The sequence below is a fragment of the Podarcis cretensis genome (genome assembly GCF_951804945.1).
Source record: "Podarcis cretensis genome assembly, chromosome: 11".
Classification (NCBI taxonomy): Eukaryota; Metazoa; Chordata; class Lepidosauria; order Squamata; family Lacertidae; genus Podarcis; species Podarcis cretensis.
In genome coordinates, this window is record NC_137180.1 from 60,766,582 (window position 1) to 61,054,939 (window position 288,358).

The 288,358-nt window shown below is 43.9% G+C and overlaps 1 long non-coding RNA gene across 1 annotated transcript; it reads left to right on the top strand.

The window, feature by feature from the left end:
- The first annotated feature begins 75,376 nt into the window (after nucleotides 1–75,376).
- On the top strand, nucleotides 75,377–211,081 carry LOC307226445. The gene is made up of 2 exons (XR_013843428.1): nucleotides 75,377–75,765; nucleotides 210,780–211,081. It is a non-coding gene; the product is annotated as an uncharacterized lncRNA (long non-coding RNA).
- Nucleotides 211,082–288,358: the final 77,277 nt, after the last annotated feature.

A 288,358-nucleotide genomic window follows, 5' to 3' on the forward strand; every position in this document is an offset into this window, starting at 1 on the left:
GTCAAATGATGTGAAGAAGAAGAAGAAGAAGAAGAAGAAGAAGAAGAAGAAGAAGAAGAAGAAGAAACTTGAATTGCAGAACAGATTCAATACTATTTTCAGTCCTTGGGTAGGCATTGAAACAATGAATGGTGGGGAGAACTCGTATATGTTTACAAAAATCAACTAAAAGAAAGTTAGAATAACCCTTCTGGATTCACCAAAACTCATCTTAGTCCAGTGTTTTGTCTTCATAGTGGCCAACCAGTTGCCCAAGGGAAGCTCACAAGTGGAACCTGAACTCGGACTCCTCTCTCAGACAAACCACTTTCCCTTTGGGACATGAATCGCTGCTGAGATTAACTATCTCAAGCAAAAATCTCATTGCTAAACTTTTCTTGCCAACACTGAAATTCATACTCTCATTGACAGATTTGTTTCCAACCTTCTCAGTTGCATAGAATATATGTATGCTTGGTTTATTGGCAAATCAGAGAATCTTAAGAGTTGGAAGGGACCCCAAGTTTCAACTAGTCCAACCCCTGACAATGCAGGAATCTTAGCTAAAGCATCCATGACAGATGACCATCCAGCCTCTGTTTAAAAACCTCCAAGGAAGGAGAGTCCACCACCCATCAGAAAGTTTCTCTGAATGTTTAGTTGGAATCTCCTTTCTTGTAACTTGAAGACATTGCCCTCCTGCCCTCCAGAGCAGAAGAAAACAAGCACATTCCCTCTTCCATGTGACAGCCCTTAAGATATTTGAAGTTGGCTCTCATATCTCTTCTCAGTCTCCTCTTTTCCAGGCTATACATACCCAGCTCCTTCAAGTACTCCTCATAAGGCTTCGTTTCCAGACCCTTGATCATCTTGGTTGTCCTCCTCTGCACATGTTCCAGTTCATCAACATCCTTCTTAAATGGTGGTTCCCAGAATTGGACACAGTATTCCAAGTGTGGTCTGACTAAGGCAGAATAGAGTGGTACTTCCCTTGATCTGGGCACTAGACTTCTGTTGATGCAGCCTAGAATAGCATTAGCTTTTTTTTGCTGCGGCATCACACTGTTGACTCATGTTAAACTTGTGGTTGTGGAGGAAGTGATAATGCACGTGCTTCCAACCTCCATACATTCATTGTTCTGCCTACATAGTTTCAGCATAACCAAGAGATGAAGCCCTCTGTTTTCCATATTCAGTGGCAATGTCCAATGTATCCATGTCCAAATTCAAAGGGTTTACATAACTCCAGATCGGACTGGGTGGGATGCCGCCTGGATTCCCAGGAGAGCTGCTGACACCTGCGGGAGACATGTCACGCCCCCTGGATGCACCCCCACAGATGACGTGTGATGCCCCCAGGAGGTGCCATGCCCCCTGGGACGCGTGCAAGTCATGCCCCCGCCTGATCTCTGCCCCCGGTGCCAGAGCATGCAGCTTTGCCACTCGGGAGGAAGCTAAGACTCCAAGTTAAAATGCATTTGCCTAGTAGTAAGGCCCACTGATCTTTATGGTGCTTGCTTCTGAGTAGACACACTTAGGACTGAAGTGTATCAGGTAACCTAGCTGCCATGAGGTAAGTGTGCTTTGGATTATTACCTTATTGTCTTTTCATCTCTCTCTCTCTCTCTCTCTCTCTCTCTCTCTCTCTCTCTCTCTCCAGAACAAGAACATGTAAACATGTACAAAGTATTACAGTCCCAGTTCCCTACCCCCCATAGATCAGAATTTAGCTGCTGGGAATTTTTCCTGAACAAGCTGTCAGCCTTTTCCTATCAGCAGTGATTAAACATAAGCAAGAGTTGTGATTCATCAAGAGGCAGATAGAATCATCACAGATGTAAAGCATTCTGCGTTCCAAGGTCAGATCTGGTAGCAAGCGAGGACAACTTTATGCACCTATCTATGCAGCTGTCGGGGCTTATTTATAGTAATTCATTTGCTGTTGCATTATTACAGAGGAAGAATAAAATATGTCAGCCATTGTGCAATTATTTTCAACAATCCACAAATACATCTCTGCATATGTTTTGTGTTTGTGTGCATGAGCTGTGCTGGGTCAGACCTACGGCACAACATCCTGTTCTCAAAGTGGACAATCAGATGCCAACTTGAACCCACAAGTCCTCAAGTGTACACACACATAATGCACACATGAATATTATATGTAGATATCATTTTTTTAAAATAATATTTATTACTTTTAAAGCTTACAAAAAAGAAAAGGAAGAAAGAAGATAAAAGAAGAAGAACAAAAGAACAAAAAAGAGAAAAAACAATACAATACATAAACAATACAAAACACAACCTTAACATATTAAACTAACACAATAAACTAAACCAAACCAAACAAAAACAATTTAAAAACATACATCATACCTTTTTCATATTCTATCTTTCATTCCCTTGTATCATTGACCTCCTCTCACCTTCCTCTTTGTATTCCACTTCCATTAATTGTTTCAGCAATTCCTTTCCATCTTTCTCTATTTTCTATCGTATAAATGTCTTAACATATCTTTAATCTTATTTCCATTAAAATTAGTATACTTATTTAAGCTTAACTCCTTATAGCATTTCAGCTAAAGCCATAAAATTTCCTTCCAACATTTTTCTATCACTCATTAATTTTACAATATTTCTATATATAGACTTTAAATTTCCAATCTTCTTCCACCATCTCCTCTCCCCAGTCTCGGACTCTACCAGCCACTTCCGTCAACTCCAAACAGTCCATCAACCTGGAGATCTTATGTCCGAGGCCCTTAACTATTTTCCACGTCCCTTCTGCCAGTCTTCTTCATATTCTTTGATGCTGAAGAGCAGATCTCGGGGAAACTCCAATCCAACGATACTTTTATTCCTTCTCGACAGGTCAGCCAGATTTCCATAATTAAAACTAGGATCCATAAAGTATTTCTGGGCATGTTTCAAAATTCCTCCAAATCCAAAGGCCCCCAGAACTCCAATCTCCTCCTGACCCAAGTCCATATTCCAAAAGCCAGTTAATGCCTGCATAGAGGGATCTTTCCAACTTTCCTTTTCTAGTCCAGGCCAGGCTCTGATCTTCAAAATCTGACTTTTTCTAGTCTCAATCATAAAGGCCCTCAACTTGTAGTCCTCAATTTGCCTCTGTAAGGCTAAGGCTCCCCCTTGTATTACTTTAGGTTCGACAACAGCAACTTTCTCCTTCTCCTTTTCAGCAATTTGTCCTGTTGAAATAGATTCCTGTGCCAAATCCTGAATAATTTCTGTATTGGTGCTCACTTTTGGTTCCAAAATGTCAATTTTAGTAGTCATAGCATCCATCTTTTTATGAAGCTGTTCCAACAAGTGGCTTATCTTAGAAAATGCAGTCCATAAGGCTTCTCCTGTCGACATTCTTGAATATCCAAGGTCAATCTCTAGTTCTCACAGTTCTTATCAAGCAGCTGGAGATTTCCCAGCTCCACTCTTGTAACAGTTTCAAAAGCTCCCTCTAGAGGGGAACAGTCTCCACTTGTATCAATCTTTTCCAACACAGATCAAAAAGTAAAGATAGTTTCAATTTTCAGATACTTTTCCTCCCTTTTAAACGCAGAAGCGGACAATGGAAACAATATATTTCTCTTATTTAACTGGCTGTCAACATCCGTTCTCTTCGCTGTCAATGAACGCTCCCAAAAGGTCAATCTACTGGCAGTCCGTTTCCAGGTTCAGAGCAGTGGTAATTTAATTTTAATCACTCTCTCCTGCAGGATACACAGTCCAAAATTTCCCCCCTCTTCTCCTACTTCCAAGGGGGGTCTAATAATTTCAATCGATGGAAGTTTAATCCTTTACATAAGGCTTTCCGAGACCTTAACTTGTAAGCTCTTTGCTTCAGTCTATTTACAAAAGGGGAAGGCGGACTTCCTGTTTTGAACCTTCCCCGTTCGATGCCAAATTAAGATATTTAAAGATCCAATTTTCCGTTTTACTCACGGGTTGTTGTTTAAAGTCCAATTGTCCACAAGAAAAAGTCAGCGCTCTCCGGCAACAGCAATGCGGCTTCACTCCGTGAAATAAGCGGTCGATTCAAAGCACCGCGCCGCTCACCCCACGTCGCTCCGGATCCCCAAAACAGGGTTTCCCCGTGAATAGGGGAGGCACAAAAGGTGCCAGCCGAATCCCAGGTTCACAAGCTTCTTCCGCCTGTGATTTCAATGGGTCTCCGCCTTCGCCGTGGCGGTTCAGACCCAACTTTCCACGGAGCAAGTTCCTCCCGATCGGAGGAGCTCCGCCATTGCCGGGGGCGCCAACCCGGAAGTCCATATGTAGATATTTTGAATATGTACACTTATGTGCAGGCATTTAATGTCACACAATGCAATTAATAGGACATAAATTGCAAATAACAATTAATCATGTGAATGGCAATAATGGCATTTCTTTAAATAGCCCTCTCTGTGCATATGCAATGCCACACAAAGTCTCTCAGGATTCCTTACAGCAACATAGCAAGTTAGGGCAGTATACAGTGGTACCTCGGGTTACAAACACTTGGGGTTACAGACTCTGCTAACCCAGAAGTAGTACCCCGGGTTAAGAACTTTGCTTCAGGATGAGAACAGAAATTGTGCACCGGAGGCGCGGCAGCAGCGGGAGGCCCCATTAGCTAAATTGGTACCTCAGGTTAAGAACGGTTTCAGGTTAAGAACGGACCTCCGGAATGAATTAAGTTCATAACCAGAGGTACCACTGTAGTAATAAGGGAGAAAGGGCTAGTGTCAGAGACTGACAAAATTGTGGCACATCCACCATGTGATCAGGTTGCTGCACGCACGCACGCACACACACACGGTCCTGAAAGGGGTCTCTGTGCCCCTGAAGGACCAGGTGCGCAGCCTGGGAGTCATTTTTGACTCACGGCTGTCCATGGAGCCACAGGTCAATTCTGTGTCCAGGGCGGCTGTCTACCAGCTCCACCTGAGAACCTACCTGCCCGCAGACTGTGTCACCAGATTGGTGCATGCTCTGGTTATCTCCCGCTTGGACTACTGCAATGTGCTCTACGTGGGGCTACCTTTGAAGGTGACCCGGAAACTGCAATTAATCCAGAATGCGGCAGCTAGACTGGTGACTGGGAGTGGCCGCCGAGACCACATAACACCAATCCTGAGAGATCTGCATTGGCTCCCAGTACATTTCTAAGCACAATTCAAAGTGTTGGTGCTGACCTTTAAAGTCCTAAACGGCCACATCCCAGTATACCTAAAGGAGCGTCTCCACCCCCATCATTCTACCCAGACACTGAGGTCCAGTGCTGAGGGCCTTCTGGTGGTTCCCTCAATGCAACAAGCAAGTTTACAGCGAACAAGGCAGAGGGCCTTCTCAGTAGTGGCGCCCTCCCTGTGGAACGCCCTCCCATCAGATGTCAAGGAAATAAGCAACTATTTTACTTTTAAAAGACATCTGACGGCAGCCCTGTTTATGGAAGTTTTTAAAGTTTAATGTTGTATTGTGTTTTTAAGATTTGATTGGGAGCTGCCCAGAGCAGCTGGGGAAACCCAGCCAGATGGACAGAGAATAAATAAATAAATAAATAAATAAATAAATAATAATTAGTGATTTGGGTCAGGGTGGGAATTCCTCCCCAGATAATTTTTTTGACGAATTTCTGATGGCAGAAAAGCAAAAAAGAAAGAAAGAAGAAGCGCCTCTTTGATTGGCAGAATTGGCACTGCTATGGGTCTTCTCGTGTGACAGCATTTGCACTTCAAATCTCCCTGCTTGTTGATATCAGGCAGGTACCTTCATTTTTCTACTTTTCAGTGCCTGCTGAAAACATATTTTGGTTACACAAGCCTACCAAGCTGCTTAGAAAGTTGAAGCGATTTTTAGTCTGCTTTTCTTCTGTCGCGATTTTAACTTTTCAAAAGTCTTAAATTATTGTCGTTCATTCTTCTTATTGAAAATGATATTATTACTATGTCTTTATGACAGCCAGGTGGTGTAATAATTAATAAATAAATAAATAAATAAATAAATAAATAAATAAATAAATGTCCCTGCCCCTCACACTCGACACTAAAACCCTCAGTGATATTCTTATATACAGTGGTACCTCGGGCTAAGTACTTAATTCGTTCCAGAGTTCCGTACTTAACCTGAAACGGTTCTTAACCTGAAGCACCACTTTAGTTAATGGGGCCTCCTGCTGCTGCAGCACCGCCTGAGCATGATTTCTGTTCTCATCCTGAAGCAAAGTTCTTAACCTGAAGCACTATTTCTGGGTTAGCGGAGTCTGTAACCTGAAGCGTATGTAACCTGAAGTGTATGTAACCCGAGGTATCCACTGTATCAGCAAGCAAACAAGCAAACTTAACAATGGGAATAAAGTAGATCTGGAAATTACTTCTATCAGGCTTGCCCCTGTCCTCATATCTTATACAGGTGTCATTCTAAGGACCTAAAAAACAAAACTTGGGGAAGAAGAATTTCTGCATCAGAGGGCCTTCTTGGTAGTGGCGCCCGCCCTGTGGAATGCCCTCCCATCAAATGTCAAAGTGATAAACAACTACCTGACATTCAGAAGACATCTGAAGGCAACCCTGTTCAGGGAAGTTTTTAATATGTGACATTTTAGTGTACTTTTCATCTTTGTTGGAAGCCGCCCAGAGTGGCTGGGGAAACCCAGCCAGATGGGTGGGGTACAAATAATAAATTATTATTATTATTATTATTATTATTATTATTATTATTATTATGGTGCTTTGGCTGAGAACTTCTCACCACACAGAAATTCAGCTGGTGCCCACTCAGATGTCTTAAAATAAATAAATAAATAAATAAATTTGGTTTTCTTTTTTAAATTTTGATGGATGAACCTCCTAATGCTGCTTTTACTTGCTGTTGAACCACTTGGGAGCTTTTTTAAAAAAATAAATAAATAAATAAATAAATGTTGTGCTTTTAACAAAAAAAAAATGTACTCTCCTTTTCATTTTTTCGTTGATCGCTCTGGAAATATTGATATGAAAAGGGGTGGGTTCCTCAAATAAATAAATAAATTCACCACTAGTCCTATTAAATGCAATCTACAGAAATCTGCTGTTCTCCGGGCTCCCGTATAATTATAATTAGCTTTGTTATTATTTCAGAAAAAAGGCAGGGAGTTGGTACGTTTTGAGTGGAAAGTCTAAAAAGCGAGCCCCGCATCAAAACTGCATTACCGAAGCCTCCTGCAAATGAGCGAGAGAAAATGACAGAAACAAAGCAATACAAGACCTTCTGTCGGGCGATTCCGCTTTACTGCCTTTCGCTCTGTATTTTTCCTCATTTCACCCAAAAACGTTCCCTGAAAAGAATTATTCTTATTAATGTTCTCTTCATTTTCCGCAGGGGGCATAAAAATAACTGATGAGTGGGAGAACATAAACCTTATGGTTAGTGAGGCAGAGGTGGTAATTAGAACATGCTGTACCACGCAGTAAACAAAGCTATTATGAACGATAGAGTTCTTTATAGAGTATTTAAGGAGGGAGGGAAATAATAAACATTCCCCTGACTAGCTTAAAAGCACGATCTGTAACCCCCGTGGGAAATGAGCATTCAAAAAATCAGAGAACTGTACAGTTGGAAGGGAACCCAGGGGTCATCTAGTCCAACCTGCTGCAATGAACGAATCGGAGCAAAAGGTTGCCTTGAAGATGGCCATTCAACCCCTGTTTAAAAACCTCCACTTAAGCAAAGTCTGCAACCTTCCAAGGAAGTCCATTCCACTCTCAAATGACTCTGTGGCCAACGTGGTGTAGTGGTTAAGAGCGGTAAACTCGTAATCTGGTGAATCAGGTTCGCTTCCCCGCTCCTCCACATGCAGCTGCTGGGTGAGCTTGGGCTAGTCACACTTAGAATCATAGAATCATAGAGCGGATGGGCTATCAATGATCTCGCACAGTCTCACAGCTGAACTTGTCGTCCATCTTGCAATGAGCTCAGGGTCCTGTCATATCAATGACTGACATTATCAGCTAGCTGAGAATGGCAGGTGAGGTCTAGGACTGCTGGGTATTAGCAACTGCCCTCAATTATAATAGGTTTTGACCCTCTTCCCTTCAGAATCCACGGCAAAACGTCTACTGGATTCAACTCTGAAGCACTCAGCTGAGAGAAAGAGATCTGACACATTTCATAAACGTTAGCTAATGAATTCCATCAGGTAAAGTAGAATCATAGAATCATAGAATCATAGAGTTGGAAGAGACCACAAGGGCCATCGAGTCCAACCCCCTGCCAAGCAGGAAACACCATCAGAGCACTCCTGACATATGGTTGTCAAGCCTCTGCTAAAAGACCTCCAAAGAAGGAGACTCCACCACACTCCTTGGCAGCAAATTCCACTGTCGAACAGCTCTTACTGTCAGGAAGTTCTTCCTAATGTCTAGGTAGAATCTTCTTTCTTGTAGTTTGGAAGCATTGCTCCGTGTCCGCTTCTCTGGAGCAGCAGAAAACAACCTTTCTCCCTCCTCTATGTGACATCCTTTTATATATTTGAACATGGCTATCATATCACCCCTTAACCTCCTCTTCTCCAGGCTAAACATGCCCAGCTCCCTTATCCGTTCCTCATAAGGCATCGTTTCCAGGCCTTTGACCATTTTGGTTGCCCTCCTCTGGACACGTTCCAGTTTGTCAGTGTCCTTCTTGAACTGTGGTGCCCAGAACTGGACACAGTAGTCCAGGTGAGGTCTGACCAGAGCAGAATACAGTGGCACTATTACTTCCCTTGATCTAGATGCTTCTCTGAAGTCTCTCAGCTCCACTCACCTCACAGAGTGTTTGTTGTAGGGAAGGAAGGGAAAGGAGAATGTTAGCCGCTTTGAGACTCCTTAGGGTAGTGATAAAGCAGGATATCAAATCCAAAACTCTTCTCTCTACTTCTTCTTCTCTTACCATTAGAAAGTCCTTTCTGAGACCTGCCAAGGAAAATGAAGAATATGTTTATGTATGCGACAACGGCAGCAAGAATATTAATAGCATAAGGATGGAAGAATGAAGAAATACCGACAAAAGAACAGTGGCAAGAGAAATGGATGGACTATGCGGAACTGGCAAAACTGACGCACAAACTACGTGATAAGGCAAACTGTGACTTTAAAGAAGAATGGGAACTTTTTGCAAAGTATCTAAAGAATCAACAAAATGAGTTGGACTCCTTGGCAGGTTTTGAATAAACATACACAAATTTATCGGTTAACATAACAGAGGGACAGCTTAGAGATTTTTACATTTTTGCAATATGCAGAGAACAAAATGTGTTAATAAACCAGAAAGAGGAACTGAGGGAAGTCGTAGGGGGGAGGGAGGGGGGATATGTGGGGGAGGGAGGGGGGAAATGTGGGAAAATGCAATTGTTGAAATAATTTGCTATGTGAAAACTGTCGTTTTTTTTTTTTTTTTAAAAAGTCCTTTCTGAAGTTGAGTTGGCATCTCCTTTCTTGAAATTTAAAATTAATCCGTTGAAAGGAGCACCTCTAAAGCCCTGAGTGACTTGGGACCCAAATATCTGCAAGAATACCTTCCCTTCATTTTAAAAAAACCTGCCCGCGTTTTTAAATCAACAGAACAGGCTCTCTATGGTACAGGAAGCGATGCCCAGAATAGGGACTTTTCAGTGGTGGCTCCTTTGGTAGGGAGCTCTCTTTCTAGTACTGAGATGTGTCCAGACTCCTTTCTTTATACACCTTGAGGTGGTTGATCAAGATACATCTTTTTAGGAGGAAAAAAGACCTGATTGCTGCTATTGCTAGTAGTAGCTGTCATTCCATGATTTGCTGCTGTGCATTTGAATAGAATGTGCTGTTCTTGCTGCTGCTTTGATTTAATGCATTCTTATTTACGCATTATTGTTGTAAACTGCCCTATTTATTTTAATCTAAAGAAATAAAATCTGCTTAATCTCCTCCCCTGGTCTGTTTCGTGGTCATGCTAGTACAGGGATGGGGAAACCTTGACTCTCCAGATGTTATTGGAGATGTGTCCGGAGGCAGTTGGAGGATGGATGGCGGCTAATGGATTGAGGTTGAATCCTGACAAGACAGAAGTACTGTTCTTGGGGGACAGGGGGGCAGGCTGGTGTGGAGGACTCCCTGATCCTGAATGGGGTAACTGTGCCCCTGAAGGACCAGGTGTGCAGCCTGGGAGTTATTTGGACTCACAACTGTCCATTGGAGTCGCAAGTTAATTCTGTGTCCAGGGCAGCTGTCTACCAGCTCCATCTGGCATGCAGGCTGAGACCCTACCTGCCTGCGGACTGTCTCGCCAGAGTGGTGCATGCTCTAGTTATCTCCTGCTTGGACTACTGCAATGCATTGTACGTGGGGCTACCTTTGAAGGTGACTCGGAAACTGCAATTAACCCAGAATGCAGAAGCTAGACTGGTGACTGGGAGTTGCCCCCGAGACCATATAACACTGGTCCTGAAAGATCTTCATTGGCTCCCAGTACGTTTCCAAACACAATTTGAAGTGTTGGTGCTGACCTTTAAAGCCCTAGACGGCCTCGGTCCTGTATACCTAAAGGAGTGTCTCCATCACCATCATTCAGCCCGGACACTGAGGTCCAGCGCTGAAGGCCTTCTGGTGTTTCTCTCACTGTGAGAAGTGAGGATACATGGAACCAGGCAGAGGGCCTTCCCGGTAGTGGTACCTGCCCTGTGGAACACCCTCCCAGCAGATGTCAAGGTAATAAGCAACTATTTTACTTTTAAAAGACAACTGAAGGTGGCTCTGTTTAGGGAAGTTTTTACTGTTTGATGCTGTATTGTTTTTGATATTCGGTTGGATGCCACCCAGAGTGGCTGGGCAGGGTATAGATAATAAATTATTATTATTATTACACTGCAACACTCATCATTCCTGGCCATTGTCCATGCTGGCTGGGAGAAGATGAGAAATGGACTCGAATCTCTGGAAGGCTACAGGTTCCCCATTCCTGTGTAAGAAAAGATGGTGAGACCTCTGTGTGTATGTGACACATGCACACACGTAATAAATCTGGAAGTAGGAGCATAGCACAGAGAAATGTGCTCTGTCTGTTGTATCAATGGCTATAGTCAACTGTTCTTAGGGGGTTACCCAGGCACTGAGGTGTCTGCAGGAGATAGCTAGCAGTTCCCCCCTACCAAATGTGAACATTGCAGAAGGTCAGGAGGGAGATAGATGACGATACGGTGATAAATGGGAAAGCAAAATTGTTCTAACAAAGCATCTGTGAGCCACCCTTTGATCGCAATGACAGACATCAATCAGAATAATAACTTCAAATATGAGAGTTTTCAATTAGTAAGAGAGCATAAATAAATGCGTCTTCTTTCCTTTTTTAAAGAAAAAAAGCATAAGGGATTTGGGAAGGAGACGACACATACATAACAAAAGAGCCCGAGATGGCAGGAAGAAAAATGGACCCAGAAACAAAGAGGGAAGCAGTAAGGGAGAGTTGGAAGTAGTTGTATTGGGAGATATTCAGATAAACAGAAAGTGTTATAAATATCCGCTCTCGCCCTTACTCACTCACTCTTATGCATGCACAAAAGATTTTGCAAGGAAGCCTTATGGCAGTTTGCACTGGAAAATCAAATGGAACCTCTTATAAAAAACCCTTTTTAATAGCTAGGATTTGGACTCTAATATAATGTAAGCTTCCTGCAGAACATGTATTCAATAGGCTGAAAGGATCTCACAAGTCATGCACAGTTGTACCTTGGAAGTCAAACGGAATCTGTTCTGGAAGTCCGTTTGACTTCCAAAACGTTCAGAAACCAAGGCACGGCTTCCAATTGGCTGCAGGAAGCTCCTGCTGCCAATTGGAAGCCACAGAAGCTGCTTTGGACATTTGGGTAATAATAATAATAATAATAATAATAATAATAATAATAATAATTTATTTATACCCCGCCCATCTGGCTGAGTTTCCCCAAAGAACGTTCACAAACCAGAACATTCATTTCCAGGTTTGAGGCATTCGGGAACCAAAATGTTCAACTTGCAAGGTGTTTGGGATCCAAGGTACGACTGTACCCTTGTTTTTGTTTTCTGCATGGTTGGCATTGCAACTCCAGGGGAATCACCCATTGCTAGCGACAAAGAGTTGCAACTGAATTTTAAACCTAAAGTCAATTTCAAAAAAATGAATTTGGTAGGGATGAGCCAGTTCTGTGGCTGAGGACTCTGAACCATAAGGGGAAGGGCACACCGGGTCGGCTCCAGTAGTGCCAACACTGGAATCCAGTGTCCGTCCAGTCTAAGGATGTGGCACTGCTTTTGCTTGGAAGACTCAACGGCAGAAGACCCAGTGAGACCAGAGGCTTCCCAATTCCATCACAGCAGGAGGCTAATGGACTGAGCACCTATAATTAAGCAGCACCTTTCAGTACGACTAGGCCTAACAATTAAGATGCACCTGCTACTGCTGCTGCTACTATTTCGGCCCATTCTGTTTATTTCTTGCACACCAATTGAGACTTGATCTAGCCAATGAGATATCTTGCTTTGCACCCAGCCTGAATCCTTCATTTCTTTTTCTCTGGCCTGCCTTGTCTTCCCCAGTATCCAGCCTCGACTTTTCCTTGGTTTGCAGCCAAGCTGAGTTCTGCCTTACTTTGACTTGTCTTGTTTGCACTGGGCCTGTTGTCTGCCCTCCCAACAGAGCAGGACAAGCATTCTGGGTCCAGTTCTATAAACTGTGGGAACTAATTCAGTGATTCCTGCTTGCCAGCAGGTAGCACTATAACATCTAACACATGAAGCTGTTATATACTTAGTAAGACAATTAGTCCACCTAGCTCAAGGTTGTCTACCCTAATAGCTCTAGAGCAGCCTTTCTCAATCTGTGGGTCCCCAGATGCTGTTGGACTACAACTCCCATCACCCCTAGCTAGCAAGGCCAGAGCTCAGAGATGATGGGAGTTGTAGTCCAACAACATCTGGGGACCCACAGGTTGAGAACCCCTGCTCTAGAGGACTTGAAGCAGGGCTCTCTCCCAATACTATGTGGAGATACCTGAGACAGAACCTAGGGCTGTCACCATGTGAAGAAGATGTTGTCCTACTGAGCTACAAGCCTTCTTCGTAAGACATGGCATCCTGCTCACTTTTGGATCCTGGGGTTGTAACACCCCCATTACCTGGATGTTTGCTAGAATAGATGTGGGAACAGGGTTGTGTTCCCTGATAATGTAAACTTCCTTTAAAAGAGTTAAAAATAATTTTTGAAATTCATGGAAGCTGATTCTCTGAGAGTGATTCCACTGGCATTTGAGATTTGTACATACTCAAGTTCTCACTGAGTCCAGCAGGAACCAGACTCATCAACCAAAAACCTGACTCTGTATCACTTGACATTTTCCCTTTCAATGAAATTTAATACCAGGCTTGCAAAATCATGTAAAACATTTACATTGCTACTATAAATATATATCATACTTCTGTGACTCCAGTCAACTATGACATTGAAAGCACCGAGGTTTCACCTCATGCTGAGCGAAAATATAGAAATGAAACATTTTAAAGTAAATATTTTCCATCTAAACAAACCTTGAAATGGAGCTATTTCACTTCTGACAAGATAATTAAAAACATTCATCCCCATTTTCAGGTCCTTTTAATGTTTATGTCTATATTTCCTTCATCTTCACCCCATCACTTGCCATAAGGTGATAACAGTTTTTAAAAGCACAATTGCACTGGTTAATCAAAAGTAAAATATGTATGCTTGATATGAATTTACCATGCCAGTTCTAGCAATGTTGAATTACCTCCCTCCCATTTAGATATCTATCATTAATGCAGAAATTTATTGTGTTAATGTTACATGCCGGTGATGGGAAGTAACAATTACACTGCTCCTGTAACAATAAGAACTGACCATTCATCACCCAAGAGAAATAGCTCCCATCAGGGTGGGTTTTTTTTTTTTTTGTTTTTCAGGTGGGGGCAGTGGAATTGTTCTCTGACAAAATAGTGACACTACTTTGTGCTTCCTCATATTCCTCACTTATGCAATGCTACCAGCAAAATAGAGGATTGTATTGTAAGTCCTCCAGTAGTTACAGAAACCTGTTAGTGGATTGGCTTAAGGGGATTCCATCCCTGAGGCTGCAAGATTGACTGCTGGACCTGCGGAAGCTGCACCTGTATCCAAAATTGGCCTCTACAAGCAGTGAAGGTACATCATTTTAGGAAGAGAGGCTTTAGGCAGAAGGCTTGCTTATAGCAAGAGACGGAGTGTGATGTCCCGTGAATTCTTTTCTGTGTTCTTCGAATCCTGCAATTCCAAAGTGCTCTGCAAAAACCGCCAACCTCCTATCATCTCTGCAGAGAACTCAAAATCAAAGGCCTGCGTGTGCCTTTTGTGTCGGGACATTAGCTGCATGTGCGTGCAAGGACCATCTCGTGTTCTTCATGTGAATCTAAGGGTAAAAATTTGGTCGATGGCTTTGACTAATGCTGGCCTGGCGTTATTTGCACTTGTGGATTTTACTTTCCATCCAGTGGGGCAGTTGCCCTGTTTTATGCTAATTGTCTGTCAAATTGTCTCTCAGCTCTAGAATTTGGTTTCCCCTTGAGCAGCTCCCAATTTTATTAGTTTGACCTTATCAAGCTTCTTTTTAAGGCAGCTCTTAACGTCAGTCCAAAGTTACAACCGCCCTTCAGCCTGATTCCCACAATTACATCTCCTCTGAATTCCTCAGCATGAACCCTGTAGCTTCGGTCTGTCTTTCTCTCTCTTTCTCTCTCTTTCTCTCTGTCTCTAAATCCTTGATGTCTGTGGTGACAGAAGAGGGAGGGGTGGAGGGGGGGCTGGTGGAATGTCAACACGTCACTTTGGCATGCTTTGCCAAAGGCATCTCTGGGTTGCGTTCGTCTGACAGTGACCCAGACTGCAGGTACGTGAGTAGCTTGTTGTTCCTCCCAAACTATGAGAATGTGCTTATCTCTGGGGAAGACCCATTTTCAGCATATAAACATCTATCCTCACTTCCCTTTGTCTCTTGCTTAAAATCATCTCTTTTTAAAAAAATAAAATAATAATAATCAGCAAGTTTGCTTCAGTGTTGCTTCTGGAAGTCTTCAGAGTATTTGGATCTGGAGACACAGTCATGGAGAAGGAGGCCAAATGTTGCTGGGTAGTAGGAAATGTTGGTCCAATAGGGTGAATGGGGCATTGCTGCACCAATTTCAACCTGCCCTCTCACGGCGGAGAGGGCTATCAATGACTACTAGCCATCATCATCATCATATTTTATTTTTATCCCGCCCTCCCCGGCCAAAGCCAGGCTCAGAGCAACTAACAACAGGTAAAAATAGCACAGCGTATATAAAATCGCACAGTCAATTAATTAAAATGCATTCTAGAATCAATTCAGAATCAAATTAATGGCAACCATCGGGTTAGCATTCTATTAGGATTACAGAAGGAGAGAGGGGTTCAGACTGTGCCTTGGCCAAAGGCCTGGTGGAACAGCTCCATCTTGCAGGCCCTGTGGAAAGATATCAAGTCCAGCAGGGCCCTAGTCTCTTGTGACAGAGCGTTCCACCAGATCGGGGCCACGGCCGAAAAAGCCCTGGCTCTGGCCGAGGCCAGTCTAGCCTCCCTGTGGCCCAGGAGCTCCAAGATTTTTTTTTTTTTGGTTGTTGTTGTTTTTTGAAGACCGTAAAGTCCTCTGTGGAACATACCAGGAGAGGCAGTCCCGTAGGTACAAGGGTCCTAGGCCGTGAAGGGCTTTAAAGGTTAAAACCAGCACCTTAAACCTGACCCTGTACTCCACCGGGAGCCAGTGCAGCTGGTATAGCACTGGGTGAATGTGATCCCACGACGAGGACCTCCGCTGAAGAAGCAATACAGATGTATCTGAATACCAGTTACTGGCAACCACAGGAGGAGAGAGTTGCTCTTGCACCTGGATCCTGGCCACCGTGAGAACATGATGATGGGCCATTGGCCTGATCCAGCAAGTTCTTCTTATGTTCTCACCTGCCTGCCTTCTAACTTACAAGCAGTCATTGTGGTGTCATTGGCTGTCAACCCCTTAGTCACAACATCACCGTAGCAGTGCTCAGCAGGGAGAAGGATGGGAAGAAAACTAGAATTTGATAGTCCCACCTGTCATTCACACCCATTGCTCTGCCCACTTCTGCCTGTGGCCATACATACCACCAGCATGTGATCCTTGGGAACTGTGTAGCTCACTCACACCTGCCTTGCCCCGGCACTGGCAACCCATGCTATGCCACTGCTCTCAGACTGAAAAAGGTTCCTCACCTTTGGTGTTGAGAAAGGAGAAGGGCTACTGGGGGCCACAGGGCTACACACTTAGCTTTGCTCTTGACATCAGATTTCCTCCTACAAGCCACATAGCCCTGTGTGCACCGATCCCTTACACATGAACAGGACGCGCTCCCGCATCAGATGTTCATCTTGCACAACCGCCACATGCAACGTGCAGTCCAGCTCCTTTTGTCTTCTTATCTGTCTCAGTTAGTTTTCAGTACTGGGAAAACACTATTCATTATCCCTTTATAAATATAAGCAGACGAATGACCACCCTTTGAATTCATTTTATGAGAACATTTTATGCCGTGATGTCTCTTATTAGTCATCTTCACCCAAGCAATGCACTCTGCCTCCCCTCCTTCACTCCTTTTCATCTTTCCTCATGATTCACTCCTTCCAGCCTAATAAGCACACTGGTTGAGTTTTTCTCGATACATTCCCTCATCTGTTAGGCACTTGCTGCACATTACACACAAGCACATGTGTGATGGAGTTCTGATGGGCTTAACCCTTTCCTCATTGGGCTATTTGCTGCTCCAAATCACTCACCAATGGTTCTCCAGCCATGGGAGCTAGCTCCTGGGGACCGAGGCCCCCATCGCTGCCCCGCTCCACCCCACCCTTTGTCCATGGGCATTGCCATTCAAATGGTGTACATGTGTCACACCTTGTGATTGGCTATGCAGGACAGGGCTTACCTGCCCCCACCCACAACATTTTAAATTGGCACCCCTGTCTCCAGCTGAGTAGTCAGCAGCTTATATAAAAGAGGGGCATGGGGAAATTAAATCAGGGACATGACATAAAGACTAAACATCTCCTTCTACTTGCTACAGAGCAAATTGGCAGTAATCTTTAATGCAGACCCAAAAAAAGTCTCTCCCAAGTTCCGCCACTATTCTCTCATCCTCAGTTTTCCCATCTGCAACATGGGACAAAATTGACTCTACTTGCAGGGGTGTTGGGACCTTTCTGTGCCCACTTATGGGGATTTATTTTTTTTAAAGCATATTTGTAAGGAATGTTCACTGAGTGCAATGACTCTTGTCAGACTAAGAATGACACTGACCTCATTTGCTTCAAAATTTGCTTAAGTGATTTTTTTCCTGTGAAATATTACACAGGATGCTTTGAATGCAGACTATAAACTCCCATGGGAATCAAATATTTCTGGTTTAAGGAGGAACAATCTGACCAGGATGTCCCTGCCTTCACCAGCTGATCAGGCAATGATAGAATAATGGACAGGTGATGAAGATCCAGTCAAAGGTATATTGCTTAAGCAAGATATTCAGAGCACAATGTCATCACAGTGGTCCGGATCAGGCTGTGTTGAGTAGGACCCCACCAGAAGTTTCAGCACTTAACAAAACCACGGGGAGGTGGAGTACTTAAAGGGAAATTCCACCTTTCTAAGGAAGACACCTTGCCCAAGGACATTAAGAGCAGAGACAATAGTGAGTGCAATCCAAAACTCAGACTAGTAAACACAGAGCTTACTTTGCAACATGAAATATCCAGTTTCAGAGCCCTGCTAAGAATGGAGAATGCCTGCAAACATTCCCGAAAAAGGGTGAGGACAGACCCATTCCAGGTGCTGCCTGGGAAGCTGCTGGGTGCAACAAACCTATAGAGAGGTGTGAGGAACTTTTCTGGATGAGTGGACCAGATCCTTGTCCCTTCCATCCTCATGGGCCGGTTTGAATGGGCCACTAGCCAACTTTGACAGGAAAGTCTTGCCTTCCTGTCAAAGTTGGCCAATGGGGGTGAGAAGATCGTAATCAAGGAGGATTAAACCCACGCCCATCAGCTTGATGGATAGGCTTTCAGTCCTGCTTTCTGCAGGGGTGGGTTGCATGCATAATTCCCCTAATGTAACTCGCATGCAGAGCTATTCCAAGCAGGACTGGCCCCCAGCAGCAGACATCGCCTGCCCCATAAGGTGACACAACCTGATTGACTGGTGGACAGGTTTTTTTAAAAAGGCCCTAGCAGCCAAAGTGGAACCCCACATGGCTGAGATTGGCCCATGGTTCAAAGTTTCCCCACTGCTGCTAAAAGCTTCAGGTGATCTCCTATGTGTAAGGATGTGTATAGGTGCTAGGAGAGGATGTATTTATTAGATGTTATCCGTCCTTCATCATGTTTGTGAGTTCTGTAGAGTGCAGTCCCTTTGCAGCTTTAAAAGGGAAACTTTGATAGGCTAGTTTTAGCCTTTTAGTTTAAGTAATCCAGTCTGTTTTAAGGCAGACTGGATTCTCCTGGTATTTCCCTTTTCCTCCCCCTTAAAACAATCACACAGACAGTCCTGTAAACGGTAAAAAAAATAACATTTACCCGCACAGAATATTTGTAGAAGAGTAACAGATACAGCAGGGATGCGGGTGGCGCTGTGAGTTAAACCACAGAGCCTAGGGCTTGCCGATCAGAAGGTCGGCGGTTTAAATCCCTGCGACGGGGTGAGCTCCTCTTGCTCGGTCCCTGCTCCTGCCAACCTAGCAGTTTGAAAGCACGCAGTGCAAGTAGATAAATAGATACCGTTCTGGCGAGAAGATAAATGGTTTTTCTGTGTGCTGCTCTGGTTTGCCAGAAGCGGCTTAGTCATGCTGGCCACATCACCCGGAAGCTGTAGGCTGGCTCCCTCACCCTAAAGCGAGATGAGCACCGCAACCCCAGAGTCGTCCACGACTGGACTTAATGGTCAGGGGTCCCTTTACCTTTTAACAGACACAGCAGCTTTGTTTGAGCAGGCTTAAAATGGTGATTCAGTTACAAAGACATACTTTAGTCCAGTTTAAAATGGAGTCTGAGCTGTGGAGCTCAGACATGCAGATTGTTCTCACGTTGCTAGAATGAGGGGGAAGAGCAAGGGTCAAACAGCTACAGGGCTTTGAGATTCAGCTCCTCTCATGTGCCTATCTAGCAAACATGTATTGTTGGTTTGACTGTATTGTAAATACCCCACGATAGGCAAAGCCCCTTGCTGTTCAGTACTTGGCCCTCTGACTTCTGACCAAACAGCCTAGCATTGCTGCTGGACACTTTCCCAGTGCTCTTTTGGCTAGGCCTTCAGCTCTGAAAAGCCTACCCTGGTTCAGTTGGACTGCTTTGCCTCCCAGTCCAGAACACCACAAGCTCCTCAGTATCTCAGGCTGTGTTGCATTCAATGCTACAAAGAAATGAGAGCACAGAAATGCAGAACAGTAGCAGCAGTTCCATGCCTCTCTCTTATAATGTCTACTTCCACCCTCATTCTTCAAGGTTATAAAGCAATTCCTTCCTGCTTAATACTCATACCTGTCCCGCTTCTTAGCCCCGTGCTCTGAGCATGCAATTTCCTTTCCGATTTAGCTTCCTTATATCTTCTGCTGCTCATAGGGGACAATACAAAGGAAGACTTTGCTATTGACATTCATGAGCAATAGGTGCAGACATCAAGTACTTAGACTCTTGTCTAGCTCAGGTAATGTTTTCCTGCTGCTTAAAAAACAGTGGTGACTCTTGATCTTCTTAGACTCCCGTCAGCCCCACGGAAAGGGCCCGCCAAACTCCCGTCCAACAATCCTGTCTTGAAAAGAAATGTTAATAACTCATCAGAAAGTTTTATTCCAACAAATTCCCAGCTGATTGGAGAAGCAGGAGGGGAGCGAGGAGGGTATTTCGAACATGACAGTCCAATCCATTGACATTCATATTTTGCCAGTAAAGTCAAGTCATTTCAGGAAGGGAGAGGGAGGGAAAGGGAGCACAATTTGCTCTGTAATATATCGAGACAATCCTATATCTTCGACTGTATTTCGTGACAGATCTTATAAGAGATCGTAAATTACTATCTGTTGAAATATATGAATTTAATGGATTCCGTTAATACACACACCTGCAAAGGAGAGATTCGGCAAGCCAGAAGATATGATCAGTCAAACAGCTTTAATAGTTATTAATTACAGTGGCATGCTATTTGTGCCTCACCAACATCAAACATTAAAGGCTTCTTTTTTTTTAATATACTTGAAGCCTGCGTGAATATAACACAGGAAACAGTCTTTTATTCCATCTGTGCAATCAATCAGCAAGTTCTGAAAGCTTTAAAATCTTCAGCTGTTTGTGAGTCCTCAAGCAAAGATTTCCTCTCCGCCAATAGCAACAGTATCATAGTAGGGAAGCTTAAGAAATTAGGTATTTGCATTTTCTGATAAGAATAGACCTGGCCTGCTCCTCCCAGGCCATTGGGTGGAGTGATCAAAATATCACTACCCTTTGGATTTAGCAGTACTCCAGGTTCTCAGCTCAGAAGCAAATCAATATGTGTTTAGAAATGCATGTATATATTGTTCTAGTTGATGCCTATGCCTCAAAAAAAAAAAATGCATTTCTGAACATATATTCTTTCTTGATAAACATTCCCAGAATCTCCCAGCATTCAGTTTCATTGGGTCACCCCAGGTAGCACATTTATACATCAGAATAAGAATGTAAACATTCTATGATCCTATGATATAAACAATTTACAGATTTTCCTATAATCTATTAGCAGTTTACAGGGAATAGGCAGCATCACGTTAAGCTAACTAACTTCTTTATAAATCACACCATAACATAGCCATCAGAGGACAAAGGGGGAAAAATACACAGAGGGAAAACAGTATAAAACTGTGATATGATTTTAAAAGCCTTAATTGTACTCCACACTTAAGTAGCGGTCACTGAAAAGGTCCTTTCTGTCACAGACACCCACAATTCCTCACTATTTTATATTTGTTTATTTTATTTCTACCTTCATAAAAACACCCTGAGACCTGCAGGTATGGGACGGTATACAAAATAATAATAATAATAATAATAATAATAATAATAATAATAATAATTCATATCCCACTTTTCCTCTAAGGAGCTCAAGGCTTCCCTCCATCCCATCACATTGGCTCTCTCACTGGGCAGCAACATTTGGAGATTAATGAAGGAATTAAGTCTGTTCCATCCCACTGAACTCATTCCAAAGTGACACTGACTGGAAGCTGATTCCGATACTTGGCCAGATTCTTGGAGTTGTGAATTCCTTTGTCTTGTTTATGAAGTGGAATCAATGCATGAGGCATCTTCTACTGTTTAATGCATGAGAGAACATATATATATATATATATATATATATATATATATATGGTATAGAGTCGTGAACATACTTTGATGATGTATCTTTGTGTTCCTTCCCTTCATCGTGTAACATGTGCCTTGATGAATACTGCAAAGAAACAATCTTGATGTGACCATATTATTTATGAATGCAGCGCTGCACAAAAAAGGGAGACCTTGGAGACTAGGGGAAAAATGCATTGTGGTAGGAGAGTTTGTGGTCTGCTTCATCAGATGCATGGAGAGTTATAAGCCCACTTATTACACCTGCCAGCTGAGGATGACTTCATGAATCAGCGATGGTGGACTCTTGCTACAGTTGATGTGATGGTCACTGGGATGCTACAGGGCTCCTTGCTGGTTTTGCAGCAGCAGATTAACCTGACAACCCCTCTGGAAATTTATGTGCATGTAGCTTGCTTGGCATGTACGTGGAGCATACAGGTCCCTGTCCCAGTATGCTTGCAGTCTTGAATGACCTTGTGCAGCATAATCTTATACAAGCCTACCTAGAAGTCTATCCACACTGTGGTTAGTGAACCTTAAGGGATTGTGCTTGGCACTGCATCCTCAAAGATAGTCAGTGGCGTACCGTGGGGGAGCAGGGGGGGCCATGCTCCTGGGCACAGAATTCTGAGGGGGTGCAACCAGGCACCCCCATGTAGGCGCCGGTTTCCATGGGGATCCCTGCCACACCCTAGCAAGGCAGCAGAGCAGCTCAGGCCCACGGTGAGTGGGCACAGATGGAGGGGGGCAGGCAAGGGGCAACCCCAGAGTGGACTGACCAGATGCTTCTTTCCGTGGGCGTTGGGGACATTCACCTGCCAAGAGTCATGTCAGCCAGCTGGGCTGCAGCCTGGCTCTGGTGGCACTCTGGTGGCAGTTGCCTGCCCTGGGCCCCCAGCAACCCATGCTACGCTGCTGGGGATAGTAACCTCAGGCAGAAGGCAGTGGGGCATGATGGAGTGGCACTGCTGCATCCACAGCCCCACTGCTCATTCTGGTTGGGGCAAAAGGAGGCCTAGATCAAGTGATGAAACTGCAGTCAGCTGTGGATGGCCCTTTCAGTGGGCAGAACTGCAAGCTCCAAACCAAAAGAGTGATGGTATAGGCAGAGGCCAATGCAGCTATTTCTGCCTTTTGCCCTGGGATGGCTTGACCGGCTGGGCTGCAGGGGTGGGGATGGGTCTGCTGCTTCATGGATAGTGGCTTTGGATTGCAGCATTAATTTTTTTAATGGAACCGACTGCTGTTTGAGATTGCATTTCTTTAAATCGACATGGTTTTCTAATCCTGCAATATCCTTGCATTTTTTTTTATTTACACACACATGGGCGTCAGTAACAGGGTATCTTCTGTGACTCCACTGAATATGTTGGTTTTTCTCTTTTTTCTTTTTTTTTAAAGAATATTTATTAGGTTTTCCAAGAGGTTTTTCTCACGCCTGACAATGTGCTCCTAAGAAGTCTCCTGTGCCTATAGGCATCTGCCCTCAGTGGATATCTTCATGCTGGTGCCTGCAAGTGTCTGCCTGCTGCTGCCCATCAGCTGTGGTGGAGCACATCTAAATACATTGGGGCATGCCCCCGAAGGGGACGGTGTATGGAGGGAACCCACTGCAGCACTGACACAAGGATCAGCAAGCGCCTTTACTCAATCTCTCCCCCCCCCCACCAACCTCTTTTTTATTTTTGGCGTTTGTGTGTTTGTAGATGGGCTTCTCTGCCTGCCTTGTGTTGAGGTGCGTGCCTGACAACTTTGGGGTTCCCCCCAAAAAAGGTCAAGAACTCCGGGCAACTAAAATTAAGCATGAAATTTTTTAAAAAGGGCATCCTGGATTCCTTGAAAAAAAATCTGGTAACCATATGTTAATTAGCATAATGGGAGAAGTGATTAGCACATTGTTACCTGCTTTGTGGTGTGGGCTGTGTTAGAAATGGAATTCTGTAAGTGACTTCACATACAGGAGAATAAGGATAGCAACAGAGGAGCATTTTAAACTGCCTGGGAGGCCATCTCCTCTGTTATGTTATTTCTGCAGATGCTACCAGATTGTTATATATTGATTTGGGATGCTAGCATCGCACTGCTGCCGTGCAGTCATGGGGTGTTAAAATGTCACTATTGCTGGCTGCAGGAAATCCTATATGTTCTATAAAATCAATTCTGTTGAACAGCATGAGTTGAGCTATATAAAAAAAGAATATGTTGAATGCACGCATACACAAATTCCACCGAGAGGACAGGTGGGGATTTTGGGCTCCCAGATTTTATGGCTTGTTGAAATTTTGAAAGCCTCACATCTGTAGGATGAGTGTTTGGACATGGAGCTCAGTTCACACCTTCCTTCTCTTGCCTCCTCACCCTTGGGCAGTGCTAGGTTGGGTTGTCCTGGTTTCCAGGGTGCAGGGTGCAGGGTCAAAAAAGAGTTGAGATCCAGGCTAGATCTACACACATGAAAAAAGCATTACGGGAAAACATGTTCTAAAACTCATAATGGAAAGTCACATTGATGAAGGATCAAACTCTACAGTGCCACCTGGTGTCACATGTTTATAATGTTGTTATAAATATATATGTAAGGGAAGTGGGTGGCACTGTGGTCTAAACCACTGAGCCTCTTAGGCTTGCTGATCAAAGGTTGGCAGTTCCAATCCCCACAATGGGGTGAGTTCCCGTTGCTCTGTCCCAGCTCCTGCCAACCTAGCAGTTCAAAAGCAAGCCAGTGCAAGTAGATAAATAGGTACCACTGCAGCAGGAAGTTAAATGCTGTTTCCGTGTGCTCTGGTTTCCGTCACACTGTTCTGTTGCGCCAGAAGCAAATTAGTCCTGCTGGCCACATGACCTGGAAAGCTGTCTGTGGACAAACACCGGCTCCCTCGGCCTGAAAGCGAGATGAGCGTCACAACCCTGTAGTCACCTTTGACTGGATTTAACCATCCAGGGGTTCTTTACCTTTTACCTTACCTTTATAGCAATATAATTTCCTGAATGTAGCTGAGTTCCCAGAATGATATCAGAGACAGATTTAAGGCAGCATGGCCTTTTCCTCCACACAGGGTGCAGGGACCAAGGGGTCTTTCTGCCTTCTTCCCAAAGTGTAGTAAGTGCTAGGTTTGGGGAAGGAGGTGTGAGTGTTCTGGCAGGGTCCTAGAGTCCCCCTCCCCCCTTCCTCCACCCCAAAGCCTAGTTAGTGCTTGCCCAGCTTTGGGAAGGAAGATGGAGGGCTTTAGGAGACAGCCAGAGCTTTGCACCTCCTTCCCAAACCCGGTGCTTTGGGTAGGAGGTTTCACAATTTGGTTTCATACAGGGTGTGCAGTGCAGGAATCTCCACGAAAGCATCCATAATATTGTTGATCACTTTTTAAACCATACAACTTACAATACATGAACGAAGTACAATACAGTGTACACTTGGGTTGTGAACATGATCTGTGTGGGATGCATGTTCACAACCCGCAGTGTTCGCAACCCGTGTCTGCTCACGCATGGGTTGCGATTCGGCGCTTCTGCACATGCACGAAGCGTGATTTAGTGTTTCTGCGCATGCGTGACCACCGAAACCCAGAAGTAACCTCTTCCAGCACTTTCAGGTTTTGGCGATCCACAACCCGAAAAAACACAACCTGAAGCGGCTGCAACCCGAGGTATGACTGTACATGAAAAAGCAAGTACATACATAAAAACAAGCATAACAGAAAACAAAGGAACATATAAAGGACAACCTTATTTTTTAAAAGGCAGGATTAAATACCATAAAATAAAATAGACCATCAAATTAAACAGCCCACTGATAATTCACAATAAGGTCTAACATTAAAAAAATGTGAGAAGAGAACAAAATCCAGTTAGCAGCAGAAAATTATGCATCTCTCAAAATTATCTCGAAGACCAAGAGGAAGTTTGATAGCCATCTTCAAATACCTCAAGGGCTGACACACAGAGGATGGCGCAAGCTTGTTTTCTCCTGCTCCGGAGGGTAGGACCCAAACCAGCAGAAGCAGTTGAAGTCTGCCAGGGCCCCGCCCTCCTAGGCAGGAATGTGTAGGAATGTGTCAATCAAAGCAGAGAGTAGGAGCAGCAGCCACCTTTGTAGCTGAAGTCAGCCACATTTCTCTGTTCCAACCAGCAAGACTCTATACATTTCCTTCTATCTGTTCCTTTTAGGTGAAGATTTCAGGGAGATAATTGGGGGGTTTCCTTCATGCAAAGCAAAATACCACAGTATCCCATGCTGAATTCTGGTGGAATTGCCCCACACATGGGACAAGCAGGATTGAGCCCAAATCTATTCAGATGACACTGGAATAAGCGTGCTTGTCAATTGTTTTCCATCACTGCACCCATCTCATTCTCGGGGGAATAGACTACATGACAGGCAGCCAAAGAATTTTCCTGATCCATTTTCAACAGAGACATTTCAATTTGGCCTAGGGAGTAATCATAAGGATCGAGCAATTTCTCCTATCATGAGGGAGCGGGGGGAGGGGGAGGAACGACAGTTGTGTGTGGGGAAACTAAGACAGGATTTGTAACAAAGTTCTGATGGAGTTTTGACTGTACCCAAAATCTATGGGTTTTATAAGGGAGAACTGCATGTATATGACTTTAAGCCTGCATGGGGGGGGGGGGATCAGTTTTCATTTTAAGTTCAAAAATAGAGCAAGGCAGAATATTCCACCCTGAGAAAAATTGTAGTCTTTTTTTCTTTTCTTTTTTATATCTGTTTGGTGCTATTGGTCCCCCCCCCCAATTAACTCAACCCCCTTCTTCTGAAAAAAGGAGGTGGTTTGGTGGAGGTTCAATGTTCAGTGCCCTTTCAAACCAGCATTTTGCAAACCCCTATGAATTTGTTTCCAAGCCAGGATCTGGTAAACATTACTGACCACACCATTTTTGGGTCGTAAGAAAGCCCACAATACCTAGAAACATTTCAGGAGGAGGGAGAGAAAGCTCTGAAAGGAAAGGGAAAGTTTGTTTGTCCTGGGGAATCTCTTCCCGGGACATCGAGGAAGGATGTGATGTTTGCATATTTTTTTTATGGCTTCGCTTTCCTCCTGCGAAACCACTAGCATTGGCTCCAGGTGTCATCCAACTCCTCTCAGTTGCGAGATCCTTTTACAATGGGATTAACTTTTACTATGCTGTTTGTACACTGCCTGCCTTAATGAGGCCTTGCTCACAGTAGGAGATTGTAAGCACCACTCCAGGATAGTATAAATAATAGTAAAAAATCAGCTCTTCTCTTCCAAATTTGTAGCCATAATCTACAACCTCAAGAGAGTCAATTAAACTTTTTTTTTTGGGGGGGAGGGGGGTAATGCAAACTTCTGGGTGCATATTATTTCAACTTCCTTAAAACTTTTGAGCCATGCAAACATTTGCCTTTCATGGATCCATTGGTTAGACAGAAATGAAGGGAGGTAGAGGAGAGCCTGATATTGGAAACCAGAGTTATTATGTAAAAGAATGTCTGTTCTCTGAGATGTCACATTGTACAATCCCTTTACATGTGGGATTCAATCCAGTTCACATTTAAAGGGGAACTTACCTAATCTACAGTTTCCAAAAGAATTCATGAACCCAAACACAGTCATTCTTCAAAATTCACTCTTCTCTGAATTTTGCAAACCAGTTTCCCGGTCAAGTATTGTTCCTACAAATGCATGTACTGGGCTAAAGTGTGCCCTAACATACATTTATCATTGCAAATAACATTCAAAATCCATTATATTAGGGAAATTGCTTTGGAAAAAAAGGCATATATTACAAAATGTGCACATTAGGAGAAAAGCATAATAAAATGCCGATGAATTTTCATAAGGACTTTATTGTTTTCCTTTTCCCAGAGCTGACTTACACATTAAATACATGAGAAACCGAGAGAAACCAAAATGAACAGAGTTGCCCACCTCTGCTATACTTCCTGCATCTCTTAGTTGGAATCAGGGGTCTTTAACACACAGGATACCTGTGAAGGCCCAGCATGAAGTCTTCTGTTGGTTCTCATAAACTTCTGGCCTTGATCATGTAGCTTCCTCACCTGCAGTTTCCATGCGTAAATGTCTTATGAGAGATGTTCCTGGCATTTCTCCATAGGCTGGACTTGATGGGTTTTAGGTCTGATGTAGCAGGGTACTTCTTATGTTCTTATAAAATCATGGAACTGTAGAGTTGGAAGGTATCCCGAGGTTCATTCAGTCCAACACTCTGAAATGCAGGAATCTCAACTTAAGCATCCAACCTCTGCTTAAAAACCCCCAATGAAGGAGAGTCCGCCACCTCCAGAGGGAATCTATTCCATTGTCTAACAGCTCTTACTGCTTTAACAGTTCTTCCTGATGTTGAGTTGGAATCTTCTTTCTTACAACTTGAATCCATTAGTTTTGGGTCCTTCCCCCCAGAGCAGCAAAAAAACAAGCTTGCTCCATCTTCCATGTGACAGCCCTTTAGATATTTGAAGATGGCTACCATATCTCTGTCAGGAGCTCGTCCTACACTTGAGTAGGACCCTGGTAGAGACACATGCCCGACTGGCATGTTCTCTCCCTCCTGATTGTTCGTTCAGGAGCTTCAAAAGTCTTCTTCAGCCCGAACATCACAGTGACCGATGCCAACAGACATCGGCACACTTAGGGATCCGCACAGTGTTCTCAGTTTGTGTAACAGACCGCAGCAACTCAGCATTTTGGCTAATCTACTTTATTTCCATATAAACACACATGGAGCACTGCAACATGGCTCCCTCTCTCTCTAGCATCAGACAGCAAAGAGAAAAAGAACAAAGGACAATAGTCCCACTTCACGGAACACAGTAACACAAACGTCCTGTCTCCGTCACTTCCCACTCTGTGGAATGAAAACATACACCATCATGTGATAGACAAAAAGTCCATGACTGCAACCACAGAGCAGGAATTCTAACAATCTCCTCTCAGTTTCCACCTTCCCTGGCTAAACATACCCAACTGCCTCAACCATTCCTCAACAGGCTTGGTTTCCAGACCCTTGATCATCTTGGTCGCTCTCTTCTGCTATGTTCATAACTTCTAGAAGAGTAGTTATATTAGTCTGTTAGTCCAAGTAGTTTTCTTTATCAGTGTGTGATTATGCCCCCCTCACCATAGAAGGCTCTCCCCAGTAAGGACAGCCTGATGTTGACATGGCCATCTTTAGGGTGTCAGTTTAAGTACTTATTCAGCTCTTAGGTATTTGAGTAGGCAGGCTTCTATAAGCTTTTAGCTGGTATCTGTCAAATGGTTATAGGTGTGCAATAAGTCTTTATGCTCATTTTTAACAGTGAAGTCTTTTAGGTGTTTATGGTCTTGTGCATTTTGTTTAATTTTTTGTGCTTGCATTTTAATCTGTATCTACTGATTTTTTATGTTATTTTGGGATTATCTTTTGTGTAAGGTTTCTGTTAAATTCAACAACACTAGTGTTTGTGATGGAGGAACACAATGTGGAATGAACAGGGTATTAGTGAAGGTTTTGGGGGGATTCCTGTCTACATTGGATATAAATAAATAAATAAATAAATAAATATGAGTGCATAATTCGTATACCAAACCCAGCTAATTATGAATTTTGGCAGCATTGCTTTATGGAACTGAATTTTTGCCTGTTTTAGACCTTTCCTCTTGTCTATAGTAAGAGGTTGACACCTCCTTACTTTGGAGCACTCACAATGTTATCACTGGGGCTGCCAGTCTTAAACAAGCACCCTCTACCCCACCCCTCAAAAAGGGATATTTAAATCTGGTATTGGCTCGGTACTCAAACACTGTTGCCCAAATAGTTATGAGAGCAGGAAAACAGGTTTTTGTATACCTGAAGACAAAGAATATTTTTTTAAAAAAAAAAACAGGAGCCTCAGGCCATGTTTTGTTGACCATGCTAGATGTGACAGAACTTTTAGAACCATACTATGTTTCAAAAGATGAGAGAGATAAAGGGAAAGACTGGAAAGGGTGAAAGGAGTCTCTTGAGAGTGAAAGCAGAAACTTACAATACATCACCAACTGGAGGTGAATCAGTTGGCATTGTCTGATTATCCCTTTTGAATTCTCATTGCAAAGACTCACAATTCTTGGTGTTCCATCCCCCCCTTGTTTCCGAAGTTCAGTACTCTCTGGGGCTATGCACCAGATACATGCAATTTGTATCCAATCCAATTTGAGATTATTTGGAGGTACTCCAGCATCAGTCGGGTTGAGTTCAGACAGCCACAGATTGCTACCGGCCAGGTTGCATGGCCCAGAGTGCCCCATGGTTGTCAGGTGGTGGCACGCCACACAGGAAGCAGAGGCAGGCAGGGAAACAAAACCTCCCTTCTCCCAGCAGGGCTGTTTCCTCTGCTCAGGAGCTGTTGAGCTGAGGGGCGACCCTGCAAACTGTGAGTAATGCTCTGCAAGTAGCCTCTGGTTGGCCAATGTGAAAACAGAATGTTGGACTAGATGGGCCACTACCCAGATCCAGCAGACCAGTCCTATATTCTCAGCAGTGAAGAAAACTGAGCTTCTATCTCATCAAAATTGCGCTTTTGTATATACAGTATCCCAAGTCATTTATCTAGAGATACATAGACTGAAATGACACGGCATCGAGTGTTTGCTCATTACCTCCTTTCCTCCTTGTTGTGTATGCATGAATGTGTGTGTATGAATATATATATATATATATATATATATATATATATATATATATATCTCTGCAAAGAGGACTTCCGTCCCTGTTGTGATTGATTGCCAGCAAACTGCCACTGACAATTCCTGTTGGCGGGTGAGAGACATTGACTCGTTTATCTTTATATCATATCTGCTGCAAATTAAACGGAAAACGTAGAGTTTGCGCACACTAAAATGGTTACACTGCCGAGCAATGTGCCTATAAAACAGCATGCTAACAAGCGTGGCATGATGAATGGAGTGTAATAAGCCACCATAATTTCAAGTTCTCCCACAAGGAAAACGATAAGGCTGTCACCTGTTGAGCTATATTTGGGGATAATGCATTATAAGGAACTAGGTACAGATAGATTGTTAATGTATTAAAGGGAAAAAAACAAGGTTAGAATATGCTAAGATTAATTACAGGACAGAAAATAGATGAAGATGGAAAGGAATTGCTGAAACAGTTAATTGAAGTGGAATACAAAAGGGGAGGCGTGAGGAAGTCAATGAAACAAGTGAATGAAAGTTAAGATTGAAAATATTGGAAGTGTTTTTAATTGTTTTTGTTTTGTTTTGTTAATTCAGTGTTTTATGTAGTGTTTTTGTTTTTGTTTTTGTATTTTATTATGTTGATTTGTTTAATTCTTTTTCTTTCTTTTTGTAATCTTTAAACTCTTAATAAATATTATTTTTAATATATATATATATATATATGGGGATAATGCAGAGACATCTCTGAGGAGGACCAAAGTCAACCAGACAAGACAGGTTAACACAGTTATTATTTTTTGTTGTTGGAAAGGAGAACGGAGGATATATAAAACCAAGCCAAATCCTTAGTCCACTTGTCTGATTGCTGGGGTCTCTAGGCATGGAGGAGAAATTCAGCTTCTTTTTCTATTTAAATTTTGACCTACCTAAGAACATAATAATAAGAATAAGAAAAAGCAGAGACATCACCTTGTTGACAAAGATCCTATAGTTAAAGTTATGGTTTTCCCAGTAGTGATGTATGGAAGTGAGAGCTGGACCATAAAGAAGGCTGATCACCGAATAATTGATCCTTTTGAATTCTGGTGCTGGAGGAGACTCTTGAGAGTCCCATGGACTGCAAGAAGACCAAACCTCTCCATTCTGAAGGAAATCAGACCTGAGTGCTCACTGGAAGGATAGATCCTGAAGCTGAGGCTCCAATACTTTGGCCACCTCATGAGAAGAGAAGACTCCCTGGAAAAGACCCTGATGTTGGATGTTGGGAAACATTGAGGGCACAAGGAGAAGGGAATGAGAGAGGATGAGATGGTTGGACAGTGTTCTCGAAGCTACTAACATGAGTTGGACCAAACTGTTGGAGGCAGTGGAAGACAGGAGTGTCTGGGTTGCTCTGGTCTATGGGGTTACTAAGAGTCGGACACGATTAAACAACTAAACAACAGCAACAAAGAACATAAGAAGAGCCTGTTGGATCAGGTCAATGGGCCAATCTAGTCCAGTTTCTACTGATTGTCACTATGTTCTCCAGACCTTTCTTAGATGCTTTTAACAGCTGTACACATGTATCCTACATAGTACCTCTCCAAGCATCTGGTCAACACATTGACTTTGGAAACAGCAATATATCCATCAAACACAACAATATGGGGCTCATGATATCAAGCAGAGCCAACCATGCAGAAGTAAGCAAAAACAGAAATATATCCATCAAAATACAACAATGTCAGACTCATGATATCAAGCAGAGCCAACCCTGCAGAAGTAAGCAAAAGGATGTGAGAAACTGTATCTGCAAATGTCTTGAAACTTGTCAGAGCAGAATAGTGAGGGCTCACCCTTAACACCTCAACAGGTTGAATGTCATAAGTAGAGCTGTGCAGCCAATCTGGCTGAATCCCACATTGTGAATGGAATAGGAATGATTTGGGTCAACTCAGGATTAGCTCAGAGGTTGTCAAAAGCAGTGCCAGATTTATGTACAATATAAGCTAAGCAAGCTATAGCTTAGGGCCCCACTCTCTTGGGGCCCCCAAAAAATGTAAAGGGGAAAAAAATTGGATGTACATTTCCAAAAAATAAGATTAAAAAACAAATAAATTGGTTTTAGATACCTATTAGGTCCATAAATTACCATATAGCATATATCCAACACAAAAAAACAGCTGTTGTTGACAAAGGACAGCTGGACATATAAAGGGCCCCATTACCTTCAGTAGCTTAGGACCTCATCAAACCTAAATCTGGCCCTGGTCAAAAGTGAGGATGATCTGGTGGCAAGGAGAAAGAGAGGAGAAAGAGATGGGTGAGAGGCCTACATGCTTCCCCTTCTTCTCCCCCTCCAGACCACATGTGTAATCAAAGCTTTAAACTCAAAGTAAACCTGAGGTCAGAAGGGGGAAGTGAAGATGACACATTGCCACTCGCCTCCCCACAGCCTCAAGACTGGGTAAGGACCCAAAACAGTTGAATCTGAGTTGGACCCAGATCATTCCCAAGTCAGATGGCAGCTTCTGTGACGTGCCAGGTTGGGCCATGATTTTGATGGGGGCGGAGAGGGGAGAATCCAGGCACAGCCCAAGTACAAACCCCTTACCACTTGGGACAGCTCTGGTGAATAGCTCTGCCTAGATGCAGTGCTGATGGAAAAATACAATCCTGAACAGCTGTTTCATACCCTTGTGGATGCAATGATAAATGACTACAACCTGATTTGTTTGAACAAATTTCCAGTGCATGATTGTTAAAATGCTAGTTTCCTCTGAAGAAGAACCGAGGAAGAAAGTTTGTCCACCCCATCTGAGAAATGTGGCCCTCAAAGATTATCTATGGCCTTTGGGACTCTCCCCAAGCCACATCTACTTTACTTCAGGACACATCCATCACCAGCCTTGTTTCATCCCTACCTTGAATGTTTTTTGCCTGGCTGGACTTTGCCCTTGAACTTTCATTTACTGTGTGTGTGTGTGTGTGTGTGTGTGTGTGTAAGTTTTTCTACTGTTCATAAGTAAAAATTTTCTATTTGTTGTGTCAGGGAACTGCCATCAGAGACAGAGGTGGAGGGAAGGCTCCAGAGCGATGCCGGAGAGGGTCCCAGCAGGGGGAGAGGCAGCCCAGCTGCTGGGGAAGGAAATCAACGTAACACCAGGAGAGAAGGGGGGCAGATGGGGGAATTGGAGAAAAGGCTCCAGGACTCTTCAACAGAGACTAGTGGGGAGAGCACGGGTACTCCGCTGCCCACACCCTCCCTGCGCAGAAGACTTCCGCGCAGGGAGAGTAGGAGGAGACTTGGCGTCAAAGAACTTTTTTGCTGGAAGAAGTTTAAGAAACGCCCACTGACGGATTCTGCCAGCGACTGAGACAGCCACGCAGTGAAGGGCTGTCCAGACAGAAAGGGTTCAACCAGGCAACCAAGCCAAGAGTGGCGGCAACTTACGCATGAGCAACCCCCTAGAACCATTACATGTTGCTTTGGCCAATTTTGCCTACTACTGCCATGTGGCCCCTGAAAGAAATGTGGGCCCCCAGACACCCAAATCTACTTTTTCTAGATTCAGCTGCTTACATGACTCTGCTTTCCCCCCCCCAAGACCTGTGAAAATCCCCCCAAAAGAAAACCAGTATAGCAGAAAGCAAGTTAGTTTAAGAAGGAAAACTTGAGGGGGGGGTGGAAAGAGAGAGAGAGAGTGTGTTGGATCATGTTCTACTGCAGAATTCTCCCCTCATCTTCTCTCTCTGCTCTTTCTCAATTAGTTCACTGCAACTTTTGAGCCAGTTTCGAACATCTCCTGATAAAGTCAATGACAAAGCATGCTGTTGAAACAACTGACAGGCCAACAATTACAGCCCCTGTCGCCTTTGTTTAAGCTGCAGTTTACTTATGAGCAATTGAGTCTCATTATTTCTGCCAAATTATATTCTACTGCAGCCATCAAGAAAAGAAACAAACAAACAAACAAACAAACCTTTTTGTTGCTCTTGCTCTTATATGCCCATGTAGCCTTACACACACACACACACACACACACACACACACACTGTGAGAGTTTCTCTAGAAACCTCTGAGTTTCTTTCTAATTTGGCTCTAGGGGGTACATTTTTCCAGGAAATCAGAAATGTTTCTCGCAGACAGAAAGATCTGGCCAAATAACAAGCTATAAAAGGGATATTGCAAAGGCCAGCTAGAACTGATGTGTGTGTCTGTACAAAGGGTAGTGGTCCTTATGGAAAGCTGGTGGTCCTTATCTTACCTCCCATCACTGCCATCAGTTACCAGCAAGGAGAGCAGCAAGGCAGAGGGGGCAGGTCAGGACAGTGGAAAAGCAGCAGCAAGAATGCTGGATTTTTGACAATGGGTGGCAGCATCTCTTGAGGGCTAAGGGCAAGAGGCAATCCCAACTCTAGCTGCTGTTGCCACCAGGATTGAATCTCAAGTCTTTTGCATTCAAAGCAGATGCTCTGCCAGCGAGCAATGACCCTCTTTCATGGCAAACTGCCCTGGCTGTCAGTTGCAGGGAACCAGGCAGAGGGCCTTCTCGGTAATGGCACCTGCCCTGTGGAACGCCCTCCCACCAGATTTCAAAGAGAACAACAACTAGCAGACTTTTAGAAGACATCTGAAGGCAGCCCTGTTTAGGGAAGCTTTTAATGTTTGATGCATTACTGTATTTTAATATTTGGTTGAAAGCCACCCAGAATGGCTGGGGAAGCCCAGCCAGATGGGCAGGGTATAAATAAATTATTATTATTATTATTATTATTATTATTATTATTATTATTGAAGAAAGACTTAGGGGAGGCTCCTTTCCCAAGGTGTTAATGCTTAGACCATGGTGAGCCCTATGTGAATTGCTGGCTTAAGGCACTTCAGGCAATACAAATGGTTATTCCTAAATACAGCTGCGACAAAGGTGCTCTAACAGCCATACCTCAATCACTTCTCGTCCTTTTGGCTAAAATCAAGTGTAGTTACTGCCACACCTCAGACATTGATCTGACACAGCCACACCCCTGTGCTATCTCATATATATATATATATATATATATATATATATATATATATAGGAATGGAGTGGGATCATTGTAGGGCAGTGAGCATTTCTGCAATCTATTGCGATGCCTAGCAGGCAGAAACTTCTCTTCCTTTCTCTTTTTGCTCATCCTGGACCTGGGCGTTGGGGAGGTGGCCAGAATCAGTGACACTCCCATTATCTACTGTTGCTGGAGTAGACACCACACCACACACCATGGACATGTCAGAGAGATGCTCTGCCAAGCATGGAGAGGAAGGTGGAGGTGCAAGGGAGGCAAAACTCATGGCTGTCATGACAGGGACAGGTGATATGAGAGAGCATGTTGAGGTAGCTCGCCCACGCCTTGATCCCTGCTGGTAGATCCCTGCTGCAGAGACCCTCACAACCCACTGGAGACCTCCCCTGGGTCCTTGACCAATCCTTCGGCTGCACTGCCTTGACTCAACAAGCTCATGACAGATAACCTGTGGAGTAGCATGTAGGGGAGAGGGCAGAGAGGAAGTTGCCCTGGGTGCAAAATTGTTAGGGTTGCAAAATTTCAGCACCCGGTACTACCTCAATACATCTGTGTGCTTCCATCGCTGGGCTCCATTGAAAATAGCTTCTCCATGCAAACCAGGAAGTGTCCTCTCCAGACTCCTCTCTGTGGCTATGATCTCCTTCCTTCCTTCCTTCCTTCCTTCCTTCCTTCCTTCCTTCCCACCCCTCTGTGCAGCCCCGGGCACTGGCAACCCACGCTAGGCCACTGACAGATGCAAAGTGTTCCTCAAAACTTGGGTGGGGATTCAGCACAATGCTACCTTGCACACACAGCCCCAGGTGATGTAGCTACTTTAGCAGCTGTTTCAAACAACCTGCTTTAGTTCAGGATGAATCGCTGGTCCCGAGTTTCCTTCCTGTTCTTTAAAAGTGGCATATTTAACATCTGCCTAGACAGCCAGAAGAGATTTCAGTGCAATGCCCTGTCTGCCAAAATACGTAATGGCAACACGGTACATTGCTCCATCTACATTTTAATGGGGAAACAGAGAATCATGTTTGATGTTTCCATTAGCTTAAGAAACTGGCGGTGACTTCTCGTAAACAAGGCAAACCCTGGCAATGTACTTCCCCTTCCCCTCTTCTGTCTTCCAAGCAGGTAATTCATTGATACAACGGGGGTTGGGTAAAAGCAGTTTGGATAAAATAAGAACTGACCTAGATATGTTCTATAAATACAAACCCAAAGTAGAAGGTTTCTTCTTGTTGTTGTTGCTTTATAGTGCAGGTTTGAAAACATATACAATTTTCACTTGAAGGAGCAAAAAGATAGAAAGAAAGAATTAAAAGTCAACATTCCTGGTAGGGTTGGGGAGGATTCCAGACCTCTCTGTGTTTTGAAGAAATGTTCCTATTTCATGCCACCTCACCCTGGACCCATATAGTGTGGGATGTGAAACACGGAGCAGTCAAGTACAACATCCCTAGAGTGGACATAAAAAGGGGATGTCTGGACCAGCCTGTCGGAACTTCCTGTTTCCTCCTAGGCTGGGACAGACTTTCTCTATGTGTGACCAGAGGTGGATGTGGCCTCACCTGTGCAGGTAACAAAAGCTTAGGACTAGCCGCCATCTCATTCTCTCTGACTACATTTGTCGAAGAAGTAACATCTGCTTAGCCTAAGGTGCTCTCTTGGCTTCTAGCCAAGAGAGGACAAAGGAGCTGTCTCCTTATGGGATAGTTTCAAGGTATATTACTTTTCTAACTTAAGTCTGCCTTCTGGGATCCATCTGTGAACAGAATGTGAGTGAGTAAACTCTTTTTATACTTTTATAGAAGACTGTGTCGTGTCTATTTCTTTTATGAGGGACTAAAGAGGAAATTACCAGGTAACTTATTTTAGAGGCTTTAGCTAGCCTGAGCAAACGCATCCGCTGTGCAAGTTTAAAAAGGGGAATGTTACTCTGCTAAATTGTAGAACTTGTTAACACAAGTTGGAAAGGATATAATCAAACAATATATCCTCTCCTGCATCCCTGAACATTCCCACATATAGGAATTGGAACATCGGCCTGTGATTTAAGCTGCATAATCCACGAAATCAACTGTACAAGAATCCATACTGTGTTTGCAAGTTAGTCTGAGGGTTGTTATCTTTGTCCTTTGACATTTTACAAATATGTGCAAGGAATATTTTAGCTGTGGTTCCTGCATTGCAGAGGGTTGGACTAGATAACTGTGGTGAGGTCCCTCCCAACCTTAAAATTCTAGGATTCTATAAAAGAGGGTTCTACAGTTCTGAGGTGTCGGAATAGGGCTCTCCTAACACCACACAAGGGGACGCAGGTGGCGCTGTGGGTTAAAGCCTCAGCGCCTAGGGCTTGCCGATCGAAAGGTCGGCGGTTCGAATCCCTGCGGCGGGGTGCGCTCCCGCTGCTCGGTCCCAGCGCCTGCCAACCTAGCAGTTCGAAAGCACCTCTGGGTGCAAGTAGATAAATAGGGACCGCTTACCAGCGGGAAGGTAAACGGCATTTCCGTGTGCGGCTCTGGCTCGCCAGAGCAGCGATGTCACGCTGGCCACGTGACCCGGAAGTGTCTCCGGACAGCGCTGGCCCCCGGCCTCTTGAGTGAGATGGGCGCACAACCCCAGAGTCTGTCAAGACTGGCCCGTACGGGCAGGGGTACCTTTACCTTTACCTTTAACGCCACATAGCACCTTTAACAAACTATAGTTCCTAGGATTCCTTTGGTACAATACATGACTGTTTACAGTGTTATGATTCTGCTTTTAATGTATAGTGCAGATGCTGCCTGAAAATATGCTCAAATTGTGTGCACTTGTGCGTTCAACAGAAATATAACAACATATCCTTCCCCCTGTTCATTCACTCACTTCATTGATGAAATCTAAGCCTCTTTCAGTATTAAAGAATATTTTCCCTCAAGGTTTACCCAGCAGCAAATTTTAAAAGACACGGAAATCATAACAAAAATCCACAATCTATTCCTTGCCTTCCTTTTAAGAGGCAACTATCAAATCGTAGAAACCCAAGAGTTTGCATAAAGATCCAGACCTACTGAGGGAGGAAGGGAATATTTCTGTTGGTTTGTAACTTCCATAAGAATCTGATTCACAAAATGAAAAGGGAATATATATATATGTATATAATCATTATATAGTTTCAACATCCCCCTTTCCCCAAGCTTTTATCTAATGTGCTTTGATCAAGTCTTAGCTACAGGGAATTTTGGCAAGCTCTTTTTTCTAACTCCCCATTCTCCTTTGTGAATCAAAGTGAAGGGGTTATCATGTTGTCAAGCGCTAATGTCTGACAAAATCAAGCACAATATTGACAAGGTTTTGGTTGACCCCGGATCTCTTTAAAGTTCCCTTGCAATATTCCCATGCGTTGTTTAGAGGGGGTCTTCTCTATCCATTTTTGAACTCTGCTTCTTCTTTTGAAATTTGAAAACGACAACGTTAATGAACTCTTCCCCACCCCATTGATTCTCCAGGAACCTTGCTTAATAGTTGTTTGTGGACAAGGACTCAGATGACAAAATTGACACCAGTAGCTGGTCTGGACAAAGGGTCACTTATTAAACATAGCTATTGTTTCAGGCGTGAACTACCAAATAGCCAAAAACCTTCAACTATAAGAGCAGCCCCTAGTGGGGCTAGAAGAGCAATTCTGCCTCTCTCCAGCCCCAGCCCCACCTGAAGGTAAGTAGTGTGGCCTTCCCACATCAGCCCCTTGGTACCCTCAGACTCCAAGTGGATGAAGCAAGTTGGCTCCAAATTTGCTCATATCCTGACCCTGGGTGTCCTAAACTGCACCATACTGTCCTAAACTGTCCTAAAATGTATTCCCTTCCTGGACCTTCAGGACAAGGTTACCAATTAAACCAGGGGTCAGGAACTTAAAGCCCATGGGCCACAAACGGCCCATGGACCCCCACCACCTGCTTGGGGACCCCTGCCACTTGCTCGTTCAACTCTCGTGCGCTGCGCTAAACCAGCGCAGAGCAGAGCGGGGACCACCTTCTCTGGGCGGCTTCCAACAAAAGATTAAAAATACATTAAAACATCAAACATTTAAAACTTCCCTAAACAGGGCTGCCTTCAGATGTCTTCTAAACACCAGATAGTTGTTTATTTCCTTGACATCTGATGGGAGGGCGTTCCACAGGGCGGGCACCACTACCGCGAAGGCCCTCTGCCCGATTCCCTGTAACCTCACTTCTTGAAGTGAGGGAACTGCCAGAAGGCCCTCGGAGCTGGACCTCAGTGTCCAGACTGAACGATGGGGGTGGAGACGCTCCTTCAGGTATACTGGGCCGAGGAATTAGAATGTGCAGCCAAAGATCCAGACTTAAAGCCCTGCTTGTCAGCCCCACCCACCTGTCAAATTTGGCCCAGGATCCCAATCCTCGAAAAGAGAAGAGTGACTAGTGCCACAGGGTTCTGTCTTGGGCCCGGTCTTATTCAACATCTTTATCAACGACTTGGATGATGGACTCAAGGGCATCCTGATCAATTTTGCAGATGACACCAAACTGGTAGGGGTGGCTAACACCCCAGAGGACAGGATCACACTTCAAAACGACCTTGACAGATTAGAGAACTGGGCCAAAACAAACAAGATGAATTTTAACAGGGAGAAATGTAAAGTATTGCACTTGGGCAAAAAAAAATGAGAGGCACAAATACAAGATGGGTGACACCTGGCTTGAGAGCAGTACATGTGAAAAGGATCTAGGAGTCTTGGTTGACCACAAACTTGAGCCAACAGTGTGACGCGGCAGCTAAAAAAGTCAATGCAATTCTGGGCTGCATCAATAGGAATATAGCATCTAGATCAAGGGAAGTAATAGTGCCACTGTATTCTGCTCTGGTCAGACCTCACCTGGAGTACTGTGTCCAGTTCTGGGCACCACAGTTCAAGAAGGACACTGACAAACTGGAACGTGTCCAGAGGAGGGCAACCAAAATGGTCAAAGGCCTGGAAACGATGCCTTATGAGGAACGGCTAAGGGAGCTGGGCATGTTTAGCCTGGAGAAGAGGAGGTTAAGGGGTGATATGATAGCCATGTTCAAATATATAAAAGGATGTCACATAGAGGAGGGAGAAAGGTTGTTTTCTGCTGCTCCAGAGAAGCGGACATGGAGCAATGGTTCCAAACTACAAGAAAGAAGATTCCACCTAAACATTAGGAAGAACTTCCTGACAGTAAGAGCTGTTTGACAGTGGAATTTGCTGCCAAGGAGTGTGGTGGAGTCTCCTCCTTTGGAGGTCTTTAAGCAGAGGCTTGACAACCATATGTCAGGAGTGCTCTGATGGTGTTTCCTGCTTGGCGGGGGTTGGACTCGATGGCCCTTGTGGTCTCTTCCAACTCTATGATTCTATGATTCTATGATTCTATGATCTGGCCCGTGGAGCACAAAATTATCCCCCACTCTTGGGTTAGATGGATCAATGCTCTGCAGTCTGTATAAGCCAGCTTTTTTCACAAATACCTCTTGACAGACTGACAATACCTTATGAATAAATAAATGCCTTGTGTCCATCCGCTTCTATGGTCCTTACCACATCCCTTGATGTGGAGAGGCCTGGTGGCCAGATGATCATATAAAGTATTTGGGCTCCTTGGCCATTCTGGGTCCTCTTTCAAACCTCATGTTCCCTCCGCCAGGGCTCTATGATCTTCCAACAAGATGCAGAAGGAAAGAATGCTCAAAGGCACAGCAGTTTTTCTCACCCACACCGGTGTCAAAAGAAGATAGGGGGAAATAACCGGGACATGGATGCCGCATCCAAACACATCCCTCTTAAAAATTTATACTCCATTCTTCAGAAGTTATCATCTTAATGGAGGCAGAGGGAAAAGTGGGCTGAGTCTATTTGTGCTGAGGGGAAGATATATCCGGGGCGACTGTCTTAGCCCTATTGAAGTTTCTTTATTTCCTTTTCCTTTTTTGTCCTTTAGTCATTGAAGTCATCCCACCCCCCATCTTATTCTTCAAGAGCCTTAAAAATGGAGAGTAAGCTGTGCCATGTCTATTCGAATTTTATTTTATTTTTTCCAGCTACCTCTCAAGGTAGCTCCAGATAGAAGGTAGGGGACTTTAATGCCTCTGCTTTCATTAGCTACTTTGAGATTCCCCTCTTTTGTTCTTCAACCCCTCGGATTTGAAATTCTCCTCTTCAAGTCAGCAGGGAGCAGGGGATGATGAGCCCCATTCTTGGCTACAGCCTTCGGGCAGAGATGCTCCGATTTCTTTGAATAAACTTCTTATGGTCTTAATATTCCTTTCCTCGGCCTGCGTCTCAAATACGTGGATTTGCACAAGGCTTCTGCTTCTCCACAGAATTCCTCCTACCACTCCACCTCCTTTCACAACAAAATGTTGCTGTATTTTGGTTTTTGTCTTTTCTTTCAGTTTTGAAGGATTCAATGATCATAGAATTGCAGAGTTTTAAAATACCCAAAGGGTCATCTAGTTCAACCCTGTTCAGTCTGTCCAAAGGAAATCATTTGTGATACGTATTCCTGGAAACTTTGATCTATTCCTGCATTCCCCACCCTCCTCATATATGCATTTATTTATTTCATAAAATTGTACATACTGCTTGGGCATATTAAAAGAAGTTGTTAAAAGAAGCCTCAAAGCAAATTGAAAAAGGGCAAATCAATTAAATAATCAGTTAATTAAAAAAAAAAATCCTCCACAGTTAAAAACAGTGATTTGATACATCCAAACAACAGCAGCAGCAACAACAACAACAACAATAAAAGGAAAAGGCTGGGGTGGAGCTGCAGACAAACACATGGTTGAGAAACTCTGTATGTTAAAAGTGTGCAAGTTACATACTGCTCAACTTTATTATGAGGAAACAAAGCAGTGAGTAATTTGGCACCAAATCTCCCTAAACATCAGGAAAACCTTTATGAAAAAGTTGTTTGGCAATGGAACAGTCTCCCTTGGGAGGTTGAGGACTCTCCTTCCTTGGAAGTTTTTAAGCTGAGGTTGGAGACTATCTGTCATGGATGCTTTAGCTGATATTTCTGCATTGCAGGACGTTGGACGTTCCATCAAGTTAACTCTTGGGGTACCTTCTATAGTGGAATGTTCCACTATGACAGTTATCACCCTGATAATCAACTCAGGACGAAAGAGAGGAATGTGCTAAGAGGAAGGCATGTTTGGCAAATCCTCACCACGATCATCTCCCGCCTGGAAACCTTTGTCCCCGCTGTGGAAGGATATGCAGGTCCAGAATTGGTCTCCACAGTCACTTACAGACACATTGTTAAGACTATATTCATGGAAGACAATCTTACTCGGCTACGAGTGATCGCCAAAGAAGAAGAGGAATCTTGTATGGCTCTCAAACACTCCAGTTCCTAGGAAGGCACTCTCAAATGTCCCAGGTGACGCCACCCCTCTACTGAATGCTATTGTTTCTCTTCACTCTTCCAAAAGGAAAAATAATAATAACTCAACTTCAGGAAGGGAGACAGGGTGAGAGAGATCCTGCAGTGATTCTGATGGCATATTTTGTTGCTAAGGATAATGAGGTTGAACAATGGTGCTGTTAAAGATGCTAACAGAGATGCTGCAGAATCTCCCACCAGGGATTGTGGGCTTTTCCCGTTCAGCTACATGATCACTGGTGAAAAATGACTCTGGTCTGTGAGCATCACTTGCCTGAAGGTAGAATGGCCTCCCGGGAGCCTTCTGCAACACTATTCTGTTTGTAACACTTATATCCAGGCTTTCCATATGCTTTGTTTGCAGAAAATCGTTGGCCCTGTCTCTGGGATTTCCAGTTAAAAGGGATCAGACGGCAGGTGATGGCAAGAATCCCTGGAGTGCTATCCTCAGTCAGAGTCAGAAGTACTGGGACTAGTAGAAAGACTAGTAGCCTGAACTGATACAAGACAGTGCCCAATGGTCCTATAGTTCTCAAAGGAAAAATATTACCATGTCTGACTTCCCAAATCGAGTTGTTCTTTTCCATTGGGGATGGGAAAAAAAGTATCTGCCAAATTGCTAATACAGCCAGGGATTTTTGTTCTGAGCCGCTTTAAACCTCCCACTGTTTAAAATGGAAACATATATAGTAACATTTTAAATTGTTGGCAGAAGTGGATAAACTTTGCAGGCATAGGAGCCTCTTTTGAGGGGGTGAATTCTGCTGGCATTCAAAAGGATAGAAGCCAAAATACTGGGGGAGGGAGGAGTTTTGAAAAGTGACTTTGAAGTTGATTTCAGGGTGTGGAGAACAGAAAAGGAAATTGCTTCCTTATGTGGATTTGTGGCAAGATTTTATTATGAAAATGGCATAATGTGGAACTGGCACCATCACAGGTGCCACGTAATACATACCCATTCCACAACTGTAAGGAACGGGTGTTTTAGTGTAGTGGCACCTAGACTTTAGAACTCCCTGCCTACTGGTATCAAGAAGGCACCTCACTGTACACTTTTTGGTGCATGCTAATATATATATATATATATATATATATATATATATATATATATATATATATTAGATAAGCTTGCCCAGATATCTAGAATGCTGTTTGTGTTTTAGTTTATTGCTGGTTTTAATTTATTTATGTTTAGTGCTTTGCTTGTTTTTACTAATAATTTTATTGTTGTAATCTTTTTGTAAACCACTTTGAGGGTCTCTCTCTCAAATAAATTGTAGAAGTGCCCCAAGGAAAACAGTCTGCAAGAATTCAGAAGCATGATGCAGGGGATATGAGCCTGTGAAGCACAGGCCAAATACAAGCAGGGCCATACATTTGCCTCATGCTATGGGGGAAATACTGTATAGGAGGGAGGGAAATCACCTATGTCAAAAGTAGGGAGCCTCTGGCTCACAAGTCTTAAGAGTCTCACCAGATGTCCCTATTTGGCCCATGAGAGTGTTTCAGCTCAACCAGATTGGCCTGTGCTACACCTGACATCTTATATGATGTCAGTTGTAACACAGATAAAAATGCAGCTGGGGTAAAAGGGAAGTTGTTAACACCTGAAAAGGCCCTTTCAGGTTCTGACAATCAGCTCATCAACATTGTATGTGGTGGTCATTAGAGTTTGCAAAGTGGACGGTTGTGCTTTGGCCCACTAGATTTTAATTGAAATTGCATGGACAAAATGATCACCTGATATCATTTTGGCACCAGGTGATTGGCAGGGGGCAGAACAGCAGATGCCATCAGGCATGTTACCATCCGCACACCCTTTAAGATTATATATGCTTCTGTTCCCCCCTGATTCACAAATGAAAACAGTCAGGAAGAACTATATATTCCAGAGTACAGACTCAAACTTCATCCCACATTTTTATAGTTCCATGGGGTTGCAACCAGGGTTTTTTTCTGGAATCAATTAACAGATATATGAACACTCAACTTTCAGAAGTGACTTTTACGTTGTGTGAAAGATTATGTAAAATGTAGAATTTATAAGGTAAGGAAACATTGGTTAAAATGTTGTCAGAATGCAACCTAGGTAGAATTCAGCACATAGATCTTAACAGGCAAGATGACCCAGTTAGATTAGATCAGCCTTCCTCAACCTGGTGCCCCTCAGACATTTCAGATGACAACTTCCATCCAATGATGCTTAATGTTAGGAGATTCAGGGCAGACGAAAGAAAATGCTTCTTCACACAGTGCCATAGTGGGATTTGCTCTCAAAGGAGGCAGTCAAGGCCACCAATTTGGATGACTTTCAAAGTAGATTAGATAAAATCAGTGGCAACGACTTCCACTGTTAGAAGCAGTATGCTGAATCCTAATTGCTGGCAGAGTGGTATTGCTCCAACGCTCAACTTTCAAAGTTCCCAGAAGGACCCAGTTGAGGACTGTGAGAGCAGGATGCTGGACTAAATGCACCAATGGCCTTTTCCAGTGTCCTTCTCAAAGCAGTCAATGCTCAGGGATGATGGGATGTATAGTACAAAACCTTTGGAGGGCACCAAGTTGAAGAACACTGGATTAGATATTCCAATCATACAATTATATTAACTACAACATCCAGTAAGAATGGTTTGTCCAGGGATATGCACTGTGGGTTCCTTTTTTTTTTTTGCAAAGATTCATTGAAACTTTGGGTCCCCCGCTCCCTATTGCCTTTCAAAACCCAAGAAAAAAATGTAGTTAGACTTTCACTAAGAGAGGCACAAGGGATCAGATGCACCTCTAAGATTGGAGTTCATTAGGAACCCAGATTAATTCAGTCAGATGGCCCAGCTGAGGGAACATCCAACCTTTAAATAAATACACAATAAAAATAGCACACTGTTACTATAGGGTTACTGGACTGTGGCAGTAAATGAACTGAATAAAATTTTATGGCTTCTTAACATGCTGAGGTTTTGCAGCGTCGTCCATCTTGTAACCTAACAACATTTCCCAGCCTGCTATCAGTGAAACTAATAGTGTGGATGAAAATTTTATGAAAAATGAGGAAAGTGAGTTAGTTTTATATTATGTCAGTGGAATGAATAAAGATCATATTTTGGCATTAACAGCTAATGGGGGGAAGGAGAAGGCGGGGTGGGTTGTGGGGAGGGAGAGACTTTTCTCCATTTTCTGCCACAAAAATTTATGTTTTTTTAAAGAGTCGGCTGTAATTATGATATTTGAATGTCATTATCATTAAGCTGATGAATTATTTAGCAAGCAGGTGAACACGGCTTGGAGGTGCTTGGTGTATTCAAGCATATTTTGCGATATTCCATAAGTCTAAGATGACTCACCGGAGCCACTATTAATCACAAAGATACCATAGATTTTCTCTGTTATTATCTTTCAGTGCAAGGTCAAAGTTTTTGTAGGAACACAGCACTTGGGTGTGGGAGTGGGGAGGGAAGCGCATTTGTGGGCGAGTGCGGAGTCGTGAAAAAGAATGAATCATATTGCAAAAGGATGATAACCAAAAGTTTATTCCTCAGTTAAAATGGATTACTTGCTATCTGCCAAGTCGAGATGTTATTGTGTGTGGCCTCCCTATCAAATGGATCCTAATGGATGGGGGTTCTCACACAAAATATGTGTGCTAAGAAAGGGAGTTGTACAATGGAAGAGAGAAATGAGGCTCTGAATTAAAAAAAAACAGGGGGGTTCCGGAAAGGTGGAGATGTTGTAAGGGAGGAGCTAGCCATCCATTCTATTCAGGTGTGTGTGTGTGTGTTTTAACAGAGAGACAGTGAATGGGACCCTTCTGTGACATCCTCATCACACCCCCTCACCATTTCCCACACGTTGGATGGGGAATATCTGAAGTGGGAAGCCTTCTCCTCTCATAACTCTGACACTCATGGCCATCCAATGAAACTGAATGTTGAAAGATTCAGGGCAGAGAAAAGAAAGTATTTCTTCAAGGAGCACACAGTTTAACTATGGAACTTGTTTCTGGAGGAGGCAGTTATGGCCACCAACACGGATGGCTTTAAAAAAGAATTAGGCAAATTCATGGAGAATAGGGCTATCAATGTCTACTAGGCCAGGATGGTTATAATATACATACACTGTTGGAGGCGATATGCTTCTGAATGCCAGTTGCTGGGAACCACAGGTGAGTATAGTTGGCCATGATGGGAACAGGATTCTGGACCAGATGGACCATTGGTCTGATCCAGGAGGCTATTCTTATATTCTCTAAAGCTGTAGGCTCTCCACATGATATAGAAACCCAGATCTCAAAGGAAGGGCTGGCGAAGGAGCCTTTGCTGTGGATGCAAGTCAAGGTGCATGGACGTCAAGGCTAACCTCTTGGCACCAGAGGTAGAAAATCCCAGAAACACCTCTGTTCCTGACAATAAAACCACAATAATAAATGAAATAATCCAGAATTTGCCACCATTTCATGACATCCAAAATAATCTACCTTGGCAGCTGCCTCCCTCTGCCTGATGATAGCAATAGCCCTACATGCTGCTTTCTAGTTGCAGAAGAAGAAGAAGAAGAAGAAGAAGAAGAAGAAGAAGAAGAAGAAGAAGAAGAGGAGGAGGAGGAGGAGGAGGAGGAGGAGGAGGAGGAGTAGTAGTTTGGATTTGATATCCCGCCTTTCACTTCCTTTAAGGAGTCTCAAAGTGGCTAACATTCTCCTTTCCCTTCCTCCCCCACAACAAACACTCTGTGAGGTGCATGTGGAGGAGCGGAGACGCGAACCCGGTTCCCCAGATTACGAGACTACCGCTCTTAACCACTACACCACACTGGCACCACAAGGAGCCTATGTGTGGAAAAGAAGCTCTTTGCTTTCAATTTTCTCTCTTGCACATGCACATTTGGACAGCAAGGATCTGACGGTGGAGGAGAGACCAGCAAGCATGGCTCCATTGTCTGCCATGCACAAAGTTAGTAATGTGAGCGGGGAATGCCTTAAGGGGGCCTTACTCTTATTTTCAGACTTCCTTTCCTTTGGAAATCCCTCATAGCCAAGTAAGATTGTCTTCCATAAACACGGTTTTAACAATGACTCTGTAAGTGACTGTGGAGGCCAATTCTGGTTCCACACGTCCTTCCACAGTGGGGACATAGGTTTCCGGGTGGAAGTTGATCACAGTGAGGGTTTGCCAAGTGTGCCTTCCTCTTGGCACATTTCTCCCTTGCATCCTGAGCTCAGGTGTCTTCAAAGCCCATGACATCTTTGATAAAGGCCGTTCTCCAACTGGAGCACTCCCAGTTAAGTGTTTCCCAATTGTTGGCATTTATACTACATTTTTAAAAAATTGCCTTGAGACAGTCTTTAAACCTCTTTTGTTAACCACCAGCATTACATTTCCCATTTTTAAATTTGGAATAGAGTAGTTGCTTTGGAAGATGATGATCAGGCATCCGCACAACATGATCAGTCCAACGAAGTTGATGTTGAAGAATCATTGCTTCAACACTGGTGACCTTTGCTTCTTCAGACTGTACCCTCTTTAGGTGAATTTGTATGGAAATTGAACATAGGTAAGACCAAAGGAACTGCCTTATAATTCTGTGGTGGACAGTAAGTCCACAAAACTCAATATATTGCTTGAATTGACCGGAAACTCCAAAGTTTCCATCAGGAGACTTGCCTCAACCACTTTGGAAATGCCAGGGCTCTACCCCCATAGTTTCCTGTGTTTCATGTAGACAAGCCTTCTCCAACCTAAAGTCCTCAAGATCTTTTTGGGACTCTGGCTCCCCACTCCCTCCCTCACACCATGGTCAATGAACAATGATGATGGAAGCTGGAGTTTGGGCACAGGAGGGGCACTAGCCTGGGAATTGCTGGTGTAGATTATCACTTTGCATAACTGGTAGCATGATTCCTTAATCCTCTTTTTTTCCATCCAGCTTTCCAGCTTTTCTTGTAGATTTTGTTGACTTTTAGCTATTACAACAACCAGTGCTTTTCCCCTAGAAAAATAGGTGCCGGTACTCACCATGAACTTGTTACAGTAAGTGCCACACTTTTTAACAACAAAAAGGAGGTGCTGGTACTGCGTACCCTTTAAGTACTCCCTGAAAAAAGCACTTACAACAATTATTTTTATTTTTATTTCATTATTTATTAAATTTGTATACTGCCCTATACCTGCAGATCTCAGGACGGTTCACAACATAAAAGCACAATATAAAAGCACAAAATGCATAATAAAAACAAAAACAAATAATCCAATAATTCTACCTCCCCCAGACTAAACATCTGCATATCGGAGATGATGAATTTTCCCTACTCAAAATCTTGAACACTATTTGCATGGGAGGAGAAGGATCTTGTTAATTTCACATCCATCGGACTTGTTTTATTGTTGCATTTCCGCCCTGGGACCAGTTGGTGATGGGCGGCTTAAAAAATTAATAAACAAATGAAGATTCCCTTACTGTTGACTCACTTAGCATAACTATAGCCAGGGAATCATTTCTTTTTTTCCTGAAGCCAGAAAAATGATAGCATGGTTTGTATTTACCACTGAGTCAGACAATAGCCATGTGTTAGAAAATGAAAATATATCTATCACAGTGTGAAGTAGGAAAGGAAAGTGGGGAAAGTGGGGGGAGTGGGGAGGAGAGAGAATACAGAAGTGGACTGAATTTGCAAGGAAACTGAGCCGCCGTGTCATGCCACCAGCTGCGGCTGGAATTCATTTGCCTTTCAAATGCCTCCTCCGGAGAGACTCCCAAGTACGAAGTGCGGAATAGATGGTTGTAAATGTCCCAAGGACCTAATACGATCCGAGGTCTTGTTCAATATCATTAAAACAAAATAAAACTTCAGACCACTGGGGAGAAGGGGAGGGGAAAGCAGTCTGGTTCTGGAAGGTCTTGAGAATTTTGATCACATTGTCAGCAAGCAAATATGCAGAAGAAATCTCTTTTCATGGAAGCTTTTGTTTCCTTCAGCCTTTTGAATCTGGCTAGCAAAAGCAGAGACATCACTTTGCCAACAAAGGTCCGTATAGTTAAAGCCATGGTTTTCCCAGTAGTGATGTGTGGAAGTAAGAGCTGGACCATAAAGAAGGCTGATTGCTGAAGAATTGATGCTTTTGAATTATGGTGCTGGAGGAGACTCTTGAGAGTCCCATGGACTGCAAGAAGATCAAACGTATCCCTTCTTAAGGAAATCAGGCCTGAATGCTCACTGGAAGGACAGATCATGAAGCTGAGGCTCCAATACTTTGGCCACCTCATGAGAAGAGAAGACTCCCTGGCAAAGACCCTGATGTTGGGAAAGATGGAGGGCACAAGGAGAAGGGGATGACCGAGGACGAGATGGTTGGACAGTGTTCTCGAAGCTACAAAAATGAGTCTGACCAAACTGAGGGAGGCAGTAGAAGACAGGAGTGCCTGGCGTGCTCTGGTCCATGGGGTCATGAAGAGTCGGACACGACTAAATGACTAAACAACAACAAGCAAAAGTCACTGGCTATGCCTTCCAATTGACTGTTCAGGTAGCGAATGCCAACTGAAACCAACTGGAGTTTTTTTCCATAGTGATTCTGACAGATTCAGAATGCGGACATCTTCGACAGTTGGCTTTAAAAGGAGATTAGCCCAATTTATGGAGAGTGTAGTCAATTAGTCATTATGAGTCAGGTGCATGAGAATGCAAATGACAGGTATTGCTTTCATGCCTAGAACTCGTGGACATCCAAAGAAGGTGACTGTTGGAAGAAGGAACAAACTTGTTTTCTCCTTCTCTGGAGGGTTGGACTTGAACCAATGGCTTCATTTTACAAGAAAGGAGATTCCTAGTAAACATCAGGAAGATCTTTCTGACAATAAGATCTGTTTGACAGTGGAACGGTCTCCCATGGAAGGTGGTAGACTTCCGTTCCTTGGAGGTTTTTAAGCAGAGGTTGGATGGACATCTGTCGTGGATACTTTAGCTGAGATTCCTGTGTTGCAGAAGGCTGGACTAGATGACCCTCAGGGTCCCTTCCATGATTATATGATTCAAGACTTTTTTAAAAGTCCTTCACAGAGTGCATAGTCAAGCTATGGAACTAAGCCACCAACGTAGATGACCACCTGTCTGGTGTCCACAGGCAAGAAGGTCCAAAGTGTAGGTGCTGTCACATTAAAACACCAATTTATTACAAGAGAAGAAGAAGAAGAAGAAGAAGAAGAAGAAGAAGAAGAAGAAGAAGAAGAAATTATTTATACCTCACCCATCTGGATGGGTTTCCCCAGCCACTCTGGGCGGCTCCCAGCAGAATATTAAAAACACAATAAAAGATCACACATTAAAAACTTCCCTAAACAGGGCTGCCTTCAGATGTCTTCTAAAAGTCAGATAGTTTTTTTATTTCCTTGATATCTGATGGGAGGGCATTCCACAGGGCTGTCACCACTACCGAGAAGGCCCTCTGCCTGGTTCCCTGTAACTTTACATATTGCAGTGAGAGAACCACCAGAAGGCCCTTGGAGCTGGACCTCAGTGCCCAGGTTGAATAATGGGAGTGGAGATGCTTCTTCAGGTATACTGGGCCGAGGCCAATTAGGAATTTAAAGGTCAGCACCAACACTTTGAATTGTGCTCAGATAATGAGTATGATGAGTATTACTTGTAATAGCATGAGCTGTCAGATGAAAGCAGTTGAGCAGGCCCATATGGGGTAAGGGGATCCCACAAGTAAACTGGCCCGAAACTGTGAAGGGCTTTACATACGAATAGTAGCACCTGGAACTTGGTCCAGTAACAAATCACAGAGCAGCACAGATCTTTGAGCACAGGAGTTACATGCTGACAGGGTCTCATTCCTGCAGCTGTGCTGAAATTGGGACTGAACAAAACCTCCACACACACACACACACACCCCTGGCATGTCTCTATTTAGCTCAAAGGCTTCCTGCTGCTCAGCAGTTCTGGGCAGTTTCTGTATGGAGGCACCTTGGGTTCACTAATCAAAGAAAGGTAGGATATAAATATAATGAAATAAGTCGTATATAAATATGGAGGTAATTATACCAACCTGGATCACAGAGCTGTCGTGTGAGCTCCTGTGATAACTTATGCAAAACTAGCTATATAAATGCTAGTTGTTGTTGCATTATTATCCCCTCCTGCTTGAAACTCCAGGCTGAGGAAATTAATTTGAGACATGACCCAGTCAGAAAGCAAAACCACAATCAGGTTTAGGGTCCATTGTCTTAAATTTCTTGGTTTTAAAAAGCACCTAGCTCAGCGTGACAATTCTCCGCAGTTTATAAAGAAAACATGAAGCACGCTGATGCATAAAAGATTGGGACCAGTGTTCCAGGATGTGCAAAATTCTATGCAAAATTCAGATGTACAAGGGTGTAGGATTTCTCTTTCTTCCCCTTCTTATTTTTCTCTCCCCTTTCCCTGGGTCGCTGTCAATGTATACAGTGTATTGGCATTTGACATCAGAGTGAGACCTGTCAGATATGATCTAGTTGAGATTCCTGCATTGCAATAGGTTGGACTAGATAACTCATGAGGTCCATTCCAATTCTACAATTCTCTGATTCTATGATGTCAGGGAACTTCCATCAGAGCCAGAGGCGGAGGGAAGGCTCCAGAGGGATGCCGGAGAGGGTCCCAGCAGGGAGAGAGGCAGCCCATCTGCTGGGGAAGGAAATCAGCGTAACACCAGGGGTGAAGGGGGGCAGATTGGGGAATCAGAGAAAAGGCTCCAGGACTCTTCACCGGAGACCAGTGGGGAGAGCACGGGTACTCCGCTGCCCACACCCTTCCTGCACAGAAGACTTCTGCGCAGGGAGAGTAGGAGGAGACTTGGAGTCAAAGAACTTCTTTGCTGGAAGAAGTTTAAGAAATGCCCACTGACGGATTCTGCCAGCGACTGAGACAGCCACGAGTGCAAGGCTGTGCAAAGAGAAAGGGTTCAACCAGGCAACCTAGCCAGGAGTGGCAGCAACTTACGCACGAGCAACCCCCTTAGAACCATTACATATGAGATGTAACAAAAGGCTCATAAAAAACACATTTTAAATCACATTTCTAAATGTGTGTTTGAAAGGGGTGGGACAAGGACGGAAGAGAGGGGAAAGCAAAATCAGTTACCAGTCCTAGAACAATAGCTATTATAATGTCCATCTGGCATAAAAACAGGTCAGGGGCATGAGGCACCTTATGGAGCTGATGTTTCAGCAGAGCTGATGGACTGAGCCTTTCTTCCCATCTCTCTCACTGAATCATATATGGCTGTGTAAAGCGCTGTGCTTCTGCCTGAAATGTATGGGGTGAACATGGCCTTACCAGTATACTGCCTCTAAATCTCTTCGCTGCATATATCCTTGCCTGGAAGCTACAGGCCTCTTTAAGAATTATTATTATTATTATTATTATTATTATTATTATTTATACCCCACCCATCCAGCTGGGTTTCCCCAGACACTCTGGGTGGCTCCCAACAGAATAAAACATCAAACATTAAAAACTTCCCTCAACAGGGCTGCCTTCAGATGTCTTCTGAAAGTCAGATAGCTGTTTATTTCCTTGACATCTGATGGGATGTCTTCTTCTTCTTCTTCTTCTTCTTCTTCTTCTTCTTCTTCTTCTTCTTCAATTTTCTAAACCACCCTTCATAACAAACCATGAGCAGACTCTTCTTGCCTCACAGAACACCTGTTTCCCACAGAACACCCATTTTCACCCATTTCTCACATGTTCAGTGTGGATATGTGGAAGGGGCAATCAAAATCATACACCCTGTGCCCGATAATCATTGTTGGAAATGTAAAGAGACTGAAGGTACATTCTTTCACCTCTGGTGGACGTGCCCAAGGATTAAAGCTTTCTGGGAAATGATCTATAATGAAATGAAAAAGGTATTTAAATATACCTTCTTGAAGAAACCAGAGGCCTTTCTCCTGGGTATAGTCGGCCAATTAGTGCCAAAGAAGGATAGAACTTTCTTTATGTACGCCACAGCAGCAGCAAGAATACTCATCGCAAAGCATTGGAAGACACAAGACCAACCCACCCTGGAAGAATGGCAGATGCAAGTAATGGACTATATGGAATTGGCTGAAATGACCGGCAGAATCCGAAACCAGGGCGAGGAGTCGGTGGAAGAAGATTGGAAGAAATTTAAAATCTATCTACAGAAACACGGTAAAATTATGGAATGTTAATGACGTTGGAATGAAATGAAGTGGTTCTAGTAATAAGGTAAAATAAGAATATGCAAGAAGGGATGGATATTAGATGAAAATTTGAAGTTAGAGTATGTGAGGATAAATAATTAAGGGTAAAATAAGAGGTTATGAATTTGCTGAACAAATTTTAAAATGGAATACAAAAAAGGGAGGTGTGAGGAAGCCACAAAAATAAGTAAATGAATGTACAATATTATAAAAGAGGGATTTTTAGTTTTTATTCTTTCTTTTTATGTTAAATTTTGGTTTTTGTGTTTTTGTATTTTTCTTTCGTGTGTTATTATTTTGTAACTCTTTTCTGTTAAAAATTTAATAAATATTAATAATTTAAAAAAACAAAATCATACACCCTGCTTTCCACTCCTAACCCTTACATTTTAATCTGATAGAACAGAGCAGTCAGGAACTTAGAAGAGCCTAGGCACAAGCAATTTTGTATATTTCCAGGTTCTGTTCAGACTTCCACATGAATGTGTAGATATCAGGAGTTGGGACAGAGGTTACAACTGCTTTAATGAACCCATACTACCACACCGGGCCTCTTCCATAATATCCCTGCTCCAGATCTTTTGTTCCAGCAACATTTCTTCCCTTTTCCTTTTTTTACCTTCTTGGAGGTCTTTGCATTACTGCTTAAACAAAGGAACCAGGTAATAATATATCGGCATATATCCTGAGGATATCAGAAGTGCTATTTTGAACTCTGGGCTTGTTTCTTTAAACCTACCCCCCCAAAAAAATCCAGCAACATTTTAGGCTGTGATGGACATTTCTAGGGATCTTTTGCTTTTGGGGGGAGGGGGGTGGAAAAGCAATTGATAGATAGAGAGTCTATATTATAGACCAAGGCATTGACTGTGGAAAAGGGTTCGTTTTCAGGAATGGATGCCTCAGTACTTTCTTGGATTGTAATATAGAGCTTGTATTGGCTGCCAATATAGATAAGGTGTTTGCGATAACTATGCCTGGATGGCTTCCATGAGGTCCAGTTAAAACTTGATGACAATACTTTTCTGGGTCAGCGAGTCTTATAAAAATCCAGCATGGCATCACCCTTTCTGAGTATAAAATGATCTCTTATTGAAGTCTCTCTTTTTCCTTCCCCTCCCCCCTTTTTAGTTTGTATGTTTGTTCATCTATTTATTTAATATAAAGTTTTTATTTTATTTTTTTACAAAAAATCCCTAGATAACATCGTTGCCCTTCTTTGGGTGAGAAGATCTGGTTGACTGTCCTGCCAAAATTGCTTGATTTGGGACTCTTTTTCGGGTGAGTGCCTTTTTGTATTCCAGCTCGAAACCTCTTAAGCATCTATTGTTGTGTCCCCTGCGAGAATGACGGAGAAAAGTCCATCAGCGTTCAACACTTGACTGCTGTGCAGTAATATCTTCTGTCTCATTTATAACCCCATCAACTGGATTGCTCACTGCCTCAAAAAGCTCAGCATGGCAGAAAGAGTGGGCACCTCGGTTGCTTTTAAAATCAAAGTAAGAGGCTGACATTGGGTAATTATTGTGAGTCCCGAAGAAAGGCTTATGGTTTCCATGCTTGATCCCACAGCAAATAACAGCTTACAGCTGCTTGCTTGGGTTTTCTAGAGAGGGGCTACTCTAATCTTGAAAGACGGATTATATATTTAAAAAGTCTAGAGATGGGTGAAACCTACTCTTCTCCATTATGAATAGTTTGGGTCCTTCTTCCAAAGGTGAAACTATTAATTCACACTTTCTGAAACAATACACAAATTTAAACAAAGCCATCCTTAGAAATTTTGCACGAAATCAGTAGGGCCAAGTAGGCATAAAAATGAATATATTAGTGAAAACAGCACTGTGGCGTTTGCCCTCCTATGTGTGTGACATCATACTGGGTTCATAGGGAAAGGGTTAACTAATTGTAAAATGACTAACCAAAGGGAACCCAGGGGGCAGAGTTAACTGTGTACAGTGGTACCTCAGGTTACATATGCTTCAGGTTACATATGCTTCAGGTTACAGACTCCGCTAGCCCAGAAATAGTGCTTCAGGTTAAGAACTTTGCTTCAGGATGAGAACAGAAATCGGGCTCTGGCGGCACAGTGGCAGAAGGAGGCCCCATTAGCTAAAGTGGTGCTTCAGGTTAAGAAAAAGTTTCAGGTTAAAAACGGAGCTCCGGAGCGAATTAAGTGCTTAACCTGAGGTACCACTGTATAAGGTTTAAGCACAGAGGTTTTTTGGAGAGTTAGAGTTGTTGAGAAAACAGTCTGGAGTTAGAAGAGAGAGATAAGAAAAGTCTGTGGGTTGGGCTAGTCTGGTGGGAGAGAATGAGAGAATTTGTTAAGACGAGTCAGTCAAACAGTTGAGATATTCAGTCAGATGGTATTAGGAAGGTATAGGCCAGTAAAGAAACTAAAGTTAAGGTACTGACAGGAATATTATCTGAGAAACCATAAACTTGTTAATGTTTGTAAAATAAACTTTTTTTTTTTGTTGTTCACTTTTAACAACTGACTGGACTCAGTGTTTTACCAGAGAGTAACTGGTTGGTGGCAGCGGGGAAGCGAGCACAGTGGTGGCACAGGGATCAAATTGTCCAGGGACCCTGTTTGATCGCCACAAGCACATAAAAAAATAAAATAAAAAATTTTGAGAAAACAGGTTTGCAAAAATGTTTGTATCGGGATAAATGTTCCCTCAAATGCTGATGATTTTTCCTGAGGGCATTTCCTTTTTTCCTCTTCCTTTTAACAAAAACTGAATCTACGGGGCATATACAGTCCTACTCAGCACAGTGGATGCAACCACTACCATTGCTCATGTATATTTTGCTCCACTTTCATTTTCAAGTGCCACTTTGTGGACAAAATCCCTAACCGTTCTAGGATTCCAGCAATGTAATACTTAGTCTGTAGAAAGGCTAGGGAAATGAAATCAGGAATGTAGATGTGGGAGAATTTCCCCCCTTTTTGTTAATTGCTAAAGTGTTGTGGCAGGTGACTTTACATCACGTAGCATTAGCTTAATGCATTCAGCAAAGCAACCCTTGCACGCCACATCTACCATAAATGGAGAGAGAGGTGGAGAGGACTTCTCCTCTTCAATCACTTCTCCAGACTATCAGCCACGACGCAGAGCAGTCAATTCAAATTTAGCAGTCACATGGAAGCCGAGCCAAATGAGTAAATGGATCATCTTTGAGAAGCAACTTCCCCACCATGGTTCACCAACCACCTGAGTTATGATTCAAACAGGTTAGTATATCTTATAATTTACCAAGAGGAAATGTAGCTGAAAGAGGAATGACGATGAACATGTGGATGAACGTGCTGACTGACATGAAGCTGCTGGAAATAGCTCTTTTTTGAACAATGGAACTGAAGTCCAATTTAGCAATGTGGGGGTAAGGATGCGGCCGTTTCCCCTGTTGGGTTCCACCATGGTTCGGTAGGTTTTCCTCTGCCTCCCTTCCAATTTGACTGGGATAATTTCTAAAATTAATTTCAGGATTGACACATGGACAGTTTGCTATGGTTCCCTTGCCCCCAGTCTGCATGTTTTCAATCTGCACAGGCACCTAGGGTATTTTGTTGCACATACACCATAGCTGTCAAGTGTCCCTTATTTGGCGGGACAGTCCCTTATCCCAGCGCCGTGTCCCGCTGCTGTCCCTTATTGATGTTGTCCCTTAAATAAGCTACTGAAGGTAATGGGGCCCTTTCTATGTCCAGCTGTCCTTTGTCAACAACAAATTGTTGCTGTTTTTTTTGTGTTGAATATATGCTATATGGTAATTTATGGACCTAATAGGTATCTAAAGCCATTTGCACACAACAAAATAGGTCTTTTATCAAAGTAATTGTTGGCCCCTTATTTTGGCTGCTGATCCCTTATTTTCGAGGCTGCTGGTCCCTTATTTTCAAATTTGTAAGTTGACAGCTATGACATACACAGGGATTAGTAAAGAAAAAAAGAAAAAAGAGAGGATCTAGGTGTGATGGCATCAAGATGTTTGATCTGCATTATGATTTAATTAGTCTGCAGATTTACTGGACTCACTAGTAACTCATGAGGAACAAACCAACAAACATGATAGAAATATATAAAATTATGCATGGCATTAAGAAAAATTATGCATGACATATTCTCCAGCAACTATAATGCAGATAGTGCTTCTGTTCAGCTGTAGCTTTTCCTTTTAAGACCAAGAATAGGTTAATACATTGGAACAGAAAAACACAATGGACGGATTTGTTGATTACCCGAAGCCTCACCAACCTGAGTATAATTTTTGCCCATGTCTGAAAGTTTCCCTGAGATATAAAGTACAACTTTCCAAAAGCAATTCTCCGGTATTTGTGTGTGTGCACAGCAGTTCCTCATGTGTTCAAATCGTTTCTCCCCTACAGCTATAACCTAATTGGCATGCAGAGTTCTGATTATGAATACAAGTGATTTGGAGAAAATTCTAATGTAATTTACATTAGTAACTCTGGTTACTGGTTAAAAGATTCTAAGAGGGTTATTATCGGTTTCCTTCTCACTGTTTGTGCAGCTGTACAATTGTGATAGATTTAAATCCTGCCTAAGGAACATAAACCAGAAATTACAGGCAATTTTGTGCACAAATGTAATATTCTGAAAGCCCAAAGGGAGGAAAAATGGGTAGGAGGGACATCTTACGAGTAGATATAGACACTAAGACTTGAAGTGATGGACTTGGGTTTGGGACATGAACAAGTCTGAAATTCAATTTTTTGTTGGTGTCCATCTGTTTTGTTGGTGTCCATCTTCACAAATGTGGAAAGGCAGTGGAAGTATAGAATCAAATTTTCCTTCTCCTAGATGGGCTATTTTCCCAGGTTGACGAGCCCTATCTGCCTCTCATTTCCCTCTGCCATATGTGTAAAGGTAAAGGGTAAAGGGACCCCTGACCATTAGGTCCAGTCGCGGACGACTCTGGAGTTGTGGAGCTCATCTCACTTTATTGGCCGAGGGAGCCAACTTACAGCTTCCGGCTCATGTGGCCAGCATGACTAAGCCGCTTCTGGCAAACCAGAGCAGCGCACGGAAACGCCGTTTACTTTCCCGCTGAAGTGGTACCTATTTATCTACTTGCACTTTGATGTGCTTTCGAACTGCTAGGTTAGCAGTAAAAGGCGAAAGATTTATTCGATCTGAAGAGAAATCAGATAAATGGCTTTAAAAGGAAAGGAAAGGAAATGCATAATAGGCTGAAATGTATAATATTGAATAAGATTGGAAAGAGGGTAGGGAATTGCTGAACCTGATTGTGTAAAGAGGAAAACAGAAAAGGGAGATGTGAGGAAGTCAGGAAAGAGGGTTACAAAGATAGCAAGTAAGAAATATTTTTTTCTTTATTTTTTGTTCTTTTTCTTTTGATAATCTCTATTTTTTGTATTTCTGGATTGTGTTATTTTTGATTGTCTTTTTGTTTTGTTTTGTTTTTTCCAACTGTGATATTTGTTTTATTATGCAAAATCTTAATAAATATTATTTAAAACCGAACTGCTAGGTTAGCAGGAGCAGGGACAGAGCAACAGGCGCTCACCCCGTTGCGGGGATTCAAACCTCCGACCTTCTGAACAGCAAGCCCTAGGCTCAGTGGTTTAACTCACAGCTCCACCCGCGTCCCAGCACAGTATGTGTAGTAACTGCTTTTTAAACCATTGGACACAGTTTTGGTCTCGCCTGTTCAGCCCTCTGAAGTCTGTCTGCATGCAGGGGAAGTCCTTAACATACCTGCTGGCTACCCTAACAAGCTTTATACGACCAGTCAAAGTCATTTCCTGGGGTGTGGCTGCTGTTGCATGCCACAGTTGAGAGCTGAGTGCATGGTGGGGACCAAAGGCAGACAAACTATCCCAGAAGTAGCATGATGCTTCCCTCTACCAGAGGTACTATAAGCAGACTATACATTTTCAAAGTAAGTAAATAAAATGAAACATGGCTGATAAATTGCCATGGGCCAGAAACTTTGTACACTTTGAACATACTGCCCAGCCCTTATTCTCCTGCACTGCATTTGAACCCCAGTATATCTCAGGTTATTTCAGGTGGGACGCAGGTGGCGCTGTGGGTTAAAGCCTCAGCGCCTAGGGCTTGCCGATCGAAAGGTTGGCGGTTCGAATCCCTGCGGCGGGGTGCGCTCCCGCTGCTCGGTCCCAGCGCCTGCCAACCTAGCAGTTTGAAAGCACCTCCGGGTGCAAGTAGATAAATAGGGACCGCTTACCAGCGGGAAGGTAAACGGCGTTTCCGTGTGCGGCTCTGGCTCTGGCTCTGGCCAGAGCAGCGATGTCACGCTGGCCACATGACCCGGAAGTGTCTCCGGACAGCGCTGGCCCCTGGCCTCTTAAGTGAGATGGGCGCACAACCCCAGAGTCTGTCAAGACTGGCCCGTACGGGCAGGGGTACCTTTACCTTTACCTTTTATATCTCAGGTTGAAGGGACACAGGTGGCACTGTGGTGTAAACCACTGAGCTTTGGGCTTGCCAGTTGGAAGGTCGGCAGTTTGAATCCCCACAACAGGGTGAGCTCCTGTTTTTCGGTCCCTGCTCCTGCCAACCTAGCAGTTCGAAAGCACCTCAAAGTGCAAGTAGATAAATAGGTACCGCTCCGGTGGGAAGGTAAACGGCATTTCCATGCACTGCTCTGGTTTTGCCAGAAGCGGCTTAGTCATGCTGGCCACACGACCCGGAAAAACTGTCTGCAGACAAACACTGGCTCCCTTGGCCAATAAAGCGAGATGAGCGCCGCAACCCCAGAGTCGTTCGCGACTGGACTTAACTGTCAGGGGTCCTTCAGCTTTACCTTTTTTATGTCTCAGGTTGAGCACTGCTCCAAAGAGTATAGATAGTAGCTCATGGCATCTCTCCCCTCCTCCCCTTGTCTTGATGTCTTCCCTTCACTCACTTCCCTTCTGAACCTCTGCGGCGGTGGCATCTACTCTTCATTTCAAATAAGACTGATTAAAATGAAATTACTCAGTCTTCTGACCCATGGCAAATTTCATGAGCAGCAATTTGTCCGGCAGTTCAGCTGTGGGTACAATCCGATTGTACTCTCATGTAGGTTTATAGTTCCTATACCCCTCCACACGCACACACCGCTGCTTGGCCTACAAGCCTCTAATTTGCCTGAAGTATAATTAGGGTGTGTGTGGCGGCTGCTAAATGTGTAGGAAGACAGATAGTTTAGAGAAGGTTCTTTAAGATTTTTTTTTTGTTTAATTCTTTGGGTATCAAAAGATTTGGTATCTTTCAAACTCCACAGTTATGCAGCAGATGCCACTTTTTCATCTACACATCCTGCATAAAGACCAACAAATATCTATGTGAGACCAATCGTAAGTGTTGGGTCATCCATTAGCCCCAACCTGACTGCCTCCTGCCCACTCCTATTCCCATCTAGGTAACATGTAGCAATGCTGGTGTTTTGAGGATGATGTCATGGTTCTGTTCCACTGCCACCAAAGGTCTCAGCTCACTTAGTTTGGAGCAGGGCCTATCCAGTCATGAGGCAAGGTGACAGATCCCAATGCAAATCTCTACCCCCCCCCCCCCACTGCTTGTTCCTGGTGTAGATCTTCATGCACCCCTTCTCTCCTGGCAGGGAGGAGGGCATGATTTTGTAGTACACCACAAAGTGTCAGTTACAGATAGGTAGCCGTGTTGGTCTGCCATAGTCAAAACAAAATAAAAAAATTCCTTCCAGTAGCACCTTAACTTAGTTGGTCTTTAAGGTGCTACTGCAAGGAATTTTTTTATTTTGTTTTGACCACAAAGTGTGTTCTCCTTCATGGAGAGCACGTGTTGCGTTCGGGGCTAACCGGACACCCCACTGTTGCTGCGCGGGTAAAGAGTTTTGGCCACCCTTATCATTGAGCTCTTCTTGTTGCTGGGAAGATTTATATGTTGCCATTTTGTGATTGACAGCCATAGCCTTTAAATACCCTGTGCACAGCGTTGAGCTTCCTCTTTTCGCTGCGTGCATCGGATCACCCACCCACCCTCCCTACTTACAGGGTTGTTCACTTGACCTTGCTATTCCTGTCATGGGGTCATCTGCTTTTGGGGCAGGGGTCCAGTAGGAATTCCGTCAATTTGGCAGATTGGCTGGTGCCATTTGGTTTTTGCCTACTGCGTAGCAAATCGTCACAACTTGTAAGGTTGCGGTTAGGCATTGGTTTTAGGAACTGGTTGGTGGAGGGGTACGGATAGGCTGTGCCTGCCCCTCCAAATGCTGCTGCTGCAAGGGATTTCCATTAAAGGAATCCAGGGGATCGCCATGCTTTTGTCCGAACCCCTGTCAAGGGGCTAGGGCCACGCAAGAGCCCCTGGGAGCATTTGAGAAGAGGTGAGGGCATGGTACCCAGCTCCATCTCTCTCCCCAAAATGTTTTCCCTTTCTGACTTTGCAGGCATGCGAATGTCAGTCTGTCACCGTGTGGAGTCAGATAGTCGCAACCAATGCCTAAGCAACCACTCACATTGCTTGTATTTTAATAAAGTTGTGGCCAAAATTATGCCAAAAACCTTAAACAAAAAATATGTGTCAATTTTGATTTATTTGGGGAGTGTCTTGGGGACCTCAACATGCAGGACCTTCTTTGAAGATCAAGGGATAAATGTGTATGAAGAACAACTGACACAACAGCAAAAACACTCACATTCTGTGGGGCCAGGAAACATGAGATTTCCCATTAGATAAGGTGTGGGGCACCTCAAGCCGGGGGGGGGGGGGAGGGATGTGTCCCATCAAGTGTCTCTGTATGGCCCTAGGGACTCTCCCAAGGCCAGCCCCCCTTCTAAACAACACCCTATTCTGCATTCTCCTGGAATATTTTGTGTCCTTGAATTACGTGCCAAGGCCCCATGCCCTGTAGAGCCAGTGTGGTGTAGTGGTTAAGAGCGGTAGTCTCGTAATCTGGGGAACCGGGTTCGCGTCTCCGCTCCTCCACATGCAGCTGCTGGGTGACCTTGGGCTAGTCACACTTTCTGAAGTCTCTCAGCCCCACTCACCTCACAGAGTGTTTGTTGTGGGGGAGGAAGGGAAAGGAGATTGTTAGCTGCTTTGAGACTCCTGAAGGGGAGTGAAAGGCGGGATATCAAATCCAAACTACTCTTCTTCTTCTTCTTCTTCTTCTTCTTCTTCTTCTTCTTCTTCTTCTTCTTCCCCAATGATTAATAAACACACCAATACAAGTATTTGGATTATGGACTAAAACAGGTCACAGCTTTATTGGTTACAGTTGTGAGCACTTTGGTTTAGACATTGGGTGAAACCAGGCTATATCTTGACTCCCGCCCATCTGCAGGGAGTCAAACTAAGGGTAAACCACCAGAAGGGGGAGCCCTATGATTACATCAAATAGGAACACCCCGAGGGACCATCAAGAAGGCTGATTGCCAAAGAATTGATGCTTTTGAATTATGGTGCTGGAGGAGACTCTTGAGAGTCCCATGGACTGCAAGAAGATCAAACCTATCCATTCTTAAGGAAATCAGCCCTGAGTGCTCATTGGAAGGACAGATTGTGAAGCTGAGGCTCCAATACTTTGGCCACCTCATGAGAAGAGAAGACTCCCTGGAAAAGACCCTGATGCTGGGAAAGATGGAGGGCACAAGGAGAAGGGGACGACAGAGGACGAGATGGTTGGACAGTGTTCTCGAAGCTACAAACATGAGTCTGACCAAACTGCGGGAGGCAGTGGAAGACAGGAGTGCCTGGCGTGTTCTGGTCCATGGGGTCACGAAGAGTCGGACACGACTAAACGACTAAACAACAACAAAGGCGAAAACCAAATGCCAATTCGCCAGGTGGAAAAATTCCTACCGGGCCCCAACATTTGTCCACAGCAAGCTCATGTCAAACCAAAGCTTAAAAAGAGGGTGGGAGGGTAGGGAGATCCACTGGCATGGATTGGCCGAACAGGGGTGACTCAACCAGGGCTGGCATGGAGGGGGCTGGCGTGTCCCCTAGTTGGGTCACCATGAGGGCCCAGGTGCCTGGCCACAACACCACCCACCCCAGAAGGTGAGTGGACCTCTGATAATGTATGTTTGCCTGGATAGAAGATCATAGATTAACACAACCTATGTATAATCATCAGAAGTACACTGAGGGATACAGTGGTACCTTGGGTTACAAATACCTCAGGTTACAAACACTTTGGGTTGCAGACTCCGCTAACCCGGAAGTAGTACCTCGAGTTAAGATGTTTATCTCAGGATGAGAACAGAAATCGTGTGTTGGCGGCATGGCGGCAGTGGGAGGCCCCATTTGAGAAAGTGGTGCTTCAGGTTAAGAATGTTTTCAGATTAAGAACGGACCTCTGGAACGAATTAAGAGGTACCACTGTACTACAATTTTTGAGTTTAGCTTTCATAAATTATTATAAGCCACTTGAAGAACTTCATGCTATGGACTGACATTCAACTGTTGCAAGAAATGAAATAAGGTAAGTTTCCTTCATCTGAAAAGAGATTCGGGTTCCCAAATACGCTTTGGGTTTACTTGCTCTTTCCTCACCTTGAAATCTATTGCCATTACTGAGATTTACAAAGAGGCTTATTGTAGAGTTAATTCTAGTGCCTGTGTTTTTCTCCCCACTTCTTTCGGAGGGTCCTTGAATGTGTACATCAAAATCAGCAGAACAGTTGCATTGTGTTTTTAATTAAACTGATGCTGGGTTGCCTCCAAAGTACAATCAAAGGCAATCCATAATGATATCGCTGCCTCTGCTTCCTTTCATAATGACTGGGATGCAATGTTGTTGTACCAAAAAATGCTGTTGTTGTAATCATTCCGGCATTCATCTTGTTAGCAGGATAATGACATGGGGAAACAAAACTGATTACTGGCGTATGATTGACATGTTGAGGTCTGGATGACAAGCCAAGAATCTGCGTGGTGTGGACTGGTGTTGGGGCCCTCCTATTGTTTTCTCTTCATTTGAGGAACTATGAACATTTCTTTCTACCACCACCCAGTCCAACTGATATATATCCCCAATGGGACTATTTTTGAATGTTGCTTGGTAGCTGCAATGCTAAAATATATATTGATCAACTGTCCGGCAGAGAAGGGTGACTAGAAGGAAGCTATGTACAGGTTTATGAGTCATGTTTTCCTCCATCCTTTATGGCACAATTCAAGGCTCTGTTGACCTATAAAAACCATAAATATCTGGAGACACAACCCACTGAGAAACTCGCTGGCAGTATTCTTGAACAAGATAAATTTTGCTACTGATGAGTTCAACCTCGCTGCCATTTTAAGTATGTCACAGACCTTAACTCTAGGAAAATCTATTTGGTGTAAGCTGAGGCTTGGGGAAGCAGGACCAGATCATTCAGAGGAAGTGGAATTTGCTGCCAAGGAGTGTGGTGGAGTCTCCTTCTTTGGAGGTCTTTAAGCAGAGGCTTGACAACCATATGTCAGGAGTGCTCTGGTGGTGTTTCCTGCTTGGCAGGGGGTTGGACTCGATGGCCCTTGTGGTCTCTTCCAACTCTATGATTCTAAGTGACTATTGCCAGTTATGCAAAGGGGAAGAAGGACTCTAGAAAATGCATCTGTCTTCCTCCCTGCATAGTTCCTGATGTAACCAAGCCATCCAATTTGCTTCCACTGATAGCCAGTCTAGAGCCCTTGCAGAAAATGAACACAGAATTCCTTACACACCTCACCTAGATCCTATCAGTACACTAGACAACCTTCTTCTGCACATCGGATCTAAGAGAACACATAACTCCTGTAACTGAACCTCACGTAACTGGAGAATTTGCACTCTCCTCACTCCTGTTCTTACTTCTCTTTCCTCTGTGTATGTAATGGTTGTAAGGGGTTACTTGTGCGTAAGTTGCCTTCAATTTCAGTTAGATTGCCTGGTTCACCATGCCTTGGCTGACAGCCCACACTCCGTGGCCGGTCAGTCGCTTGCAGAATCCGTCAGTGGGCGTTTCTTGAACCACTTCCAGCATAAGAGCTGTTTGACGCCAAGTCTCCTCCTACTTTCCCTGCGCGGAACTCGTCTGCGCAAGTAAGGGGAAGGCAGAGGCGTGTCAGCGCTCTCCCCACTAGTCTCTGGTGAAGGGTCTTGGAGCCCTGTCTCCAAATCCTCCATCTCCTTCTCTTCTCTACTGGTGTTACGCTGAATTCCTGCCCCCCTGCTGGTCCCCTCTCCTGCATCGTTTTGGAGCCTTGCCTCCACCTCTCGCTCTGATGTCAGTTCCCTGACAGTGTACTACTTCCAGAAACAGAGCATACCAGCTCTTAAATTGGAAGTAGCATATCATCAGCATGATTAGTACCCATTGCTAGCCTTTGCTCTAGCCATTGCTAAAGATCAAGAAGACCCTACAGGGTCACATTCCCCCAGCCTTTTTCCCGACAGAGGTCATCGGTCAAGGCTGTTTTGGTATAAAGAGGAGTGTGGTATAGCTATTAATGATAAATTAACGTGTGCTATCAAGGTAAGACAGGGAATATGGAGGAGAAATGATTTTGTGGAGATATGGAAGGTATTTGTAGAATTTGTACTGTAAAAATGGAAAGGCATTAAACCATCGCAAGAGGTGTTGAAATTTTGGGAGGCTGGATAGTTTCAATGGAGTGGTCTTGGGGGTGGAATGCACATTTTTATTTATACTTTAACTTGTATTTTTACTGCTTTGTTTTTTAAAAAATGTCAAGGCTGTTTCACTGCCAAAAACAGATCCAAAGCCAGATTGAAATGGATCTAGATAAAGTGTGTTCTCCCTCATGGAGAGCACAGGTTGCGGGCGGGGCTGACAAGACACCTCACTGTTGCTAGGCAAATGGTTTGGCCAGCCTTTAAGCAGGGGCGGGCTGTTACTGGGGAAATCTAGATGTTGCCATTGGTTGATTGACAGCCCTATTTGTTAAATACAATGCTCACAGTGACGAACTTCCTCTTTTCGCTGCTTACTTCGGATCACCCGGCCTCCCTTCCCTAATTTTAGGCTGTTTGCTTGACCTTGCTATGCCTGTCATGGGGTCGTCTGCTTTGGGGCAGGGGCCCGGTAGGAATTTTGTCCATTTGGCTGATTAGTGTGTGCCACTTGGTTTTTGCCTACTGCATAGCAAATCATCACAACTTGTAAAGTTTGCCGTTCGGCATTGGTCTTGGAATTGGTTGGTGGAGGGGTATGGATTTGGCTGTGCCTGCCCCTCCAAAATGCTGCTGCTGCTTCAAGGGTTTTTTATTAAAGGAACCCAGGGGCTCCCCATGCTTTTGTCTGAAACCCCCTGGCAAGGGGCTAGGGCCATGCAAGCCCCTGGGAGCATTCTTGGGAGAGGTGAGGCATGGTTCCCAGTCCCGTCTCTCTCCCCAGGTGACTTACCCTTGTTGACTTTGCGGGGGGGGGGGGGTGCGAATGTCAGAGCTGTCCCCGTGCGGGGTCAGTTAGTGCTACCAATGCCTAAGCAACCACTTGCATTGCTGTAATTTGAATAAAGTTGTGGCCAAAATTATGCCAAAAACCTTAAACAAAAAATAAGTGTCAATTTTGTTTTTCTTGGGGGGGGGGGTGTCTTGGGGACCTCAGCACGCAATGTGCTTTCTCTAGACATACCTGAATCTGGCCAGCCACAACCCTCTCAGTCAACTTGCTCAAGAAGGAAATATTAGAGAATGGGTGGTAGCTTTTTAAAAAAAACTCTATTTAAATTACTTTGTCTACATGTTTTTGTATGCAACAGTAGTGGTCTTTTTTCTTTTTTTAAAGAAAAAAAATCTGCATCTGGGGAGAGCTTCTCCAAGGAAAACCTTACTACTGCCTTTTGAAAGGGGCATAACTTCCTTCCCAAATTAGGACTTCCCCCCATAAATGTGTTATTTACACATTTACACAATATTGGGATTTCTTTGATGGGTAAGCTCAGCTGCATGAGAAATTATCCACCACCAAACACCTTCCTCTGTAACATGCAGGAGAAGATGTGTACATGTTCTATGGGTTGTCCTCTAGGGCAACAGGTATGGCCAACGCCCTCCATGTACAGAGCATGTCACAGAACGTCCTGCAATGTGCAGATGCTGTCCGGCAGGTGTTCAGGGGTTCTTCCGCAGACAAGTTGATGTGGGAAAGGATTCCAGGGAAGCAGAAAGTTTGAAAACCATTGAAGCAGAAGATTGGACAAGTTGGCCTCCAGAGTCCCTTCCAAGTGATCTGATTTTGTGATGTTTCTCCCCACCATTCCCTTAAATCTCCAGAAGACAATTTAAAGCAAGGCTGCCTGCTATCTCAAGCGCACTTCCCCATTGTCCTTACAAGACTGACGTGGTGACCCAGACAAGTTCCTGGAACAGACAGAAGACGATTTCAAAGAGCCGGGACAAAAGAACTGTAGAATTATTGATGTCTCTGATCCACACAAACATCAACTTCCTGATGCAGTCAGAGGTCAGCAAGAAGTCTCGGAGACCTCATAAAAGAAGTTCTACAGGCTAATTTACCCCCTTCCCGACTATGTGAGTCTCTCCTCTCTCCGGGCCTGTGTAGCAGCAGGGAAGAGACACAGTTTTGAAGTTGAAAGCTTTTGTGCTCCGAGTGAAGAGAAATGACGCGAGGAAGTCTTGTGAAAAGCAATGCCTATCAGGTATACACAGGTCGGTAAAGTAAAAAGCTTCAATGAGCTTCTTTATTATTATTATTTAAGTCAAAATACGTGCAAAGGTAGCACTTGAAAGAAAAAGAGGACAATTTACATTTCCTTCCTTAACATTTTCATATCAAAATTGCACAGGGAGGGAGGGTGTTTTTTTAATCGATTTCTGCATGTTTGTAACAAATAGTAATTTCTTTTTATTAGTCCATTTTTCAAATTCCAACCAAGCACCGTGCTTTAGTGGAAGATAAAAGATGAACAGCCACCGTTTTTTCAGGAATTAATTTTGTCAATACCGTCTGTTCTTTTATTACGCAATATAAGAACAATTACACCACTGTATATATATAATTTTTTTTTCTAAAAAAAGGAAGTTGGAAGATTATAATTTTTCATTTATTGCTCTTTTTTTCCCTAAAAAAGAAGATGAAGCCCAATAAGGAAATACATTTTTATTACATTTGTTATTGATGCTATAAAACTATATATTTTAATGGCCAGGAAATACAATGTAATTGATCATATGTTGAAAATGCATTAATTTGAGTTACAGTATTTTTCATATGTAATTTGAAATTATGTAAGAATATAAAAACATCACACTGGCTGATGTAAATCTATGACTTATTCTTTCATTATATTACATTACAGCATGAGGATAGTCACAGGGGAGGAATGAAATTATTTGACCCCCAACGTTCCGAAAAAGCGACGGCTGTGGTTTTGTTCAGATCTGAGTACCGGCAGAGAGACGCCATTTTATGATGTTCTCCTCACAGAATTTCCTACTGGGCCATTTCCTGCAGTAGAATGGCTGACCCCTTTACCAGTCTGAAACATTTGTGACACTTAAACACACTGCAGCAAATGGAACACACTGTCTATAAAAACAGTCATTTTGTAGTAAAACTAAAAGACTTTCCTGATGACACAATGGTGCTGTAACCAAGAGATGTTTCCTTTGAGGCCCTTTACAAGAAGGCATTGAAGAGGCTTCCTGCTGGGACATCCACATGTCCCTATTTTCCAGGGAGAGTCCCAGATTTACAGAAGCCTTCCGGTTTCTCATTTGGCCCCGGAATATCCTGCTTTTCCTTAGGAAGTCCCTATTATCATCACAGAAATGTTGGAGGACATAGAGTTATCCAATCCCCAAGCCATCTGAAGGCAGCCCTGTATAGGGAAGGTTTTTAAAAATATTTAACATTTTATTATGTTTTTTATATACAGTCACACCTCATGTTATGGCCGCTTCAGGTTACATGTTTTCGGGTGGTGGACCACGGGAAACCTGGAAGTACCGGAATGAATTACTTCCGTGTTTCGCTGCTTGTGCATGCGCAGAAGCGCTAAATCACGCCGGCGCCTGCACAGACGCAGCGCTTCAGGATGTGAACACTGCGGGTTGCGGATGTGCCTCTGTCATGGATTACGTCCGCAACCTGAGGTTTCACTGTATGTTGGAAACTGCCTAGAGTGGCTGGGGCAACCCAGGCAGATGGGTGGGGTATAAATAGTTTAAATGTTGTAATTGTTCTTGTTGTTATGCTTATGGAATAGGATGTCCCTATTTTCATCACTGAAAGGGTATGAACATCTGGTTGGCCACTGTGAGAAGAGGATTAAGTGATGCTGCTGAACAATCATAGCCTGCCATCAACAACTAAATTTTCAGGCTACAGTTTAAAGTAGTGATGGCCAATTGCTTGGTCATGTGCACCAAAAGTGATGTCTAAAGTGCCATTCTGGTGACTCAGTACAGCCCTGCCCTCATACGTTGGCTTGACTTTGTTTCTAATACAGAAGTACCTCCGCTTATGAACTTAATTTGTTCTGGAAGCCCGTTCTTACACCAGAAACGTTCTTAAACCGAGGCACGCTTTCCCCAACGAGGCTTCCCGCCACTGGTGCCCTTCCACTGGTCGGCTTCCATTCGTCTTCCAGGGCAAAGTTTGCTAGCTGGAACACCTACTTCCGGTTTTGCAGAGTGAGTTGCCCAAATCGTTCATTAACAGGACTGTTCTTAGACTGAGGTACACTGAATTAGGTAATGGGGCAGTACAGAGAGGTACACAAGCAAGCATGTTGGCCAGACTCTGTATTGCAGTCATACCTTCCTGAGCCTTCCTAGTAGTGTCATCTAACCTGCCTCCATGGTTAGAGGGAGCATTGCTTCCGAATACCAGTTACTGGAAACCATAGGATGGGATAGTGCTCTTGCACTCAAGCCCTTTTGTGGGCTTCCTACAGGTGACTGGTTGGCTACTGTCTTTGGCCTGATCCAGGTCTTTGGCCTGATCCAGCTCTTTTTGTGGTTTCCTCCATATATGTATAGACAGTCTGTGACTGTTTTCAACTTTGCTGGGGGCTCTCTCCCACTGGAGGGTGTGCAGAGCCCCCTGTTTTGAATCCAAGTCTCCAGCTGGTTCTTTTGTTAATTAACCCACGTGTGGGTCACGGGTCTCATTATTCTCCACCACCACTACACACACACACACATGGGAGGGGGTGCAGAACACAGACAATCGGTACGATGGTTCGTAGTAAGATGAAAATGAAAACTCATGAACATATTTAATGCTGTCCCCAACCGGTATTGGCTGGATCAACCCTGTGCAACCTCCAGCTCCTCCTCAGGGCAAACCACTTGAGTCAACTTCTTGAAGAAGTTTGGGTGTGCAAACTTGCCCCCACCCTAGAGTGGGTGTGGCATTTTCAGCACCAAAGCAACCGGAAGAGAGAATTCCTTGCTTTGCTCTAATCCTACTTACCATTCCCCACACACCCCTTGAAACACCTTCCTTCCGTTTTTAACCCCCTGGGATCCCAGCTTCATTTAAAACTGCTTGCTTTTTGCGAGCTTCCTGTGTAATTTCTTTCTCAGAAAATCTTCCCTTCCTTCCTTCATTTGAAAAATCCATGGCTCGTGGAACATTTCCCACAATCTGTGACTCCACGTAGAATCTGCTTCTGTATTTGCTGACGGAGATGGCATATGGGTATAAAAATGATATAACTTTCCTGTGCAGATGTGCTCTTTGAGAGTTTTGGAGCTGAAAAGAGGGCTGTCTTTTATCTTATTGCCTTGGCTGTCTGGAAATAAAAACGGCATCTTGCAAAATAGTTTAGGAAAAGGATAAATTCAGCCGTGTGTCACCCTTCCCTAAATTCATCTACCTTACACAGGTACTAGGTTGTTCAGGGCTTGTAAAGAGAAGGAGACAGTGCATCTATGCCCCTCCTGAACCTAATGACAAGCACCAAGGCTCAAACATACTTGCAACCACACCATTGTTGTTGAGCTGTGCTGAGATGTGTATGTACCAGAGATGGGCAGACTAGATAATTCAATCCATTTTTGGTGTTACCTGCACTCAACCACAGATCCTGTGGTGTGTTGTTCTGTTCCACCGATTGCATTTTTTACATGAAATATACACATTCGTGGGAAAATGCACACTTTGCAAGTTGCATTTGTCAATAAAATGTGCATTTTGCATGCATCTTCTATGTAAAAGACTTTTTTAAAAATAATATTTATTCCAGTTTTAAAGGTTAAAAAAAACCCCACTAAATTAAGCAAGAAAAAACAAAGCAATGCATCACAATAGATACAAACAGACAAAAAAAGAAAAAAAAAACAGCACAGAAAAATACGAACAAAAAAAAAAAATCAAACCTTCCCATAACTTATTTTTCATCTGCTTGTTTCCTTGACCTCCTCACACCTCCCTTTTTTGTATTCTAGTTCAATTAGATATTTCAGCAAATCCTTTCCATCTTTGTTTTTATCCTAATAATTTATCTTACCATACTGTAATTTTACACTCTCTTCTTTCACCAATTAACAATCCATTATTACTTAATCCTTTATAACATTTCTGCTAAAGCCACATAACTTCATTCCAACATCCTTCTAACATTCCTTAATTTTACAATGTATCTGTAAATAAACTTTAAATTTCTTCCAATCTTCTTCCACCGACTCTTCTCCTTGGTCTCGGATTCTGCCAGAAGACTAAACTGCAAGGAAGTTCCTTTTATCCCTGTTTGTGGCTGAAAAAAGCAGTCCAAACAGATTGCTTTACTCATCCCAAGTATGACACACTGCACGTGCTCCAATGAAATTCCTAGGCCTTGGGCCAGGGAGGTTTTGCTCATCACATGGAGGGAGCTCCCCCATCTACCCGTCTTGCCTCCTCATGCTAGCTATGCCTGCAGGTATAAACTATTGTTTAAGTGGTTCTTAATGAACAAGTTTCCAAGGTGTCTTGTCTGTGGCCTCATACCAAGCTCCTATTCCAGGGTGTGGGGAGGGGGCAACACCGAGCCCCCGCTAAAAGGGAGAACTTCTCAAAATTAACTAGTAAACTGGAGCTGCAATGCTCGTCTCAGATTCCTGCAATCGAAGGATCGATACCTCGCCGCTTGCAGTTCTTCTTTAATGGAAGCAATGTAGCTTCCCATATGAAGGTTCATAACCTTGGAGGTTATCTTTCATCCTGAACTCTCTTTGATTGTAATTTTACATCCCACAAATCTCATTCTATCATCTCCAAAACATACCAAGGCTGTGACCAAAGCTGTCTCGGGATGATGCTGAGTCAATAATTCATACCTTTATTACATCTCAGCTGGATGGCTGTAATTCATCCCACTCGCTTTAACTGTGCTAACACCTGTAGATGTCTGTGCCTGCAGCATTGCTCTGGACACCGGCTGTTCTAGGCCTCCCATTTTGCAGGATCATCTCTCCCGTGCTGTGGTTTATAAAGTAAGAGAGGGATGAGGTACTCCATCTGGAGGTGGGGACTGTTTGGGGAGCCACAACAAAGGCTGAAAGTAAAACGCACCAAAGGAGTAACTGGAAGAGAAGAGAACCATGTGCCAATCAAACAATTCTGGGATTCTCTATAGGAGGGGTGTCCTATACTTCCAAGAGACTGTGATCTACTCCCACTATAAATAAACTGGCAGTGACCTACCCATTGGATTGACCAGAGTTGTTGAGCTTTTTTTGTGAAGCGTAAGCAGTCAGTGGAGATCATGTGATCGACCAGGGAGGACAGCCTGGCGTTTGACTGGTTGATCGTGATCAACCGGTTGGACAGGCCTGCTCTATAGCATGTGGCAATCAAAAATTATATTAGCAAATTTATAACGAGTTGCTGCTATGGCAGAAAACCCCTGAATCTGGCCCAAATAGCTGGGGTGGTGGTATGGAATATTGATGGGCATTCCAACTTCTCAGGGGAAGAGGCAAAGTTGTAAGAATATTTGCAGCCCAACATCTGTGAGGGAAGGGAAAGCATTCAATTTGGATGGGAGTGAAACCTTAAGTTAAGGGATGGGGAAGGGGTTCCAGGACACAGGAAAGCAGGAGAATCAGAAGCAAGATAGCTGAAGGAAGCGTGGAAAGTATAGGAAATGGACTGAGGAACAAAATTCCTGAGGGTGTGTGTGGCTGTGTGTAAGGTGCTTGAGGGTAAAGACTCTCCTCCTGCAAGAGAGGGGAGTGGTTGTGGTTGGGAGCTGGACTCCGCCTCAAGCAGGGGGCGTTAGCCCCCTGCCTCCCACTCACCTGGCTGGGGCCCATGCCCACTGGCAGGCACCCAACCAGGTGCCTGTGAGGGGGCGTGTTTAGCAGCCTTAATTGCTGCGGCACCAGCCTTCTGGCCTCACTTTTCATCGTCCCGTCGCGAGTCATCAGCTAGGAGTCATCACAGGGAAGAGCCACAAGGTTTGGAGTCGGGGGGGGGGGTCTGTGTGTGTGGAGGCTGCCTGGTTCCTGGCTTGCCTTTTTAACTTTAGGAGGCTTGCGTGCACTCATTGCTTTACTGCTTTTAAAAACCCAGGCATCCAGGTTTGCCTTGCTGTGTCCTCTTTTCCGTGTAGAAACCTACATTTAACCTTCTATTTCCCCCCACTCCTGGTGCTTGATTTTTTTGTGCGGTCTAAGTGCGAATTACCTTTCTTAAGCTGCAGGACGTGCAGTTGTCCGAAGCTAGCATGATGGTGCGGATACGTCAATCCAAAACAGATCAGGCAGGTAGGGGTTCCCTCAAAAAACTTACAGCTTCAGCGCGGCGGGGCCCATGCCCGGTCAAGGACACTAGATGGTACCTTTACCTCAGACTGCCCAGTCCTGGCCCACTCCTGGTTCATGAGGATGGGTTACCTTTGTTGAGACACCAATTCACAAGGGTACTCCGCAAAGCTATTGATGCCTGTGGTTTATGTTCCCAGGATTATGCAGCACACTTATTCAGGATTGGCGCCACCACAACAGCGGCACGCTTGGGTCTGCCGGCTGATAGGATTAAAGAAATGGGCCGGTGGAAATCCGATGCTTATAAAGGTTACATTCGCTAGTATGCGCTCCACTGCATTACCTCTACTTACCCGTCTTTCTCTTTCCTTTATTCTCAGTCGTTCTCAGAAAAAGTGTTTGGATTTGCAGGTGGCGCTGTGGGTTAAAGCCTTAGTGTTTAGGACTTGCCGATCGAAAGGTCGGCGGTTCGAATCCCTGCGGCGGGGTGCGCTCCCGCTGCTCGGTCCCAGCGCCTGCCAACCTAGCAGTTCGAAAGCACCTCCGGGTGCAAGTAGATAAATAGTGACCGCTTACCAGCGGGAAGGTAAACGGCGTTTCCGTGTGCGGCTCTGGCTCGCCAGAGCAGCGATGTCACGCTGGCCACGTGACCCGGAAGTGTCTCCGGACAGCGCTGGCCCCTGGCCTCTTAAGTGAGATGGGCGCACAACCCCAGAGTCTGTCAAGTCTGGCCCGTATGGGCAGGGGGACCTTTACCTTTTTATAGTCCATTGGGCCCGTGTCGGCTAGCTGCGGCCTCACCCATAATCTTGGGTTGCCACCTGGAGTGTGAGTTTCCTGGTTTTCGAGGCGAGGCATGCGTTGGGAAGAGCTTGTGCCATTGCTGAGGGAGAAAGTAGCCATGTTTGGCCCTTCCGACATCCTTATCCTTCAATTAGGGGGAAATGACCTTGTTAACAGAAGAAGTGTGGACTTGTGGAACATAAAAAGAGATTTGGATGAGATTGCTGCCTTGTGTCCCGGAACAACGGTGTTCTGGTCCTCCTTCCTGAAGAGAATTGTTTGGCGTGGTGCGTAGAACTGTATGGCCATTGAAAAATCCAGGAAACTCTTAAATCGTGCAATAGCCCGTTAGGTGTGCTTTATGAATGGCCGAGTCATTTCTCACGACCATATCCGGATTGGCAATCAGGCCTTGTACCGGAATGATGGGGTTCATCTTTCAGACCAAAGGAATGACATTTGGTTAAATAGCATCATCATCAGCATCAGGGATTGGTTACAGCTGTGAGGGTATTGGCGGCGAGCCTTTTGGGCTCGGGTGGCGGTTAGGCATTGGAATAATGTGTTGTGGTGTGTCAAAGGGCTAGGTGTGGCCATCACCTGTGCCGTCAATTTTGGGTATTCCGTTAAAGGAATCCGGCGGCCGTGTATTCTGTCCGATGCCTGTGTGGCGGGAGGCCATGGCACGACCCTCGGTGACATTAGGGGAGAGCTTATAGTTGGATTAGCATCAACAGGCTCCACCTACTGGTGAATAAACCCCCCTTGTTTCAGACTCACCCCTCTCTGAGGGGGTGGAGTCAGCTGACGTAATCCAATGCCTAAGCCAATACCTTTTCACTTGCTGTAATCAATAAAGTTGTGGCCTTTTCTTGCCCGTTAACCTTATATCACGTGTCCTTGTGTTTTCATTCCACTACGCAGGGATCAGGTCCTCGAACCACAATGTAGAGATAGGGATGAAATTTGATGGGATTTATTTCCTTAGCAAAATTACCAGATCTGCACACTTGCCCCCACCTACAACCACACAAATGCACACACACACACACACACACTGACACATATATCTCAGCAACACAATTTACCTACAATGGATCCTACAAGGTGGCTTTTAAGTGCCACGAGCCTTTTGAAAAAGTTACTAGCTGCCTGGATCATTTAGCTTAACGCGGTGGTTCCTCCCATGCTTTAAAAACTATTTCATGCATCTCCTAAAGAGTTAATAGTTGCTTACAGCAGCTAGCAAGTGCAGCTGACTGAAAATTTGTACAAGTGCATGTGATCAGCACACATGCCACCAGGGGTGGAATGGGGCAAGGAGTACAGCCTTCCTAAGCAGCCTTATGGCTCTCCATAAGAATTTCTGACTTTTGTCCCAGCTTCTGCACTTAGAGGTTTCTAAAGTGTGTTGTGACACATAGATGCTTCTGAACAAATAAATAAAACACATCTCGCCCGTGACCCAGGAGGACACCAGCACGTTCTGATATGCTAACATTGAAGCGACGTTAGTGCCCCAGACATCTCTCTGTGGTCATGTGCTTTCTCTCTTTAGCCCCAATCCACAGTTTCCCCACATGGAAAGACAAGGAGAAATTCCTGCATTTTCTCTTTGCTTCCACCCCAGGAAGCTGCTTACAGGTAAAAGCAGAGGGGGGTGGGAGTCAGGAGGCTCCAATGACTAGCAGTGGGACCCCTGCTTGGATAGGAGGAGCCTTGGCAGCTGACCACCTCCTGGCTCCATCCATTGATGTCAATCAGATTTAAAGTGGATGCTGCTGCTGCTGCTGCTGCTGCTGCTCTCTCTCTGTGTGTGTGTGTGTCTGTTTAATGTTTATATCTCACCCAATCCCCCAATCTCTGCCAACCTCAAAAGAATGCTTAGAAGAAGAAAAATAATGATAGAATATGCCTTTCATCTGGTTTCCTTCCAAAAGAGAGACTCCCCCCTCTCTCACTTCACGAGTGTCGATAACATGGCAGAAATTTTAAGTTTGCCAGCTTTACAAACCACTCGGGGTTTGATTCAGCATAACAGCATCTACCTGCCTTTGGAAAGGCACACATAATACTAAGGCACTCGTTAGGTAAGCTTAGGCATGTTAGTTAGATTTCCCCAACTAGAATGTTTTAAACACACACACACACACACACACACACACACACACATCACACTCATATCCTGTCACTGTCTTTCTCTCTCTCCCCAGTCTACAACTTGATAGACGAAAGCTATAACATTATTCATATCTGCATGACATAACATCATCTCTCTCTCTCTCTCTCTCTCTCTCTCTCTCTCTCTCTCTCTCTCTCATATGTATGTCTGACTTTGAAGATCTGTAGTCCTTTTCAACATTCAAGGTCTCTGTACCCCTTACCTGGATGTGATGCTCTGCCACTTGAATTAGCATTACCCTTCAAAGCCCCATCTTTCTCAAAGATAGCAGTCACTGTGTCGTCCGCTTTGTTCAAGCACTTATTGCCAAGAGAGAGAGAGAGAAAGCTTTTTTGTGTTCTGTCGTTTTATGTCTTCTTTTGCACCCAAAGGGAGTGGATTTTGATTGAAAAAGGTGGGGGGAGCATCATCAAGCTAAGACATTTCATTGAGCTGATGAACGGCAACAAGCACGGTTGTAGCCAATTGAGTTCTACTCAGAGTAAAGCCATTGAAATCAATGGACCGAACTTAACCATATTATTTCACATCAGTGGGTCAACTGATAGAGACTCAGGGCTCTTCAAAACTTGCGGGCTTTTTTGAGGGGGGGGGGGGTGCGCTCCACAACATACAATAGCAAGTTGCTCTTGTACTATCAGACAACAAAATCAGAGGAGAAAATAAACCACAATATTTGCAATATGGATGCAGCAGGAAGCTGTGAAGCATTGGGAGGTATTTAATGTAGCCTTAAGCAGGAATGAATTTCTTCTTGCCTGGTAGAATGATCTGCCCTCTCTTTCCCCCTTGCAGTGTTCTAGGGGTTTCCCCTAGAGCCAATTTGGGGAATTGGGGGGTGGGGCTCAGGAGGAAAAGAGGGAGGAACACTGTTGCACTAGCAGAAGTGCTTTCAAAGGCTTCTGCTCGTGGGACTAGATAGTTGAGGGATGTTCAACGGTCTAGAAGCCAAGCCTTATGATGAACAGTTGAAAGAGCTGGGTATGTTTAGCCTAGGAAAATGCAGACTAAGAGGAAATTATGATTTGTTGTTGTTCTTGTTTAGTCATTTAGTCGTGTCCGACTCTTCGTGACCCCATGTACCAGACCATGCCAGGCACTCCTGTCTTCCACTGCCTCCCGCAGTTTGGTCAAACTCAGGCTGGTAGCTTCGAGAACACTGTCCAACCATCTTGTCCTCTGTCGTCCCCTTCTCCTTGTGCCCTCCATCTTTCCCAGCATCAGGGTCTTCTCCAGGGAGTCTTCTCTTCTCATGAGGTGGCCAAAGTATTGGAGCCTCAGCTTCACAATCTGTCCTTCCAGGGCAAGCCACTCCAGTATCCCTGCCAAGAAAACTCCATGGACAAAGACAACAGGAGATATGATAGACATCTTCAAATACCTTAAGGGCTGTCACATGGAAGATGGAACAAGCTTGTTTTCTCTTGCTCCACAGGGTGCGACAAGAACCTAAGTTCCAAGAAAGGAGATTCCATCTAAACATCAGGAAGAACATCCTGACAGTAAGAGCTGTTCAGCAGTGGAACAGACTCCCTCAGGAGGTTGTGGATTCTCCTTCCTTGGAGGGTTTAAAGCAGAGGTTAGATGGCCATCAGTCATGGATGCTTTAGTTGAGATTCCTGCATTGCAGGGGGTTAGACTAGATGACCCCGGGGTCCCTGCTAACTCTAAGATTCTATGATTATATAAATCCCTCTCAGCAAGTCCACCTTGAAACTTTTGCAACTGCAAAAAGCATTGAAAATGGGTGCGCACACACTTGCCCCAATACCTTCCTGAGCACAAATAATCTGAAATGCACAACACAAAGGACATTCATGGGACGGGGCTTAGCCTTATACTGATTCAGACCTTTGGTGCATTTCATCCACTGCTGCCCATTTCATTCATATATATATATATATATATATATATATATATATAATTTATTTATAGTTTTCATTTATATACATTTCAATAGTTTAACATTAATTCTAACATTACAAACCTTGACCCTTCCTCAACTTTCTGCAGTTCTTTGAATTTATTTTATCATTTCCTGCATATTCTAAATTGACTTAACTTCTTCTTTTATTCCTCTATTTTGATTATATATTCTTTTGAAACTGCAGGTTATTACAGTAATCCTGCCAATGACTTTATCTGTTTACTGCCTATTTCTGATTGACAGATGCTCACCCAGGTTTCAGGGAACAGCCTTTTGCAATCCATGGCACCTGATGTATTGCTAAATGCAAACAGTGGGAATTAGGCCTGGGGCAATATGCATGAGAACCATGCTTTTTGCCTCTTGGAGTTTGAATCCCCATCAGTTCAGGTCCTACCCTCTGGAACAGCACATGGATGGGACGTCACATGGAAGATGGAACAAGCTTGTTTTCTGCTGCTCCAGAGGGTAGGACCCAAACCAGTGGTTTGAAATGACAAGATAGGACTGAACATCTGCTTGTAACAGCTGCTTGACAGTGGAACACACTGCTCAAAAAGATGTGGACTTCACTGGTGGTTTTTCCACAGTTGGGATGGCCATATATTGGGGAAATCTTTAGCTGTGATTCTTGCATTGCAGGAGATTGGACTAGATGACATTAGTGATCCCTTCTAATTCTACAGTTCTTTGTTAACCAGGTAGGTCTGGAAGATATTCCTGCCTGAGGAGTTGGTGTAGAAAATGCTGAGCTAGATGGACCAATCGTCTGACCCAGTGTAACTCAGCTTCCTATAATCCTAGGTTACTAATGAAAAAACCAGGGCCCTGAACTGATAGCTCTAATGCTGAATGATATGGAAGTCAAGGGACTATTAGCACTGTTGCAGCTCAGAAGGCAGCTAAACAGCCTATTCAGAAAAGTACATACAGAAGTAACCTCTGATATATGTTCTATCCAACAAAAAACACTTTATTTACCAGTAATGGTAGGCTCATTACAAACCTAGAATGAGGTAGATTCCCAGATATGTTGTGAAGATAGCATTCATAGTAATGGAGTTAACCAGCATCAAGTAATTTTAATAGGAACGGTTCAGGAGCAAGTTGGGTAAGTATATTGGTACCTACACTTCAATAACTCTTTATAAGGGCTGCACACGCCACCCCAAATCCATTTGGGGACCTGATCTGCTGCTTCACAGCAGTCCCATCCTGACTCATGATGATCCAGGGCTGACTTGACCCAGATCAGAGCCCCAAACTGATTGGGGGGGGGGGTCTTGCACTGTCATGTGGTTGGGAGGGAAGATGAAGAGATGTGCTTCTCCTTCTCTGCTGACTACATGTTTAAAATCCTTCTTAAATATGCATTTGGAATATTTGGAAGGAAGAGATGCATGTGGGCTTCCTGTATGTTTCCCTCCATGTCTGTCTCCTTGCTGCCCCAGATCACTCCAGAAGGACCCAGTCCAACCCAGCACTATACAGATCTACCTTAACCCAATCCATTTGGATCCCAGATTGACAGCCCAATTCAAATTATAAATAGTAGTAGTAGTAGTGCTGCCATGGCAACTTAAAAAAAACTTACAATATTTTTTTTTTTTTGGGGGGGTGGAGTATATATACATGTAATTTGGGATCCAGGATGCAGCCAGATCCAGTACACAGCCCTATGCTTTATATAGAAGACTCACATGAAAACGCACCACTGTTGATATTTCCCGGTACTCAAAAGCTGTGAGGTCCCATCAGAATTAGCTAAAAGGTATAAGGGTGGCGCTGTGGGTTAAACTACAGAGCCGAGGACTTGCTGATCAGAAGGTCGGTGGTTCGAATCCCCGCCACAGAGTGAGCTCCTGTTGCTCAGTCCCTGCTCCTGCCAACCTAGCAGTTCGAAAGCACGTCAAAGTGCAAGTAGATAAATAGGTACAGCGCCGGCGGGAAGGTAAATGGTGTTTCCGTGCGCTGCTCTGGTTCGCCAGAAGTGGCTTAGTCATGCTGGCAACATGACCCGGAAGCTGTATGCCGGCTCCCTCGGCCAGTAAAGCGAGATGAGCGCCGCAACCCCAGAGTCGGCCACGACTGGACCTAATGGTCAGGGGGTCTCTATACCTTTACTTTATGAGGTAACACGGCTGGGAAAACCTCTCCTTGGGAGAGCTGTTGCCATCAATCAGCGTAAACCAGGGTATCCAACATGGTCCTGTCCACCTTTTGTTGGACAGCTCCACCCCCCACTTCCACAGACAATTGGCCATGCTGGCTGCGGCTGCTGGGAATTGGAGTCCAAAAACATTCCAAAGGCAAAATGTTGGTTGCTCATGGAGTGGATGATGTTGTGGCTGGTTATGAGACAGCATGAACCATATCTCAGCAGCAGAGTGCATGCCTGATATGTATGAACTCCTACACTTAATAAATTGCAAACCAGGTCTCATTTATTTAATCATTTGCCGTATCGATCAGTCACCCCATGCAATGAGCGTCTACGTGGTGGACAACCCTAATATAATGGAAGAGCTTCAAATACTTCAAAGTACAAACAATTTCTAAATTATAAATGAGCCAAGTAACAACACAACAAAGAGGAACATATTAGCACTGGCACAATAATATAAAACAACAACATCAAAAACCTGATACACACAGAAAGAGACAAAGCATCACCAACTGAGCAGAGAATTGAATCAAATGATCTTAACATTGAAATGTGAACAGATGAGAAGAAGATGTGAAGAAGATGCTAAATGGCCTGCAGGAGTAGGAAGATCTTTGTCTGACACTGAAAAGACAGTAAGGTTGGCACCAAGCAGACCTCTCCAGGGAGAGCAATCCACTAACAGGGGATTCAGACCCCCTTGAAAAGGCCCTTTTCCTTGTTGCTGCACTGTGTACTTTCAGAATGAGTAAGGGGCTATCTGCACACAAATGGTAGATGATAACATAAAACTGTTCCTAGGTTGTACCATTTTGAATTGAAGGTGGAGGGTTGTATACTTCAATGCTCCCCCATAAAAAGTGAATCCTAGCAAGCAGAAACTGGATGTGTCAGAGAGAGACGTCTAGGTCACATTTTTTCCTGGCAATTACCTTTCTAGGAACAAGAAGGGTTTAAAAAAATAAATCAAAACAAAACAAAAAATGGGTTTATTCAATTAAACACACACACACACACACCATGCCACAACACACACATACTGGTCTGAAGTTGTACAACCCTTTAACAGGTGCACTATGTACACTGCTCCTAGTTGCAGGAATCAAGAGGAAATAGACTAGGGCCACATTCAGATCCTGCATTTAAAACAGTAAGATATTGCTTTAAACAGTCATGGCTTCTCCCCAAAGAATTATGGAATTGTGGGCTGTAAGGGTCCTGGGAGTTGCTAGTAGAACCCTATTCCCCTCCCAGAGATCCCTGGGAAGAGACATTGATTGTTAAACCACTTTGAGAAATGTGGTGCTGAGGGTTAAACCACAGAGCCTAGGACTTGCTGATCAGAAGGTCGGAGGTTCGAATCCCCGCAACAAGGTGAGCTCCCGTTGCTCAGTCCCTGCTCCTGCCAACCTAGCAGTTCGAAAGCACATCAAAGTGCAAGTAGATAAATAGGTACCGCTCCAGCGGGAAGGTAAACGGTGTTTCCGTGCACTGCTCTGGTTCGCCAGAAGCAGCTTAGTCATGCTGGCCACATGACCCGGAAGCTGTACATCGGCTCCCTCGGCCAATAAAGCGAGATGAGCACTGCAACCCCAGAGTTGGCCACGACTGGACCTAATGGTCAGGGGCCCCTTTACCTTTACCTTTTTAACAACTCTTGATGTCTTTAACCAAACCACAGTTCCAAGTGGTACCATATTGCTTTTAAACGTATGATATGAATGTGGTCTGTATGATGGTGAGGATATCCTACATAGGATATCCTATGCAAAAAAAATATTAAGGTATGGTTTTGTCTTGTCATTTCCCTCTTGCCATTTGACAACCAGAAAAGAAAATACACATTGCAGGGGGATGATTTAGAGGGGAAGGGGAGAAACCTTGTTATCCAAATTCACCCAAAGGCACGACAACTTTGGGCGGCGGAGAGGGGGAAGAGTGATTGTCTGAACCCCCTCCCCTTGCTTACCCCTCCTTTCTCTCTGTCCCTCATAAAAACCACAACACAAAAAGGACTTCTCAGTTCACAGGTGAAATAAATTGCCGGTATGTGTGCTTAGTAACAGTTCATAGCCTTTTATTCCCCCCGACCTGCATACAAAAATTAATGGGATGAACCAGTGCAGCATTGTGTCCTTGACAAGTAATTTGTTATAAATAATAATACAAATGATTACAGAGAACCACACTGACTGCTGGGAGCGCATCCGTTTTCCAGTTGGGGGAATAAAGACGATGGAGATGGTGGTTGGGGGGGTGGCTTGGCTGTCACGTTCCGTGGCGGCCCAGCAGGCCTGACAACATGGGGCCTTGTCACGGCCAGTCTCAAAGTTTCTTCAAAGGGAACGCTGGAGGGCTTCAGCCCTTATAAAAGCCAGGCATGACTAACAGGAGTTAAAAATAAAATGGTTTCTCCTGTGGGGCTGTGTGTCAGAAAAAATTTAATTGCCCACAAGTTGCATCTCCTCACAGCCTTCTCCTCCCTTGTGTTATTGAACAAGCCGGCTGCGTTTCAACACTGCAGCAGTTAGTCAGGTTTTATCTTCTACAGAGACAGGCCATAATGTCTTTCATTTGTGCCTTCTGCGTGTGAGATAGAGCGAAAGCTCATAATAGAGCATCTGGAGTCAGGTATGGGGGAAAGGTGATAAGAAGAGCCTGCTGGATCAGGTCAAAGGACCATCTGGTCCAGCATCCTGTTCTCACAGTGGCCAACCAGATGCCTGTGAGAAACCCGCAACCAGGATTCGAGCACAAGAGCAACTCTCTCTTCCCGTGGTTTCCAGAAGCACAGCTGCGTCCATCTGTGGAGTTTCATGGCTAATAGCCATTGATAGCCCTCTCCTCCATGAATTTGTCTAATCCTACTTTAAAGCCATCCAAGTTGGTGGCCATCATAACCTCCAGTTCTCAATGTCCACCTTTGGTATCTACCTTTGGGAAACTGGAAAGCAGGACCCGAGCACTACAGTATTCTCCCATCCTGCAGCTTCCAGCAACTGGTCTTCAGAAGCATTATTGCCTCCAATCCTGGAGGCAAACCATAGCAATCATGGCTTGTAGCCATCGGTAGTCTTATCCTCTATGATCTGGTTCAGGCTGAAGAGAATTGGGCAGCACCAGGTTGGAGACAGCTGGGGCAGCATTGTTTCTTTTTATGTGTATTATGTTATGCACTGTTTTGTTTTCTCCTAAGGGGAAGACCGACCACCAATTTCCATCGTTCATAATGCCCTGCCACTATCAATATTCTGAAGCATTGTGGAAGGAAAAACGGCTAAAATTTCTGCCAAGCAACCTTCTTGTAATACTGGTGGTGGTGGGGAATCTTGGAAAATTCCTCAGGAAATTGTGTCTGTGTGTGTGTGTGTGTGTGTGTGTGTGTGAGAGAGAGAGAGAGAGAGAGAGAGAGAGAGAGAGAGAGAGAAAGAGAGAGAGAGAGATCATCTATCTATCTATCCTCTATATCTATCTAATCTATCTCTGTCATCATCTATCTATCATTTTTATTATGAGAATCTTCAGGTCACCAAGTGTGTGTTGGAGGTTCTAATGGGTTTGTTTCGAACTTTTCATACCCTCCCTTTGCAGAAAAGATTCGTTTACTCATTCGAAGAAGAACAGAGCTATTTTAGATCATCTTGATTCTCAGAGACTTTGTATTCCCCTAACCCTGTCCAATGATACCTCTTTCTACACAAATCCCTGTTGGGTTGACTGACATGTAACCAGAGGAGGGGGAGGGGGATGGTTATATTTACAGTCCCTTTCCTTGGCCCTAGAGATTTGGTAATTGTTATTCGTCGTAGCTTTCCACTCTGCCTAGTTATCCATCTCCTTTATTAAAACTGTTTGGGTTAATTGCTTCTACTGCAGCCCTTGGGAGTGTCTTATTACTGGTATTAATACTGGTATTAATTACTAGAATGGGTGTATGGAATTTGGAAGTTTCCATTGACACCGTAGAGAGAGAAAGAAAAAGCATCTTCCCATTCCACTTATCCCTGGCTTGTTCTGCATAAAGATTGAAGACTTCCGTTGTATCTCCACTGGTTCTCTTGCAAATACTTCCATTTAATTTCCATTTAATTTACAGATCAGAGCTGCAAAACAAGTTGTGTTCTTTCGTCTAAACCCAGTAGCTGCCTTGGTTCTTTTAGAACTACGTAACAACAGATATTTGGCTGTAATGATGACCTGAATTCCGTGTTTTTCAAGGTATGTGATTTAAGGCAGATCAAAGGCCATGACCAATGCTTCAATAGCAGAGGGAGCTCAGACGTATATGTCTAGTTCAGGAGGAAACACTTGTTTTAGAGGTCCTGAATAGCGCACAACAGGCTTTAGATGCACCCTGAAAATTGCCCACCAATATCTATACATACGAGGACTGTCTTCTTCTTCTTCTTCTTCTTCTTCTTCTTCTTCTTCTTCTTCTTCTTCTTCTTCTTCTTCTCACTCGTAGCCAAGTAAGATTGTCTTCCATAAACACGGTTTTAAAAGTGAGTCCGTAAGTGACTGTGGAGGCCATTTCTGGATCCACACATCCTTCCACAGTGGGAACATAGGTTTCAGGGCAGGAGTTGATCACTGTGAGGGTTTGCCATGTGTGCCTTCCTCTTAGTGCATTTCTCCCTTTCGTCCTGAGTTCGAGCATCTTCAAAACCCATGACACCATTGGCTGTTCTTCAATTGCAGTGTGTACTAGAATTGGCCAAAGCCTGGGCAAAATTGGGCCACTTGTGGGGGGTGGGGGGTTTCCAGGCTTTGTCCAAGTTTTGTGGGGACAGCCCCAGGTTGCATTTGGTCAGGTTTGGGCTCCTGAAGCAATCTGGGGCTGTTGGAGGGCAAGGAAGCAGAAGAAAGTGTTGGGTAAGGAGAAGAAGGGTGGGCAGGAAGAAGTTGAAGTTGTGCCACAGGGGTCTGATCTGCAAGCACCTTCCACACAGCCTACCATGTAAAGGTAGCATCCATTGCTTTGTCCACTGTTGCCTCTAGCCCCACTAATAGCATTCTGCACTGTGTGCATGTGCTCACAAGTTGAAGCATCTCTCAGGCTAAACATGGGTTCTGTACCCCCATCCTAAAGAAACACACTACCTACTGAGGCTATATTTGTATCATATATTCAAAGCACCTTCATAACACTTTAAACAATCATGGCTCTCCCTAATGAATTCTGGGAGCTGTAGTTTGTTACGGGTGGTGTTAGGTGTTAGGAGAGCACTACTCCCCCTCAGAGAACTGCAGTTCCCAAAGTGGCTTAACAAACAATGAGCACTCACACTTTACATTGTCGGTGCCCTTTGCAGGATCACACGAGGTGCTACAGTTCCCAGGGAGCTTACTGGTAAACAGGGGCTAGCTTGCCCCTCAGTGTTAATTTTTGGAGGTTCATGCCCAACCCCAGTAATCGAGTTTCTTGCTGGAAGATGGGGCCAGTGCCATTTATAAATATGGGGTGGAGCTAAGAATAGCCAGGCAGTCGGCTCTGGAGATTCACCCTCCCTACCCTCCCTTTGTTTAATGCTTCTTGTTTGCAGGTTAACTTTTTCTTCCTGTTTAGCGGGTGCTGCTATGGTCTTTGACTGGTTGCTGTTAAAGGACCGGGAGGAAATTTTCCTGCATTGGCAGGTTTTGTCTTCCCCATAGCAATTCGTCACAACTATGGCAGTTGTGGCCTTGGGTGGAACCCTTTAGTCTTTTCTCCCCTACAATGGGGGAGGGGTGTGAAGTGGTGACTCACGCCCCTGCAGTGGTGATTCCAGTGTCCCCTCTTAAAAGGGGTTTATATAATGAGTGTTACTGGTCATACACTGAAAAGTTGTCAGTGAACTACCCTGCATGCGGGGATATGGGCTGGGCTGCCTGCTACACTTAGGTCTCGCAGAGCACCCCCATACCCATTTACCCTGATGAGCCCCAGTTCCCCCCAACTGGGGGGCTGGGAAAGACACACACCCAAGGCCTAAGCCAAGGTCTTCCCACATTTAGAAGTTTAATAAAGCCTAATTTTAATTCCATATAATGTTGTCAGAATCTTTATTCCTTCCTTATGATCCCTGGGGGCTGGGGCTGTCACCGCCTGATCACGCAATCCATTTTCACAGGGACCTCTAGGATGGGTATAGGGAAAATTGTGACTTGGGGGGGGGGATAGGGGTCTCCTATCAACTCTCAGCTCCTTTAAAAAGCTGCAGCTCCTATAATTTTTGGAGGCAAACTGTGACTTCATGTGGCATCATGGTGCTTTAGAAGTATGGTGCAATTGTGGCCTAGATTCTCTTGGGAGGAAAAAATAATGTCTTATGGAACCTTCTCAACTGCTTGCATGAAGTTGCAAAAAGCTACACTCCTCCAATATTTGTCTTTGGGCTCCTGAAGTGAGCGATGATCTCCTCTCCTCTTTCTGACCCCCGTACATTACATCACCATCAAAGTTACTTAGATGTCGTTAGCTCTGCCCGATGGATCTGGCCGGTGTGAAATCTAACCTGGATTGTATTGACAGATACACTCTCTGAAGGGCTCCCTCTCTGTCTATAAACTTCTGTGGACCCGGAAACTCCCAATGCTTTGTCCATAGGGAGCCCTACAAAGAACCTTATGCTGAGATTGGGTTGTATTTCACTATTATAACTCCATCATGGTCAATTAGCCAGACATGTTTCTGGCTTTTATCTTCAAAAATGATGCACCTTGATTATTTATGTTTCCGAAGGCTATTATTGAGTAATTCCGCATCGTGAAGAACTTCAATATGCTTCATCCTTCTGACTGTAAATCCAGGTGTTAATACTCCCGGGTGCCCTATCCTCTCACCGCAGATATCTAATAAAGTTGCCATTAGCCGAAGCGAACTACACCGACAGCTCATCTTCCCCATTATGGCAAGGGCTACTGGCGAGCGGACAGAGATGATCTAAGTAGGGAGCTGTCCTAGTTATTAAAGACAGAGAGAGTTAAGGAAACAAAGGCATCTCTGCATTAGTGCAGAAGGAGTTTATGGCTGGGAGTAATTTGGGAGGGGGAGAGAAAGGACTGGTAAAAGCAATCGCTCATAAAATTAGAAGAGGAAGGAGGAACCAATAAGGAGTGCTACATTTGTTAAGCAGCAACAGGGTGCTAGACAATGTACATATAACACCGGCATCATAGATCACTGAGTGATCTATCACTTTTTAATTGTAACTTCAAAGTGCTTTACATTTACTTGGTTTGAAGGGGTCAAGTGTACCCTCCCCCAACAGTGAAAGGTTTTCCCTTCCCACTCTGCACTGCAGCCCCAGTTTGCTCCCCCTATAGGTTGGGGGAGACTCCAGAAAGAGCTGGGTTTTGTATTATACGGGGGGGGGGGGGGGAGAGAGAGAGATTGCCAAAAATTGGGCAGCACCACAAATGAGAAGCTAATTATGCAAGCTTAACTAATTGACACACCATGAGTCAGTGTGGTGTAGTGGTTAAGAGTGGTAGACTCGTAATCTGGTGAACCGGGTTCACTTCCCCGCTCCTCCACATGCAGCTGCTGGGTGACCTTGGGCTAGTCACACTTCTCTGAAGTCTCTCAGCCCCACTCACCTCACAGAATGTTTGTTGTGGGGGAGGAAAGGAAAGGAGAATGTTAGCCACTTTGAGTCTCCTTCAGGTAATGATAAAGTGGGATATCAAATCCAAACTCTTATTCTTTTTCTATATATATGAGCTAACCTTTGAAATCTGCAGTTTGAATTGTGTCTTGCAATTGTGTAAATAAAGGTATATTAGAGCAATGTGTGCATAAAATGCATATATTAGTGGAAATAACAAACAGAATTGCATTATATTTGAGGAAAGTAGTTGCAAAAAATGTGTATATTGGGTAGAACCACTTTGCAATATATGTATATTGGGAAGAATCTGCACTAAAATCTTAATACATTTTCATTATGACTTTTAAAAAAGCAGCAATGTGGAAATGTGACAAAATGAAAAACCAAGAGAAACTCTTTGAGACCCATTTTAATCTTAAATAAGCTTATTTTGCATCACCTCCAGTCTGTCATGAATGATCTGAAAGTTCATTGGATCCCAGTGGAAGAACAAAATGTTTCATAATTGTAGTGGAGGGTTGCCTTTAAATCAATAACTTCCCTGTCCATTGATCTTCAACTTGGGCTACATACACACCATGTATAAAAAGCACATTTAAAGGACATTATTTCCTCCCCAAAATCCTGGGAGTTTTAGTTGCTATGGGTGATAGGAACTGTATCTCTGTGAGTTGTGGGCTTCAAATGTATGGCATGTACATAGCTGTGGACTTGTTCAGTAGAATACAGTATTCCATATGCACCAGTCTCCAAAAACATTCATCGGCATGTGAATTTTGGAGACATAGCATGCCGCAAAAATATTTTGCCCACTTCTTTTAGAACTTCCCAATCAGTGAATATTTTGAATCATTCAGTCATGAATAGACTTGTCTTTAGCACTATGATTCTCATCCAGTCACCTCATTCCGGGATACATCTCTGCATTGGGGTGCTTCCCAAATAGATACAAAGAGAAAGCTCTGTAGAAATAAAGCCACACATCTCATCAATGCACCTTTTTTTGCCTTCATTATCAAATGTAAATAGCAACTAACAGATGTAAATAATAACAATTAAAAACCATACCTTGCTTAAATTGCCAGCCTCAACCAAAAAATGAAATACTCAGAATTCAGCAGAGCTCTGGGATAACATTTGCTGCATTATGAAATCTATTGCAGCTCCCTGCGTATGTCTCTGTGTTTTAAAAACAATTGCACCAAAAAAATTTTGTATTGTTATATGGCATCCTGCGCACCTGAAAGAGAACACAAATCAATGTAAATTGATTTGTTATCACCACATCCTTTATCAAACTGGAGAGAACCAGAGGGAGGGGGGGCAGAATGGAATTGGCTTGGCTGCAGTCAGCTAGGGCAAAAGTTGAAATGCAGACGTATTCGAGGCCAGGGACCTCTGCTGTTCTTCACCTGTTCAGAGCAGATTCGGAAAACCTTCAGCAGCGGAATGTAGTGACCTGATCTAATGAGGACCACAGCTTCCAAAAACCTTCCACTCGGCTGAAGGCAGAAAAATTTGAAAACCCTGAGCAACTAACCCAGTGGGATTTGCTTTCTCAAAACACCCAGAGGGGAAGGAAGGGGGGGGGGAGATTCCGGTTGAAATGGATTGCAAGTGAGGAAGCAATCAAGGCAGAAGTTTCTCCTGTATTAAAAAGCACAGGGCTTCCAAACTAGCTAATTCCAGATTCACAGCTGGTAGCCTATGCAACAACAACAACTGTAATTCTGTAATATCTTCCCATGAAGGCTTCTGCAGCTTGTATGCTCTTCCTCCCCTGTTGCGTCCTTGCCTCTTTTTACAGTTTTGCTGTTTATCCTAAGGAAAAGTAAACAAGTAAAAACAGATTCTTCCCTGGTATTTGTGCAGGTTGCTGCAACCGATCTTCTGCAGCGCACAGCGACTCTGCTGGGAACTGTTAGAGCTTTGCACATAGAGAAGCTTTGGACGGAGTTTTATTGCACTGTAAATTCTGGGTTTGTTAATGGGACTACCATAAAAGATTAAAATTCGTATATAAATACTGATTTGCATGTTATTATTCTCACGCACAGGTCGAGCGTGGAGTCAAGGCTCTGGGAATGAGGCAGGCTCTCTCTGAGCATATCTCTGCCTTTGCCCCTACATCTGTCAAGAAGACTCAAAAGGCAAGGAGCTGGAAGGAAAGGTAGCATTTATTTAATGTAACAAATTTGAAGATCTGCAACTGGATAAGCCGAATATAGGAAGTATGGGCAGGTGATGTTCTACAGAAACCAATATGGTGTACCCATCCCATCCCTTGGGCATGTTAACAGCCACTGCCTGTGACTCCCCAGCCAAGAACTGGAAGCAAATTACTTTCTCATTGCCAAGTGACCCTTGGCATGCCAACTTAACATGTGCATGGGTGTGTGGGTGGGTGTGGCATTCCGTTTTGACACCTAAAGCTAAACGGGAAGATGCTGTCCTGCTCCTGCTGCCGCCGCCACTCTAAAATCTCTCTCAGCTGGCTCATGCAATGGCGCCCTTGAAACAGCAATGGTGATGGCGGATTCTGGTGAGATATTGCTGTGGCAAGCATCCACTGCACAGTGCACATCAAGCCCAAAGTACTTCTTTATGCAGTACATAGCTAAACTATAAAACTTGCTCCCACAGAATGCAGTGATGACCACTTTTAATCCTTACAAAGACGAGTAGACAAGTTCACAGAGGCTACTAATGATGGCTAGGGACACGGGTGGCGCTGTGGGTTAAAGCCTCAGCACCTAGGGCTTGCCAAGTGAAAGGTCAGCGGTTCGAATCCCCTGGCGGGGTGCGCTCCCGTTGCTCGGTCCCAGTGCCTGCCAACCTAGCAGTTTGAAAGCACCCCCGGGTGCAAGTAGATAAATAGGGACCGCTTACTGGCAGGAAGGTAAACGGCGTTTCCGTGTGCTGCGCTGTCTCGCCAGATGCAGCTTTGTCACGCTGGCCACGTGACCTGGAAGTGTCTCCGGACAGCACTGGCCCCTGGCCTCTTGAGTGAGATGGGTGCACAACCCTAGAGTCTGTCAAGACTGGCCCGTACGGGCAGGGGTACCTTTACCTTTACTATTGATGGCTACTGGCAATCATAATTACAGCCATGATCTGGGGCTCTCTCAACCCTTCTCAAGTGATGCCTGAACACTCTCGAATTGATCTGATTCGGTTAGAAACTTGGATGGATCCAGTGTACCAACCACAGTTTAATACTTCATTGTCCATCCTGCACACCCCCAAGCACTGTTTACTGGAGAGTGTTGGGTGAGATTCTAATCCTGTATTGGAAGCTTGATTTAAATGTCCTCTCTTGATCCACTCTCCACTCTTTTAGTCTCCCTATATGGTGTTTTAGTTAATAACTACAACACTTTAGAGACAGTCTGTCTGGCTTCTGAGAGCCTGATTTGTTTGTTTAGTTGTTTTTGTTCTGGATTGGCATATATCACTACAAATCAATTACTCATTATATTTTTCTTCTTCTTCCTTGATCTGATCCGTATCCATTGCAAACTGGTACAAATCATCTCAGTTCAAGATTCAGACAAATCAGTTGCCCAACCTGAGATTCTATCCTGGAGGTGGACATGGCTGCCTGCCTGAAGTCCTGAATATGAGACCCTCTTTGGTAATGTGCTTCGCCATTTTTGTGTGAATTCCGCTTGATTGCACTGCACCAATTGCATTAATTTTCCACAATGATGGAAATGAAATAGGGAAAGAATAGGGCTTACCTGTCAGTGTTTTGTTCGGTGATTTGCTTTGCATTCAAAAGACTTTTAACAAAACTAAAAAGGGGGCAAAAAAGAAAGAAAAATGGCAAGTTGTTAGCTATTTCTCGATAAATTGTATGGTTTATATATAAGCCTTCAAAAAAGGCACCTCGACCGATAACTTCTCTCAGCTTGATCCATTGCTTTCCACAGCCAGCATGCTGTATGTAATGGTGTATTTATTAATGCACCGTAATAGATCATCAGTCTATATGTCTCACAGTCAAATTTAGTAACATATTCAGAACATTTTTAAAGCTTATTATTTACTAGAATAATGCACATAAAAAGCACGAGTTGGATACATGTGATTATTCTATCAGAGCAGGGCGTTTTGATCTATTTCTCATGAACATTAAGAGAAAAAAAGTTTCTAACTTTAATTAAAGACATCACAGTACAGGATGGGAGAAAAATCATGGAACATTTTCCTCTAATATTCAAGCCTTGCAAAACAACAATAGCAACACTGGTCATAAATCTAAGAAACCAAGGCACTCATCTCGCGCTACTTTGAGAGAGTCAGCCCAAATAGATAAATATATATATATTGATGCATAAATTATTTCATTTATTAATTTATATCTGCGGTGGGCATCTGTATGCCACACTTCAAACATGTGCTATGGTGATTTGAATATTAAAAAGCAGTGAAACAATTAAAAATATAGATACAAGCAGCAGGGGGAAAACATTGGTTTTATCCAACAGAGGCAAGATAAAGGTAAAGGACCCCTGGATGGTTAAGTCCAGTCAAAGGCGACTATGGGGTTGCAGCGCTCATCTCATTTTCAGGTCAAGGGAGCCAGCATATGTCCGCAGACAGCTTTCCAGGTCATGTGGCCAGCATGACGAAACCACTTCTGGCACAACGGAACACCATGACGGAAACCAGAGTGCACGGAAATGCTGTTTACCTTCCTGCCGCAGCGGTACCTATTTATCTACTTGCACTAGTGTTCTTTTGAACTGCTAGGTTGACAGGAGCTGGGACAGAGCAATGGGAGCTCGCTCCATCATGGGGATTTAAAGTGCCAACCTTCCGATCAACAAGCCCAAGAGGCTCAGTGGTTTAGACCATAGCGCCACCCGCGTCCCTTTTTATCCAACAGAGTCATTGCATGGACAGAAAAACTTCTGATCATGCATTAGAATTTCCCTTCCCTTTCCGCCCTGCCTGCAAACCCAATCCGCAAAGCTGCTCTGGGGTTTTCTCAACTGCCTGGAGAAGATTGGATATGCAAGGTCTGGAGGGAGGCTCATGGGGGAAGGAGATTTCTGTGGCATGAGCAGCAGTGCTCATAATGGCTTTGTTGAATTCAACCCCATCAAATCTAGTTCCTCATTATGGCAGGATCCTCAACACATTCTAAGCTGTGACACCACCCATATTATCTGCATAACTAAATAACTCTCATTATGATGTATTTATTTACTTATTTACCACATTTATGCCCCACTTTTTCCCTCCAAGGAGCTCAAGGTGGCATACATGGTTCCACTCCTCCTCATTTTATTCCCACAAGAACACCGTGAGATAGGTGTGGATGAGCAGAGGCAGATTTAGGGCAGTGTGTTTGGTTTCTCCCCCAACTGGGTGTTGACCTGAGGGGGGGGGGGTGCCTCAGGGCATCACAACTATGACATGGTGCATGAGCAGAATGGAAGGCAAGAAGAGGGGGTTACAAAATTTTGGCCTTGCACAGAGCACCACTGACATTCGAAAGACCAAAGTCCACCATTGGACTGAGAGGCCGTGACTGGCCCAAGGTCAACCACTGAGCTTCAGAGTCAAGCAGGGAAAACCCTGGTCTCCCAAGTCCTTGTTTGACACTCTAACCACAACAACACATCATGTGGGTGGGGAGACAAAGGGATGGACCGACACTGGAGACAAAAGCTGTCGTCTGGTAGCTGATTTGCCCAATGTCTGGAGGAAGCAGCAATCTTTGTCTCCATTCATCTGTGTCCTATTGACCCAGTGGTAGCTCCAGGATTTGGAGGGTAGTATAAAAATATACATATACAGGAACAAATATATGCCACTTCTGAGGGATGTGTGGAGGGGAGGACAGGGGAAATCCTGTTGCTCAAGTTTCCACTGAGTTCATTAGTCGCTCTGTGATTGGCCCCAAATTGATACAACACTAACCAATCATCCCTGGCCAACAATCAACCTATCGATAGAATGGCGATTTTGAAGCTACCAAAACATATCTGCATCAGCAAACTGAGGGAGAAGCTCTTTATACAACAACCTGAGAGCAACTGGTCATGTATCAAGGGGGGGGGGGGACACGAAATCAAGAAATGATAATAGATTTTAATTTTCTCGGCCTCTTCCTTCACACAAAACCAGGTTTCAGCCCATACTGTTATCCCCCTCCTTGCTATTTGTTTTAAAACAGAGCATTAAACACAGACCAAATAAGTGACTAAAGTTTATCCTGCTGGATTCCGGCTGCTCTAAAAAAACCCAGGGACATAAATTATTTTTAGCTTTGTGTTGTTTTAAATCTCTTTCTCTCCTATGCTGGGACGAACAGGTGTGACAGAAGCAGGAATGCTAGAAATCAATCAAATTAAGCAAGAAAGACTCAAAGGGAGATAATAAATTAAACCAGAAGAGAGGGAATTAGCAATGGAGGCAGAAATAAAGTCGGCATCTTGGGTGGGAATCTGTCAAACTGTTATTTACATGAAAGCGTTGAGATCAGGCCAGGGGCCCATCTAGGCCAGCATCTTCTTCTCACAGTGGACAGCCAGATGCTTGTGGGAAGCCTGCAAAGGTGGACCTAAGTTCAACAGCAACTCTCCAAATTTATGATTCCCAGCAACAGGTATTCAAGGGCCTAGCCACTGATATGGTGCCTTCCATCTTATATTACACATCACCAGTCCTTTTCTTTTATGGGGATACGCAGGGGTATGCATACCCCTAAACATTTTGTGACTCTGAGTTTGGCCTCATTGAGGGGTAGTATTTCAATATGAGTAGGAAAATGAGAGTACCCCTAAACATTTTAAAGGGGAAAAAGCACTGCCCGTTACTAAATGTATGTGATGATGAAGGAGGTGGTCAAAGATGGCTCTTATATTGAAGAAACAAGCTGTCCTTTGCTCGGCTTTGCAGTGTGACACAGGGAAGGACCATAGCTCTGTGTCACAGCACCAGCTTCACATGCAGAAAGTCCAATGTTCAACATGTTAGAATTCCTGTGCTGTGATTGCAGTCATGGGATTTTTGTCTATCATTTGACGGTGTATGTTTTGACTCCACAAAGTGGGAAGTGATGGAGACAGGGTGTTTGTGTTACTGTGTTCCATGAAGTGGAACTATTATCCTTTGTTCTTTTTCTTTGCTGTCTGATGCTAGAGAGAGAGGGAGCCATGTTGCAGTGCTCTGTGTGTGTTTATATGTAAATAAAGTAGATTAGCCAAAATGCTGAGTTGCTGAGGTCTGTCACGCAAGCTGTGAAGACTCTGTGGATCCCTAAGTGTGCCGATGTCTGTTGGCATCGGTCGCTGTGATGTTCGGGCACAAGAAAGCTTTTGAAGCTCCCGAACAATCAACCAGGAAGGAGGGAACATGCCAGTCAGGCTTGTGTCTCTACTAGGGTCCTACTCAAGTGTAGGACAAGCTCCTGACACAACACACACACACCCATTGCAACATCTCCATGTAGTGCTTGGAAACAACCCATGTTAACTACAACTGACAATGAAATGGAGAATGCCTACTGCAAGGGTTAAATGGGAGATTCCACTGAAGCTAAAGAACAGCAGGAAGAGCTCTCTGAACAACAAGAAATTTTTATGCATCCAGTTGCTTCATGCTGCACAGTTTTAATATATGCAATAACCTGCATTTTATGTGGGACTACTCTTGTACCTGGTCTGGAAGCTTCAACTAGTGCAGACTCTAGCAAGCAGAATGATTGCAGGAGCAGATGACTGTCATCGTGTTACCTCCTTGCTGAGAGAGCTTCACCGGCTGCTGATTTGCTCATGGGCCAGGTTCAAGGTGTTTTGTGTGTGCTAAGGAGGGTTCTGATAGGTTCAGTGAAAATGGGGTGGACAAGCGGCATTTCACAGACTGTGAAGGTGGCAGAAGGTGGTTGGCCAGAGGATGAAAGAGATGTTGTATGTTTTCTATATAATGTGTGCCATATTAGAAAGTTCTTGCAGCCTCTCTAGACTCTGCCCTTGCAATGTATTCGGCTTAGCGGCTATTAGCGGCTTAGCAGCTTAGCGGCTTAGAAAAAGGGGAAAAAAGGGAAAAAACTCGCAAGACTCACAAGACGTTTTCGTCTTGCGAAGCAAGCCCATAGGGAAATTCGTCTTGTGAAGTGCCTCGAAAAACGGAAAACCCTTTCGTCTAGCAGGTTTTTCATCTTGGGAGGCATTCGTCTTGCAGGGCACCACTGTACAAGGAAGGTTTCTATGTTCATATGTAAGTAAAGGTAAAGGTACCCCTAACCATTAGGTCCAGTCATGGCCGACTCTGGGGTTGCGGGGCTCATCTCGCTTTATTGGCTGAGGGAGCCGGCGTACAGCTTCCAGGTCATGTGGCCAGCATGACTAAGCCGCTTCAGGTGAACCAAAGCAGCGCACAGAAACGCTGTTTACCTTCCCGCCAGAGTGGTACCTATTTATCTACTTGAACTTTGACGTGTTTTCGAACTGCTAGGTGGGCAGGAGCAGGGACCAAACAACGGGAGCTCACCCCATTGCAGGGATTCGAACCATCGACCTTCTGACTGGCAAGTCCTAGGCTCTCTGGTTTAACCCACAGTGCCACCCACATCCCATGTTCGTATGTACTTTTGGAAAATACACAAACATTTTGGAGCCACAAACTGTAGAAGTCTAAGGTCTCTTTACCCTCCATATTGAAAGGAACACTCATGAGCTCTCATTGTTTCATAAGTGCAATGATGTAGCTTGTTGTTGCAGCAACAATGGCTAAATAGCTAAGCTCCATCCTGTCTCTTACACAAGACTTCCAATCACACCTGCCTTCAGCCTAATGCTAAGCCCACTGGGATCTATGTTTGCAACCTACTTTGAAGCTCCCCTCCTTGTCATGGTGCTGGATGCCAGATGATGCCATCACAGTGCCATCTAGTTCATTACAATGGTAATTGCCAAGCTCTTCCCATCGCCTCAGTCTCCACTGTGCCACCTCAGTGCCCTCTTGCCCCCACACAGCCATCTCTGTACAAAGCGATAAATCTAATGAACTCTCACAAATGGGATGTATCGATAGAAGAGGTTACACAGCAGATTGATAAACTAAACAATGGAAAGTAGCGAGGGCCAGATGGCATCTATTTACTCAAGAGTTCTGGAAGAACTCAAGTATGAAATTGCACAACTACTAACTGCAGTGTGTAACCTACCAGTAAAATTAGTCTCTGCACCAGAGGCCTGGAAGGTAGCTAATGTAAGAGCAATTTCATAAAAGGCACCAGAGGTGATCCTTGAAACCACAGGTCAATGGACTTAACTTCCGTGTACAAGCAATTCAGTGGAAAATGTAATTAAGAAAATGGAATTATTGCTCATGTAGATAAACAGCAAGGGGTGTGACCTGGACCTATTAAAATCAATGGAAGTTTTGCCTTTGACTTCTATGGGATCTGGATTGTTCCCAGTATATTCTGCAAGAGTCAATGTGTGGCTTTTTTTTTTTTTTTTTTTTTTTGCAAAGGAAGTTTTGCCTCATCAATCTATTACACGTCTTTTGAGGGTGTCAGCAGTAATCTGCATAAAGGTGAGCCATTCTGCAAACTGTGTTGGGGTTTTTTTTGCCCAGAAAGTCCTTGAGAACATCTCTAACCAAAGGCAGGCCCACAAACTTCCTAGGCTTGTTTAGGATTAATGCGGAAAGGCTTTTCAGGCAGGCTAGAGACTTCAGAAGTAGGTGCTTAAAGCACTACCTCAGTGGGAGGTCGGGGTGGAGGGTGACTTTCCAGCTAGAGCTTCCAAAGAATTTTAAACAAAGGCAGGCAAGAAACGTTGATAAGTCAAAACAAAATTCCCTGGAGGTATTCCACATATCCCCATGATGTAGACAATCTTGCGTAAAACAAAATGTGGTTGGATCCCGAGTCCCTACTTTCAGAATAATCAAAATAACCCTGGATGAGTTTGAAAATAATTCAAGAAATTCATCAGGAGGTGGTGGTTGTTTTTAAATGTGTGTTTGTTAGCCTTTTATGCCATCTTTCAGTCCGTACCAAGTTCCCAAGGTGGGTCACGTGGTAAAATAGTTTTTTAAATTATATATCTCTGCTCTGGGTTCTGTCTCTTTGTGTGATTCTGGAAGATAATGGGAAATGGGCGACAATTTCAGACTTCAGTCATCAGGGTGTTGTTGGTTTTTTACATATTATATTTTTACATGTCATTTTTCAGTCAACACACCCCAAATTCGCCATCAGATCACATAGCGTGTCCATGGCTACAGCCTGCACACAAAAAAATCACACACCCACTGTTGCGTGGGGCCGCAATGGCACAAAAATGTCGTTACAAAACATGGATCCACATGGATCCTCAGGATTTTTGCACTGGGTCACCCCAAATTCACCATCAGATTACATGTCTGTGGCCACAGCATGAACCACAAAAATCATACATCTACTGTTTTGTTCAGAATATTTTTGTTCTTGTCTTCCTCCTCTAAAAACTAGGTGCGTCTTATGGAGCGAAAAATACAGTAGATAGCTGCCAACACATAGGAAGCAGACTGTTGGCACATCTACCTTGGTATTATCAACACTGAATGGCAGTGTTTCCCCAGGCTTCCAGGCAGGGAACATTCCCAAATCTTTGTCAAAATGTTAGAGACTGAACTAGGACCCATCTACATGCAAAAAAGATGCTCTGTCAGTGAACTACAGCCACTTCCACCACACACTGAAGATTGCTCATAGTTTAGAAGTAATGCCCACCATTTAATCAGCAGAATGCAAAAAGGTGAGAGAGGTTAGGAAGAGAAGAGGGAAATTTACAAATTCATTGGAGAGGAAGGATCCTAATGGGAGGTGGTTCCAGGCAGGCCAATGAACGGGGCCTCACTTTCACACCTCCCACTTTCATGCTGTTAGTATTTTGGTTAAATAAAAAAGAATTTGCTAGATACCTACATCCAAACACAGGGCCAAACAAACTCTGGTAAGAGAGAGCCCCCAGCAGAGATTTAAAAACCACAAATCCAATCAGCACTGTAGCATGAGAATATAGACTGTTAGACCTTTTGAAATATTCCGTTCTAATGACTATGAGATTCCCCCATTTATACCCCTCTTTACACTGAACAGCCAACACAGATTCATGTGTTTATCCATGTAGCAGCAAGTGAACACAGGTAGAAATCTTGGGGCACAAAAATATAGCAAAATAGCTCTAAGCCCATGGTTTGAGCTTGTAGTGAGCAAAGTCACACATGAACTATCTTTGAAAGTTCACAAGGTGAAAGAGAATGAACAAAGGAGAAAACTTAACTTCCTTTCAGGAAAGGGGCAATGCCTAGTTGTGTCTAGAAATATAGAGCTGTGATCTTAACCCCTTCATGTATTAACTACCTCTAAGCATGCTGATTACATGCAGCTGCTGATCACACACACACACACACACACACATGCAGGTGGAGTGGCTATGGCCTTCCCAGAAGGCCTTTTTGCCACCGCCCCCTGCCATTTACATAACCTGATTGGAATGGCTGTTGAAACTTGCTTCTTCACCAGGAATGGGAGAGGATGCTGGACTAGATCCTATGGTTTGATCCAGCTAGGCTTTTCTTATGTTCTTACTGATTCTATCTCATTGTTGTTCCCTACAAGGAAAGAGCAGAACCAAAGGGTTAAACCTCCTTTCCAGTTTAGCCCTGGGGAGATGAGCTTTCCCACCTTATCACAAACCTTCCAAAGAGTGCAATGGAACAAGTGGTCTTTGGGATCCAAAGGATGTTGCAGCGCAAAACTTTCCCCTGGTCCCCAAATGCTAATCCCTCAAAAAAACAGAAAGCTAGTCCCATCCTTGCCTTGCCATCAATCCCATCATAATTGGCGTCAGATCGCCTCCCTCCCTTCCCCGCTCCCCGAAGAGCCGTTTATCTCGACGCATATCTGACAATATTCCCCAACTGACCCAATCAGCAAGGCAATTGCTTTGTAATTTCTTTTTTATTATGCTGTGTCATATTTCAATTAAAATGTCCCCACAAAACCGCTCCCGTCGAAACGGTCTCTTCTGCCATCCGCAACCCTTATTGACTTGAAAAATAACAAACAAGTGTAAATGGCATTTACAGCTCTTAATTGGTGTCATTAGCCGTTCTTATTATTCAGCAGGACAATTGTTGGCCCTTTATGAGGGATTCAGTGAGGCACAGCTGCTTGGAACTCATCAGAACTTAGAGACAAGTCATAAAACAGCTGAGTGAATGACTTAGAACCTCATCCATCACCAAAGGGCAGAGGCAGCTGGGCCCTCCTTTCGCTGGCTGTTGTTGCCATCACATTTTTTTTTTTTAATATGCTTCTTTCCATCTGTAGCTTTATAGTTGGAAAGAACTGCACTTTTTTACAAGATGTAGCTCAATCCAATGACTTACATAGATGCATATTCTATTACTCATTTGCATTTGCGGAATAAAAGCAATGGTGTTCAGTAGGGCATAAAGAGGACAGGGAGGTCCTACCCTACCATTAGGCAGAGTAAGGGGGCTGCCTCAGGCGGCAGGTGCTGGGGTGCTGGCGCTGAGGTGCAAAGCTACGCCACCTGGGTAGGGCAGGGCTGACCTTTATGTAGACAGATGTCAGGGACGGGACAGAAGAGGAATGGTGGAGACCATCTCCCCAACCTGACTCTTCCAGAGAAGATGAAGACAGTATTGAGTTACAACAGTGGCTTGCGGGAAGTCACAGCTCAGAGGCAGATGAGGGTAAAAGTTGGGAAGTAATGGGACAGGAAGACGAGGCAGAGCCGGAGCAGCTGGCTGACATGTTATCACTAGAAAGCATTTCAGACCCCCCCCCCCCCCCCGTCCCAGAACCTGGCAAGCCTTAATAGTAGGAGAGCAAAGGGCTCAGAGACAAATGGCCCTAAGCAGCAACCGCAAGGTGGGTGGTGCTGTTGACGAGTGAGGAAGTAGGAGAAAAGGGGGGTGGATATTTACTTGGAGCAACATCATTATTACAAGAGTTTGAATTTCTAAGCCTCTTTCAGTGAGTATTGAATAAAAGCCTAATTGTTAGAACTTTTCCTTGTCTTATCCATTCCTGACAACCTACCGTGGGGGTTAGACCCAGTGCTTTTTTAGGGATGCATACCTCTAAACATTTTGTGAATCTAAGTTTAGCCTCATTGAGGGGCAGTATTCAATATGAGTAGGAAAATGAGAAGGGATGCGGGTGGCGCTTTGGATTAAACCACAGAGCCTAGGACTTGCCGATCAGAAGGTCGGCGGTTCAAATTCCCGCAACAGGGTGAGCTCCCGTTGCTTGGTCCCTGCTCCTGCCCACCTAGCAGTTCGAAAGCACGTCAAAGTGCAAGTAGATAAATACCCAGCAGGAAGGTAAACGGTGTTTCCGTGTGCTGCTCTGGTTCGTCAGAAGCGGCTTAGTCATGCTGGCCACATGGCCCGGAAGCTGTACGCCGGTTCCCTCGGCCAATAAAGCAAGATGAACGCCACAACCCAGAGTAGGTCACGACTAGACCTAATGGTCAGGGGTCCCTTTACCTTTACTAGGAAAATGAGAGTACCCCTAAACATTTTTTAAGGGAAAAAAGCACTGGTTAGATCCTCTAACACCTGACAACAGATGTGGTGGAGGGTCCTTTCCTCTCACCAGTGTTGTAGTTAGGCTCAACTTCCATCCTGTTTCATTTCTGGACATGAAACGTAGAGTGGTCTTTTGTCCTTTATTGGACCCATCACAATCTCACTAATGGAGGCAGTGTGCTTCTGAATACCAGTGGCTGGGAAGTAGAGATGGGAATAATGCCTTTGCACTCAGGTTCTGTATGCTGACTTCCCATGGGCATCAGGTTGACCACCATGAGAAGAGGGTGCTGGACTAGATGGGCCTTTGGCCTGATCAGGCAGGGCTTTTAATATGCTTTTATAATGGGTTGTCTTTTGCTATTGCTATGACCAGGCTGCACAGCTTATGACCCACCAGGCCAGAAGTAGCTCACCCATCGTGTATGGTGACCCCACGATGGGGCAGGAGAAAATGCAAGTGCCGATCGCCAAAGAATTGATGCTTTTGAATTATGGTGCTGAAGGAGACTCTTGAGAGTCCCATGGACTGCAAGAAGATCAAACCTATCCATTCTGAAGGAAATCAGCCCTGAGTGCTCACTGGAAGGACAGATCGTGAAGCTGAGGCTCCAAGACTTTGGCCACCTCATGAGAAGAGAAGACTCCCTGGAAAAGACCCTGATGTTGGGAAAGATGGAGGGCACAAGGAGAAGGGGACGACCGAGGACGAGATGGTTGGACAGTGTTCTCGAAGCTACCAGCATGAGTTTGACCAAACTGCAGGAGGCAGTGGAAGACAGGAGTGCCTGGCGTGCTCTGGTCCATGGGGTCACGAAGAGTCGGACATGACTAAACGACTAAACAACAACAATTCTATTGGTACTACAAAGAAGTTTAAGAGAAATACATACACAATGAGAAGTGACCTCATGTCCCCGAAGCATCAGCTTGAGATAATCAGGAGAATATTGTACTGAAGATGATGTGTGGGCAATACCTGGAACCGAATAGACTGGATTTTGGCAGGGGGAGATTGAAATGTTGTCTGTTGCAGCACCAAACTCTTTACTTTTTGGCATGGGCTCAGATCATTTATAAGTCATGAGCTCAGCCTACATAATCAATGAAGTCTGCTGCGCCCTGGAAGCCTTCCTCCTTTGAAGGCAGCTAATGCACTGAGCCCCTGCCAAATCCACACCGCTGAGCAGTTGAGGCCAGCAGAGTGCTTTTCTCCAAAATGAAAAAAGAAGAAGATAAAAGCCAAACCTGAGTGCTGGCAAAATTGCCAGAATCAGGGACTGTATAGAGGAGAAGATCATTGCCACGGAGGCCTGCATGGGTGTGGGAAAAATCTAGGGCTCATTTAGTGACATTCTCACCACAGGCAAGCTCTAGCTCAGCAGCAAACAGTAATAAGCAGCATATTTGAAGATTTAATGGCATCGTGCTCAGAAGTTTGGAATTTGTAGATAATGAATATGCAGTTCTCCTTCTGCCTTCTGTGTGCTCATCTGAAAGTCTGAACAGAGCCTACACACCTACAAATTGCTTATGTGCTAGGCTCCACTTGCATGATCAGGAATGAATCTTCCTGGAGTTTGCCTTCTGCTCAGTGGTGGAAACTGCCACAGCTAAGTATCAGCTGAGGGGAATGGCCATAAAAGAAGGCTGGTGTTGTGTGTTCTTTTCTCCTCACATCTTTGCTCACCTGAATGGTGAAAGGAAGGGCAGTGTAGCTCAGTTGTTGAGTGCTTTGCATACGGGGAGTCTCAAGTTTGAACCCTGACATCTCCAGGTAAACTTGGGAAGTCTTCTATCTACAGCCATGGAGAGCTGTTGCCAGTGAGTGTAGACTATACTAAACTAGATGGATCAGTGCTACCATACTATATAAGACAGCTTCTTGGATTCCTGTATAAAAGATATACCTAACACAGAGAAATTATGATTGCCCACCAGAAAGAATAACATTCGGTTTCCTAAAGCTGAACTCCTCTCAGCTAAATTTTGTTCTGTATTATTGGATGGGATGGTCCTCTGAAGAGTGAACGGACTCTGCAAAGGGAGCATCAAATGCACCATTGATTGAAATCTCAGCTTCCAATTAGACATGCGATCAGCAGTTTGAATTTGAGGTGTTTCAGGATTGCGATGTTGGCAGCCAACTGCTCACCATATTATTCACTTCCCAATCTTGCTCCTCACAACCAAAATGCAAAGATTTAGCACCCAGAGTTAATTGTTAGTTTAGCTTTATGGTTTGTGTATCTTCTACTAAAGCCTAAAAAATGGTGCTATAAATATCGCAAAGGAAGGCATTTAATTTTTTTCTAACAGTTACTGAACTGATTTTCTGAATGAATTGGTCTTCAGCTGTGTAATAAAAATCACAGGTGCTAGACAGAGGATGAAGCTTAGGCAGCTCTCAGATAATATTCCTTCACATTTAGGGGATAAGTTCTGGCACATATTTCTGACCTCATGTTTCCTGTATAGGTGAAAAGGTAAAGGACCCCTGGACAGTTAAGTCCAGTCAAAGGCGAATATGGGGTTGCGGTGCTCATCTCACTTTCAGGCTAAGGGAGCTGGCGTTTGTCTGAACACAACTTTCTGGGTCATGTGGCCAGCATGACTAAACCGCTACTGACTCATGGAGGACTGTGACGAGTTCCAGAGCGCAAGGAAACACTGTTTACCTTCCTGCCAGAGCGGTACCTATTTATCTACTTGCACTTTGACGTGCTTTCAAACTGCAAGGTTGGCAGGAGCTGGGACAGAGAAATGGGGGCTCACCCCGTTGTGGGTATTCAAACCGCCAACCTTCTGATTAGCAAGCCCAAGAGGCTCAGTGGTTTAGACCACAGTGCCGCCCACATCCTGTATACAAAGCCCCTCATATTCATATGAACCCTACTGTACCTGGATATAGTCCCCTTAACCAGCTGCTACTTCTCGTTATTTTGCATAGCTTGAGAGCAGCTGGTGAGACCTTTCTTCAGATTACCATATTACAGCCAAGTGAAGTTATCAAGGCAAGTAGTTCCTTGTGTGTGGTTATTTTCATTAATGCATACTTTTAAAAAATAAAAATAAAATGCACACAGTATGTGCATTTTTCTGTACACTATTCGGCTGGAGAACAGCATTGCAAAATTTGGAAAGGTGTGATTTCTGAAAGATGGCTGAGTTTCAGTTTGTGCATTGGTCCAGAAAGTGTAAATAAAAAAGGGGGGAAAGTGCGAATGGGGGAGATTCACCTTTAAATGAGAATCATAGAATAGAATAGAAGAGTTGGAAGGGGTTCCAAGGGTCATCTAGTCGAACCCCCTACAATGCAGGAATCACAACTAAAGAATCCCTGAGAAATGGCCATTCAACCTCTCTTTAAAAACTTCCAGCGAAGGAGAGTCCACCACCTTCCCAGGTAGTCTGTTACACTGTCAAACAACACTTACTGTTGAAAAATTCTTCCTAATGTTCAGTCACTATCTCCTTCCTTTTATTTTGAATCCATTAGTTTTTCGTCCTACCCCCTGGAGCAGCAAGGAATAAACTTGCTCCCTCTTCAGTGTTACAGCCCTTTAAACATTTGATCAATGCAAAATATTATTTTCCTTGATCTGGATACTTGATCTAGATGTGGATGCAGAACTGAATTGAATATTCCATATTCAAAAGAAATGAGGACTTTATTTATGTATGCCACTACAGAAGCATGAATGTTGATTGCACAAAATTGGAAGACTGGAGAAATACCAACTAAAGAACAATGGAAAGAGAAGTTGATGAACTATGCAGAAGTGGCAGAAATGACAGACAGACTAAGAGAAAAAGACAACAGCGACTTTGAAAAAGAATGGGAACCATTTATATTATATTTGCAGAAACAAAGAAAGTCAATAGACTTGATGGCAGGATTTAAATAAACATTCACATTACTAGAAATTCACATTACTGGAAATTGTTTAGTAAACAGTGAAATATTACAGTGTATTTACTTTTATTTTTAGGTTTTTAGGCTTATTGTTATGTTATTAATAACTTTTTCTGTTAGGAGACAGCAAAGTGGGTGAAAAGAGAAACAAACCAGAAGCGGAAGTTGGGGGAAGAAGAAGAAGAGTTTGGATTTGATATCCCGCTTTATCACTACCCTAAGGTGTCTCAAAGCGGCTAACAATCTCCTTTTCCCTTCCTCCCCAACAACAAACACTCTGTGAGGTGAGTGGGGCTGAGAGACTTCAGAGAAGTGTGACTAGCCCAAGGTCACCCAGCAGCTGCATGTGGAGGAGTGGAGACACGAACCCGGTTCCCCAGATTACGAGTCTATCGCTCTTAACCACTACACCACATTGGCTCTCAGTGTGGAAGCCCTGGAGGGGTGGGAGGGAGGAATATATAATATATGTTAAGAAATTGAGATGTATGTAATGAATGAAAAAGAAAAATGAATATTTTTTTTTAAAAAAAGAATTTTCCATATTCATTCCAAGGAGGAATCAATTTGCACACACAGAGAGACACATCATCAAAGCTGTATCTTCTTCACCTGCCAATGTCCCTCATATCACCCTTTCATGTCTATTTAGTTTCCTGCAAATTTCAAGCTATTACTTTTCATTCGGGGCATTACCAGCATTAAAAAAAGCTTCACAATTAAGTGGGAAACCTCACTCTTCCTCTCACACTCTCTCTTGTTGTTGGCCAACTCTAATCATCTTCTAGGAACGACCTTGGGAGACCAAACATTTGTCTTGATTTAAGTGCCATTAGCAATATTTTCTTCTTCCTCTTTCACTCTTGCTCACCCACCCCCACAAAGCAAATTGCTTAGGTGCTTGGCCAAAAAAAGAGGGGGGGGGGATGCCGATAAAAATCTAACTCTTGGCTACTCTGTAAATTGCACCATGCTATCTCTGTGCCAGTTTGGGGTGAAGAGCATTGTATATTAAAAGGTTCTCATTGTGGAATAATGTGAACAGCAGCAGCAGTAATTATAAAATCAATAATTTGTAATAAATATGTCCTCCTTATATAATTACTAAATGATTGCAAAACCAATATTATGCACTAGTTAGAATGGGAAAGGTTGCCACTAAAGACTTTCTATAGCACACACAATTGTTTGCCTCTTAAACACCCTTGCTCAGATAAAACACTGCTCCATCCCCTAACAGAATTAAATGCTTTTGTGTTTGTGTGCTTGATCATCTTCTCTCTCTGTGTGTGTTTTTAAAAAGTATTTGATTCATGGGAAGAAGGGAGACCCCAACAGCTCTGTTTCAAATACAACCAACCCTCCATATTGTGCTTTAAATACCTGCAAGTAAAGGCCTAGCAAGAGAGGTGTCAAATGTGTGAGTTCAAGGACGGAGGCTCACACCAAATTTCCAGTTGTTCTGAGTTTATTCAGTCATGCATTACAGGACAGAATCCAAAGAGCCATTAGGGCACTTCCTAATATAGGGAAAATATATGTAATTTTAGCTGCTCATGGCCTGGCCAACCTGCTTCTCCCACACCATCACTTCATCTCTTCATCCAGCCAAAGTCCTTGAAATGATCAACCCATTTTCTATGAACCTATGAGAGCCCTCCTTGTGCCTCATCTGGATTCGTTTTTCACTCTAAAAGCCAGATGTTACGTTCCCCCTTAACAGGTATTTGCCAGTTTTTTAAGTCAGGCTGCACTTTTTGCACGTGAGTCAGAGGTTTCACCGGCAATGGGTTTTCTGGAAATTCCATATCACAAGTTTGATGGAATGTGGGGAGGGATGGAAAGACAAAGAGTGGGGCAGGAGTGAGGTCAAGCACCTCATCTCTCTCTCTCTCTCTCTCTCTCTCTCTCTCTCTCCTCTTTGTTATTTCTCCCTTTTGCTACACACAGCTACCATGACACTTTGATCCTATCCACAACTCTCGTGCCTGTTGACACCTTTTTAAATGCTGTGTATAAGTGTCCCTCCTAGACTAAACATTTTCTTCGAGAACTAAATCACAAAATCTGGAGAAGCACAAAGTTTGAAGGTTGGCAGAATTTTGGTTCACCTGTTGTTTTGAGAAGCACAAATGAGGTAGGCTTGCATTCAAACATAAAACCTAACAAAATTTGTTCCCCATCCCCGGTTGTTTGACTGAGCTGGCCCCAAAATCAAGACCTCAGTGTGAATATCACATTGATTGATGTGCTCATTTTTGCCTCTGCCCCCACCCATCAATGCCCCCCCCCGAAGGTTGCTCAGAAATATCTTCCCCAACCCTAGGTAAAGGAAAAGGGACCCCTGACCATTAGGTCCAGTCATGGACGACTCTGGGGTTGTGGCACTCATCTCACTTTATTGGCCGAGGGAGCCGGCATACAGCTTCCAGGTCATGTGGCCAGCATGACTAAGCCGCTTCTGGCAAACCAGAGCAGCGTACGGAAATGCCATTTACCTTCCTGCTGGAGTGGTACCTATTTATCTACGCACACTTTGATGTGCTTTCAAACTGCTAGGTGGGCAAGAGCTGGAACCGAGCAACGGGAGCTCACCCTGTCATGGGGATTCGAACCACCAACCTTCTGATCGGCAAGTCCTAGGCTCTGTGGCTTAACCCACAGCGCCACCCACTTCCCCAACCCTGCTGTAGCACAAATGAGCAATGCACTTCAGATAATGTTCCCAACTTCAGTTTCTGGATTTATGATAGTTGGGAGAAAAGGGTTGCCATGTGTTAACAACAGTTGCACCTACTTACTTACTAAATAATAAGGCATGTCTCTCCTTTATTTGGTTTCCATTCATCATATCCTACCAGCTTTTGATTTGCAAAACAGAGAATGTTGCCCTTTAAATGCACATACATAAAAGTTGTCTATCCCTTGCCAATAGACCTTGAATAGTTCTCAAATTCTTCATTCCTAAATCAATTTAGCCTTAAGCTCAATTTTCCGCAGCCGAATGCTACACTTGATAAACTCCTTAGGGCTACCACTCTGGACAGCTTTGTTAAACCTAATTTTATTAAAACTTAGGCTATGAAAATCTTGTTTGCATAATTATCTGCATTAAATATTTCTACCTTTTCCTTTGGAGACCTCATTTGTAATCGCTTCATTCTTTCTCTCCCTCGGCTTTCACGTATAAATTGAAACAAACTCGATTGGTCCAAAAAATCTTCTTGGTTGTCAGTAGGGATGGGTGATTCTACCAGCTTTGGTTTCTCTTCGGTTACTCATATTCCCATTCTTGAGTTCAGTACACGGCATTTCCACAGCAGTTTGATGTTTGGAATTGCTGTTGTTTTAAGTGATTGTGAAAAATTTGTCAACATTTTGTCTCCTAATATGCACATTCTTTGAATGCAATTTTCCTAATGTACATCCCCCCCCCAAAAAAAAAAAAAAGATTTCCCCTTACTATGCATTTTTCTTTTTCTTTTCTTTTCACGAATATATATGGATTTTTATGCACCCTTTCATCTGATGTGCACATCTGGGGACACATCATTTTGTTGGAGAACGAAATCACAAAATCTGGAGAAGCACAAATTTTGAAGGTTGGCATACCGTATTTTTCGCTCTATAGGACGCACTTTCCCCCCTCCAAAAATTAAGAGGAAATGTGTGTGCGTCCTATAGAGTGAATGCAGGCTGTGCAGCTAAGCCCAAAGCCAGAACAGCCTGGGGTTAGCTGCGCAAAGCCTCCACAGGACAGGGGGGTGAAGGCACCCTGCTACCCTGCAGAGGCTTCAAAGGCCGTCCCCGAAGTCAGAACAGCGAGGCAGAGCACTGCGCAGCGCTCCGTCTCACTATTCTAGCTTGGGGATGGCTGCGCAAACCTCCTCAGGGCAGCGGGGTGCCTTCACCCCGCTGCTCTGCGGAGGCTTCAGAGGCTGCACTCCATTGGCTTCAGGCAGCTATCCGCAAGCTTTTGGAGCACAGCAGGAGTTCCCGCTGCGCTCCGAAGGCTTGCGGATAGCCGCCTGAAGCCTGGAGAGTGAGAGGGGTCAGTGCACACCCATCCCTCTTGCTCTCCAGGCTACGCTTCACTGGAGAGGCGCTGCACAGTTTTCCCTCTCTGTGCAGCGCCCCTTCAGCGAAGCGGGAGGAGAAATGGGAAGGGAGAGAATTCCTCCCCCCTGTTCTCCCCCTCCTATGGTCTGGTATGTCCTATTGTCCGGTGCGTCCTATAGAGCGAAAAATACGGTAATTTTGGTTCACATGTTGTTTGAGAAGCACAAATTGGGTAGGTTTGCATTCAAACGTAAACCTAACAAAATTTTGACCCCATCCCTAGTTGTTCGACTGTGATACCATGATTCCCTTTGTTGTAAATCCTACACAAATCTGTAATGGAGTCCCTAAGATGCTGCCTTGTGGCAACTCCTGGTGCCAAATGTATTGCTCTGGTTTCCTTTAGACGACCTCAGTGAGGCTGAGAGAGGAGTTTTGTGATCTAGGCATCCCAGGACCTCTATACACACTGCCCAGACTTGCACCCCAGGGAGATCACATCACTGCTGCTAATCAAACATACCATCTCAGGACTATTTAATTGCTCATCTTCTAACATTCTGTATGCCATCAAATGCCAACAGTGCCCTTCAGCCCTCTATATTGGACAAACAGGCCAAACCTTACGCCAAAGAATAAATGGACATTTCAATCTCACAGGATATTCTATACAAGATCTCAAAGTAGCTGTCTTATTACAAAAGAATTTCAGAAATAAACTGGAAAGAGAAGTTGCTGAATTGCAACTTATTACCAAACTTAAAACCATGGAGACACCTGGTCTGAATAGAGACATTGGATTCTTAACTTAATATACATGATAAAGCTATTTTTAGCCATCTCACCCCTTGCTTTTTCCTGTAAGACCAATTGCAGTCGTTAAAGGTCGTCAACAGGTTTACCACACCTATCAGCCAATCACCCATTCCCACCACCCTTCTGAGTAATACCCCTCCCCACCCTTTCACTATATAGAAGGGTCTGGTGACTTCTGTTTCAGTGTATCTGAAGAAGTGTGCATGCACACGAAAGCTCATACCAAGAACAAACTTAGTTGGTCTCTAAGGTACTACTGGAAGGATTTTTTTATTTTTAATTTATTTGCTAATATGGTAGTAACTGGGAAGCAGGTGGCATTGTGGGTTAAACCACAGAGCCAAGGGCTTGCCAATCAGAAGGTCGGCAGTTCGAATCCCCACGATGGGGTGAGCTCCCGTTGCTCGGTCCCTGCTCCTGCCAACCTAGCAGTTTGAAAGCATGTCAAAGTGCAAGTAGATAAATAGGTACCGCTCCGGCGGAAAGGTAAATGGCATTTCCATGCGCTGCTCTGGTTCACCAGAAGCGGCTTAGTCATGCTGGCCACATGACCCAGAAGCTGTACTCCGGCTCCCTCGGCCAATAAAGCAAGATGAGCACCGCAACCCCAGAGTCAGCCATGACTGGACCTAATGGTCAGGGGTCCCTTTACCTTTACCTAGTTTGACTTCACCCTCAGAGGTGCACTCCATTGTCTCTCAAGGCAGATGATGTTGACAGCAAGAAAAGCACAAAAAAACCTTAAACCGATAACTGCTCACTGTCCTTCACAAACATATTCAGTGGTGATAAAATATGGCTGGATTTGGGGTGCTGTATCAGCCCTGATTACCTGCTCTCACTTGCAGTTGACTTCACTTGGCCCTGCTGATGCCACCATGCAGCCACATCAAATTCAATGCGCAGAAACGTGGCAGATTCCCCGTGCCATTGGATGTGAGTTATGCTGGCTTTGCAGCAGCTAGAAAGCAGCTTTTCAAACTTTCAGATGAAATTGAATATTCCTCAGGTCTCGATGTTCTCCCCCTTCCCCACGAGATACAGTTCAGGAGCTCAAAAAACATGTAGAATTTTTATCACTAGAATCATAGCACACTCTTCACTGTGTGTGTGTGCATAATGACCTTCAAAAACTCTTCAGTCCTGTAATTCTTTGAATCTCATGCAGTTACTGCATGGAGCTGCACCTATGGCCTTTCCATTTATGAGCAAAATGAGATTGGGCTGTGCTTGGCTGTTGGCTGGCTTTTGATGAAGGCATTTCTTGGCCTTGGGAAAGCTAAAAAGGCTTGGCTTTATTTCTAGAGGGGAGTCAGTCAGTACATGTTTGGACTCAGCAAGGGCAGCTTATGAGATGTAGGCTGGTCTTGAATCCCTTGACCTTCTTCAGCTATTCACTCCTGCAATCCTCACCTCTTGCTCCTGCCATGCGATTATATCCATTGCCCTGCTTTGATGTCAACAATGACTTCACCAGCCTCTTATCTTCCTTTGGGGAAGGAAGGGAGAGGACAGCTGTGTGATGAGGCCATTTAAATACATAAATGCATATATCATAGGGCTCTGCTCTTCCTGATGCCTCGTGTCAGGGAAAAGAGACAGGAGGTTTAGTGCTAAGAGGGACATTTCACAAAGGGGTCACTTTTGCTTCTGCACACTGAAGGGAATTTCCCTTTGCTTCTGAAGGATGCTGGCAAATCAGGGACCACACATGAGACGTTCTGAACTGAGATTATGGTGCTAGGAGTCGTAGCCAATGTCAATCATGCTTAGAGGAGACCCATTGAAAGTTATGGACGTGACTGGCTTAGGTTCATTGATTCCAAAGGATCTACAGTGGTACCTCTGGTTAAGAACTTAATTCGTTCCGGAGGTCCGTTCTTAACCTGAAACTGTTCTTAACCGGAGATACTACTTCCGGGTTAGCAGAGTCTGTAACCTGAAGCATTTGTAACCCAAAGTGTTTGTAACCCGAGGTACCACTGTACTCTGAATAACTACAACCGAAGTTTTATTCAGTCCTATGCAGCCAATTATGGGATATGGGTGGCGCTGTGGGTTAAACCACAGAGCCTAGGACTTGCCGATCAGAAGGTCGGCAGTTCGAATCCCCGCGACTGGGTGAGCTCCCGTTTCTCGGTCCCTGCTCCTGCCAACCTAGCAGTTTGAAAGCACATCAAAGTGCAAGTAGATAAATAGGTACCGCTCCGGCGGGAAGGTAAATGGCATTTTCGTGTGCTGCTCTGGTTCGCCAGAAGCGGCTTCGTCATGCTGGCCACATGACCCGGAAACTGTACGCCGGATCCCCCGGCCAATAAAGCGAGATGAGCGCCACAACCCCAGAGTCGGTCACGACTGGACCTAATGGTCAGGGGTCCCTTTACCTTTACCTTTTATGCAGCCAATTAGTTAAAGGCCTGACTAGTCCCACTAGTGTGGGGTTGCCATATTTCAAAAAGTAAAAACCAGAACACCCCAACATTGCTGAACATTTTAAGGAAATTATGAAACTGCCCCAAACCCACCGTCTTTGAAAAAAACCCCTCAACATCACTTACGCCTTTGAACTCATGGTAATATGGCAGCCATACACAGTTGGGAGCCCAGGACATCTGACCACACTACAGGGCTTTCTTTGCCTAACAAAACGCTATTTTTGCAAAGCAATTTTCCTTTGTATGATACATTTTTCGTATGTTATTTTTCAAGAATATCCACATTTCTATGGGCACTTTGCAAGAAGTGCACTCCTCTTTCTTACACATTGATTGCCTGGGGAACTGCACTGCCGAATTTGGAGGCACAACCATTTCAAAGGATAGCTGTGTTTTGGTTGGCTTCTCGTTTTGGAAATCCTGGATTTGGTAGGCTTGCCTTTAACATATCAGTATAAGAAGAGCCTGCTGTATCAGGCCAATGACCCATCTAGGTCAGCATTCTGGTGACCAACCAATTGTCTGTCAGAAGCCCACAAGCAGGACCTGAGTGCCATGGTTTCCAGTAGCTAGCTTTCTTAAGCATTGTTCTCTCCGAACATGGGAGGAGGTTGGATGCTGCTACTAGAAAAGCTCAGCTGGTATTCAGAAACCGTGCTACCTCCAACTGTAGCAGCAGAGGATAGCCATTGTAGCTGGTTGCCACCAATAGCCTTCTCCTCCTTTAATATGTATAATCCTCTTTTAAAGCCATCCATGGACTACTGCAATGCGCTCTATGTGGGGCTACCTTTGAAGATGACCCGGAAACTATAACTAATCCAGAATGCGGCAGCTAGATGGGTGACTGGGAGCGGCTGCCAAGACCAGATAACACCGGTCTTGAAAGACCTACATTGGTTCCCAGTACATTTCCGAGCACAATTCAAAGTGTTGGTACTGACCTTTAAAGCCCTAAACGGCCTTGGTCCAGTATACCTGAAGGAGCTTCTCGACCCCCATCGTTCTGCCCGGACACTGAGGTCCAGCACCGAGGGCCTTCTGGCGGTTCCCTCACTGCAAGAAGCCAAGTTACAGGGAACCAGGAAGAGGGTCTTCTTGGTAGTGGTGCCCGCCCTGTGGAACGCCCTCCCACCAGATGTCAAAGAGAACAACAACTACCAGACTTTTAGAAGACATCTGAAGGCAGCCCTGTTTAGGGAAGCTTTTAATGTTTGATGTATTATGGTATTTTAATATTTTGTTGGAAGCTGCCCAGAGTTGCTGGGGAAGCCCAGCCAGATGGGTGGGGTATAAATAATAAATTATTATTATTGTTATTAATATTCAGGTTAGTGACCATCGGTACCTCCTGTGGAAGTGAGTTCCATAGTTTAACTGTGTGCTGCATGAAGAAGTGGTTTGCGAGTCGATGCGCTAAACCCTGCCCCCAGAGCCCACCACCCCCCATAAATGAGACATGACAACAATGTATGGGTATAAAATAAGGCCACAACTTTTGAATTTCAAGTATAGGAACATTGCTTAGGCGTTGGAAGGTATCCCTCTTAACCCGACAGGGGCTGAGGATGAGCAGGACAGTCAAGCGCAATGGGAGGGGACTGTAAAGCATGAACTTACATTGTGTACCCTCCCAACTCACCAAAGCCAGGAGTTTGACCTCTAGGGCCAGTGACTCCTGCAATCAGATCTTTAATGGGCCCCTGCAAATGCCGCTGCTTGGGGGTGCATGAATACTATAGAATACAGACCAAGGCCCAAAACTGCCAAAGTTGGGACAGATTGCTACGGGGAAGGCAAAGCCTGCCAATGCAGGAAAATTCCTTCCCGGTTCTGAATACAACAACCATCTTTATGACCATAGCAGTGCCCATTGACCTAGGAAGCAAGAGGTTAGCCTGCAAAAGAAAACCATGTTATATTTTTTTGGAGGGCTGTGTGGGTGCATCTAGAAGAAAGAAACGAAGTGAGTCTGGGCCAAAAAGCTTTGGCCCTTTTTCTGGTCCCAGCCCCACCCCCAGCTGGCAGCCCATTATCTGGCCGAGATGGGGGCAGGCCGATGGCCACCCTGCAGCAAGGTGGATGTCACCTGCCCAGGTAAGCCCGTGCAGTTTCGCAAACCCTGCCCACCTCTTAGAGGGGGTGAGCAGAAATTATTTAAGCTGCCCTGAGTCTCCTAACTATGACACAAATGGACACTTTGATAATCTGGCTATTTTCTTCAGCTGCTTCTCCCTCCTGCAGATTGCGGAGTGTGTGTGTATGTGTGTGTGTGTGAAGCAGAGAGTGGCGCTTTATATTGACTGAGACAACCATAACCACCTCCAGGGGATCAGCTGCCATCGCTGTAATTCCACATCTCATCCAATTTGTGAATGAAATGTGGCTCGTGAAGTTTTGTTGCAAGAGAGCAGAGAGAGGGGGAGAGAGAGTTTGTGTGTGATTGGAATGTCCATCTGAAATAGATCTGTCAAAAGCTGAGGTTGGGTGGTGGGTTTTTTTTTTTTTTTGTTTTTTTTTTTGAGTTTCAATTTACATATTGAAACGCGTATGCCCAAAGAAGGGGGAGGAGGAGGATGGTGTAAGGAGAATCTATAAAAGGGCGCTCTCTGAGTTTTAGCTCATTTGGAAGGGGCAACTTTGTCAAGATGACAAAAGCTCCAAGATGATGGCTATCGTGGAAATGAAGGTTACTATTATTTTTTCACTAATGGTTTGCTTCCTATGAAACAATTCAGAGCGATTTTACACGCACACACACACACACATTTGCAGTATATGAAGCAATATATAAAACATTGCACATATTAAAAACCTCTAAAACAATTACACATTTAAAAGCAGTTCCATGTCTGATACATAGGCCTGTTTTGCCTTTATAACAGCAATTTAAAGGAGAAAAGTTTGTGAGGATGATAAGATGGTTGTCTGTATGTTTTTAATAGATCATATAACTGATCATATTCCTGCACTGCAGGGGGTTGGACTAGATGACCCTTGGGTTCCTTCCAACTCTACTTGTTCTATGATTCTGTTATTCCAACTGCCCAGTTTTAATAATTACTTTAACCATGTGATGCCTTTTATTTCGTTTTATGTATCTTGCTTCCCAAAAGTGTTGGCTATGGAAATAAAACAAAAAACAAAAACCAAGCAAACAGAAAGATACATCATAAAATAAGTAGTACAGATACCAACAGGGATAATTGGCTTAACAATGCTGGGATGTCTGCAATCAACAACTGTTTTGTGAATTGCCGCTGTTAATGACATGGTTATCATTGTCTCTGAACTTTCTGCATTTCATTTCCCATGGACTTTGCTATTTGCGACACGCCTCCCCCAGAAAGAAAATCCATGTGTACCTGTAACTCTTGGCCATGCCTCAAGAATCTGAAAGCATATACTGTTATACATTTGTAAGTCTTTAATGTGCCACAAGATTCCTTTGAAGGTCTCTTGCCGCTGAGGCTGGAAGCTCACCATGGCTGTGGGCCCAAACTAAGGATGAAATGTTGGGTGATGGTCTCCTGCGATGAGGCTACATTTTAATATTTTAATGTTCCATTATTTTAATGTTGTATTTTATTTTTGTTTTTAAGTTTGTAATCATTCACCTTGTTTTTATTATTGCTTGTAAGCCGCTCTGAGCCCGGCCTTGGCTGGGGAGGGCGGGGTATAAATAAAAAAATATTATTATTATTATTATTATTATTATTATTATTATTTAATCATGCAGTCTCAGAATCACCAATGGATAGGCTTTATATGGACACTGAAGATCATCAGTGGGGTTGGAGGTGGTTCTTTTGGGGTGGTTCGTGAGGGTGTGCTTAGATTTGAATTCTTCATATATGAGCTAAGATATGCCAATAGGCATCACATGACCTTTGGCACCTGGTCTGCATTATGGGCAATATGTTCAACGTTATTTTGTGGGCAATTGGCCCCTGACTTGGAATCCCATTGGGAATTATGAGCTGACCAAATGCTGATTCAGATACAGACAGACAGGGGTGGGTAGAAATTTGGTTCGATTCACATTTAACTGGGGGGCTGACCTCATTTGCACTCTGTCCGAAAGAATCCAAGAACTGAAACAACTGCAGCCTTTGAGATTTGCACATCTTTGGATTTTGCAGTGCAGTTCTCCAGAAAGCTTAATGTGTACAGAAATGCACACACAGGTGTAAAGTGTGCATATAATTGCATATAATGTACATAAGGTAAAGGTAAAGGTACCCCTGCCCATACGGGCCAGTCTTGACAGACTCTGGGGTTGTGCTCCCATCTCACTTAAGAGGCCAGGGGCCAGCGCTGTCCGGAGACACTTCCGGGTCACGTGGCCAGCGTGACATCGCTGCTCTGGCGAGCCAGAGCCGCACACGGAAACGCCGTTTACCTTCCCGCTGGTAAGCGGTCCCTATTTATCTACTTGCACCCGGAGGTGCTTTCAAACTGCTAGGTTGGCAGGCGCTGGGACCGAGCAGCGGGAGCGCACCCCGCCACAGGGATTCGAACCGCCGACCTTTCGATCGGCAAGTCCTAGGCGCTGAGGCTTTAACCCACAGCGCCACCTGCATCCCTATAATGTACATATAATGCATTATATTAGGGAAAAGTACATATTGGGATAAATTCTCCAATTGTTCTTTGTCTTTTCCTACTTCATATTGATGTGGAAATTTCAGACTGGAGGGAAAACATGAGAAATTGAGAAGGACCAGAAATGACAGTTTCTCGGATCCCTAATTACAAATTTCAACAATATTTGTTGTTGTTTTAATTTATTAAATTTCTAAACTGCTGTCATCAGAGGATCACAGGAAGGTTTACAGTACAAATACACACATATCATAATAACAAACAGAAACAAACAAACAAACAAACACATGCAGTTTTAAAAGCCATAGTTTGTTTAATTAAGGCATGGGAGAAGAGGAATATTATTTAGTTGTTGGACAGTTGTGGGGAGGCAAATCTTGTAAGTTCTCCCTCTGCCACAAATAGGAACCAAAAGAGGAACATGTCAAATCCAAAACCCCAGCATGAACAGAAGTATTTCTGAGTGAGGCAGATGACATCCCCTCTAGAGCCATGTTTGTCCCTGACACAACCAGTCATTGATCCTTCTCAAATGATATAATATAATAGGATGCAACATCTTTGTACCATTATTAGTCACCAGATACTATTTATGGGATGTCTCTCTCATAAAGCATAAAACAGAGAAGATGAAAACAGAGAGAAAGAAAGGATTGAGGCGGCGGGGGGACTCTTCTCAGAATCATAGGTCAAGTTCAGTATCTTAAAAATAAATATTATTTTTTTTTAAAGGAAATTGAAAGCTTAGGCTGCAATAAGCCAGCTGATCCCTAAGCTCTTTCCAGCACTTCTGTGTGACACATAGAGCTTATGGGAAGATAAGGGAGAAAAGGGGCAGCTTCCAGGTCTAACCTCTTCAGAACCAGAGGTGAAGAGAAAGGGCCAAGAGAGGTGAAAATGGAGGAGAGATCATTCAACACAAAGCCCAAGAGCTGTCTCTCTCTTTCTGCGTGTGTTTGTGTGTGTGCTAGGAATGGGGATAAACTAAATTCACATTTAAAGGGGAACATACCTACACTACCCTTGCCAAAGGAACATGCAAACATAGAAACAGCCATCCCTTGAAAGCTACACTTCTCTGACTTTTGCAGAACAACTTTCCAGCCAAGTGACATATATTTTAAAAGTGCATATATTGTTCTGAAACATATTTAAAAATGCATATATACAAATTTCTGGTGCAACCACATTCGAGGTACTGTGTACAGTCGTACCTTGGAAGTCTAATGAAATCCGTTCCGGAAGTCCGTTCGACTTCCAAAATGTTCAGAAACCAAAGTGCGGCTTCTGATTGGCTGTAGGAGCTTTGGAAGCTGCAGAAGCCCTGTAGGACATTCAGCTTCCAAAAATAGTTTGCAAACTGGAACAGTCACTTCTGGTTTGTGGTGTTCGGTAGCCAAAACGTTCGGGAACTAAGCTGTTCCAAAACCAAGGTCCGACTGTACTGTTCTGGCTGTCACAACTAAAAAAGGATATTGTGGAGTTGGGAAAAGTCCAGAAAAGGGGAAGCAAAATGATTGAGGGGGCAGCCTCCGAACTATTCCCTTCTGCAAACCACTGCTCTAAATCTATACTGTCCTCCTGTTCTCAGGAAGGGCCAGGAGAAGGGGGGGGGTGTGGCAGTCCCCACTATTCCTCCTCACTCCAGCCTCTGACATCCCCCTTGCACAACTTTCCCCCAATTCTGGTTCAGTCTGTGCCTGGGTTCCAAGTCCCTTTTGGGCTAAGCCTCTTCCATCCCAGTGCCGAGTTTGCTTTGATGGCCAGAGTTGAAATACCAAATTATTTTTCATGTCAACAAATGTACCATTTCTCATTCCACAAGTCTTTCTCCCCTTTTCCCTTTTCTAGATAGAACACATAGGATTTAATTTCCTGACCTCTTTCCCTGATTTATAGTAGTCATTTTTCCACAACATTAGACTGGGTAATCTATTTTAGAGGAACCTCACAGTGCCAAACTGATATTTTCTATTTCCCCCTTTGCTTGCTTTTTCTCCTTTGCGAAAACTTGGTAACCACAGCAGGGACTTATTTATGGGAAGCCCAAGGGAAAGTTGATACCTGGATGAGTGCAAGGAGTGGCAGGGGTAGAAAACACATATTCTGACTCAGCAAAGGGAATGCTTACATAGAATTAGGAATTTGTATGTGCTAGCAATGCTGATCCAGTGGTGTATTTGGAGGGATGTGTTTAGAACAATGCTTCACCAGGCTTCATTAAGTCAAATGAGGAACGGCTTATGAGGAACGGCTAAGGGAGCTGGGCATGTTTAGCCTGGAGAAGAGGAGGTTAAGGGGTGATATGATAGCCATGTTCAAATATATAAAAGGATGTCACATAGAGGAGGGAGAAAGGTTGTTTTCTGCTGCTCCAGACAAGCGGACACGGAGCAATGGCTCCAAACTACAAGAAAGAAGATTCCACCTAAACATTAGGAAGAACTTCCTGACAGTAAGAGCTGTTTGACAGTGGAATTTGCTGCCAAGGAGTGTGGTGGAGTCTCCTTCTTTGGAGGTCTTTAAGCAGAGGCTTGACAACCATATGTCAGGAGTGCTCTGATGGTGTTTCCTGCTTGGCAGGGGGTTGGACTCGATGGCCCTTGTGGTCTCTTCCAACTCTATGATTCTATGATTCTATGAAATGGCTGCCTCTTTGTTTAAGGATGTGTGCACTGAGTTGTGGGACGTGGGTGGCACTGTGGGATAAACCACAGAGCCTAGGGCTTGCCGATCAGAAGGTTGGCGGTTCGAATTCCCGTGACGGGGTGAGCTCCCATTGCTTGGTGCCTGCTTCTGCCAACTTAGCAGTTCGAAAGCACATCAAAGTGCAAATAGATAAATAGGTACCGCTCCAGCGGGAAGGTAAACGGCGTTTCCGTGCATTGCTCTGGTTTGCCAAAAGCGGCTTAGTCATGCTGGCCACATGACCCAGAAGCTGTACACCGGTTCCCTCGGCCTATAGAGCGAAATGAACGCCGCAACCCCAGAGTCGGCCATAACTGGACCTAATGGTAAGGGGTCCCTTTACCTTTACCTTTTTACACTGAGTTGTATGAAATGCTAGTTCCACTTAAAGCAGACCCACTGGAATTAATAGTCATGGGTAACTTGTAGGCTTGTCATACATCAGGGAAATTCCTGACACGTTGTGGTTTCCGGGTGTAAAAATGGCATTGGGGGGAATTTTGCCAAATCAGCCAAATATCAGAGAAAACCTGGATGTATGGCAACACAATGGAAAAGCAGCAGAAACAGCTCCAAAAACTTTGTTGTTGTTGTTTAGTCGTGTCCGACTCTTCGTGACCCCATGGACCAGAGCACGCCAGGCACTCCTATCTTCCACTGCCTCCCACATTTCGGTCAAATTCATGCTGGTAGCTTCGAGAACACTATCCAACAATCTCATCCTCTGTCGTCCCCTTCTCCTTGTGCCCTCCATCTTTCCCAACATCAGGGTCTTTTCCAGGGAGTCTTCTCTTCTCATGAGGTGGCCAAAGTCTTGGAGCCTCAGCTTCAGGATCTGTCCTTCCAGTGAGCACTCAGGGCTGATTTCCTTCAGAATGGATAGGTTTGATCTTCTTGCAGTCCATGGGACTCTCAAGAGTCTCCTCCAGCACCATAATTCAGAAGCATCCATTCTTCGGCGATCAGCCTTCTTTATGGTCCAGCTCTCACTTCCATACATCACTACTGGGAAACCCATAGCTTTAACTTTTAAAAAAAAAATCACTATTTTTTTTGGGGGGGGGGGCAGGGAGTTTTCCCCAAAGAAGCTCAACAATTTGGGTTTGTTCCAAAAAGAATCTCAACAATTTTGTTTTCTAAAAAAAAATATGATATGGCAACCCTAGTAACTTAAGTCTTAGGCAAATAATTGCTATGAGTCTACCTTAAGTAAAATTTATGTACATGCAACCCAATCATCTTCTGAGCTTTGTGTCCTACATTTTTGATTTTTATTTCTCTCATAGAACATATACACTGCTTGATTGTAAAACAAAAAAACCAACCACAAATCGGTTTACAAAATAAATAAATAAAAGAAAATTACAGAAAATTTGATCCTGAAGCGAACGCAACCCATGTCCGTGTGTCTGCGCGTGCACGGGTTGCAATTTGCCGCCTCTGTGGATGCGTGTGACATCATTTTGAGTGTCTGTGCAGGTGCGAGCTGTATTACTTGTGCTGTATTACTTCTAGCTCGCCGCGGAGCGCAACCCGAAAAGGCTTAACCTGAAGCGACTTCAACCTGAGGTATGACTGTATCAATAAAAAATAAACAACAATAACTTAAGACTTTCAAAATGTTAAAATGTTAAATGTTAAATGTCCAGTTCTGGGCACCACAGTTCAAGAAGGACACTGACAAACTGGAACGTGTCCAGAGGAGGGCAACTAAAATGGTCAAAGGCCTGGAAACGATGCCTTATGAGGAACGGCTAAGGGAGCTGGGCATGTTTAGCCTGGAGAAGAGGAGGTTAAGGGGTGATATGATAGCCATGTTCAAATATATAAAAGGATGTCACATAGAGGAGGGTGAAAGGTTGTTTTCTGCTGCTCCAGACAAGCGGACACGGAACAATGTTTCCAAACTACAAGAAAGAAGATTCCACCTAAACATTAGGAAGAACTTCCTGACAGTAAGAGCTGTTCGGCAGTGGAATTTGCTGCCAAGGAGTGTGGTGGAGTCTCCTTCTTTGGAGGTCTTTAAGCAGAGGCTTGACAACCATATGTCAGGAGTGCTCTGATGGTGTTTCCTGCTTGGCAGGGGGTTGGACTCGATGGCCCTTGTGGTCTCTTCCAACTCTATGATTCTATGATTCTAAAATAACAACCGACTAAGAACAGATTGAAATTCACATCAGCTATCTTAACATGTATGTAGGCTTGTCTAAGTGGGGGGGGGGAGTTAGGCAGGTACAGAGAAGGCACCTGCCTGATATCAATAGGCAGGGAGTTCCAAAGTGGAGGGGTTAAAGCTGCAACAAGTGTCACAGTGCCTTGACGCTATGTGATGCCTGCACAGTGCTTGGCTTCGGTACACCTAATTGCTGTGTGCTTGGTGATTGGCTGTGGGAAGCAGTGAACATGGACGCGAATGGATCGTGAAAGTACAGGTAAATGAGTACAAAAGCACTTAACTTTCCATCTGTTAAGGGTGAGCCTGTGGAATAGCGCTGAATTTTAATGGAGCTTGTTTTTCACAGCCATGTTGAGTGGCAGCAAGGTGTCATACGACGTAGCAGCAAGGGACAAAAGAGCCTTTAGCCCAAATGGCCCCATCTCTTGGTAAAGCAGGGAGCTGCAATTTACAGAAGGGATTTGTAGTACAACTTGCACCCTAGGAATGTAGGAAGGTGTCTCAGCCTAAATCAGACCATTGGGCTGTCCAGCCTAGCATTGTCTACACTGACCAGCAGTGGTTTTCCAGAACTGCAGTCAATTTCTCTGGCCAGCCCTAGCAAAACAGATTGAACCTGGGACCTCCTGCATGCAAAGGAGGTGATCTACCATTGAGTTATAGCTCTTGTCTCACCTTCATTGTTGTAGAAACTGTAGCTTGATTAGAGCATTCCACAAATGGGGAGCCACTGTAGAAAAGGCCCAAACTTGCACTGCCATCCTCCAGACTTCTGGTAGGGGAGGCACATGAATGATGGTGGCAGGCTTCAGTTCAGTTCGTATGGGGAGAGGCGAATTAGGGGAGAGGTGAATGGGGAATTCGTATTAGGGTATTGCTCTGGTGAACATGCTTTTAAACTGCTAGGTTGGCAGGAGCTGAGAGAGAGCAATGGGAGTTCACCCCGTTGCGGGGATTTGAACCACCGACCTTCTGATCAGCAAGCCCAAAAGGCTCAGTGGTTTAGACCACAGCATCCCCCACGAGATGAGTGCCGCAACCCCATAGCCGCCTTTGACTGGACTTAACCGTCCAGGCGTCGTATACCTGGTGAGCAGCCTAGCTGCTCAATTCTGCACCATTTGAGGTTTTCGAGCCATCTACAATGTATATCAGATTTAACTTACTATGTTCTGATCCATGCATTGGACTAAATCTATATTTTGTACTGAACTCTCTCTCTCTCTCTCTCTCTCTCTCTCTCTCTCTATATATATATATATATATATATTCTGTATATAGCTGCATATTGCCCATTGCAAATTATGGGTTTATTTCAGTACAAGGAAGTAGCACCTAAGAAAAAACGGCATCTCCTTTCTACCATGTGTACATTTTCAGAGCTGAGAGAACTCATTCATTCATTTCCAGTTACGTTCCCCTCAGCTCATTAACTTTAAAAATACTCACGAATTAGCTAACAAAATTCACATAGCACAACACATCAGCTAACCAAGTATGCTAACGCAAGTGTAAAGTACTGAACATCAGTTTAAAATTTCAGGAGAACAAGTAACAGTTAAAAGATTGTTAAAATGCAATCTGATCCAATAAAAGACATCTAAAAAAACCCCACAACCCAATAGAATACTTTTTTTTATTGTGTGCTGGAAGGAGAACAGAGAAATGGTGACAGGTTTTAGAAATGTCCATTGGAAAAAAAAAGTTGGGGTGGGGTTTTCTTTCCCTTTCATTGTTTGGATTTAACGCTATTTTTGCAAAAAAAATTTCCAAATTACTGTCTGCATTGGTTTGCAAAGTGAGGGCAGATCACCTCCAATTGACAAGGGCACCTCTCGATCTACTCAGCCTCACCAACCCACTCCAGAAGTCAATGGATATGGTGCAATCTCTGTTAATTTACATTGGAGGGAAATACTCTATGCCCCCAGAAGGTCTGGTGGAGGAAGAGCCAACACCAACAAGGACCTGCGAGGTAACAAGATCCTTGCATGGAGTGTATTATCACCCACTTTTGAGGCAACAGGGTATTTTCCAGAGGTACAAGCTTCCCTGCTCATGCAAGCAAGAAAATATATATATTGTATTTATTTAACATCTACATCAAAATAAGTACATTAAAAGTTGATTTAGTTAATTCAGAATAATTGTAATTCATATTTATGAAATTCAAAGTAAATACAAACTGGGCCTTATTCATATTTATCTATTCATTTTGAGCTAAACAAATGCACAAGCAAACCCGGCAACACAGACCTCCTTTGGCAGAGAGTTTTGTAAGCTTGGTGCCACAGCAGACAAGACCATGTCCCTCATGACAGCCCAATGCATACCCTCCAACAAGTTGCAATGAAAAACTGGGGTGCCATCTTCCGGGGTTGCACTCTCATGCAATTCACGTGACCTGTGTGAGATTGCAGTCCTGAAAAATAGAACTTTCGGGGGGCACAGTGCCCCAAAATGCACATTTTTGGGTGCTGAGCAAGCTCATAGCCCCCCAAAAATGTGTTTTTGGGGTTGAAATCATGCCAAGTCATGGCACCCCAAGTGGCAGCCATGGTCTTGCAGGGATAAAATGGGATGTCCCATTTTTTTCTGGGACAGTTGAGGGCAATGCCACTGTACCTCCAACAGTGGAGGGACACAAAGCCAGTCATCTGAAATTGACATCAGTGTTTGGGCATGTTCCTGCGGATCATCTGAGTGGGAGATGGAGGACTGGTCACTATCCATGAAGTGTCTGAAAACTTTATTGGGATGGGCTGTTTTGTCTAAAAGAGCGTAGAGCCCTATGCATTTCCAGTTACTACAAAAATGCAGGGTTCCCTATCCCTATCTCAGAGGAGATTCTAATCATGTTCAGATAGATGGGAGTCGACTTTGTATGTGGACCTTTCCAGCGTGACATGGGAAAGGTCACGGACCGAGTGAGGTCAACATGTATGATGAGCAAAGGGCTTGTCTGTGCACTCCAATCCATACTTCTGTTTACAGTGGTACCTTGGTTCTCAAAATTAATCAGTTCCGGAAGTCCATTCCAAAACCAAAGCGTTCCAAAACCAAGGCACGCTTCCGCATAGAAAGTAATGCAAAACGGATTAATCCATTCCAGACTTTAAAAAACAACCCCTAAAACAGCAATTTAACATGAATTTTGCCAACTAACGAGACCATTGATCCATAAAATGAAAGCAATAAACAATGTACTGCAGTCACACAATGAATCAATCAGTAGCTGAACTGGGTTCCACACAGTCACACACACACATATAAAAGCCGCAAAAACAGAAAACCAAAATAAATAGCAAAAACAGACAGACCTAAGCATAACACTCAAAACAGAGCATGTTCGGCTTCCGAAAAAAGTTCACAAACCGGTTTGCAGTATTTGGGTTCCAAGTTGGTTGAGTACCAAGGTGTTTGAGAACCAAGGTACCATTGTATTTATTGCATTTCAATTCCACTTTTTTCTGCAAGGAGCTGAAGGTGGCATACATGATTCTTCCTAATTTAATCCCCACAACAATTCTGTGAGAGGGGTTAAAGAAGTGAGGGACCCCAGGCCACCCACTGTGCTTCATTGCTGAGCAGGGATTCAAATCCTGATCTCCCAGGTCCTAAGCCTGATGCTCTATCCCCTGGCTCTTTAGCATTGTAGTGTTCAGGCAAATCTCTAAACCCACTGTTGACTGACCTTGATATATTTTTCTAACTCAAGTTCTCTCATCGCTCTGAGACTTTGTTTTATTTTACTGCTTTGTATGCTCATTGAAAGCAAATTTCATCATACTAGTTAGTTAAATGTTGATATTACATTACCAAAAGGTCATTATTATGTTTATGGAAGAAATTGCAATTGAAATGTTTTGATTTGTTCAAATGAATTTGGTATGCTTATCAAATTCTTTTTTTCTATTTACTGTTAGGTATATTTTCATACTGATGGTTCTTTTGATATTATTATACTGATTGGTTTAGGGCTGCATCAGTAGCCACTTCAATTCTTCCTCGGGGGTGGGGGGAAAGAGGCATAAATATGAAAAGAAATATTGAAAGAAGTGTCCCCTTAAGGTATGCTGGTCTTTGTTTAACACATTTTCCCAGAGGGCTAAGAGTAAAACAAACAAACAAAAGAAAAAACAAAGAAAAAACACAGCACTATAAGTCCTTCCCTAAAAAAAACCCCCAAAACAGTAAGTCCCTAAAGGCCTGTTGGAATAAAACAGACTTCACCTACTGCAGCTTCTCTAGGAAGAGAGTTCCAAAGTATGGGAGCAACCACTGAGAAGGCCCTCTTCCGCACCCTCAGCAAATGTTATTGTGAGGATGGTGTGACTAGGAGAAGGGCCTTTCTTGAAGATCACAGAGCCTGGGCAGGTTTGTATTAGAGAATACAGTCCTTCAGATAGTCCATATAAGGCTTTAGGCTCATAAGCAGAACTTTGAATTCTGATCAGAAACAGAGCAACAGACCCTCCAAGTGTCCCTATTTTTCAGGGATAGTCCCAGATTTATAGAAGCCACCCCGGTTTCTGGTATGATCACGGAATGTGCCACTTTTCCTTAGGACATCCCTCTTTTCATTCAAGAAATGTTAGAGGATATGGAGTTATGCAACCCCAGAACCAATGACGTACAGCCTTTAGAAGACATTGGAAGTCACCCCTGTAAAGGGGAGTTTAATTTTAATGTTTAATGTTTTATTATGTTTTTATATATGTTAGAAGCTACCCAGTGGCTGAGGCAAGCTAGTCAGATGGGCAGATGGTGATGATGATGATGATGATGATGATGATGATGAATTTATAAATGTATAAATTCTGTGGAAATAGACGGATTTTTTCCAGGACCCATGGCTCCCTGATGAAGCTGTTTGACAGTAGATTCATATTCTTGTCGTTGTTCCCTTGCATTTCAATATAGGATCAGAAAATAATCTCTCACTTGCATCAGACACACTATTTCCATGCCTGAAATTACTGAGAAACTTGTGCAAACCAGTAGTGGGTGGTGAGGTGGAGAAGGCTGGAATGGTGTTGTCCACCTGGTTTCCAAACACAGAAGTAAATGGCAGTAACTGAGGAGGAGAAGGGCTTGGTGGCAGACAGGTCAGTGCAGTGCAGGTGCAGTGATAGGAGCATCAAATGAGCTCTGCTGCCAAGCCTGCACTATGCTGGCCACTTCTCCCCTCTCACTCTCAACTACTGGCAGTGACTACATGGGTGGCGCTGTGGGTTAAACCACAGAGCCTAGGGCTTGCCGATCAGAAGGTTGGCAGTTCGAATCCCTCCGATGGGGTGAGCTCCCATTGCTCGGTCCCTGCTCCTGCCAACCTAGCAGATTGAAAGCACATCAAAGTGCAAGTAGATAAATAGGTACTGCTCCGGCGGGAAGGTAACTGGCATTTCAGTGCACTGCTCTGGTTCACCAGAAGCTTAGTCATGCTGGCCACATGACCCGGAAGCTGTACGCCGGCTCCCTCAGCCAGTAAAGTGAGATGAGCACCGCAATCCCAGAGTCGTCCGCGACTGGACCTAATGGTCAGGGGTCCCTGCTACATTGGGGGGCAGGGGGCAACACTGCCCCTATCATCTGCTCCTAGAGTTCCTGAAGGAGCAGATAAGCATGAGCTTAAGAAAAGAAGAGGATTTCTGTTTCAGGGTGTTGAAAGTATCTTCCAATAAGGATTTCAAATATATATATTCACACTTCTGCAAAAGAAAAGTTCAGCTGGATAATAGAAATCTGCCACCACAACATACGTAAGACCTTTTTTTAAAAAAAAGAAGAAGAAGAAATGGGGGGGACTGTTTGCAGAGCAATTCTCACTGCTGGGCACAAGAAAGTTCCACAAAAAGGTGGAACTTACCTGGAAGACAGTGTGAAAGCTCTGCCACCCTGGCAGGTGGACAATTTACATTTTTTGCTGCAGTCAGAATCAAATCCTACAATCAAATGGTAATGTAAACAGAAGCAAACCCAGATTTTGATAGCAAGAAAAGAAAAGAAATCCACTCTTCTCCCACTGTACCCCAGAACCTCAATATAATCCTTCCAATATCTTTCTTACTGCTAGCTTTGAAAAGAAAAGATGAAGGTGACACAGGCTATTTATTATGATAGAGGGTGGGTGGGTTTTCTTTTGGTATAGGGAAGTGGGGGTCTTTGTAGTTCACAGAAATCAAGGTTGACATTTTACATTATTAAGACTGTATTTTCTTTTTCTAAAAACGAAGAAGTGCCTTTTCACAGATTCTCTTCCACCTCTCACCCCCTGCCTTTTGAGCAAAACCCGAGCTTGATCACACACTAATGTGAAAAGCGCTTGCTCACAGCGGCACATGGCTATTCAGTGTGCATCAAACCCCAGGTGAGGAGCAATTATGATCCAGTGTGGAGATTAATGCTGTCACAATGTGAAAAGTATGGGGAAGTTGCGGAAGCCCCCTGCTGGTGGAGGAAAGTCCGAACAGGAAAAACATAGCAGCTCATCCCTTTGTTCAGAACCAGAGAGGGAGGGAAGATTCTGTTTTCCAAAACAAAATAGGCTTGCAGCCGGATTGTGTGCATGTTTGTTCTGAAGCTTTCGTGCTGCTGAATTCAATGGGCTTTACTCCCAAGGAAGAGAGGCAGAAAAGAGGGTGGTTTGGTATCAAAGAGGCCAGGCTTAGGGACAGGGGAGAAAACTGGTACGGTTTGCATTTCAGTGCAAACCTAACCCACTGGCACTTCCTGAAACAATACGCGAACAACTATCCTTCAAAATCCCCACTTCTGCAATGAAAATGATGTGTGCGAAAATGTACATATTGCCCGCACGCCCATGAAGAAGACACAACAGAATTTGTTAGAAGCTTATATTTATTAGTATAAGAAACTAGAAGATCTGCTACTGGGTTAGCCAGATTCAAAAAGTATGAGCAGGTGAGGTTTGGGCTAAATCTGGCAGGGACCGATCATTCCAGTCTCCTGGGCATGTTTACATCTGGTCTGTAATTCCCCAGCTCAGAATTGGAAGCAAATTAATTGCTTCTTGCTAAAGGGATCTCTGGGTATTTGGACCCAACACACAAGTCCTGTCCAGCATTCCTCAAAATGTGCATGCTAAACATAAAGGGCACTCTCCAAGGGCCCGCTAAGCCAAAGCCAAGGGTTGGCAACTAAAGAGTGCCCTTGACCCAATATTGCCTCAGGTGATCCATCTCATGCACTGTCCTTGTCCTTCAGCTGCCCACACTAAATGCCAACAATAGCATATATGCAAAGCACCGCTCCCAGTGAGCCAATCAAAAACCACAGCAGTGGATGCTAAGGGCCAATGAAGGTGTTTCCCCTGAAAATGTTCGTACTCAGCCAAGGGTGGATCTACTATGCAGCTAATGAAGCTTAAATTTCTGGGCCCCTAATCCCAGAGGGGAGCACAGAAGTGACTTTAATCCACACTGCTTACAATTTTGGGGTCTGATAGACCCAATTTGAGTGGCACGACTCAAATTGATATATTTGGATGAGAAACCAGATCTATTCACTCACAGGTGAGTCTCAGTTGAGTTCACACCCACAGTGAGAAGCAAGATGCCAGCCGGGATGAGGGTGGAGTCGGTGGTGAGCAGCATTCAAACCAAAAATGGGCCAAGCTTCCCTGTTTGTTTGTTTTCTTTCTCTCTCTCCTTTTGCTATCCCCTTTCTACTCCTTCCCATCTTCTGTACTGAATGACTCACCATGACATGAACAGATTAACATTTTAAAAGCCTTGTCTTGTTACGGTGATATCCTGCCTTTTCTTCCAAGAAACCAGAGGTGGTTCTCTCCTTCCCCAGTTTATCCTCACAACAACCTTGTGAGGTAGGTTGGACTTGTGAGACAGCAACAGGCCCAAGTGAACTTTCTGGCTGAGCATCGATTTGAACCCTAGTCCTCCTGGCCCCAGTCCAAAACGCAAACCATTACACCACGTTGACTCCTTTGCTAGAGGTCTCAACCCATCACTTGTAGTTTTGAAAGTAAGCCACAGGCTGCATGGATTAGCTTGAACATAGGCCCAACGTTGTAGGTTTCCCACTCTTCTCCCCACGGTTTGCCAGTGTTGTGGTGCCCATTATCAGACAAGAGCTCACAGAGGCCTTTCCATGTATCTCCTCTCACCCGTTCCCCATTGCCCATGCTGAAATCTGGCTTGAAAAAAGCACTTTCTTGTAGCTAGTATACAATCTTGTGGAGTGTGTGTGTGTGTGTGTGTGTGTGTGTGTGAGAGAGAGAGAGAGAGAGAGAGAGAGAGAGAGATGCCCACAACAATTTCTCCATTTTGCATATGTGCCCATAGGCCTCAAAAGGTTGGTTCCCTATGAACATTGTTCTTCTCACGTTTATTCCAGCATGGCTGCTCCCCAATCAGATTCAGCTAGAAAGCTGAATGGTGCTTCTGAGAAATGCCCCCCCATTAGGTGTCCCATGGCCCCCCATTAGGTGTCCCATGGGTAATCCCATGGGTAATCCCTCCCCAAACAGTTCAGCAAGGCGTTTGCTACATGCACGAAAATCCTGATTGTTGCCTTTTCAGCAGAAAAAAATGGGAATCAAACACCCCAGCCTTCTTTCCCTTTCCCCCTTTTTGCTTCTGTTGTTTTCCATTAGCAATGGGAACATTTTCTTCTGCTGCTATACTAAACCTGGCTTCCAGAGCGACTGCAGAGGGCTGCCACATTCTCAGCCTCTCTCCACACTTCTTCTAAGAGTGGCATTGAAAGGTGGTTAGAGACTGTTTTTAGCTCTTTATTTGTCCCAATTATCTGATCCTGCCTATTACAGGGAATGGAACATGATGGTGATGTTTAGCTCAGGGTTTCTATGCACTAATAACAGTCTTGTTTATTACTCGGAACATGTTGCATGGACTTCTGTTAGGCCTTTTCCCGCTAATCCCCCAGAGCTTCGAGACCAATTTCTCTCTTTTCCCTCCCTAGCAGAACAAAATTGCAGACATCTGACTCAATGAACCCTCCTCAGTTCTAAATATGTTCATAAGATGTTGAAAGAAACACATCAGATTAAATTGCATGGGGAGAGGGGGCTGGAGTCAGAAAACTAGACTTGGAGCAAACCCAAAAACTTCCAAATCTGTGCAGAATAAGGGGATAATCCAACTGAGCTGCTATATGTAGAATATCAGCTATGTATGTGCAGAACGGATAGTCATGGCAGGAAATTGAGCAGAGGGCTATCAATGGCTACCAGCCATGATGGCTTTGCGCTGTCCTCCACTCTCAGAGGCTCTAATGTTTCTGAATATCAGTTTCTGGACACCTCAGGAGGGAAGAGCACAGGAATCTGGTTGGTCAACATGAGAGCAGGAAACTGGACAGATGGGCCACTGGCCTGATCCAGCAGGTTCTTCTTATAATCACAGGGGATGCCTGATCACTTGAGTGCACTTGAGTATGACTAGAGCTGAAGTAAAACGTTCCCCATTTTGTCTTCCAAATTGTGTGTGTCTTAGTATGGGGAATTGTTGAATAAGGATAGGTTTAGTCCAAGAAAACAGCACATAGTTGAACTATGGAATTGGCTTTCACGTGAAGTAGTGGTGGCCACCAAAATGAGTGGCTTTGAAAGAGTTAAGTTGAGATTCCTGCACTGCAGGGGATTGAACTAGATGACGCACAGGATCCCTTCCAACTTTACAATGCTATGATTCTACAATTCTATGAATCAGTTTGCCTTGGCACCAGCCTAATGATCAGCACTGTCTGCACCTTAGTTTTCAAAGTTTCTCCTGTCTGAACAGAAAGATCTTAGCTTGCCTATGGAAAGATAACAAGGAAGGAGGTAGTTTGACCTCTCTTGGAAGGGAATCCCACAATATGGGAGCAGCCACAGAAAAGGCTACCTCTTGTCTCAACATCAACTGTGATCCTGATGTTGATGGGTGTGGCGTTTGCCCTCCTATGTGTGTGACATCATACTGGGTTCATAGGGAAAGGGTTAACTAAGTGTAAAATGACTAACCAATGGGAACCCAGGGGGCAGAGTTAGCTGTGTATAAGTTTTTTCACCGAGGTTTTTTGGAGAGTTAGAGTTGTTGAGAAGACAGACTGGAGTTAGAAGAGACAGATAAGAAAAGTCTGTGGGTTGGGCTAGTCTGGTGGGAGAGAGTGAGAGAATTTGTTAAGAGGAGTCAGTCAAACAGTTGAGATGATCAGTCAGAAGTTATTAGGAAGGTATAGGCCAGTAAAGAAACTAAAGTTAAGGTACTGACAGGAATATTATCTGAGAAACCATAAACTTGTTAATGTTTGTAAAATAAACTTGGTTTTTTGGTTCACTTTTAACAGCTGACTGGACTCAGTGTTTTACCAGAGAGTAACTGGTTGGTGGCAGCGGGGAAGTGAACACAGTGGTGGCACAGGGATCAATAGACCGTTAAACTTGCAGGGATCCTGTGTGATCGCCACAATGGGACTGAGAGAAGGTGCTCAGACCAGGAACTTGGCGCCCATGAAGGTTCATATGGGAGATAGGATCTTTCAGGTTGCTGGTGGTAATGTTTATCTCCACACTCTCTTACCTAGTTGGTGGAAGGAGAAGAAAAGAAGGAGCCAAACTAACATCTATCCCACCAACATCCGATCATTGTTGTTGTTGTTGTTTAGTCGTTTAGTCATGTCCGACTCTTCGTGACCCCATGGACCAGAGCACGCCAGGCACTCCTGTCTTCCACTGCCTCCCACAGTTTGGTCAGACTCATGTTTGTAGCTTCGAGAACACTGTCCAACCATCTCGTCCTCTGTCATCCCCTTCTCCTTGTGCCCTCCATCTTTCCCAACATCAGGGTCTTTTCCAAGGAGTCTTCTCTTCTCGTGAGGTGGCCAAAGTATTGGAGCCTCAGCTTCACGATCTGTCCTTCCAGTGAGCACTCAGGGCTGATTTCCTTCAGAATGGAGAGGTTTGATCTTTTTGCAGTCCATGGGACTCTCAAGAGTCTCCTCCAGCACCATAATTCAAAAGCATCAGTTCTTCGGCGATCAGCCTTCTTGATGGTCCAGCTCTCACTTCCATACATCACTATTAGGAAAACCATGGCTTTAACTATACGGACCTTTGTTGACAAGGTGATGTCTCTGCTTTTTAAGACACTGTCTAGGTTTGTCATCGCCTTTCTCCCAAGGAGCAGGCGTCTTTTAATTTCGTGACTGCTGTCACCATCTGCAGTGATCATGGAGCCCAAGAAAGTAAAATCTCTCACTGCCTCCATTTCTTCCCCTTCTATTTGCCAGGAGGTGATGGGCCCAGTGGCCATGATCTTCCTTTTTTTGATGTTGAGCTTCAGACTATATTTTGCACTCTCCTCTTTCACACTCATTAAAAGGTTCTTTAATTCCTCCTCACTTTCTGCCATCAAGGTTGTGTCATCTGCATATCTGAGGTTGTTGATATTTCTTCCGGCAATCTTAATTCCGGCTTGGGATTCATCCAGCCCAGCCTTTCGCATGATGAATTCTGCATATAAGTTAAATAAGCAGGGAGACAATATGCAGCCTTGCCGTACTCCTTTCCCAATTTTGAACCAATCAGTTGTTCCATATCCAGTTCTAACTGTAGCTTCTTGTCCGATCATTGGTAATGGTCAAATGCCTTGGAAAACAAAGAAAACTTGGGCGGGTGAAACAATGACAAAGTTGGGACCAGACGGATCTTCTGGGGGGACCATATTCCATAGAGAGAGTATGCTGTTTCCTTCAAATTCTCTTACAGCTAAATAGAGGAGTCAAGATTGTAGAGCCCTTTTCTAAGTCACCCTTCCATAACCTGCAGATGTTTGACCCTTTGCACAAGGACTGGATGTTCTCCCCCTCTCTACCATGTTTTAAAAGGTCCACAAACCTGGCTTCATAAAAATGGAGGGCATCTGCATATATTTGCATAAGGATTATGTCAATATTGTGGTAATATGAAACATTTAATACAATATGTAAATATGCAGCAAAACAATAGTTCTGAATGGGATAAGGGGGGGGGGAACATTGATTGTTTTTAGATGCCGCACATCTGTCTCACAGCAGGCAACATCTCCGGAGAGGCCTTCTCTCTTCTAAAAAGGCATCTGCCTTCTGTGGCATTTGTAAGAACTTAACATTAAAAAGAATTAACATTATTGTTAATGATTAAAAATAATTAAGCAGCAGGTGTAACCATCGGAGATGAAAGCAAGCCACTGCTCCGTCCACTCAAAAGCTCTAGAGAAGAAGAGGTTTAAAACACACACGTGCTCAAGACCGGTTTAAAGTTAATATGGAGCGGTAGGTCAGAAGGAATGCCTTTGGATCCCTAATTGAACACTTGCCCCACCCTCCCACCCACCCCCAAATTAATTTGAGATGAGAGCCAAGGTGGGAGCACTGTGCATGGGTTGTGTGCTTAGCCCAGATATTAAGACAAAATGGGGTGATTCCAAGTCACAATAGTTTGGTCCTGGGGAGGAGCCATGGCTCAGTGATGGAGCAGGAGCAGTGACGTAGTGTGGGGGGTGCAGGGGGGCCGGCCGCACCGGGCACAACATCTGGGGGTTAGGGTTAGGGGATGCAAATCCATGGGTTAGGGGGCGCAAATTACTTGCCTTGCCCCGGGTGCTGACAACCCACGCTACGCCACTGAGCAGGAGCATTGCAAACAGGATATCCCAGGCTCAATTCCCAGGTAGGGCTCAGAGAGACTCCTTCCTGAAACCCCAGACAGCACCTGCCAGTCAGTGCAGACAATACTAGGTTAAATGGAGCATTGGCCTGACTCAGGATGAGGCAGCTTTCCTTGTTCCTTTGTTCCATCACTCCATTAACAAGGAATCTTGATGGGAATCAGGGAGCCCTAATTTTGTTTAGAGTGGATTAATCTTGAGAAATTTCAGACAGTTCCATCTGGACTTTTTTTGTGTGGGGTGTGTGTGTGTGTGTGTGTGTGTGAGAGAGAGAGAGAGAGAGAGAGAGAGAGAGAGAGAGAGAGAGAGAATTTCTGCCAGAGTTTGATACAATTATGAGACTATGTAGCCTAGCAAAGATTGGTTCAGCAATTCTCCAGAATGGAGAATATACCTGCTTCCAAATGAAGATACAAGGTAGCTTCACCAACCTGGTCTGATGTGCATGGACAAAAGCAAGGCATCAACTTGAAATACATATGGTTCCAAAATACGCAAGAAGCCTCCACTGCTGCAGGCAGTACCTTTTCATGCTTTGGAAGATGACTATAGTGGTATTGGGAAGGCCATGTTTGCACAACTCTCTTTGAGGACTTGAATGTGTTAGGACAGGGGTCAGCAACATTTTTCAGCCGTGGGCCTGTCCACCGTCCCTCAGACCATGTGGTGGACCAGACTATATTTTGAAAAAAACAAAATGAATGAATTCCCACAAATAACCCAGAGGTGCATTTTAAATAAAACCACACATTCTACTCATGTAAAAACACCAGGCAGGCCCAACAAATAACCCAGAGATGCATTTTAATCTACTCATGTAAAAACACGCTGATTCCCAGACCATCCGTGGGCCAGACTGAGAAGGTGATTGGGCCGCATCCGGCCCACAGACCTTAGGTTGCCTACCCTGTGTTAGGATGTGTACCTAACACATAGGAGAAAATAAGGATTCTTAGCTTTTGACCACACCATGTGACTTGACTCCTCATGACTTGCTACTGAGTAAACATGGGGGTGCATGGCTACAGTCCTATACACACTAATCTGGAAGAAAGCCCCATTGTGCTAAGCAGGTTGTATTATAAATCTCAAGTTTTGCTTTTTATGCTCATGTCAGAGACCCCAGCTAAGGACTTTTCATCTTCGTGACTCTCTTCCTCCATCCTTTAGGAGGACATGCAGCAAAATAACTTGGAAGGTAGAAAGTTGTCTGCCAACCCTTCACCTCTGGAACTCCCCCCACCACCCTCTCCTGTGTTTGCAAACTAGACTCATTCGCATGATTGGGGTCTCGTACCAGTTGGTTTTGCATTTCAAAGAGCCAGAGTCTTTTAATTATTCAAGAACACTCTCTCATCTTCACACAGAAACTCCCAACGTATACTGTATAAATCCCCAATCACCACAATCCCATCATGGGTGAAGAACGATTTGGGATTATTTAATTCAATTCGAGCGTGATTTAATTCATTTTAAAAAGCACACATTTACGTTCTTGTAAATAAACTTAACTATTCGGCACGGGAGCGGGACAGAATGCAACGGCGGGCCCCTGATAACAAAGCTTATTTACTAAGTTGCTGCCAAGCGCAGAGGGCTGTTTGCAATTACTAATGTAACTCCATTTATCTGTGCGGTAATTCTCGGGAAGGCGAGGTTTCGTTGGCCGTTTGTAGGTTGATATAGTTTTGTAGTACAAACAGATGTTAAATTAGCTCGGAGAAACACCTAGAAACAACTGTAGCAGCAGATTGCTTGTAAGTAATAGGCAAGATGATAAAGTCCCGATTACGGCGACGTGCGCTCATTTTATGCACAAACACAAAGGCACCACGAAATAGCATATAGGCTGTGGACAAGGTGGGAAATGGATCAAATTAAGATAATGCCATAACAAATGGACTCTGTATTATGTTAATATTGCACAAATTTCACACAGCAAGGCTGCCAGGGTTTTCTTAATACATCTTCCCCATGTATGCTGCCCTTGCAAAACTGCTCTTTTAAGGACCAGAATTTGCTGGCATTAAAACAAAGAGCGGAAGCTATTTGGTCCTCAAGTAGCAGATGAAGATGAAGCTACCATTTGGGGAAGTTTCATAGCTCAGCGGCACTGCTTTGCGTGTAGAAGGTCCTAGGTTCAATCCCTGGCATCTCCTGGTAGGGCTTGGAAGGGTTCCTGCTTGAAACAATGGAGAGCCTCTTCCAGGATGATAAAACTGAGCTAGGTGGGCCAGTGGATTCACTCAATCTGAGCAGCTTCATATGTTTCTAAGCATAGATGGATCTGAAAATCTGGTGCTCCATCCCCATGGCTAAGTGATGTTGGGGCAGCTCTAGTAACCTATCCAAATGTCAGGGCTGACTCAGGAGCTGGGATCAAGAGTCATGGGGCCCACAGAGCAAAACCAGAAGCCAGGACAAAAGAGCAAACTAGGGAATTTGCTCCCATGGGATTTAATGATGACTACTTTTTTGGGTCGATTTAAAAGGGGATTAAACAAATTCATTGAGGAAAAGGTTGGGTTTTTTATAAAGAAGATAAAAAATGTAAAGGACCCCTGGATGGTTAAGTCCAGTCAAAGGCAAATATGGGGTTGCTGCGCTCATCTTGCTTTTAGGCCGAGGGAGCCAGTGTTTGTCCATGGAAAGCTTTCCAGGTCATGTGGCCAGCATGACTAAACTGCTTCTGGTGCAACGGAACACTGTGGCGGAAACCAAAGCACATGGAAACACCATTTGCCCTCCTGCCACAGCAGTACCTATTTATCTACTTGCACTGGCCGGCTTTCGAACTGCTAGGTTGGCAGGAGCTGGGACAGAGCAACAAGAGCTCACCCTGTTGAGCCGCCAACCTTCTGATCAGCAAGCTCAAGAGGCTCAGTGGTTTAGACCACAGCAACATCCACATCCCACCATGCATCCTGCTAGACATGATGGCTGTGTTCTCCTCTGTATGCCAAGTTGCTGGGTAACAAAATGGTGGAGACTACTCTTTACCTCAGGTCCTATTGGGAGACTTCCTTTATGCATCTGGTTAGCCACGGTGAGAAATGGATGTTTGTCTAGATGCGTCTTTGGTCTGATCCAGCAGAGATGTTCTCAGGAAAACAGGAGTCAAGAGTGAAGAACAGCCAAGGATGCCAGAAGAACAGGATGCCCTCTGTTAAATTCCTTCTTGCTTAGGACGATCCAATGGCCAGTCTGGGTAAGTGGAGTCAGTCCAGCCCTAAAGATACTTAACAGAAAAGGTCCAATTCAAAGGTTCACCACACAGGGGAGCCAGACACAGACCCCACGGTTCTTAAATCAATCCCAGTAAGCTTGAATTCTGAGTAGACCTGTCCATTATTGTGAATTTAATCTGAGATGTTTGTGGTAAAGACAGAATCAGAATGGTCTTCATTCCAGATAAATTAATCCCTAACTCTGTTGTCTCTGGCTCCACCCATTATTGACTTGCTCCACTCATTGCTGATAAGGTCCTCAACAGAAAAAGAAAGTCGTCTGCCCCTACCCCAGGGTGACAAAGTGATGACAACCATGTTCAAAGTCAATGTAGTTCAGGAATCTATTTTGTGAACACTGGGGCATCAGAAGTTGCTGTATTCCGTCAGCCCATTGTTCCATCTACCTTAGGATTGTCTACATCAGTGGTGACCTTCCATAGCTTTCTATCTGGCCCTTGAGACTCTCCCTAGTCTAGACATGTATGCATAGAAACTAGCCTGTTGTATGAAGGTGGAATTCATATCTGTTGCTCCATCTACTTGCTTTTGGCCCTTCCCACCTCTGGTATGCATGTGCACACACACACCAATAAAAGCTTGACCTTTGGCTGGGAAAAAAAGGGTTCTCCACCCTGGTCTGTGCTATTTGGCAGGACTCTCCAGGTTTTCAGACTGGTGACTAGTCCTATCAGCAGGTGATGCAAATTGAACTGGGATCTTTTGCATGCAAGGAAACTACTGCACCAGTTTTTCCCTTAGCACAGAAGCCCCGTCACCATCGTGTTTCACTTTTAACCTTCTTGGTTTCGTTGCTTTTCAAAACAAGGCAAGGCTTCATTCCTTCGACAAATAAGACTGAAGCCTAGTTTGACCTAAGATTTAAGGGGTTTTCTTCCCCAAATGAAAGGAAATCTCACTCTCCAAAAGAGAACAAGCTTTCTTCTCTTATAATGGAAATCCTGACATGATCGAATGAGTAGCTGCTCTATAATGAGGTGGCATTCTTGACAGTTCCTCCAGACTCTGGGGACAGGATCCTACAACAACACACGGCGAGAAAGCTCCAGAAAATATGCACAGGCCTGGCTGGCTCTATTTATTCGCCTTCCCAAAAGGACATGTTGCCAATCCAAATTAGGTTGAACAAGATTTGAAATGAACCCTGTCTCTGTCAACAGCCTCCTAAAGAGAAATATGCAAGGAGGCTTGGACGAGAGTTGTGATTAAGTATCTGAAAAGTGGTTTTTGTTTGTTTTTGTGTTTAAAAAAACAACAACAACAAATGGAGATAAGAAACACTTTTTCTCCTGAACAGGAGTGACAGGTCTGCTGGGCTTTCTGGAGGAAATGGGTGACTCAAGATGAGGTTCACTTTGAACAATTCCAAAAAGGTATTAACAATGGATTTCAAATTCTCTGTGACAACGCCTTTCTACAAAGGCTAGAGCACATTAACTCGGTGTCAACTGACGTAAAATGCAACTGGAGAAAGATGTATGTGAGTGTGCAATGTGATTTCACCAAAAGTCTAATCAACAACAACAATGTTCTAGCTGTCAGCTGACCAAAAGGAGGAGGAGTTGCAGTAAAAATTCTGCAAAATCCATTATCAGTTTGTACGCCAACCAATAAGATGCACACAATTTCTACTAACGTACACCTATTTGTACACGAGTTTGGCTTGTGATGGCCACCAACTTGGATGACTTTAAAAGAGGATTAGATAAATTCATGGATGCAATGGCTATCAATGGCTCCTAGCTATGCCTCTACAGTTGGAGGCAGCAGTACTTCTGAATACAGGAAACCACAAGAGGGGAGAGTGCTCTTGTGCTCAGATCCTGCTTCGTGATTTCCACCAACATCTGGTTGGCAACTGTTGGAACATGATGCTGGACTAGATGGGCAATCAGCCTGATCCTCCAAGCTCTTCTTATGTTCCTGGAGAACTTCAGTATTCCAAAAACCCACAGCTGTGCATACTTTGTAGGATGGGTATGTTTGGGCTCGTGTATTCTTTGGGAAATCGGGACACAGGTGGCGCTGTGGTCTAAACCACTGAGCCTCTTGAGCTTGCCAATCAGAAGGTCAGCAGTTTCTTTGTTTGTTTGTTTTTTTTAATAATTTTTATTCGTTTTTCAGACAGATAATAAAAACAATATAGAACAATATAACTTCAAACTCATCATTTCATACCCTTCTTTCTTTTGACTTCCCCATACCTCCCCATCCCTGCATCCTTGTTTGGTGGTTCTTTAGCAACCCTTAGGTCCATTGTCTTAATTCCCTTTCATAAAGATTCCTTTAGATTTTTTGATTACTGCTGCAATTCTTTACCTCTTACCCCCTGACATCTTAACATTCCTCAATTTTACAATTATTTTTAAGATATATTTTAAATTTCTTCCAGTCCTCTTCCACTGTCTCTTTCCCCTGGTCACGGATTCTGCCCGTCATCTCGGCCAGTCCCATAAAGTCAATCACCTTTGTTTGCCATTCTTCCAGAGTAGGTAGTTCTTGCGTCTTCCAATACTTTGCCAGTAGAATTCTTGCTGCTGTAGTGGCATACATAAAGAAAATCCTATCCTTCCTTAACACCACTTGGCCAACCATGCCCAAGAGGAAAGCCTCTGGTTTCTTAGGAAAAGTCCACTTAAGGACCTTCTTAATTTCATTATAGATCATTTCCCAGAAAGCTTTAACCTTTGGTGGTAGAACGTGCCTTCAGTCTCATTACATTTCCAACACTTATTATTAGGCAAATGGTAAATTTTTGCAAGCTTGACTGGGGTCATGTACCACCGATAGATCATTTTCATAATATTTTCTTTTAAAGCATTACATGCAGTAAATTTGATACCGGTGGTCCATAACTGTTCCCAGTCAGCAAACATAATATCATGACCAATATCTTGTGCCCATTTAATCATTGCTGATTTCACCGTTTCATCCTGTGTATTCCATTTCAACAGCAAGTTATACATTTTTGATAAGTTCTTAGTATTGGATTCCAACAGTTCTGTTTCTAGTTTTGACTTCTCTTTCTGCAGAAGGTCAGCAGTTTGAATCCGTGTGATGGGGTGAGCTCCCATTGCTCTGTCCCAGCTTCTGCCAACCTAGCAGTTCAAAAGCATATCAGTGCAATAGGTACTGTTGCGGCGGGAATGTAAATGGCAGTTCTGTGTGCTCTGGCACTCATTGTGGTCCTCCATGCACCAGTAGCAGATTACTCATGCTGGCCATATGACTTGGAAAGCTGTCTGTGGACAAATGCCAGCTCTCTTGGCCTAATAAGCAAGATGAGCACTGCACCCCATAGTCGCCTTTGTCTGGACATAACCGTCCAGGGAGAGTCCAGGGAGAGTCTTGAGAGTCCCATGGACTGCAAGAAGAACAAACCTATCCATTCTGAAGGAAATCAGCCCTGAGTGCTCACTGGAAGGACAAATTGTGAAGCTGAGGCTCCAGTACTTTGGCCACCTCATGAGAAGAGAAGACTCCCTGGAAAAGACCCTGATGTTGGGAAAGATTGAGGGCAGAAGGAGAAGGGGACGACAGAGGATGAGATGGTTGGACAGTGTTCTCAAAGCTACAAGCATGAGTTTGACCAAGCTGCGGGAGGCAGTGGAAGACAGGAGTGCCTGGCATGCTCTGGTCCATGGGGTCACGAAGAGTCGGACACAACTAAACGACTAAACAACAACAACCATCCAGGGGTCCTTTATATTTTATCTATTCATTGGGAACTGCAAATCAGGTAAGTTTGCATCACCATGTGAACCAAAAATGAATGGAGTTTAAGCATGCAACATAATGTAAAAGCATAGACTAAAAAGTGTCTGGTTGCTGGATCAGGCCAAAGGTTCATCCAGCCCAACATCCAGTTCTTGCAGTCACCCACCAGATGTCCAACACAGTGCTCTCCCCAGTTGTGATTTCCAGAAGCTAGGAATGGATTGCTGATAAAGTATTTGGTATTGTTACGATTAGGTTGCATATTGACCTCACTAAACACCTTAGGAGAAGATTGGGGCAAAATATAGTATGTGCTATTCTATGTGTCTTCAAGGACCATACTTTTGGAAGTGGATTGCAAAGAATAAATATCAATAAATAGAAATGACAGGCAGGAAAAAGTGTCATCTCTCTTGTTTGTTTATTTATTTATTTTGCTAGCTGTAAACCTCACTGCAAATGCAAGAGAATGGGGAGGGGAGGGTGAAACGTGAGGCTCCCAAAATACTTCAGGCATTGCTGGTCTGCCGTTACGTTCTAGTGCACCCACGAAAATGAATCTTTTCAAATAGGTGAATTTTCCAACAGAAATGGCCCAAACAGTCTCAGTTCATTGAATAGAATGTGTAATGGTGATCTAAACCTATTACTTTCATGGAGTCTGTGACGTTCTCTTCTAGCATATTGATCTACTGGAGGCAGAGGTGGAGGCGGGAGGAGGAAGGGAAGTGTGTGCGTTGAAATTATAGCATTTTCTAGTGTGTGGTTTGTGCCCGCATAACATTAGCAAATTGGTTTAAGGACAGTTGCTTTGATGCTTTGAAGTCTCACTGAAGCTGAGTAGACCCTTCTGCTGACTTTCATGTATTCGGGTGTGATATTTGCGAGGCAAACTTGAAAGTGTGTGTAGGTTTCTGTCAAGGCAATCCAGTACTCTTCATTTGGCAAGGTACCAAATTAAACACATATGAGCCTGCACACTTAGTGCATAGGGAGGAGTTTTTCTCCCTCTGTCATATTAAGAGGGGGGAGAGATGTGATTCGGTTCTCATTTGAATTCACACTTTTTGAAACAATGGGTTTCCCTTTGTGACATCTGGTTGATCACTGTGAGGGCAAGATGCTGGACTAGATAGATCATTGGCCTGATCCAACAGGCTTATATGTTCTTATGACAGTGGCAGATTTTTCACCAAAATTTTCCGAAATCTGAACTAGATTTGAGGGTTGCTAAGGCAAGACCTCAGAAGGAGACAAACAAGTTCAAATGAGGAGAAATAAATTTCTCAGGGTGACTGCAGACATCCTCCTTTCATGCCTGAATTTTATCTAAAGTGACACCCAAAGTAAATTTGGAGGCTCCTCCTATGGTGCAACGGCTGAGGAATTCCATGGGAAACATTTCAAGCAGACTAGCAAAATTTGCAAGAGCAGTTTCATCATACATCACCTTATGATAGTCAACCATCTATCATGTCCTGAACTTTGGGGAATGAAATAAATTTTCCTGCTGGAATGTAATCAAAAGTCGTCGGGGTTGAAAGATCGGCAGAAGTTCAGAGACAGTTTGTTTTGGGAAGGCAACAATACTTTATAAATCGTTTAACAGCGCAAAGGGATTTGGGTTGCTAATGTAGGCTAAAAATTGGATTCGCAAGTTTACAGAGTACACCAAACTGAACCAAATTGTCAGCATAACATTTAAATTACTTTTTTGATAAGCTTGGCTATTTACAAATCATCAGACAATTACATCTTCCAAAAACTATTTAACATCAATTCACTCTGCCTTTTCAGCGGCGCACTTGACTAATTCCAAATAAATTGAAAAAAATTACCTTACAGATTGCAAGAAACTGACCAAGGAAAAAAAAAACCCCACCATTTTAAATGGTGCATCATTTAAGCTTACTCTGCATAAGAGTTTTCTCTTTTGCAATATTACCTTTTTTCATGCATAGTGGAAACCTTAACTCCTCAGTGAAAAGACAGAAATTAACAGGGGAAATAAATCAGTGCATTGTTCTGATTGATATGACGACTCTGAAATTTAGATAGAGCCTGCTGGATTAGGCTAATAACCATTAGGTGCAGGATCCTGTTCTCACAGTTGCCAACCAGATGCCCATTTTGGGAAACCTACAAGCGGGATTCAAACCCAAGAACACGCTCCTCTCCTATGGTTTCTAGAGACTGGTATTCAAAATTGTTTCTACCTCCAATTCTAGAGTTTCTATATGCCACTTTCTATAAAAACCAGCAAAAGCAGAATCGAAGGGAGCAATGCTATTCCCAAGAAGGTGACATGAAGCAACCCAGTTTAAATTAAACCAGAGTAAAGTTGGATGTTGGGATGTTGGGATGTCTTTCTTGGGAGAAAATGGAGGAGCGAGCCTTTGAGGGTGAAGTCAAACTCTGTTCAGCACTGAGGCTCCTGCTGTTGCTTTGCATAAGCTCAGCAAAAGAAAACCAAGGACAGTGGTAAAAGGTAAAGTTACCCCTGCCCGTACGGGCCAGTTGTGTCCGACTCTAGGGTTGTGCGCCTATCTCACTTAAGAGGCCGGGGGCCAGCGCTGTCTGGAGACACTTCCGGGTCACGTGGCCAGCGTGACGAAGCTGCTCTGGTGAGCCAGCACCAGCGCAGCACACGGAAACGCCGTTTACCTTCCCGCTATAAAGCAGTACCTATTTATCTACTTGCACTTAGGGGTGCTTTCGAACTGCTAGGTGGGCAGGAGCTGGGACCGAAAGACGGGAGCTCACCCCGCCACGGGGATTCGAACCGCTGACCATGCGATCGGCAAGTCCTAGGCACTGTGGTTTTACCCACAGCGCCACCTGCGTCCCTATAAGTACAGTGGTACCTCAGGTTAAGTACTTAATTCATTCTGGAGGTCCGTTCTTAACCTGAAACTGTTCTTAACCTGAAGCACCACTTTAGCTAATGGGGCCACCTGGTGCTGCTGCGCCACCAGAGCCTGATTTCTGTTCTTATCCTGAAGCAAAGTTCTTAACCTGAAGCATTATTTCTGGGTTAGCAGAGTGTGTAACCTGAAGCGTATGTAACCTGAAGCGTCTGTAACCCGAGGTACCACTGTATTGAGAATAGTGTTCTGTGCCAGGACTTGTGATCAAGATGAATTGGTTTAGGACCCACCTCCCTCCCTCTGGACATTCCCCTACCACACCCTTTTGGAGGTCTTGCATCAGCCTTGGCTCAGCCAGCTAAGCTCTGGATGAGTCAAAATGAGAAAGTTACACCAGAGTATCCTCAGCTGGGGCCTTAATGCTAGCTGAGCTGTGATCCCAAGATGGTCACCCCAACTTATCGTTCCACAGCATTGTTCCCTAAATCCACTTCATATAACCCCTAAGCTCTCTCTTCTCAGAAATTTTCAATTTGCTTCCGGTCTCCAGTGATGGTTTCATTGCCACAAGAAGATGACATTATCCTGAGCATTGATTGATTTGGATTTGTGTTCCATCCCATCCTGTAAGCTGAGGGGTGTTTAACAGAAAGGCCACTCCCTCCTGCACTACCAAAATAACATGGGATTTCTCCATCATTTCTGGACTTAGATTGGCATCCAGTTTAAATGTCCGAATCATCTTTGCAATTGACTGCTATTTTATCTAGTTCTTTTCTCCTGATCTTCTTAGCTGCCAACACAGATAGTGCTACTTTATAAGTTATGAAGACATCAGTATCACTCAGCAGCGATTTCACCCTTTCCACCCTGTTTGAGTGTGTTCCATTCGTAAGCAGGGATTTTATAAATCGGTCTCTTGGTTCTATAAACAGCGGGCATTGCAATAATTAGTGGTACAGGTCCTCTACACAAGGTTGCCCATACAGGCAAAGTCTCTCCTTGTACTGAACTTTGCTGTAACAACCATCCACCACTACCTATATCCAAAGAAGAGCCTGAACAATAAGTTGTGCAGCTACTTCGAAAGATCTTCAGGCTCGGTGTCTGAAGAGCCTGAAGAGGAATGAGGAGTTTGGTTGACCGGCTGTTAATGCCTGAACCTAACACATAGATTGTGCGGTTAGGTGAGCAGCCTCAGTGGCTCCTTGGGGTAGCATATAAATTCAGATAAATGAATACATGAAATGAAACAGGCAGTGGCTTTCAGTGGCATAGCGTGGGTTGTCAGCACCCGGGGCAAGGCAAGTAATTTGCACCCCTAACCCGTGGATTTGCGCCTGCTAACCTGTAGATTTGCGCCCCCTAACCCTAACCCCCAGATGTTGCACCCGGTGCAGCCGGCTCCCCCTGCACCCCCCACGCTACGCCAGTGGTGGCCTTCAAATTATAGAGCTGTAAGTATCAGGGACGCGGGTGGCGCTGTGGGTTAAACCACAGAGCCTAGGACTTGCCGATCAGAAGGTCAGCGGTTCAAATCCCCGTGATGGGGTGAGCTTCCGTTGCTCGGTCCCTGCTCCTGCCAACCTAGCAGTTCGAAAGCACATCAAAGTGCAAGTAGATAAATAGGTACCGCTCTGGCGGGAAAGTAAACAACGTTTCTGTGCGTTGCTCTGGTTCCCCAGAAGCGGCTTAGTCATGCTGGACACATGACCCAGAAGCTGTACACCGGCTCCCTCAGCCAATAAAGCGAGATGAGCGCCGCAACCCCAGAGTCGGCCACGACTGGACCTAATGGTCAAGGGTCCCTTTATCGTTACCTTTAAGTATCAAAAGGTCTTCTAGCTGAGTCCTGATACCCATCCATGCAACAGAGGTTGTGTGCACATCCAGAACGGAGAGAGGGTGAGATTAAAGTGTTTCATCTGTATCATTAGGTGCAGTCTGAGATAGTCCATTCCCACATGCAAGTCATTGCTTGGCATTGCAGTCACCGGGTTATGAACCATCCTTCCATTTACCAGTAATCTTCCACAGATGGTCTGCCTCGCAACCTGCACTTTCCAAATTCAATGAATTTCAGCTCGGCCTGAATATTCAGTTTGTTTGAATATTGATTCAGCTCAGTGGTTACTAAGGCCTGCCAGCCTACTGGTGGAGAAGAAGTAATTATTGTTGTGGGTACACTTTTTTATAGTTTGTTTTCAAGCCATGCTCCTTTGTGCATCGGAGGTCCCTTTGCACTGTCATGGCCCTGTGAAACTTGCATCTCCTCCGAATCGGGCCTGGAGATTTTGACACGTTGCTGACTGTCTCCACAGCATACATGTCTCAGCGCAGGCACGAGGTGTTTGATACTTGATGTGGTGAACAGCACTCCGGCTCCATAATCGTCTCTTAGCTACGGGAGCCTACAACTGAGCGCGAAGTCATCTTTCAAGTTTGAATGCACAAGTAAGCAAAGACACTAATTAAACTTCAATTGGTATTTTATTTTTAATTCAGCTGCAAAGAGCAGAATCTCGTCTTCAGATTTAATTAACAGCCTTCTCCCCAGCCCACCCCTCCTCCCCACCCAGAGACACAATTACCCATATATTAAGTGGGAAACAAATTCTACTCGTACTTTCAGGGGCACACAAACTCACAGATCAAATGGGCAGAAACTGCAGCGCGGTTCTGAATTTCACACTAAAGCGGTTGTGCACCCTGCCGTCCAGCACAACAATGAGAGAGCATGCTGTTGTCATTGCATACCTTCCAACTGGGGTGTTTGTACAAGTATATTACCTACTTTAAGAACCTAACAACATAAGAGGAGGCTGCTGGATCAGGACAAGGGCCCATCTAGTCTAGCATCTTGGCCTTAGCTTCTCCATCCTTGTTGCAGGTTGATTTGATTTCTCGGGTGTGCTGCCATGAGGTCACTGGGACTTGGCTGGTGGCTTCCCACTGGTATCTGGTTGGCCACCGTTGGAACAAGATGCTGGACTAGATGGGCTATTGGCCTGATCCTGCAGATGCTCATGTTCACATACTGCATAGTTAACCTGTGGAATTAGACAAATTCATGGAGGAGAGGGCTACTAGCCATGACGGCCATACAATGACTCCACAGTTGGAAGGAGAAATGCTTCTGAACAGCAGTTGCTTGAATCTGCAGGAGGGGAGAGTGCTGTTGTGCTCTTGTGCTCAGTTCCTGTTTGTGGGTTTTCCATAGGCATCTGGTTGGTCAATGTAAGAGCAAGATGCTGGACTAGATGGGCCATTGGTCTTAACAAACAGGCTCCTCTTATGTCCTTTGATGATCTCCTTCTACCGATCCACAATAGAAAATGTCCTTTCATACTGCATCATGGTGTGGTACAGTGGTTTGACATCAACTGATAGGAAGTGCCTACAGAGGGTGGTGAATACAGCACAAGATATTATGGGCTGTCCCATGAATCCGCTGGATGAAATAGCGAAAGAACGTTGCCTCAGGAGAGTGAGGAAAATTCTCAGGGATGATTCACACCCTGGCCGGCACTTTCTTGAACTCCTGCCCTCAGGCAGAAGATATAGAAGCATGATTAGTTGCACCAACAGGGTAAAGAACAACTTCTATCTGTGGGCTGTTAGGCTGCTGAATGAAAAGATAACAACAGGGCAAGTGACTTTCGGGTTTGGTGGGTGTGGGTCAGTAAACGAGGGGAATTAAGACTAAGAGAGCTGAGTGGGGGGTGCTCGTGTAATCTCACTGTATACAAGTTGTACAAGTGACAATAAAGTATTTCAATTTCAATTATCCTTTAGCCAAAATGGAATGGCAATGAAAACCTCCTAAGAATTCCTGCTAACGTCCTTGAACTCTTGCAGGTGACAAAGGACCCTCCAACTGATCTCCAGGGATTGAGCTAAACAAAATTCAGTGGCCTCTTCACTGTGGTGGTTTGAGTAGCAGCAGTGAGGCCTAGTAGGAAAAGAAGGAGGTGCAGATAGCTCTAGTAGTAGAATGAGCCGCCTTAATAGGAGATGCAGGAATAAGAGTTTGAAGAATAATTAGTCAACCTTTCAGGCATACCTCATCCAAATAATGAATACGAATGCAAGGTTTCATGTAGATTAATGGAACTATGTAAAGAAATATGCTTTTGTGTTCTGTGTTTGGAGCTTGGAAGAAAGAATAGATATGCATCCATTGTTTTGTTAATTCCATCCCATTCCGAGGCATTTCTAACTGCACCGCTATTAACACATGGGATCATTTCCTTCCCTTTGAAGTCCGCCGATAGCACGGTGGTACTTGAAAATGTCTGCGCTTAATCGGAAGAAGAAATGACATTAGGCAAATAGGAAGAGCCTTCTAATAATTATGATACCTGGAAAAGCAAGCGAATCACATTAAAAGGGAAACAATATCAGCTGCCGTTTCTTAATTGAGTAGTGGAAGCAAGTTAACAGCCCAATGATGTAGTATAAATTAAAATGCCATGAAATCATGATAATATAAAAGTTCAGTCTAAATAAGATTCAGCACCAATCATATCCCAGTCAATGACTCTTTTTTCTTTCAGATAATTCCATTTTGCTGGTTTCTAGGCTGGAGCCCATCAATAGAGCTGAAAAGAACGTTTAGAGGGGAAGCGGGAGGGGAAAAAATATTTGATGGATGCTGTACATTTGCAGAGAGCGAATGAATTCAGAAGACTCTTCATTTCCAGAGATGTCATGTGAAAAGTTTGCAAATAGACCAGACTTTCTGTGACATCCTTTTGGTAGTTAAATATTAGAGATTCTCTTAATCGCTGCTAGCTGCAAGTCAAACATACCTTTTTTTCAGGGGGGGGTGGGTTGTTGAGAATATTTAACTTTTTAAAATGTGTGGAAAGTCGTAGAGTTAGAAGGCACCTCAGTGGTCATAAAACCCAACCCCCTGACAATTAGGGATGGGCTAACCTGTCAATTTCTCTCGGTTTCTCTTTTTTCCAATCTTAAATTCAGTTCCCCTCAGATTGTGATTTTCTTTAAAGGCCTCGTGGAAGTTCACCAGCATTTTAGTGCTAATTTTTCCCTAATATACATGTCCGTATGCAGTTCTGCCAAACACACAAATTTTTGCTTGGGCATTTTCCTTCATATAATGCACTTTTGCGAGGTTAATTTCACCAATATATTTTTTACACACTTTATCTTAGTGTATACACACACACACACACCCCCACGCACACACACATAACATGAGTGGAGAACTGCATAGCAAAATTCAATGAAGTGCAAACTTCTAAGAATGGATGTGTTTCGGTTCGTATAATGAGCACTCACACTTTACATTGTGGGTGCCCTTCGCGGGATTGTGCGTGGTGTTACAGTTCCCGGGGAGCTTACTGGCAAACAGGGGCTGGCTTGCCTCTCAGTGTTATTATTTGGAGGTTCACGCCCAGCCTCAGTAATCAAGTTTCTTGCTGGGAGTTGGGGCCAGTACCATTTATATATAGGGGGTAGAGCTGACAATAGCCAGGCAGTTGGCTCTGGAAATTCACCCTCCCTACCCTCCCTTTGTTTAATGTTTTCTTTTTTGCAGGTTAACATTTTCTTCCTGTTTAGCAAGCACTGTTATGGTCTTTGACTGGTTGCTGTTGAAGGACTGGGAAGAAAATTTCCTGCATTGGCAGGTTTTGTCTTCCACGTAGCAATTCATCACAACTTTGGCGTTTATGGCCTTGGTCTTTTCTTCCCTATATGGTGTGTGGGTGTGGGTGTGTGTGAAGTGGTGACTCACTCCCCTGTGGCAGCAATTCCAGGGTCTCCTCTTAAAGGGGTTATATATATGGGTGTCACTGGCCATACACTGAAAGGTTGTCAGTGAACTACCCTGCATGCGGGGATATGGGCTGGGCTGCCTGCTACACTTATGTCTCACAGAGCACCCCCATATCCCATTTACCCTGATGAGCCCCAGTTCCCCCAGCTGGGGGGCTGGGAGGGATACACGCCCAATGCCTAAGCCAAGGTCTTCCTACATTTGGAAGTTTCATAAAGCCTAATTTTAATTCCATAACACGCTGTCACAGTCTTTATTGCTTCCTTATGATGCCTGGGAGCTGGGGCTGTCACCGCCTGGTCACACAATGTTCGGAAAGCACAAATTAGGTAGATTTGCCTTAAAATGCAAACTGAATCAAACCTCTTCTGTATTACTACTGTCGATGCAGGAAATTCATAGGTAAAGCGTTCCTGATCAGTGCTCAGCACTGAGAGCCAGTATGGTGTAGTGGTTAAGAGCGGCAGACTCGTAATCTAGTGAACTGGGTTCGCATCTCCACTCCTCCACATGCAGCTGCTGGGTGACCTTGGGCCAGTCACACTTCTTTTAAGTCTCCCAGCCCCACTCACCTCACAGAGTGTTTGTTGTGGGGGAGGAAGGGAAAGGAGAATGTTAGCCGCTTTGAGACTCCTTCGGGTAGTGATAAAGCGGGATATCAAATCCAAACTCTTCTCTTCTTCTTCTAAGTGGGGAGGAGTGAATAACCTTCTGATGTGGTCTGTGTGTTCCCCATGACACCCTCCAGAATGCAGCTTTTTGGACAAAAACAAGAGACTAGATACCTTTGCTGTAGTGGACTAGACCCTTCTTCATCAGTTTCATGAACAATTACCACTATATGCCTCTCCTTCCATGTGATGAGCTGGACTCTTCTCTAATAAATCCATCAACACCGCAGAACTCCATCTGAAACTCTTTCCATTTGAAACTGTTTTTCTCACCCTTCCTAGCTCCCCAGATTTTGTTTTTTTATATATATATTTTGTTTTCAAAAGGCCCAGGGCCTTTTGCCTCCATGATGGAATAAATAACTGCTAAAGCTTTCTGCAGCTTAGGTCAACAAAGGCCAGATCACATCTGACAATGCTACAGCGATGAATTTCTCTCATAATCTGGACCCATCCCTTTCGAGATGACAGGCACAACTAGGAGCTGATACGCCCTCCAAATGCTGCTGACTGCAGTGTGCGTTCTGTCAGGCATCATTTCCAAGAAGTGGTGCCATGTGCAGCTGACCTCTGTGAAAGTTTAGGAGGATCTCAGGGCAGGCTTGTCTGACTGTAACCACATGGTGGAAGAGGGAGGGAGATTTAGTCACATCAACTCATTCTTTCCCCTTGCCATAATGTGATGGAGAGAGCAGAGTCATGCCTCTTCCATGATCAGGCTTCTCCTGAAGAAGAGTTGTCCTCCTGCTGCAGACCGTCAGCCACCAACACATCAGGAGATGCAACAACAGCAATATGAACATACCTGATGGGACATGTCCCTGTTAGAATTCCTGCTCCGTGATCGCAGTCATGGGATTGTTGTCTTTCATGACGTGGTATGTTTTGACTCCACAGAGTGGGAAGTGACGGACGGAGACAGGATGTTTGTGTTACTGTGTTCTGTGAAGTGGGACTGTTGTCCTTTGTTCTTTCTCTTTGCTGTCTGATGCTAGAGAGAGAGGGAGCCATGTTGCAGTGCTCCGTGTGTGTTTATATGTAAATAAAGTAGATTAACCAAAATGCTGAGTTGTTGAGGTCTGTTACGAATGATGCACAAACTCTGCAGATCCCTAAGTGTGTTGGTGTCTGTTGGCATCGGTCGCTGTGATGTTTGGGCTGAAGAAAGCTTTTAAAGCTCCTGAATGATCAACCAGGAGGGAGAGCACATGCCAGTTGGGCATGTGTCTCTGCCAGGGTCCTACCCAAGTGTAGGCTGAGCTCCTGACAGTCCCATGCTCTCCCCACACAAGGGAGAAGGAGAAGGAGTGGTTTTTGGGGGTGGTTTTTTTAAACACCTTTCCTTCTATGGAGCTCAAGTTGGTTTATCAACACAACAACCCTGTGGGATTTTGGCTGCAACCCCATGGCAGCTTGTCCCATTTCCCCAACATTTCCATAACGGTTAGTATATGCATGACGTAAAAGCCACATCTGGAAACCAAATGGAATGTAGCACATGTTTAGTGATCCTTTCCATGTTGTCTGATGCCCCCCCAAAATTCTATTTACAGCCCCTTTAAGCTGGAAAACTATGGGAGTAGTGTGACAAGATTTAGGATAGTATAGCAGCATGAAATTCTTTCCTGCTGTTTTTATGGGGGAATCATGGGCAAACAGAAGCACCCATGAGTGGAAAGGGCGAGGGAATAGCAACGTTTTCCAATGGCATTCATTGTTGTATCATACCATACCCACTGGTGGGAATGAAGTTTAACACCACAAGGTGATACATCAGTCCGAAAGCCACAGTTCCATAATGCAACAAGTACTGCAGTGTGAGAGGGACATTAGAATATGAAGAGTAGGGCTAGCAATGTAATCTGGAGAACTAATGTGATATTCCCCACATCTGAATACATAATATGTATGTGGGTGTTTTGTGTATTTATTTTTTTAATGAATTACATGTCTTTTGGAGTAGATGTGTCTATATTATAACGGGGTTATATTCAGAGCAGACCCACTGAAATGAATAACTAACTTAGAACCATTAATTCCAATGTGTAGGAATTTCATAGAACCCAGTGATTTTTAATTTATGTTTTTGAATATGCTATAAATTGCTTGGATAGCTTTCTGTGTGACAAATGATATAACAACAACAACAACAGCCAAAGGTCACCCAGTGAGCTTCTTAGCTGAGCAGGGATTTGAACCCTGTCTCCCAGGATCTAGGCCAAAACTATAACCAGTACACCATATTGGAACATACAATTTCAGAGTATAGATAGATATAATCTTATATGGGGTTTATATTCCTGGCTCTCACACTTTCTGGGCTCTGGGAAAGTCACATGAGGGCACCAGTGAGTTCTCACAAGCTCTTGGATGGCTCTTCCAGACATTTCCTTCCTCTCTCCTGCCCCCTCCCCCTTTTGTGGTGATCTGCCTACAGCTGCGATCACACAAGTGAGCATAAGATACAAGTTAACTGTATGGAATGGAATTTCAGAGACAAGACCAAGTGACATGCAATACATTTATTTAAACATCTATTAAAATGTTTGTATTTATTTTACATTGGATTTAATAATTCAGTCGGTCACCCAGTTCAGTGTTAGACACGCTTAATTAAGCCCATTGAAACTAAGGAACTGAAGTGAATGTGACTGTTCTGAATCAGGGCAATATTTATTTATTTAAAATACCTTTAATTCATTTGAAGAACTATGCATCCAGCCTTCTAGTTTGTTACACAGGGCAGCTTGCGGAAGATAAAAACCAACGATTTGAATCAGCTTCATTTCAATCAGCAGTCAAGATCAAGTGAACAAAATTGGTCTGTGACAGCATCAAGTCCGGCAACCAGACAATGCTGCCAAGGCCTTGTCTAAACAGAGAGTTCTGCTTAACTGGCCTCTAAAAACTCACTGGCAAGCTGACATGCCCAGCCTCCTTAGGGAGATAACTAAGAGGCCACCATAAACTTCAATGGAGATTTCTAAGCAGAGGTTGAATGGCCAACTGCTATGGATAATTTAGTTGAGATACCTACATTGCAGGGGGTTGGACTAGATGAAACTTGGGGTCCCTTCCAACTCTGAAAGTTTACGACTCTATTATTCTATGACCCTGTTTCTTCAATCACTTTGTTTTTGTTGTTGTTGAGTTGTTTAGTCGTGTCCGACTCTTCGTGACCCCATGGACCAGAGCACGCCAGGCACTCCTGTCTTCCACTGCTTCCCGCAGTTTGCTCAAACCCATGTTAGTAGCTTCAAGAACACTGTCCAAACATCTCATCCTCTGTCGTCCCCTTCTCCTTGTGCCCTCCATCTTTCCCAACATCAGGGTCTTTTCCAGGGAGTCTTCTCTTCTCATGAGGTGGCCAAAGTATTGGAGCCTCAGCTTCAGGATCTGTCCTTCCAGTGAGCACTCAGGGGTTTTTTCCCTTCAAAATGGATAGGTTTGATCTTCTTGTGGTCCATGGGACTCTCAAGAGTCTCTTCCAGCACCATAATTCAAAAGCATCAATTCTCTGGCGATCAAGCTTCTTTGTGGTCCAGCTCTCTCTTCCATACATCACTACTGGGAAAACAATAGCTTTAACTATACGGATCTTTGTCGACAAGGTAATGGTTCTGCTTTTTAAGATGCTGTCAAGTTTTGTCATCGCTTTTCTCCCAAGAAGCAGGCGTCTTTTAATTTCTTGACAGCTGTCACCATCTGCCGTGATCTTAGCACTGCAAAAATCAGTCTTCCAATTTCTCAAAAGTTTTCTTCCTCTGCGAAACCAGGCTTTGAGTTTTCTGTCTTGTTCTGCTGGCACTTGAGGATTTCTTTAGAATCCCTTCAAAATTCAGGACTAGATCTAAGGAACAGCTGTGGGGCACCCGTTGGCGAGGCCTGATGGGGTGCCTGGATCGATGGGGCAGATAGTGTTGACATGCAGAGGGCCGCAAGGCCAGCTGGCTAGCCCCCCGCTGAGTCGTCTCCTTCCAGCCGTCCCACTGCGAAGACCCATCGGCTTCTGCTCTGACATAACTCAGCAACCTGGGCTTCAAAGCCAGGGCACACTATCGGCAGATTGAACTGCACACACAGAATAGGTGTGAGGCTTGTGAAAGCATACTACAACTACAGATTTATTACTCATAAATCAGGACAAAAACATGCATCTCTCTCTCTTCTCAGAGAGACTGGGAAAAGCAAGTTCCCAGCAAGCTGTGCTGGAATGTAAACAGACATATGACACACAACAGTTCCACACATCAGCTCCTTAAGGTGGAATGGAAATTCTCAACAGATAGTGGGGCTGTGCAAAGCCCTGATAATCTCTACTGGCAGACAGAACATCTCTCACCAGCAGCTGAGGACCAGACCACTCCAGGTTCAGCTTCATCACCAGAGTTGGTGTGATAGGTAGCACACTGAATCATAAAATTATAGAGTTGGAAGAAAACCCAAGGGTCATCCCATCTAATACCCTGCAATTGAGGAATCACAACTGAAGCATCCATGACAGATGACCATCCAACCTCTGCTTAAAAACCTACAAGGAAGGAGAGTACACTACCATCCATTTTTTAAAGTCCCTAGGGAAATTCATCAGCATTATACAGGGGAGCATGTGGTTCTCTATATGCACACCTAATATATGCATCTTTTATGCAATTTTGCAAATATACAATTTTCATGTATGTATCATGCATATACAAAGGTAAAACAAAACCTATCAGTATATATATTAGAGACTAGAGGATCACTAGTTCCCCAAGCCTGCAATAAAGTCTGGATTGGTGCATTGAAGCATATTTCCACACCTGGATCAGGGCCATTTGGTATGCCAAGTAAATATGGGATATTCATTAAAAGTCAGGTGTCTGCATTATCAGTTGGACAAGTTAAAGGTTTCCTTGCATTATCGTCATAGCTTTCATAATGGAAGCCAAAATACCTTGAACAACTAAGAGCCTGACAGAAACTAATGGGATTTTTAAAAAACATCATGAATCAAACTCAGGCATTCACTGCCTTTAATGAATATTTGAATTTGTATTCGTATCTGGAGAGAACCTCTCCTCAGATTTAGAATAGATTAATTCCTCTTAATTAATTCAACTTGCCTTCATTGAGCTTGTGTTTGTGTAATTTACTTTAATTTGCTTCACCTTTGTTTAATTTGTTTGCCTCATCTTTACGAAGGAGAATGTAAAACTGACACAAAGGAACTTGGCAAAAAAACCTCTGAATTCCAAAGCAATTCATTTTGCCAATCCAGTAGCATAGCCTGAATCATATACCATATGTTATCTGACTGGTGAGTATATATTTATTATATAAGATCAAAGATTAGGGTCAGTTATCTGGTGCGGTTGTTGTGTAGGTTATTGTAGCTGTGTTGATGCAGGCTATTATCTGTCCAACTCCGTCCAATTTAAGCAGGGAAGGGAGTAATCAGAGGCTGGGCATACAAATTGTAGTGCAAGCAAGTCAAGGGGTTAAGAACAGAGATGTTTGCACCTGCATGGCTATTTATTTATTTAAGAATATTATTGGGCTTCTGGGTGAACACTTGTCCAAAGTGCTTTGAAAATAATAATAATAATAATAATAATAATAATAATAATAATAATAATAAATAATAATTTATTTATATCCCACCCATCTGGCTGGGCTTCCCCAGCAACTCTGGGCAGCTTCCAAGAAATATTAAAATACATCAAACATTAAAAGATTCCCTAAACAGGGCTGCCTTCAGATGTATTCTAAAATTCTGATAGTTGTTCTTCTCTTTGACATCTGGTGGGAGGGCGTTCCACAGGGCAGGTGCCACTACCGAGAAGGCCCTCTGCCTGGTTCCCTGTAACCTCACTTCTCGCAGTGAGGGAACTGCCAGAAGGCCCTCGGCGCAGGACCTCAGTGTCCGGGTAGAACAATGGAGATGCTCCTTCAGATATACTGGATCGAGGCCGTTTAGTGCTGTAAAGGTCAGCACCAAGACTTTGAATTGTGCTTGGAAATGTACAATGATTAAATCATTGTAAATAATAATAATAAAAAAACCCACTGAAAATTACAACACTGAACATTTTATAAAAATCCAAATTCAAATGAATGTAGTTTCATTCTGGAAACCAGTTTGAGGAATGCATGATCATGCAATTGGGCTAGAAACTAAAATCCAGAAACATCTCCAGTCAAACATCTTTGAATCTTATTCTTCTGAGACAAGGAACAGCAAATGAGCCCTAACTTCGTTATATTACACATCTGAACTGCAGTCTAAGAAACAGATAAAAGCTCCTCAGTTCAAGTCTACTAAGTAAAATGGTGTAAACTGGGAATCTGGATCTCTTGCTTCCCACCTTGTATGGGCTACACCATCACAGCATTGCATCATGACCACAACAAGTCTTTACCAGCAACCAGAGAGCAGGGGGAGGGGCTCTGACCCATGTGCCAAATTTGGCCTTCAAGAGATTTAAATTTCGCCCACAAAGCTGTTTCCTCCCAAAACTTCAGCTGCCAACACCTGATACCCTATGTTGCTGTTTTTTTAACGTATTTTTTCTTAAAGATTTATTGGTTTACAAAAGTCTGTGCAATGCTTCTTTTTCAAGTTACATTTTCTACAGATCAGTTCCATTTGTTGAGATATTAGTGTTAGATTTTAAAGAAAAGGGGGAAAGAGGTGGAGGGGGCCATGGTGAGTGGGGTTGGGGTTGGGTGAAGATGTTTCTATTTTACGTGTGGGGTATTGTGTCAGCGTCACTTCTGCGGGTTCTCTTCACTATTCGCTTGTGTTCCTTTGGTGGTGAGAGAGGTTGGGGTTGGCCTAGGGTATGGTTGTTTATTTGTGATTGGCTGTGGCGACCTTTGTTTTCATGTGTGAGTGGGGTGGGTGTTTTTGAATCAGGTAAGCCATATAGATTCACATGCTGTTGGTGGATTCTTGTCGCTGTCTTGTTGGGCTATGTATGTGATAAAGGGGGGCCATACCGGGGTGAAGGCGTCTTCTTTTATTTGTCCCCATGCCAGTTTCAGTTTATTGGTTAGTTTTCCTTATAAGGCTGTTTCCCATACTATTTGGTACCATTGGTCCATGCTTACTCCTGACAGGTCTCTCCAGTGTCTGGCTATGATATTTCTGGCTGCTGAGAGTCAGTGGCTTATGAGCTCTTTGTGATGTGAGTGGGCATTATTGTCTTGGGAGATGTATAGTAGGGCCAGTTCTGGGGTGACTTCTAATACTTGCTTACAGTGGTGCCTCGCAAGACGAAATTAATCCGTTCCGCGAGTCTCTTCGTCTAGCGTTTTTTTTCGTCTTGCGAAGCAAGCCCATTGATGGCTTAGCTGATTAGCACTATTAACGGCTTAGCGGCTTTTAGCGGCTTAGTGGCTTAGCGGATCAGCTGATAAGCGGCTTAGCGGCTTAGAAAGGGGGGGGGGAACCCGCAGGAACTCGCAAGACATTTTCATCTTGCGAAGCAAGCCCATAGGGAAATTCATTTTGCGAAGCGCCTCCAAAATGGAAAACCCTTTCGTCTAGAGGGTTTTCCGTCTTGCGAGGCGTTCGTCTTGCGGGGCACCACTGTACTTATTTTCCATATTTTTCATATGGTTGTTGTCTAGAATATGACTTAGCCTGATCTTTTATTCCCCTTCCCTCCTTCCCACTCCCCTTTTTATGAAGATTACCCGCTCTGGGATCCCACAGCTAATTCTCCCCTGGTCTCCTCGCTGGCCTAAATAAGACTAATTTAGTCAGCCAGCCCTGGTGATCATCTAATGTTTATTGGATGGATTTTCTTCCTAAATTGATTTTTGAATTCTGAATTTATTGTTATTCACGTTTTATACTGTATTTTATGCTGTTTCTTGTTGCATCAATTGAGTGTTTTAAATTTGTTGTTGGCTGCCCTGAGCCTGGTTTTCTGAGCTGTGAAGGGCGGGGTATAAATAAATAAAAAAAAAAATATTATTATATAGAATAGTTGGATTTTGGGGCATTCCCACCACATGTGGAAGTATGTGCCTGTGGAGGTGCATCCTCTCATATCAGGTTTGGGGCACATAGATACATGGCTGTCAATGCCCTTCTGGGAAGCTTATAGTGTACACCCAATGCCAGGGCTGTAGATAATGCTTTGCACAGATGTCCCACTGATTTAAATCTACTACAGCTTGTTGTGACTCCATACCCTCCAACATTTTTTCATTTAAAAGTGGACATCTTATTCCATACCCTCCAACATTTATTTGATGAAAATAGGGATGTCCTAAGGAAAAGCAGGACATTCCAGGATCAAATCAGAAACCGAGATTGCTTCTGTAAATATGGGACTGTCCCTGAAAAATAGGGACACTTGGAGGGTCTGTGACCCTCAGCTATTTAGAATCAAGCTGGCTCCTATTAGTATAGCCAGCCACACCCCTTGGTCATACAAGAGTGTGACAGAGTTCCATTATTTGACCACATAAGGGTATGATGGAATGTTGGGCACTTTCATTTATATAGATTCTTTATATAACACTTACAGCCAAGTATGGTACAGTTAGCTGGGGTTGGTGGGAGGGCAACAATAATACCGAAAAACAAGTTTCTTTCCAGGAGATGTAAAATATAAAACACTGAAGCAGGAACTACAGGAAGTGAATTAAAGGAGCCCCTAAATGGCAGCTGTTTAGTGTTCCTTGGCGCACTGATGCAATTTTCCAGGATGCGAGATATTAAAATACTCAAGAGCCTGTTTTTTCGTGCCAGAAAAAGAAGGTCTTAAACGCAACTTCATGACCTTTAAAATACTACTAATAATAAAGCTCTTCCAGTAGATATCAACCTCCTGCTAAGTGCTCTCTGTCTTTGAAGTCGTGCTAATTCAAGGCCATTAAAATAGATTCTGTTAAAGGCGCTGTTCCGTCAAACACACCAAACATATAACAAGAGAGAGAGAGAGAGAGAGAGATTTAATTAGTGCTGCTCTATATCTTCAAATGTGAATGTTTTCTTGAGTAATAATAGACTAAGTTTGCCTTCAAAAACCATTTTAATAGCGTTAATACTAGTAAATATTGCTCATTTTGGTCCTGATGCACCATTTTAATAGTTCCCACGGTTTCTAAAAGTCATTTCTTATTGTTTTACTGTAGGAAGAATCTTACTTTAATTATGTCATTATTGTTTGCAAGTCATAGAATCTTAATTAATGCCAGTTGGCTTCAAGGCACACACAGAATGCACACTTGACGCTTCTGATTGCCTCTTGCTCTTCCTCTCGTAGTGAGTCTTTCTTCCCTCCTCTGCCCACAAAGTGTCAGCCTTGTATTTTTGGCCCAATATTAATTGCTATGACATTTTCTTATAGTAAGGTGAACCAGTGGGGTGCCCTCTGCCATCACTGAACTGCAATTCCCATCAATCCCAACTCTTTGCCATGCTGGCTGGGGATGATGGCCGTTGGAGCCCAACATTCTCCAGAGGGTCACAGATTCCCCATTGCTGCTTTAAAGAAAATCTTCTTAAGAATCCTTAGAAAACATTTGAAATCTGATTTTGCTTGTCACAACCACTGTGATTATATTTTTTGCCTATTTCCCATTACCTCATGGGCTACCCCTGTGTTATAGCATCATCTTAAACATGTTTCCATGTGGCACTTCCAATATGTTTACTAGGATTCTTAACTGAACGAAACCCCTTCGCTGGAGGTCTTTAAGCAGAGGTTGGATGTTCATCTGTTGTGGATGCTTTAGTGGAGATTCCTGCATTGCAGAGGTTGTACTAGATGACCCCATCCAACTCTACAATTCTATGAATCTGTTTATATTATCTATCTTCCCAGTACTACCCAGAAACACCTTCACTCACTGGATCATCACCTTGTCGTGATGAGTGGGCTTGCACACTCCTATGACCCTTGTGAGTGAAGCTGTCTGGAATCTCTTACTCCCAGCAGGGTCAACCAAGGCGGTAAGGTCAAAGAGCTAGACAAAGAATGATCCAAGAAGTCATCAACAGCAGAACAGGTGGATGATAATAAGCGGTATGTTATAACAGCTGTAAAGGCAGATGAAGGCTGCAGCAGACAAGAATCTACCAGTCGTTGTGACTATGCATGCCATTGGAACAGAGCCTTACAGTGAAGACTGTGCATTGGTCAGTGTGCACTGATCTACACACATTAAACAAATTCACGCACAGGCGTCTTCCAAAAACCCATCCCAAACCCAAACCACAAAAGTCCCGTGGCAATTGGCAAATGGTATTGGGGGCAGGATCATGAAATCTGGAAGCCCCTAGTCATGAACCAACACACGGGCGGTAGATACTGATTCAGTCATTCTGACTCGAGGAACGAGGCAGTTGAGCAGCTCAGCAGCTGTACCCATGACTGATCAGCCCTTTGTAGGATCCACTCTGCTTACCTTGAAAAGGGAGGGGCTAGAAAAGGTGCCCTAAACATAGTCTGCCTCCCTTTCCCCCTGACTGGATTACAGCGCCCAGTGGGGTCACCACCAAGCAGTTGTAAAACTGAACTTCGGAACACGGAAAACCCAGAAACACCAGAGATGAAAATCTTCTTCAGGCAAAGCAGATTCTGTACCATTGAGCTGTAGCTCTTCCCTGATGGGGCACTCCTTAATGCTGATTTTTATCAATGGTCCTTTGAGCCCAGTATTGTCTTCACTGAACGGCAGTTTCTCTCCAATGTTCCTTGCAGGCATCTCTCTCACCCACACCTGGATATGCCAGGGATTGCAACCTGTGACCTCCACGCAAAGGGATGCTCTGTCAGAGTTAAAGCCCTCCTGGTGGTTGGATGTTGGTCACAGATCTCATTCTCTCACTTTCCTTCTCTCTTTTTCTGTTCCATCCATCCATCAACACATCAAACGGTAAATGCAGGGTCTCCTTGACGACCCTCCTACCCCCCATTTCTTTTCATTGACCTTATGACCCATAATGTCCCTATTTGCTTCAAGTACTTTTATTTATGTCGTTCCTTAGGCCCATACATTTTGATTAAAGCCCATATTCTCTGCTTACGGAGCCTATGGAAAAGTGCTCTACAGCAACTGCCATTGCTGGGTAGGCAGTCACCCAATATATGAGATTGAGACAAGGTATAATGTAATGGTAGTTATGTGAATCTCCAATAAACTAGTGGTACTTCACCGATTACTTGGAGAGAAAGTCTTTTAGCGTGCTTGAAGAAGTATGAAATGAATTTCATTTCCTTCTCATTTGCCTTCCTTTTGAAAGGTTTCATGCGAGATATGTGACCAACTATTACAGCAGTAATCCATCCATGACAAAGCTCAATTTTCCCTGAGAATTTACTTCTGAATGGGCTGCCGAAAAACCTGAAAGCTCAGAATTAAAGTACACTGAACAGAGCAGGCAGTGAGCTGTAGACAACTGTCTGTCAAGAAAACCAGTTGGAACAAAAATGTAAATAGGCTTTTTTGGGGGGTTTATTTTTAGTGGGTTCTTAGAAGAAACTGATGCCAGTGAAAGTTTCAAGGTTTGCTGCCTGGAATCAGGAATAGGCGAGCTGCAAATGGGCTTGGGGAATGTTGCATGCTTTTGGGGTGCTTTTATTGGCAAGGGTGATCATGGTGGGGCACAGCAATTTATTTATTTATACCCCGAACAGTCCAATGTATTTGCACTGCGCAGTCTGATTTGCAATAAACACAAAACAATTCCATGTGAGAAATGCAATAGCAGCTTTTTTGGAGGGTGGGGGTGGAACACACACACATTAACATAAGACTGCTTGAAGAGCCTGCTGGATCAGGGTAATGGCCCATTTGGTCCAGCATCTTGTTCTCACATTGGCATACCAAATGCCTGTGGGAAATAAGAGAGGGGAATTCAAGCAGAAGAGCACTCGCCTCTCCTTGGGTTTCCAGCAACTAGTATTCAGAAGCGTTGCTGCCTCTGACTGTGGAGGCAGAGCAGAACCATTATGGCTAGTAGCCATTGAGAGTCCTCTTCTCCATATTGTAACTGTGCTGCTTGAAGAAATACTTCATTTTATCTCACGTAAGGGTCTAGCATTATATTTCTTGTTGTTTAGTCATTTAGTCGTGTCTGACTCTTTGTGACCCCATGGACCAGAGCATGCCAGGCACTCCTGTCTTCCACTGCCTCCCGGAGTTTCGTCAAACACAAGTTCGTAGCTTCAAAAGCACTGTCCCACCATCTCGTCCTCTGTTGTCCCCTTCTCCTTGTGCCCTCCATCTTTCCCAACATAGGGTCTTTCCAGGGAGTCTTCCCTTCTCATGAAGTGGCCAAACTATTGGAGCCTGAGCTTCATCCTTCCAGTGAGCACTCAGGGCTGATTTCCTTCAGAATGGGTAGGTTTGATCTTGCAGTCCATGGGACTCTCAAGAGTCTCCTCCAGCACCACAATTCAAAAACATCAATTCTCTGGCAATCAACCTTCTTTGTGGTCCAGCTCTTACTTCCATACATCACTACTGGGAAAACCACAACTTTAACTACGGATCTTTTTCGGCAAGGCAATGCCTCTGCTTTTTAAGATGCTGTCTAGGTTTGTCATTGCTTATCTCCCAGGAAGCAGGAGTCTTTTAATTTCGTGACTGCTGTCACTATCTGCCATGATCATGGAGCCCAAGAAGGTAAAATCTGTCACTGCTTCCATTTCTTCCCCTTCTGTTTGCCAGGAGGTGATGGGACCAGTGGCCATGATCTTCATTTTTTTGATGTTGAGTTTCTGACCATATTTTGCACTCTCCTCTTTCATCCTCATTAAAAGGTTCTTTAATTCCTCCTCACTTTCTGCCATCAAAATTGTGTCATCTGCATATCTGAGGTTGTTGGTATTTCTTCCGGCAATCTTAATACCAGTTTGGGATTCATCCAGTCCAGCCTTTCACATGATGTATTCTGCATATAAGTTGAATAAGCCGGGAGACAACATATAGCCTTGTCATACTCCTTTCCCAATTTTGAACCAATCAGTTGTTCCATACCCAGTTCTAACTGTGGCTTCTTGTCTCATATAGAGATTTCTCAGGAGACAGAGAAGGTGGTCTGACACTCCCATTTCTTTAAGAACCCCTGCCCCCCCCCCCAGTTTGCTGTGGTCCGTGAAGCAGAAGTAAATGTTTTTCTGGAACTCTCTGGCTTTCTCCATAAACTATAATCTTGCATTATATACCAGGGTCCAAATCCCCACCCAGCTAATAAGGTCATGGGGAGTCCTCTTACCCTGACATAATGTTTCATGCAACCCAATCTCCAAGTGGTGAGAGAGACTTCAGGGATGCCTATCTGGATTTTGGTTTCCTTTGAATGTAGGTCAATGTAGACTTTAGGATAAATGGTTTTATTTGTGCATGTATACAACCTGAGCATACAATAGAGGGGGCTCACAGGATTAATGCTCCACTGACCTTCCTAAGAAGGCATTGCTGTCTCACCATTCATCCTCAGTTGTATCGTCATGGAACCAAATCTGATTGACACCATGATGGTGTCACAGGAAGATGGATTTAAAAAATAAAATAAAATAATGATGCTGACACTGTATCTGTGAATTTGAGATAGAAGTGTCTGGGTCAATTCAATGAGTATCAGAGTTTGGTGAGAAGAAGTCACAATATTGAGAAAAGCACTCTTTATTTTGACTCAGCCCATGTGTGTGTGTGTCTGTGCATATGTGCACACGTATGTATACATGCATATGCAGAAGTAGATGGTCACCATATTATATTGAAAATAATATTTTTACTGCAGCAGGATCTCATATATAAAACTTCTGCTGTAATGAATGGAAATATTTTCATTTTTACGTATGATGCCAGAATCTTGGAAGGTCTTCTGCCTGTTCTCCCTACAGACAATTAATATCAATGGAAATAAAGAGCTGCTACATTATATGACAAAGCACAATGGTATTAAAAACAAAACACAATGATGTCTGACTCTCAACATATCCCTAGACTCAAGTAAACTAAGTAAGCCATTTGCTCTAATTGAAGAGGAATTATGCCCTGTTGTTTTCTCTTCCCTCCCAATAAGCTTCAAATATGAAGAGTCATTCATAGTTGGGCTATGTAAAAAACCTAGAGGCTGGAAGGGATGTTGATGGGCTATTTGTAGGGAATGAGGGAAGAGATCTGACACAATTCACACTGAAAGGCAAACCTGCCTAATTCACATTTCCCAAGACAATTCATCAACTGAAACACAGCCATCTATTGTAATGTGTGCTTCTCTGGATTTTGCAGTTTTCCAGTAAAGTAATGTGTACAAAAATCATAGAATCATAGAATCATAGAATCATAGAGTTGGAAGAGACCCCAAGGGCCATCGAGTCCAACCCCCTGCCAAGCAGGAAACACCATCAGAGCACTCCTGACATATGGTTGTCAAGCCTCTGCTTAAAGACCTCCAAAGAAGGAGACTCCACCACACTCCTAGGCAGCAAATTCCACTGTCGAACAGCTCTTACTGTCAGGAAGTTCTTCCTAATGTTTAGGTGGAATCTTCTTTCTTGTAGTTTGGATCCATTGCTCCGTGTCCGCTTCTCTGGAGCAGCAGAAAACAACCTTTCTCCCTCCTCTATGTGACATCCTTTTATATATTTGAACATGGCTATCATATCACCCCTTAACCTCCTCTTCTCCAGGCTAAACATGCCCAGCTCCCTTAGCCGTTCCTCATAAGGCATCGTTTCCAGGCCTTTGACCATTTTGGTTGCCCTCCTCTGGACACGTTCCAGTTTGTGAGTGTCCTTCTTGAACTGTGGTGCCCAGAACTGGACACAGTACTCCAGATGATGTCTGACCAGAGCAGAATACAGTGGCACTATTACTTCCCTTGATCTAGATGCTATACTCCTATTGCTGCAGCCCAGAATTGCATTGGCTTTTTTAGCTGCCACGTCACACTGTTGGCTCATGTCAAGTTTGTGGTCAACCAAGACTCCTAGATCCTTTTCACATGTACTGCTCTCAAGCCAGGTGTCACCCATCTTGTATTTGTGCCTCTAATTTTTTTTGCCCAAGTGCAATATTTTACATTTCTCCCTGTTAAAATTCATCTTGTTTGTTTTGGCCCAGTTCTCTAATCTGTCAAGGTCGTTTTGAAGTGTGATCCTGTCCTCTGGGGTGTTAGCCACCCCTACCAGTTTGGTGTCATCTGCAAATTTGATCAGGATGCCCTTGAGTCCATCATCCAAGTTGTTGATAAAGATGTTGAATAAGACCGGGCCCAAGACAGAACCCTGTGGCACCCAACTAGTCACTCTTCTCCAGGATGAAGAGGAACCATTGATGAGCACCCTTTGGGTTCGGTCAGTCAGCCAGTTACAAATCCACTGAGTGGTAGCATAGTCAAGACCACATTTTACCAGCTTCTTTACAAGAATATCATAGGGCACCTTGTCAAATGCTTTGCTGAAATCAAGGTAGGCTACATCCACTGCGTTCCCTTCATCTACCAGGCTTGTAATTCTGTCAAAAAACGAGATCAGGTTAGTCTGACATGACTTATTTTTCAGAAATCCATGCTGACTATTGGTGATCACAGTATTCCTTTCTAGGTGCTCACAGACTGTTTGCTTAATGATCTGCTCCAGAATCTTTCCTGGTATTGATGTCAGACTGACTGGGCGGTAATTATTTGGGTCATCTCTTTTGCCCTTTTTGAAAATAGGGACAACATTTGCCCTCCTCCAGTCTGCCGGGACTTCGCCTGTTCTCCAGGAATTCTCAAAGATGACTGCCAGTGGTTCTGAGATCACATCTGCCAGTTCTTTTAATACTCTTGGATGCAGTTCATCTGGCCCTGGAGACTTGAATACATCTAAACTAGCCAAGTATTCTTGTACTATCTCCTTAGTTATTCTGGGCTGTGTTTCCACTGCTGAATCATTTGCTCCAAATTCTTCAGGTCGGGCATGATGTATACACCAAGACATACATACAAAATGTATACACCAAGACAAAGTGTGCATAAATTAGTGACGGTAACAGTGTTTCTCAAACTTGGGTCCACTACAACTCCCATTATCTCAAACTTGGGTCCACTACAACTCCCATTATCTCTAGCTAGCAGCACCAGTGGTCAGAGATGATGGGAGTTGTAGTTCAATAGCAGCTGGAGATCCATTTTTGAGGACCATTGTTGACTATAATATACACAAGCTCATTATATTAGGGGAAATCAATTTGCCAAAAAAAGTGTATATTAGGCAAAAATGCATACAAACATGTGTCATAGGAGAAATTCACTGATCAATTTCCCTGTGGGTTTTATGAGCCTTTGAAGCTTGCCATGAAATTTGCTTCCTCAACTGAAAAATTGTGTCCCATTCCCACCACCCAAATGCTGTATGGAAGTCCTGAGTGAGGTCCTAATGTGTATTGAGACTAACAACCATCTGACATGTCTTCGTCCTCAGCTGTTGATTGGGGATGGGAGACAGCAGAGTGGTGGAATAGAAGTCCCAAATTCAATCCCATCTATCCCCACGTAGGGCTGGAAAAGTAATCTAACAACCGAGTGAACTACTGCCAGTCAGGACAGGCAATGCTGGCATAATAATAATAATAATAATAATAATAATAATAATATATTTATATCCCACCCTCCACAGCCGAAGCCGGGTTCAGAGCAGCTAACAACAGTAAAAGTAACACACTTTACATAAAATCACAATCAATTAATTGAAATACATTCTAAAATCAATTAATTCTAAAATCAATTCAGAATCAAATTAATGGCAACCATTGGGCTAGATTTCTATGAGGATTACCAAAGGAGAGGGTCAGGCTGTGCCTTGGCCAAAGGCCTGGTGGAACAGCTCCGTCTTGCAGGCCCTGTGGAAAGATGTCAAGTCCCGCAGGGCCCTAGTCTCTTGTGACAGAGCGTTCCACCAGATTGGGGGCCACGGCCAAAAAAGCCCTGGCTCTGGTTGAGGCCAGCCTAACCTCCCTGTGGCCTAGGATCTCCAAGATGTTTTTGTTTGAAGACCGTTAGGTCCTCCGTGGGACATACCAGGAGAGGCAGTCCCCTGGGTAATGACACCAGAGGAGGCTTCTGGATCAAGTCAATGGCCCATCTAGTCCACCATATTGTTCTCACAATAGCTAAACCTCAAACTCAAGATCTCTCTCCTCTCCTGCCTCCAATGGTGGTGACAGAACATCAGCTTTGTGGCTAGTAGCCATTGATCGCTTCCTCCTCCTCCATGAACTTGTCTGAACCTCTTTTAAAGCCATCCAAGTTGGGGGGGCTATGACTACTTCTTGTGAGCGTGAGTTCCACAGTTTAACAAAGTGCTGCACGAAGAAGCCCTTTCTTCCATCTGTTCTGAATCTTCCAACATTCTGCTTCATTGGATGACCATAAGTTCTAATGTTATGGTCTGACTCTGTATATGGCTTCCCCTATTCCTGTGCTCTGTGTCCCTGCACCTGTTGTAATCTGTCAAGCAATGCTGGGAAGGATCTCTCTTTTGTGACTCCCTACCCCCACCCCTGTTTTCCTTAGGTAAGAAAGCAAGGAAGGGCATGATAGACTCTGATGTGTGTGTGTGTGTTTAATAGCGAGAGACATAGGGTATAAGAAGGTCAGCAAAACAAGCTGGCCTAGGAGCACCTGGCAAATTTATAAGAGGAGAGCGATGCTCCAAGATCAATATTATATTTGACTGCCAGCCAATGCAATTTGTTCAGAATAGGTTAAATGCGCTTCTGCCTCTTCCTTTTTCATAAGGCGTTCCGTTATCAAGAGCATTGCCCTGCCTGAGATCCATCGGAGGTGGAAATGAACATCTGCAACTTTGAAATATTCCATAAATGCAGAGTGATATAGGAGCTATGACAGGCATGAAATCAGGCTGAAACTTTTTATCTGCTGTATATCAGGTTATCAGTGAGACGAAACGACCTTTGCAGAAAGGTTTTCTCTTGCACTTTTCTTCATCTTCTTCTCCTGCCCGTGAAGTGAAATGTAATATATTAATCAAATGTCACTTTTCCATCACTGATGCGACTGATGCAGGGCAGCACCTAATTGTTATCTCCATCTCTTCTTTCATTATTATGGGCTTGGTTGCGTGATGCCTTTCCTTGATTCAGTTCATGAGTGTCGAAGGGAGCAAGAGAGCGCCTTTTTCCCTTTCCACAGTCCTCTGGAATGCGGACTGCCCCCCGCTCCTCCAAAACACTGTTGGGGGAGAAATTTGATTCAGTTCACATTGAAAAGCAAGCCAGCCTAGTTCACACTATTAAAAACAATATGTGAACTGAAATGAAGCCTGCTGTCAAAATCCGCACTTTCGGAATTAGAAATTTTGCAGTGCACTTCTCCAGCCGAATAATGTTTACAAAAATTCATTTACTTATTGATTTGATTTATAACCCACCTGTCTTCCAAGGAACTCACAGTGGCAAGAATAGTTTTCCCTTCCTTTTTCTTTTCACAACTACCCTGTGAGGTAGGTTAGACTTCTTCTTCTTCTTCTTCTTCTTCTTCTTCTTCTTCTTCTTCTTCTTCTTCTTCTTCTCCTCCTCCTCCTCCTCCTCTTCTTCCTCTTCTTCTTGTTCCTCTTCTTCTTTCTCTTCTTCTTTCTCTTCTTCCCCTTCCTCTTCCTCATTAAATTTATATATTGCCCTATATCCCCAGGTCTCAGGGCAGTTCACAGGTTAAAATCCCAAACAGCGGTGTTGAGGACCTGGAAGCTGCCATTTTAATTTCCAACTGATGCCCCGAAACAGTGTTACATCAGTGTTTCTCTGTTGGCTTTCCTTAGGATACCACATATGGCTTTATGGCCAAAGGGAACCCACCACAATTGCTGTGAATGCTGAACCACCCTCAATCAGTTAATAAGAATAAAAATTGCATTCAAATATGACCAGAAGTTGAAAGAAATTTTGGGTGAAATGCAGATGCTTGCAGTACAAGTGTTTGTGAGTGGTTTTTTCCCCTTCTTTCTTTCTGCAAACTTGTAGGGATGTTAAGAAAGCATTATTGTCCTTTCCGCCAGTGTGGTGTAGTGGTTAAGAGCGGTAGGCTCGTAATCTGGGGAACCGGGTTCGCGTCTCCACTCCTCCACATGCAGCTGCTGGGTGACCTTGGGCCAGTCACACTTTTCTGAAGTCTCTCAGCCTCACTCACCTCACAGAGTGTTTGTTGTGGGGGAGGAAGGGAAAGGAGAATGTTAGCCGCTTTGAGACTCCTTAAAGGGAGTGAAAGGTGGGATATCAAATCCAAACTCTTCTTCTTCTTCTTCTTCCGCCCTTTATTTATCACATGCTGCACTGTTTCTGTTTCATGAAATTGTAGAAATGTAGGGCTGGAAAGCCCCTCAAAGGCCAGTCAAGTCAACTGCCTGCAATGAAGGAATCACAGCCAAAGAATCCCTGATAGGTGGACGTCCAACCTCTGCTTAAAAACCTCTAAAGAAGGAGAGCCCACTACCTTCTGAGGTAGCCTGTTCCCCTGTTGAACAGCTCTTACTTTCAGAAAGTTCCTCCTAATGCTTATTCATAATCTCCTGCATTGTAATTTGAACCCATTGGTCCAGATCCCACTTTCTGGAGCAGCATAAAGCGAGCTTGCTCCATCTTGCAAGTGACAGTCCTTCAGGTATCTTAAAAAAGGATATCATCTCACCTCTCAGGCTGGATCTTGACACATCAAAGAAGCGTTTCAGTTAAACGCGTTGCAAACTTTGCATAGGAAATCGGGTTGGCAAAAACGGAACTCCACAGCGCCATTTGGTGTTGCAGTGTTAGAATGCCTAAACAACGCATAAAAAGCGATTTTGATTTGCCGAGTCCTCAGCCTTCTCCAGGCTTTCACTGCAGTTCATAGTCCATCAAAAACAACATTATGTAACATATGTAACTGAACTAATTGTGTGAACTGAGGTTTTTCTAACCACATAGGAAGCTGATTTATAGGGAGTGTCAGGGCATAGGTCCCTCTAGCTCAGTATTGTCTACACCAAGTGGTAGGAGATCTCCAGGATTTCGGGCAAGGACCATCCATCTCCTAATCCAACATGGAGATATCAGGGATTAAACCTGGGGCCGCCTGCTTCCTAAGGCTCCATTCATTTCAACAAAAAGGAAATGAAATGTAAATAAGGGGAAAACACAATCATTTGTGTATCGTTCGGGGACTCAAATAAATTATGACAGCGAATACCAATTGTGTTCATTTCAAACAATTGGGATCTGGTTCCTTCCTTCCTCCCTCCCTCCCTCCCTCCCTTCCTTCCTTCCTTCCTTCCTTCCTTCCTTCCTTCCTTCTTTTTTTCATCTTTTCTTCCTTCCACTTATTTCCCTCAATCCTCTGCTGTCCTTATTTATTTATTTATTTATTTAGACCATTGCAGGACTTCCGTTGCGTTTCCATCAGAAGTATTTTCGGCTGAAGAGTCATGGGTAAAATAAATAAATAAACAAATAAACAAATAAATAAATATTCCAAGGGAAGTAGGTGGGAGAGAGTACTGGAAGTTATCCACAGAAAATGAATTATGCACTAAATTGTAAATATTCTATTTCTTCTCCTCATTTGAAAGTCCCCAAAGAAATATGAGCACTTGATTTAAAATTCAGCTTTAGTGACATTTTCTGACTGCACACAGAACCTCTGTGAATGCAAGGAGTTTGCACTGAAAGATCGCTTTTTTATTGGGGGGGGGGGTGCTACTGGGTGTTAATTTTTTTGTTTATTTGTTTGCAGCCAAGCTGCAATCACTCTTTCCTCCTTTCCAAATCAAATGAAATACCTTTCGGAAGGCAAGGTGATGTAAAAAGAAAGAAAGAAAAAGAAATAAATTTCAGAAAGGAGGGATTTAAATAAATGCATCTCTCTCCCCCCCCTTCTTCGTCTTGCAGAAATATGCTGTAACTTATTTATACAGTGAAAAATATTTATACTGCAGGATAAAAAATTCATTCAGATAAAAATACATATTACGAGGTGCATAAAGTACGTTGGCTGGGGATGAAGCATAATCTCTTTGCAAGAGATGGTAAGTAAGCACCAGGCGAGGAGCTTCATAATAGATGACTTCACCTGTTGTTTCCCTCGAATTTGTTAAAGCCGTAACACGACTTATTATTTCCAATGCCTCCTAAGCACGACAGATACCCCAAAGCTCTATGCAAACAAGGTGTTACTGTATCTATCTAAAATGGGAACAGGGGATGGTTTCCTTTTCTCGTTTGGATTTAAGAACTGAGCATAGCAGCTGAGGACAGAACGCTGCAGAAGACAGAACTCAAAATGACCTTAACAGGTTAGAGAGCAGGGTCAAAACTAACAAAATGAATTTCAATAGGGACAAATGTAAGGCTCCACACTTAGGCAGGAAGAACCAGATGCACAAATATATGATGGGGGGGGGGACCTGGCTTGCCAGTAGTGCACATGAAAAGGATCCAAGGGTCTTAGCAAACCACAAGCTTCATGTGAGTCAACAGCGTGATGCAGCAGCAAAACAAACCAATGCCAGTGTCACAATCAAAGGAAGTAATAGTACAGGCTCCCTTGGCCTGTAAAGCGAGATGTTAGTGAGTCTGTCTCCTCCTCTTCCTGCCAGCTAGGGAGACATTTCACTCTCAGTATTGTCTCTGGATTAGGGAACCCTCAATCTGACTTCCATATAACTCTTCTCTACTCTCATCATGGTGGGATGTGGGTGGCACTGTGGGTTAAACCACAGAGCCTAGGACTTGCTGAGGCAGAAGGTCGGCTGTTCGAATCCCCGCCACGGGTGAGCTCCCGTTGCTCGGCCCCAGCTCCTGCCCACCTAGCAGTTCGAAAGCACGTCAAAGTGCAAGTAGATAAATAGGTACTGCTCCAGTGGGAAAGTAAATGGTGTTTCTGTGTGCCACTCTGGTTCGCCAGAAGCGGCTTATTCATGCTGGCCACATGACCCGGAAGCTGTATGCTGGCTCCCTCGGCCAATAAAGTGAGATGAGCACCACAACCCCAGAGTCATCTGTGACTGGACTTAACTGTCAGGGGTCCCTTTACCTTTACCTTTTTACCTTAGTTGAAGAACAGTCCGGTTTAAGAACAATTTGGTTTACAAACTCCACAAAACCGAAAATAGTGTCTTGGTTTGAGAACTTTACCTCGGTCTAAGAGCGCAATCCAAACGGTGGAAGGGCACCGGCGGCGGTAGGCCTCCTTAGGGAAAGCGCGCCTCGGTTTAAGAATGGTTTTGGTTTAAGAACAGACTTTCAGAACAGATTAAGTTCATAAACCGAGGTACCACTGTACTACCCTATTCTGCCTTGGTGAGACAACACTTAGAGTACAGGTTCCAGTTCTGGGAACCACAGTTTAATGAGTATATTGACAAGCTGGAATGTGTGCAGAAGAGGGAGACCAAGATGATGGGGGTCTAGAAACCCAGCCTTATGAGGAACGGTTGAAGGAACTGGGTATGTTTAGCCTCTAAAAGAAGAGAGAGAGAGGGGAGCTATGATAACCAACTTCAGATATCTTAAGGGCTATCACATGAAGGATGAAGCAAGCTTGGTTTTTTTATTTTTATTTTCCCTGATCCTGAGGCTAGGACCCAAACCAATGGCTTCAAGTTACAAGAAAGGAGATTCTGTTTGTAGGATCTGTTTGACAGTGTAAAAGACTCCCTCAAAAGATGGTGGACTCTTCTTTCTTGGAAGTTCTTAAACAGGGGTTGGATGGCCAACTGATAGGGATGTTTTAGTTGACATTTCTGCACTGCAGGGGGTTGGACTAGATGGGCCTCAGGGTCCCTTCCAACTCTACAGTTCTATGAGTGAGGAACCTGCCTTATGCCATCAGATAATTGCTTCATCTAGCTCAGTATCATCATCATCATCATCATCATCATCATCATCATCATCATCAATGCTTTTCATCTTATTGTTGTTATTTACCGTATTTTTCGCTCTATTGAACGCAGTTTTTCCCCTCCAAAAATTGAGGGGAAATGTGTGTGCGTCCTATGGAGCAAATGCAGGCTTGTGCCATAGCCGTGCGCAACCCCTCCGGCAGGGAGAGGCGGGATCCATCCCGCTCGCTGCCTTGCCTTCTTCCATAGCTGCGCACAACCCCTCTGCAAGGAGAGGCTGCACGGGGCTATGGATTCTTTAGCCCTGCGCAGCGTCTCCCGGCAAGGAGAGCCTGCATGGGGCTATGGATTCTTTAGCCCCACGCAGCGTCTCCCAGCAAGGAGAGGCTGCACGGGGCTGAAGGGGAAGCCAAAACAGCAAGCGGGATCCATCCCGCTCTCTGCCTTGCCTTCTTCCATAGCTGCGCGCAACCCCTCCGCAAGGAGAGGCTGCACGGGGCTATGGATTCTTTAGCCCTGCGCAGTGTCTCCCAGCAAGGAGAGGCTGCACGGGGCTAAAGGGGAAGCCAAAACATCGAGCGGGATCCATCCCGCTTGCTGCCTTGCCTTCTTCCATAGCTGCGCACAACCCCTCCGGCAGGGAGAGGTTGTGTGCAGCCTGCACGTTGCTCTTTGGGGCTGGGGGGGGGGAATATTTTTTTTCTTGATTTCCCCCCCTAAAAACTGGGTGCACCCTATGGTCCGGTGCGCCCTATGGTGCGAAAAATACAGTATATCCTGCTGTTGCTCTGCAGAAGCCCAGGGTGGCCAACATTCAACAGCAAAAAGTGAAACAGTCCGATTGAAGATCAAATAAAAGCATATTTAAAACCATTTAAAAGCATTATCTTACAAAGAAAAAAAAACACATTTTTGTTTATCTCAAACTCAAACAGAATTACATCATAGCAACAATAGATAAAGCTCCTTTGCCCTTCCCTCCCAAACTTGAGATTTGCCTTTAAGTAAGACACAGGTTCTGTCCAGCTCTAAGTTTTCACAAGCATCAATAAAGTAATTAATTGAAAGTGTCATTCCATATTGTTCTGTGTGTTCTTGGCGGGCGGAAGCCGTGTTCAATGGATTGCATGTATTGAATAAAAACAAACTGTATTGCCTAGAAGGCAGCACTCCTCTTACTCCTGTGCAATGTTTTAAGGTGGTTAATTGGTCCACAAGCATCAAGCCCCTGGTCTCTGTGAGACCCACGGTCCAAAAAGATCTGGGCTGAGTTATCTCCAGTGTCTGGCGATCACTAGCTTTGCAGCTGTTAGTGGGAATTGCACAAAGCTATTAAAAAACCATTTCAAAAATCTAGAACTTTGAAAAAACATTTTAGAGCAACTGCATGCCTTTACAGTTATAAATTTCACAGGTATCATGGTCAGTATCTCTCAGCCATCAAATAGATGGGTAAAAAGGATATCCTCTCAGTCTTCGGAGAAAGAAACCCCCTCGTCTTCATTGTCAAGAGTCCTGCACTGCTAGACTGGGTGAGGCTTTTCAGTGGTATTCAGCTAACTTTTACTTAGAGTAGACAAACTGAAGTGTCCAAGGATCACTTATTTTCAATAAAAATGTATTATTGAGTCCAGGGCCCCCTTTCTGGGATCTGCAAGTGCTCTATGCCTGGTGAGGTATGTGGGGAGAGGTGCCCGATACACAATTTTGGTGAATGCTAGAGGGTGCACACATGTTGAGTTGATACCCAACACACATCAAGGAAGGAGGGAGTCTTTCCCACCGCCATCCGTTTTGGGGGTGGGTTATAGCCCTCATTGCATACCCAGGGGTTCTGGAGGGGTGTTTCCCTTCCAGAATTACCTAAACTCCTCACCTGTCCACACTTTCTGAATTCAATTAACTTGAATTCCTCCAAATTGCCATAATAATAAATATGACCATTACTCCAATATGTGATCTCACTCGTCTTCTAAGTGGATGTGGGGACATGTTGCAGATTCAGAATTTATACCTTAATCATATTTTCCTCTGCATCTCATTTGCAATGATCCTCCACTTTTTAATAATGTAATAGATGAGCAGCTTTCAAATCTGAGGCTGCTGAAAAGGCCAGAGGCCATCTTGGCTGTGAGTCCTGGAAGACCTGTTCTCTGCTTTGTAGGCCTTTTCCAACCAAGCCTGGTTTTAACCTTTAAAGCCCTATACGGCCTAGGACCCTTGTACCAACGGGACTGCCTCTCCTGGTATGTCCCACGGAGGACCTTACGGTCTTCAAATATAAACATCTTGGAGATCCTGGGCCACAGGGAGGTTAGGCTGACCTCAACCAGAGCCAGGGCTTTTTCGGCCATGGCCCCGATCTGGTGGAATGCTCTGTCACAAGAGACTAGGGCCCTGCAGGACTTGACATCTTTGCGCAGGGCCTGTAAGACGGAGCTGTTCCTCCAGGCCTTTGGCCAAGGCACAGTCTGACCCCCTCTCTCCTTCTGTAATCCTCATAGAGCTCTAGCCCAATGGTTGCCATTAATTTGATTCTGAATTGATTTGATTCTGAATTGATTTTAGAATGTATTTCAATTAATTGATTGTGATTTTATGTAAACTGTGTTATTTTTACTGTTGTTAGCTGCTCTGAGCCCAGCTTCGGATGGGATACAGTGATACCCCGCAAGACGAATGCCTCGCAAGACGGAAAACCCGCTAGACGAAAGGGTTTTCCATTTTGGAGGTGCTTCGCAAAACGAATTTCCTATGGGCTTGCTTCGCAAGACGAAAATGTCTTGCGAGTTCCTGCGCATTTTTTTCCTCCCCCCCTTTTTCTAAGCCGCTAAGCCGCTTATCAGCTGAGCCGCTAAGCCACTAAGCCGCTAAGCCGCTTATCAGCTGATCCACTAAGCCGCTAAGCCGCTTATCAGCTGATCCGCTAAGCCGCTAAGCCACTTATCAGCTGATCTGCTAAGCCGCTAAGCCACTAAGCCGCTAAGCCGCTTATCAGCTGATCCACTAAGCCGCTAAGCCGCTTATCAGCTGATCCGCTAAGCTGCTAAGCCGCTAATAGCGCTAATCCGCTAAGCCGCTAATGGGCTTGCTTCGCAAGACGAAAAAACCGCAAGACGAAGAGACTCACGGAACGGATTCTTTTCGTCTTGCGAGGCACCGCTGTATAAATAAACTACTACTACTACTACTACTACTACTACTATTATTATTACATGCAAGTGAGGAGAGGCCTTAGCCCAAAAGCACAGTATCTGCATTCCCTGATAAACGCTCCATGTTCAATCCCTTTCCACTCTAGGTAGAGCTTGGAAATGCTCCTCAAGGAAGCATTGGCTTGCCAATGCCTGTCAGTGAAGATGGCACTGAGTCAGATGAGCCAATTGTCTTACTCAGCTTTTATCTATTCCTATGATCTTCGCCATTGGGGAGCTTTTCTAGAAGACCAATTTAATAACGGATTTTGCCTATGTATGTGGGTGTGTAAATGAATGTAAGAACACAAGAAGAACTCTGCTGAATGGCCCATCTAGTCCAGCATCCTCTTCTCACCGTGGCCAACCAGATGCATGCAGGAAACTGGGAAGCAGGATCCAAGCACAAGAACCCTTTCAACTCCGGTGGTTCCCAGAAAAAGGTATTCAGAAGAATTGCTGCCTCCAGCTGTAAAGGCAGAACAGAGCCACCCAACAGTAGCCATCAATAGCCCTCTCCTCCATGAATTTGCCCAAGGCCCAGTGGTCTGTTACTCAAGTCTGAACTGGCTCCAGGTCTGATGGAGCTCTCGGTGCAGTGCCAGCAAATGGGACCTCTCAGTCACTGGAACCCTCTAGTAGGTTTCCCTGGCAGGCCGCAGAAACAACCCAAAGAAGTTGAAGATCCCAAAGTATCAAAGATCTGGAAGCTGCCTTTTTATTTTCCAACAAATGCCCTGAAACAGTGTTACATCAGTGGCATTGTGGGAAATTAAAATGACAGCTGCTGTCTGGAGATGATTAGCTTAGGGATGGACAGACTTCAAGCTTGTCAGATCTACTTTGGTGTTGCTGTTGTTTGCTTGTTTTGTTTGATTTTTTAAAAAAACTGGAACCCCAAGATCTGCCAACCACAGCCAGGTGCAACAGCCATACGTTTGGAATGAAGACCAGGGTGCCGCTGAACACATCCTGAGCCAGGAATTCATTTTCAGTGCCAGAGCAGTCCTAAGCTTACAATCTTTTTGCAAAAAAGTGTGCTTCTGCTAAGCTTTTATAATTTGGTAGTCTAATTTAGACTGGAAGAAGCCATTTGAATGTAGCTTCCAAATACATATGGATGTTCTTAATGTTTTTAAATATCTTTAGAAGCTTTTTCTGCTTTGCTTTAAAATAATCCTTTTATTTTTAAATTGCATTATTTTATTACTTTTCCCCCATTAGCTGTCCTCTGCTCCTTTGGGAAGAACGATAGGATAGTAATTTAATAAATAATAAATGGTTTATTCTGCTGGTGTATTCAGTTGCATCTGGTGGCCACTGTGAAAACACAAAGCCACTCCCGACATAAGGGGGGGTTGCGGGCTCACGCCCACTAACATCCGCGTGGGGCTGGCTGCAGCCCCGCGCGATCAGGGGAATCCTCAGGCCGCGTCACACCCTGGGCCAGCCAATCGGCTGGCTGCAGGGGCGGAGCTAGCCGGGTCATTTAAGCCCCTTTTCCTCTAAATTATAGCCGTGGTTTCCCACCCACCATCCCTCGAGGTTTTTCCTCTGACTTTGCTATGGACCTCGGTCGGTCACCGCAAGGGGCCTGGTAGGAGTTTTTCCACTTGGCTAATTGGCATTGTTTTTAAAGCCATTTGGTTTTTTCATCTACCTCGTAGCAAAACGTCACAACTCCTTGGTTTTGGTGGTTAGGCATTGGTAGGGGTATTATTATGCTGATGAGTTGGGGGGGAGCGCCATCACCTCCCCCAAATATATAGGGGTAGCCCAATAAAGGATTCCGGGGGGTGTTGCCTCGTCCGAAACCTATGGAGGCTAGGGCCTAAAGCAAGCTCCCGAGCGGTGACCCCTTGGGGAGCGCCTAAGGATGTGCATCTCGGGGGCTCCCCCTGTTGGTGTTCAAGCACTTCCGGTTTTATCCCGGATAGTCTGATAGGACCAATGCCTAAAGCCAATACCGCTCTTACCTGTAACCAATAAAGTTGTGGCCATTTGTTGCCCATTAACCTTAAATTCTGGTGTCCTGTGTCTTTATTTTATTCCAACTGGTGAGGGGGCGGGAATCGCCACACAATGCTGGACTTCAATTGGTCAATGGCCCAATCAAGCTAGACTCTTCTTACGTTTCTTAAACTTTTGGGAGTAGGGATGGAAGGATCTCCTCAGTTTTGGTTATCTCAGTCTCTTGTCTTCCCAGTTTCAAATTCTGTTCTCCACATTTCTGCAGGAATTTGTGAATTCTTTTTTTTATTTTTAAATCCTCATGAAAATTCAACAGTATGGCACTGTGAATTTTGATAGCTGGGAATCATAGCTGGGGGAATCATAGCTGCAGAACTCAGGTCCGGCTTACGGGTTGCCCATAAACATTTGGTTTTCCAGTCTGAGGAGAGGATGTTAGACTGAATGTTTCTTTGGCCTGATCCAGCAGGGCTTTCCTTATATCTTTAAGTAAGCCCATGTGGGGCATTGATGTGGTGGCCACCAAAGTATGAGGACAAACCATACCTGGAACTGGTTCTGCTGGATGCAGAAACCAAGTCTGGCTTAGTCTGATTAAGAACATAATGATGGCTTGTTCTGGTTCAGCATCCTGTTCTTAAGTGGCCAACCAGATGCCTGAGGGAAAACAGCAAACAGCAAGCAGGATTCAAGCACAAGAACACTTTCCTACCCTCTGGTATCCAACATCTAGCATTCAGAAGCACTGCTCGCTCAAACTGTGGGTGCAGTATCTAGCCATCACCATTGGTATCCTTCTCCTCCATGAATTCATTTAGTCCTCTTTTAAAGCCATATAGTTGGTGGCGATCACTGCTTCCTGTGGGAGCGAGCTCCATAGTTTAGCTACATGTTGAGTTAAGAAGTGTTTTCTTTTAGCTTTCCTGAATCTTCCACCCTCGTTGTTCTACCCGGACACTGAGGTCCAGCTCCGAGGGCCTTCTGGCGGTTCTCTCACTGTGAGAAGCGAAGTTACAGGGAACCAGGCAGAGGGCCTTCTTGGCAGTGGTACCCACCCTGTGGAACGCCCTCCCATCAGATGTCAAGCAAATAAACTACTATTTGACTTTTAGAAGACATTTGAAAGCAGCCCTGTTTAGGGAAGGTTTTAATGTTTAATGTTGTATTGTGTTTTTAAAATTCGGTTGGGAGCTGCTCAGAGTGGTTGGGGAAGCCCAGCCAGATGGGCGGGGTATAAATAATAAACAACTCCTCCTCCTCCTCCTCTTCCAACATTCAGTTTATTTGGACACCAAGGATGCTCATATTTTGTCTCTGGGATTGTTAATGAGGGCACCTATATCACTAGTTGGTACTGCAGATTTGGCCATGGGCATTTCAGATGGTATTTCTACCAGAGCTGCCCTTTCTGATGACCTACAGGTCACAACGTTTGTCTCTTTCGGCCTGTGTTACACTTCATTCCTCTTCCAGGCAGGCCAAGATGGTTTTTCATTTTCTTTGATTGAATCAAGAAAGAGGGAGGAGAGTGTCTGGTTCATCTTTTCGTGTACAGACAGCTGGTCATTTTATTAACACTCCTGATGTTCTTGTTTGTCATGAAAGCTGACCGTAGTTCTTTTGTTTTCTGGGGTGTTTTTTTTGGGGGGAACACACATTTCTCCCCATTAACGGATGATGCAGCAGCTCTTTTTTTCCTGGAAAGTATTGATCGGGTAAGGAATACATTTATTAAAGTGTTACCAGCGTCAAATCTTTGGCTTGTGCTGGTGGTGAACAATTTGACCAATGAAATAGTCATGAAGACCAAGTGCAAAAGAGGAATCGATACCTCTTGGCTTTCGAGATCCTGTAGTGTCGCAGCTGAGAGCTGGAGCTGTGAACTAGCAAATCCCAGCTGAATCTCACCTCCACTATGAAATTGCAACATAGCCTTCAGCAATTTTCATCTCTCAAGCTCAGTCTCCCCATTACTTTTTTTTTGGGGGGGGAGGGGGTTGTTTATTCTATCTTAGAAGGATATTCTTATTTATTTATCGTTAGGCATTTTTATCCCGTTCTGCCCCCGCCCCCAAGAAAAGTCTTCCATAGCAGCTTACAAACATTGGTAAGACTCACAGTCTAAGAGACAAGGCATAAAAAGGAATTGGACTGGTACAGAGGAGAGGGGAACAAGCTCAAACACTTATCATTACAAATATGTTGTGAGCAGCAGGAATTGGAAAATCAAAAAGAGCAGTGTTGTGGGGATTACTGACACAAGGCACATGAAGCCCTATAAATACTCCATAGCTGCTCCCCCCCCCCAATATGGTGTCCATATGGACTACATTATCCCCCTGATCATTGGTTACACTAGCCGGGTTGAGGCTGATGTTCTAGAAGGATGGTCCCTGAACCAAAAGATTCAGATTACAAGTAAGGAGATTCCAAAGCAGTTTACAACAACCAAACATAAAACCATATAATAAAAACCAGGAAAAAATTAAAATCAGTCATCAGTTAACAATTGTGGAAGGTGGCGTCCTTAATTGCCTGCATAGGCCTGGTAGAATAGGAAAGATTTCAGTTTAAAAGTTGGCACAGAAGGCACCTGCTGAATCTCTATTGGTAGAGAGAGCCACTCCCGACATAAGGAGGGGGTGGAGTTGCGGGCCCACGCCCCCAACACCTGGGGAATCCTCGGGCCGCGTCAGCCCCAGGGCCAGCCAATTGGCTGGCTGCAGGGGCGGGGCCTGGGTCATTTAAGTTCGGCGCGGCCCGGGAACTCCCCTAAAGCCATTTGGTTTTTTAGCCTACCTCGTAGCAAATCGTCACAACGCCTTTGGTTTGGCGGTTAGGCATTGGTAGGGGTATTATTATGCAGATGAGTTGGGGGGGAGGAGCGCCATTACCTCCCCCAAATATTTAAGGGTAGTCCGGTAAAGGATTCCGGGGGGCGTTGCCTCGTCCGAAACCTATGGAGGCTAGGGCCTAAAGCGCCCCCCCCCGAGCGGTGACCCCTCGGGGAGTGCCCAGGGATGTGCATCTCAGGGGCTCCCCCTGCTGGTGTTAACCCTTTCCAGTTCTCATGCCGGATAGTCTGATAGGACCAATGCCTAAAGCCAATACCGCTCTTACCTGTAACCAATAAAGTTGTGGCCATTTTTCGCCCATTAACCTAAAATCTTGGTGTCCTGTCTCTTTATTTATTCTAACTAGTAGGAAGCAGGAACTGCCACGCAACTCCATAGGACTGGTCTGATGACATGAAAGGCTTGGTTTCTTGTTGCCAAATGAGACTTGGTAACTCAGCAAACAACCAATGACACTCCTACAGATGATCTCATTGATCAACCTGGGATATAAGGGTTCATCACATCCATAAGGCACCCTGGACTTAAGTTGTAAAGTAATATGAAGATCTCGAACTTGGTTTGGTGGCCAGGTTCAATAGCCACGCTTCTCCTTCAACGAAAGTCTCCCTGCACATTTATTATCCAACCAACGTTGGAAAGTGCTTGCTTGATCTAGCATGCCTTGATCAGTCATCCTCCCTCCCTCTTCTGTATCCACAAAGTATCTAAACATATTTGGGCTGCATTTTTCTTTCTTACCACTTAACAAAATAACAGTTTTCCTAAGAGATGAATCAAAAATTATAGCCTCTGCCCATTTAAACGTAACGAGTCATTTGCTGCAAATATAAAGCAGCACAAATATTTTTTGAGGGGTGGGTGCTGGCATAAGTGGGGAACAGGTTGCCATTAATCCTTGCCCTGTTTCCCCTTAATGAATGATGGGACACTACTGGGCAGAAGGTAAACAGAAACAGCTTCAGCCAATTTGCAGGAGAATGCTCCAATAGGTAACACCTTCCACTACTTGACTGTAACGTCCTCTCTACCATGATCAATTAATGGCCAATCATAAAATGGGATACTTGGGAGAGAAATGTCATCTTAACCTTGTTCTCTGAATGGAGCACCAATAAAACCTCACTTGTTGCCATCCTGCTTCACTGTTGCTTTGCATTTAATGCCAGGACACAAAGGAATCAGCGGAGAAGGTGAAGTGGGGCAGGCTCCCCAGACAAGGATGCTGTCAAGACCATCAATAACAAAGAGGAGAGGATTGTTTAGAGCTGGTGGGAAAGCATAACTGAGAGTAATGGAATGCAACTGAGCAAAGGATATCTTGAAAGCCCCACTGAATGAGGCACTTTAGTTCTATAAAGCTGAGTGAATTGTTAGCATCAGACCAGTGTTGTCTTGTCCCTGAGGGCCTGATAAGATGACTTGCATGCACAGACACACACACACACAGAAACACACACACACATACACACCTCGAACATCCTCTTCTCTCTAATCATATTCCATTTCTTTATCCAGGTCTACCACTGGAATGGGCAAACCCCATCCCTCCAGCCTCACCTAGAAATGGATTAATGGTTGAGGGAATTGAGTGTGCTTAGCCTGGAGATGACAAGACTTAGAGATGATAGGATAGCCACCTTCAAATATCTAAAGGGCTTTTACGTGGAAGATGGAGCAAGCTTAGTTTCTGCTTCTCCAGAGGGGAGGAACCAAACCAATGGATTCAATGGACATGAAAGGAGATTGTGACGCAACATTAGGGAGAACTTTCTGATTGTAAGAGCTGTTTGCTGGTGAAATGCACTACCTCGAAAGGTGGTGGTTTGTCCTTCATTAGATGTTTTTAAATCAAGGTTGGATGGCCGTCCGTTGAGAATTCCTTAGCTGTGATTCTTGCATTGCAGGGGGTTGAACAAGATGACCCTTGTGCCTCTTCCAATCCTATGGTTTTACATAGCCCTCCCTTCTCCAGGAGCAGTGCAAGAACTTTGGGGTTTTTTGTTTTTTTTTTATAAAATTGTTATTGAGTTTTCACATTTTATAAACACAAACACACACACACAGACAAAGACAACACATATAAAGTTTCATATCCTTACTTTCCTAACCCCAGTTCTTGACCTCCCCCCACCCCCCCTTCATACATCCTAATTCAATTAAGTTAGCTCAGCAAGTTCATATCTCTCATCCTTTACATATTATTATTATATATATATATATTTAAAGAAATACTTAATTCTTATTACTTGGCCAAATTTTACTTATCCAATTTTCTTATAGATATTAAATCCTTTTCTAAGGTCGACTCAAATTCCTTCCACGAATTTCCCTTTTATCTTAAAAATAAGTCATAATAATCAAACACAAAGGTCATAAACATTTTTTAAAAAAAAAATTCTTCCCCCCCCCGCCTCGGTTTCTGTCCCTTCCCAATGTCCCCATGTCCACAAAAACAGTTTTTAGCCTGGATTCCTCACATCTGAGGCCTTTAAATCTCTGTCAGTCTCTCTCTGCCGATTTTGTTGGTAGCCCTCTTTGTTGGTCATCGGGTCTCGAAGGAGTTCTAGCTCAGTCTCGTCAGATTTTCTTCCATCCAAAGTACTTGGTACCAGCTGCTGCGAAAGGTCAGCTAATCTTCCATACTCAAAGAGGAAGCCCCAATCATATTTCTTGCTTCTTTTAAATTCAAATATTCCAAGTGTTCCAGGGGCTTCCTCCCTCCTCTTTCGCATCTTTCGCAGATTTGTAATCCAAAGGTCTTCTTCTTTATGTTCTGACAATGTAGGCTTCTGGTTGGTACTCTCCATCTGTACTGGCCCTTGTTCCCTCTCCTCCTGTTCCGAAGTTATCTCTTCTAATTCAGCTGTAGATTTTTTCCCGGTCAAATCCATTGTGCATTCAGCAGAGTCACTTATTTTAGAGTTCAAGGTTATAAGTTGTTTACTCATAGCCGTAGTCTGCTCCTGCAACTTTCCCACGAGAAAAAACATTATTTCTATCTCTGCCTGTAGTTTTCCATCTGCAGCCATTGTAGTGTTTCAGTGTTTCCCCTAGGGGGATTCTGGTTACTTAATAGTTTTTTTCCCAACAGTCCGTTACTTTGTTATTTCACTACTTTGTTCCCAACCAGTTTAATTCAAATATAACAAATTTAGTCCAGAAAGGTGTTAAATAATAAGATTTTTAACTTTCACTGCCTGTTTGACAGCTCCTTTGACAGCTGTCAAACTCCTTGTTCCTTTTTCTCCAGCACACATACAGGACACTCCCGGGTCTGGGGGGGGGGGGGTTAGACAAAGGCTTCTAAAATTCCACTCTTACTCTCCAGCACAAATCTTCTTCTGTCAAATTCATGAAAATATTATCTTTTAAAAAACACCAAAAAGAAAAAGCTCTCCACCTTAGTTCTCCGATCCTTGCTTTAAATCTTCTGTAAGCAGGGGGGTGCGGACTTCCCTTTAGCACATCCCCTGATCGTACCAAATTCAAAGGTAGAAATTTTAAAGTCCAAATTCCATTTTACTCACGGATTAATTAAAGTCCGAATTTCAGGGAAGAAAGTCAGCGGTCTCCGGCCATGGCTCGCGGCTTCGCTCCACAGCAGTAGCGGTCCACTCACAGCACCACGCCGCTCCCGTACCCTCTCCGCAGCCTTTAAAAAGGCTCTTCGTGGGTCGGGGGGGCGCTTTAGGTGCCCGCCGAGTCACCAAGTCCGCAGGCTTCAGCGCCTGCGGTTTCTGAGGGTCCCTGCTTCGCCGTCGCGGTAGAACCCTTCTCCAGCGGAGCCGATTCCCTCCGGAGCTCGGAGGGAATCCGCCATTAACCAGATCGCGCTAACCCGGAAGTGTCCAGAACTTTGGGGTTTTTAGCAGCTCATGGAACCACAGTGAGTTAATGGAGGCAGCAGGAAGCAAGGAGGGTCCAACGCAGTTGGAGCCAGAGGTGATAGCCAATTTTGAAACAAACTGCCCTGTTAAAAGTAAGCTGCACATTGTAATAATAATAATAATAATAATAATAATAATAATAATAATTTATTATTTATACCCCGCCCATCTGGCTGGGCCTCCCCAGCCACTCTGGGCGGCTTCCATAGAAAGCAAAAATACAATAAAATATCACACGTTAAAAACTTCCCTGAACAGGGCTGCCTTAAGATGTCTTCTGAATGTCAGGTAGTTGTTAATCGCTTTGACATCTGCTGGAAGGGTTTCCACAGGGCGGGCGCCACCACCGAGAAGGCCCTCTGCCTGGTTCCCTGTAGCTTTACTTCTCGCAATGAGGGAACCGCCAGAAGGCCCTCGGTGCTAGACCTCAGTGTCCGGGCAGAATGATGGGGGTGGAGACGCTCCTTCAGGTATACTGGACCGAGGCCGTTTAGGGCTTTAAAGGTCAGCACCAACACTTTGAATTGTGCTCGGAAACGTACTGGGAGCCAATGTAGGTCTTTCAAGACCGGTGTTATATGGTCTCGGCGGCCGCCCCCAGTCACCAGTCTAGCTTCCGCATTCTGGATTAGTTGTAGTTTCCGAGTCACCTTCAAAGGTAGCCCCACGTAGAGTGCATTGCAGTAGTCCAAGCGGGAGATAACCAGAGCATGCACCACTCTGGCGAGACAGTCCACAGGCAGATAGGGTCTCAGCCTACGTACCAGATGGAGCTGCTAAACAGCTGCCCTGGACACAGATTTGACCTGTGCCTCCATGGACAGCTGTGAGTCCAAAATGACTCCCAGGCTGCGCACCTGGTCCTTCAGGGGCACAGTTACCCCATTCAGGACCAGGGAATCCTCCACACCTGCCCGCCTCCTGTCCCCCAAAAACAGCACTTCTGTCTTGTCAGGATTCAACCTCAATCTGTTAGCCGCCATCCATCCTCCAACCGCCTCCAGACACTCACACAGGACCTTCACCGCCTTCACTGGTTCTGATTTAAAAGAGAGGTAGAGCTGGGTATCATCCGCATACTGATGAACACCCAGCCCAAACCTCCTGATGATCTCTCCCAGCGGCTGCATGTAAATGTTGAAAAGCATGGGGGAGAGGACAGAACCCTGAGGCACCCCACAAGTGAGAGCCCAGGGGTCTGAACACTCATCCCCCACCACCACTTTCTGAACACGGCCCAGGAGGAAGGAGCGGAACCACTGTATGACAGTGCCCCTAGCTCCCAGCCCCTCAAGACTGTCCAGAAGGATGTTATGGTCAATGGTATCAAACACCGCTGAGAGATCCAGCAGAACTAGGAAACAGCATTGTACAGAATAGTAGCCCTCCAGTGCTGGCCGTAGTTCTTTTCCTCACACTATATAATAAGGGATAAATTGCTTACTGTGGCATAAATATTCATGCTTTTCCCACTTGCAAATGTTTATTAAAAAAACAACAACACAAGTCAAACAGTTTGCTTTTCACGTGCCTGACCTGTTCTGTTTGCAATATCATTCTAGAAACTCTCCCTGCCCCATTGAAATGCAAGCGATAAACAGCAAGAAAGCAGAGGGATTGACCATTGCGAAAATAAATTGTTCATGCCCTAGTAGTGTGTTTAAGTAGTTTTTACATGTGGAACATTAAAATTTTATCAACAAATCAAGGAAAGGACATTTGTACACAGAAATCAATTTGCCTAGCAACTATCTGCAAGACTCACTTGTAATTTATTTGGACTATAAAACACTTTTCTCTCTCTCTTTTTTAGATCTAAGTTTATTTCTTCTGGGCAGAGAGAAACTGTGGCAGCCTTTGCTGGCACCGACAGAAGACAGCCACACAGAGAGCAATAAACATAAAGAAATTATATGGAAAGGCGAGCGTTGCATTGTGGAGTGAACCAGTGGGGAGTTTTATGCTGTTCAGTAATGTATCTGCTAGTAGACCAAGAATATGCATTGCAGAACCATAGCTCAGGCTTCTAAAGGGAGTGCTCTTATCCAGACCTCCCACCAACATATGCTGAATCAGCCTTAGGCCCAGGAGCAGAATGTGACCTTACATGTGTCTTGGGATGCTTCTGAAGCCCATCCACACACCTTGCCACATCAATTTGTCTGAAGGCTATCCCAACTTTGCTTTACACCCTGCTTGAATATTCTTGCCTGGCTTGGAGTTACTGCTATGAATTTGGGTGGGTCAGTCTGGATAATTCACCAAGTCTCTTTTAGTTCTTGGGATCCTGAATTTGTGGGGTTAGAACATATAAAAGCATGCATTCCAAACCAGCTTCTTTCTGAAAGCAAGGGTTTTGGCCACCTTGAGCAGAGACAAAGAAGTTGATCTGTGCTGTAGAACAAATGGGTGGGTGTGGCGATCACACAGGGTCCTCGGACGTTTAATGGTCTATTGATCCCTGTGCCACCACTGTGCTCGCTTCCCCGCTGCCTCCAACCCGTTACTCTCAGGTAAAACACTGAGACCAGACAGTTGTTAACAGTGAACCAAAAAAAAAAAAAAAAACAAGTTTATTTTACAAACATTAACAAGTTTATGGTTTCTCAGATAATATTCCTGTCAGTACCTTAACTTTAGTTTCTTTACCAGTCTATACCTTCTGATTATCTCAACTATCTGATTGACTCCTCTTAACAAATTATCTCACTCTCTCACACCAGACTAGCCCAACCCACAGACTTATCTTATCTGTCTCTTCTAACTCCAGACTGTCTTCTCAACCACCCTAACTCTAACTCTCCTCAAAAAAACCCACCTCTGTGCTTAAACCTTATACACAGTTAACTCTCCCCCCTGGGTTCCCGTTGGTTAGTCATTTTACAATTAGTTAACTCTTTCCTTATGAACCCAGTATGATGTCACACACCTAGGAGGGCAAACACCACAGTGGGCCTTCTGCCTCCCTTTACCTGATATGCAAGAGAAGCTATTCAGAGTTGTGCATGAGAGATGGAAGCAGACTGCAAGCTGGGGAGAGAGATATGTTTACTGTGTGCTAGGCTTTCAGTATCCCCTGTAAAAACCAAGATCTGTTGGGTGGGTTAATGCTGAGAGCCCCTCCATCTTACGCTCAGGTCGTATACAGTATGTGTGCAAATAAAACCATACATCCTAAAGAGGCCACCATCTCCACTGACCTCCATTCCAAGGAAACAGAAACTTGAGTAAGCACTGGAACCCCTGGATTCTTGCCTTGCTTGGAGATTGGGGTGGCATCGAACAGTACCCTTGAACTCTGATAATGCTACTCGCTTGGATGGCTAGGGAATAAAGAGGGATGCATGGGTAAATTAACATTTGCGATGGAGTCGTTTCAGCAGAGAGGAACAAGTAAGACACAGTGAATGGGAATTATGCCCCTTATTCCTGCCTTCCCCCAAGATGTCAGGCTTTGCCAGATGGTGAGTAGGCGAGTGGAAGGGCTGGCACTAAGATGCCTAGAAGAGGACATTCTGTCGGTGCCAGTAGCAGCTATCAGCCGCAGCTGCTACAATCAACCGAAGGCTTCTGAACATGTGACACCTGATTCAATGGATGTTGAGTGAACTGGCCCTTGACCACCTTTATTACACAAGCTCTCCAAAGACCACAGAACAACTTCTGAGGTGACACAGGGGGCTGGGCAGCCTCTAACGTATGCCAAAATAATATAGTGATATGCATTATGAATTGGACATCCATTGACCCTCTAATGATTAGCAGGATGGGTAATGAATTCTTTTCATTTCCGTGCAGCAGAGAATATACTGAGATTCTCTCTCTGACACACAGCACCACCAGCGGCATCTTGTAAAACCTCCTTTTAAAGCCTGGATAATTCTCGGTTTCTTTTTTTAACGAGGTTCTCAATAGTGCTGGGTAAACAACAGAAGGTGGGAAGATTTGGAACCTAAATATAACTGAGGCTGATGGAGTTATATTTCTGGTGCATATAAACCGTGCCATCAATACCTCATTTCAGAGTAACGGCCATTTATTGTTTCGAGTCTGATGTTTTCTGAGCAGATTTTCACTTCAGGCTCCAGACAGGTCAGAAATTGAAAAATGCCCCATCTGATAGCAGCCTTCGTATCTAGGGCTGTCACCTCCCCCGCTCACCACCCCATAACTTTTAACATCTCAAATGTGGGCAAAAACAAGACAAGCTCGCTTGGGGGCCAGCCATGAGAGAGCATTTGTTTGGAGGTTTCTTTGTGCCGCATCTTTCAAATATGCAATTGTGGCAAAATCAAACATGGGTTGCCTTCTAACATAACACTCTGCCTGGGTGGGAGATGGAGCAATAGATTCTGCCACCTGCTCGTGCCCCCCCCCCCCGGCAACTCCTAGTATTTCACCCCGTTTCACTTTGGTTGCAATATTTTCTTTCCCAACATTCCGGCATGTAGAGGTGGGAGTGCCGCAGAATGCAATTCCTGTGGGAATGTTAAGGATGATAGGGAAGGATATATTGAATAAGTATTATCCAGCCTTCTCTCATGCTGGACCATAAAGAAGGCTGATCACCGAAGAATTGATGCTTTTGAATTATGGTGCTGGAGGAGACTCTTGAGAGTCCCATGGACTGCAAGAAGATCAAACCTCTCCATTCTGAAGGAAATCAGACCTGAGTGCTCACTGGAAGGCCAGATCCTGAAGCTGAGGCTCCAATACTTTGGCCACCTCATGAGAAGAGAAGACTCCCTGGAAAAGACCCTGATGTTGGGAAAGATGCAGGGCACAAGGATAAGGGGACGACAGAGGACGAGATGGTTGGACCAAACTGCGGGAGGTAGTGGAAGACAGGAGTGTCTGGCGTGCTCTGGTCCTTGGGGTCACGAAGAGTTGGACACGACTAAACGACTAAATAACAACAACTCTCACGCTAGTGAGTGATGTAGCAGTGATGTAGCAGAGCAAATTTCCTTCAATATAGCTGGAAGCTAGTATGCAGATTCGTTTGAATCTCTTAGTTAAGATTATTTCCTGTGTCCCCTTTGACCCCTCTTAAAAGAATAAAGACACAAGAGTTGCTTTCTGAGTAAAGTAACAAAAAGTTTACTCACATGTCAGTTCACTATATGATTCCTGAAAGGCAGGCTTTTCTTAATAGTTACACAATAAACTGTGAGTTCATCTCATAGGGAGACTGAACTCATGTGCTGCTGGCTGAGAGCCAGCAGACAGCAAAATTAAACGGAGGTAACAAAATGGCTGCAGGAGAGCAGCATGGCAGCAAGACAAGAGAGAGAATAAGACAGAAATCAAGACGAAACTGCAACTGAGAAAATGGCTCATGACTCGGCTCTTTTATGGAGTCAGCTAGAGCCAGGTGCATCTCCCAGGTCACATGCAGGAGGAGAAGCTCCAGACCAGTGGAAAAGGACGTTACACTGACTGGATGTCCCCCTGCCTGTGTCCACTCTAGGGAAATAAGGAATGTTGCATTTGACTGCACCAATGGATTACATTCCACAATTCCACTGGACAAGGAGAATGCGTTAGCTTGCCTGTCTGCCTGTGCTGTGGAATTTGGTGCCCTTCACCTCACTCTTAGGCTGTTGACTAGAGTTAGCCTAGAACAACCTGCTGCCTTTGGGGTGCCCTGCAGTAGGGATGATGGAGGAATTTGATCTTTGCAAACTCCAAAATATGAGCAGGCCTGATTTGCATATCCCAGATACAAAAGGGGATTGGATCTTAGCTATCCACTGCCTCTTGCCTTTTTGTGCAAGTATTATTGTTGTTATGATTGATTGATTGATGCAAAAAAAAATGAGGCACGGTGGATTTATCAGTCAACTTGTAAGAACACATCACTAAAAGCAACAGTAACCTGGAAACAGATTTAAGAACATCTAACCAAAGGCCCGTCTAGTAGTCTAACCACCAACCAGATGCCAATGGGAAGCCCTCAAACCAGACAGGAGTGGTACAGCCAGTGTGGTGTAGTGGTTAAGAGCGGTAGACTCGTAATCTGGTGAACCGGGTTCACGTCTCCACTCCTCCACATGCAGCTGCTGGGTGACCTTGGGCTAGTCACACTTCTCTGATGTTTCTCAGCCTCACTCACCTCACATAGTGTTTGTTGTGGGGGAGGAAGGGAAAGGAGAATGCCAACCACTTTGAGACTCTTTCGGGTAGTGATAAAGCGGTATATCAAATCCAAACTCTTCTTCTTCTTCTTCCCTAGAAATGGATGTTGAGACATACCACCTCTAGTCCAGTTGATGGTACTCAGCTGTCAGATTTAGTAGCCATTGATAGTTTTATCCTCCACAGATTTTTTTATCTGCTTTCAAAAGCCTTCCACATTTGTGACATGACCAAGCTGATTTGCCCATCCCTAATCTGGCATAAGTTAGTAATAAATTCGTAAAATGAGAAAGGTGAACTCAAAACCTGTGCTGGTCTGACCGGCTCATGTACCAAGGCAGACATATGTCTGATGGGACTACAATTTGCATGAACATGCATTCACGTTGCACAATCTTCACTATGCAGCCATGTGCAACATGATGCAAATGTGCTCACCAGCATCAACCTTGGCAGAGAAATGCAGGGATTAGATAGGAGCATCTCAGAGCCAGGAGCATCTCTCAACATATTGCCAATGCTAGGAAGAATGTTTCGGTGACAGGGAAAATCTTGCAAAGAACAAGTCAAAGTTATGGCTGGGGAACTTATTCATCCCTAAAGAATGGAAGTGGCATATAGACTCTCCCAGATACAAAACCCAAAGGCTTGCAAATAGGGCACAGGCTCAAGGGTCTGCACCCCTGATTTGGTTCCCTGTCCCTTTGTGCCTTTGCATGCACTCCAAATCAGGCCACTCCATTTGGATGAATGCAAACTAAAAGCATACAAAATATATGAGCCCTCCAGAAAGCCGTTTGGCATTCTCCAAGATACACACACACATATCGGAGCGGAGGCCTTAATTTATAACAAGGTTTTATATTCCACAAATAATTTATTAAGATACAGAACATTCATCCAGGGGGATTTAGAAGTAAGCTCATATCCTCTGCGGATTGCACATTTCAGACTCAAAATTGGAAACAACGGAGTCGCCAAAGATTATTAACACAGCTGCAACACCGTAATAGGCGCCAAAGGTGGCTTCCAGCTGAGACAATCTCAGCAGGTCTCCTACGAGCTCAGCCGGAGGGAGGCTTCCCGTTTGGCACAGCTGATACAGATGATACCCTGTGGAACAAAAATGCATCTTCCATTTGGCTGCTTCAGTCTGTGAGATGCTCTCCGTCTCTCTTGGTCAGAGCTGCAGCATTCAAAGGGTACATCCCTAACAGGGCCGGATTAACCATTAAGCAAAATAAGCACATGCTTAGGGCATCAAGGGAAGGTATGCACCACAGACATTTTCCATTGCCGGTTATACCACGGACCAGCAACTCCACTTTTCAGTTTACAAATTCTGAGATAAAACCCGTCTATATTAATTTAAGCACGAATGCACAGGATTCAGCTGCAAGCTAGTAATTAAATTGCTCATATCGTGGAAAAAAAGTGGAAGTGTACAAAAACAAACATTGTTTTCCACCTTACTGTAGGTTTTGTTTCATTTTTTGGGGAAAAATATAATTTCATTTTATGGTTTTGAATATTAAGAGAAAATGGCTAATAAATTTCCTTGAGGACATTAAAAAGCAATTGCTAACTGATATGGAAATTTGGAGAACTGAATTTAAGATTTAAAAAAAGAAAAGAAATTTGAGAGCAACCAAAACTGACAGATCTTCCCATTCCTATGCATGACCTTATAAATTTGTTTCCTATGGTTTTGGTTTTTGCAAATCCACTAAATTTTTAGTAAAGCTTTGAAAGAAGATTATACTGGGCTGTATCCAGTGTTAGGAGGTATATTGGAATGAATGGACATGCTTGAAATAAGCCCTATTAATTTTAATGGGTCTACTCTGAGTATATGTCACTCGGACACAACTCATTATCTCGTTTCCACTTTTGTTTTGTCATTGGCATTTGTATGTCTTGAGAGACAATGGAGTGTGCCTCTGGGGTTGAAGTCAAACCAGAGGAGAAATATAGCACTTTCTGTAACTCATAACTGCTGCCTGCCATGTTATTTTTGCTGCATTAGCAGTGCCAAAGTGACTTCTCTAGGGTGTAAGCCTGGGCAGTTTTTATGGAAGTCCTAGGCTGCCCAGATGACAAGATCCCTCTCTTAGTCTCACTGATGTAGTCCACAGGAAAGCAGAGCAATACATTTTTCACCAGCTTGGCTGCAAGAATTGTCAGGAGGATGTATACAATATATCATCCAACCTCTTTTGGTTAAGCATATGCCATTCATATTACGCTGCCAACTCGGCTATTACATCCTATTCCCAAGAATTGCCAGATAGTGGAGATGGACAGAAATGGATCCACACTGCTAAAAGCAGCTTCACATGCTGCATTTTGTTACAAATGTACAACTATAGTATCCGATGTACAGCATCCAGTTTGGACCAAACTCCTCATCCCTAAGGATAGGAGCTTTACAAATTAATAAAAAGGATCAGGCTGTATTCTTGAGAATGGTTGCCTTAGGTTCTTTCAGCTGTGAACTATGGAACATAGGAAGTGATTTTATTCCGAGTTGAAACAATGGCACATCTACCTCTGTAGGCAGTACCACTGGTCCATTAATCTCCAGGTGGGAGATTGTGGTATATCATTTAGATATCACTTACCACTCGGCCAATAAAGCGAGATGAGCTCCGCAACCCCGGAGTCAGTCACAACTGGACCTAATGGTCAGGGGTCCCTTTACCTTTACCTGCAATAAATACTATAGCATTTCTGGCTGCAAGAGGGGGTGGACAATGTCTGTTTTAGGCATGTTCTCTGTGGAACATTATTGTTTGTAGAGAACAAGATGCCATGAAGAAAGTGAAAAACCTTCTATTGTGTCCTCTAGCTGTCTAAATGTGGAAGGTTCCTTCTAGAGTGGAGCGGACATATATTTATCTTTAAAGTACAGCAGCCAATAAATTTCATGTAAAGTAATATCTGGGGGGAAGTTTGCAGAGTCCTGCTCTAGCTGATCCTCTGCAGGTATCAAGAGGAAAGTTACCATCACATTAAGGATAATAGTGACGTTTCTTTTCCAGGGGTTAGGTGTCTTGTACTCGTTCATCTTTAAAATTAATAATAACATACAGACCTAGAGTCTGAAATGGCCCAGCCCACACAGGCTTCTACCAGGTGATTATCCTGAATGAAAAGCTCAGCTGTGAGAGATAACGAATAGCTGCCCTGTATGTTTGCTTCATTTTCAGCCTCATTGTCTGCCTATGGCACTCAAAGCTGCATACAGTTAAAATATTAAAATTAAAACGATAAAAAACAAAGCAACACGTAGCATTCCAATTACATAAAATAGCAATAGCAGCTAGCAGGGAGAAATTGTGCAGTCTACACAGCAATTTAAAATCCGCAGCCAATTAGGCCCTGCAAAATGCCTTCTTAAAAAATCCGTTGATGTGGGTGCTCAGTTTTGGAAGGCCAGAATGGAAGATGCCAGAGAGGTGGCCAGGTATCCTTTGCCAAAAAAGGATGTACATCACAAAAAAGGAAAGGTCAAGACAGGATACCAATTTACATAAAAGTTGCATATGGTGATCAGTATTGCCATATTTCAAAAATCTGGACACAAAGGTTGTTGAGCTCAAAAGGGGGGGGGGATAAAAATAAAAATGAAGTTTTGAGCTCTTTTAAATGAAAAGAACCAAAATCTACACTACTGGCATGTGCTGCCATATGTCTGGATTTTCCCGGACATTTCAGTAATTTCCACCCGGATGCTGTCTACGAGGGCTGAATACTGGCTGTGTCCGGGAAAGTTGCTTTTCCCCCTGTTTCCCAGTTATGTGGTTCAATAAATGTTCTTGCTGTTATCGCTATGTCTTGCCTTGTGGGAACCCACCTACACTTCAAATAATCAAGATTCAGAGTCCAGCAAAGCTTGGGTAAACACATCCATGTAGTATCCCAGTCCTTGGGTGCCACTGACCTCACAGAGCTACAATTTCCAGCCCTCTTAAAAAACTACAGTTCCCAAGGTTTTCTGTGACTGTTGAAGTAATGTAAAGGGACCCCCCTGACTATTAGGTCCAGTCGTGGCCGACTCTGGGGTTGCGGTTCTCATCTCACTTTACTGGTCGAGGGAGCCGGCGTACAGCTTCCAGGTCATGTGGCCAGCATGACTAAGCTGCTTCTGGCGAACCAAAGCAGCACACGGAAACGCCGTTTACCTTTCCGCTGGAGCGGTACCTATTTATCTACTTGCACTTTGACGTGCTTTCAAACTGCTAGGTTGGCAGGAGCAGGGGCTGAGCAATGGGAGCTCACCCCGTCGTGGGGATTCGAACCGCCAACCTTCTGATGGGCAAGTCCTAGGCTCTGTGGTTTAACCCACAGCGCCACCCACGGTCCCTTTGAAATAGTGTACTAGTGCTTTAAATATGTGGAGTGGATGTGACCTCAGCTGAATCCCAATTTCATAAACAGTGCAATGGACGAAAGGTGGGGGGGGGGGAATCACTGCATGAACCATTTGAACATTTACATTTTTTTTCTCTCTCCATGAAAAATCATGAACACTTGGATTTGCATGTCCCTGAGGTTATCAATTATTTGGATGTAATAAATGCAGTGTATAGAGAGTGAGATTGTAGAGGGGAGGAGGGAGGGAGAAACACCTGTGAGAGCTGTTTTCAGCAGGGCTGCCTTTCATCGGAACTGCTGTCTTCTTTGTTTGTGAAATGTGGTTAGCTGCACTGTTTACTCCAAAAGTAATCACTTCTTCATTCAAACAGCTTCACCCGTAAATAGAATATCTTAGGACATTAATTATATGGGAGAGAAGTCCGCACGAAGGAGCTGTTACAATTCATTACTGTACATGAGCAGTTCGGAGGAGGGAGAAAATGTATGGCCAGAGATAATTGTTATTGCCTTTTGCTTTCTTGCGGTATTGGGGTAGATGGATTGGAAATGGGTTATCTTTCTCTCTGGTAATAAAGTGGCTACATATACATAGACACACAAAAGAGAAACGCTCACAGAGAGCCAAGGAGCATTACATCAGCTGAGAGTCAGGAGGCCCACTGGGAGACGGGTGGAGGTGTGACGATGTTATCTGGACCGTCTTGAGGGGCTGGGAGCTGGGGGCACTGTTATACAGTGGTTCCGCTCCTTCCTCCTGGGCCGTGTTCAGAAAGTGGTGGTGGGGGATGAGTGTTCAGACCCCTGGGCTCTCACTTGTGGGGTGCCTCAGGGTTCTGTCCTCTTCCCCATGCTTTTCAACATTTACATGCAGCCACTGGGAGAGATCATCAGGAGGTTTGGGCTGGGTGTTCATCAGTATGCAGATGATACCCAGCTCTACCTCTCTTTTAAATCAGAACCAGTGAAGGCGGTGAAGGTCCTGTGTGAGTGTCTGGAAACGGTTGGAGGATGGATGGCGGCTAACAGATTGAGGTTGAATCCTGACAAGACAGAAGTACTGTTTTTGGGGGACAGGAGGCGGGCAGGTGTGGAGGATTCCCTGGTCCTGAATGGGGTAACTGTGCTCCTGAAGGACCAGGTGCGCAGCCTGGGAGTCATTTTGGACTCACAGCTGTCCATGGAGGCACAGGTCAAATCTGTATCCAGGGCAGCTGTTTACCAGCTCCATCTGGTACGTAGGCTGAGACCCTATCTGCCTGCAGACTGTCTCGCCAGAGTGGTACATGCTCTGGTTATCTCCCGCTTGGACTACTGCAATGCGCTCTACGTGGGGCTACCTTTGAAGGTGACTCGGAAACTACAACTAATCCAGAATGCGGCAGCTAGACTGGTGACTGGGAGCGGCCGCCGAGACCATATAACACCGGTCTTGGCTCCCAGTACGTTTCCGAGCACAATTCAAAGTGTTGGTGCTGACCTTTAAAGCCCTAAATGGCCTCGGTCCAGTATACCTGAAGGAGCGTCTCCTCCCCCATCGTTCTGCCCGGACACTGAGGTCCAGCTCCGAGGGCCTTCTGGCAGTTCCCTCACTGCGAGAGGTCAAGTTACAGGGAACCAGGCAGAGGGCCTTCTCGGTAGTGGCGCCCACCCTGTGGAATGCCCTCCCATCAGATGTCAAAGCAATAAACAACTACCTGACATTCAGAAGACATCTGAAGGCAGCCCTGTTCAGGGAAGTTTTTAATATGTGACATTTTAGTGTATTTTTCATCCTTGTTGGAAGCCGCCCAGAGTGGCTGGGGAAACCCAGCCAGATGGGCGGGGTACAAATAATAAATTATTATTATTATTATTATTATTATTATTATTATTATTATTATCTGGGCATCTTAGCGTCTTATCAGGAGGCGGAAATGACAAAGCCTCAAACAGACCATTATAAAGGCACCGATCCAAGTAATTCTTGTGGTTCGGACCCTTGAGAGAGAGAATAATGAGAAAGAGCTTGTGTGTGGACACTGTGTGATATTCCAAATGGAAATACAACGTTGTACATGATGCTAGGTGCATGGAGGTACGGGACAACAAATTTCCAGGGGACAAGGCTGCCCATGGCTACTAGCCATGATGTTTTTCGGAATTGGCCCATTTGTGACTGCAGTTAAAATTTGTTCCCAGACAGGTCAAGCAGGGGAGAAATGTTATCCACACCATTCAAAGAAATATCATATGCCACCTTTTTCTCCAAAGAGCCCAAGATGGTATGCATGGTATACCCTACAACAATTCTCCGATTAAAATGGGGACATCCTATTCAATTATTATTATTATTATTATTATTATTATTATTATTATTACTATTACTATTTACACCCCACCCATATGACTCTGGGTGGCTTCCGACATATATATTATATATTATTATATTATATTATATTATATTATATTATATTATATTATATTATAATTATTATACAATGGTGCCTCGGGTTAAGTACTTAATTCGTTCTGAAGGTCCATTCTTAACTTGAAACTGTTTTTAACCTGAAGCACCACTTTAGCTAATGAGGCCTCCTGCTGCTGCCGTGCCACCGGAGCATGATTTCTGTTCTCATCCTGAAGCAAATTCTTAACCCGAGGTACTATTTCTGGTTTAGCGGAGTCTGAACTTGAAGTGTATGTAACCTGAAGCGTATGTAACCCGAGGTACCACTGTATTTACATAATAAAACATTAAACATTGAAAAAACTTCCATATGCCAGACTGCCTTCAAATGACTTGTGGGTCAGATAACGCCATCCCCTCCTACATTTCTCTGATGAAAATAGGGATGTCCTAAGGAAAAGTGGGACATTCCAGGATCAAATCAGAAACCAGGATGGACTCTGTAAATCTGGGACTGTCCCTGGAAAATAGGGGCACTTGGAGGGTCTGGCATGGTTTCACCTTCCTCATTTGATACCTACATTGCTGAAACCACAGGTTTTGATTTCTATTTAAGGTCCAGGAGTAGATTGGAGGGAGAAAGGGTTCTTGCCCAGGTTTGTCACCCAGTTTATTTAATTAACAGAATGTATATGTAGCTTGATTGTAATAGAACCTGACGCACCCGCTGGTGCCCTCTGGAGAATGCTTTTTCTGGCCTGCCATGGGATGAGCAGCACCCCTGCTTATGAACCTCCTGTTATGTGCCAGTTTTAATCCTGTCTTGTACATCCACACAGACGCACAAACAGGGCCTTCCCATTAAATCAGCTTCCTGGTGGAGTGCAAACTGGATAGGACAAAACCAGACAATCAGTCCTACCTCCATGGTTGTGGAGGGCCTTTCTGTGTTGTATACACTCCAACGTTCCTCAGATGAAAATAGAGACATTTCTTACTGCCCCCAACTGACCCTCCATTCCCCCTCACTTCCTATCAGAAGAAGGGGAGGGAGACACAACCTCCACCACCCTGAGAAAACCCCTTAACCCTGATTCCATTTTATTTTATCGTCTTGCAAATTTGCAAAAAAGAACAACACACACAAGAAGAGGAAAAACACACACAAGTAAAAAAACAAACCAATAAATAAATTTTAGAAAGGGGCAAGACTAGAGGAAGACACTCAAGCCATTTTTGAAAATACCGTATTTTTCTGTGTATAACATGTCCCAGTGTAGAAGACACCCCCTATTTTGGGGGACACTCAGGACTTCCGGTCAGCGCCAGCGATTAATGGAGGACTTTTCCCGGAGCTCCGGGAGAAGTCTGCTCCGCGGGTTTGGGTCCTGCTGCTACGGCGAAGCGGGGACCCTTAAAAATTACAGGTGGAGAAGCCTGTAAACAAGGAGGCTCGGCGGGTACCTTTACGACCCCTCTGAACTGCGAAAGAGCCTTTTTAAAGGCTCCAGAACGGTGTCGGGGGGAGCGTGGTGCTGAGAGCTGCTACCCAGCCTGTGGAGCGAAGCCGCGTCACCATTATCGGAGAGCGCTGATTTCTTCCGGCAAATTGATCCTGAAAGCATCTACTCGTGAGTAGGATTAAAAGCTTAAATTGGACTTCAAAGAGTAAAGAATTAAAGACTTAAATTGCTTGAAAGTTTAAAAGATTGGCCACCACGGGAAAGGCACAAAAAGGAAGTCTGCCTTACCGCATTGTAGTGAGAAGAAAGCAAAGAGACTATTAAACTGAAACCTTTGAGGAGTGCATTTGAATAACAAACCCATTGCCTTAAAGCAAGATACCCCCTCACTTAGCGGGCAGGAGAGGTGAGGGAGAACTCTTATTGAACTATTTAACCTGCATGAAAGGAAAGATTTAAATTTTATCCATTGTCTTTTGTATCCTGGGAACGGACTGCCCTGTAAGAAAGGAAAAAGAACTTTGAGCTATCAAAAGTGAGAGCCTTGAAATAATGGGAAAGATACAGTGTTGAGGATTTTTACCTGGACTGTTACATATTTGTAACTATTTAGGAAAAAAGTGCTGGAACTGGGGACTTTTTCCCCTTTAAAGAGACAGGGGGGACTTTGAGACAATATATCTGTTGTAAGAACTGTGAACTGTGAATGCAAGTTGGGAATTCCCCCCCCTAGAGGAGACTTTGTTACATTGTGAGAAACAACTAAGCAACTAGAAGCTGAGCCACTGGAAATTTACTAGTAAAAACAAATCTAGGAGTCTGGGACTGACCTTGGCCTGGCTGATAGTGGCATAGCAGATGGCAAAGGAAAGATAGATCAGACTCAGGAGAAAAACCTCAGATCCGGCAAAACTTACAGCACTACACAGCCAAGAAGGGCCTCAGTGATAGGAGCAGCTGTGGCCTCACAAACAAAACCTAAAGCTATGTCTGCAGAAGATGCTTTGGCGAAAGCTCTTGGAAAAATAAATGAATCTCTGGAATTTTTAACGAAACAAGGGACTGATACAAGTAAGCAAGTAGCTGAGATCTCAAAAAAACTTGATCTGAATACTTCCAGTCTAAAAGAATTGGGAACTCAAGTTACTGCTAATGCTCAGAATATTGGGAGACTCCTAGAGGAATCAGCTACTACTCGAAAGATTGCTGAGGAGGCAAGGGAGATTGCAACTGAAGTTCAGGGAAAAATACCACCGGTTGTAAAGAAACTGGCGGACCATGATTTATCCTTTGCTATGATAGATCTTCAAAGGAGGGATCGCAATTTAAGATTAAGATTTGTTCCAGAAAGTGAACAGGATAACCTGGTGGATTTTATTACAAAAGAATTTTATGACTTTTGGCAAGAAGGCCTGCAGGGGGAGGAGGTTAAGATTGTCAGTGCATTTAGACTTGGAATAAGACAAAAAAAGAACAAGCCAAGAGACTGCTTGATTACTTTGGGATCAAAGGAGGAAAGAGATAAAATTTTAAATTTGCACTATCAAAATACACTGCAAATTGAGCATTCTTTCGTGGAGATCTTCAAAGATAACCCAAAGCCCATTCTAGATGCAAGAGAGGACTACAAAGAGCTGGTTGTACTACTGAAAAAAAACAGAATCTTCTTTAGGTGGGAATTCCCCCAAGGCCTATCTTTCAAATACAGAGGAAAGAAAGTTAGACTAAGGACACTGAGTGACAAAGACAAATTCTTGAGAGATCACGAAGAAGACTTAGTGAAGGAAGCAGAACTTGGAGAAGAGCCAACAATACCAGGAAAAGGAATATTGGACTTGGCAAATTTATCGTTAGGACTACAGCCACCAACAGAAGAAGAGCAACAATTGGGAGCAGTAGGAGGAGTAAGTAAATAATCCCATCATGGCCCTGCGATTATTGAGCTGGAACTGTAATGGACTTAATATTCCTCGGAAGAGGAAGAACGTTTTTCATATTCTACAGAAACAACAATTGGACTTGATTTGCCTGCAAGAGACACATGTGACAAGAACACATAGAAAACTACTTATCAATAAAAAACTAGGACATGAATTTATATCATCTGACAGAGTGAAAAAAAGAGGAGTGGTTATATATGCAAAGGATAGATTGATGCCGAAACAAATATTTAAAGATGAACAAGGAAGATATCTGGCAATTGAAATCCAAGTACATGGCCAGAAATTTTTGATTCTAGGAATCTACGCACCAAATGAAGGCAAATCTGAATTTTTTAAAAAGTTGCATGAGATTTTGCTGGACTACATGGACTCAAATATAATTTTGATGGGAGATATGAATGGAGTTGTCTCTACAAACATGGATAAAGCACAAAGACAAGTAATTTCTAAAGATGGAAGGCTACCAAAAACATTTTTTGAAATGACTGACAATATGGACTTAGTTGATATTTGGAGATTAAAAAATCCTCTTGAAAGAGAAGGAACCTTCTTTTCTGAAGCCAAAATGACCTGGACTAGAATTGACCAAATATGGGTTACTAGAGGACTGGCATCAAAGATAAAAAAAAGTGGAAATCTGCCCAAAGACTTGCTCCGACTATAACGCCGTGAAGATGGAGATGAATCAAACAACAGCTGGCACTTTCAGATGGAGGATGAATGACTCATTATTCAGAGATAAAGAATTTTGTAAAAAGGCCCAAAAAACATTAAGAGACTATTTTGAAATTAACATGAGGACTAATGTGGAAAAAAGAGTAATCTGGGACGCAAGCAAAGCGGTCATGAGAGGTTTCTTGATACAACAAAATGTAATAAAGAAGAAAAGCCAAAACGAGAAAAAGGATAAGATATTAGAAAAAATTAAAGAAGGAGAAAAGAAATTGAGATCAAAACCAAAGTCTCAGGAGATCTTGAGAGAAATTAAATTATGCCAAATGCAATACATGGAACTGATGAACCAAGAAATAGAATGGAAAATTAAACAAATGAGACAGAAAACGTTTGAATCCGCTGATAAATGCGGGAAATTGTTGGCTTGGCAACTGAAGAAGAGACAAAAACTAAATACAGTGACAAATTTAGAAGTGGATGGAAAGAACATAAACAATCCAACTGAAATTAGAAGCTGCTTCCAGAGATATTTTAAACAACTATATACACAAGGGCCAGAAAAAGAGATTGATATAGAACAATTTTTGAAGAAAAATGGGATGAAGGAAATTTCATGTCAAGACAAAGTGCTTCTGAATCAGAAAATAACTGAACAAGAAATAGAAGATGCCATTCAAAACATGAAACTGGGACCCGACGGACTGACTTCCAAATATTACAAGGCTTTAAAAGAATGGCTAATACAACCTTTGAAGGAAGTCTGTAATGAAATCCTTGAGGGGAAAGAAGCACCTGATACGTGGAAAGAGGCTTATATCACGCTTATACCGAAGACAGATACTGAAAAGACCCAACTTAAGAACTATCGTCCAATCTCTTTATTAAATGTGGATTACAAAATTTTTGCCGACATTTTAGTTAAGAGATTGAAAAAAGTTTTGATGGGGGAGATTCATAGGGATCAATCGGGCTTCCTCCCGAGAAGACATTTATCAGATAATGTAAGGAATATAATAGACATTTTGGAAATGCTAGAAGTTAACATAAACACAAAAGCTGTTCTGATATTTGTGGATGCGGAGAAAGCCTTTGACAATATTTCCTGGACCTTTTTAAAGAAGAATCTCCATGGGATGGGGGTAGGCCAAGGTTTTGAAAACGGTATAGGCGCAATATATTCTGAACAAAAAGCAAAGTTAATTGTAAATAATGTAGTCACAGAAGAATTTAAGATAGAAAAAGGGACACGTCAGGGGTGCCCAATTTCCCCATTACTTTTTATTTCGGTCCTGGAGGTTTTGCTCAACATGATAAGAAAAGACCAGCTGGTTAAAGGGGTTCAGGTCGGAGCGAGACAATATAAATTAAGAGCATTTGCAGATGACTTGGTACTTACATTACAAGAGCCAGAATCTAGCACCAAAAGGGTTTTGGAATTAATTCAAGAGTTTGGTCAAGTGGCAGGATTTAAATTAAACAAATCAAAGACTAAGGTATTAGAGAAAAACTTAACAGTAGGGGAGAAGGAGAGGTTTCAGAATGAAACAGGTTTAACTGTGGTTAAGAGTGTAAAATATTTGGGGATTAATATGACAGCTAAAAACATGAATCTATTTAAAGATAATTATGAGAAATGTTGGAATCAAGTGAAAAAAGATCTAGAAATTTGGTCAAACATGAAGCTTTCCTTGTCTGGTCGAATTGCAGCTATTAAGATGAATGTATTGCCTAGAATGTTATTTTTGTTCCAAACATTGCAAATTGTTGATAAGATGGAGTGCTTTAAGAGATGACAGCGAGATATCTCTAAATTTATCTGGCAGGGCAAAAAACCCAGAATAAAATTTAAGATTTTAACTGATGCAAAGGAAAGGGGGGGATTTGCCCTGCCAGACTTGAAACTTTACTATGAATCAGCAGCTTTCTGCTGGTTGAAGGATTGGCTGCTTCTTGAGAACACAGACACCTTAGATTTGGAAGGTTTTAATAACTTTTTTGGGTGGCATGCATATTTGTGGTATGGCAAGGTTAAGGTTCATAAAGGCTTTAAAAACCATATTGTCAGGAAAGCATTGTATAATGTCTGGATTAATTATAAAGATTTGTTGGAGAATAAAACTCCAAGGTGGCTGTCACCAATGGAGGCAAAGGCATTGAAAAAACTTAATACGGAGTCTAAATGGCCAAAATATTGTGAAATCCTAGAACAGGAGGGTAATAAGTGGAAATTGCAGAGTTTTGAGAATCTAAAAGACAAAGTGCGAGATTGGCTTCACTATTATCAAATAATGGAGGTTTACAAGCTCGATAGAAAAATTGGTTTCCAGGTGGAAAAGTCAAAATTGGAAACAGAACTGTTAGAATCCAATACTAAGAATTTGTCAAAAATGTATAACTTGCTGTTGAAATGGAACACGCAAGATGAAACGGTTAAATCAGCTATGATTAAGTGGGCGCAAGATATTGGACACAATATTATGTTTGCTGACTGGGAAAAGTTGTGGACCACCGGTATGAAATTCACGGCGTGCAACGCCTTGAGAGAAAATATTATGAAAATGATTTATAGGTGGTACATGACCCCAGTCAAGCTTGCTAAAATTTACCACTTATCAGATAATAAATGTTGGAAGTGTAAAGAAAATGAAGGTTCATTCTTTCACCTCTGGTGGACGTGCCCAAGGATCAAGGCTTTCTGGGAAATGATATATAATGAAATGAAAAAGGTATTTAAATATACCTTCTTGAAGAAACCAGAGGCCTTTCTCCTGGGTATGGTTAGCCATGTGGTGTTAAAGAAGGATAGAACTTTGCTTCTGTATGCCACAACAGCAGCAAGAATCCTTATTGCCAAGTATTGGAAGACACCAGATCTATCCACTCTGGAAGAATGGCAGATGAAAATGACAGACTATATGAGACTGGCAGAGATGACGGGCAGAATCCGGGACCAGGAGAAGGAGACAGTGGAAGAAGATTGGAAGAAATTTAAAGACTACCTTAATAAATACTATAAGATTAGTGAATGTTAGATTGACAGGGGTTTAAAAATAATGTGGTTTTCAGAGATCTTGATTAAGAAAAGGAATGGAATTAGTAAAAAACTTTTGGGAAACAAGGGAATGGATTTGCTGATTGGATAATGAAATTAGAATACAAAACGGGGAGGTATGAGGAAGTCGGGGAAAATAGGTTGAGAAAATTAAGGTTTGAAATTATACTTGTTTTTTTATTATTATTCTTGCTGTTTGTACTTGTATGTTCTTATTGGAAATGTTAATAAATATTATTTAAAAAAAAAAATAGAGGAAGACACTCAAGCCATTTTTGAAAATACCGTATTTTTCTGTGTATAACATGTCCCAGTGTAGAAGACACCCCCTATTTTGGGGGACACAAAATTAAGAAAATGGGGGGAGATTGCCCTGAGTTGTTTAGCTTTTGGGGGGAGGATTGCCCAGACTTGTTGAGCTTTCTTGGGGGGGGGGGAATTGTTGAGAATCGCTCACCCGCCTGACCTATGCCGCCACTCACATGTGTTGCCAAAGCCAGCTATTGTCTGTCCCCATGCCAGCAGAAGCTGCCAATCACCAACCCTAGTGCCGCAGTGACAGCCAATCAACACCAGCCCTTGCCGCAGCCACCAATAATACGCCAAATACCCACTGACAATCTGCGACTTGCAGAAGCAACCAATCCCACGTCCCCCCCATGCACTATCTGACCCCCAACTTTTAAACATAATAATAAAAAAGCTCGTCTTATGCACGGAAAATTATGGTATTTTTTTTAAAAAATCAAGACTAGTTGCGCTGCTCTCTGATCCCCCTTTTCATTCTACCCAGGGTAACCCTTCCCTCTGCCTTCCCCTCAGAACCAGCACATTCCATGGGGCAGGGGCTGGGCCTTGGTGTCCCCAGCCTCTCCTCCTCCTTGCCCACTCTCCAGCAGCCACTGTGAGCTGCCCAAGGGAGGGGGCCGGCAGCAATGACCGCTCCCCGCCTAAAACGGGGGGCGCCCTTTGCGTGGACGCGTGCAGCCCCTAGATCTGGAGCGGCTCCAACAGCATAGGCTTGGCTTTGCTTTCCCTCAGGTGGGATACCTGGAGGTCTCCGCCTACCTCAGTCAGTTGTCCAATCCCACCTGGGGGAAGCGTTGCCAAGGAGACCAGGCCAGGTAGGGGAGGGATTACCTGCCCACACAATAGAGGGAGGATCTTACCTGGGAATCCTCACTTGGCTCCAGAGCTTCTCCCGCCCTACCCACCCTCAGTTAATGTCTTATTTTGCAGGTTAACTTTTCTTCACAGGTATGCGGGCGCTGCTACGTTAAGGTCGCTGTTAAAGGGCCGGAAAGGAATTTCCCTGAATTGGCAGGTTTCGCCTTTCCCGTAGCAAAACGTCACAACTTTGGTGGTATCAGGCCTTGGGCGGAATCCTTTAGTCCATCTTCCTCTTTGCGGCGGCGATACCAGGGTTCCCCGTTAAAGGGGTTTCTGAAGGGAGGCTTTGACCGTACGCCGAAAGGTCGTCATTGCTCTCCCCTGCGGCGGTGGCGTAACGGGGGCGGCTATCTCTGCTTGAACATATGTTCTCCAGAGTCGGCCCATCCCCCCCACACACACACTGGATAACCCTGATGCTCCCTAGGTCCCCGGCTGGGGACCGGGGGGGAGGGGGGAGAACGCCCAATGCCTGAGCCAAGGTCTACCCACATTTGAAATTTAATAAAGTTGTGGCCAATTTAATCCCATAGCACGTTGTCTTGAGTCGTTATTCCACATGACGGGGGAACCGCGCGGGATCTGGGGACTCCGCCTGTCCACGCAACAGCAGCCTTGGAGAGGCAACAAGACACTCCCTCCTCGCCACCACTGCCGCCACCACCGTTGCTTGGGTCAAAGACTGGCTCATCTTATTTCTCGAGCTCAGCAGCAGTGTGGGGAAGAGGGACAGGCCAGGATTAAATCAGTGGATGCTTGGGATGCGAACGTGATCTATGTGGGATGCACGTTCGCAACCCACAGCGTCTGCAACCCACAGCGGCGCATCTGCGCACGTGTGGGTTGCGATTCGGTGCTTCTGCGCATGCACAAACACGACTTAGCGCTTCTGCACATGTGCGACCGCCGAAACCCAGAAGTATCCCATTCTGGTACTTCCGGGTTTCGGCGGTACGCAACCCAAAAAACGCAACCTGAAGGGTCTGTAACCCAAGGTATGATTGTACAGCGGTACCTTGGATTGCAGACGCTTCAGGTTACAAACGCTTCAGGTTGCAGACTCTGCTAACCCAGAAATAGTACCTTGGGTTAAGAACTTTGCTTCAGGATAAGAACAGAAATTGCACAGTGGAGGTGTGGCAGCAGTGGGAGGACCCATTAGCTAAAGTGGTACCTCAGGTTAAGAACAGTTTCAGGTTAAGAACGGACCTCCAGAATGAATTAAGTTCTTAACCCAAGGTACCACTGTACTGGGGCTGTCCCTTGAAAAAAAAGGGGGATGTTTGGCAGGTATGGTATTTCAGTTGTGCCATTGGATGAATCCACAGAAAAGATGCCAGAGCTGTAATGTATAACACAAAAGTTGTCAAATTTTAAGACTGGACGTTTTTATTTATTTTTTTGGTGGAAGGGGGATTCTCTATCACCTCCCAGTAGTGCCCCCCCCCCCCGCCGCTTGTATTATGTTGGACCTAATCATCATGAGCATAAAACAAATAGCACTCTGCATTGCTGAATTGTCATTTGGAAAGCCATTCAATATTTAAAAACAATGGCTCATTTTCCACAGCTGAGGAGCTGTTTCCACAAGGGTCTTACCCTACCGTTTACTCCAATATTTAGAACATGTTTCTACAGTCAAGTATTCCCACCAGGAAACTTGCAAGTTTAAAAGTGTGCAATTTATTTCAGTTTAACTACACCATAACAACACCCTCAAGTGAATACAGATCTGTAATCTCCAGCTATTCATCTGAGTGCTGTGTTTTCAAATTGAGAGCTGGATCCTTCCAATTGTCTAGTGTTATTTCAGTGTGCCACCAGTCCCTGTAGTCTTCTCAATGAGAGCACCATTCTCAGCTGGCGAGGCAAGTGGTTGTACTTGGAATATTGTGCGGATACCTCTGAGGGCTTGTTTACATGAGCCATTCTCCTGGGCTAATAAACCCCTAAATTCATTTCAAACTCTGACGGCTTGCATGTACAATACAGTGTGAGTTAAGACAATGAAGCAAGTTGATGGAGGCGAGGATGAATCAGGGAAGTGGGGTGCAAATTTCCACTTCAAGGCACGCAGATATAGGAAAGACTCTCCTCCTGAAGAGAGGGGAGTGGTTGTGGTCGGGAGCCGGACTCCGCCTCAAGCAGGGGGCGTTAGCCCCCTGCCTCCCACTCACCTGGCTGGCGCCCACGCCCATCGGCAGGCACCCAACCAGGTGCCTCCGAGGGGGCGTGTACAGCAGCCGTAATACTGCAGCGCCAGCCCCTCCTCAGCCTCACTCTTCGTTGTCCCGTCGCAATTCACCCACCCTCCACTCTCTTTGAGCTCAGGGTCTTAGTTTTCCTTGGCCTTGCTATGGACCTTAGGTTGGTCACCCTGGTTTTCCGGGGGGCCTGGTAGGAATTTTTCCATTTGGCATTAGGCTTTTGGGTTTTTTTCGCCTACCTCGTAGCAATCGTCACAACTTTCATGGTATTGGTGGGTAGGTTAGGCATTGGAATAATGTGTCGTGGTGTCGAAGGGCTAGGTGTGGCCATCGCCTATGCCTTCAATTTTTGGGTATTCCGTTAAAGGAATCTGGCGGTCATGTATTCTGTCCGATGCCTGCTTGGCGGGTGGCCATGGCACGACCCTCGGTGACATCAGGGGAGAGCCTATAGTTGGATTAGCATCAACAGGCTCCACCTACTGGTGAATAAACCCCCCTTGTTTCAGACTCACCCCTCTCTGAGGGGGTGGAGTCAGCTGACGTAATCCAATGCCTAAGCCAATACCTTTTCACTTGCTGTAATCAATAAAGTTGTGGCCTTTTCTTGCCCATTAACCTTATATCACGTGTCCTTGTGTATTCATTCCACTTTGGGGGGGGGGGGTCGGGTCCTCGAACCACAACATAGATTTATGTGAAGTCAGACCATTCATCCATCTAACTCAATACTGTCCACACGGACTGGGAGCGGCTCTCCAAGGTTTCAGGAGGAAGACGCTGAATTAGATGGGTCATTGGCCTGGTCCAGCAAGCTGTTTTTATGTTCTTTGCATGAGGAAAGTTACGCTCTGCCAGTGCACCCTGCCCCATCTCAGTACCATTCTGGTAAACACCATTGCAGTGCCATTTTGTGGCACTAATTTATGTAAGCTAAATATGTGCGATGTGACAAAGTATTTCCATTTTAAAGCTGATGTTTAATTAACCAGTGTTTACAAACATGTATACTTTTAGTCCTCTCCTCCCCAAAAAGGAGGGGTTCCATGAGTCTCTTAAAAATAGCACAACTCCCTACCTTGCTATGTGTTAATATAACCTTCTCAACAGTTACCACCAATTGTTTACTGTAAAATGTGTGATTATTTCAGCATATTATCACCAGCCACCCCAATCTCTGCCAAATTCCAGGGTTCTTTGGAATGATGTATGGTGACTTAGTGTCTTTTAAGAATCTTGGCCCCTCCTTTCTTCCTCCCCCCAAAACCCTTGTTCAAAAACCTATATTTAAAAGGACATCTTTTTCCTGCGGTGACATCACACACCCTGTTACCCTGGTAACTTCCCCCTCCCAACTCTTCTACTTTCTTTTGCTAACTAGCACACAGCTGAGGGAGGAACTCAGCCCCCACTTGTCTGATGGTCACACCTTTTGTCAGACCAATGACCTTATCATCACCTACCTTTGTTCTTTGGTGGCACCTATCAGCTCGTCTCCTGATTAGGAGAACTAGCTCAACTGCCATATTTTTACACTTTGTGTAAAAATCTTCCTTTAGTCTGTAAATATTAGCTAAATTCTACCATTGACTAACTTCTGCCCCCTCCACAAACTCATAACACTATATTGAAGCTCTAATCACTGACTGTAACTTTTTCATGCTCATTGCCATTCAACCACCACCTTTCAATTTCCTTCTGTTATATGCCTTCCAACTAGTATTTCACTTCATGCATCTGATGAAGTGGACTAGAGTCCATGGAAGCTTATGGCAACTGAAGCTTTTAAGGTGCCACAAGACTCTTTGATTGCTTCTGATCAATTAGGATTTGGATCCGGGTTGGAAGTCCACCTGTCACATTGGATCCCTGCTCATAAAAGCTGCCACTAGCAAATCAACAGCTTAAAGCTTATTGAGTCTGGAATCAGATCTCTCAGGAACATCATGGGCAGCAATAATAAACAGCTGGCACTCCCTGCCTTTCATGTGCATTGCGTTTTCTCCACTGAACTGATGCAATAAGATCGAGAAATGAACCTCACAGCAACGGTATTTCATATCTGGGTCTTTGTATCTTGCAATATCCTTTCTGGTCAACTGCTCTATCTTTTGAGCATGTATTGATTTTCACAGTTCCAATTGAAAGTCTCGTTGTGGTGCATTTCGCCCTTCTCCACCCCAATTCCAGCTGTTTGTTTGTTTGCTTTGTCTTCCCACCTTCGCTTTTATGAAATGTTGTCACCCATGCAGATAGGACATGTATCCCTAGGTTTCTATTAAGCCTAGGCTTTTTGGCATGAAACAACACATACTCATCTAATGATTGAAGTGAGTGTTTGCATAGCAATCCTGGAGGCCCAGAGTACATCACAAACATTATCACCACCATCTTTATAACAGCCTTGGGGTTTGGGGTTTGGGGTTGGCACGTATTATTGAAGATTGTTACAACAGCAGCCTCCATTAATTTGTCTAATTCTCATTTAAAGCCATCCGAGTTGGTGGCCATCACTCTCCCTTTTGAGAGTGAATTTAATATGTGTTGTGTAAAGAAGTCTTTTGCATGTCAAGGTCCCCAAGCCACCCCCTCCTAAATAAATCACAATTCACACATAATTTTTGGTTAAGGTTTTTGGCATAATTTTGGCCACAACTTTATTAAAATACGTAATGTGAGTGGTTGCTTAGGCACTGGTTACGACTATCTGTCCCCGCCCCAGGACAGAACTGACTTCCAGATTCCAGTGGAAGCCAGTAAGGGAAAACAATACTGGGGAGAGAATGGGGCTGGGCACCATACCATTACCCCTCCCCGCATGCTCCCAGGGGCTTGCACGGCCCTAGCCCCTTGCCTGTGATACGGACAAAAGCATGGCAAACCCCTGGATTCCTTTAACAGAATTCCCTTGCAGCAGCAGCATTGGAGGGGTAGGCACAGCCAACCCACGCCCCTCCACCAACCAGTCTTTTAACCAATGCCTAACCGCAACCTTACAAGTTGTGACGATTTGCTACGCAGTAGGCAAAAACCAAATGGCACCAGCCAATCTGCCAAATGGACAAAATTCCTACCAGGCCCCTGCCCCAAAAGCAGATGACCCCATGACAGGTATAGCAATTTCAAACGCAACAGCCCTAAATTAGGGAGGGTGGGCAGGCGATCCAATGCATGCAGCAAAACAGGCTGAAAAAATCTGCGTGCCAAGAATATATAACCTTCAGGCCAACCCTCTAAATGGTAGCATCAAAATCTCCCCAACAAACCAACTTGGCCCAATCATATTCATAGCCATCCAAACAGTTCCACCCAGTAACCAAGAGGGGGTGTCTTGTTAGACCCCACCACAACACATGTTCCCCATGAAGAAGAACACACTTTGTCAATCCCGAATCTTCCAACATTCTGCCTCCTTGCACCCCTAAGTTCTATCATTTTGAGAAAGCGTGTTCTCCTTCATGGAGAGCACGTGTTGTGGTGGGGTCTGCTGAGCCACCCCTCTGTTACCAGGCAGGGTCTCTAAAGATGGCCTGGGGCAGTGATTGGTTCACTGGGTTGCTGGGGTAAAAGTTATGTTGCAATTTTGGTGGGAGGGGTAAAATGTTTAAATACTCTGCACACAGCCTGGAGCTTTCTCTTTGCTGCGTGCAACGGATCACCCGCCCACCCGCCCTTGAGTAAGGGGTTGTTGCATTGACCTTGCTATGCCTGTCATGGGGTTGTCTGCTGTTGGGGCAGGGGCCTGGTAGGAATTTTGTCCATCTGGCTGATTGGCTGGGCCATTTGGTTTTTGCCTACTGCGTAGCAAATCGTCACAACTTGTAAGGTTGCGGTTAGGCATTGGTTATAAATTGGTGGAGGAGGGGTTAGGATAGGCTGGGCCTGCCCCTCCATGGTTGCTGCGGAAAGGGAATTCCGTTAAAGGAATCCTGGGGCTTCCCATCTTTTTGTCCAATGCCTGGAATGGGACTAGGGCCGGCAAGCCTTCGGGGAGCATGCGGATGAGAATTGAGGGTCTGTGACTCAGCTCCATTTCTCCTCGACTTGCTTTCCCCCACACTATCTTTCGGTGGTGCCCGGAAGCCAGTTCTGTCCCCAGGCGGGGGGACAGATAGTCTTAACCAATGCCTAAACAACCACTCACGGTTTTGTATTTAAATAAAGTTGTGGCCAAAATTATGCCAAAAACCTTAAACAAAAATTAAGTGTGCGTTGTGAGTTATTTGGGGGGTGGCTTGGGGACCTCGACACGCAAAGTGGAAAAAAACACTTCTCTCTATGTATCACCCAGGAGGAAACAATTCTCTGAGCAACCTGTCCAGCTAAGAAAGAGGCACTAAGACACTACATGTGGTTGTGAGCCCTTCCTACTCTTTATTACCCCTCCCTCCATGCCAAGGGTATCTATTTGGAGAAGACTGGCAGGGAGGGAGGGATTGAATTCCATACTGACTTGGATCCAGCTATGAGAGAGCCAGACATTACTCAGAATGGGACCAGACATTTTCAGCGGGAAGGGGTGTTCCCTCCTTTCAAAGTTCTACACCACTGTCTTCTTTGTGTTTAAGGTCAATCAAACACCAAAGCCTTTAAGTACACAATAAACTGACAGATCAACAGTGGCACTAAAACAACTTTTTCCATCATTACATTCCTTGTGTATAGACCTTTCTAAGAAACTTCCTAGCCATGGTGACTGCAATGTCCAATAAGGCTATCGTCATTTTAAGAGAGGTCTTTCCTCCCCCAGAATCTGAGGCCTCTTGCCAATGAGGTGAATGAATTGTTTTCCAGCATGAATGTCATCACTTAATGTGATTATTAAACACGAGAGAGAGAGAGAGAGAGAGAGAGAGAGAGAGAGAGAGAGATTATCAGTTGGATAGTAGCTGGCTTTTTAATTGTCAATGGAGAAGTTATTAATTTGATACAGTAAATAAAAGAGGTGGCATAAATGTTAGGATAAATGTCAGAGAGAGGATTCTTTGCCAGGATGTTGGTAATCTTATTATTAAACATGTGATGTGGGATTATCCATTAATCTAAAATATTCACAGGCTATTTGAAATACCTGCTTTCCCACCAGCAAGGCAATATGTCCTACCGTCTCTCTTTCCAAAGAAGGCCGTTGTTGCAGTTGTAATTTATCATAGTTATCGCACGTCACAAAGTGTTACAGGGTGTCATTTTGGACTGTGTTGGTACATGACATGGGATAATTAAAGAAAAACAATGAGATGCATTCAATCCAGTTTTTTTGTGGGGGAGGGGGCCTGATGTAGTTACTACCATGGCTAGCTGATGAGTTATCTGTTACCATCATGCACCTCGGTTACCTCTATGCATCTATCACAGGTCAATGGTAGAGCCACTGGAGAAATAATGCCAGTTATTGCAAATCACTGTGCTGGTTGGGGCTGATTGGAATTGTAGTCCAACATATCTGTGTAGTACTAGGTTGGCCATGGCTGGTATAAAGAATAGAGAGGCTAGTAGCCATTGATAGCCTAATCTTCTGTGAAGTCACCAAACCCTCTTTTAAAGTCTCCCAAGTTAGTGGCCAAGTTCAGTAATAATTGGGTCCTTCTCCCTTATGGCGGTTCCAGTTGGTGGAACATGATGAATGGCAGAAAACATTTTCAAATCTTCATTCTATTCTCATTCCAAGAAGAGGAAGAGGAGGAGGAAGAGGAGGAGGAGGAGGAGGAAGAAGAAGAAGAAGAAGAAGAAGAAGAAGAAGAAGAAGAAGAAGAAGAAGAAGAAGAAGAGAAGGAGAAGAAGAAGTCCATTTTACAGATTTTACTCTTAATATTCTCCACCATTTATTTTATTTTTGTTGTGTCGGCCACAAGTTTCCCCACATTTCCCCAAACATTAATACGGTATGTCTTGGGCATTGTGGGAGATGCAAAAATAGTTGCCTGCCACACTGCCAGTGGAGATGCTACTGCAGTGGGTGTTCTGAGAGTATTGTGCTGACACTGTTAATATTCAGCCCCATCACAGAAATTTTATTTTATTTTATTTTATTGCCTTTCTCCTCCCTGGAGCAGTGAGGGGGATCAGTGAAAATAGTCCTCCAAATTTTTCGGTTTACAAATAGGAGTGGATAATTTTGAAAGCCCATTTGCACACATCTTGTCTCTTTTGCAATGAGTTCACACATGCAGTTACTCCTCAAAAGTGAAGTAAAAAGATGCAGAGGAATCATATGGCGTACCTTATAAGTCCAGCAGCCAAAAGACCCTGGGCCAGGGGAAAAAAAAATGAGATAGCCATTCTTCTCAGGTGAAGAAAAAGAAGAGAGAGAGAGAGAGGGAGAGAGAAACTTTCAATATGATGACCTAAAAAAATCCATTTTTCAGAGTAAGTGAATTTCACAGTGGTTGGAAGTGCAAAAGAGCTATGGATTGGGTTTTATTTTTCTCCCGAAAAGTGTGAAATATTGCTTGCTATGGTTTTCTTCTTCTACATTTCAAAGGGGAAAGAAATGTGGCCAGAGAGAAAATAAAATACAAACGAAAACCTGAAGGAATAAATAAAGTGAACATGGCCTCATCCTCCTTTCACCTCTTCCTGTCGACGAGGGGATGCATACAGTGAGATCCTCAAGGCTATAAGGCAAGAGAGAGAGAGAGAGAGAGAGAGAGAGGGCAGGAGTGCTTTGGTGCCAGAGCTACTGTCCTTTAGGGCTAGGGTTAGTTCTCTGCTCAATATCTTGAACCAACTGAAGCTGCAAAAGGTAAGGAAAGGTCATTGCAGAGTACACAAAACAATATCAGTTTCTGAAAAGCTCTTCTTGTCTAAAACAGCCAGTGCAACATCCATATGAACCAACTGGATGGGTTTTTCTTTGTTTCTTCGTTGCGTTTTAACCCCTCCTTACTGATGGTCCTCCACTGCGTTAACCTCCCACCACCCTTCTGCAATCAGATGTCCTTGAGATGTAATAATAATAATAATAATAATAATAATAATAATAATAATAATTGCACCCTGCCCATCTGGCTCAGTTTCCCCAGCCACTCCGGGCAGCTTCCAACAAAGATTAAAAATACATCAAAATGTAATTCCCATTGGCCACATTCTTTGTGACCAAAAGTCAGGGATGCTGGGAATTATAGTCCAACAACTTCTGGAGGGAACCAGGTTGGAAAAAGGCTGCCTCCCACTCTATCAGGCATTTGTTCAGTAGTGGAATGAAGGGGCAGCCAACCTGGTGGTCTCTAGCTGGTTTTGGTTTAGATTTCTCACTTTTCCATGCTGGCTAAGATAGATGGGATTTGGAGTCCAGCGACATCTGGAAGGTGTGATCCAAACCCACTTTTCATGAAAGCAGGGTTCACATTACAGAGGGTGGCTTGCTAAATATGTTCAAATTAACATGTGTGTGGTGCGTGCTGCTTTCTTAAATGTCAGTGGGCCCCTTAAAAGTACTGCACTGATTGATTGATTTTCAAAATTTCTAAACCATGGCCCCTTCCAGCACCTTGACATCAGTATGAATTAAACAAAAAAATTAAACGCCAATAAAATACAGTAGGTTAGGTCACAAGGTGGCGACTGACCCAAGGTCACCCAGTGGTCAAGTGGGAATTCAAACCCTGGTCTACTGGGACTACTCAGATACTCTAACCGCTACACAACAGGGACTAAGTAAGTTCCATTGCATGGATAGGTGGAGTCCCCCAAACCCTGGGAGGCCCCCATCAATGTGCTATGGGATTAAAAATTGGCCACAACTTTATTATGTTTCAGATGTGGGTAGACCTTGGTTCAGGAATTGGGCGTTTATCCCTTCCAGTTCCCCGCCGGGGATCTGGGGAACATCAGGGTTATCCAGAGTGTGGGGGGGATGGGCTGGCTCTGGAGAACATATGTTCAAGCAGAGAGAGCCCGCCCCCGTTACGCCGCCATCGCAGGGGAGAGCAATGACAACCTCTAGGCGTACGGCCAGAGTCTCCCCTTAAACAACTCATTGAATGGGGAACCCTGGTATTGCCGCCGCAAAGAGAAGGGGGCGTGGGTCACCACTACACGCCCACCCCAATTTAGGGAAGATAGACTAAAGGATTCCACCCAAGGCCTGATGTCGCCAAAGTTGTGACGTTTTGCTACAGGAAAGGCAAACCTGCCAGTGCAGGAGAATTCCTTTCTGGCCCTTCAACAGTGACCTTGATGTAACAGCGCCCATGTACCTGTGGAGGTTAACCTGCAAAAGAAGTCTTAACTGAGGGTGGGTACGGTGGGAGAAGCTCTGGAGCCAACTGACGATTCCCAGGTAAGATCCTCCCCCTATTGTGTGGGCAGAGTTGTCCCTCCCCCTATCTGGCCTGATCACCTTGGCAACGCCTCCCCAGGCGGGATTGGGCAACTGGCTGAGGTAGGCGGATCCCTCCAGGTATCCCAACTGGGGAAAGCGAAGCCAAGCATGTGCTAATGATGCTGCATAGGGTCCAGGGGGCTGCGCGCGGCCACGCAAAAGGCGCCCCCATTTAATGTGGGGAGCGGACATTTCAGTGAGTCAACTTGATTGGATATGGCTGAAACTAGCCACTTCATTTATTCACAATGTGTTTCCTTGTTTCAGTTAAAGGTACACCTCTTCTTTCTAAAACCGTGTTAGGTAGCCGTGTTGGTCTGCCATAGTCAAATCAAAATAAAACAAAAAATTCCATCCAGTAGCACCTTAAAGACCAGCTAAGTTAGTTCTTGGTATGAGCTTTCTTGTGCATGCACACTTCTTCAGATACCTGTTGTTTGGAAGGTATCTGAAGAAGTGTGCATGCACACGAAAGCTCATACCAAGAACTAACTTAGTTGGTCTTTAAGGTGCTACTGGAAGGAATTTTTTGTTTTATTTTGTTTTTTCTAAAACCTGTTAGCAAAATCAAGCTTGATCCCCCAACTTTGGCACAAGCCAATCAGAATCCCTCTTCACTTTACATTTCCATGGGCTGTCTTTTGCAATTCAAAAGGACATCTCTCTCGCTCTGTCTCTCCCTTTCTTCCTTCCTCTTTCCATTTTGGTCCCTCATTGCCGGTTCAGCTTTCCCCCCTCTCCTTTCCTGTCTCGCACTGCCATAATTGCAGGAAATGGTTCTGTTTGTTCAATTTCTACAAATTGAGCTAATGCAAACCTATGTAAATTATTTACCGAAATGGGTTTGTGCCGTGGATTAAGGGAGTGAAACGATACAAACGGCTCCTTCTGGTGCCCCTTTGCAGCCTGCAGCCTGATTAATTCCAGACTGAATGGCGCATTATGATTGCAGGAGGTTGACTTTGGTGAGCAAATCCCCCCTTCCTCAGCCCCCTCCCCATTCCACTTCTATTGTGTCTGTTTTCCAAACAACTGCTTGGTTTCTAGCCAATGGTCTCAAAACAGCATTTCACAAGAACTCCTAATAGCAGCAGGCCTCAAACCAATGGATTCAATTTACAAGGAAGAAGAGTCCAACTAAACATCAGGAATAACTTTCTGATGGCAAGAGCTGTTTGACAGTGGAATGGACCTCCCCAGAAGGTGGTGGACTCTCCTTCCTTGGAGGTTTTTAAGCAGAGATTGGATGCCCACCTGTCATACAAGAGCTAGCTGAGATTCCTGCATTGTGGGAGGTTAGACTTCACAACCCTTGGGGTCCCTTCCAACTTTACAATTCTATGGTTTTATAGTTTTATCCCAATTCTCTGCTTTCCTTGTCTCTGAAGACCCAACACAGGGAGGACTCAACACAGGGCCTCCAAGTCAGATCTTAGCCTGGAATTTTCATGTGGGAACAGGCAGTCCTTAAAGTAGCCTGGTCCCCAGCAATTTGAGCTGAGTTATTTGATAGTCAGAATTTAGGTTAATAATTGGAAATTTGTGGGACTACAACTTTTATCATCTGGAGGTTTACAAATTTCCAATTCCCTGCTCCTCCTACCTCTTTGCCCTGGTCTTTGACACCTGATTTTGTAGACATGTATTTAGGGATCTACCCTAATCCTGTGATCGTAATCTGTTTTAAAATGTTTTCAATACTGAATTTTACATTTCTGTAGCCCACTCTGGTGAAGGGTAGGTAAGAAATCAAATTGATAATGATATTACTTCCAAAGTCTTCTTTCTCCGAGGTCCTGGGAGGTCTGCATTCTTCTATCCCATCATTGCTTTCTTGCCCCTTCCTGCTTTCTCTCGTTCTGATGTGCAGCTGCCCCTTATCTCTCCCCCATCGCCTAGAATTCTGGGGTCCCTGGTTGGCTATGACTACCTACCAGATGATGTCCTTAACTGTGGCAAATCCTGTTGCACCGCCCTTGAGAAGTACAGTGGTACCTCGGATTAAGAACTTAATTCATTCTGGAGGTCCGTTCTTAACCTGAAACTGTTCTTAACCTGAAGCACCACTTTAGCTAATGGGGTCTCCTGCTGCTGCCACACTGCTGGAGCACAATTTCTGTTCTCATCCTGAAGCAAAGTTCTTAACCTGAGGTACTATTTCTGGGTTAGCGGAGTCTGTAACTTGAAGCATCTGTAACCTGAAACGTCTGTAACCCGAGGTAGCACTGTACCTGACCATTTGTACTAGATCAGGGCTACCATGAACCCCTTGCTAAAAGTGAAACATATTATTATTATTATTATTATTATTATTATTATTATCTGGAAGAAGCTTCCTATCTGCCCCCAGTAGCATGAGCTGGGAAATAAATAACTGTAGAACTGATGCCAGCATCTCCATTAGCTTGTCTACTTGGGGAGCATGAGAAATACTGTAGAATCCAGGCAGCGAAGTGCGGAAAACTCCCTCTCTCCTCCCTCCCTCCTTCTCTCTCTGTTCTACCCGAGACAACTGTAGAGAAGCGATGGATTTTACATTTGTCATTAGCGTGCAACGTAGACAGTTGAACTCTATTATAATGTCTTCAGGAAGTATCTGATCCATTCCATTATCACTATGACAAAGAGGAAGAATTGCTTATGATTTCAGAAAGGTCAAACTCAACCAATGTTCTGTCTGTATAGGCTCTAGGTACGGGAATGATAATAGGAGTGGGGAGGGGGAGTTTCAGAGATGAAGTTTACAGCCAGATATACAAAAAAAATTAACATTTAAAAAGAAACTCTTATCTCCAAGACATTTGCTACCCTCCTATTTTTCTTCCACACGGTGGTTGGCAGTTCGTATATTTATACATATTTATTTAAAAGAGAGAAAGATGATGTGTGTGTAGGAGACTAGAATAGAGAATAAAAAAATGAAAATAATTTAAGTAATTCCATTTAATCTGCAGATATTAATTATTGTTTTATAATTAAGTGTGTGCCTGGGAACTTCAGATGAGGTCAGAAACATTTAAAAAACACACACACACTGAGATGTCTGCAACCAGAAGTTTTAGCTCTGGGAAAGAATGCTTGAAAATGGATCAGTGCTATTCTATCCAGTTATGGAAGCAAATTCACAATGGAGGAATGGGTGGAGAGATCAGCCTAAGCTCATCCCATTCCAGTTTGGCTGTCATTCAGTGACATGTCTGTACCATCTCATGTGGTGCATTTTTATACCATATAAAATTGCTCATGGTACCGTAAGTTATATAAGCGAGGTCTGAACACCTAGTGTGGCCTAGTGGTTAGAGTGGTAGATTAGGAGCTGGGAGACTAGGGTTCAAATACCTGCTCAGCCATGACGCCCACTGGGTGTAACTAGGCCAGTGAACTTTTCAAATGCTCAAACTGCATTATAAAATTGGTAGAAGTGGCGAGTTGCATTCTGATCTGCAAGCAAGTTTGAGACTGTTGAATTGGGTTAATTCATTGCAAAAAAAGCAAAGCAAGAACAAATCCCTCTTCCATTCCATTCCATTCCATTCCTACTGTCTGTCTATCTATCTGTCTATCTATCTATCTATCTATCTATCTATCTATCTATCTATCATCTATCTATCTATCTATCGTCATCTATCTGTAGCTTTGCCCATAACGTTGACTCAAAGAAACTTAAAAAAACCCTCAAAAGAAATACTAACTACAAAATAAAAGCCTTAAAAAACCACATATCTATAAAAATAAAAGGTAGGTCTAGCAGATCCTGACCCACCAAAAAATGGCAAAAATTCTTTAAAACCTTCAAACTAAGGGCCAGAAGCCCAAGTAAAAAGGATGGTTCTCCCCCATCACCATAAACCAGACAAAGAGAATTCCAGGCAAGCTTTCCTGGGGAGAGCACTCCACAAGTGGGGAACCATCACTGAAAAAAAAGACCTGCTCTCTGGACCTTCAAAGGAGTGGGCATATGGAGAAGGGGCTCAGATGATGAAGGGTCTGGGCTTGTTCATATAGGGAGTGATGACTTTTGAGGTATTGGGGTCCCAAGAAGAGAGGCCCAGCACCATTATAGCAAGCAGGTCAATGATGCAACCAAGTCCATACCCAAAGCCTCTGTGCATATATGACATGTTACAGCCTGTGGATAACCCGGCTCCCACACTTTTTTCCAAAATGGACCTGGAACCATGGGCTTGGAACCTGTCAGAAGATGTTAGGTCCCAAGCCTGTTTCTGTCCCGATCAGCCTACATCTCCAGACTGGATCCCAATTTCCTTCTGGAAATTTCTTCACACCACCCATAATTGTCTGAGAAGATGATGACCATCCATGGACCACAAGAAGGTGCCTACAGTAGCTCACAAAAACCAAACAAATGATAGCAATAAATTTAACAACAACAAATAAAAAGTGTGACAGGAACCATAATGTCACAAGTTCAATATTTCTCCCACACATACCCCTCACTACAATTTTAATGTATTTAATTTAAGCAAAAACTTTGGTAAAAACTTATTGTTGGTATATGTACCATGGATGCTCAATCAAGCAGTTAAATGCACAGCAGAAAACAGCTGTTTAGCAAAGTTGTCTTTACAAGGCCAACACCAACATATACAACTATATAAACACACATATGCACACTGTTTACAGGTGCTACACATAGTTTTGTCTCTCTTTTTTGCCTCAGTTTCTTTGCTGTGGAAATATCCATAGCTAACTCCTTAGTTCAGTTGCTTGTAAAGTCCTGCAACTGATACAGTTTGCTGAGTTCTGAAGTCTGAAATCTGACCATTTTCCAACTTCTTCCTCAGACAATCTCTTCAAAAAGTCTTCAAATGAATCCACAGTAGTCTTTAACAATTCTTTCAGTCTTCTACTAACACAGTATGCTGCAACCTGAGCACTTTTATACACAAAGTTACTTGCCAAATCTGTCCAGTAGCACAGATAAGAGAGTAACAAGATGCCTACAGGTGCATTGTGGGGACTGAGCAATCTCTGCTAACTCGTGGAAAATTAAACTATTAGCTACATTCCTTAACTGCCCACAGCTGCTCCCCTTTTCTTGTTCTTTCTTTCTATATGCAGTATATAGTTTTTTCTGTTTCCCTTCTATGCAGCAAAAAGGAGGGAAAGAAGTGTGTTATTTGTAGGGGTGCTTGAATTCTCATGAAAAGAGAACCTCCTGAACTAATATATGGATCAAAACTTTTATTGTTGTGGCATTGTGTATATAATCTCACCTACACATCACTACGTACAAGTAGATGTGTTAATTTCAGACTCTCTCCATTTCTATTTTTTCCTCAAGCCTTGAATTTATTTCTCCACATTTCCACATCAGTTTGGTAATAAAGAAGTCCTTCTTGAATTTTGTAAGCACAAATGAAACTGTCCTACAAATTTTGTAGGCATTTTTGGATGCATTTTTCCCTAATATGATGCATCTTTTTGTTAATTTCCCTAATGTGTCCATTTTTATGCACACTTCACACCAGAATGTGCATTTTTGTACATGTTACTAGGCTGCAGAATACACTGCAAAATTCAGGGACTTGCAAAGCTTGAAGTATGGCTATGTTTTGGTTTGTGTATTGTTTTGGAATATGAGGAAAGGGCAAATTTGCATGTCCCCCTAATACAGGAAGGTCTGAAGGTGACATGAAGAAACATAAATGTGGGTCAAATACAAATCACATGAGAGTTTAAGACACAATAAACAAACAGTAAAAGTGATCATACATTGCTCCTCAGAACTATAGTTAAAACTCCACCAACCTCAAACAACAGAAGTAGGATCGCTATAAAATTAACCAGCTGAAAAATGTTCCCACAAAAACAGCAGAAGTATTAAAACCATCAACATAAGAAGCAGCCTGATCTCAAGTCAGACACTCCACTCATCTATCTCTGTATTGTCAGCACTGACTCAAAGTAGTTCTACCATGTTTGAGGTCGGATACATTCCCAGTTTACCATCTTCATACAAAACATTTTTTAAAAAACAACAACACCTCAACCTCAAGCAAGAAGAAATATAACAGCAAGAGGCAAAGAATGGAAGAAGCAATTCCCCTACCAGGAAACTTTGCAGCATTTGGGACTTTAGAGAGCAGGCAAGTAAGAGGCAACAAGATAGGATTTTATGAAATTATGCATGGCACAGAGAAAATGGAATGAAATTTCCTTCTCATAAACACTAGAATTTGTGGACTTTCAAGTGAAGCAGATTGTTGGAAGATTCGGATAAAAGAAAGTACAGCACATAGTTAAAGTATGGACCTTGCTCCCACAGAAGGTCGTGATGACCACTAACTTGATGGCTTTCAAAGATGATTAGACAAGCTGGAATGTGTGCAGAGGAGGGCAACCAAGATGGTGAAAGGTCTGGAAACCAAGCCTTATGAGGAACAGTTGAAGGAGCTGGGTATGTTTAGCCTGGAAAAAGAGGAGAATATGATTGTTGTTTGTTGTTGTTTAGTTGTTTAGTCGTGTCCGACTCTTCATGACCCCATGGACCAGAGCACGCCAGGCACGCCTGTCTTCCACTGCCTCCCACAGTTTGGTCAAACTCATGCTGGTAGCTTTGAGAACACTATCCAATATATGATAGCCACCTTTATATATATCAAGGGCTGTCACATGGAAGAGGGAACAAGCTTGTTTTCTCCTGCTCTGGGGGGTAGGACTCAAACCAATGGCTTCAAGTTACAAGGAGATTCTGACTAATCAGGAAGAACTATCTAACAGTCAGAGCTGTTCAACATTGGTATGCTTTCCCCCAGGAGGTTGTGGACTCTCCTTCCTTGAAAGTTTTTAAGCAAAGGTTGGATGGCCATTAGTCATGGATGCTTTAGTTGAGATTCCTGCATGTTGGACTAGGACTAGGTAATTGTTGGCAATTGTTGGACTAGGACTAGGTAATTGTTCCAACTCTACAATTCAATGATTCTGTTATTCTAAATTCATGCAGGAGAAGGCTTTCAATGGCAGTTAGCCATGATGGCTGTGTTCTACATGTACTGTCAGAGGCAGTTTGTTGTTTTTTTTTAACACTATTTACTGGGAATCCCAGGTGGGCAGAGTACTGTTGTACACATGTCCAGCTTTCAGGTTTCCCACGGGAATCTGGATGGCCACTGTGATAACAGGATGCTGAACCAGCTTGATCCAGCAGGCTCATCTTACGTTCTTAAGTTTCTCTTTGTGTCTAAAGAAAATTTCTATAGAAATCATGTTTCTATAGACATTTCTATCTGAGGAGCTGGAAACCTGGGGAAGATAAGGCAGAAAGTGGCTGTTTGCAACAGTGGGGTGAACCCCGTGAACATACGAATACCCCTGAACTGGATCTCACCAATCGGGTGCAACCATTCAATTCTTGGTGCCTGTCAAACAGCCACAGTTCTTTGTTGTGCTAGAAGTTAAATAATCCCTCCTCCTGTGCAAACAAAAATTGAGTGAACCTGCCTGTTGCCGTGGGAGTGATGCCACAAACGGAAGACACCTCTTTTCATTATATGATTAAGCAAAGGGAAGAAATGAATTGTGAAAGGGAAGGCAGGTGGTTTATCTGTGTTTCTGGCTGCACTCAGTAATAAGCAGCTAATTATTATTAATTCCTTTGGCAGTCTTTGCAATCCCATTAATCATGCTGAAATACCTTGAAAGTTAACGTAGGTGGTGGCGGGAACTTAGCTCCACAGAAAGACCATCTCCACTGGCATATGGGAGCAGAAACAAAGCAAAGACAAGTGAAGATCACCCCAGTGGGAGTCATGTCACACTGGAAAGTGGGGTGTTGCAAGATCCCCTTGAGATCTTCGTGGCTGGTCGCATTATTCATTTGCGTGGATTTTTAGTCCTCCGTTCTCTCTGAACCTTCCCAAAATGCTTCCCAAACTGCCCAACAACAGAATGGAAATCTGCTCATTGCATATTTGGCTGTTAGGTCATCACGATTATTGGCAGATGACAGTGGGTGGGAAAAGGCTTTCAGCCTGCAATCCTATACACATTCACCAGTAAGCCGCATCAAACACAGTGGGTTTAAGTTCTGAGTAGATATACATAATAGGATTGCACTGTCTGGAAGGTGTTGGTTGCAGGACTCCAATGAATGCTTGACGTGTCAAAATAGACGATACTAGAGTCAAGATTTGAGCTTGCAGGAGTTCATCCTTAATCTGACATCCTGGCAATGATGCTGCCCTGGCTTCCAGCAATGAAGGATCTGCTTCCTGGCATAGGAAATAGGATTTTAGAAAGTGAGGGTGGCCAAACGCAAAAGGCAACAAGGCTAGGAGATGAATTTTCAGAAGGTAAAGCTTTCTGGAACCATCTCTTCTACATAGCTATGAGCTGAGCCACCCTTACCATTTGGCAGAGTGAAGTAACTGTCTCAGGTATGGGAATTTTGGAGAATTCTGACCAAAACAGAAGCAGGAATGGACATTGCTGATGTTTGCTTATCCATCCCATGTCTAGTGGTGAAGGACGGGAGGACAAAGCTATGTCTGTTGTGTTGTTTGATCTGTGGCCTCTAAATTTGTGTAGGTTCCTCACGCACAACACTGCCCCATCATGAAGTAAGATTCATTTGCAACCCCAGATACCTTTTTGCCCTTGATCTTAAGCAACAAAATTTCAGTCCATTTCTGGCATGAACAGGCCCTTCTGGATGTTAAGGTCATCAGAGTGACTTCCTTGATAGTTTCAGCACCCTAGGAAGTTTTGGGAATGTGGCAACCTGGGAGAGAGTTTTCTTTGTGACAGCCCCTGAGATGAAGAATTGCCTCCTCACAAAAGCTGCATCTGGTACATTCACTGTATAGGTTTGTCATAGCCTAAGACACACCTCTTTAACCTGACCTTTGACACTTGATATATATACCTATGAGATCACCAAACTCCATATATGCCCACTTGACCAGTAGAGCTGTCACTGTTACTGGTGTTACATAATACTCCTGCCCTCAGGCTGCTGTCTTCACTGTTCTCTTTTCGGCACCTGCTAAAAAGATTTTTGTTTTGAAAAGCCAAATGTTTAGATAGTTGATGCAAGTTTTATTCTGTTTTTAGTCTTGTTGTTGTTTAGTCGTTTAGTCATGTCCGACTCTTCGTGACCCCATGGACCAGAGCACGCCAGGCACTCCTGTCTTCCACTGCCTACCGCAGTTTGGTCAAACTCATGTTTGTAGCTTCGAGAACACTGTCCAACCATCTCGTTCTCTGTCATCCCCTTCTCCTTGTGCCCTCCATCTTTCCCAACATCAGGGTCTTTTCCAGGGAGTCTTCTCTTCTCACGAGGTGGCCAAAGTATTGGAGCCTCAGCTTCACGATCTGTCCTTCCAGTGAGCACTCAGGGCTGATTTCCTTCAGAATGGATATGTTTGATCTTCTTGCAGTCCATGGGACTCTCAAGAGTCTCCTCCAGCACCATAATTCAAAAGCATCAGTTCTTCGGCGATCAGCCTTCTTTATGGTCCAGCTCTCACTTCCGTTTTTAGTCTACTGCTGGTTTAATTTAAATTATTGTTGTTATTTTTTCTTTCTGATTATTTTGTTGCTTTATCTTTTTTTTTTTTTTTTTGTAAACCACTTTCAGGATTATTGTTTTTATCAAGTGGTGTATACATTTTATTAAATAAATGATAAAAACTAAAATAATGCATGCTTTGGAGAAAGACTCCAAAGGCTCAGCCTCCTGGAGAGGGAAACATTCAGAAGTGTTCTGGTGTTCCGAACAAAGAAGCCAAAGAACCTCGATTGCATTGTACCCGGCGACATGAAAGCACCAGCAGGAGAATGAATCATGTTTAAAGTAGCAAACACTGTTCCGGAATTCAGAGGAACCCTTAGCATAATTCTTTCATTTTCAATTTGGTGCTTTCATTTTCCCGATGCGGATATAGCCCCATAAAAAACAGAGAAATCAGCTCCATGCAATTAAAATGGCATAATAGCTGAAAGGAATGCATTGATAATTATGTTAAAATCTATAACATTAGAAATCTCCAGCATTCTTCGCAGTCCACCCAGTTTGTTAGCTGTCAGCATTAGCTGCTCAGTGGCAATAACCCAAATCTAAGCCTTCCTTAGGGCTAATTTATTGTCTCCAAAGACTATGGAAAACGTACAAGAGACTCTTTGAGAAGGAAAAAAGGCAACACAATGTGTGTGCGTGCGTGTAGAAATGGGACTTGCTTTAGCTTTAACAAAATAGTTCTTTGTACATCTTTGTGCAATGCAAAGGTTTCTGCAACGGCAATGTCTCTTGCTACATTGAAGGCATGGACTGCATCAACCACAAACTCTCTTTATAAGAAGTTGGAGACTCTTAGCTTCCCTTCCCTTTGCAAAAGAGACAAGAGCCAGGTGTTTTTCATGCATAGCTCCCATGTGTGGAGAAGCAAGAAGTGACCATCAGCTCAGCATCCCATGCACCACAGGCGCTACAGCCCTGGACATCTGTGTGTGGATCACAGCATTGGAAAGGTGGAGGCCATCAAGTGTTTGGCTGTGCATCCATAACTAAGGTACAGAACTTTTCCCCACAGGGTGATGGCCCCAATTTAGGTGGCTTTCAAAGAGGATTGGACGAATTCATGGAGGAGAGGGGTATCGGTTGCTGCCTTTCTTTTAGGGATCATAGGGACAGAAGTTCCCCAAAAAGATGATTAACTTATTCATGTGTGTTACAGCCACAGCTAGGATTCTCTGCGCACAAGAATGGAAAGAAGCAGAAATATCCACTGAGGAAGAACGGCTAAGCAAGTTGATGGATTCTGCAGAATTGGCAATTAAATAAGAGAACCTGATGATGAAGGTTTTGTGGAAGAATGGAAACCCTTTTCGGATTATTTAAAAACATGTTGTTCTATGATGAACACGCAAGCAGGATTTGAACCATGAGTGACGGAAGGGATTAAAGAGTACAGTAGTTTTGTTAAGGTTTAAGAGATGGAAGGGTAGGATGCAGCAGAGAGAAACACCATAGAAAAGGGAGTGGGGAATCGGGGTGGAAAGTTCTTATTAGGTATCGAAATGTTTGTGCGAAATTCTGGAAAAGTTAAATAAGAAACCTGGGGCGGGGGGAAGGGAACAAAAAGAGACTTTTGGATTAGGCCGGTTGCCCATCTCGCCCAGCAGCTTATTCACAGAGTGATGAAACAGATGCCTATGAGAAACCAGCAACCTTACATCTTTCAATGCATAGGCAGGGGCAGAGGAAGGGGGTGGGGTGGAGTGGTGGCAGGCAGCCCTGGGTGTCACCACTAAGGGGGTGACAAAATGCCAGGCAGCACGCTTGAGCCACGCATGTCTCTTGGGAGTGACGTGGTGGCTTGAATGCCCGCAGGTTCCTCGCTGCCACAAATGGTCCGCCCGCCACCTCCCCCTCAGCTGTAGGGCGGCTGAGTGGGAGGAGGCAGGCAGACTCCTCAGAGGCCCCACAGAGTGTCCTGCCCCAGCTGGTCCTGCCCCTAGGCACAGGGCACACGCGCCGCCCCAAGCGCCCGATCGGCTTGCTCCACCACTTTGCATAGGGTCATGTAGCATGTATTCTGATGGAATGTGACTGAAATGTGATGCCACAGGGAATTAAAAACAACAGCAGCATTGCATTATAGCGGGGGAAGGGGGGGCCTGCAGTATGCATTCACTTTTGGGGAATCTCCTGGGGCCCACAAGACCGTGGTGGGAGGGGCCAGAGACAAAGCTAAGCAGAGCAACTGATGCAAAGTTTACCTGAGTGCAACTAGGCAAACAAGAGGCACTATCAGCATTTAGGGGCGCATTCCAGCCAGGCAACAACTCAAGAAGGTGTGATGCGCAGTCAATTAGGATTGTGGCTGAGGGTAAGGGTTAGGGATCCCCATGAGCCAGATGGAGAGGCTTTCAGGACTGCATCTCTCTGGCATACCTGAGGCTCCAAACCACTGCATTATAGGAGATATTATGTGCCAAGAAACTTTTTTTTCCTCACCAGCAGGGAACTATTCACTGGTGAACAATTTCTTACTTTTGAAAGGATTATATATATATATATATATATAGGCACAAAACTCCAACTTGGAAGAAAGTTACCTGAGAATAAAGGATTCTTAAGGGTGGGGTTGAGGGATGGAGGACAGGAAGTATCCGTATTACAAAAAGACAGCCGATTGAAATGAGTCTGAGGTGGCACGAACATTGCTGTCTTTGTAATCTGAGTGGGACGGAGTCAGGGCTGGGAGGAGATGGTGTATCTAATAAGCACCAGTCATAATTATTCGAAAAGTCACTATGGAAATAGAGCATTTCTAATTTGCTTAAGAATGGGCTATTTATTTACTTATTTGAAAAGCCAACACCATAAGGCTCATCTCATCTCAACAAAGAAGATCAGGGCCGTATCAGCAGCCTGGAAGTTTAAATTCAATAGAGACAGTAGATAGATAATAGTAATAACAATAATAAAAGTAGAGCTGAATATTCAAAAGAGGGAGTTCATAGCCATTCAGTTCATGCAATTTGAATGGAGACTAAATCCCTTTTCATGTGTGAGCTTCCTCCAAAGCGGGTTCCTTTGGGCTTTTTTTCCTGAACAAAAGGACCCAAAGACGACTAGCAAACGGGAAGGAAGGAATGAAAGGAAAGAGAAGCCTCGCTCTGATTGGGTAACGCTCTCTAGGCATGCACTTTTGTTTCTGCATCTGAATGGAGGGAGAGGGATTGTCTGCACACCTTGTTTACAACACGGCAATGTCCCAAATGCACTCTGCACCTTCTCTTTGGCCTGTGAAGCAACGCTGCAGGCCCTTGATGACCCTGCCCCATTTTTAATCAATAGACTTGGCGGGGGGGGGGGGACACATTTCTCTGAAATTTCACAAAGGTACATAAAAAGGAGTTGGAGGAGGGAAAAGTCTTTTCTGATTAAATATGACATTTCTCCTTGATGTTTCTGTGCAAAAAAAAAAATTGAATGCAATATGCAAATATGCATATGCCCTTATGCTTAAGAATGGTGTTGATAAAGGTAAAGGTAAAGGGACACCTGACCATGAGGTCCAGTCGTGGCTGACTCTGGGGTTGCGGCGCTCATCTCGCTTTTTTGGCCGAGGGAGCCGGCGTACAGCTTCCGGGTCATGTGGCCAGCAGGACTAAGCCGCTTCTGGCGAACCAAAGCAGTGCACGGAAACATCGTTTGCCTTCCCGCTGCCCTATTTATCTACTTGCACTTTGATGTGCTTTCAAACTGCTAGGTGGGCAGGAGCAGGGAACGAGCAATGGGAGCTCACCCCGTCGCGGGGATTCGAACCGCCGACCTTCTGATCGGCAAGTCCTAGGCTCTGTGGTTTAACCCACAGCACCACTCATGTCCCAATGGTGTTGATGGATGAGGCCAAATGCTCATCTTGTCTGACGTCTTATTCTCACAGTGGCCAGGAAGATGCCTATGGGAAACCCACAAACATGGCAGCCCTCTTCCTAATGGTGATTCCTAGCGACTGGTATTCAGAGGCATACTGTCTCTGACAGTGGAAGGAGTACATAGGCATCACCTGTTTCAGGAATCTGTTCCTGTGGTGCATGGACTGCACTGTTAGGGAGCAATTCCTTACAGATAGTGCTAACTAGTTGGACAGCGTCAGACCTAGGAGAAACAGGGTTCAAATTCTCACTAAGCCATGAAAGCTCACTAGGCGGCTTCGGGCCATTCGCAGCCTTTCTGCCCAACTGACCACACAGGGTTGTTGTGAGGATTAAAGGGGAAGAAACCAGTGGGCATGTTGTGACACAGCAATAGACATAATTGGACAGGTGTGGTAAAGGTAAAGGACCCCTGGATGGTTAAGTCCAGTCACAGGCGACTATGGGGTTGCAGCACTCATCTCGCTTTCAGGCCGATGGAGCCAGTGTTTGTCCACAGACAGCTTTCTGGCTCATGTGGCCAGCAGGACTAAGCCGCTTCTGGCGCAACGGGACACCATGGTGGAAACCAGAGTGCATGGAAACACTGCTTACCTTCCAGCCACAACAGTACCTATTTATCTACTTGCGCTGGCGTGCTTTTGAACTGCTAGGTTGGCAGGAGCTGAGACAGAGCAATGGGCATAGCTGTCAATGTTTCCCTTTTTTAAAGGGAAATTCACTTTTTCTGAATAGGATTCCTCGCAAGAAAAGGGAAAAGTTGACAGCTATGGCAATGGGAGCTCACTCCATTGCAGGGATGTGAACCGCCGACCTTCTGATCGGCAAGCCCAAGAGGCTCAGTGGTTTAGACCACAGCACCACCCACGTCCCTGTACAGGTGAGCACCCTATAAGAGCACACACACTTCTGTTCCCCAAGGTGACCAGGGCTAGGTTCAGTGCCAAGGGGATTTGTGATTCAATCCTCTACCCAGGAAACCTGGGTGTCCAATTTGGATACATTCCCACATTCCCACAAAAGGAAAGCCATGCCAACCTGATGTTAACAGAATGAATTATAGAAGGAGGGTTTGTATGGTGTGTGTACACAGCCTTGATATAAAGACTGACTCCTGTGTTCCTTCCTATGTTCACTCACAACAAGCCTATAAGGTAGGACAGTATGATTCTCCCCTGTGGTTGCAGACCCAGTACTGAGGCTTAGAGAATCTTGGCTTGCTTAAGGCTTAAAGCAGATTCAGTGCTGAGGCCAGATATGAAGGAGGAGGATGTATTCTGAATTCATAATTCTCGCCCGCTGCAATATAGCAGCTCACATCACAGGCACTCTTAACATGCAGTTTAATTGCTCGCCATCCTCTTCTGCATTTTGCATGCATCCGACCGCAGAAATGAAAACAAAGGAGCATTTGAGAAGAAGCCTAGAGCAAAAGCTTTTTATATTATGATTATTTTTCTCCATTTTTTATATATAAGTAATTTCTTCTTACAGCCCCCCTCTGGCTATATCCACAGTTCCTGGACTGCTGTTAGAAATAATGGCTGCATTTTAAGATGGTGGAAAGAAGAAGGGGGAAAGAATGGAAAGAAAAAAAATTCCATAAAGGTTATTCATGGCACAAAGAAATAGGAATACCAAGAGTCCCATTTTATTTAGTGAACTTTAATTATTCCACTCTCTTGCAAAGATATCAGGTATTTAAAACATGTTATTTTAGAATAAAGGTTTTGCATTGGACTTCTTCTTTTTAAGAAAGGGGGGGAAAACATTTAACTCTGACATTTCATTTATAGGAATTTTAATTATCTGGATGGTTTCCTTTAAATGCTAAATGTAAGCGGTGAAATTCTGTACTTATGGAAGGAGAAACTACTTCCAGAAGTAGCTCCTAATTTTCATGTGTTATGAATTTTAATATCTTTTGCGGAGAAGGCTTTGCAGCCTTCAGAGAGGGAATATAATTGACCTTAAGCTATTGTACAGCTGTAAGAGAATTTACCTTCTCTGTTGGTTACTTGTGGGCAAGAAGTAAATCTTGTTTTCCTTCTTGCCCCCCTCTTCATTCTCTCAGTAGCAGAAAAGGCCCTGAAGGTATCCTAGCAGAGGTAATTCCTATTCTTACTTCTGAACCTTTTTCTTCCTTTTTTTTTAAGGTGGTGGTGAGGGTAACCCTGCAAATAAATAACATGAACTCTGATACCTAACAGTCCACGAGGTCAGGGTTTCCCCCCACCTACCTCTGTCAGTCTGGACTGCTGTTTTTGAGTTAATGAATCCCCAAACACTTTCCTTGGCAGTTTCTCCCATTAATGAAACCAAATCCCCTTCGCCTGTGCTTCTCAACCATCTCTGTGCTGCTTTCTTTTCGGTTTTTTTTTTCTTTCAGATCAGGAACGCATTTCTGCTCATTTCCAAGTTACGTTCACTTCTAATGTCACACTGGAGAGGTCTGTGAATGGCAATGATTCATAACTGAGACCTGATGTTCAAGGAGTGGCATGCATTCTAATGTTATGAGTTTGGGGTTGAGGGGGTCAAGTGTTGCAAGGTTTGGAGGGGAGTCAATCTGGATGATATCCAGTGTTGGTATACACAGAAGCCTTAGAGTTAGATCATCCTAACACCAGCAGGAGCACTTTATCTGGAATTGAACAGATGCAAGGGGTCTGTATACACTCTAAGAGTAGCCTTTGTTCCTTGACCTTGCTCTATCTTGCAAGATAGACATTCCGATGTGCCTGCATAAGGAGAAGGACGTGCCCGGCTCTATGTTCAGAGACAGGTAAACCCCCAAGAGGAGGAATTCAAAGGGGCCACGTGCCTGATACTGCCTTGAGAGACAGAGCTTTTTGTCTGCTTACCTAATGAATAGCAATTAAGGAAGGACCTTAAATGGTATGATTAGCAGGGTGTAGCAACCTTTATAGCTTTTGCATATGCATTGCCTTAGAATTGTATATTAGAAGCCCCTCTTGCTCAAGGCGGGGCTCAGCTTTTGGGAAAGAAATCCCACTGTGTCTTTTGTGTGTTCAGACCCAGAGACCTCCCCCCTAAATAAATTCACATTTGACTCAAATTTTAGTTTGTGTTTTTGGCAGAATTTAGGCCACAACTTTACTGATTACAGAAAGTGACTGGTTGCATAGTCTCTGGTTCAACTAGCTCCCTGTACCCTTGCGGGCAGTGCTGACCCAGGGCACCAGCATAGGTCAGCCAAGGGTGAACACCTGGGTAGGAGAAAAGCTGGGAACAGACTATGTTCACCACCCAGATGCCCCAATGGACTCAGGCATGGGCACAACCCCCTCTCAGGGGTTGACCAAATCAAGTTGAGTCCCTGGGTTCCTTTAATGGAATACCCTTCACATAGGGATGGCGAGACCGTTCTCCCATCCCTATTACATGAACCAGTGCCTATCCGCAACCTTACAAGTTGTGACGATTTGCTACACAGCAGGCGAAACCAAATGGCAACAGCCAATCAGCCAAGTGGGGAAATGCCTTCCATGCCTCTCTGTCCCAATGACAGATGACACACGATGGCATAGCAAGGTTAATCACACAATGCCCTAAAATTAGGGAGAGGTGGGCGGGTGTTCCAAATGCATGAACCGAAAGAGGAAGCTCTGGGTCATGATCCATTTAGACTGTGCCCCATTGGCCAGATTGAACCCAGCATTGAGGGACCTACCAAATCGAGTGCTGTGGCTAACCAGTCCAACCCACCCATAGCACTGGAGGTCAGTCTCCAGGTCTTACCACAACACATGCCCTCTTTTAGGGAGGACACGATTTATTGCTTGCAATAAAACACCTTTTGTTTTCCTCAAATAGCTGTGTGACTTTTTCTTCAACCTAGATACTAATTTTGCTAACTGGGTTCTGACCTTTAAAGCCCTAAACAGCCTCGGCCCAGTATACCTCAAGGAGTTTCTCCACCCCTGTCGTTCAGCCCGGACACTGAGGTCCAGCTCCAAGGGCCTTCTGGTGGTTCCCTCACTGAGAGAAGTGAGGTTACCGTGAACCAGGCAGAGGGCCTTCTCGGTAGTGGTGCCCTCCCTGTGGAACACCCTCCCATCAGATGTCAAAGAAAAAAAACAACTACCAGACATCTGAAGCTAGCCCTTTTTAGGGAAGCTTTTAATGTTTAATAGACTATTGTATTTTAATATTCTGTTGGAAGTTGCCCAGAGTTGCTGGGGAAACCCAGCCAGATGGGTGGGGTATAAATAAATTATTATTATTATTATAATTATTATTATTATTATTATTATTGACACTATCTTGGTGAATTGCATGTGACACATCATTCAAAACTACAGTGGTACCTCGGGTTAAGTACTTAATTCATTCCGGAGGCCCGTTCTTAACCTGAAACTGTTCTTAACCTGAAGCACCACTTTAGCTAATGGGGCCTCCCGCTGCTGCCGCGCCGCCGGAGCACGATTTCTATTCTCATCCTGAAGCAAAGTTCTTAACCCGAGGTACTATTTCTGGGTAAGCAGAGTCTGTAATCTGAAGCGTATGTAACCTGAAGCATATGTAACCCGAGGTACCACTGTATTTGTGCCTGCAAAAGTTTTGGATTGGTCACTTTGACTCACTTCCTTCCAATGCATATCCCATAACGTCCTGCTGAAATCCCACATTTTTTTACGCTGCAAATGTTCTGATTTATTTTTCTACCACTAACTTAGTCATACTAATTATTTTCAATGGGTTTACTCTGAATAAAATGTAGTTGACTCCCAACCAATGCATTCAGCTGCAAAATGCACACTGTACAGAAATCCTTTCCATAAAATGCACATTTTTGTATTTATTTTGTGGATCTCAGAATCTGGAGAAGTGTGTAATTCGAATGGAAGTTGTGGTCCAATCCTCATTCTAGCTTGGAAGCATCAGATTAGGACAGTTCCCTAAAAAGAAGAAGAAAAAGATCATTAAATGATCCTGCATCCTACCATTTTGTCATTAAAAAACCAAAAATCACGTTATTTATTTCTACCCTACCTTTTAGTTCAAACTCCCCCAAAAGGGCTTATCATTAAAATGTCATAAAGTGATGCCCCATCGTGAAGCATGAGTCAAGGCTTGGAATCATCATCCCACTGAAAGAAATCCAGGTGTAACTTGAGAAACTTTGGGTCGCTGTTCCCTGGGGGATAGGAGGTGCAGCTAAGAATTGTTGTTTTGTGGTTGGGGAGTGAAAGAGAATTTTCCAAATCCCTGACCTTTCTGCTGCCTCTAATAAACTCTATTCCACTGGCTCTGCTGCAAGAGAAAGAGAATTGCAAGAGGGCAAAGCAGGAAGATGAGCCGAGTGCTAAATGGAGCCAAGTAGTTAATGAGGAAAGTGCTAATGAGTTAGTGAGCTAACATTCTAATGAGCTGATGCGCTTCCCGGCTACCAGACTTTCCTGCTCCCAACCACACAGGCAGGTCTGAAAAAGTGCAGCGGTTGTAAGATGCCAATCAAGCAGCATCCAAACTGATGTGGTGAACATCTGCATCCCAACCCACATCAGAAGGGATGCTGGGATCCAGCACTGGGACTCTTTGGGCCTGCCTTGTCTGCTGGAAGCAGGCTAATAGACCTGCCAACTAACTGGTTTGCATCCTGTACCAGTGTCCCTGTAGAACCAGACAGGGGGGAGCAAGAGAATGCAAGACTCTTAAAGGCAGTCCCATCACTAATCGGGGGGGGGGTTGCACTAGGTGACCCACAAGACCTCTTCGGATGATATGGTTCTATGTAGGTAATAATTTAAGATAAAACTTGTGAGATCGGACCAAAGATTTATCTGATCTACAATTCTGTTTTCAAGAGTGGCCTAACAGATGCCCCAGAAACTTACAAAGATACTACTCTGAGGGCAGCAGCCTTCTGCTGTTTCTTCCCATCCTTTGGTCTTCAGGAGCACACAGCCATTAAAAGTGGAGAGTGAAGTTAAAGGACACCATCAGTTAGCCGAGTACTCAATCATTTCCATGTCGGCAAAATATATCCTTTCTCCAGCTACGACTGTTACAACAAGCCGGCCTAAATACTTGGGATTTTTCTTATTGTATTGTCAAAAAAGGAGAAAGATGTAACAGGTTGGAACTTATTAAAAAAAGGTTCCCCCCTACCTTCCACCATGATATCCAGGATATGAGAGACTTGCTGAGATGCCCCTATCCTTAATGAGAAATCACATTGCAGATTATGGCCTCTGCCTTGTCTCCACGCTGAGACTTATCAGTTGGTCGGGGAGTTTAGGCTCATGAGATATTGAATGGAGATTATAAACCAGATGGGCCACAAATTCTGTCAAGATTTCTTGGCAGCTGCTCTCATTACAAAAGCCAGCCAGCCTTTTCCAAAAGTAAGAATGTGAAGCAAATTGGACTGATAGACCTTTATAATGCAATTGCACGGCGAGATGGGGACCTGAGCGGGCAGGCAGAAATATTATTGATGGTTGGTGAAAACAGGGAATAAGATGTTATTAAGCCGAGTCAGAGATAGATATCGATAGCTAATATAAAGCCCTTTATTGGTTTACAGGCTCTAGGAAAGAGGGCTCAGAGATCCGACCCTTTGCTTTGCTTTTAATTTCACTGGAGGGACAGGGTTTATGAATAAAACATAGCAGCACTCGTGGCTCTGATATTAGTCACTACTTTCCGTGTCCCTTGCTCATGGAGAGAGAGAGAGAGGGAGGGAAGAAAAGCACACGATCAACATGAACTTCAAGATCTTTCTTATACTGGTATTGGTGGGAGGAAGGTAGAAAGAGGTGAAAAGGAAGGGAAGTCAGGAGGGGACACCAGAAGGATGGGAAAGCTGCTTTATACTGAATCAGATAACTCATCCATCTAGCTCAGTATTGTCTATATTGATTGACAATGGTGCTCCTGGCTTTCAAATGGGGCACATTCCCAAATCAGGGAGCTTCCTCATGCAAAACAGATGTTCTGCTGCTGAACTACATTCCTTCTCAATGAGGAAGAACTTGGAGGAAACTAGTGGCATTTGAGAAAATGCGGAGTGGATAGATGAGCATGGGCGTAGCCAGGAGTCAAAGGCCTAGTTCATCACACTGTAGTCCTTGTAAACTTTTGGTGAGGGCCTCAGAAGTAGGTATGGAATTTTCTGAAAATATATATATTGGCATAGAGCTACTCTTCAAGGATTCCCTTCACCCAATAACTATCTCATTTCTGAATCCTGATGAAAACAAACCTGATGAGGAATGGTTGAGGGAGTTGGGCATGTTTAGCCTGGATAAGAGGAGAATTAGAGGAGATACGATAGCCATCTTCAAATATCTAAAGGGCTGTCACATGGAAGTTAGAGAAAGCTTGTTTTCTCCTGCTCCAGAGGTTAGGACCTGAAACAACGTCTTCCAGTTACAATAACGGAGATTCTGACAATGATAAGGAATAACTGATGGTTAGATCTGTTTGGCAGTGGAACAAACTCAGAAGGCAATCGACTCTCCTTCCTGGGAGGTTTTTAAGCACAGCTCGGATGGCCATCTGTCATGGATGCTTTAGTTGAGATTCCTGCATTTCAGGGAGTTGGACCAGATGATTCTCAGGGTCCCTTCCAACTCCACAATTCTATGATTCCATATTGGACCCCCCCCCCCAAGGGAATTTTCTCTCACACTTCCCCTGCAGTTTCTCTCCTTCAGCCTGTGGGAGACAACTATGACAACCAGGTTCATCCTGTGGGATGTCAAAAATTGCACATGAGTACAAGGGGGCTGGCATGAGGGGTGAGAAAGTCTTGAGCTTGCCTGTTTAATGGGAACACCATTGAAATAGGCCAGAGAGCCAAATCATCTGATGCAGCTTCCTCAAAGATAGAAAGAGTTCTTCTATTCCAGCAATTTTTGTTTCAAAACTGCCCCAGCTGTGACTGCATCTTTGAGAGAAGATGGCTACCCTTTTCCCGAAAATGATCAGTCTGTGCCATGTCAGAATGTAAACAAAACACTTGCCTAAAGTTTTGATGAACCTCTCCAGCTCCGTTTTTATGCATTCAGATGAAAATGGCCTCTTTGTGATTCCACCAACTGGGGAACAGAAGAAATCAGATGGGATAATTAATTAAGCATTGATTTTATATTTCCTTTTTCTCTCATCATCTCGCTCACTCCCTGCTAGGTTATTGGGGGAGCAAGTAAGAAAGAAAAGGGGGATTCGTCAAATAACTCATTTGATAAGTGTGCCATATAAGGGAGCTCTGCTATTCATCCTCCACATCTTTTTGTTGCAAATAATAGCTGAAATTTATGCCAAATTGACTAAACTAATCAGGCACCCATTTGACAGCTTATTATGCAATCACTGCACCTTCTTCGAAGACCATTAGGAAATCAAGGAAGATGCTACCCCATTTTTTATTATTAAGAAGTATTCCAAAGTGAAATTAAACCCCTCTCTAACCTCCTGCCCTCTTCAGCACGTTGCAAATAAACACAGAGCTGGAAATTCCATTTGATATTTCAAAGCCAGGAAGTTGAGAAACTTGAGTAATCAGGCGCACACCTCAACGTGTTAACTCATTTCCATCACAAATGTCTCCAGAAGTGGAATGGTTTATCATCTGACTATCTTGTCGGCACTATTTAGTGCTTCCTTGTTCTGAGAAAGCGGAGGTGTAATTTACACTGTTCTTGACAAATCACTGCAGATTCAAACAGAATTGCTGCCGAAATTCTGCCTAAATGGAAATACATACCGAATCTGAGAGTTCCTGCTCAGGTGTGGCGTCCAGGCAAGTCAATAGAGTTTTAATCAAACTAACAAAACATCTCCAAAACCTGAGGCTTTTAAAAAGAAAAAAAGATAATAATCAAGGAAGATGTTTTCTCTGCGGTCAGAGTACGCTGCAAGAGAACAGGATTACTCCCTGGTGGCTGTAGGGATTTCAGAAGGTTCTGAAAATGCATATTTTTATCAGCTTTAGAGGTGTGATATTATTTTGTTGGTTTCCATATATACCTGTAATTCTAATGAGCTTTTTATTAATAGTTTATTCTTCACCTATCAGGGCGAGGGGGCTTCAAATGTTGTAAAGCACTCTGGGTGGGCTTGCCCAGGAAAGCGGATTTAAAATACTGCTAAATAAGCACATAAATTAAGCTATAAATTCATCCATTAAATTCCTGAATTTATTTATACTGCATCCTTCAATAAGTTGTACCAAAGCAAATTACAATGACAGGATTTGGTGCTTTGACTGCCATGGCCTGGTTCGATTCCCAGTCAGGGGAGTGGCTTGATCTGCTGCCCTTGTTGCTCTCTTGGTAGAGAATGAGACTTCTAATCTCAGGGTCCTGAGTTTGAGCCCCACATCGGTCAAAAGATTCTTGCATTACAGGGGGTTGGTCTAGATGGCCCTCATGGTTTTTCCAACTTTACAATTCCATGATAATAAAAATAATAAAATAAGTAAGTAATATCGTCACCATCATCAACAACAGGAAATAATAGTAGGAAAAGACCACATGCTGGCTAAGTTAAAATTGGTTTACTTACGAACTCTTCAAAGGTCAGGTTCTTGTGCTTTTCCATTCAACAACCAGAAAAGTTGCACAGGCAGCAAAACTGGTCTTCATTCCAAAGTGATGAAAGTTCCTACATTATTGGTATAGGGACTCAAGAGCTGCTTGTGAGAGCCATGCAATGTGAGTTGGAGCAACTTTGAGCTTCTCAGATAGACTAGGAGGGAAACAAAGCTTGATTACCTTGTCCAGGGGTCAGCAAACGTTGTTAGGAGGGGGCTGGTCCACTGTCCCTCAGACCTTGTGGGGGGGCCAGACCCACCCACTCCCAAAACCCCCCGAAAGGACCCTCCTCTCCCAAAAGGACCCCCGCTGCTGCCACTCACACCGCAGCCGACACTGCCTCGTCTTCAGCAGCGCCGTTGTCATCCTCTGCCTCAGCTAGGGGTCCGCAGAGCCCATGCCACTGGCCTGGGCAGTGGAGGCAGCCTCCCCACCGCTGCTGCTTCCTCCCACACAGCTCTTGGCCATATGCGGCTGCCTCAGCGGAAAGGAAGGGGCGTTGCCCAGAGGCATCTGCGGCTTTGGATTGGCCGCAGGAGCTTCCTGCAGCCAATCCGAAGCCACATCAGCATTGCGGAAGTCAGATTCTGCGTGGCGAGGCCTCCACACCACACTGGTTTAGTGCAGGGACAGACTGAGCGGGCAGCAGGGTCCACAATTTTCATGGGCTGGATTAATGAGCCCGGTGGGCCGCATCCAGCCCCCTGACCTTGTCCCTCCCAAGATGAACTAAACCTGGCAGGATAGTTTACTCTATTGTTTGAAGCCCTTCATGCATAAGTTAGACTGGAGCATGCTGGTTATCCTGCACTCTCCTCCTGCAATTAAAGTGGATGAAAACTGGATGGCTCCCCACCCAGCAAAGTATCTGTAGGCAAAAAAAAAAAAAAAAAAAAAAAAACCCTCAAAAGCATGTCTTGAAAATAAGTGACATTTATCAGGAGGGCTTAACATTCCCTTAGTTTCAAGCTCCCCTCTCTGCAGTTCTTTACTTCCCCGTGCCTCTTATTGGAAATGCAACAATCAGCAAACTACCATATCTGCCATCAGCTTGATAGAGGCCACTTTAGGTTGTCATTTTCTTAGCGATGTTTGCTTATTTTCAAGGCAAGAGAAGTTGATGCAAGCTAGGGGAAACTCAAACATCGCTCCCTTTTGCATTACACGTCTTCAGAAATCCTGCAAGGCAGGATGCGGTTGCTGAACCGAGTCTCAAAGATGGTGACTCACACCATCAACTTGAGTGCCCCTTTGGGCAGAAAGATGAGGGATGTGCTTTAAAACTGATATAATAGAAAGTGTGATAGTTTTAACACAGCCTAAAAGCTACTCGAATGGTTTCGGGAAGGGCCATAGCTCAGTGACAGACCACTTGTTTTGTATGCCAAAGGTCCCAATTCCTTGGGCTCTCCAGGTAGGACTGGGCAATCCCTGTCTGAAAGCTTGGAAAGCCACAAGAAGTCAGGGTTGCCAACTAGTCTTATTCAGTGTAAGGCAACTTCCTGCTGGACTGCTGGACTTTACTGTCTAGACCAGTAGTGGTTGGTCACCTGGGGAGAAAGGGCCCAACTACTCACCTTCTGTGATGGCCTGGGATTCGGACTCGGAGGCTGAACCTGAGGAATCCCAGCCTGCACAGGAGTCCCCGCCTCCAGAACCAGCTGGGGCATGAGCCTGAAGGGTCCTCACATGTGCTGGATCCTCACTCAGGTGCAGGCATCAGCTGAATCTGCTCTGGCTCCTGAGGTGATGGAGGGCACATTGCCTGCAGGTGCTCCACTCTCCACCCCGTCAGGGGAAGCTGAGGTTGCCTCTGCGTCTGGTAACCCTCCAGCCTCTCCTGAGTTGCAGAGGCTCAGGGCAGAGAGGCGGAGGGGACTAAGTTCCCGCAGGAGGAGTGCTCGCCTCCAGGCCAGGAGAGGCGAGTCACGTGTGGACCGGGGCTGCCCTATGCCTCGGGGCAGATAAAAGCCAGCCAGCCCCAGTCCCAGGTTGCGGGAGCAACATTGCTGGTAGCCTGTCCCTGCCTGCACCCTGTCCTGCTCTTCTGCCCGAGTTCCTGACCTCACCCTACTCCCTGCCTTGGACCCTGCTTCAGCTTTGATGGACAGCCTCCATACCACACCCTCGACCTTGGACTGGACTCGGACCTCGCCGCACAGTTAACCCTCGGGACCAGCACACCTTCATTATCTCAGAATCGCTTCTTATGGAGAACTGCTGTATTAATATTTTTGTTTGCAATGGGTCAAAATTTTCTGTGGCATCTGTGGCCGTTCAAGGCCTTGTACTGTTGCAATGTTGCACAAGTTCTTGGTGGCAGGTTCTGTCTAGGGATGGAAGAATCTATTAAGTCCTGCTCTCAGATTCTATCCCCCTCTCCCATTCCTCAATTCACTTTGCAGTTTGCAGCAATTTGTGATTATTTTTTTTTCCATTTTAAAAGTATGCATGGATCAGTGGTATCAAATAGTATGGGAAACAGCCTTATTGGAAAAACTATCCAATAAACTGAAACTGACACGGGGACTAATAGAGGAAGATGCCTTCACCCTGATTTGGTTCCTCTTTATTACATACATAGCCCAACAAGACAATGAGAATCCGCCTACGAATCATTCTAGCTAACCTGATTCAAAAATACACACTCGCACCCCACTCACACACAAAAACAACTCTCACTACAGCCAACCAAAGACAACTAACCACACCATAACCTCTCTCCCCAACCTCTCTCACCACCAATGAAATACAAGTGAATAGTAAGAGAACCCTTATAAGTAACACAGACACACACACACCCATAAAAAGTGTGAAAATTCATCAGTATTTTAGTGTAGATTTCACCTAAGAAATACATTGTTCATGGTTTTGACTAAAGTACTCAAGCTTACAAACCATTTCCCTTAATATAATGCATTTTTTTGTTCATTCTTTCCACTAACATATTCATTTTTATGCACACCCCCCCAAAAAAAATGCATGCATTTTTTTTAAAAAAAAACTGGTTGAATGGAAAACTGCATCACAAAATTAAGTGCGTATTTCGATGGGTAGCTGTGTTTTGCTTTGCATTCTATTTCAGAAAGTGCTATTTTGATAGTTTCAACTTTAAATGTGCACTGAATCAAATTTGTACTTTATCCATATTTCTGGGAACCAAGAGAGAGACTTCAAGGTTTTATTAGGTGGGGCCTGGGGTCAGGTAAACTCCATCTGGGTGACAGCTGACTCTAATTGGCTGGAGGTTAGAGTTAGTTAAGAGTTAGCTCTCAGCTGAGTCAGAGACAGTGGAGAGAAATCAGTTGGGTAGTTGGTGGGAATAAATCGCGTCCTCCCTTAAAGAGGGCACCTATTGCGGTGAGACCTGGACAACCGACACCCTGTGTTGTGAGTGGGTACTATTGGTCAGCCACAACACCCAATTGGTAGGTCCCTCAAAGCTGGGTGGAATCTGGCCAATCTGGGACACAGTCCAAACTGTTTGAGGGACCTATTTATACTCATGCACGTGACCCAGAGCTTCCTTTTTTGGTGCGTGCATTGGAACAACAACCCACCTCTCCCTACTTTTAGGGCTTGTGCTTGACCTTGCTATGCCATCGTGTGTCATCTGTTGTTGATGTCATCTGTCGCAGGAATTTTCCCCACTTGGCTGATTGGCTGTTGCCATTTGGGTTTTGCCTACCATGTAGCAAGTCGTCACAACTTGTAGCCTGTTCCCGGCTTTCCACTTATCCGGGTGCTTACCCTTGGCTGACCTATGCTGGAACCTGGGTCAGTGCAACCTGCATAGCAGGGAGCTAGTTGAACCAGAGCCTATGCAACCAGTCACTTTCTGTAATCAATAAAGTTGTGGCCTAAATTCTGCCAAAAATCAAAACCAAAATTTGAGTCATGTGTGAATTTATTTGGGGGGGGGGGGGTCCAGGTCTGAACACGCAAATTGGTTGATGAAGAAAGTGTGAGGAATATGATCAGAGAATAATTGAGGAGAATAGATATGGCTAGCATATTAATACCCAGTGTGTTATAATTATTATTTTTCTGGTCATAGAACTGTAGAGTTGGAAAGGCCCCAAGTGTCATCTTATCCAACCTCTTGCAATGTAGGACTCACATCTAGAGAATCCCTGATCTCTATTGAAAATCCTCAAATGAAGGAGAGTCTGCCACCTTCTGAGGTAGTCTGTAGAACGAGTGGCTGAATTGGTCTGAGAGGTTGCTACATGTAACGTTCATTCCAGAGGCAGGTCACAGAAGCAGATGTTCACAGCTGACTAAACTGTTGGAGGAGTCAGAATTACAAGTAGATGATTTTTTGGTTACAAAGGCAGATTGCCCTCAGTAGCTGGCCTGGTTGTAGGGGGTCATTTGCTAGAGTGGAGGTTTAGGGATTTTTGGTCTTTGGTAAAAGCCATGTAGAGGCTAGCGTCAGCAATGACGTCTCCTGAGTCTTCAGATGCCATAAACACTATTAGTATTTCTTTATGTGCATTAATAAGCCACCACTATTAGTTTGAAGCCTACTATACAGAGTTTTCATAGCATTCCGAGAGATTTGATAGAAGGAAAAGAAATATATTTAATTCCAGGAATCTCGTAGAGTAGACTATTCTACTCTGTAGAGTAGACTATTTCTGAGATGGAAAACCACTTCTTTCCAGAAATGCTGAGTAAAGGCTTGGTTGCTACTGCTTATTTTATTTTTATTTTTTCTCCTCTCAGCTGTTACTGGCTGGTTTTGCTTCAATTTCGCTTTTCATTTCAGCTTGCAGTGTCCTTTTTCCCATTACACTGAGTAATATATGAGTGTGAAAGATGTGTGTAATGGGAAACTGATGTTATGCCTGTACTTTATTGACACAGCTGACAAGGAAAGGCCTTCGCCTACACCTCTAACTAGGCTAATTTATTGTTCACTATCCCCCACTCACCCAGATATAATGGCAAATGAGAGAAAGGGAACGAAAGGTTGTAATTGTACTCTGTTCGCAAAATGCTTACCAAAAAGTAATAATCATTATGCGGTAACCAAATTCTCTTCTCTCCCCTGTCCCATCTATTCGATTCAAAAATCAAGCCTTATCTGCTTCAGAAGGAGGATGTGGGGTAAGCTACAAGTTAGGGCATCGCTCAAAGCTCCCCAACACAAACATATACTGGATGGAATTCCAGGTAGCACTAAGTGAGAAAGGCATGAATTAAATGAGATTGAAAGGTGGGCAGGGCAGCACATCAACCTGTCAATCACCTGGCAGCAGCTGATTCAGATTTGCACAGCTCTGTGCAAAGCAGCTCTGACAGCCCACTCATCATTGGGGCTTGGATAGCACTGAGCACCACTTTTTGCAAGCCCTGATGATTAGCTAATATCATTGGGATTGCAAAGTGCAGACTGTTGGGATTGCCAGGGCTTCCTTGCATAGGGTTATTCAAGCCACAGCAATTATCTGATTGTTAGCATTGGCTAAATACTGCACCCAGGGGTTTGGAGGCACTGATTAACAGTACCTGTAATCCCTCTGTGGCCTGGCCACATCCTTACCTGCCCCACATGGTATCCAGGGTTGGGTAGGTGGGAGTGAGTTGGCCCCAGTGGTCCTAATTAGACCTGTGGCATATAGGTTTATCACTGCTGATTTATTGTCCTGGGGATGATAATATTTACTTCTCAAGCTGTTGTCTTCATGCCTTGCCACATGGAGCAACCATTCCTTGATCCACCAAATGGTCCTTATCTTGGTATCTACAGATCTCTCATGCAATCTCTAAGCAAAGAACTTAGGGGGGAAAGACTTCAATTAGTCAGAGGATAAGATGGCAGCAGAGGAACTAAGTGTAAATATCTCTTTCTTACTTTCGAGTAAGAGTCACTGTGTTATGGGATGGGAACCTGACACTCATAACCAGAAAGAAATTGAGCTACAATTTACAAATCCTCTCATGTTTCCACTAACCTAAAGGGACCACTGAAGGAGAAGAGGGAATAGTGTAGGGGGTCCATTTCCCATCCTTTGGACACCCCAGGAAACTGACCCAACCTGAGGTACCGGGAAATAGATGTGGAGAGCACATCTGACCACCGAGTAGGACATAGCTGTGTGTAGGCTGGGGAAACTCCACCCAGAGTGTGGTTAAAAACTTCCCTAAACAGGGCTACCTTTAGATGTCTTCTAGAAGTCAGATAGTTGCTTATTTCCTTGACATTTGATGGGTGGGTTTTCCACAGTATGGGCACCACTACTGAGAAGGCCCTCTGCCTGGTTCCCTGTAACCTCACTTCTTGCTGTAAGGGAACTGCCAGAAGGCCCTTGGAGCTGGACCTCAGTGTCTGGGCTGAATTAATGGGGGTGGAGACGCTCCTTCGGGTATACTGGACCAAGGCCATTTAGAAGAAGAAGAGTTTGGATTTGATATCCTGCTTTATCACTACCCGAAGGAATCTCAAAGTGGCTAACATTCTCCTTTCCCTTCCTCCCCCACAACAAACACTCTGTGAGGTGAGTGGGGCTGAGAGACTTCAAAGAAGTGTGAAGCCCAAGGTCACCCAGCAGCTGCATGTGGAGGAGTGGAGACGCGAACCCGGTTCACCAGATTACAAGTCTACTACTCTTAACCACTACACCACACTGGCTTTAAAGGTCAACACCAACACGTGCTGGAAACGTGCTGGGAGCCAATGTAGGTCTCTCAGGACTGGTATTATATGGTTTCTGCAGCCACTCCCAGCCACCAGTCTAAATGAAACAAGAAAATGACAGTGAAATAAGAATACTCCCTACCTCAGGTTAGCCTGGCCTAAACCTCTCTTAGGCATTCCTCCTTTTTGGCCTCCTGTTTTTTCCAGCAAGTGTATACTAAAGCATTGCTATCTTTGACCATGGAGGCAGAATAAAGCCATCAGGATTGGAGAATCCTTGTGTGTTTTTGTCCTGCATGTGGGTCTCCCACAGTCATCTGGTTGCTCACTTTGAGAACAGGATGCTGCATTGGCCATTGGCCTGATCCAGAATGATCTCCCTATGTTCTTATGTTAGACAAGTGGTCCATCTAGCTCAGTATTGTCTACACTGAATGGGAATAGCAACTCTCCTGGGTTTCAGGCAGAGGCCCTCCTGGTCCTACCTGGAGATGCCAGGGCTTGAACCTGAGACCTTCTGCATGCAAGACAAATGTTCCATCACTGAGTTACAGCCCTTCCCCTCATCAATGAATCCCAGCTATAAATGAGTTCATCACCTTTTAAGATATAGACCACTGGGAGAAAGAATATGGAAAACAGAGAGGCAGGAAACACCGCTCATGAGAAATCTGTGTTAGTCAGAAGGGAAAGATAAATAGAAGTTTTCTTTGATGGTCAATAACATGCTAGATATTTCAGGAGCCAACACTGAAATACATTGTCTTCACCAGCCGTGCTGACCACACAAAGAGACTGGTTCATTATTGTATATAATTGTATGGTTACTTGGTGCTTGGACACAGTGATGTAGTTCATGCATCAATCTCTTGTGAAGGGAGGGGAGAAACATGAGTAAGATGAAAAATTATCAGAAATTAAGAGGCAACTTGGCTTTTCGACTAATGGTCTCCCCCCTTTTTTTTTCTTTTAAAGAGCCTCTCTTAAACTGTTCATCGTCTTCTGTGCCAATGCCTCCTGCTCGTGATTTATAATTTTCCCCTCTCTCTTTGTTTAATGGGTTCAGAATAGAATCAATGGCCTGGAAGAAGATGTTAGGGTAATGTTTCTCAGAAGAGAAAGTATTTCAAAAAGAAGCTTTGCTTGCAGTGGAGTTGCTAACGAATTTTGCCTCAAATGAAACTTAGGCAAAAGCTTAGCTGGGTGCTGCTCTACTTGGGCAAGAGTTAAGGAATTCTCAGGGAAGCAAATGGAATTTCCATACATGGCAAAGATGGCAACATTTTTTCTGAGTGGGGGCTGCGACTTTTGGGGTGAAATATTTGATAGTTGCAACTTCTGGTACAAACTGATCTCCCAGTCTAGCATAGAAACTTGAAAGTAGGAAAACCTCTGAATTTCTCATCTCTTGGCCAAAAACCCCCCACACTCACTCCCCCCCCCCAAAAAAAAATGTTTAAAAATGCACATTTTGTGAGAAAATACATTTATTAGTGTGTATTCTAAGGAAAAAAATAGATCCAGAAGTGTGTATTTTGAATGTTTTATGTAGTTTTTATGTAGTTTTATGTAGTTTTGTGGTAGTTTTATGTAGTTTTTATGTAGTTTTTCAATTTCATTGTTCCGCAAGGGACAATGACAATAAAGATATCGTATCGTATCGTATTTAAGCAATGTGTTTAAAATGTGGTTTTTCTTGCAGATGTTTTAAATAAAGAAATTACAAGAATGGAGATTCCAGCTAATTCTTAGGAAGAACTTTCTGATGGCAAGAGCTATTTGACTGTGGAATGGACTACCTCAGAAGTGGTGGACTCTCATTCAATGGAGGTTTTCCAACAGATGTTGATGTCAGGAGCAGGTCAACCATCAAGCACACAGTGTCAGTGCAGTTAACTCTTTATTCAAGGAAGCAAGGTCTGCTCCAGAGGCCAAGTCTAGTGAGCACATCAAGTTGTTCCAAGTTGATCTTGCCCCTATGAGGCAGTTGTGGGGACTGAAGATCCCCACCTTCCTACAGTTGTCTAAGACGCCTCCTCCCCCAGGTCCTTCCCAAGCAATCTCCATTTACCTTGCCTGTCTTTGCTCATTCCTCTACACTCCACTTCTGGTTCTGGGAGACCGGGGAGCGGGGAGACAAGCTGGCCACAGCAAGAGGGAGGGACACCCTGGCATTTTCACCAGCCTGAGTCACACCTGCCTCTTGGCCCTCATCCTCTTCAGCCTCTGCCTCTGGTTCTGCACTGCTCTCTGCTACAGACTCTTCCTGCTCACTAAACCCTGTTACCTCTTCATCTTCCAACACCTCGTCTTCCAAGTCTTCTCCCTCTGGATCTCATCATTGTCTCACCACCAACCCCTGGGCTCTGAGCATTCTTCATTTGATGGTTCTCCAGTTACTGCCTCCCACCACCCCTTGGCATCCAGCTAGTCCATTAAAGTTGATTGCTGGGGATTCCTTAGCTGGGATTCCTGCATTTTAAGGGTTTGGACTTTGGACCCCTTCCAACTCTGCAATCCTATGATTCTATAAAGCCACACTCATTTTTGCATCTATGAAGGATCCTCTTGATGGCCTCTCTGATCAGCATCTCATCGCCTATAACAGCTCTGGTGTATCAGCCGTGTTTCACTTATCTGGAGAATGTTTTGAAAGATGGAGGCTAAGATGAGTCATAAAGAAGGGAAGAGAAGCAGGTGGCAAATGCTATACTTTTCTCCCTGCCTGGTGTCCAACAGCCATCTCCTTCAGAGTTCTGATTGTTCATCGTAAAGCAGTGGGGATCTCAATGCTTGTAAACCACAGGTAGTTAGACAAGACTGAGAGCCCGGCTGCGGATGACTCGATTAAAACATCCTGATCTAAACAGAGTTTCCTGGAGTTTAAATGCTCATTCCTTCAGAACCCAGGATGCCATGATCAAGTGTGAAGAAGAACTCCCCCCCTCCTCTTCGTAATGAGGAAATCTGTGCAAAGTAGACATCCGTAAATAGGTGAGCTATTCAAAGAGGCTAATGGACAATTAGTTGGCTTTGTTCTATGAGGTATTTAACTGCCTGATAAATGGGGGGAAACAAAGTACCCCCCCAAAAGGCGCACAGCTAGGCATTGAAGATAGGAGGGATAATTTAAATGGGAATGACTTTCAGAGTTGCAAGAAATTATGTGTGCAAGTCTATGAGATGAGACCAAAAAATAGGAACGTTCATAATCATTTCAAAGGAATACCTTCTGCCACTATTTAGTCTGACACCGAAAGTTAGGAGTTACGGAATCTGGATGTTGAGTTCCAAAAGCTGTACCTCATCGTCTTCTCTCCCCCATAACCTCTTAATAAACTACAAATTGTGACATAAAGTGATCCTGTTGTATTTTTTTAAAGCCTCTCTGACAATTTGTTGGCCGCCATTTGCAGAGGCAGGAAGGCTCACAGCAGTGAATCAGATCTCATCTGCTGATTTCCTAAATATTACAAGGGAAGGGGGGTTGCTTTAGACCAGGCATAGGCAAACTCCAGCCCTCCAGATGTTTGGGACTACAATTCCCATCACCCCTGACCACTGGTCCTGTTAGCTAGGGATGATGGGAATTGTAGTCCCAAACATCTGGAGGGCCGGAGTTTGCCTATGCTTGCACACTTTGACAAACATCAAAGTGTAGACCACCTATGTTATCTTAGACCTGAAGAATTATAGTGCACATCTACTGATTGAGATTTGCTGGATGATGATGATGATGATTTCTATGCCACCCTTCATCCGCGGACCACAGGGAGATTTACAATATAATCTCATGTGGTGCATACTTGATGTAGCCATTCATAGCCCAATCCTCTAATGAATTTATCTAATCTCCTTTCAAAGTCATCTAAATTGCTGCCCCCCCACTTCCTCTTGTGGTAGTGAGTCCCCAAGTTGAACAATACACTTTGTGAAGAAGGACTTTTTTTCATCTGTTTTGAAACTTCCAACACTCTCCCTTATTGGTTAAAAGTTGAGGAAACTTCACGGCTGCACTGGATCCTGAATCCTGGAAGCTGGCGAGTTCTTATTTCCTCTGTGTCTCCCCCGGACTCAAAAAGTCACAGCTGCAGTTCACTGTGAGCTCAACAAAACTTTTGCAGAGATGGTTGTTCCCTCCTGACAGTCCTGATGCGATAAGTATATCAAGATTTAGTGTCCCTTTATTAGTTTTTCTTTTTTCCAGTACAGGGGAACCCTCTGGCTGCCAGATGTGAATCATTACCTCATTTTTCATGATATAATCTGTGCAAAACGGGTGAATACCTGGATGTTTTCCTGAACATGAGGTGTTCTAACGAAGTCGAGTGAAATTGCTGTTATTGCATCATTGACTGATTATCGCCCTGATTAATGTCCCTTCTTTATTTTCATTCCCTCTACTGATATGGGGCATATGTCACTGAGTAATTATGCCCAACGCTTGCTTCGGAATTGTGCCCTTGACGAACAAGTGTCTTTGACATTGTTATTCTGAGTGTTGAGATCTTTTCCTGTGCACCCAAATGAATTAATATTCACCTAATGACTCTAGTCAGAACAGAGTAGTGGAGAGAGGAGACTTCAGTATCCTTTCAGTCCCAGTTGACCTCTCTTAACCCACAAAGTTTTCTCCTTCAAGATCAGTGAGTCAATAGTCAACGCTCCAGTGGATTTACTATCACATATAGTGATGCTACAATGTATTGACTTCTTGGAAGTTTCTTCACTTCCTTAGATGCCTATGAGTCTAGTACCAAGGTGAGCAGAACTGCCCCCTTTGGGGGGAGGCAATGGGAATACTGGAGGGTCCTAAGAGGCAAGGGGTTGGCAGGAGGCACAATGACCATAAGGCTTTGAAAATCTGGTATCACTGGATCAAGTGCATCGTTTTTGTAGCAAATTGAGTTATTATCTTCCTTAGTGGGTATGCAAATTGCAAATTGTCAATACTGTGTTTTATAGGGTAGGGTAGAGGGCAGTGTGTGTGTGTGTGAGAGAGAGAGAGAGAGAGAGAGAGAGAGAGAGAGAGAAATCCCCAACCAGGGGTTCAACAATCCATTCAACCACCTCAGTATCCTTCCCCCACCTTCTCACCTCTGTATCTAGATGCATAGTTCCATCTGCATATGTTGGCTCTTTAGCAACATAAATAAGTGGTTTTATTATTTATTATTTATTATTTTATTTTGTGTGTATGTGTGTGTGTGTAGGATTTTATTTAAGGATAAAGCAGCCTTATGACTTTATGCATTGGGCCTTTTGATGAGAGAGAGAGAGAGAGAGAGAGAGAGAGAGAGAGAGAGAGAGAGAGAGAGAGAATCCTTGGCTATGAGAGAGAGAGACCACCAAACACACTCTGGGAAAACTTTACATTTTCATCACATCCCCTTTCTGCTAACACACTGCCCTGTTTACAGTCCTTTGCTGCGATATATTTTGAAATGATTACCTTGCTCCAAGTCATTTGTATCATAATGCTCTCCATAGGTGCCCATAAAATGGAAAATGTAAGCTTCTTTTATTGGCGCCACTACATCTTAATTGAAAATATTAAAGGCTATTGCTTTCCTACTGGGTCTCCTCCCCTTTCCACCCCCTGTTTAATGGGCTAATCATCAGATCTCTCTCTCTCTCTCTTCTGGTAATGGAATAATCGCAAAAGAAAATATGAAGCTAATTTAAATTCAAACTGGATTTGGGGATCTTTAAGTGATTATCCCGGAGTAGCAGAGGGTTCATGAGGCAATGAACAGCTGCTGTGTTCATGGCCACTGGCCTTCATCTTTATGAGCTTGGAAGACATTTATTTTCAAGAGACATGCTTCTCTTAGGGTTAGAATATAGAATATATTTTTTTCTCCTGTTACTCTGCTGTTTCTCCCCTCTGTAAAATCGGAAATTTTTCAGCAAATGCTGTTGTCCTTCCTTCTTTCCCCACCCTTAAGGGTTGTTGTTGGAGGGCAACTCACACAAACTAGATGCCATTTCAAGGAATACACTCCACTTATGATGAGGCCTCCTTCCTGCCTGCAGTTTAAAACCCTGACATAATGCATTTTTTATACTTTTTTTTTAAAGAAAAGGGAGCTAAGGGTATGATATGCTTCTTTAGGTCTATAGGACTGCCTTTCTATAACTTGTAAGAGGAATGGATCAATCCTTTTTCATGCTAAACTGTAGATATGTGAAAGATGGCTACCAGTATCACTCACTTGCAAGTTGGTTTGGACAAATCTATCCATTTCAGTTTCTCTTGGTTTCTTGTTTTTTCAGTCTTTAAGTTTGGTTTGCCCCACTGTGATTCTCATGCCTATGGCTCCTAATACATATTTATTTTTGTAGTGTGAACTTTCTGTAAGCAACTTCTCCCTAACAGAAAGAACTTTTTTGTATTTTTTTTGCACTAATATACACATGCATTCATTTCCTGGAAAGCTGCATGGCAAAATCCAGAAAAGTGAGAATTGCAAAGGTGAAACATATTTCAGTTTTAGGGAATTTGCATTTAAATGTGAGCAAAATGGATTTCTCCCTATCTCCATCCCTACTTTGTGTAGCATACACAAAGGGCACTGTCATATGTCAGGCCAGTTTTCTTGTCCATCTGTGGTGCCATCAAGATGTTATTGGACTACAAGTCTCATCAGCTTCAGCCAGCCTGGTCAATAGTAATGGTTGATGGAACTACTAGTTCAACATCATCCAGACAGCACCAAGTTGACTACCCATGGTCAGTGCTCCAGCTGGCAGGGATCTTTGTTAATACCTGCTACCCAATCCTTTGAACTGGAGATGCCAAAGACTGAACATGCAGAACAGGTGAGCTATGGTCTGTTCCCAACATGTACATCAGACACGAGGAGTCTGTGGCCCTGGAGATATTGAATGATGGCTCCCATCATCCCTAACTAATAGCCATGCTGGGTGGGACTCATGACAGCAAGAGTCCAGTGCAAGAAATGCAACTGATTGCGGCTCCCCAATGGGCCACGGCATATAGACACAGTAAGATGTGGGAGCAACTGAAAAGGCAGTGACAGAAGTGCTGATAAAGACATGTTTCAATGTTCTTTGGTTTCTTAAGATTAAGGGGGAGTTAATTCAATGTAAATATCCATAGGATAAGAGTGGTAGAGTTATAGTTCAGTGATAGAGGTTCTGCATTTCACATACCCACTCTCTGATTTTCTGCTGGGCTAAAAGTTGACCATTATTTATCAGCGACAACACTGGCAGTGCCACAGCTATATCATGTTCACAAACCATTATTTGAGGATTTGAGAATTTTGATACTTTATTGGTGGTTGATGGTATCTATATCTATCTCAATATCTATATCATCTATATCTATCTATATCTATATCTATATCTATATCTATATCTATATCTATATCTATATCTATATCTATATCATCTATATCTATATCTGCACCCACAAAGCCTAGGGAGGTTCACCTGAAGTCTTTGTTACATATCTTTCGGCACCACCACACAAAAAAACATGCCTCTTCTCCCAGGTCTTTGACTCATTAAACATTCTGTGGCCTTTTAAACTGTGTGTTGTATTTTTAAAATTTGTTATTCTGGTACAACTGGGAAACACTGGCGAGTGCTCTAGTTGGAGAACAGCCTTTACCAAAGGTGTCATGGGCTTTGAAGACACTTGAACTCAGGATGCAAGGGAGAAATGTGCTAAGAGGAAGGCATGCTTGGCAAATCCACACCGTGATCAACTCCCGCCCAGAAACCAATGTCCCCACTGTGGAAGGACGTGTGGGTCCGGAACTGGCCTCCACAGTCACTTATGGACTCATTGTTAAAACTGTGCCTATGGAAGACAATCTTACTCGGCTATGAGGGATCGCCAAAGAAGAAGAAAGAGAATGTATTTTAATATTGTAAACCAGCCTGTGACACTTTGATGAAGGGACGTATAAAAAAATAATAATCAATAAAATAAAAATAAATATGTTGATGATTTGCTGCCATCTGAGATCCAGCGCCGAGGGCCTTCTGGCGGTTCCCTCATTGCGAGAAGTGAGGTTACAGGGAACCAGACAGAGGGCCTTCTTGGTAGTGGCACCCACCCTGTGGAACACCCTCCCTTCAGATGTGAAGGAAATAAGCAGCTATCCTATCTTTAAAAGACATCTGAAGGCAGCCCTGTTCAGGGAAGCTTTTAATATTTAACACTGTATTGTTCTTAACACTTGATTGGGAGCCGCCCAGAGTGGCTGGGGAAACTCAGCCAGATGGGCGGGGTATAAATAATAATTTATATTATTATTATTATTATTATTATTATTATTATTATTATTATTAAATTGCAAACAATCAGAGATCATGCAATGAAAAGAATGACATTGTAGCAATACAAAGCCAACCAGATTTAGCTAAATGACTGAGGGCAAATCCTTCCCTTGCTCTCCATCTGAAAGGAGTTGGGTGGGGTAGGGATAAGACGAGGAAATGGCCGAGCAGGAAACACTATTAACATAATCACTGAATAAACATAGGCAGTCGTAACACTTTGGTACTTAGGGGGCAAGGCCTCTAGGCAGATTTACGGCCCCAGCCCTTAAGAATGAATGCCTATCCGAACAACCCATTTCCAGAAGTTTGCGCATGAGACGGAAAAGAGAGAGAAACCTAATGTGTTTTGTTTGGCTTACACGCAGCACATGTAATCCTGAACTGAAGCTCTAGGGCAAAACCTGAGATTTGATATTAAAGTGCTGCATTTGCAACCAATTATGTTCAGGATTAGAAGCAATACAGAAATGTAGTATCGCTAGATCAAACAACCTTATTGAAGCACTTCTCTCCCCCCCCCCATCCCATCACTCCCCTTGTCCCTCAAAGCCATCTCTGCCTTCATCAAAACAATTTCATTTGTACTTATATGAAAGCATTCCAGCCGGTGAGCGGAAGGCAGAGAATAAGCTCAAGCACGGTCGCCTCCCCCCGCCCACCTGAATATTGCGAATGTTGTATCTCATGGTGGAGTAAGGTCTCTGATTACATCAACCTCTCCAAATTATGCTGCAATGGAGGCCATTCAATTTGTTACAATCAGTAACTTGCGAAAGAGACGGGCTATAATTGATTTCACAGTAATATACGTATAGGTGAGCAAGCGCTGGATTTCGTTTATACAAGGTTTTCTTTCATTCCAAAGTGTGGGTATTCAATTGAAATCAATTCTTTTCCCCTCCAACAGTTGGCAGGTAAGGCTTTTGGCACATATATACATATTTAAGAGAACGAGAAAGGAAGAGTGAGAGAGGGGGGGGGGAAGGGCAGAAATGTGAAAAGTAAAATTAATGCTTTGGCTGATACAATAAATGTAGACACTGCAGGCCTAGGGTGAAATCTCTCTCTCCTTGAAGTTGTATGCATATATTGTTAAACACCACCCTAATCTCTGAACACTCAGGTTTTTTTCAGGTTTTTGGATGAAAGTCAGTGAAGACAGCAGTGTCTTTGAGAAATATGGTTTTATTATACCCACATATACAACCTAAGCATAAGATGGGGGGGGCTCACAGCATAGACACCCCAACAAATCTTCCATTAGTTGCAACTTTGGATACAGCACAGAGCGAACAGGTTCTGTGTCTCCAGCTTCCTCTTGCTTCCCACTTCTCGGTAGTGGCGCCCGCCCTGTGGAACACCCTCCCATCAGATGCCAAGGAAATAAACAACTATCTGACTTTTAGAAAACATCTGAAGGCAACTCTGTTTAGGGAAGTTGGTTTTTTTTATGTTTGATGTTTTTGCATGTTTTTAATATTCTGTTGGGAGTTGCCCAGAGTGGCTGGGGAAACCCAGCCAGATGGGTGGGGTATAAATAATAAATTATTATTATTGATTATTATTGATAATAAATTATTATTATTTATTATTATTGACAGAGGAAAGGTCTTCCTCGGGAGGTTGTGGACTCTCCTTCTCGGAAGTTTTTAAGAAGAGGCTGGATGGCCATCTGTCATGAGTGCTTTACATTTCATTGGGTTGGATTAGACAATCTTTGGAGATCTCTTCAAACTCTACGATTCTATGAAACCCAGCCAACCATCCAGGGTGCATTTCATTTTCCAACCATCTTTGTGTTCAAGCAACATAATAAGTTTCCTTATATCCTAAATCATTTCAGCATCTGGACTATTTCCATCTCTGAATTTGATTGTGTTAAGGAAAGCTTTTGGTGCATGCCATTAATTTTTCCCCCCTTCTTGGTATTGTTTAATTTTGCATGAGTAAATATAATTACTCCTTTTGTCACGAAGAGCAAGTTCTAATACCAATTTATAATTCATGGAGCTAATTATGTTAACAAGGAAGCAATCATTTCTCAACCACCTCCCCTGTAATTTTAAAAGATTTGGGGCTGTGGTTTCTACCACCCCCACCATTTCAAAAAGTTTTGTTCTTTCTGCACCTCCCGCCTTCCTCTCACTTCATTCTACAATATCTCTTCCCCCCAGCCTCAAAGAAGAATCATACGCAATTCATCTATGATATAATTATTTACCATGGCAACACTTTGTGAATGGGGGGATTGTGAAGTTGCAAATAACTCAAAAGGAACTTAAATGGAACAGTCTGAAAAAAGAAAATCTTTTTTGAGACAAGGGAGGAGATGACCGGGGTCAGGGCAGCTATTGTCTGCTGTGTATTTTAAGACAGGGAAAGAGCACAGGGGCTGAGCAGGCTTGTTATTTTCTCTTCCACATTGTTAAATCCTATCTGGATCAGCAAATGCATTGTTAGTACTCCTCATGAATGATATATAAATATATTCCAAAGGCTACTGGCCAGGAGAACCGCATTGTTTCAAGATCTGAGCCTTGACTGTTCCCAACGAAACCGAGAGTAGCTTTGGAAGATCAAATATTGAAATACTATAACAAAGCAAGGCTGCCGTTGATTTTCCTTCTTATATTCATGAGATAAACAGATGGCTCTTATTCACACTCATATTCAAGACCTCCCAGTGTGCCGAAAGGCTTAGAGGCAGGTAGAGGAAATCTATTGAAATCTACTGGCGCAGTCTTTTGCATTTCACCCAGAGCAAAGGGCTGCCAAAACTCACTCTCTCTCTCTCTCTCTCTCTCTCTCTCTCTCTCTCTCTCTCTCTTTCCTCTGTACCTCAGTCCTGTTCAATTGCCTATTGAGCATTTTACCATCACTGGTCTAGAATCAAAGTGCTTCATTGATGCTCTTCAAAGGGTATCTGAGCTGGATATGAAAGGCAACAAACAAACAACTGGAAGAACAAAACCTTCCAAATAATCCATGGTTTGCATGGAAGCAGCCTGGGAGCTGAGACAGGAGTTACCTTTATTGCACATGCATTGAAGCATTGTGGATGCATACTCCCAAGAAATTCCACGAATTTTAACAAAACTCATTTGGGATGTTTGTGTGGGTGGTGTTCCCCAGTTGCAAACTGACAGAGAAAAACCTAGCAGTATGCAAACTCCCTGAGAAATAACTCCGGCCTTACTGTAAAAGCTCTGTTGGATTCTCACCCAGTTCCTTGGATGTTTCACCTGAGTTCAAAAATCCAAATGCACTTTGAATTTTGCTTTGGACAAAATCCTGTGACAACTCTTACCTGGAACTAGGCTGTGTAAGTGTGATTTTGTTCCGTGAATCATTTCTAAACCACATTGTGAGTCTCTCAGGGCTATAAAATGGGATATGAGTATTATGGATGAAAAACAAAAATGAAATTTTAAAAATAATAATATTCTAATACAGTATATTTGGGGAATTAAACAGACTGAATAATAAGGTACAAATTGAAAGGCGAGTCACATGAAACAGAAGATAAGGGGGTGAAATTTGGGGTAGCCATTGGAAGAGAAAACACTTTTCCTGATTTGACAATTAAAGTTATTTGTTTGTTTCCTGCTTTCCCCCCAGAACTAGGACTGAAAAATTTAAAGCAACCACAGAAAGTATTAAAAATATATGAAATATAATAGTTAAAAAAGTAATTAAACTATAATAGAAATAAAATAACATTAAACAAATCTATTAAAATATAGAAAGAAAACACAGTGGAACGCTTACTGGGAATGAAAGAGAATGTCCTTTTCCCTCCATCAAAAGCTATTCGTCCAGCTGTTGGCTGTGGCGAAATGATGTAACTGATGTAATTTTACGTAATTAATTATTTAAATTACATTGGTTTTTTTATTCCACCCTGATAATTTTATTGCAAGCTAAACACAATGTAAATGGTGTATGTGTGTATATATCACAAAGTACATATCGTTTACCCACTGAAAGTGACAGCATCAAACCACAGTCGTATTCTCTGGATTGATTTCTGTTCCGGACATGGGACAAATAAGCAAAGACTGGTAATTTCTGCCCCTGTTTATATTTTTTTCTGACATCCCTGTCTCTTACAGATTCATGGAACGGCCTAATGTTCCACCAGCAATAGAGAACTCCAGCTATTACAATACGCACACATTTCAATGAAGAATTTGTTCTTATTCCCAGGATGAGCTGAAATATTACCCTCTGGTTACCAATTTGCTGAGATACTGTTTTCTTTCTCCCTGCAGACGCAAGCAAGGGAGAGGCCCTGTGTAGACACACGTTGTACACACACGGTAAGAGGGTACTATTACACTGCAAACACACCCTTAGAGGGGGGTCAAAATATTAATTTCTGCATCCCTACAGAATTTAGATTAGGAGGAAATGGTTGCACTGGTTCAGTCACTTGTAAAATAAAGGAAACAAGAATAGAAAGTTAAAGATGAGGATGAGGCATCAATAATAACTGTGGGGAAAAAGAAGGTTATAGATGGGAGAAGTAGAGCTCTGTGCGATAGGCTCTCTTAGGGTGGGTGGGTGGGGAAAGCGGGGAACGCTTCCCAGATAAGAAATGGGAAGATCCACTTTCTGTGTGTGGAAAAAGGGGTATGATATAATTCTGAGAGAGGGCTCTGTACTTATTTTTTCTTTGTTTCTTGTCCCTTCACCTCTCTATTTTTCTTCTTAGTCTTGTTTTTCTTTATCCTCTTTCTTTAGATCAGCTTGGCTTTTATTGTATTTTATGTCAAAAACTTTTAATTAAAAATTGATAAAAGAATAATAATAACTGTGGGGAGGCGGATAGTAATGCAAGTGTCTGAATTTATTTTCCATCAGGGGGGAAAGAAAGATTTTGGATGGAAATTAGATGCTCCATCGTTCTTTAAGGGGTTGCCATTGGCTTTAGTGCTCATCACATCAAAAGGACATGGATCTCATAGGTCTCACTGTGCATTGTGAAAAATTCAAACAATGGTTTGATTTTTGTTGTTGTATCTGTTCTCCAACTTGCAACGTGTATTGGGGACACTATATTATGTTTACATTTACATCAGACATGTTCCTCCAAATTCCCCCATCCAGGACTGATCAGACCCAAACCTGTTTAGATTCCACAATGTAATGGTTTCATGTGCCTTTGGACCATACTGATCCCAAACAGATTTTGCATCAAGAGTAGAATATACTGGATATTTGCAACATCTCCAGCCAATTTTCATCATGGCAACAAAGATTAAAATAGCTACCAATTGACATTAGGATAAAGTTCTACTCATTCATGTTTTTAAAGAGGAATTTTTAAAAAGCTGTTATATGAAGATGGCTTTCATTTGTATATTTATACACACTAGCAATCAAAAGGGGAATTAGAAAGTTTACAACCCTTTCAAAGTTTGCCTCAAGACATTCCTAAGGCACAACTGCCTCTGTATCGCTGGATGAGAACAAGAGATATAGTATTTGAAATGTCACTGTCAATACTCTTTAAGCACCAGACATATATCAAGCAGGAATAAGGATGCCAACCTCCCTTAGAGAAATGCCACCTTTTGGAAGAGATACAGTGGTACCTCGGGTTACAGACGCTTCAGGTTACATACGCTTCAGATTACAGACTCCACTAACCCAGAAATAGTGCTTCAGGTTAAGAACTTTGCTTCAGGATAAGAACAGAAATCGTGCTCTGGCGGTGTGGCGACAGCAGGAGGCCCCATTAGCTAAAGTGGTGCTTCAGGTTAAGAACAGTTTCAGGTTAAGAACAGACCTCCAGAACGAATTAAATACTTAACCCAAGGTACCACTGTATTGTACAGCAGGGCAAGGGAAAGCTGTTCCTTCATGAATAGTAGTAACATGGGGAAAAGAAGTAGATCAACCCTATTATTTAGATATTGCAGTGTAAAGTATTCGTCATAAGATTATATATGGACAACAGTAGATCTGTTAGAGAGCCAGTGTTGCATAGTGGTTAGAGTATCAGACTGTGACCTGAGAGACAAGGGTTCACTAGCCCGTTTGGCCATGATGCTTGCTGGGTAAACTTGAACCAGTCATTTACCCTCAGCCCAACCTAGGAGACCTGGGTAAGCCACCTGTGTGAGTGTCTGAGGGCCCTGCTCTTGCCACTTACCATCTGGCCCGGGGCCGACACGACCTTACAAGGGGCCGCTTGGGACTTCGTGGAAATCATAGCCTCCATGGGGCTGTCCCTGAATAAGTCTGGCCCAACCCATAGCTGCGGACATGCCTTGGAACTGGTGTTTACCTCTATGGATGTTGGTGATCTGACACTAAGTAAAAGTGAAACGAAAGAAGTGTCATGGTCAGATCACTTCCTGGTGCAACTGGACTTCTCTGCGACCCATCCCCTCTGCAGGGAGGTGAGACCAATTCAGATGGTCCGCCCCTGTCACTTAATGGATCCAAATGGTTTCCAGAGAGTGGTAGGGGATGCTTTATCCCATGTTGATGGCCTTTCAGCGGATTCCCTGGTGGCCCGCTGGAATGTGGAGTTAACCAGGGCTATTGACTGTTTGGCGCCGAAGTGCCCTCTCCGATTGTATGGAGCCCAGACAGCCCCGTGGTTTTCCACAGATCTGAGGGCAATGAAACAATCGTTGAGACGGCTAGAGCGCCGGTGGTGGATAACTCATTCCGAATCTGACCGGACACAGGTTCAAGCTCAATGTCGAGCCTACCAAGTGGCGATAGCGACGGCGAAGAAGACTTTCTTCGCCGCCTCTATTGCATCTACAGAAAACAGCAGCAGGAGACTTTTTCAGGTGGTTCACAATTTAGCGGAACCACCTGCGACATCTGGGCCCAGTACAGGCCACATGATCTCCTGCAATGATTTTGCAAAGTTTTTTGCAGATAAAATCACTCAGATTCAGGAAGAAGTAGACTCCACCGTGGGAGCAGGGCCAGGGCAGGAGAGTGCTAGAGTCCTGTCTAGTCAAGTTGCATGGGATCAATTCCAATCTGTTACCTCCGAGGATGTGGACAGGCTGCTTGGACGAGTGAAGCCAACCACCTGTCTCCTGGATCCTTGCCCATCCTGGCTTATAAAAGCTAGCTGGGAAGGACTGGGCGATGGGCTTCGTGGGGTGGTGAATGCTTCCCTCCATGAGGGAGCCTTCCCAGACCCACTGAAAGAGGCGGTTATTAAACCGCTTCTTAAAAAAACATCTTTAGATGTGGCCACGATGGCCAACTATCGCCCAGTCTCAAATCTTCCATTCTTGGGCAAGGTGATTGAGCGAGCGGTGGCCGAACAACTCCAGGCACGCCTGGAAGAAGCGGACCATTTGGATCCCTTCCAGTCGGGATTCAGGCTTCATCATGGGACTGAAACTGCCTTGGTCGCACTGGTTGATGATCTCCGGCGGGCTAGGGACAAAGATGAGAGCTGTTTCCTAGTTCTGCTGGATCTCTCAGCGGTGTTTGATACCATCGACCATAACATCCTTCTGGACCGTCTTGAGGGGCTGGGAGCTGGGGGCACTGTCATACAGTGGTTTCGCTCCTTCCTCCTGGGCCGTGTTCAGAAAGTGGTGGCGGGGGATGAGTGTTCAGACCCCTGGGCTCCCACTTGTGGGGTGCCTCAGGGTTCTGTCCTCTCCCCCATGCTTTTCCACATTTACATACAGCTGCTGGGAGAGATCAACAGGAGGTTTGGGCTAGGTGTTCATCAGTATGCGGATGGTACCCAGCTCTACCTCTCTTTTAAATCAGAACCAGTGAACCAGTGAAGGCAGTGAAGGTCCTGTGTGAGTGTCTGGAGGCGGTTGGAGGATGGATGGCGGCTAACAGATTGAGGTTGAATCCTGACAAGACAGAAGTACTGTTTTGGAGGGACAGGAGGTGGGCTGGTGTGGAGGATTCCCTGGTCCTGAATGGGGTAACTGTGCCCCTGAAGGACCAGGTGTGCAGCCTGGGAGTCATTTTGGACTCACAGCTGTCCATAGAGGCACAGGTCAAATCTGTATCCAGGGCAGCTGTTTACCAGCTCCATCTGGTACATAGGCTGAGACCCTATCTGCCTGCAGACTATCTCGCCAGAGTGGTGCATGCTCTGGTTATCTCCCGCTTGGACTGCTGCAATACGCTCTACGTGGGGCTACCTTTGAAGGTGACCCGGAAACTACAACTAATCCAGAATGTGGCAGCTAGACTGGTAACTGGGAGTGGCCGCCGAGACCATATAACACCGGTCTTGAAAGACCTACATTGGCTCCCAGTACGTTTCCGAGCACAACTCAAAGTGTTGGTGCTGACCTTTAAAGCCCTAAACGGCCTCGGTCCAGTATATCTGAAGGAGTGTCTCCACCCCTATCGTTCTGCCCGGACACTGAGGTCCAGCCCTGAGGGCCTTCTGGTGGTTCCCTCACTGCGAGAGGCCAAGTTACAGGGAACCAGGCAGAGGGCCTTCTCGGTAGTGGCGCCTGCCCTGTGGAACGCCCTCCCATCAGATGTCAAAGAGAATAACAACTACCAGACTTTCAGAAGACATCTGAAGGCAGCCCTGTTCAGGGAAGTTTTTAATATGTGACATTTTAGTGTATTTTTCATCTTTGTTGGAAGCCGCCCAGAGTGGCTGGGGAAACCCAGCCAGATGGGCGGGGTACAAATAATAAATTATTATTATTATTATTGAGATCTTTGGAGGAAAGGTGGAATACAAATGCAATTAATCCTCCTCCTCCTCATAATCATTATCATGTAAAGGGGGAAACAGAGACTTGCTGAAAGTTGGACGGCTTGCTTAGAATCTGTGCAGATTCCCATGAAAGGCGCACCAAAGGTGTAAGGCTTTTGTTGTACTTACTCTATATTTCAGGAACCAGAGGAGATTAGTGAGTGGCCTCTCTTCCATTCTACAAGTCTTCCCCTCCAGAGATCTGCATTCTGTCACCTTCCTGGGTGCCCTGAAAACGTCATTATTTCCCACCCCCAATTCAGAAAGCTTCCAGAAAGCCTCTCCAAGAGGGTTGAGTGGTTATGGTATTGAAAGCCACCAAGAGGTCAAGGAGGATTAAGAGGGACACATTGCCTCTGTCTTTCCCCCAACAGAGGTCACCATAGAAAGCAGATGTTCTATCTCTGAGCTATGGCCCTTCCTAAGCTGGATTCTGCCTAAAGGGGCTTTCCTGTAAGCCAGGGGTGGGAGGTATTTTTCAGCCAGGGGCAGGTGGGGCCAGAGGCAAAAGTGGGCAGAGTAACAAATGTCATTGTACAGTAGCATCATATCATTATTGTACAGTAGTATCATATGCTATATTGTTATCCCCATACTTCAAGGACCCATTCCAGCAGGGCAAGGAAGCACATAAACAGGATGCAATCCAAGGGTGGTGTGGCTTGGGCAGTGTCCCTGGGGCCAGACAGAGAGCCGGTGGGGACCACATTCAGCTCCTGCTGGAAACCACAGGATGGGTGAGTGATCTTCTGCTCAGGTTCTGCTTTTGGACTTCCCAGAAGAGACATCTAGTCGGTCACTGTCAGAACTAGATGATGGACTAGATGGAACAGTGGCTCGATCCAGCAGAGCTCTTCTGGTGTTCTTCTGTAAAGAAAGAGTTATGGACTAGCAACTAGGCTGGCTGGAAGAAGGATTCTTCTATGGCTCAGATTAAAATCCAATCTACAGAAGGTTGGAGGTTATAATACTTTGACTATGAGCCTTTGAGGTGTTCTCTCTTTTTTTCCTGACCACACAAAATGAATTTCACTGACATCACTAATTAAAGATGAATTAACTTTGGGGGGATTTATTTATTTATTTATTTATTTATTTATTTATTTATTCTTTTCTTTTAGTGTTTCCTCCTCCTCCTCCTCCTCCTCCTCCTCCTCCTTCTCCTCTTCCTCCTCCTCCTGCTCCTCCTCTTCCTTTTTAAACTGAGTGGCATTGCCAGAAGAGGAGAGGTTAGGAATAACATAAATAAAGGCATTTAAGCTCAGAGTGAGAGTGGTGGCAGGGGGCTTCTGAAATGAAGAGATTTGGAAACTCAGCAATCGGATTGTGATAGTTTGTTGCTATCAGACCTGAGATAGTCCTCCTCTCACCAAGTCCTGTTTCTCGAGAGATTATTGCAAAGGGGGAGGGAAGAAAAAACCCACCTCCTTTCCAAGATTTATTAGATTTTCCACACTAACCATTTTTTTTTAAAAAAACACACAAAAAATCCCCCCACCAACCCTGTTCCAATCTGAACTCAGCACTTGAACTATAAATCCACGTGCACCGTATCTCTGCTGGGAAAATAAAATCCAAATGCAGTATGATCCAAATAATTATCAGGAGCTGAACTGTGCTGGCAGGGTGCAATGTACAAGATTCAATTTTAACTAGTGATTACAGTCCTGGCAACCTTGTAGCCTGGGATGTCAAACAGCCATGTCACTTTCTCCTGTCAGGGAACACGTCAGGATTCAATGACGCAGGGTGACTTTTCATCAGAGGCAATGCATCTTGCATTTGGAAGAGCAAGAGTTGGGAGAGAGGAAGGGGGTGGAAGTAGGGGGGGGGGACAGATCTCTCATCTTTCTTTCCCCTGCTACGCTCCAAACCTGAGTAAATAAATGTGTGGAGATCTGTCTCTCACCCCACCCCGCCCCTCACCCAGACACCTTTTTTGCCCAGTGACAAGTGAATTAAAATGTAGTCAGGGCCGGTTCTCCAACTTGTAACAATATGTGATGAACTCGCCCTCCCGGTGGACGTTTTACGAGGCCTCGATCTCATGCATCAACTTCGCGTGACCTTGAGTAGTAAAATGGAAAAGCAGTTAAGCTCTGACCTCATTGCCAGAGTAGTTTTGGGCTCCTCTCCAACTCCTGATAAATCCCCGGAAATCTAATGAACTGGCTCTTCCCCATACCCCAACCCCAGCAGGCCCAAGACACGCAGGGTACACACTTGCCTCTTTCCCCACACTACCTATTATTCTCCCTAAAATTAAAAGCTGAGAACTCACCGTAAAATTTATTTATTCATGTCATAAAATTTACACACCACTTGATTGAATGTGTTTCTTTTTTGTGGGGAAAACAGTGGTGGAACTCACTGCCTCAGTGTTCAACCCAGACACCGATGCCATATTGAAACCCAAATTATGTGACAAGATGACCGGCTCACGGCTCACAGCTCGCCCCCCCCCATCTGCTCAGGCCACTTCAGCCGCCATCTTGCACACCTCACCGCTTAGGAGCTTCCTTTGCTGGGTGAGTGGACGTATTGGACAAAGTGGTGCAATTTATTTATTTATACATACCCCACCCATCTGGCTGGGTTTCCCCAGCCACTCTGGGCGTGGCTTCCAGCAAAATATTAAAATACAAAAATTCATCAAACATTAAAACCTTAGGAATAAAACGAGTCCTTCAGAATCTCTGGGTTGTATCCAGCTTTGTTATTCCAGCCTTTGGCATGTGTTTGTGCCTCATACCCTCCAGGACAGTGGGGCCTGGGTGAAGAATTTGGGCTTCGCTTGCCCAAGGCTCACTTAGCAAGGTAGGAGAACTCCCAGCCCTTGGTTGGAGAGCAAATAAAATGCTAGCTTGCATGCCCAGGAGTGAGAGGTGTTTCTATGGATTCTGCCTGCCTTCACTCACAGAACTATGACACTCAGAGTGCTTAACACCCTCTTCCCCAGGGAACTCTGAGCATTGTGGCTGTGTCAGGACTTGGGGGTCTCCTCAAAACTCTCAGCACCTTTCGTAAATGATACTTCCTAGGATTCTTTGGGGGGTAAGCCATGACTGCCTGAAGGGGTATGATTCACAGTGCGGATGGGTCTTTCGAGAACACCTTTGAGCCTGTTGCTATCTATGCACCCTGTGGGGTGCATAGCAGACTGGCAGGCTTTGAACAAATTCTCAGCAGTTGGAGCTTCGGAGGCAGGTGTATATGATGTTCCTACCTGTATGCTCTGAAAATAAAAAAGTGGGGAGAAAATGACAGAGTGAGCTGAAAGCCCATAAGCACTGCTATAAGCATAATGAGCTACAGGTGCTGGATGCTAGCAATTAAGGGGTTTGTCATGGAGCTCTAATCGGTTATTTTGTTCGCTTCTTTGCAAGAGCCTGACAATAAAAATGCTGGAAGAGGCACCGAGATGTGTGCCCAAATTTAGATGTGTTTGTTTTCCTCCCAGAGCTGCCCTCCCTTCTCCATAAATGCAGCTAAGCTCTATCAGGCTTTAATCGGGGTGGGGTGGGCAGGTAAAACGGGATATGCTAGCATTCTTCAAGATCATCAAGGGCTATTACATGAGGGGTGTTCACACAATGCATTTAGTAACCATCTGTATGTACAGGAGCTGACCTATGCATGTGCAGGGTGTAAACCATGGGTAGGCAAACTAAGGTCCGGGGGCCAGATCCGGCCCAATCGCCTTCATGTGCTTTCACATGAGTAGAATCTGCCCTTTTATTTATAATGCATCTCTGAGTTATTTGTGGGGCACAGGAATTCTTTCATTATTATTATTATTTTCAAAATATAGTCCCCTCCCCCAAGTCTGAGCGACAGTGAACCGGCCCCCAATGAAAAAGTTTGCTGAACCCTGGTGTAAACAAATACCTGATTGATTGATTGATTGATTGATTGATTGATAAATATGTGTTTATTCTGCTAAATCATAAAAATATAGCTAAATGGTTTACAACATTAAAAAGATAAGAAATACAATAAAAATGTAAAAAAAGGTTTTAAACAATTTAAAAGAAAAAAAAAAGTTTAAAATGGGCATCAAGGATGAGCTCAACTGCCGGCAAAGGTCTGGCAGAATAGAAAAGCTTACATCAGGCATTTGAAAGTTGGCTCAGAAGGCCAACTTTGTCCAGAATCTCTCAGCATTCCTAGATATGTTTGCTGGTGGGATTTGCCTTGTTTCGAGAGTGAGTGAAACCCATTTCCCAAATAAGTAAGATTTCAAAACGGGATGGCTACCTTGGGCCATGAATATACCCTGAGACCTTCTGGTGATTGGGTGGGTAAGATACAGTGGTGCCCTGCAAGACGAATGCCTCGCAAGACGAAAAACTCGCTAGATGAAAGAGTTTTCCATTTTTTGAGGTGCTTCGCAAGACGAATTTCCCTATGGGCTTGCTTCGCAAGACGAAACGTCTTGCAAGTTCTTGCAAGTTTGTTTCCTTTTTCTTAAAGCCGCTAAGCCGTTAATAGCCGCTAAGCCGCTAATAGCCGCTAAGCCGCTAAGCCGCTAATAGCCGTGCTTCGCAAGACGAAAAAACCGCAAGACGAAGAGACTCGCGGAACGGATTAATTTCGTCTTGCGAGGCACCACTGTACATCTTCAGCAACAGTCCCTAGCAGTGGTTGGTTTGGTGGGTACAGGTGTGGATCTGCTCTCCCAACACCTGTGTTTCTGCAGCTCTCCTGGATAGCGCTGGGCTGGGCAGTGTTCTAGCAAGGTGTGTGTGTCAGGAGTGCATGCAGGAGCCAGGCCCTGTGACTGGTAGGGTTTTGCAGGACTGGGGCTTTCCTAAGTTTGTTCTCAAGAGGCAAGGTGCGGTCACACAGGTGAGGCTGATTGGTAACTCACAGCACCTGGTGGCAAAAGCCGGGAAGCGATATAAGGCCAGCATTTCCCTTTGGCTCTTTGCCACAGCAACACACTACCTGCCTTGCTGCATTTGGCTTCTTGACTCCTTGTGTCCTGATCCTCGGACACTTGGCTTCCTGACTCCTGGCTTCCGGACTCTCGTTCCTGCTCCCATCTTGCCCCCGGTCCCAACATCCTCTGCCAGGACTTTAGCAGCCCGTAAACTGGACCCTTACTGTGTTTGCAATCCATTGCTGCCAGTGGTGTGTCAGCACAGCTCCAAAACTGCTGCCCTGCTTCACTCAGCAAGCTACAGTGATGTCCATGTTGGGGGAAGCAGTTCTACAGTTCTGCTCCACAACAGTGGTCACTACTGACAAAGCCAGGAGATAGGGGCATAATATTGCACCATTTTCCATTCCACCTCGCATTCTCCACATTCAGTCCTGTTTCTGTTACACTGCAGTCCATCTTACAACAAAAAGGATGCCACTTGTCTCACCGTCCACTGTGGCAATATTACGTAAGTTACACAATTTATTTAATTAATTGTGCAAGCCACATTATTCCACCCCATTCATTTCAACCCAAAGGAAAAGGAATGCAATTGTGGGGCTGGGGGATGAGTCAGGGACACTATCAATTTCCTATCATTTGTGTACGGGCAACAATGAATACCATTTATGTTTGCCAGATTGATTTCCATTCGGGATGCGGGATAAATAAGAGAATGACCACTTTTCCCATTGCCATTTCTGCTTTTGTCAGAATTCAGAAGTGGTTTAGTCATGCTGGCCACATGACCCAGAAAGCTGTCTGTGGACAAACACTGGCTCCCTCAGCCTGAAAGCGAAATGAGCGCTGTAACCCCATAGTCACCTTTGACTGGACTTAACCATCCAGGGGTCCTTTACCTTTTACATTTTTTATTTTTATTTTTTACCTTTACCTTACACTGCCAAAGGTTAGGGCCGGCCCTGCTGATGTCTTTGTAGAAAGTCCTGCTGAGATTTATCAGCCATTGGTGAAATCAGCTTCTTGGCTTCAAGAGGAACTCCATGTGCCAATGAGATTTTTCTCCCCGGATTTTGTTCAGCGGCTGGGGGAGGGGGAAGATCTCCCCCAATTGCATCTAGGCAGGACAGAATTATCGACTTTGACTTTGAAGTACAAATTAGCTGAATGAGAGCATACTCTGATTTATTGTGTGTTAAGTGTCTAGTAAGGAAAAGCCTTCTCTTACCATGGATTTGTAATCCCCGGGCCCAATTATCCCACAGATGAAGGGAAAGCGCCATCCATAGTACAAAGCAATCAATAGCAGTCATTGCTTTAGAAGTCCTTTCCTTCCACTCCTCCCCATTCAGCCCATGTCCCGGGATCTTCCATAAATTGTCCGTTCATGGTTTATCAGCCCCACTGCTTCTCTGAGCCAGACTTATGGACTCTGCTTAGGAAAATAAAAGGCTATAAACAAACCACTCAGTAGGCTAAACCAATCGGTATTTTACAGCAAATGCAAACTCTTCTGGAAACTTCTAATCTCAATAATCGGCCTATATAAAATGAATAATCTCTGGGGAAAATAAATATGTCTGGCAGAAGAGAATATAAATGGAACTTTTATATGACCACAAAAAGGGGTGTGTATATATGTACCACATTATTAAAGGTCCATAGATTTTTATGACATCTATTTAAATAAGGGGGAAAAAATAAAAAATAGAAAGCAGCTCACCAACCCGCAGTGTTAAGGCAGAAGTCAAGGAAAATGCTGTGAGGATCTGAGAGGTGCCAATCCAATGTGAAACTGTCCATAAAACTGCACAATGTGTTATCATTACACAGCCCCACTTTGGTCTGAGAGCATCCCAACATCTCTCATTACCCTGTTCATTCTCAGACTGCTGTGTCTGTCTGGGGAAAAAAGCCATCACTCTCCTTTTCACCTTAATGCCTCCAGCTGTGTAACCTCTTGTGGAAAGTTTTCCGAAAGGCCACTAACCAAGAATAAGAAGGACAATTCAACCTGGCTAGCTCAATCAATCAAAGTTCAAGCAGAATTTTCTCCTGCAGAAACCAGCCCTCTACCCCCATTCCAAAATACCCATCCCACATACAAGCCCTGGACAGGTAAATTCATATGTTCTCCATCAGGTGAGCAAGAAAGGGGAGCACACACATTAAACCTACCCACTCTATCACATTCCAGACAGCCCAGCTGTGAAGTTCTCCAAGTTTGGAGGTGAACATACACAGTGGTGGGTCTGCTGCAGGGCTGGAGCTTGTGGTTAGCCGGGTCAAGCATTGGCCAATGGTCCCAAGACCTTGAAAGGGACCCTTGCCAGTCTGACCCATCACTTACCTCATTTTCTATCAGATCCCTTAGACGTGGATCAGCAGAACCTTTATTTTTATTATTATTTCATAAAATGTATACACTGCTTGCTTGTAGAAAACTCAAAGCAATTTATTATTATGTTTTTAAAGCAAAACATTCAAAGAATTAAAGCCTGCAAGAAGCCAAAAATGCAGCCACATTCTAAATATCTAGGTAGGCTTGTCTAAACAAATTAAATTTCCGCAGGAAAATCAAAGCAGTCAAAAGAGCATATCACGGGTAGACTGGTCCTGAGCTTAAACATACTTCCTCTTGTCTCACTGCTTTCCTCTATGGGGAAACTGTTCTCTAGTGCTCAATCAGAACAAACAGCAATTTGGGTTTTCTCCTGATTGGCATTAGCTTTGATTTAGAGCTAAAGAGTAGTTTTCCCTGGGAAAGCAGTGGTGCAAAGGGAAAAACCACTCAGCCCTGTGCTTTCTAGGCACAGGACAAGAAAAAGTGTCAATGAACCCTAATGGTAACACCTTTAACATGAGCCAGTAGCAATGATGTCACTTTTGAGCAGGAGCCAAACTGAACTCCCATCCATGTTGACCACCTGTCAATTTAAATTACCCAAAATATAGTGCCCTGGTCCATAGATAAGTGTGTTTGTGTGTTGTGGATTCTAAAGGTCTGCTAATTTCCAAGAGAGTTCCCACCTTTACAGCTGGTCTGCATCTGCTGTGGGGAACCCCTTTCAGCTTATTTTACCTTGGTAGAGTAGACTAGTTTCTACAAACACTGACATACCCCTCTCTATCCTGGTGAGTGATATGATCTGGGGAGAGGACGTGTGGCTGGTGTGTGTGGGAGTCCTAAGGGCAAGATAGACAGGCTTGGAGGGCCACATTCTCCATGCCTGATTTACATCCTTCAATGGTCATCAGAAATACTTCCACAAAGGAATGGTTCCATGCTTTGTGTGGAACATGTAGAGTGGCCAAATTTCTACAATGCCGCAGTTGGACAGCCCATCTATCCTATCAGTTGTACAGAGCACTGTGTGTGCAGAGTCCTGTTTGTGCAATAGGATTTCCCCTTCCTCTCGTTTCCCATGCTTTCCCAAAATCTGCTCCAGAGGTCCCACAACCCTCTGGAGCAGATTTTAAGGGTGGGACTGCCGTGGAGAGGAGGGGAAGGTTCTGTTGTGCAGGTGGATTCCTACCTAAGTTCATAAGAACACAAGCTTTTCTCCCGTTTGGTGAAAAGAGGAGCTCAAAGCCATGTGCGACCCATATTTATGATAAATCTTTGGATTTGACTGTCTCTTGACAGACCATACAGGGCACCAATATCTATCTCAAAGTGACACCTGCACATTCTCATTGTCTGTGCATCTTAAATATTTGCTGTCCCCCTTTCCTCTTAATTTCAAACTTCAGATGTACTTGCAAAAGTAGAATTAATTTTCTTGATTGCTAATCCATCACCACTAAGTATGATACATATGGCATCAAACATGGGTATTTCTGCTATCATTAATTGTGGCATATTGTCACAACTGATAAGGATCTGCAATGTGAGAGCACCCAAAATGCTTGCTGGGTCTTGCAGGTTTTCTCCCGAGAACCCTAGTTCCGCTTTGAAAGCTCTTGTGACAGAATGTAACTGTTTGGTGTGTCATCCATGGATAAATGTTGAAAAGGAAATACCCAGGATAGAATAAACATAAATAGTTCATCTTCACTCTCTAGTTTTCTTAATGTTGGACTCAGAACCTGATAGAATGGGTGTCAGTTCATTTCAGCACCCAATTCATGAGACTCACATTAGTTTTTAAAGCCCTAAATGACTTAGGCTCCAAATTTATAAATTCCTTGCCTACAGCCCTCTTGGTCGTTCTACTGCCCTCATAACATTTCTTTCTTTCTTTCTTTCTTTCTTTCTTTCTTTCTTTCTTTCTTTCTTGCCAGAGGTGGCCTGGGAGAGGGCAGTATCCATGGTAGACCCTAAGCTATTGATTTACCTCTCTACAAAGGTGTAACTGGTATGTTGATTTTGTCTCATGTTGTATACACCCCCACACCCCACTGTATTCTCTTAATTGAAAGCCAACGCTCTAGCACTGAGCTCTTTCCCTACTCCAGAAGGGAGAGAAGAAGAAGAAACTTCCTGGTGAGTGGATCTCTGTTACTTCCTAAGAGGGAGAGGGGCAATCAGCATGGTGCAAATGCACCAGCAAGAACACAGGATTGTCCCCTCTGGAACAGCACCAACCCTCCCTGCTGCCTCCCACTTTCCTGCCCAGTAAGCAATAATGATCTACCTGCCAGGAAGTTAGCAGAATAGCTGTGCCCTACCTAGTGGTAAGTGGTTCTCTGATATCCCTGAACAAGGGCCCAGTCCATTCAAACACATAACGTCTATGGTTGAGTATTTTGAAAGGGCATCAATAGGAGGAGGAAGAGGGGGAGGGGGAAGAGGAAGAGGAATAATAATAATAATAATAATAATAATAATAATAAATTTTATTTATATCCCGCCCTCCCCAGCCGAAGCCAGGCTCAGGGCGGCTAACAACAATAAAACAGTACAACAGTACAACACAACACTCTAAAATCATTCATTATAAAATTAATTCAATCAAACTACTGGCAACCATTGGGCCAGAGCTCCACGAAGATTGCCGAAGGAGGGAGTCAGGCTGTGCCCTGGCCAAAGGCCTGGTGGAACAGCTCTGTCTTGCACTCTGTCTCTTGTGACAGAGTGTTCCACCAGATCGGAGCCACAGCCGAAAAAGCCCTGGCTCTAGTTGAGGCCAGCCTAACCTCTCTGTGGCCTGGGACCTTCAAGATGTTTTTATTTGTTTGTTTGTTTTTATTAAAATTTTTATTACATTTTCAGTTTACAGAAAAGAAAAAGAAGGACAAACCAGAAAAAAGAAAGAAAGAAAAACAATCCAACTTTCAAAATACATTTTTAGGTTACTAACTGGACTTCCCCACATCTCCCTCACCCTGCGTTCTTTACAATAAACATATCAGCAAATTATTACCTTGTTTCGTATCTTATTTATATCTTTCAGAGTGTTTTACTTCTAAATTTAAAGTACCTTTTGTCAAATATTTATACCTTAAGATAATACATAAAATAACTTTAAATTTCAACTTTTTCTTACTTATAACTTAACTTTCTATTTTCCTAATCTAATTGCAGGAGCTAAAATTTCCAAGTCATGCAGATTCTTAACATTCATACAACTTATAATGTTTTTGTAAATAGTCCTTAAATTTCTTCCAGTCCTCTTCCATTGTCTCTTCTCCCAGATCTCGGATTCTGCCAGTCATTTCAGCCAGTTCCATATAGTCCATCAACTGCGTCTGCCACTCTTCCAGCGTGGGAAGGTCTTGTATCTTCCAATATTTTGCAATGAGTATTCTTGCTGCTGTAATTGCATACATTAAAAAAGTTCTATCCTTCTTTAACACCTTTTGGTCCACAATGCCCAGGAGGAAGGCCTCTGGTTTCTTAGGGAAGGTGTATCTAAACACCTTTTTTAACTCATTATAGATCATTTCCCAGAAGGCCTTCACTTTTGGACAAGTCCACCAGAGATGAAAGAATGTCCCTTCAGCCTCCTTACATTTCCAACATTTATTATCATGATATATTTTTGCAAGTTTGACTGGGGTCATGTACCACCTATATATCATTTTCATAATATTTTCCTTCAGGGCATTACATGCCATGAATTTCATTCCAGTGGTCCATAACCTTTCCCAGTCTTCTAACATAATGTTGTACCCAATATCCTGAGCCCATTTTATCATGGCTGATTTGACTATCTCATCCTGGGTGTTCCATTTAAGCAGCAAGTTATACATTCTCGAAAGCGCCTTGGTCTTAGGTTCTAACAGTTCTGTCTCTAATTTCGATTTTTCCACCTGGAATCCTATTTTTTTGTCTGACTTAAAAACCTCTTGAATTTGAGCATAATGAAACCAGTCTTGCACCCTATTCTTTAATTTTTCAAAGCTCTGCAGCTTCCAATTATCTCCAATTTTTTCTATTATTTCCCAGTATTTCGGCCATCCGGCCTCCATATTGGGTTTTTTTCGAACCTTGGCCTCCGCTGGTGATAACCACCTCGGGGTCTTACCTTCCAATAAGTTTTTGTATTTTGTCCAGACCATAAATATAGCTTTCCTGACAATATGGTTTTTAAACATTTTATGAACCTTTACCTTATCGTACCACAAGTATACATGCCATCCAAAAACATTATTATACCCTTCCAGATCTAGGACGTCAGTGTTCTCAAGGAGTAAGCAATCTTTCATCCAGCAGAAAGCCGCAGCTTCATAATATAACCTTAAATCTGGCAGGGCAAACCCCCCTCTCTCTTTTGCATCCGTTAATATTTTAAATTTTATTCGGGGCTTTTTGCCCTGCCAGACAAACCTAGAAATATCTTTCTGCCACTTCCCAAAACACTCCACTCTGTCCACGATCTGTAGGGTCTGAAACAAAAATAACATCTTCGGCAATACATTCATCTTTATAGCTGCAATTCGACCCAACAAGGAAAGTTTCAATCTTGACCAGATCTCTAAATCTTTCTTAATTTCTGACCAGCATTTTTCATAATTATCTTTAAATAGATTCAAATTTTTGGCAGACAAGTTTACCCCTAGGTATTTTACCTTTTTAACAACATTTAACTCTGTCTCTTTCTGAAACCCATCTATTTCCAAAGGTGTCAGATTTTTCTCCAAAACCTTGGTTTTTTGCTTGTTCAGTTTGAACCCCGCTACCCGACCAAATTCATAAATTAATTCTAACACTCTCTTCGTACTAGATTCTGGCTCCTGTAGTGTTAAAACCAAATCATCTGCAAAAGCTTTCAATTTAAATTGTTTCACTCCGACCTGTATTCCTTGTACCAACCGGTCTTCCCTAATCATGTTCAAAAGCACCTCCAGAACAGAAATAAATAACAGAGGGGATAGGGGGCAACCTTGTCGTGTTCCTTTTTCAATTTTAAATTCTTCTGTCACCACATTGTTTACTATCAGTTTAGCTTTCTGCTCTGAATAAATTGCCTCTATTCCATTTTCAAACCCCCGTCCCACTCCCATCCCTTCCAAATTTTTCTTCATAAACCTCCAAGAAATGTTATCAAAGGCCTTCTCCGCATCAACAAAAATTAACACTGATTTTGTATTAATGTTGGTTTGCAAAAGTTCCAAAATATCAATAATATTCCTAGTATTATCAGACAAATGTCTTCCTGGGAGAAAGCCTGCCTGGTCCTTGTGAATTACTTCATTTAATACTTTTTTAAATCTACTTGCCAAAATATCTGCAAAAAAATTGTAATCCACATTTAGGAGTGAGATGGGATGGTAGTTCTTAAGTTGAGTCATTTCAGTTTCCACTTTAGGGATCAATGTGATGAAGGCTTCTTTCCACGATTCCGGTGCCTTCTTCCCCTCCAAAATCTGATTGCATACCTCCATTAATGGTTGTATCAAATAATCTTTCAATATCTTATAATACTTGGAGGTAAGCCCATCCGGACCTGGAGATTTGCCTAGTTGTATATTCTGGATGGCACCCTCTATTTCTTGTTGTGTTATTTTATGATTCAGGATTGTTCTCTTTTCCTGGGCAAGTTTTGATAAACCATTTGTTTTCAAAAATTGGTCTATCTCCTTCTCCTCTTGTGGCCCTTGAGTATAGAGCTTTTTGAAATATCTCTGGAAACACTTCCTAATTTCTTCGGGTTTCTGGATATCTTTCCCTTCAATCTCTAGATTGGTGACTGTATTCAATTTTTGTCTCTTTTTCAATTGCCATGCTAATAGTTTCCCACACTTGTTAGCTGATTCAAATGATCTTTGTTTCATTTGTTTAATTTTCCACTCAACTTCTTGATTTATCAATTTCGCGTACTGTGCTTGGTAAAAATTAATTTCTCTCAAGATCTCCTTCGATTTTGGCTTAGATCTCAACTTTTTCTCTCCATCTCTTATCTTCTCTAAAATCTTATCTTTTTTCCCATTCCAGATTCTTTTCTTTATCGTGTTCTGTTGTATCAGAAACCCTCTCATAACTGCTTTGCTTGCATCCCAGATTGTTCTCCTTTCCACCGTAGTATTCAAATTTATTTCAAAATAATCTTTCAAGGTTTTTTGGGCCTTCTTCACAATCTCCTGATCTCTTAATAGGGTGTCATTCATTTTCCATCTAAAGGAGCCGATTGGAGTAAGTCTTAATTCCATTTTCATAGCGTTATGGTCGGAGCAAGTTTTTGGGCAGATTTCCACTTTTCTAATCATAGGTGCCAGCCTTCTAGCTGTCCATATTTGGTCTATTCTTGTCCATGACAGATGAGCCTCAGAAAAGAAAGTTCCTTCTCTACCTAAGGGATTCTTAGTCCTCCAAATATTGATTAAGTCCATATTGTCAGTTAGTTCAAAAAAAGTTTTGGGTAGTCTGCCATCTTTTGTTAGACTTAGGTCTTGTGACTTATCCATATTTATAGAGACCACTCCGTTCATATCTCCCATCATAATGATGTTGGTGTAGTCCAAATAGTCCAGGATTGTCTCATGCAGTTTCCTATAAAATTCTGATTTCCCCTCGTTCGGTGCATAAATTCCTAATAGCAAAAATTTTTCTCCTTGGGCCTGTATTTCAATAGCCAAAACTCTTCCTTGCTCATCTTTGAATAAAAATTTTGGTGACAGGCTCTCCTTTGCATAAATCACCACTCCGCTTTTCTTTACTTTATCCGATGAGATGAATTCTTGGCCTAATCTTTTATTAATCAAAACTTTTCTATGGAGCCTGGTCACATGTGTTTCCTGCAAGCAGATGATGTCCAATTGTTCTTTTTTCAATATATGAAAAATTCTTCTTCTTTTCTCTGGGGAATTTCCGCCATTTATATTCCAACTAAGAAGCTGCAGAGACATCCTGGGTCAATCTATTGGTCCTGTGGTGATGTCCCTTTCTTTTGGTCCTCTGGTCCCAAGGGTGTAGGTGCCAGTATAGGTGTAAGCGGTGGCGGTGGCCAGGCTCCTGTTGTCCCTTTCTGTAGATCCTCTTCGTGGTCATTCAAGAACTTTTGTTGGTCTTCTGCTGTTCTAATTTTAACTTTCTTTCCTTTGAAATTAAAAGATAGTCCTTGAGGAAACTCCCACCTATAAGGAATTGAGTTGCCTCTCAGTAATTTTGCAAGTTCTATATACGTCGCTCTAAGATCCAAAAGCTGTTTTGGTATGTCTCTGTAAATTTCAGCTCTGTTGCCGTGGATGTCAAGTGATTTTCTAAAATGAAGGCGTAATATTTTATCTCTCTCTTGCTTAGATCTTAAAATGATCAAACAGTCTCTGGGTTTATCCCTCCTCGTCACTCTTCCCAATCTGAAAGCAGTCACAATTTTAAAATCCTTATCCTCTTCAATGCCCCAGAACTTTGAAAATTCTAATGTCAGATAACCAATCAGATCTTCCTGTTCAAGTTCTGGAATAGCTCTAAGTCTAAGATTGCTTTCCCGATTTCTCAGTTCAGTCATCGACCAGTAGGCCTGCTGTTCACTAATCTGTTTATGCAACGGCTTCACCTCCACCTTTAATGCCTCAACTTTCAAGTTGGCTTCCTCTGCTTTTTGTTTGGCTTCCTCAGCCAGTTTGTGATTCTCTGCTGTAGCTTCTTGAAGATTCCCAATTGCTTGTGTGTGTTGAGCCACCTGGTCAGTCAATTTATTTATTGAGGATGTGGCTTGATCAATTTTAGTCGAATGTTCGTCCGCCTTTTTATTTAGAATTGCCAGTTGTTCTAGGATCTGATTTAAAACTTTTTCAGATCCTCCTGAAGCCATATCCCCTGTAGATGTCTGCTCAACAGCCCCTTTTTGTATTTCTAGAACAGCTGGGACAGATGATCTACGTGGTTGGGAAGTCAAAGTTGTTTGTACCAATTGTTTTGCCTTTATTTTAGCCAGCCTTGTTTTCCCTGCGTCACTCATTCCAATCCCATCTGTGTATCAAGGTCAGACTGTATGTGTTCCCATGAGAGAGACAGTTCCAAAGTATAAACAACCAGGCAGCAGAGAATCAAAACAAAATATAGTTCCCAGAGAATTATAAATCCAAAGTCCTCTAGGGGGAGTAATAAAGTTCAACCAAAAGAAAGAGGTTTTTCCTTCTTTACAGTCCCAATAATCCAAAGAAGAAACAACTGAAGTTCTAAAAGGTCTTTTAGTTTCTTTTTAGCATTAAGTTTTTCCCAACTTAATACAAAGTCTCAGAGAGGGTGCAAGAAACAGTTTCCCTATTTCTTCTATGGTGTAACGTTTGCATGCAACACTTTCAACCTTAAAAACAATATCAGCAGTTTAGCAGTTTGACAGTTCTTCTTTACCCTGGCAGCCCACGGATTTGGTTTCTTCAATTATTTATAAATCCCAAAGGAAGAAGGAAGATCCAGTCAGAAAATCAGCATAGATACTCCGAAATTGTCTCTTTTAATCCCTGCCAAAAGTTCAATAGTCTGCACGATAATCCAATCTTTTTTATAGTTCTTTCAAAGCGCTTCCCGCTTGTCAAACTTTGCTTTGATCTCTTTAGCACGGTCGGGAAACGGACTTCCTGGTTACGTTTCCTGTTTTCAGCCAAATTAAATACTTTAGTCCCGATAATTTTTAAGTCCCCTTACTCACGGGTTGTAGTTGCAAATCTGATGTTCCAAGAAGAAAGGTCGGCGCTCATCAGCAGCAGCCGCGCGGCTTTGCTTCCCGCAGAAAGAGCGATGAACTCACAGCGCCGCTCCCCCTTTCACGTTCTGGAGCCCCTTACGGGGTTCCTTCTCCGTTTCTGGGGGGGCTTCTGGCACCCGCCGAGTCCCACGGCCACGAGCTCACTCTGCCCGTGGTTTTTCTTGATGGGTCGCCGCTATGCCGCAGCGAACGACCCTTTTCTGCGGAGCCCCTCTTCAGAGCATGAAGAGGACCGCCATTGCTGTTTTGCGCCGCCTCCGGAAGAGATGTTTTTATTTGAAGACCGTAAGTTTCTCTGTGGGGCATACCAGGAGAGGCGGTCCCGTAGGTACGAGGGTCCTAGGCCGTATAAGGCTTTAAAGGTTAAAACCAGCACCTTAAACCTGATCCTGTACTCCACCGGGAGCCAGTGCAGCTGGTATAGCACCGGGTGAATGTGATCTCGCAGCGAGGACCCCATAAAGAGTCTCACTGCAGCATTCTGGAAGAGGAAGAACTGATTCCAGTTAAGAAATGAGACTCTGACTAAACTCTCTGATAGTAAGAGCTGTTTGAGAGTGGAATGGGCTACCTTGAAATGTGTTGGACTCTCCTTCACTGGAGGTTTTCAAACAGAGGTTGGGTGGTCACCTGTCAGGGATTATTCAGCTAAGATGTCAGCACCGCAGGGGATTGGACTAGATGACCCTTTAGATCCCTTCCAACTACAATTCTATGGCACAAGAAGAAGATTCAAGAAAAGCAAAAACAACATTGAAGAGCAGTGTTGAATTAGCCTCTTTATTAACAGAAGGCTTGTTACATCTGTCATGAGGATCAATCCACAGCTTATAGTTTTTTTTAAAAAAATAAATAAATACACGCAGATCAGATCATTACAGACAGCTAATAAATCTGAGGGAATCTTGATTTGCCGGTGAGCCGATAAAGCCTAATTTGTCAGATAAATGGTTTGTTGTGAAGTATTAATTCCCCATTGCTCTAGGTGGGTTGAGCTTCTATCCAAAGAGTCTCTGATGTACTCCGGGTAGCTGTTCAACAACCTCACCTGCCACCTATTCTACCATTGCTGCATAATAAGCATTCAAAATAATATATGATATTCCGTGTCAAGAGAGAAGCCCTGAAAGCAGGTATCCCCTCCATTTCCCTACTCTGTAAAGATTTCAGCCAAGGATCCACCTGCTAGCTCAAAGACCAGGGTCAGCCCATGGTCAGAGGACAAGAGAACCACTGAAAAAACAGGGCAAGAGTAGAAGCCTCTTGTTACAACAACTCCACAGGTTACCAGACCATTTCCAGATACAACCCAAAGTGTTCATTGTGACCTACCATAGGTGTCAACTCCCTGGGGCCTTGGGTGTTTGAGCATCTACAAAATTCCCTATGAAGGGCCCCAGACACCTGCAAATTTTGGTGTCGGGGGCATGCATGCTGCATGGCACCCACAGCCCCAGTTGCAGTGCCAAGTTGGCACTCCTGTGATCCACACAGCCCTATATGACTTGGGTTCAGGCTTTGTGAAGGACTGGAAACAGTTGAGGGAGAAGAGAAGAAAAAACTGAATGGAGATGCAATAGCCATCTTCAAATATCTGAAGAAAGATGGAGCAAGTTTGTTTTCTTCTACTCCAGAGAGTAGGACCCAAGCCAATGGATTCGAATGAGAAGAAAGAAAATTCCATCTCAACATTAGGAATAACTTTCTGACGGTGTTCAACTTTCTGATTCTGTTCAACAGTGGAACGAACTACCTTGGAAGGTGGTGGTCACCTCTTTCATTGGAGGTTTTCAAACAGAAGTTGTCTGGCCATTAGTCAAGGATTCTTTAGCTGTGAGTTCTGCCTTGCAGAGGGTTGGAGTAAATGACCCTTTGGAGCCCTTCCAATTCTATAATTCTATGATTGAAACTTGGACCTTGTGAATGCAAAGAATGTATTCTACCAGTCAGCTAAGATCTTACCCCGACACTCAGCTATACCCTTTTCAATTTCTAATTTGTTGTATGATATCTTCACTGCCTCTATTCTCCATGGAGCTCAGACTTCCACACCTATAGGGGAGAAAATATAGATGTCCCCCTTTGCCCACATTTCCCTAAACAATTGGGATCTATGCAAATGCTAGGTTGTTTCTTATTAAATTTTAGTTCCCACACTTTACACCGAGTTTATATTTCACCTTGACAGCTCTTGCAGTATGTATATTTCCGTGATGACAACCACAGCATTAAGCAAATATATATATTGTGAATATTGCTATGACAGTAGAGATGGTTTTAAAGCTACATTTGTAATTATTAATTACACCCACCTTTTTCTTTAAAACAGTAAAATCAAAGATACATAGTGCAGTTTTCTTCCTACAGATCATCAAAATGCATTTCTGTTATGCTAGCAATCTATATTGTTAAAAAGTATATCAATCTGTCATCAAACTTATAGCTCCTTTGTCTGACATCCATCAACTTATCCAATTCCTAACAAAGCATTCTTGCACTAAAGCAGTTTCTGGTAACAATGTGTTGGAACGCATGTAATATGAAAGAGTTTTAATAGCTAACTATTCACCATGACAATATCAATGAAATCTCTCGCAGCGTATCTTAGACAGTTAAACACTGTAATCTTCACTTTCCTGCGAGATCCAATAACCAAAAGAAAAAGTGAGATCAGTCATGAACAAAGTAAGGTTCTTCTTTGTTTTCTTGCCAAAAAAAGTGGGGTGTGTGTGTATTTTAATAAAGAAGATCCCGGTTATTAAGCAGTTGGAGGATAAATTTACATCTTTCTTTTCCGCTAGCAGTGCAGTTTGCAATAGGATTATATCCAGCTGGTTGCTTGCTATCACGGGCTTCTGTTACAAATTAAAAATAACTCCTAGGTTTTTTTAAATTTGTTATTGTTTTTAAAAATGATAATAATTAAATGGGAGCCTCGACTATCTATAGCTCTTAGAAATGACATATTGTGGTTATTTTTATTTTTAAAAAGAAACAAGGTTGGTTTAATTAAAAGTGAGCATCTTTATGGATGGGATGTGGGATACAAAAGAACAATCTGAACCCCACATGGCTCAGAGGTGATGGTGCTATTCATCGAATTTCACAGCAACACCTGACTCACCAGACACACTTATAATCTGAAAGCATCCACTGTGGTGCTGAGTCGTAAGAAGCATGGCGTACCTGGACAATACCCTTGGAAAAGGACAACTGCTGACACTTATTTTGCCCCTGCCCAAAGCATGGTCAGCTGTGGTCAAGCTTTCCCAATCCATGATTGGAGATAAGTGTCTTAGCAGTGCGGATGGGTGAATCATTTTGGGTTCTCTATTTTTTTTTTTCCCAATCTGCGCACCAAAGCTTTCCAATATGCACACCAAAACACATTTACCCTCTGAAATTCTCAGTTCTCTCAATTTTGCAATGTTGTTCTCCTCAAAAGATCACAGAAATGCATATATTTGGGTGAAGTATGTATAAAAATTCACATACTAGTGAAATCAATAGCATTAATATACTAAAATGCAGTGCTATTTTTCTAGAAGAAGAGGTGCTGGAGCTCACCACCAACTTCCCCCTTGTCCTCTTAGAATGGCAATGACGTCCACCTGAGAGGTGCTGGAGCTGAGCTCCTTGTGAGTTCTGGCTAAAAAAAAGAAAAAGTAAAGGAAAAACTCTACTAAAATATGTTCAGGTAAATTGCAATGGCGAAAATCTGTATATTGCCTATATTAGGAAACATAAACAGTAAGATGCTGATGTATTTTCACCAGGAATATATTGTAGACTGATGTGGAAATGTGAAGAACTGAACTTATTTTTGCCTTTGTGGAAAACAATTTGCATGCATATCCACACATGTCATTAATGAAGAGATTGCCTAGAAGAGTAGTCTTCAACCTTCTCGGAACCAGAATCGACTTTTAACCCAAACACTCTTTTCTTAACCCTTTGTCATGTACTTGCTTGGTGGTAGTGCTCCTGTTGCAACTTCTTTGGCGATCCCTCATGGCCGAGTAAGATTATCTTCCATAAACGCGGCTTTAACAATGAGTCCGTAAGTGACTGTGGAGGCCAATTCTGGATCCACACGTCCTTCCACAGTGGGGACATTGGTTTCCGGGCAGGAATGGATCACGGTGTGGATTTGCCAAGTGTGGCTTCCTCTTAGCACATTTCTCCTTTGCGTCCTGAGTTTGAGTGTCTTCAAAGCCCATGACACCTTTGGTAAAGGCTGTTCTCCAACTGGAGTGCTCACAGGCAAGTGTTTCCCAATTGTTTGTGTTTATACTACATATCTTAAAATTTGCCTTGAGGCAGTCTGTTGCAACATACTTTGGACTGCCCCGCCCACTGAAGACCATTGGCCGAGATGCATTTAGTTTGCTACTGTGATAGCTTGGCATAATAGAAGTTTCTGAAATGATGGAAACAAGAAGAATTACCGACAAAAGAAGAATGGCAGATGAAATTAATGGACTATGCAGAATTAGATAAGATGACAGGAAGGATTCATAGAATCATAGAATCATAGAGTTGGAAGAGACCACAAGGGCCATCGAGTCCAACCCCCTGCGAAGCAGGAAACACCATCAGAGCACTCCTGACATATGGTTGTCATGCCTCTGCTTAAAGACCTCCAAAGAAGGAGACTCCACCACACTCCTTGGAAGCAAATTCCACTGTCGAACAGCTCTTACTGTCAGGAAGTTCTTCCTAATGTTTAGGTGGAATCTTCTTTCTTGTAGTTTGGAACCATTGCTCCATGTCCGCTTCTCTGGAGCAGCAGAAAACAACCTTTCTCCCTCCTCTATGTGACATCCTTTTATATATTTGAACATGGCTATCATATCACCCCTTAACCTCCTCTTCTCCAGGCTAAACATGCCCAGCTCCCTTAGCCGTTCTTCATAAGGCATCGTTTCCAGGCCTTTGACCATTTTGGTTGCCCTCCTCTGGACACGTTCCAGTTTGTCCGTGTCCTTCTTGAACTGTGGTGCCCAGAACTGGACACAGTACTCCAGGTGAGGTCTGACCAGAGCAGAATACAGTGGCACTATTACTTCCCTTGATCTAGATGCAATACTCCTATTGATGCAGCCCAGAATTGCATTGGCTTTTTTAGCTGCCGCGTCACACTGTTGGCTCATGTCAAGTTTGTGGTCAACCAAGACTCCTAGATCCTTTTCGCATGTACTGCTCTCAAGCCAGGTGTCACCCATCTTGTATTTGTGCCTCTCATTTTTTTTGCCCAAGTGCAATACTTTACATTTCTCCCTATTAAAATTCATCTTGTTTGTTTTGGCCCAGTTCTCTAATCTGTCAAGGTCATTTTGAAGTGTGATCCTGTCCTCTGGGGTGTTAGCCACCCCTCCCAGTTTGGTGTCATCTGCAAATTTGATCAGGATGCCCTTGAGTCCATCATCCAAGTCGTTGATAAAGATGTTGAATAAGACGGGGCCCAAGACAGAACCCTGTGGCACCCCACTAGTCACTCTTCTCCAGGATGAAGAGGAACCATTGATGAGCACCCTTTGGGTTCGGTCAGACAGCCAGTTACAAATCCACTGAGTGGTAGCATAGTCAAGTCCGCATTTTACCAGCTTCTTTACAAGAATATCATGGGGCACCTTGTCAAATGCCTTGCTGAAATCAAGGTAGGCTACATCCACTGCATTCCCTTCATCTACCAGGCTTGTAATTCTGTCAAAAAACGAGATCAGGTTAGTCTGACATGACTTATTTTTCAGAAATCCATGCTGAGTATTGGTGATCACAGTATTCTTTTCTAGGTGCTCACAGACTGTTTGCTTAATGATCTGCTCCAGAATCTTCTCTGGTATTGATGTCAGACTGACTGGGCGGTAATTATTTGGGTCCTCTCTTTTCCCCTTTTTGAAAATAGGGACAACATTTGCCCTCCTCCAGTCTGCTGGGACTTCGCCTGTTCTCCAGGAATTCTCAAAGATGACTGCCAGTGGTTCTGAGATCACATCTGCCAGTTCTTTTAATACTCTTGGATGCAGTTCATCTGGCCCTGGAGACTTGAATACATCTAAACTAGCCAAGTATTCTTGTACTATCTCCTTAGTTATTCTGGGCTGTGTTTCCTCTGCTGAATCATTTGCTCCAAATTCTTCAGGTCGGGCATTGTTTTCTTTATCGGAGAAGACTGAGGCAAAGAAGGCATTGAGGAGTTCAGCCCTTTCTGTGTCCCCTGTTTGCATTTCACCATCTTCTCCTCTGAGTGACCCCACTGTTTCTTTCTTCTTCCTTTTGCTACGAACATACCCATAGAAGCCTTTTTTGTTGCTTTTAACCTCTCTAGCAAGCCTGAGTTCATTCTGTGCTTTAGCTTTTCTGACTTTTTGTCTACACATGCTGGCTATTTGTTTGAATTCCTCTTTGGTGGTTTCCCCCCTTTTCCATTTTTTGTACACATGCTTTTTTAATCTTACCTCAGTTAAAAGTTCTTTAGATAGCCACCCTGGCTTCTTTAGGCACCTTCCATGTTTCCGTCTCATTGGTATTGCCTGAAGTTGTGCTTTTACTATCTCCCTCTTAACAAACTCCCAGCCATCATGAACTCCCTTTCCTTTTAGTATTACTGTCCATGGGATCTCACCCAGCACTTCCCTAAGTTTTATGAAGTCGGCTTTCTTAAAGTCAAGAAATTGAGTCCTAGTATGCTTGGCTGCTCCTTTCCGCTGTATAGTAAACTTCAGAAAAGCATGATCACTCGCGCCTAATGATCCTTCCACTTCTACCCCACTAACCAGGTCATCAACATTGGTTAGGACCAGATCTAAAATGGCTGTTCCTCTTGTTGCTTCTCCCACTTTCTGGACAACAAAGTTGTCTGCAAGGCCAGTGAGGAATCTGTTTGACCTTATGCTCTTGGCTGAGTTTGACATCCAGCAAATATCCGGGTAA